The sequence below is a fragment of the Triturus cristatus genome, chromosome 7 (genome assembly GCF_964204655.1).
Source record: "Triturus cristatus chromosome 7, aTriCri1.1, whole genome shotgun sequence".
In the NCBI taxonomy this organism is placed as follows: domain Eukaryota; kingdom Metazoa; phylum Chordata; class Amphibia; order Caudata; family Salamandridae; genus Triturus; species Triturus cristatus.
The window spans coordinates 154,152,972-154,421,680 of NC_140590.1; the positions used below are offsets into that span (position 1 = coordinate 154,152,972).

Sequence of the window (268,709 nt, forward strand, 5' to 3'; positions counted from 1 at the left end):
ACATACTGTTTACCTAATACTATGTGTGCCTAGGTTGTTGTTTTTTGTGTCATTGTGAGGGTCTTTACCCACACTCAATTGAGGGGTTATAGGGCTTATCCCCTCTCCTAGTTGCACCATACGGATTTATCCTCTACTTACCCATTTGCGACTATTTAGCAGAGCGCCTAGCGATTTCCCTGACTTCTAAAATCCCTTGTGCTAGAGTTTCCACTTAGTGCGGCAGGTTTATTCTAAACCTTGTGACCATCGCCGAGCCGCTCAGGCACTTTACCATGGTCGATATCCCATGAACGTGGGGGAAATGGGAAGAAGAAGCTTTCTAAAAGATAAAGCCCGCACCAATGAGAAAAACCACAAAGGCCTACTTTCATCTGAAGAAACGTACAGAACTTGTTGTCGATGCCAGCCTCATGGGCCTCGGGCAATGTTAATTCCATACATGGACCCACAAAGATGTGGAGGGTGCATGATGAGCTTAGTGAGACCAGTGAAGGGCTAATACTGAGAGGCCGAAGACTAGTGCTACCCACATGCCTGCAGCACCGCGTCACCACCCTAGCCCACAGTTGACACCAAGGGATGGTCAAGATGAAATCCCAGATGCAGGAGAAAGAATGGTTCCCAAACCTCGAAGAAGCAGTCGATGAAATGGTGCGCCAATGCTCCTCATATCAACTTATCAGCTCGCAAGCGGCACCAGCACCGATTCTCACTAAAGAATCGTGCATGCGAACATGGACAAAAATCAGTCTAGACTTTGGCAATTTTACCTTTTGTTGGTCAGCTGTTGTGCTAATTGACAGCCACTCAAAGTACCCCATTGTAGAGGTAGTTGACTCAATGGCATTCACGAACTTGGCGCATGTGTTGGAGAAAACCTTTACATTATTCAGCCTCCCTGAGAGAATCAAAACTGATCATGGACCACTGTTCCAAAGATTTGACTTCAAAGAACTACTCGAATACCTGGGCATCTGGCATCATTGCATCACACCTCAATGGCCCCAAGGCAACGGGATGGTGAGCGCTTTATGTGCACTCTCAAAAAAGCCTTTAGAATAGCCACCACTGAGAATGCTAATCCAGAAGCTAGCTTACAACACTTCCTCCGAGAGTACAGTGGAATGCCACGCTGCACCATAAAGTGCTCCCCATGGTCCGACATGCTATAAGGGCTATGACGCGACAGCATGCCAGCCCATCCACACTGGGCCTCCTCACAGCACAACTCAGCTTGACCCCAAACCAGACACACACTAAACAATGAATGTGCCAGCCTAAAGGGGAGGGCCAAAAAACAGTTGACAATGACAAAGTTATACTCAGAGACAGAAAGCCCTGTGGAAATTCTAGACACTGTTTGAATCAAGGGTATGGACAGTAACCCAAAAGGATAACACAATGGTCACAGCGCACAAAGCCAGTAAAACATTTGTCAAGAATGTCTCATGGTTTCGGAAGGTTGATGTCCTTGAACAGCAAGTCACTGAAGTGGCACCTGATGAATCAATGTGGAACCAGCCTCGGCTGCTGCAGATAAGAGCGGTGGGGTGGTAGGGCCAGCTGGGGGGGATTTTGAGAGACGACCACAAGGGAACACTAAATAAATAATTAATTTTCCCTTGTGGTCGTCTCTCAAAATCCCCCCCAACCGGCCCCACCGCTCTTGCCTGCAGTGGCCGCGTCGATGTGGGACAACAGCCCCGTGGGTGAGGGACCTGATGATACTGTGTCTCGGGCAATAACCCCACCGCAGCCTAACATGTGAGACACTGCTAACGAGAGTACCGCTGCCAGCTTGAGCACTGAGTGCTCTAACAGTCGTTCCAACCAACAGGAGTACAAGTTAAGACCTAACCCCCAGCTAAGCCAAAGGCACAAGGACTTTGCATGCCAAGTTAATCGCCGAGTTGGGAAGGGATGTAGTGCTCCACCCAGACCTGTCTGAGCGAGACACCCTGTATTACCCTCCAGCCAAGCGTGGCCGGAGGCTATATAATAGACAGCGGGAGAGCAAGAGCAGGGGTTGGTCCTTGATTTTTGATGGATTTTGTTAAACCTTGTCATCTGGCCCAGTCACTGCGCTCTTGTGGCTTATCTCTGTGTGTGGTCCTGACAGTAAAACTATCATGCATGGGAGGACGGTTCTTTGCTTAAGCGGGCCCCAAGCTATGAAATCCCCTTCTAGAGCATAGGGTTATATCGTCCACCAAGATATCAATTACCACAACATCGCCCAAAAATATAACTCACCAAAATATCATCACCCTATACGCAAACAAGTTTTACAGACATATTGCTAGCAAAAATATTGCAGTTAAAAATATCTAAAATACCATATTTCAACAAAAAAAATAAGACGTTAAATCATTAAATATGTGCAAAACGAAAAAAGTATCAAAAACATTGTTTTAATAAATTTGCAAAAAATTACATTTACACTAATAATTGTGATTAAAAATAGATAAACTAACCAAATAGAAACAAAACATTTAAAAATAGTATACCTACCAAATAAAGACAACATACAATATTATAAATTATGGGGCTTATTTATGAGCCCTCGCGTCAGTTTTGCACTTCCATTGTGTCACTTTTTGTGATGCATCGGCGGAGTAAAGCATGCCTCCTGTTGTGCCCTATTTACAAATTGACGCATCTGAGCAGATGCGTCACTTTGTAAACACCTGCGCTACATTATACCTGTGTCAGGTATAATGTATGCATGGTGGGCGTTCCCACGTAAGTAAGCCTCATAGAAGTGACGCAGGGAAATCTATGAGATTTCACTGTGCCACTTCTAGGGTGCAAATGCGTCAATATCTTATGCCTGCCTCACAGAAGGCGTAAGACTGACGCAGGCCCTTTCACATGGGGATTGCCCCATGTGAAAGGACACATTGTTGGAGTTGCATCTCTTTTGTGACACACTCCAGCAATGCGTCACTTTTGCGCCGACAGATATGTCAGAAATACTGATGTTATCTGTAACTCCTTGCGACATGATGCGTCATACAGTAAATATGACGCATCCATTATGTCGCAAGGAGGGCGCACTGAGAAGTGACGCATCGCTGCTTTGACGCAGCGATGCGTCACTTCTCATAAATGAGACCCTATATTTTCAACCATATTTACTGACAGTAAGCAACCGTTATGAAACTTTAAATTCCTTGGAAGATCTAGACTGTCTGACTTAAAATCCTCTTTCCCAACAGATAATTTGGAATATAAGGGGCACCGAAGGAGTACAAAAAAAACAATGAGTCCAAGTATATATAGTCATATTCAGTTAAGAGCTCACATGTCTTACCTCAGGCCTACAATGATTCAGGGGACAATGGTACGGCTGTTACAAATTTGACCTGTGTCATGCCCTCTGGAGATATTGATTATAAAATTCCTGACCATACATTTAGTAAAGCTAGTCCTCTTCCTTTAAATATAGGTGGCCCAAATCATAGCCCCGATGTAAGGGCCAAAGATTTGTAAGTTTGTGTCCTGGAATATCGCGGGGCTGCGGTCCAAGCTGACATACCCCATTTGGTGAAACTTTATAATAAATCACGATGTTTTGTGTCTCCAGGAAACTTGGACTAAAGAAATAAGCCATATTAACAGATTTAAAACCTTCGCAACCCCAGCGGTGGATAGACAATTTGGAAGGGCAAAGGGAGGATTTAGCACTTATATAACCAATAATCTGAAATTAAAAAACATAGTGCTGTATGTAGAGGAAGTTAACTATCAATTGCTTAAAATCGATATGGATAATAGGAACTGTATAGCATTGATAAACTTTTATAATAACATTCCATCTGTTAAAGTGGAATATGTGCTAAAAAAAGTAAATAATTATATAAAATGTTTGTGCGATAATTCCAACAAAGACACCCTGGTACTAGTGGTAGGAGATTTTAATTGTACTCTGTGCTCAAACACTGATGGAAAAAACTGTGGCCTTACAACTGGAGATGGGCCCAGTAATACCCACTTTGGTCATTCCCCACTGGGCGAGCTATACAACGAAATGGTTTTTGGCCATAATATGGGATTTCCTAATGAGTTATGTCCTTTCCCTGTTCCCATGAGTTACGCATTTAGTGGAAGAGGTTTATCCTCCATTACTGATTTTATCTTGGTTTCAAATAATTACGCATCTAGACTCCAACCGTTCCATATCGATGACATCTCTTTGAGTGACCATTTCCCTCTATGTCTTTCTTTATCACTGCTGGATGGTAGTCTTATTAGACATGATAAGAAGAACCAGATACTAACAAACATCACAATCGGCAGGTTAAATGGTTATACTTTACTTTGGGCCATGGTGGACCCTATATTAGTTACTAAACATGTAATATCCAAATGCAATTGGGCGTTTGAGACCTGCCTGAGCGATTCAGCTGCTGCAGATAGTATCCCGATTTCTTTTCAAACTATAACATGTGCTGTAAGGGAGGCATAATTAATTCAAAAACCAAAAAAAGAGAACACTCAGGGATGGTTTGAACCAAAATGTACACGTGCATACTCCAATTTAAAAGACGTTCTGCACAATACTCCCCGAAATCCAGAGGTAGTGAGGCAGGCAGGAAAGGAAAATTGCACTGAGGAACGAAGCATGGGATTCCCTGTACAGTGCAGCTTTCTGGAAAACTGATAAAATGCCCTTTTTCATTTCCAGAGATGGTCCTACACTGGAAATAGCGATAAGTGAGGACCAATAGATTGAGCACTTTTCAGGGGTTTTTAATGGTATGGGTGGAACAGAGAATAGCCAGGAGGGATCTGCCCAAAACTCTTTGACTCAGTATTCAGACCTTCAATTCACAATGGATGAAGTAAAATTAAATTTTGTACTTGTATAGCACACTGCTGCCCCAGCGACAGGGTGTCCTGGCGCTGAACTCATACCGCTGTGGAGCCCTTCCTGGCTTTTCCCTGTGAAATGTCCACTCCTGGGCACCCCCAAGGTGAAGCCAGGCATCCCAGCGCTGTTGGAGGCGTTGTGGAGATTAAGCGAGCTATTGCCCAGAGTTGCAGAGTGGGACCCATGATTAGAATAGGCACCGAGGCGAGAATTATCAGGTCCGAGGAAATTGAGCACAAGACCCACCAAGGTGGGAATTGAACCCTGGTCCCAGGCCAGATCTCTGCATCAGAATCTGCCGCTCTAACCATTGAGCAACACTTCTCCAAGTGAATTGGGCAATCTCTGTTAGTAAGGGTGGAGAGGTGTCTGGGCCGGACGGGTTCCCGGTAGACTTGTTTAAATCTAATCTGACTTTATGGGGCCCAATCCTAACCCAGGTGATTAATGCTAGCTTCTTTGCCTCCTTTCTGCCAACATGGGTTGAGTCAATAATTCTGCCAGTCTTCAAAAAGGGGAATCGCCAGGATCCTGGATGTTACTGGCCTATTTCATTATTGGATTGCTAACTTAGATAGCAGGGCGCATAATTTTGGAACGTCTACATCTGTGGGCAGAGGATAATAAAGTCCTCTCTAATTTTCAATTTGGATTTCGTGTGGGGCTAGGGACCATCAAGCAGAGTCTGAATTTGCTCATCCAAGTAGGAAAATATACAAGAGCAAAGCAGGGGAGATTATTTCTAGCCTTCGTGGACCTTCTGTAAGACATGCAAAGCTGTGGGAGATCCTCGGAACGCTGGGGGTGGATGAACAAATCATTTATTTTCTTCTACGTTTCTATGATAACGCACAGGCGCGAGTTCGATTTAGCCTGGTGGGTAGCTTTACTGCACCCATCCCTCAAAGGAAGGTCTTTAGGCAAGGATGTGTGCTGTCCCTCTTTCTTTTTAACCTTTATAATAATGGCCTGGGAAATGCTCTACTTAAAGATAATAAAGATTTCCCTCAGATAGCCGGGCGCCCCATTCCCGCTCTCCTCTACGCGGATGATGCGGTTTTAATGTGACGAACGCAAGTAGGTTTACAAAGGGTCCTAAATAGTTTTTCTAATTTTATGGGTAACCTTGGACTAAAGGTGAATACCTCAAAGACTTTCAGAATGAGGTGTGGTCGTGGAAGTTGGGGATGCAGTGATATGTTTGTGGGGGGTCAGAAAATAGTCCCAACCAAGAGATCTTCTTACCTTGGAATATTTTTGAACAAAATGATTCATGGACACAAGCTGTGTTAGTGTAACGTCCTGGCTTTCTCGGGGTTGGGACAAACAGACGACGGACCAGAGAAATGGAGGTTCAAGGATGATTTAATAAACAGATAAACAACTACAGACAACAAAGAATACCGGTACTGGAATCACCAGTTAAAGTACGATACCCATTCACAGCTCGTCTAACCGTCCTCCGCATGCACACCGGACCCGGTATGCTCCAACGGAGGGCACAGTGCTAAGCAGTGGCCGACAATGCCACTCGACCACTGTGAAGGGTAGTTCCAAGGTTGTGGAATCTACGGGGGGCACGTGGGAGTCACCCGGCCGGGCTCTCTACCACCTGGGAACAGCCGCTCTACCAGTATCCCCCAGAGTACTGCCACAACACAAAGACGCTGGGAACACCTCCTAGTGTGCGTCTCTTGTATCCGGGTTTAAGTGATGATACCCAAGGTGGCGCAGAGAATGGATGGGAGCCGCCGCTCTACCTATCCCAGTTCTCCTACGAGTGTCGATGGCTAAGACGCGGAAACACCTCCGGGATAGCGCCTTAGCTCTAAGCGTGTGTTTACCCTAGGAACGAGGGTTGGGAGCTTCGGCTCGCACCAACCTCGTTTTCTCCAAATTGTCAGGCCGTTGGGAGCTTCGGCTCTACCAACGTGACTTGTGCCCAATGACGTTGAATACGGCTCTCAGAACGGGACAGGACATGGGCAGGAAGCACACGCCAGCACCTCTCCTCCGCTCCTTAGAATGTTCCTTCCGCCGCCCAACTCACCAACGGGTCCGTGTCCCTCAACCAGGTACTCCGGCAAAGATCAGAATATCCGACGCCGAGTCCCAGTGATCTTCTCCTTAAGTAGTACTCTCGGCGTTGTATAACCATGACTCTTGAGTTGTATAACATGAAAACTAGGCGTTACCCCTGGTGTTATGTAACCAGAACTCCTGAGTTGCATAACATGAAAACTAGGCGTTCCCCTTGGTGTTATGCAACCAGAACTCTTGAGTTGCATAACATGAAAACTAGGCTTTACCCTTGGTGTTATGTAACCAGAACTCTTGAGTTGCATAAGGCAATTGTTGCCGGAGGGCATTCTGGGAGTTGTAGTCCGCTCTCCTCCAAGCGCACCAGGTTCACAGAACTGGCATCGTGGGAGGGAATCCATGTGCAGGAGGGGATTCCTGACAGTACATCCCCCTCCCATCAGCGCCCCCCTTCAGGACCAGCACAGGAAGGATATTGACGATGGAACGACGATACCAGACGAGGAGCGTGAACCCCCGCCGCAGGTTCCCATGACTGCTCCTCGGGTCCGTACCCCTTCCATGCCACCAGATACCATAGTTTGCCCCTGCGCCACTTGGAATCCAAGATACCAGCCACCTCGTACTCCACCTCCGAATCCACAGTCACCGACACTGGCGCACGAGGCCTCACCGCGTTCGCGGGTTTCAAGAGAGAAACGTGGAACACGGGATGGATCCGCAGGGACTGGGGCAGGCACACTTTCACGTTCACCGGGCTGATGCATCGAAGGATCCTATATGGGCCCATGAAGCGGGGATGGAACACGCTACTTTTCTTGAATCTCATGTGCCGAGTAGAGACCCAGACGTAATCTCCAGGTTTGTAGACCGGTCCAGGCCTTCTCCTCCTATCAGAAAAGGCTTTATACGTGGCCTTAGCCCCCTCCAGGGCAACTCGAGAACTCATCAAGGCCTCCTTGATGCGGGCCACCCTCTCGGCTGTTGTCGGCAATCTGTCTTCCCTGACCGGGTGCAGAAACGGCAAGAACCGGGGATGATGGCCGTAGTTACTATAAAAAGGGGAGGCCTTGGTGGAACAATGTGTGGCGTTGTTGTACGCGATTTCCGCGATCCAAAGTAGGTCCACCCACTCCTCCTTCCCTTGCTCTACAAAACAACGTAGATATTATTTGAGCGACTGGTTCAGGCGCTCCGTCTGGCCGTCCGTCTGCGGGTGATAACTCGTGGACATGGCAGACTTGACGTGTAACGCCGAACACCAAGTTTTCCAGAAGTGCGACGTGAACTGATACCCCCTGTCCAACACGATCACGTTGGGTAGGCCATGTAGTCTCACTACATTCTTCAATAACAATGACGCCAGCTCTCCTGCCGAAGGTACCTGTTTGCAAGCGAGGAAGTGCCCCATCTTCGTGAGATAGTCCACCACCACCAGTATGGCCGTCTTTCCTTGATCCTTTGGTAGCCCGACAATGAAGTCTAAGGATATGTTTTCCCAGGGTTTGGTCGGTGTAGGAAGGGGTTGGAGGAGTCCTTGCGATCTTCTGTGGTCCGATTTCATGGATGCGCAAACGGTACATGATGAACACCAATTCCGGACGTCTGTTCTCATGGCAGGCCACCAGAACTGCCATCCTAGGCTCGCTACCGTCTTTTCGACACTCAGATGGCCGGCACAGGGAGACACGTGGCACCAGGTGAAGGCCTGTTTTCGAAGCCTAGGCGTGGGTAACAACATACATCGTCCTTTCACCGGAATCCCGTCCTTCATCTGCCACTCCTTGTGACTGCGAAGCCACCTCCGCCACATGAAGGTATGGGTCCCCTTCTGGACCCCCCTGAGGAACGTCTGTGGTTGAATCACCCCATCACAACTCCTGGAGGGATGATGGAATGTTCGGCAACCGGCTGCGGATCCCTGGCATTCGATTGCCTCGAAAGCGCGTCCGCTTTCCTGTTCTCCGCACCGGGTCGGTATGTGATGTGGAAATTGAAACCGGAGAAAAAGATCATCCACCTCATTTGACGGGGAGACAAATGCCGCGCCGCCGTCAGAAACTGGAGGTTTCTGTGGTCCGTATACACTGTAACCACGTGTCTGGCCCCCATTAACAAATGCCTCCACTCAGCAAACGCGTCCTTTATTGCGAGTAGTTCCTTCTCCGCAATATGGTAATTGCGTTCCGCGTCGTTCAATTTACGAGACATGTACGCCACAGGATGGAGCAAACCCGACACCTCATTCCTCTGAGATAGAATGGCACCCAGCGCCACATCAGAGGCGTCCGCTTCTACCACATAGGGTAATTCCGGATTCGAGTGAGCTAGCACCGGGGCGGTGCTGAAGGCCTTCTTGAGGGCCACAAATGCTTTTTGTGCTTCCGGTCCCTACACGAACTCCTGAGACTTCCTTAGTAGTTGCGTGATCGGGGCAACCAAGCCAGAAAACCCCTCAAAAAAACGCCTATAAAAGTTGGCGAAGCCTATGAAGCTCTGGACTTCCTTTACTCCTCGGGGCACCGGCCACTCCTCCACCGCTCTGATCTTGCGTTCCGCCATCTCCTGTCTGTTGGGGCTCAGCATCACCACAAGGAATTCCACTGACGTGACGTGGAAGTCACATTTGCTGAGTTTGCAGTATAGCATGTTTTCCCACAGTTTTTTGAGAACCGCGGATACGTGCTGTACGTGTTCTTCCTCTGAGTTGGAGTATATGAGTATGTCGTCTATGTAAACGACCACGTAGATATCCAATACCTCCCGGAACACCTCATTGAGGAAGTATTGGAAGGCGGCAGGGGCATTGCATAGTCCGAACGGCATGACGAGGTACTCAAAGAGCCCGAACCTGGTCTTAAAGGCGGTTTTCCATTCGTCGCCGTACCTCATGCGCACAAGATGGTATGCCCCCTTGAGATCAAGCTTTGTGTATATTTGGGCCTTTTTTACCTGTTCCAGGAGAACGCTTATGAGAGGCAGGGGGTACCGGTTTTTTATGGTTATCGCGTTCAAGGCCCTAAAGCCCACGCAGGCCCTCAATTCGCCATTCGCTTTCGGAATGAAAAAGAGAGGCGATGCGGCAGGGGATTTCGACGGCCCGATGAACCCCAGCCCTAGTAACTTATCCAAATATCCCCATAGATGTACATTTTCAGGTTCTGTGAGCGCATACAGTCTGCCGCTGGGAACGCTAGCCCCCGGAACCAGGTCGATTTGGCAGTCGAACGGTCTATGTGGAGGGAGCACCTCCGCTCGGATTTCATCGAAGACGTCCCCGAAACTGTGATACACTCTGGGCAGCTTTACGTCCTTTTCTGCTGCCGTGGCGACCGTGTGACCTTCGCCTACCTCACCTTCGTGGGGGTCCTGCTGCATGCCGCACCATTGTTCACAAAACGGGGAAGTCATCTCAATGTGATGCGTAGGCCAATCCACCGTTGGGTTATGTTTTTGGAGCCAGGGTAGACCCAATATGACCCCGTACTGCGGGGCTCTGATTATGCTAAAATCGATACGTTCGTTATGCAGTTTTCCGAACCTCACCGGTATTTCTCCTGTGTGCTGTCCGATAGGTCCGGTCACCAGACTTCTCCCATCCACTGCATACACCTCCTCTGGTATCTGTTTGGGAAGGAGAGTGAGACCCAGTCTCCGTGCTTCATTGTAGTCCATGAACATGCCCGTGGCTCCTGAATCAATCATGGCTACCACAGGTATCCACTGGTCCTGCACTCCTACGAGTAAGGTAATAAACAAATGTTTTCGCCCTTTTTGATTCGGGCTCAACATGGAAGGGATGTGGGTGTGACTCCAAGATGCCCCTTCCCTAGACCCGGAGTCCCTCAGTTTTCCGCCGGTGCTTCCACCACTGCTGTCACCGTTTTGTTCGCTCGGTATCGTGAGGTTTTTGGCTTGGCTGGACACTCGCGTACATAGTGCCCCTTTTTCCCGCAGTAAAGGCAAAGGCCTTGCTTGCGGCGTGATTCTTTTTCAGTGGCTGTAAGGCTCGCCCTTATTGCTCCTATGTCCATGGGTTCCGTCCTGGTGGAGGAGTTGGTCTCAGGGCCACCCATCGAAACATACGATGGCAGCGCTTTCCCTTTCCTCTTGTGATCGCCCTTTCTTTCGTTCAATCTATGGTCCAGCCGTAGCACCAGGTTGATCAAGCCTTCACATGTCTTGGGTTGGGGGTCGATTTGTGCTACCACATCTTTGAGCTCTTCGCTCAAGCCCTGGTGAAACAGCGCGGTTTGTTTGGCTATGGGCCACTTGGTTTCGGCCACTAACATTCGAAAAGCATTAAGGTACTGCACCAGATCATTGTTGCCTTGCCTCAGCTCCAACATCTCTCGATCGGCAGTATACGAGTCCGCCCTTCGATCAAACACCTTCAAGAATTCCTCGCGGAAGGCTCCCCAATCACATAGGATAGGGTAGTCCCTGCTCACCAGTGGGACTGCCCATTGCGCCGCGTTCCCAGCAAGATACGAGATCAGAAAGGCCACTCTGGCTTGGCTGGTAGGAAAGGCCTTTGGTTTGCAGGACAGATGCAGTGCTACTTGAGTGAGGAATACCTGCACTGTGTTGGGGTCTCTGCTGTACCTCTCTGGTGTCGCCAAAGGAATGGCTACGGGCATCTCTACCACAACCGCAGGAGCCGTGGCCATGTGAGAGGCACCCGCCTGTAGCGGATCATTCTGCAGAGCGTCCATTCTAGCCTTAACGTCTGCTGTTTCCTGTCTGGAAGCGGTGAGCTCGATTTGCATCGCGGCTAAGACGGCCAACACATCCTCAATCGTGGCCATGTCGTTCGCCCAACCAGGAGATAGTTATGGAAGAGGTCGGATATTATGTAACGTCCTGGCTTTCTCGGGGTTGGGACAAACAGACGACGGACCAGAGAAATGGAGGTTTAAGGATGATTTAATAAACAGATAAACAACTACAGACATTGGGAGTCACCCGGCGGGGCTCTCTACCACCTGGGAACAGCCGCTCTACCAGTATCCCCCAGAGTACTGCCACAACACAAAGACGCTGGGAACACCTCCTAGTGTGCGTCTCTTGTATCCGGGTTTAAGTGATGATACCCAAGGTGGCACAGAGAATGGATGGGAGCAGCTGCTCTACCTATCCCAGTTCTCCTACGAGTGTCGATGGCTAAGACGCGGAAACACCTCCGGGATAGCGTCTTAGCTCTAAGCGTGTGTTTACCCTAGGAACGAGGGTTGGGAGCTTCGGCTCGCACCAACCTCGTTTTCTCCAAATTGTCAGGCCGTTGGGAGCTTCGGCTCTACCAACGTGACTTGTGCCCAATGACGTTGAATACGGCTCTCAGAACGGGACAGGACACGGGCAGGAAGCACACGCCAGCACCTCTCCTCCGCTCCTTAGAATGTTCCTTCCGCCGCTCAACTCACCAACGGGTCCGTGTCCCTCAACCAGGTACTCCGGCAAAGATCAGAATATCCGACGCCGAGTCCCAGTGATCTTCTCCTTAAGTAGTACTCTCGGCGTTGTATAACCATGACTCTTGAGTTGCATAACATGAAAACTAGGCGTTACCCCTGGTGTTATGTAACCAGAACTCCTGAGTTGCATAACATGAAAACTAGGCGTTCCCCTTGGTGTTATGCAACCAGAACTCTTGAGTTGCATAACATGAAAAGTAGGCGTTACCCTTGGTGTTATGTAACCAGAACTCTTGAGTTGCATAAGGCAATTGTTGCCGGAGGGCATTCTGGGAGTTGTAGTCCGCTCTCCTCCAAGCGCACCAGGTTCACGGAAGTGGCATCGTGGGAGGGAATCCATGTGCGGGAGGGGATTCCTGACAGTTAGCCAAGAAACTAGTTTTCTCTAGAACTAATACTGCACTTGTTCCATTTTTGTAGACAACTAGTCAGGAAACCCCCAGTCGAGCTCCTGCAGATCTATAAAGCAAAAAGTGTTTCTGTTGCACTGTATGGAGCTGGACAATGGGGTTTTAGTGATACGCACTCACTACAAGTGGAGGAAAACACTTTCTTGAAATATATATTGTCCGTTCCAAGTAGTATATCGACATACGCCTGCCACGCTGAATTGGGTTTAACAAACCTTCCTGATCTCATAAAGATGGAGCCCGTCCTCTTATGGCACCGAATTTGGACAAAAATGGAGCCATATTTAAACAGGGACATCCTAACAGATAGCCTAAAGTTGGATGGAGCTTTAAAAATCCTGTGGCTAAGATATGTCCGTGATTTTATGCAAGATTTGGGACACTTGGAATATTTTACTGAACCTAATACTATGCAATTAGTACAGAGGAAGGATTTTAAAAAAGAGGGCCTTTTACTGCTGGTAAAGGTTGGTGAGGTTTTAAAGCCAAGTGTCCAGGAAAACTAGATTATTTTAACAACTTTTGGCATTCAACCGTATTTAACGATCGTACCTGGTGTTTATGATAGGTTCCTCCTGACAAGATTTAGGTTCAGGATATTCCATAGAATTGTAAGTTTCCCAAAAATTTATGATTGGGCCAGAATACTGCAATCATGTCCATGTGACAATTGCTCGCATCAAACAACTATTCATGTATTTTTATTCTGTAAATTTTATAGTGAATTAAGAAGAACCTGGGTTGTTCCGATTTTAAAATCCTTGGGGATCAGGCAGTGCCGCCCTACAATTCCTGGATAATGTACACTCAGTGTGGAGAATATCAATGTTTTTAAAGAAAGTGGTCTATTTCAGGAAAAGTATTGATATATAAATTTAATAGACTAATTAGTTTTAAAACGGCAGTATCAATTATAAACGCCTGTTTTTTTTATTTAATATTTGTCAACAAGCTGCGAAACTATATATATGATTTTTATTATGCATTTTATAAGTGTATGAACAAACAGCTGGTTAATAATGTGTTTTTAAGTATCTCTTTTTGTAATAGTTTGTATGTTTTTTAAATGCTTTTATGATTGTATCAGACAGCGATCGAATAAAGCAGTGTTGACTTGACTTAACTTTACCACTGAAATAAACATGCAACAATTTAAACTAGTTAAACACCTAAAAATAATATATAACTAACAGACAAACATATATACAAAAACATAACTAACAATGTAATTTAAAACTATATATCACTTAAAGAAATAATTTTATGAAATAGAATTATATGTTTATATTTAACATAATCCTTAATTAGCACCTGCCAAATAAGGAAAAAACTGCCAAACAATTGTGAAACTAATCACAAAATAACCAATAAACTTAATGTAAAATAAATTAACCAATAGACTTCTTAAAACTAATTAAATAAACTCTATATAAAGAGCAGAAGAATCACCTAAACCTTGTAGCAAAAACACTACCTAAACAAAACCGAAATTCTGCTGGATTGTACATTGAAATTCAAGGAACTATGCTGCATAAATGGGAGCTTCTACATCGAAAAATAAATCAATTAACTAAAAAGTAACCCAAACTAATTGAGTAGCACTTAAACTGAAACAAATGATATCAATCTTTTTATTTATATCCCCAAACTGATGCCGCCATTCCAAAATTACAAACGAGAACGCTGTGCTGATCACCAAAATCACCAACCTGCCTGACAAACTCAACAACACTGCATAAAACATGCCATCCGCATTGAAAAGTACATAAAATAAACCCATTAACTAAAAAGTAACCCAAACAAATTGCATAACACTAAACTTGGTTATAACATCAAGTTACATGTCACGGCAACATGTGACTCCAAAAACCTTGTTTACATGCTCAAGTGCCCGTGTGGCCTAATATACATTGGCAAGACTGAGAGAAAAATTAAGGTACGATTAACGGAACACAAAAGCAACATCCGCAACAAGAACACCAAATCCACAATAGCGATGCACTTTCTTGCCAAGAGCCACAACATCAGCCAATTGAGATTTTTGGTATGCGAGGTGGTACCCATTAAAGATCACAGAGACAATCGCAAGTTTCTTCTCCAGAGAGAAACGGTTTGGATCTATAAAATGAATGCCCTGGTCCCACATGGACTCAATGACCGCGTCGAACTCAGTTGTTTCTTATAATCATTGCTCTGTACAACCTAGTCCCTTGGAATATCACATACTTGTTGTTTTCCTATTTATGTCAACACAATATTATTTGTATTATCTGTATTGAGTTTCATTTCATTTTTTGTCAGTTCCCATGAACTCTCTATGTTCCATTTACCTGCTTGATCTTTTCATTTTTCTTCACACTCCTGACCATCAATTTGTTTTTCATTCGCGTTTTTTTGTCTCAATTTAAATAACTTTATTTACTTGTTTTCTTCCAATTTGTTTACACTATCAGTAAACTTTTGTTTTTGTCTTCGTATATTTTTTCGTCTTTTTATTGTTTCAAAACCCCTCCAGCCCTCTCACCTTTTTCTGTCTTACTTTTAATGTTTTAAAACTTCTCTTAGCCCCTTTACCTTCCTCTTGTTACCATTATATTATCATTGTATTAACATCATTATGTTAGGACTCCATTTCAATATGGCTGCCGCTAGGATTATTTATCATTTAACCCCTTTTCGCTTTCTCTTCTCACGCAACGGTTATTAGCGTGTTCCTTTTTTCTCTTTACTATCCACTACAGCTGTTGGTGTTAGACTACACGCGTATATGCTGTTCGTCTTTCAACGTAGATATTGTTTGAGCGACTGGTTCAGGCGCTCCGTCTGGCCGTCCGTCTGCGGGTGATAACTCGTGGACATGGCAGACTTGACGTGTAACGCCGAACACCAAGTTTTCCAGAAGTGCGACGTGAACTGATACCCCCTGTCCAACACGATCACGTTGGGTAGGCCATGTAGTCTCACTACATTCTTCAATAACAATGACGCCAGCTCTCCTGCCGAAGGTACCTGTTTGCAAGCGAGGAAGTGCCCCATCTTCGTGAGATAGTCCACCACCACCAGTATGGCCGTCTTTCCTTGATCCTTTGGTAGCCCGACAATGAAGTCTAAGGATATGTTTTCCCAGGGTTTGGTCGGTGTAGGAAGGGGTTGGAGGAGTCCTTGCGATCTTCTGTGGTCCGATTTCATGGATGCGCAAACGGTACATGATGAACACCAATTCCGGACGTCTGTTCTCATGGCAGGCCACCAGAACTGCCATCCTAGGCTCGCTACCGTCTTTTCGACACTCAGATGGCCGGCACAGGGAGACACGTGGCACCAGGTGAAGGCCTGTTTTCGAAGCCTAGGCGTGGGTAACAACATACATCGTCCTTTCACCGGAATCCCGTCCTTCATCTGCCACTCCTTGTGACTGCGAAGCCACCTCCGCCACATGAAGGTATGGGTCCCCTTCTGGACCCCCCTGAGGAACGTCTGTGGTTGAATCACCCCATCACAACTCCTGGAGGGATGATGGAATGTTCGGCAACCGGCTGCGGATCCCTGGCATTCGATTGCCTCGAAAGCGCGTCCGCTTTCCTGTTCTCCGCACCGGGTCGGTATGTGATGTGGAAATTGAAACCGGAGAAAAAGATCATCCACCTCATTTGACGGGGAGACAAATGCCGCGCCGCCGTCAGAAACTGGAGGTTTCTGTGGTCCGTATACACTGTAACCACGTGTCTGGCCCCCATTAACAAATGCCTCCACTCAGCAAACGCGTCCTTTATTGCGAGTAGTTCCTTCTCCACAATATGGTAATTGCGTTCCGCGTCATTCAATTTACGAGACATGTACGCCACAGGATGGAGCAAACCCGACACCTCATTCCTCTGAGATAGAATGGCACCCAGCGCCACATCAGAGGCGTCCGCTTCTACCACATAGGGTAATTCCGGATTCGAGTGAGCTAGCACCGGGGCGGTGCTGAAGGCCTTCTTGAGGGCCACAAATGCTTTTTGTGCTTCCGGTCCCTACACGAACTCCTGAGACTTCCTTAGTAGTTGCGTGATCGGGGCAACCAAGCCAGAAAACCCCTCAAAAAAACGCCTATAAAAGTTGGCGAAGCCTATGAAGCTCTGGACTTCCTTTACTCCTCGGGGCACCGGCCACTCCTCCACCGCTCTGATCTTGCGTTCCGCCATCTCCTGTCTGTTGGGGCTCAGCATCACCCCAAGGAATTCCACTGACGTGACGTGGAAGTCACATTTGCTGAGTTTGCAGTATAGCATGTTTTCCCACAGTTTTTTGAGAACCGCGGATACGTGCTGTACGTGTTCTTCCTCTGAGTTGGAGTATATGAGTATGTCGTCTATGTAAACGACCACGTAGATATCCAATACCTCCCGGAACACCTCATTGAGGAAGTATTGGAAGGCGGCAGGGGCATTGCATAGTCCGAACGGCATGACGAGGTACTCAAAGAGCCCGAACCTGGTCTTAAAGGCGGTTTTCCATTCGTCGCCGTACCTCATGCGCACAAGATGGTATGCCCCCTTGAGATCAAGCTTTGTGTATATTTGGGCCTTTTTTACCTGTTCCAGGAGAACGCTTATGAGAGGCAGGGGGTACCGGTTTTTTATGGTTATCGCGTTCAAGGCCCTAAAGCCCACTCAGGCCCTCAATTCGCCATTCGCTTTCGGAATGAAAAAGAGAGGCGATGCGGCAGGGGATTTCGACGGCCTGATGAACCCCAGCCCTAGTAACTTATCCAAATATCCCCGTAGATGTACATTTTCAGGTTCTGTGAGCGCATACAGTCTGCCGCTGGGAACGCTAGCCCCCGGAACCAGGTCGATTTGGCAGTCGAACGGTCTATGTGGAGGGAGCACCTCCGCTCGGATTTCATCGAAGACGTCCCCGAAACTGTGATACACTCTGGGCAGCTTTACGTCCTTTTCTGCTGCCGTGGCGACCGTGTGACCTTCGCCTACCTCACCTTCGTGGGGGTCCTGCTGCATGCCGCACCATTGTTCACAAAACGGGGAAGTCATCTCAATGTGATGCGTAGGCCAATCCACCGTTGGGTTATGTTTTTGGAGCCAGGGTAGACCCAATATGACCCCGTACTGCGGGGCTCTGATTATGCTAAAATCGATATGTTCGTTATGCAGTTTTCCGAACCTCACCGGTATTTCTCCTGTGTGCTGTCCGATAGGTCCGGTCACCAGACTTCTCCCATCCACTGCATACACCTCCTCTGGTATCTGTTTGGGAAGGAGAGTGAGACCCAGTCTCCGTGCTTCATTGTAGTCCATGAACATGCCCGTGGCTCCTGAATCAATCATGGCTACCACAGGTATCCACTGGTCCTGCACTCCTACGAGTAAGGTAATAAACAAATGTTTTCGCCCTTTTTGATTCGGGCTCAACATGGAAGGGATGTGGGTGTGACTCCAAGATGCCCCTTCCCTAGACCCGGAGTCCCTCAGTTTTCCGCCGGTGCTTCCACCACTGCTGTCACCGTTTTGTTCGCTCGGTATCGTGAGGTTTTTGGCTTGGCTGGACACTCGCGTACATAGTGCCCCTTTTTCCCGCAGTAAAGGCAAAGGCCTTGCTTGCGGCGTGATTCTTTTTCAGTGGCTGTAAGGCTCGCCCTTATTGCTCCTATGTCCATGGGTTCCGTCCTGGTGGAGGAGTTGGTCTCAGGGCCACCCATCGAAACATACGATGGCAGCGCTTTCCCTTTCCTCTTGTGATCGCCCTTTCTTTCGTTCAATCTATGGTCCAGCCGTAGCACCAGGTTGATCAAGCCTTCACATGTCTTGGGTTGGGGGTCGATTTGTGCTACCACATCTTTGAGCTCTTCGCTCAAGCCCTGGTGAAACAGCACGGTTTGTTTGGCTATGGGCCACTTGGTTTCGGCCACTAACATTCGAAAAGCATTAAGGTACTGCACCAGATCATTGTTGCCTTGCCTCAGCTCCAACATCTCTCGATCGGCAGTATACGAGTCCGCCCTTCGATCAAACACCTTCAAGAATTCCTCGCGGAAGGCTCCCCAATCACATAGGATAGGGTAGTCCCTGCTCACCAGTGGGACTGCCCATTGCGCCGCGTTCCCAGCAAGATACGAGATCAGAAAGGCCACTCTGGCTTGGCTGGTAGGAAAGGCCTTTGGTTTTCAGGACAGATGCAGTGCTACTTGAGTGAGGAATACCTGCACTGTGTTGGGGTCTCTGCTGTACCTCTCTGGTGTCGCCAAAGGAATGGCTACGGGCATCTCTACCACAACCGCAGGAGCCGTGGCCATGTGAGAGGCACCCGCCTGTAGCGGATCGTTCTGCAGAGCGTCCATTCTAGCCTTAACGTCTGCTGTTTCCTGTCTGGAAGCGGTGAGCTCGATTTGCATCGCGGCTAAGACGGCCAACACATCCTCAATCGTGGCCATGTCGTTCGCCCAACCAGGAGATAGTTATGGAAGAGGTCGGATATTATGTAACGTCCTGGCTTTCTCGGGGTTGGGACAAACAGACGACGGACCAGAGAAATGGAGGTTTAAGGATGATTTAATAAACAGATAAACAACTACAGACATTGGGAGTCACCCGGCGGGGCTCTCTACCACCTGGGAACAGCCGCTCTACCAGTATCCCCCAGAGTACTGCCACAACACAAAGACGCTGGGAACACCTCCTAGTGTGCGTCTCTTGTATCCGGGTTTAAGTGATGATACCCAAGGTGGCACAGAGAATGGATGGGAGCAGCCGCTCTACCTATCCCAGTTCTCCTACGAGTGTCGATGGCTAAGACGCGGAAACACCTCCGGGATAGCGTCTTAGCTCTAAGCGTGTGTTTACCCTAGGAACGAGGGTTGGGAGCTTCGGCTCGCACCAACCTCGTTTTCTCCAAATTGTCAGGCCGTTGGGAGCTTCGGCTCTACCAACGTGACTTGTGCTAAATGACGTTGAATACGGCTCTCAGAACGGGACAGGACACGGGCAGGAAGCACACGCCAGCACCTCTCCTCCGCTCCTTAGAATGTTCCTTCCGCCGCTCAACTCACCAACGGGTCCGTGTCCCTCAACCAGGTACTCCGGCAAAGATCAGAATATCCGACGCCGAGTCCCAGTGATCTTCTCCTTAAGTAGTACTCTCGGCGTTGTATAACCATGACTCTTGAGTTGCATAACATGAAAACTAGGCGTTACCCCTGGTGTTATGTAACCAGAACTCCTGAGTTGCATAACATGAAAACTAGGCGTTCCCCTTGGTGTTATGCAACCAGAACTCTTGAGTTGCATAACATGAAAAGTAGGCGTTACCCTTGGTGTTATGTAACCAGAACTCTTGAGTTGCATAAGGCAATTGTTGCCGGAGGGCATTCTGGGAGTTGTAGTCCGCTCTCCTCCAAGCGCACCAGGTTCACGGAAGTGGCATCGTGGGAGGGAATCCATGTGCGGGAGGGGATTCCTGACAGTTAGCCAAGAAACTAGTTTTCTCTAGAACTAATACTGCACTTGTTCCATTTTTGTAGACAACTAGTCAGGAAACCCCCAGTCGAGCTCCTGCAGATCTATAAAGCAAAAAGTGTTTCTGTTGCACTGTATGGAGCTGGACAATGGGGTTTTAGTGATACGCACTCCCTACAAGTGGAGGAAAACACTTTCTTGAAATATATATTGTCCGTTCCAAGTAGTATATCGACATACGCCTGCCACGCTGAATTGGGTTTAACAAACCTTCCTGATCTCATAAAGATGGAGCCCGTCCTCTTATGGCACCGAATTTGGACAAAAATGGAGCCATATTTAAACAGGGACATCCTAACAGATAGCCTAAAGTTGGATGGAGCTTTAAAAATCCTGTGGCTAAGATATGTCCGTGATTTTATGCAAGATTTGGGACACTTGGAATATTTTACTGAACCTAATACTATGCAATTAGTACAGAGGAAGGATTTTAAAAAAGAGGGCCTTTTACTGCTGGTAAAGGTTGGTGAGGTTTTAAAGCCAAGTGTCCAGGAAAACTAGATTATTTTAACAACTTTTGGCATTCAACCGTATTTAACGATCGTACCTGGTGTTTATGATAGGTTCCTCCTGACAAGATTTAGGTTCAGGATATTCCATAGAATTGTAAGTTTCCCAAAAATTTATGATTGGGCCAGAATACTGCAATCATGTCCATGTGACAATTGCTCGCATCAAACAACTATTCATGTATTTTTATTCTGTAAATTTTATAGTGAATTAAGAAGAACCTGGGTTGTTCCGATTTTAAAATCCTTGGGGATCAGGCAGTGCCGCCCTACAATTCCTGGATAATGTACACTCAGTGTGGAGAATATCAATGTTTTTAAAGAAAGTGGTCTATTTCAGGAAAAGTATTGATATATAAATTTAATAGACTAATTAGTTTTAAAACGGCAGTATCAATTATAAACGCCTGTTTTTTTTATTTAATATTTGTCAACAAGCTGCGAAACTATATATATGATTTTTATTATGCATTTTATAAGTGTATGAACAAACAGCTGGTTAATAATGTGTTTTTAAGTATCTCTTTTTGTAATAGTTTGTATGTTTTTTAAATGCTTTTATGATTGTATCAGACAGCGATCGAATAAAGCAGTGTTGACTTGACTTAACTTTACCACTGAAATAAACATGCAACAATTTAAACTAGTTAAACACCTAAAAATAATATATAACTAACAGACAAACATATATACAAAAACATAACTAACAATGTAATTTAAAACTATATATCACTTAAAGAAATAATTTTATGAAATAGAATTATATGTTTATATTTAACATAATCCTTAATTAGCACCTGCCAAATAAGGAAAAAACTGCCAAACAATTGTGAAACTAATCACAAAATAACCAATAAACTTAATGTAAAATAAATTAACCAATAGACTTCTTAAAACTAATTAAATAAACTCTATATAAAGAGCAGAAGAATCACCTAAACCTTGTAGCAAAAACACTACCTAAACAAAACCGAAATTCTGCTGGATTGTACATTGAAATTCAAGGAACTATGCTGCATAAATGGGAGCTTCTACATCGAAAAATAAATCAATTAACTAAAAAGTAACCCAAACTAATTGAGTAGCACTTAAACTGAAACAAATGATATCAATCTTTTTATTTATATCCCCAAACTGATGCTGCCATTCCAAAATTACAAACGAGAACGCTGTGCTGATCACCAAAATCACCAACCTGCCTGACAAACTCAACAACACTGCATAAAACATGCCATCCGCATTGAAAAGTACATAAAATAAACCCATTAACTAAAAAGTAACCCAAACAAATTGCATAACACTAAACTTGGTTATAACATCAAGTTACATGTCACGGCAACATGTGACTCCAAAAACCTTGTTTACATGCTCAAGTGCCCGTGTGGCCTAATATACATTGGCAAGACTGAGAGAAAAATTAAGGTACGATTAACGGAACACAAAAGCAACATCCGCAACAAGAACACCAAATCCACAATAGCGATGCACTTTCTTGCCAAGAGCCACAACATCAGCCAATTGAGATTTTTGGTATGCGAGGTGGTACCCATTAAAGATCACAGAGACAATCGCAAGTTTCTTCTCCAGAGAGAAACGGTTTGGATCTATAAAATGAATGCCCTGGTCCCACATGGACTCAATGACCGCGTCGAACTCAGTTGTTTCTTATAATCATTGCTCTGTACAACCTAGTCCCTTGGAATATCACATACTTGTTGTTTTCCTATTTATGTCAACACAATATTATTTGTATTATCTGTATTGAGTTTCATTTCATTTTTTGTCAGTTCCCATGAACTCTCTATGTTCCATTTACCTGCTTGATCTTTTCATTTTTCTTCACACTCCTGACCATCAATTTGTTTTTCATTCGCGTTTTTTTGTCTCAATTTAAATAACTTTATTTACTTGTTTTCTTCCAATTTGTTTACACTATCAGTAAACTTTTGTATTTGTCTTCGTATATTTTTTCGTCTTTTTATTGTTTCAAAACCCCTCCAGCCCTCTCACCTTTTTCTGTCTTACTTTTAATGTTTTCAAAACTTCTCTTAGCCCCTTTACCTTCCTCTTGTTACCATTATATTATCATTGTATTAACATCATTATGTTAGGACTCCATTTCAATATGGCTGCCGCTAGGATTATTTATCATTTAACCCCTTTTCGCTTTCTCTTCTCACGCAACGGTTATTAGCGTGTTCCTTTTTTCTCTTTACTATCCACTACAGCTGTTGGTGTTAGACTACACGCGTATATGCTGTTCGTCTTTCGGACGTTTGAAACTTTTGATTACTCAACTTTCAGGTATGCTTTGTTTTCAAACACATGTTATTGGGCTTCTTATAGCGTATCACGTAATTTTTTTCCTTTTCACAAGCGGTTCTCCATAACGGGTTGACCCGAAGTTCTTATCGATTCTAAACATCGCTTTACACACACTCTTATTATAGGATCAACTAATCATTTCTTGGTTGTTTTTTCTTTTAACAAATCACTTTTGGGATTCCTCTGTGGGTCTCCGTTCTCTCTACCGCCAACTACGTTTTCTTCACTTTCACCGTCACTCCATTTCGGATCTTTTTTTAAACTGGTGGACTTTTTTTCACTTACTGTTATCCATACATTCGAGCAGGTCGTTAAAACTCTCCTTTTGGATTCTTTTAGGACTTCTCCTGATGAAGGGTCGTGCGTGACCCGAAATGCATTGAGCGCATGTTAAAAAAGTCCTGTGTTGAACCTTTGTGTCTAATCTACAATCCCGTGAATGTAACGAGGAATTGAACATTGAGCAGACATTTGTTAATAAAATTGCATATTGGAACTTTCTTTGAAACTCTGCACTACTTTGCGACTTACCCTGCAACTTCGTTGCCCTTTGGCTGTGCTTAGAGGGACACTACTCATTTGGATTAGTGCAAATTCTCAAAAGAACTAAAATCACATAGACATTTAAAAAAAATCTAACATCTAAAGATCCTTTAGACTAGCATTAACTATTGTTTTAAATGTAAAATTAGAACAACACTTCTCTATCCAACAGAGAAAAGAGCACCACCTGACCCAGATCTCAACTTAACTTAGCAGAAGAGAAAAAAACAGTATTATAAAATTACATCAACTATCCACGTATAAAACATGAAGAGTAAAAATACATTTAAAAATATCAGAAATATTTTAGATGTAAAGTTTACACATAGCACAAATATGTTTAACATTTGCAGATGCAATCTCAGAAATACAATGCTAATGCTTTCTTTTAGAGAGCTGCAACTATATATTATGTCAGAATTAATGTTAATGAAAACCACTGCCCAAATATAAAAGAGATAGCAGTAAAACTTGCGATAGAAGAACTTAGAGAGGCAAAAACTAGCTCCTAGCAACACACAGCCAGAATTTCAAAAATATACTTCCAACCCTTTCTGAGCACACCACAGGGCAAATGCCAGGAATCCCTAATTTAAAAGGAATAATAGAACAAGCCAAAAAGATTACAAGAGAAACCCCTGCTGCCCCAGAAAATACTAAGATAGTGATTCCTGAAATCCTGACCACTACACATACTGAAGAACCCTTCCTCATGTACGACAATACAAATAATAAGAGAAGAAGAATAATATACACAAACGAAAATCAAGCCTTTGCAATGCAATAGGTCTCGCGTTTACCAGAGTTTGAGCTATTGGCATTGTAAATGACAATGCCTTTTATTTATGTTTTAAAAACTAAAACAAAAATAAAAGGCTTTGTTATTTGCAACGTCAATAGCTCAGACTCACGTAAATGCGCAACCTATTGCATTGCAAATGCTTGTTTATTTCACCGAAGGACATTAAAATATGTTGAGTTGAGCCAAAGCAATGTATCTGCCTAATTTAATTAAAAGCTATAAATGTACCGTAAAACTGGAGTATAAGTTTAAAGTTGCATAGGTGCAGCTCAAACATTTAGTTTTTACGCTTCCTTGTGTAGTGGTGTGAATAAATCCTAGTGTATTGGCAATTGTTCTGGAAAAAAAAGGAGCCTAAAAGTCTGCTATTGTGTGAAAACTTGGCATGTGTCCTACAGTTGTGAAAGGAAACCAGGAAGAGCTAATGAAGTGAAAAGAAGCCTTGTTGTAAAGATCCTAATCTTTTCGTCTATAGCATCTATGGGATGCAGATCAGTAACGTACAGAAAACAAAAGGGTGATGAACTCAGGGGGAAAAAAGTACGTGGCTAAAGCTGCTGCCTAAATACAGCTCCAGCTTTTTTTGCTTTAAATATATTTGCATATTTTTGGGTGTTTGTCACAAGCTTACAAAAAATATATTACGGTAAGCCACAACAATGCATTTAACTTAGCAAAATAAAAACCATGAACCTATCATAAAGTTAAAGCAGGACTATAATTTAAAAAATAAGTTGTATATCCTATAAAAGATGCAATGTGTGCTGTTCACACCATGTGCCAAAAAAAAGCACAGACCACCTAATTCAGCTTTCTACACAACATTGTTATATTCCACTTTAAAAAATCTAGGGAGATTAGGTGCTTAGTCCAAAATCACCGTGCTTTATATATGTAGTGGTATTTTAAACATAGGGAAAGTGCAGTGCTAAATATGAGCTGGTGGTTTCTGGTGCTCAACAGCAGCACCTAAAAATCGACAAAAATACTTAAACTACAGTGCAGGACATTGTATTGTTAAATGCGTGTAGGGAAATTAAATGTTTTGTCCAAAATTACACCCTATTCAGCAACATTTGAGAATGGAACCTGGTTTCCGAGCTCCTACAGTTAGAGGTTTTGTCCTTGAAAGCACATTCACTTCCCATTAACACAAGTTGTGTGCTGCCTGTTAAGAAAGCTAAAAAAAGAAGTATGTTGTCTTAAGCTGCTGCCTGATGAAAGCCCTGGCAGTTGTAAGGTTACAAATTAAGCATTGGGAGTGCGACTGGAACCAGACGTTTTATCCTTTAAAGCACATTCCCTTCATATTTACACGGGTTGTGCGCTGCCTGTTAGGCAGGCTAAAAAAAGAAGTAGGTTGTCTGAAGCTGCTGTCTAATAAAAGCACCGGCAGCTGCAAGGTTACAAATTAAGCATTGGGAGTGCGACTGGAGCCAGAAATTTTGTCCTTTAAAGCACATTCCCTTCATATTTACAGGGGTTGTGCACTGCCTGTTAGGCATGCTAAAAAAAGAAGTTTGTAGTGTGAAGCTGCTGCCTAATAAAAAGCCCCGGCAGTTGCAAGGTTATAAATTAAGCATTGGGAGTGCCACTGGAGCCATAGGTTTTGTCCTTTAAACCACATTACCTCCATATTTACACGGCTTGTGCGCCGTGTTTTAATAATGAAACCAATATTGCATGTAGGTTACTGTGATTTATATTATGTAGTGATGTTTTAACCATAGGGAAAGTGCAGTGCTAAATATGAGCTGGTGGTTTCTGGTGCTCAAAAGCAGCACCTAATAATCAACAGAAATACTTTATCTACAGTCCAGGGCACTTATATTTTTACCGCTTGTAGGGAAATGAAATGCTTTGTCCAAAATCACACCCTATTGAGCAACATTTAAGAATGGAACCTGGTTTCCATGCTCGTACAGTTAGATGTTTTGTCCTTAAAGGCACATTCACTTCCCATTAACACTAGTTGTGTGCTGCCTGTTAAGAAAGCTAAAAAGAGAAGTATGTTGTCTGAAGCTGCTGCCTAACAAAAGCCCCGGCAGTTGTAAGGTTACAAATTAAGCATTTGGAGTGCAACTGGAGCCAGAAGTTTTTTCTTTTGAAGCACATTCCCTTCATAGTGAAATAGATTGTGCGCTGCCTGTTAGGCAGGCAAAAAAATGAACATATATAATGTTTAAAACTGCTGCCTAATGACAGCCCTGGCAGTTGCTTGGTTACAAATTAATCATTGGGAGTGCAGCTAGAGGCATGCCACTATTCTATTTCTGTTTTTTCTCACTAACATTAAAATATGTTCAGTGTACTTACAGCAATGTATGTGCATTATTAAAACAAAAGCCATAAAGGTAGAATAAATGTATGAGCTGGTGGTTTCTGGTGCTCAAGAGCAGCACCTAATAATCAACAGAAATACCTAAGGTGCAGTCCAGGACACCTGTATTTTTACTGCCTGTAGGAAAATTAAATGCTTTGTCCAAAATCACACCCTATTGAGCCACATTTGAGAATGAAACCTGGTTTCCACCCTCGTAGAGTTAGAAGTGTTGTCCTTGAAAGCACATACACTTCCCATTAACACAAGTTGTGTGCTTCCTGCTAGGCAGGCTAAAAGAAGAAGTATGTTGTTTGAAGCTTCTGTCTAATAAAAGCCCCGGCAGTTGCAAGGTTACAAATTAAGCACTGGGAGTGCGACTGCTGCCAGAAGTTTTGTCCTTTAAAGCACATTCCCTTCATATTTATGTGGGTTGTACGCTGCTTGTTACGCAGGCAAAATAAATATATATAACATTGTTTAAAACTGTTGCCTAATGACAGTACCGAATAGTGTGGGTCCCAGTAGTACAATTCAAAGAAACACACGTGATTAAGTGCCAGTGGGCATTGATACACATCTACACCCAACTTGTTGGCTCAATATTATTTACTCATATTGAGGTTTTTCCAGCTGACAGAGATGGACGCTTGTACACAAGGCAAGAGATATTAAAGCACCCGTGGGGCTGATGCAAGGACGCGTACCTGTGTTTCTTTTTCCAGCAACTTAGTGCCCACGGGCCCAAACTAAAACTAATTACTAGTTCCCCTGTTTCAAGAGGCTTCTGGCAGGGACTGGCCTCTTCTACACGGCCAAGTCAGGTGCCATCGACCTTGCTCTCAGTCACATTGGAGACTACGGGTTCATCCACAACATATCCATCATCCAGTCAAGGGTGATTTATGGTACTCCCCCATCAAGTCCTGAGGAAGACCACGCTGTAAGGACCCGAACAGCCTACACTCACTTAGGGGTCGAAACGTCGACTGTGTCACCACCCTGTGCCAGTTTGGTCAACAGTGCTTTTTCACTGTAACAATAAAAACAATGGTTATGTATCTGTTTGCACTCAATTATGAGAGGCTGAGCTAAGCCGGATCTATTTGTAAATAATGTTGTGATGTATTAATTGTCACTACCTTTCCTTCTTCACTATTCCAATCCTCACTTGATGCACAATACCCTCTTTCCCTTCTTCTCCCCCACCACGTAGGGCACTTGTTTTGATATGCTGTTCCAGATTTGATGCTTGGTGTTTAATATGATTAAATAATATTGAACCAACAAGTTGGGTGCACAAGTGTATCAATGCCCACTGGCACTTTTTTACGTGTATTTCTTGAATTATACTACTGGGACCCACACTGTACTGTCCTTTACCCAGGTCCCAGTGGCTTGTTTGGGTTTAACACTTTTTTGTAAGTAATGACAGTCCCGGAAGTTGCTTGGTTACAAATTAACCATTTAGAGTGCAGTTAGAGGCATGCCACTATTCTATTTCTGTTTTGACTCAATAACATTAAAATATGTTCAGTGTACTTACAGCAATGTATGTGCCTTATAAAAAAAAACAACCATGCAGGTAGGATAAATTTGGAGCTGGACTTCTATGTTCAATAAAAGCACTTCATGTGAATAAAAGGCGCTCTAATACAGATAAAAGGCACAGATTATGCGTTATAAACGTGCAGTCCCATGCCCCTTTTTTAGGTCTCGCGAGCCAAAGGCTCGAAGAGACATTTTGTATGTGGGATTTTCAAAGTGCTACCCACAGTTTTGGCTGGCCTAAACCTTGAGTGCACGATCACATGCACGTGCACAGCTGCTCCCACTCCCCCCTCCCTCCTCTATAGCTTTCATTCACTTTAGCCGCTTTGACTCTTGCATTCCCCCCTCCCTTCTCACCCAGCCCTTTGATGCTCTGCTCGATTACTTTCACTTTCGCCGCTACAAACTTTTCAAGCCTTTTACCGCCTTTGATTTTCTTTTATTTTGCTGAGCCTTGATTCATACGCGCTTGTTCCGATTTCAAGGGAAGTCTTACCCATCTTCAACTAACAGCATGCAGCCAAGCGTGAAGGATTATCGCTTGTACTTTCATTTCATATCATCTACAGCGCGTGTCCTCTAACGCATGTAAATAAATGTAAAGGCACGATCAGACAAATGGTAAGGATAATCGCTTGTGCTTCCATTCAACTTTGTCTTCAGCACGTGTGTTTGTCAGCGCGCAGCAGATTTTCATGTTTCTCGCTCATGACTATACATCGACGCTTGCATCATGTTTCTCCATCTCTCCCTTCCTCCAATGTTGTCCTTAGTTAACTTTACATCACTCTCTGCTCCTTTGCCACACACTCATTTGTCCTCAGTGTATCGCCTTCACGCTTTGCTTCCACTGATAGCATAACATAGTATAGCATAACAAAACAAAGCATAGCATAACAAAACATAGCATAGCATCACAAAACGTAGCATAGCAAAACAAAACAAAGCCTAGCATAGCAAAACACAACAAAACATAGCATAGCATAACAAAAAATAGTATAGCATAAAAAACACAACACAAAATAGCATAGCATAACAAAAAATATCAAAATAAAACATAGCATAGCATAACAAAGCATAGCATAACAAAACAAAGCATAGCATAGCATAACAAAATATAGCATAGCATAACAAAACATAGCATAGCATAAGAATAAATAGCACAGCATAGCAAAACAAAACATAGCATAACAAAAAACAAAACATAGCATAGCATCACAAAACATAGCATTACAAAACATAGCATAACAAAACAAAGCATAGCATAACAAAACACAACAAAACAGCATAGCATAAAACATAGCATAGCATAACACAACATAGCATAGCATAACAAAATATAGCATAACAAAACACAGCATAACATAACAAAACACAACAAAACGTAGCATAACTAAACACAGACACAGGGCAAAATGCAAAGTACTGTGGTGGGGGAGGGAGGGGAGCGCGCACAAGCCCAAAGACGTGCAAGCCCGCTCCATTCATCAGCTTTTGGATGTTATAAAATCTACAGTAGTTTAATACACCATAACATAGCATAACATAACAAAACATAGCCTAGCCTAACATAAAATAACAGCATAACATAACAGAACATAGCCTAACAAAACATACCATTACATAACATAATAAAACATAGCCTGGCGTTGCATACCATTGCATAGCATACCATAACTTAACAAAACATAACATAACATAACAAAACATGGCCTCGCCTAACATAACTTAACATAACAAATCATAACATAGCATAACAAAACATAACATAGTATAGCATAACATAGTATAGCATAGCATAACATAGTATAGCATAACAAAACATAACAAAACATAGCATAGCATCACAAAACATAGCATAACAAAACAAAGCCTAGCATAGCAAAACACAACCATTGCATAGCATACCATACCTTAACAAAACATAACATAAAAAAACATAGCCTCGCCTAACATAACATAACATAACAAATCATAACATAGCATAACAAAACATAACATAGTATAGCATAACATAACATATTATAGCATAACATAACATAGTATAGCATAACAAAACATAACAAAACATAGCATAGCATCACAAAACATAGCATAGCATAACAAAACAAAGCCTAGCATAGCAAAACACAACAAAACATAGCATAGCATAACAAAACAGTATAACATAAAAAACACAACAAAAAATAGCATTACAGAACAAAAGTATCAAAACAAAACATAGCAAAGCATAACAAAGCATAGCATAACAAAACAAAGCATAGCATAGCATAACAAAACATAGCATAGCATAACAAAACATAGCATAGCATAAGAAAAAATAGCATAGCATAACAAAACTCAACAACACATAGCATAACAAAACATAGCAAAACAAAGCAAAGCATTGCATAACAAAACACAACAAAACGTAGCATAGCATAACAAAACATAGCATAGCATAACAAAACATAGCATAGCATAGCAAAACAAAACAGCATAACAAAACACAACAAAACATAGCATAGCATCACAAAACATAGCATAACAAAGCATAGCATAACAAAACACAACAAAACAGCATAGCATAAAACATAGCATAGCATAACAAAACACAACATAGCATAGCATAACAAAATATAGCATAACAAAACATAGCATAACATAACAAAACACAACAAAACGTAGCATAACTAAACTCAAAATAGCATAGCATAACAAAACAGAACAAAACAGCATTGCATAACAAAAAATGGCATAACAAAACAAAACATAGCATAGCATAACAAAGCATAGCATAGCATAACAAAACAAAACATAACATAGCATAACAAAACATAGCATAACAAAATACAACAAAACATAGCATAGCATAACTAAACAAAACATAGCATAGCATAAAACATAGCATAACAAAACATAGCATAACAACGCATAGCATAACAAAACATAGCATAGCATAGCAAAACAAAACATAGCATAACAAAACACAACAAAACATAGCATAGCATCACAAAACATAGCATAGCATAACAAAAAATGGCATAACAAAACAATACATAGCATAGCATAACAAAGCATAGCATAACAAAACATAACATAGCATAACAAAACATAGCATAGCATAACAAAAAACAACAAAACATAGCATAGCATAACTAAACAAAACACAGCATAGCATAAAAAAACATAGAATAGCATAGCATATCAAAACAAAACATAGCATAACAAAGCATAGCATAGCATAACAAAACATAGCATAGCATAACAAAGCACAGCATAGCAAAACACAACAAAGCATAGCATAACACAACACAACAAATCACAGCATAGCATAACAAAACATAGCATAGCAAAACAAAACATAGCATAACAAAACAAAGCATAGTATAACAAAACACAACAAAACATAGCATAGCATGGCAAAACATAGCATAGCATAACAAAACAAAGCATAGCATAGCAAAACACAACAAAACATAGCATAGCATAACAAAACATAGCATAGCATAACAAAACATAGCATAGCAAAACATAGCATAGCATAACAAAACATAGCATAGCATAGCATAGCTAAACAAAACATAGCTTAGCATAAAAAACATAGAATAGCATAGCATATCAAAACAAAACATAGCATAAAAAAGCATAGCATAGCATACCATAACAAAACATAGCATAGCAAAACACAACAAAACATAGCATAGCATAAGACAGCACAACAAATCACAGCATAGCATAACAAAACATAGCATAACAAAACAAAGCATAGCATAACAAAAAACAACAAAACATAGCATAGCATCGCAAAACATAGCATAGCATAACAAAACACAACAAAACATAGCATAGCATAACAAAACACACCAAAACATAGCATAGCATAACTAAACAAAACATAGCATAGCATAAAAAACATGGAATAGCATATCAAAAGAAAACATAGCATGAAAAAGCATAGCATAACAAAACATGCATAGCATAACAGAACATAGCATAGCATAGCAAAACACAACACAACATAGCATAGCTTAACACAACACAACAAATCACAGCATAGCATAACAAAGCATAGCATAACAAAACACAACAAAACATAGCATAGCAAAACATAGCATAGCATCACAAAACATAGCATAACAAAGCATAGCATAACAAAACACAACAAAACAGCATAGCATAAAACATAGCATAGCATAACAAAACACAACATAGCATAGCATAACAAAATATAGCATAACAAAACATAGCATAACATAACAAAACACAACAAAACGTAGCATAACTAAACTCAAAATAGCATAGCATAACAAAACAGAACAAAACAGCATTGCATAACAAAAAATGGCATAACAAAACAAAACATAGCATAGCATAACAAAGCATAGCATAGCATAACAAAACAAAACATAACATAGCATAACAAAACATAGCATAACAAAATACAACAAAACATAGCATAGCATAACTAAACAAAACATAGCATAGCATAAAACATAGCATAACAAAACATAGCATAACAACGCATAGCATAACAAAACATAGCATAGCATAGCAAAACAAAACATAGCATAACAAAACACAACAAAACATAGCATAGCATCACAAAACATAGCATAGCATAACAAAAAATGGCATAACAAAACAATACATAGCATAGCATAACAAAGCATAGCATAACAAAACATAACATAGCATAACAAAACATAGCATAGCATAACAAAAAACAACAAAACATAGCATAGCATAACTAAACAAAACACAGCATAGCATAAAAAAACATAGAATAGCATAGCATATCAAAACAAAACATAGCATAACAAAGCATAGCATAGCATAACAAAACATAGCATAGCATAACAAAGCACAGCATAGCAAAACACAACAAAGCATAGCATAACACAACACAACAAATCACAGCATAGCATAACAAAACATAGCATAGCAAAACAAAACATAGCATAACAAAACAAAGCATAGTATAACAAAACACAACAAAACATAGCATAGCATGGCAAAACATAGCATAGCATAACAAAACAAAGCATAGCATAGCAAAACACAACAAAACATAGCATAGCATAACAAAACATAGCATAGCATAACAAAACATAGCATAGCAAAACATAGCATAGCATAACAAAACACAACAAAACATAGCATAGCATAGCATAGCTAAACAAAACATAGCTTAGCATAAAAAACATAGAATAGCATAGCATATCAAAACAAAACATAGCATAAAAAAGCATAGCATAGCATACCATAACAAAACATAGCATAGCAAAACACAACAAAACATAGCATAGCATAAGACAGCACAACAAATCACAGCATAGCATAACAAAACATAGCATAACAAAACAAAGCATAGCATAACAAAAAACAACAAAACATAGCATAGCATCGCAAAACATAGCATAGCATAACAAAACACAACAAAACATAGCATAGCATAACAAAACACACCAAAACATAGCATAGCATAACTAAACAAAACATAGCATAGCATAAAAAACATGGAATAGCATATCAAAAGAAAACATAGCATGAAAAAGCATAGCATAACAAAACATGCATAGCATAACAGAACATAGCATAGCATAGCAAAACACAACACAACATAGCATAGCTTAACACAACACAACAAATCACAGCATAGCATAACAAAGCATAGCATAACAAAACACAACAAAACATAGCATAGCAAAACAAAACATAGTATAACAAAACAAAGCATAGCATAACAAAACACAACAAAACATAGCATAGCATCACAAAACATAGCATAGCATAACAAAACACAACATAGCATAGCATAACAAAAAATAACATAACAAAACAAAACATAGCATAGCATAACAAAACATAGCATAACGACGCATAGCATAACAAAACATAGCATAACAAAACATAGCATAACAAAACATAGCATAACAAAACATAGCATAGCAAAACAAAACATAGTATAACAAAACAAAGCATAGCATAACAAAACACAACAAAACATAGCATAGCATCACAAAACATAGCATAGCATAACAAAACACAACATAGCATAGCATAACAAAAAATAACATAACAAAACAAAACATATCATAGCATAACAAAACATAGCATAACGACGCATAGCATAACAAAACATAGCATAACAAAACATAGCATAACAAAACACAACAAAACATAGCATAGCATAACAAAACATAGCATAGCATAACAAAGCATAGCTAAACATAACAGAACATAACAAAACATAGCAAAGCATAGCATAGCAAAACAAAACATAGCATAACAAAGCATAGCATAACAAAACACAACAAAACATAGCATAACAGAACATAACAAAACATAGCAAAGCATAGCATAGCAAAACAAAACATAGCATAACAAAGCATAGCATAACAAAACACAACAAAACATAGCATAGCATAACAAAACATAGCATAGCATAACAAAACATAGCATAGCGTGACAAAACAACACATAGCATAGCAAAACACAACAAAACATAGCATAACAAAACATAGCATAGCATAACAAAACAAAGCATAGCATAACAAAACATAGCATAGCATACACAAAACATAGCATAGCATAACAAAACATAGCATAGCATAGCATAACATAACATAAGAAAACATAGCATTAAGTTTGATAAACTCATAGTAGCGGGCTAGCTAGCTTTAACAGGCAGTGAGTGTAAGCAACTCCGTAAACCCAGAAGCAGTCACTCGGTCACCTTTGCTCTTGTATTGCAGTGGCTTTGTTTATTAAACAGTGTCCATATTTATACTGTTAGCACTTTACTTGTGCAAATTTCAGGGCTCACAAAACTTTGATGAATCGAAATTCACAACAGAGGCTGTTAAGTTTGTGCTATATAGAACCCTAAGGATAAATAAAAAACATTGCCATTTACAATGTGAATAGCTCCAACAAACACAAGACCTTTTTCAAAGTACAAAACATTGCCATTTACAATACCAATAGCTCCAGCTCCAACAAATGCGAGACCTATTGCATTTCCAATGCTTGTTTTATTTAAAATGCATTTAAATTTAAAGAGATTAAGTTCTTAGACCTAAACCACATACTACCGAGCAAAATCTTAAACTGGAAGGTAGTTTTAAAGATCATATATTTGTAGTGTTGTTCTTTAAACCATGGGGGCAGATTTATGTTTGACTTGCGCCTCATTTACGCTGCCGTTGCGTCACTTTTGTGACACAGCAGCGGCGCAAATCCTGCGCCATGGTGCGGGGCATTTACAATGTGACGCATCTGGGAGATGCGTCACGTTTTAAAGCCCTGCGCCACATGTAGGCGTTCCAGGGCAGGTGGGGGCGTTCCGGCGCAGGAACGCCTCCTGAAAGTGGCTGAGTGAAATCTACAAGATTTCACTCAGTCACTTTTGAGCCCATGCTGCGTCAAAACCCTGCGCCTGCTTGAAGCAGGCGTAAGGATTGACGCAGCATTAACAAGATAGGGCCCCCCAGAGCATTGCGGGAGCTGCGTCACGCTTGCGACGCAACTCCAGCAATGCATCACTTTTACGGCACAGATGCGCATCTGTGCCATTTTTGCCCCATGGTGCGCCGCATTATAAATGCGGCGCATTCATGGTGGCGGAGCTGGGGCGCACAATAACTGGCGCATCCCTGCTAATATGCAGGGATGCGTCAGTTATTATAAATCTGCCCCATGTCCTTCCAATTTACACAGGTTATGTGCTCTATGATAAACAGGTTAAATAATAAATATGTTATATAAAGATGCTGCCTAATAACAGCCCCGACAGTTCTTCGGCTACAAATTAACTATTGGGAGTGCTTCTGGAACCACGCCACTATTTATTTTTTATTTCACCGAAGGACATTAAAATATGTTGAATTGAGTCAAAGCAATGAATCTGCCCAATTTAAATAAAAGCCATAAATGAACCGTAAAGCTGGAGTAGAAGTTTAAAGTTACATAGGTGCACCATAAAAATGTTGTTTTTACGCTACCTTGTGTAGCGGTGTGAATAAATCCTAAAAGTCTGCTGTTGAGTGAAAACTTAGCATGTGTCCTACAGTTGCGAAAGGAAACCAGGAGGAGCTAATGAAGTGAAAAGAAGCCTTGTTGTAAAGATCGTAATCTTTTCATCTACAGAGTCTGTGGGATGCAGATCAGTGCCCCACAGAAAACAACAGGATGATAAACTCAGAGAAAAAAAAGTGCTTGGCAAAAGCTGCTGCCTAAATACAGCTCCAGCTTTTTTTGCTTTAAATATATTTACATATGTTTTGGTGTTTGTCATGCAACTTCAATAAATTTGGAGCTAAACTTCGAGTTTAAATAGAAACAGTTCAGAAGCCGATTGCACTGAGAATAAAATACGCTACAATACAGATAAAAGGCACACATTTAAAAACCCATTGGCACCCACTTTACAAAGCAATTTACCATATAAATCAAGTACTACAAACATAAACTGCATAGTATATAAAATAGTAAAACAAAAATATCAACTAAGTTACTGTTGCGCAAAATCGGACACAAAAGCCTGGTTTCCAGGGGGCAGATGTATCAAACGATTTTGTATTCACAAACGCTGCGAATCGCAAAAAAACAGCGTTTGCGAATACAAAATCGCAAAATGAGATGTATGAGGCATTTCAGCAGCGCATTCTTAAGGAATCGCTAATTTTGCGATTTCTTAAGTTTGCGTAAGCATTTAAGAAATCGCAAATTGCGATTCCTTAAATGCTATGTAACACGCACCCAAGTTGTGCGATTTCTCCTTAAGAAATCGCAAATTACCACCAACTTCATGTTGGTGGTAATTTGCGATATCTTTGAAAAATGCACTTTTTGGCATTTTTCAAAGTGTCATGTGGCGCACATACATGCCCTTAGGGCATGTATGTGCGCCATATGTGCATACATGCTGATTTCAGGGGTGCATCAGGGTGTCATCAGGACACCCTTGCACCTTTGAAAATATTCTCAATTTGCGATTAGCAAATAGCGATTCGCAAATTGAGAAAGACTTCCAATTCATTGCTATGGGCCTCCTGGTCCATAGGAATGAATGGGAAGGTATTCCTTAATTGCGATTTCGCAATTTGCTAATCGCAATTAAGGAATTTTAAGAATGCGCAAAATTTGTGCGAATTTTTAGTTACATCCCGTTTTGCAATTCTCAAATAGAGATTCTCAAAAAATCGCTATTTGAGAATCGCAAATGGAGATGTTGATACGTATGCCCCTAAGCTCCTACATTATTATTTTTTCCTTTAAAGCACATCCCCTCCCAATATACACAGGTGATGTGCTGCCTTCCCATCACCACACAAAAACATTAATGCTCACAGGTCACCAATACAAAGAAAACGTGCACAAGCAGAATGAGCAAGCAACAAAAACACACAAAAGAGTTCCAAGACAAACACTTCATTCCACTGACAGAATGATTACAGTAGTTAGGCGGTGCTTCATAGGCATTCCCAAACAAATACAGGAGGAACTAAAAAACGCATTAGCCTTTCAAAACAAAGAGATTAAAGCAGACAAGCAAACAAACCATTAAAAGCCAATAAAAGCCAATAGGTGGAGTTTCGCCACATATGCTAATTACTTCATTTCTCGGAGACATCTGCCTAGGCGAGACCTAATAACCTCTTCAGACTAGGGCAAACCGAAAGTGAATGATGGATGGCCCTTTTAAATTGTACCTTCCACCATTCATAAAGATATATACCATGAATATCATAACTGTAACATAGCCCTAATTTACGCTTACTACTCCCAAAAAATCATCATAGTCTTTGAGCTAGCAATGATATAAAAAAAAATTAAAACTCTTCCTCATTTTTTTTTAAACCTCTGTTTATTGAAACCCACACACATCATTACTGGCACCCGGACTGCTCCACCAGGGGGAACTTCAGCCCCCAAACCGCCCTGCTGCTTGTTGCTCCTGGAGGCGCCATCACCATCCTGCGTGCCCGGAGGCGCATAAAGTAATTTGCGGCTCCCGCTTCGCCGGACCCCCACACATCATTACCGGCACCCGGACTGCTCCACCAGGGGGGACCTCAGCCCCCAGACTGCCCTGCTGCTTGTCACGCTTCGAGGGGCCGTCACCATCCTGTGCACCCGGAGGTGTATAAAGTAATTTGCGGCTCCCGCTTCACGGGACCCGCACACATCATTACCGGCACCCTGAATGCTCCACCAGGGGGGACTTCAGCCCCCAGACTGCCCTGCTGCTTGTCGCGCCTGGAGGCGCCATCATCATGCTGTGCGCCCAGAGGCGCACTAAGCCATTCACGGTTCCCGCTTCGCAGGACACGCACGGGTGCATCCTGGGCCAAGGGCGGGCCCGTCCTTGCCTGTCAGTGACCGGAAGAGGCCAGGCAGGGTGACCGCTCTGTCATCTGCCCCTCGGGCTTGGACTACACTGGGGAAACACGTCTGTTTTAGAGGTGCTGTGTGTCTCTTCCTACTTTCTCCTCTCTTTGGTTCCTGTGTGAAGGACTGAGACAGATCTTGGCCCCCACAAACTTTTGCTATCCCTACGGCCTGCTAACTAACGTATGGAACTTTGAACGTATGGTTTGATGCACCAAACACTGGTCAGCCTGTGGAGATAGTCTTTGTCCTAGTCCTGGTGTCTGTTTTTCTTTCTTATATAAATTTGAACCATGGGAAAGAGAAAGTCTATGGAAGGCAGTGGGGGTTGGGGCAATAGTAGTAGAGTCCGCAAGGGAAAAAAAGCTAGAAAGGTATCCAAACAAGCTGGTAGCAACTTTGCAATGGGCAGGATTGACACGCTCATTGAGGAGGGAGAGGACATAATAGCAGTTGAAACAAACACTCGTTCAGCCAGAAAAAAGTCCCCATCTAGACCTTCACAAACTAATAGTGGAAGCCCAAATCGACATTTTGCTATACCGGGCATGTTCCTCAAAACACATAAAAAAGGGCCCATTCCCAAAAATGGTGAGTTGGAACAGAACCAAGGGAAGACTGGTGATCCTTCTCCCTGTAAATCCCTCCCTAGTCCTTCTATTACAGCAGAAGATAACAATCACCAACATATTGATCCTCTAATCATATGCACAAATAGATATATGGTATTATCCAATGCCACAGAGGAAGTAATGCCTCAGGTACCCGAGGCACCCCTAGTAAGTACCATAGGGATGGTAGCGACCCACACTGCAGATTCCCAGGTGGTAACCGAACTGTTGCAAACGCTGAGGGCTGAAATAGGGGCCATGAAAGTGATGATCGAGGATCTATCCACAATGGTTAGACTTTTATCGAAAAATAATTCTTCTTGCCCAGAATGCACTAACATCCGACCTACTAACCCTTTACCACCTAGCCAAACATGTGATGCAGATAGAGTAAATGTTATTCCTTAAAATGGTGGCAAGCACATAGGTAACCTGCTGTTTTCTGAGGTGCTGAAGCCCAAAGAGCTGGCACCATTATTACCTACCCCCAAGTGGGTTCATAACACTAACACAAATGCAAATGCCTACCACACTGTAAAGTTGAACACCACATAAAACCCCAAACAAATCTTCTGGGTGGCAGAGGGACTTACCCTCTCCAGTCTCAAAATCTGCAGTGTAGCACTCACACGGGGTGGGGGGGACTGAATGCAAACAAAGCCCACAACACCCATACAATCTACATGGTAAACGTCCCCAAGCTTGATACCAGCAAAGGTATAGAACACGCGGATTCACTAACGAATAAAGCCATTCACTGGATTAGGCATGTTAGGGGTTGCCGCTCTGTGATTAGGGAGGATATTATCAGGGCACGCAGACTTCCTTCTCCCACCCAACAGTCAGACTGCATTGAACTCACCCTCAGTAGGAAGGATCTAGTCGACAATCTCTTTGCCCTCGAGTTTCGTACCTGCTCCCCTGATCCATCATCCATTCAGTTAAGACGGGCTCCGTTGAGTAGTCAGCCTAGGGACTCTATTGGACAGTTGCCAACAATGCGGATGGGTTGTTCCACATTGAAGAGCATTGACTGACTAGGAGGCTCATTTACAACAAGTGTAGGTGATACGGGAGATACACCAAACAAAAGGGGTAGTCCGCCTACCACTTACCTCCTTAGCACTGATGATGATGGGCCCGCTGGTCTCCCGGGGAGGACTAACACATCTCAACTTTCAATGGAGAGTTACAGGGAAACTAGCTGTACATATCTTCTGGACGTAGCGGGCCCATCGCCATCTTGTAATGATTCCAAATGGGGAACACTTTTATCATGGAACATAGCAGGGTTGGGTTCAAAATTATCTTCCCCGGAGTGGCATGCCTTTATTGAAGGTCATGGCATTTGCCTTTTTCAAGAAACATTGCTCGTGGCTCCACAATTTTGCGTAAGATATTTAAACTATCACTTACCAGCTGTGAGAGGAAAAAAAGGTCGGCCCTCAGGGGATTGACAATCTGGCTGCAACAAGAGCTAGGCATCATTATAGAGGAGCTCCCAACTAAGAATAATGACTGTTGCGGGATGGCATAAGGAACACGTACGCTGACTTGAGGCAATGAAGGTTTTATTTTCCCTAATACACGCCTTCTATGGGAAGCCAGGGTTAAAGGTCAAGAGTCCACTCAGAGAACTTCTTCCTTCATTAGGGGGTCTCTCTTCTCCTGGTCTTTACGCTGTCCTCCCGTCCTGACATCGTCTGTAGGGGAATAGCTTCAGCTCCGTCTCATGAAAGGAAGGAGAGAGGAGTTGTAAGTGTTGTGAAGCAGTGTATACTTTGTAAGGGAAAGGGTGTGAGGAAGGCACTCGTGATTCACTTCTACTGTAATAGTGAGGGTGCACGGCGGTAGGCGGGTACCCCAGGCTATTTCTCAGGGTTCTCCCTCCTCCCGACCCAGCCCGTGAGACGCGCTCGTACCTGGGTAAGCCACGCTCCTCCTGGAGCGTGGTTGGGCAAAAAGCGCTGCCGTTGGCCTCCTGGCTCTCCCGGGGCATCCGATGTTCTGACAGCACGGCTCCAAATGTCTCTCTGTACGGGTCTGGGCCGTACCGATGCTGGAGCTGGCACCTATAAAAAAATTGACTGATGTGGCTATACAGATTCATTCCATCTTCTTCGGAAAGGGCTTTCGGGTGGCAAATGGCAGGACCCCACTAGATAGACTAGGGGCAAATACCTTTCGTAACGGGCCCACCTCTTCCCCTGATCCTCCGGCCCTCTTCACCCCCGGAATACCCCACAGAATCTGATGTCTTGGTTTTAGCGCTGGGATGCTTACGGGTTACTATGCGCTCTATAAAACACACATTCATTCATTCATTCATTCATCCACGGTCAGTCGCATAGACTATATGCTAATTTGTCAGAAATTATGGCATACCCTTGGTGACATGGTAGTTAAGGATAGGTTGGAGAGTGACCACAACCCCTTGTGTGCAACCTTGGGGTTATGGCGACAGCAGACATCTTCACAGAATAGGTGAGACTTGTATCCTTGTGATGTAGTTCCCACCAATGACATCAGGCACCTTAAGTGGACGAGATTATCAGAAAAGCCCGAATCTATAGCTAACATTACCAAGGAAATAGAGAATGCTTTGATAGTGCTAGGGTCTATTACGACTACGAATGAAGCACTAGAGTTTACCACCCAGATCCACAACGAATTCTTCACTCATTTGCGCACACATTTTTTAAGCGTTGCAAGCCTAATAAAACAACAAAGAAGATAGACAGCTTCTGGTTCAACAAGGAATGTATGCAGGCCAGAGAATCACTTGGGGATGCAATTAAAAAGGGGAGCCCGCCACAGTGTGGGTAGCCAGACAGGTTTATAAGAGCACTCATAGAAAGGCTAAACAATCCTGGAATGAGAAAAGATGGCAGTACCTCAAGGAGGCGTGCTCCCAAAGCGATAGCATAACTTTCTGGAACATAGTAAAGTGGGACAGAGGAGGTCAGCCGGAACACCCACACAACCATGTAGCAGAGGAAGATTGGGTCAATTTTTTTAAACCACAGTATGCCCGTAGCCACAGTGAGCCAAACTCGGAGGATCCCATCCACGTGCTATACCAAGAAGAGGCATTTAATAGTACTAATGTCAATGCAGCACTGGGAACTGTAGTAGGAGGGAGGGCTCCTGGCCCTGATGGCGTTCCTGCAGACATGTTCCTATATGATAAAATAAGATGGAGCAGATACATCCTGTTGCTGGCCAACTCTATTGTGAAAGGAGCCCCTATACCAGATTTGTGGAAAGGGGCAGAAATAAACCCCATTTATAAGAAGGGAGAAAAAACACAGCCAGGTAACTATAGGCCCATTAGCCTGATAGACTCCCTACAAAAGATAATGGGTAGGCTAATCAAGATCCAGGAGTGGATTGATGAGAATAGCATTCTATCCCCCCTGCAGGCAGGCTTTCGGGCATACACCAGCACCATTGACCAGGTGTTTCGCTTCACTCTGTTGTATTGGAAGACGGTGGCTCTGGGAAAGGGCAGCTTGTATACTGCCTTTGTCGACTTAAACTCAGCATTTGATCTTGTCCCCCGTTCTAAACTATGGGCAATCTTGTGTGAATTGGGGATCCCTCCCAAATTACTCACACTAGTTGTGAGATTGCATGAAGATAACTATGCCAACATTCGTTGGAGCTCTCAGGGCATGGTTACCGGCTACTTCCCAGTAGAGAGAGGTGTACGACTGGGCTGTGTGTTGGCGCCCAGTTTATTCTCCTTATTTATCAATGGTATAGTAAATTATATGGAAGTGGAGGCTACTGATGCCCCGTCACTTGCTGGCAACAAAATACCGATGTTATTGTTCGCGGACGACACATTGATCATTTCAAAGACCCTGAGTGGTCTTCAGTGGGTCCTGAAACTTTTTGAAGAATTCTGTACCACTCGTGGTCTGGAAGTCAATGTGTCGAAAACTAAATTCATGTCTTTTAACCCTCACAGAGCTTTTAAAAGTAAAATATTAATGATCAACCGCCCATTGGAGCAAGCCAAAGCATTTACTTATCTGGGGGTCAATATTCAAAATGACCTAAAATGGAAGCAGCAAATGGACCTGGCAACACTGAAGCATCGACAATTGTCAGGAGTGTTAAACCGGGAGTACAATACCTCACTGACTAAACCAAATAGCCCGGTGCTCCAGGTATACAACATGAAGGTGGTCAATTCTGCACTTTATGGAGCTGAGCTTTGGGGGTATGAAAAACTGTGCAACCTTCCCATTGCAGAAAATAGGTTTTTGCGCAACATCACAAACCTCCCCCAAAGCAATCCGGTGTGTCCCCTACTTTATGATCTAGGAAGAAAGCCTCTGGCTGAGGTCGCTAAACTACACCCTTTACAATACTGGCGTAGACATTGGCCCACACCAGAATTGAACCATTATGCTGCGGGCTTCATGAACATAATAAGGGCTGGCACATTTCACAAAATAGGATGGTTAAATGAAATTAGAGATGCCCTAATAAGCATAGGTATGAAGACACTATGGAAAGAACCAGACACAGCTTGCTTTCCCTCGAAAAAGATTCTGAAAGAAAAATATTGGGAGATGATCACGCACAAAACACTAAGAAATAGTGAGTCATCAACACTCACAGGAAACTTTTTGGAAGCCAAGCTGATTGCGAGCCTAGAACCATAATGGGACATAATAATTAAACCACATGGCAGAAAACGATATTTCCAGTTTAGGGTGGGCTCATTGCCCGCTAGGGCTTTTACAGTCAGATGGTCTAAATCATGCAATAACATGTGTCCTCTATGCCAGACCCAAGAGGAGTCGGTGGCACATATGCTGTTTGTCTGCCCAGCTTATGCCGCTCCTCGTTGGGCATGGCTTTTGCCAATTTGTAAATCACTCGGCACCCAAAGGCGCGAAGAAGCGGGAAGAATTTTACGTACAAATACCTCTATTCCAATCATTACAGCTGTAGCAAAATTTCTAGGTTGGTCATGGGCCATGAGGTCACACTCCCTATCCATCTGACATATGCTATTTTGCACCTGTACTAGGAGACCCATAGCCATATTTTGGCCAAAATGTACTTAGCCTAGTAATGCTGGCCCTATTCACCATGACCGAAGCATAGCACCCCGCAGTAGAGAATTTTAATGGTGCTTGTTTTTAGTGGTTGTTCTTAGTGATAGTTATTAACACTTTTTAACATTATTTTATGGATTTTTTAAATGCCGTGATGACTTAACAGCATTTTCTAAACAAGTCCTACAATCATGTTTTGCACTTTTGCACAATGATAATGAAATATTTTTATAGTAACATGTTTTGTATCTCGCTTTTATGACTAATTTTCGAATAAAGCTTGTTTGACTAACTGACTGACTGACTGAATTTTCACTCACGTTGTTGCATGTACAGTATTCGCTTGGCTTTACAGAAAGTTAACAGACATGGGGGCATATCAACAAGGGCTTTATCTCTGCTTTTTTGGCTTTAAAAGCCAAAAAAGCAGAGATAAAACTAGCACCCTATCAACAACAGGGTGCTAACACGCAAATTTGCATGTTAGCACCCTTTTACTCTACGCTTCCCCTTGCATCTCTAATGAGATGCAAAGGGGGCGTTCCAGAGTAAAATAATAGGAGAAATGTCGCTAAGCGACATTTCTCCTATTATCAAGAATGTCGCTAACCCTGTTAGAGACAAAAAAAGCAGCGCTAACCGCGGTTAACGCTGCTTTTTTACGTCTGCTAATTTTCAGACTTAGCCATGATATCCTATGGGAGGAGGATATCATGGCTAAGTTTGCCTGTCCCTATCAACAAGGTAACGTGTGATTATCGCTGGGTTTCCAGCGATAATCTCACGTTAGCCTGTTAGCGTGTAGATTTTTATCGCTATTGAGATAAGCGTTGCTAATAGCACGCTATCTCAGCGATAAAAATTCACGCTAGCCGGCGATAATTATCCTCACGCTAAGAGCGCTGAGCGATAATTATCGCCGGTTGTTGTTGATATGCCCCTTAGTTCGCCTTCACCATTCGTTACAGTCTTGTGTTCATGCAGTCGCAGTAGTCCAGATGGTGCTTCTCTATAGTAAGGCTTCCAGTTATTATTTGCCAGGTTAGCCAGTGTTTGCATTTGTTAAGCATTCCAAATAAAGAGTGATTATAACAGTCCTAATATAGATAACAATAACTTCTGCGTTTCGCTACGCCGCGTGTAATGAGTGCACTTTGGGGTATAGCTCCCCTTAGGCTTTCACAGTTCTACAGTTGCTGAGCGGCGTTGTGTGCAGTGTTATACATGCAGCTCACTGTTGTCAGCCATTACCAGCTTATTTATTTCTTAGGAGGATGGGATGTTGCGCATTTGCAACTAGCGGGGCACAAGCTACTTAATGTGGAGTGTCTGCCGCATGGTTGGGCATTGTGCGCGTGGTGGCCTGGGCTATTGCCACCAGCCCAACAACAGCAGAATATGCCTCCACAGTGCTCCAGCCCCAGAGATAGCAGTGAGTGGGTGTGTGGGGAGAAGGAGGGGAACCATTGCAAAGCTCCCATGTCTCGAGGAGGATGACTGGTTGCGACCCCCCTCATCTTGAGTGACGGGTTTTCCAAGCGGGACCGGGGCAGGAGTCCCCATGTCCCCCTCCAGTAACCCCTGAAACTCTACAGTATGGCCTCCCATTGTGTTGCAATAGATGTTTTGCGGGGGCCTCGAATGTCCTCTACTCGTAGCGCTTTGCCCTCTGGCCTAGATCCCACCAGGAGCGACTGACTCCACGCTGATGCCACTGGGGGGTCTGGCTTTATGGTGATCAGGCGTTTGGCAGTTAACATGCCTAGGTAGAGAAAGCGGGAGGTGCCCTTTAGCTTCTTTCCTCTAGGGTAAAGGTGCAATATACATTCCTCCCACGTGTACTCCCACTGGCAGCCTGTGGATGTCACTAGGGCGCCACAGATTTGATTCCAGTAAGTGTGTAATGATGGGCAGTTCCGTAGCATGTGTATTAGACCGACTCCTAGAGGCTTACACGTGGGGCATGCCCCATCTGCCCTCCCAAAGAACTTGTTACTCTTTTCTGGAGTAAGATAAGCTCTCGGAAGTATATAGTGTTGAATAAACCTAAAGCGTGAGTTACTCGGAATGCATGTAGGGCTAAGCAGTACTTCTGTCCATTCCCTATCTGTGAAGGGGCGACCCCTATCTGCCTCCCACTTCTGCCTGATGGGTGTCATTGTTACCACCCTGTGGAGCCTAAATGGCTTTGCAAACCATTTGGTCATGAGCCTCACCATGCCCTTGACGTGCAAGTTTTGCACAGTGAGATGTGTGGACTGCTCTGTGTTCATGTCTCCCAATCTGCTTCTAAGTGTTGCCAAGATCGAATGATATTGTAAGAACTGACCCGGCGGGGGTCCATTTGTCTCCCGCCAGTTCTACATATGAGACAAGCACTCCATTCTGGTAAAGACCACCTAGTGCCTGTACCCCGGCAGCCAACCAAATTGTTAATTCTGCAGCAGTCACTGGGCCATCTCTACGAGGCGTTCCCTGTAGTGGCAAAGCCGGTGCATAAGGGTTTGTTGTGCATGTTATGTACAAACTTCTGCGATATAGCTTATGCGCAACTTGAAGCAAAAGTTGCTTGGGCGGTTTGCATCTGGCAAATGGATGGAATACACAGAGTATGCCTTCTATGGAACGGGGCTGGTCCTCTGTGGCAGTATCTGATAGTTGTAGCCCCGCCATCCACTTCGCCGCCCACTGAAGCTGTGATGCCAGGTCGTATTGTTCCTATTTTAGGAACCGCTAGGCCACCTCTTATCGGTCAGAAAGTAAAGCTTCGCAGTAGCTACACAGCAGCAGGACCCGTTCCAGATAAACTCCCTTATTACGCTCTCAAATGTCCGAAAAAGAACTGGTGCCAAATATACACCAGCTTCAATAGCGCAATAAGGCCTGCAACGGACAACGGGAGCAGGCGCCAGAAGGACATTTGTGAGCGTATCGCTGTGATTGCTTTCCCCAAATTACCATCAGGCGCGCAACACCCATTGGATTGACAGGGCTTCAGCCCCCCCCGTCGTGTGTGGCAGCCCGGTATGAGACACCTTCCCGGGCAAAAAAGCAGCCGCACCCGAGCACTTCACAGGTCTTTAAAAGACCATTTGCATGTTAATGAGGCCTCGCTGTTGTTTCACCCCTCCGAAGAGCCCCTGCAGCTCCACTCTGCCTATTGCTTAAAGTTCAGCCCCCCCCCGAAATTTTTCTCAGCCTCCCCCCGAAATGTGGCTCTAGTTGCGCCTCTGATTACCATCCAGTAAATCCTCCCGTTTATGGTAAATGCGGAACGTGTCAGGCTGCCAGAGGATGAGCACGTCGTCATATTTGAGTTTGGGGTCTGTGTGTCATTGGCTAAAGGGATATAGGCAGGATTAGCTCCAGTCAACCTTCAGTCCGATACGGCAGCGGAAGCCGTTAGCGTGCAAGTAAGCGTAGGCGGAAGGGAACTCATGTCCCTAAGATATATCATAATATAAAACTTGGCGCCCATACAGCCATACAAGGCTTCAATTACCATTTCAACCAAAGAACTGTTGACACCTCCAAAAATCAGCACTAAGTGTAGAGGAGAAGATGTGGCGTAACAGCCAGAACTGTGAACTTTGGAACTGGAGAACCAAGTTTGATTCTCAGCTGAACAGCCTGTGATTCTGGGCAAATCACCTAGGGGCTAATTATGATGTCAGAAGGACCGCAATCGACTGGCCGTCAGTTGCGGTCCTTCTCTAACACCTTCCTCTGTGGTCCACCTGCCGCATTATGATGGGACTGAGCTTCGAGCCCGTCGCATCATCGGAAAGACACCATAATTCCCAATGACGGTGGAGCCAGCCTTAGCTCCGCCGTCGGGATTATGATCTCATTTTCTGACTGCCTTTCCATGTCGGCCATTCTGACATGGAAAGGCTTTTGGAAAATGACTTTGGGAGCCCCTTGCTGGACCCCCGTTTTCCCCAACCATACGCTATAGGGCCTGGGCTAAACATCCCTTCACCTGCACCCTGTGGCAGTCATTGCGAGCTGCCTGCCACACAGTGCCACACAGTGCCACACAGTGCAGGGATGTTTCCAAACACCCATTTTGCTATGTAAGCTTGTGCTTTGGGCCTTTTCCACCTGCTGCACAAGCTGCCATAGTGAAATGGATGTGTCCGACTGTCCTATGGGCAGTCGCATTTAAATTGTGAGGTCAGAACAACAGACCTATGGTCAGGCGGTTCCAGACCGGTATGGTGCGTCCGTCCGACATCGTAATCAGCCCCTTAATCACCCCATGCCTGCAAAAAATGATAAATAAGTGTGTCCTCGTGTAATGTAACTGGTGCTCATGTAACCCTCGCCAGTTTTTATTCATCATTCTGTACATTTTTGGGTGCCCTGAAGAAGGTGTGTAGACGGCTGACTACTTGACACCGAAATGCACATCAGCACCTGCACAACAGTTGTACAGACACAAAGAAAAGCTTACATTTTGCCTATGGGGTGTGTTTTCTTTCTTATTTTCATAATTGATATATCATGTATATATTCATTTTGTGTACAGGAACACATCTCCTGTTAGATATGCAAATCCATTAATCTGGTTTCTACATTTTTATTCGCTCTGTCTGATGTTTCATTCGGATACTGCATTGATTTGAGCATCTCCAGGAGGTGTTCATATGATTGAACATGGTACTGTACCATGTTGCATATACATATGTTTTATTGTTTTTCTTTTTAAGTATGGTATGAAAGATATGAGTGGTATGTATGCAGTTTTGAGTGTAAAGTGATTGTGTACTCCGTTTGGATCGGGGTGTGGCAGTTAGTATATCTAAATACTTAAATAATTTTTTCAATATTTGTTCAAAAGTTCTAAATAAATAAAAGAAATAGAGATATTTTCCTTCATAATAAGTCTTTGTGATGTTGTTTTCCTTTTATAACTCTCTCTGAGAGCATATAGCTGGAGGTGGGTTGTTCTTCCCTTTTTTGCTTAGTTTCTCCTTGCAACACTTCATTATCGTTTAGTCTCGGGGGAGCATTAGTTTGCATTTCGCTCATTTACCTTCAGGCTGGGTTCGGGGTTGTACTAAATCAAACTGCAAAAAAATTCAAAAGTGTTGAATTTGCATTTGTTTCTGAAATAAAAATGAATAGTCCTACCATATGTACCAGTCAGAGAAGTGGCTGACCACTACAACATCTCCCCATAGAATCCCCTACTACCAAACCCATGAGCAGAAATGAATTCCCCGAATGAAATATTTTGAAGACACTTGGGTTGACAGACTGCAGCGTTCTGGCCACAGGCATCGGGCCAAGTTTCAAATGCCACAGTAGAATGTCTATGACAGCGCCATGGGGGCAACACGCCAAAACAAGCAACGCGGTCGAAGGATGTCTCAATGCCTTCCAAGCCACATAAATCATCCTACCCTATACCCGTTGCTAGAAATACTAAAAATACAACAAAGCTACCAAGAACCAAGACTAGAACAATCTTTCGCTCGTAGGCCGGATTGTTCCCCTAGCTGCTATAAAGCGCTGGGACGCTGTTGGGCTCGCTGCTACCTGCCCTGCGAGGACTTTGTGCTGCCATTGGAGGGTTTCATCGAGGAGGCTTATCGCACGGGACTGCGAGGCCCAGGGTGCATACTGCTCATTCTTCTTGCACACCTGGTCCCTCTTCCCGGCCCCGCCCCCACTGCCTGCCTGACTCCACGCCTCGCGGCCCCCGCTTCGTGGGTGCCGCTCGTAGGCCGGATTGTTCCCCTAGCTGCTATAAAGGGCTGGGACGCTGTTGGGCTCGCTGCTACCTGCCCTGCGAGGACTTTGTGCTGCCATTGGAGGGTTTCATCGAGGAGGATTATCGCACGGGACTGCGAGGCCCAGGGTGCATACTGCTCATTCTTCTTGCACACCTGGTCCCTCTTCCCGGCCCCGCCCCCACTGCCTGCCTGACTCCACGCCTCGCGGCCCCCGCTTCGCGAGAGCTGCTCGTAGGCCGGATTGTTCCCCTAGCTGCTATAAAGCGCTGGGACGCTGGGACGCTGTTGGGCTCGCTGCTACCTGCCCTGCGAGGACTTTGTGCTGCCATTGGAGGGTTTCATTGAGGAGGCTTATCGCACGGGACTGCGAGGCCCAGGGTGCATACTGCTCATTCTTCTTGCACACCTGGTCCCTCTTCCCGGCCCCGCCCCCACTGCCTGCCTGACTCCACGCCTCGCGGCTCCCGCTTCGCGGGAGCCGCTCATAGGCCGGATTGTTCCCCTAGCTGCTATAAAGCGCTGGGACGCTGGGACGCTGGGACGCTGGGACGCTGTTGGGCTCGCTGCTACCTGCCCTGCGAGGACTTTGTGCTGCCATTGGAGGGTTTCATCGAGGAGGCTTATCGCACGGGACTGCGAGGCCCAGGGTGCATACTGCTCATTCTTCTTGCACACCTGGTCCCTCTTCCCGGCCCCGGCTCCTCCACGCCCCTCTTTCTATTTCTAACTTGTTTGTCCCTACGCGCTAGCGGTACGCGCGCGGGACGTAGCCCGGGGCGAAGACCGGGCAAAGAGCGGGCCGTTTGAGGCCGTTCGAGGACGGTCGAGATCGGTCTCGGGCAGCCACTCTGCAATCTTGCCCTCCTGTGCCCTCTGTCGTCTGTTTGTGGATTGCCCTGGAATCATGGCCATGAGGGAGACACGAAGTAAGACCCAGAACGCTGCTGGGAATTCCCAATGCACCTTGGATGCGTATTTTGCCAAAGCTGGAACTTTATTAATCGAGGACATTACCACACTAGAACGACGCATCTCCCAAGAAATCGAATGGGTAAGGAGATCATCGTTGGGTCCTCTAGCCGCCGCAACAACCCCGACCCAGAGACTTGATGCCAGCCAACAAATGGATAGGAGTAAGGGTCTAGAGGAAACGTCAGACTTGGCTAGACTCCCATCCCCCCTATTACTTGGTACTCCCAACTCTGAATGTTCTATTTCATCACAGGCCGACCTTAGTATATTGTCCCTCCCCCTCCCCCAATCCAAGCCACCACAATCTAAGACCAGTTTCAACACCCCTGCACACCGCAGGGTGGAAAACACTTTGGGGGCTATGCTGCCTGATCACAATGGGCCAGGGGTGAGGGAAGGAGCCATCCCTAAACATAGTAAGAAGCCCCAGACGTCTCGGGGGAATAAACGCAAAAACGTCAAATTACCAAATGCGCCACAGACCGAGAAACCTCAGTCCACAAACAAACCCCAAATAAGACTACAAACTAAAGAGCCTCTGTCACCTAATCTGCTATCGAACAAAGCAGATAATACTGGGCCAACTTTGGGGGAGGAGGACATCACACTCTTAGACATTCATAATCTGATGAGGCGACTTCTTAATCCACTGGTAGCACGCTTGGGGAAAATTGAAACTTCCCTAAATCGTGTTGCTAGTGAATTAATTAAGTTAACAACTGTTCACGTAAAAGACACTATTGCTCCAGATATTGTCTCGAGTGGCCCGCCGAACAAGTTACCCCCCCAGCCTCCAACCTGAATTCTGCCACCTTTCGCTCTAAACCTTACATTCCCTCCCTTCCACCCAAGTTACCAGTTACTGATTCAACACCAAAAAGAACCCCAAAAAAGAACACGCCTGAAGGTGGCACTAAGGACTTGAATAAGAGCTCTAGTGGGGATCTAACGATCATCAACCTACCCCCCGAGGCTAGTCCATATATCGTTATTTTAGCAGGTATCCCTGCCGTAAAAGAACCAATCCAAGAATCTGTTGAATCGCTTAAAAACAAGGTCATCAATTGGCTTACTATCAACAGACCACTCCCTCCTGGAATAAGTAGCCAGGTTTTGATGGTAAGAAGAGTACAATGGTTGGGTGGCCTTAAGAAATCGATACAGGGAGATTGTGTCTTGGTCAATTTTAGGGACTCTAGGACAGTCTCCCACATATGTAACTGGCCCTACCGTGACAGGGGAACCACAATCCAAGCTCTACCATTATCTTTCTTTTATCCACCTCTAGCACAAGTGCAGGGAGAGGCTGATTGGGAACTTGTATGCAGTAGAGGTAGAAGACGGAGCTTTGGGAAAAGGGGTATCCCGTACATGACTGATCCATCACACCTTGATTACTTTCCCACGCAGAACAGATTTGGGAGTCTAGATTGGGTGGACTGACTGACTTGGACGAGTAGTGAAGAGGAATGTGTCTCATCTGTTCTAATAAAGGAATCCATTCCTTCGAAGGTTGAGGCCAGGACCTTGGTAGATTGCAATCTTTTATATCCAGACATCCCGCCGGTTGAGGTGGCGATCCCCACAGCTCCTGTCTCTGATACGAGTACATTTTCAACACATGAGCTGGGCAATATCATAGTTTTAGATGAACCCACTGGTAATACTAATTCCCCCCTTTTAAAAGTGTTATCATGGAATGTGGCGGGCCTTGTTAATAAGTTGCATTGCCCAGAATGGAACACATTTATTAGTAGTAAGGACATCTGTATTTTCCAGGAAACCTGGGCTTGCGATGAGGTGACATATTTAGGATATGAGTCATTTACCATGCAAGCAAAAAGGGGAGGAAAAGGACGACCCTCGGGTGGACTGGCAACTTGGATTGCGGCAGATTTGGGTTGTAGTGCTGCCCTACATCCGCTTTCCACAGAGGATATCCTGGTGGTAGTACTGGATTGGCCTAATTCCAATAGACTCATCTTGGTAAATGTCTATTCCCGCCCAGTAACTAACGGGCAGGAATCCGGTACAATAGAGGAACTCGCTCTAGTTTTAAGCGAAATCCCTGTGGACACGCCCTATTTAATTGGGGGCGACTTTAATTGTCACTATGAGCCCCTCCTTGGCCTATCAGATGGTTTGGCCAATGAAGAGGATGCGCTCTGGTCCATACCCCCTCTTGAGGCGCCCAGACCAAAAGCATGGACACCTCTTGCGGTCCAAATCACGACATTAACTTTAAAATTCGGTTTACGGGCCTGTAACGGCCGGAAAAAATCCGACATCCCTCCAAAATACACATACAGCAGGGGTGGGAGGGAATCTAAACTGGACTACATTCTTGTTCCTCTAGCATCCTGGTCCTCCATTAAAGATTTTAGGGTTTTGCCAGGTGTGGATAGTGATCATCGCGCTCTTGAAGCAGAATATACTATTCACGATTATGTGGCTACGAGGGAGCAGACCACGTCCCTTCGGACGGGTCTAACATTAACTAATAATAGACGGAGAGTGAGATGGGAAAGACTACTTTTAAACCCAGATAACCTTCCCAATCTTTACGCCCGGGCAATCCCTATACTGACTAAGGCTCTGGAAATCTCTGACCGAGAGGATTGCCCTGATAACTGGAGGGAGTGGGGGACACTCCATACAGACCTAACCCTGGCATTATCGGACATCCTTTTTACAACAAAGGAAGTACCGTCCAAACGCTTACCAATTCCCACCTGGTATAACTCTGCATGCCGGAAGGCCAAATGGAGCCTCCTGGCTGCACTGAAAGAGGGCCAAGGGACTGAGGCTATCAGGGCTAGGCGTTCAGCATACAAACGCATGACGGGCTTTGCACAAAAGGAGTGGGAACATAGTAGGTGGGAGAAACTAAAAATGAGTTTAGCAAAAGGAGATTCCCGCCTATTCTGGCGTCTTGTTAACACAGGGTCAGACACATTACCAGATGCAATTGAACCAAATATTTCAGCTATTGCTTGGCGGAATCATTTTAAATCCCTATATAGCACATCCAATATAATGGAGTTGTCCAATTTTAATACTGAGGTAACCAAAGTGCACTCCTTCACATTAAGGGAGGTACATGAGGCGATAGATAGACTAACACCAGGCAAGGCGCCTGGTTTGGATGGCCTGCCTGGTGATTTATTTAAGCACGAACCACTCATCTGGGCGCCATACTTGCTGTGCCTATTCAATTCTATTTTGGGCGGCATGGAGGTCCCGAAGACTTGGTTGGGAGCAGAGATTTTCCCAATATTTAAAAAGGGATCACCTCTGCTCCCTTCCAACTATAGACCAATAAGCTTAATAGATGTCCCACAAAAACTGTTTGGCAGACTGTTATTGAACCATCTCCAAACCTGGATTGCAGAGAGGGACATATTGAGCCCATACCAGGCTGGGTTCAGAGAGGGCGTTTCTACAATAGACCAGATTTTTCGATTTAATTATTTATATTGGAAAATTGTGACTGTGGGTAGAGGCACACTGTATACTGTCTTTGTTGACCTACGGGCAGCATTCGACTTGGTGCCCCGTGCCAAATTGTGGACAGTACTCAAAGACTTAGATGCTCCGGGCGACATTTTAATTATGCTGATGAGACTCCATCAGGGTAACTATGCTAAAGTCAGGTGTGGCAAGGGAGGTGCCCTAACAGAGGATTTTCCCGTGGACACGGGGGTCAGACAGGGCTGTGTGCTCGCACCGACCCTGTTCTGCCTCTTCGTGAACGGTGTTATAGACTTCCTGACAGGGCTAAGCTATATTGACGCCCCAGTGTTGAATGGCAGGAGGGTACCCGCAATTATGTTTGCGGATGATACCCTCCTGCTTTCAAAATCACCAATGGGCCTCCAGAGAATCTTGGATGGATTCATCAATTTTTGCGAGCTTCGTGGTTTGGAGGTGAACGCGACTAAAACCAAGTTCATGACCTTCAACCCACCCCCCTCAACCCGCCCTAATCCCACAATCGGTAAAGAAAGTCTGGATCGGGTCTCCACCTTTGAATACCTAGGTGTCACCCTGAACCAATCCTTTACCTGGGACACGCATATTACCAGAGTAAATCTAAAACTTGCCCAACTTGCAGGTGGTATAACCAGGATGATATCTAGGTCCACCTACAAGCCACTAGGTCCACCCCTCCATATCTATAAAACTCAGGCTAGAGGGGCTGTGACCTACGGGGGTGAGATATGGGGACATGCAGCGTGTCAGAAGTTGCAGATAACTGAGAACAACTTCATCAGACAACTAACCGCCTTACCATCAAATACCCCGCTCCTCCCGCTGAGACTGGATCTTGGCCTAATACCAATTACTGAAGAATTGGGACTCAGGCTCCTAATGTATTGGCGCAGAGTTTGGAGTTCCCTACAGCTATCTAGTTATAGAGCAGAACTAGAAGAAATTATGTGCCTCCCTAGGGTGCTGCAAATACCCTGGTTCAAATACATCAAGAACACTTTCAAACTGATGGGGAAGCCAGAGTTGTGGCTTGACCCGCGGAGTGCCTGCCCAAGGATCTCTCGTAGGTCACTGGCGGACGCATACCGCGAGTAAAAGTTGCAGGCAACAATTGAATCTCTTCGCCAAGACTCGTTGTCCATACATTTCATCGCTCTCAAGGACCATTACTATCTGGAGTCGGTCCTTGATGATGTTGGCCCACAATTAACACGAAAATTGTACTTGCAGTGGCGCTATGGAACACTCCCGCTGAGGGCTCACACAGAACACTGGCTTAAAACGCAGACTACACCTAATTGCCAGGTTTGCCCTCTTACGCGAGAAGATGATTTACATATGATCTTCTTTTGTCCTGCATATAATAATCCACGTAAATATTGGCTTGTTCCACTCCTCAGGAATTTAGGCTTCAAGGAACACCGTCCTGCATATAGAATCTTAAAATCTGATCTGTCTGCCCCTATTGTATGTGCCGTAGCCAAATTTTTAACTACAGCATGGTTTATTCGTAATCGCCTCATGACTAGATAATACTACATTCCAAATATTTTTAGATTGGTTTTATGAGTCTATCATTTTATGCTAGATAACAATACATCTAAAAACGTATTTTTATCATGAATCTATCATTGTTCATGTTTTATTGCTAAATTGTTATTGTACTTATTTGCATCTTTTATGGCCCATAGTGGCCGAAATAAAGACTTGATGATGATGATGAATGTAACTGGTGCTCATGTAACCCTGGCCAGTTTTTATTCATCATTCTGTACATTTTTGGGTGCCCTGAAGAAGGTGTGTAGACGGCTGACTACTTGACACCGAAATGCACATCAGCACCTGCACAACAGTTGTACAGACACAAAGAAAAGCTTACAATTTGCCTATGGGGTGTGTTTTCTTTCTTATTTTCATAATTGATATATCATGTATATATTCATTTTGTGTACAGGAACACATCTACTGTTAGATATGCAAATCCATTAATCTGGTTTCTACATTTTTATTCGCTCTGTCTGATGTTTCATTCGGATACTGCATTGATTTGAGCATCTCCAGGAGGTGTTCATATGATTGAACATGGTACTGTACCATGTTGCATATACATATGTTTTATTGTTTTTCTTTTTAAGTATGGTATGAAAGATATGAGTGGTATGTATGCAGTTTTGAGTGTAAAGTGATTGTGTACTCCGTTTGGATCGGGGTGTGGCAGTTAGTATATCTAAATACTTAAATAATTTTTTCAATATTTGTTCAAAAGTTCTAAATAAATAAAAGAAATAGAGATATTTTCATTCATAATAAGTCTTTGTGATGTTGTTTTCCTTTTATAACTCTCTCTGAGAGCATATAGCTGGAGGTGAGTTGTTCTTCCCTTTTTTGCTTAGTTTTTCCTTGCAACACTTCATTATCGTTTAGTCTCGGGGGAGCATTAGTTTGCATTTCGCTCATTTACCTTCAGGCTGGGTTCGGGGTTGTACTAAATCAAACTGCAAAAAAATTCAAAAGTGTTGAATTTGCATTTGTTTCTGAAATAAAAATGAATAGTCCTACCATATGTACCAGTCAGAGAAGTGGCTGACCACTACAACATCTCCCCATAGAATCCCCTACTACCAAACCCATGAGCAGAAATGAATTCCCCGAATGAAATATTTCGAAGACACTTGGGTTGACAGACTGCAGCGTTCTGGCCACAGGCATCGGGCCAAGTTTCAAATGCCACAGTAGAATGTCTATGACAGCGCCATGGGGCAACACGCCAAAACAAGCAACGCGGTCGAAGGATGTCTCAATGCCTTCCAAGCCACATAAATCATCCTACCCTATACCCGTTGCTAGAAATACTAAAAATACAACAAAGCTACCAAGAACCAAGAATAGAACAATTTTTTTTAATTTTAGTTTTATTTCAGTTTAGTTATTTAATTTTAGTTTTATTTTAATGAACAACCACAGTACAAATCAATAGAACAACAGTTGTACAATTTGTGATAATATATGAAATACATGCCATGATAGTATTACATTTGGGGTATCATAGAGTACCACTTTTATCATTCCTCCTGTTTTTCGCTCACCAAATATCATTGTCAACACACAATGCATCAGACTGCGGTGCCTATAAAATGAGGTTTGTGGTTCCCTGTGTGGTAAGGTGATGAGACAACTCCCCAGTACCCATGGAGGTTACTTCATGGTGAAACAGTTCATAAAAAGGCTTTGAGGGACTCCAAGTATCTCTAGGCTGGGATGCTCGCTGGAGATATTTGGAGTTCAGCATTTAGATCCAGTTGTTCCATATGTCAAGAATTCAATACAGTGCTTAAATCTGGGTGACCTCCCTCTGAAACCAACAACACTCCAGCTGTCTCTTCGCTTGCAGCGGCAAGGCTGTCTCTTGTCTGTATATCATCTGGATTTCCCTCACCCATCCCAGGACTGCAGCTCTTAGGGTACATCATAGACGATCATGACAAATAATGTATTAAGTACCTCCCCACAACGTGCCCGCTTAGATGCAGGAAATCCGCCCGTATCTGGCACAGATCGAGCCTCACGGACTCCAAACCTATACATCGATAGTGGAGTGTATAAAGCTTGCTGCAAAATCAAATAATCCGTAGTCTGATGCTCAGGGTCATTGCAGCCATCTTTGTACAGTAGAACCTCCAGTATTTCCAGGCCCATCTTCTCCTTCCATCTGGACCTTCCAGATAACCCGGATGCTGGAGTCTCCTCCAATGCAGTACAGTAGAATTAAGGTTCACAGTTTTCCATTTTTACTGATTTTCACACATAAGTATAGACAGAAAACAATCTATTTCCAGTCTGTGTTTATTTTTAGGTATGGAAAAAAACAGATAATAGTATTATTCTAGAGGATTCTCACTACTGTCAATCATGAGAAGTAGCTCAACAGCTGTGCAGACTGACAGATAGGGGAGTTAAAAAAAGAAAAAAGATTTCCGAATAAAGCTTAAATAAGATTAAATAACTGCCGAGGAACGGATGTTTAACCTGTTCTACAATGCAGAGAATTTCAGATGACTGTATTGTATTCAATGTGTTCATTTATTGTTTCAGTTAATTAAAACCATAACAATTTCAATATAAAATATAAATAGTACAGTTTATAACACCAGTATAAAATATGCCATTCATAGCTAATCACAAAGTATTTTAAAAACAGTTTTTTGTGTTAAAATAGTGCAAAACCAAAGGAAATGATGGACGGAGTGTTGAACATTGCAAGCACTCACCCCCAGTCAACTGATCTGGGTTTAATCCATCACCGTTCTTTAGCCCACTCTGCCACCCCAGTTCAGACATGGCCATATGCAAATCAGTCTGACCCTGTGCCTCATGGGAAAATAGTGCAACATTTATGAATTGCTTATAAAAAATCAGAGTTCCAATGTGAAATTGGGACTAGTCTTCAGATCCCTAAATAAAATAAGTTATGTTTGTGCAAGGAAGCAGTAGCAGGAAATAGTTAGGCTCAGGCTGGAATTCAGCTGTCCCACTCAACATTGATAGACATTAGTATAGACTTTGTGGTGATTTATTTGTGCAAACAAATGCCATGTCAGTGCGCATACACAATACCGATTATTACAATATTACATTGAGCTTGTGCCCTCGATTCGATGGAAACTGAGGCAGTTTTGGTCTAAAGATGAATTAACATAGACCGCCTCTGGCCATGGAGGCTTGCTTTGCAGGGGTACCTCTTGATTCTGAGTTGTTGATAGGGACCTTAGACAAAACTTTAACAGATTTACAATGTAAATGTGGGTCCCCTGGATTGAGGCAAGCTCCAGGTACAGATGCCTCTGTTGTTAAAGCTTCTTTTTAGCTATTATAGGTGTAGGTCACACAATTTGGGACAAATACATATCCAGTGAATGAAGTCCTCTCTGTCCTCTTTACAGGGCATGATATAGGCAGAGTATATTTCCAAATTGGTTGATTTGCTAATGTAGGCATAGTTCCCTTTGGCAAGATCATGAATCAGTGTTTTATATGTTCTGGATGGGGGATTGCAAGATATGGAGCCGGTGTCAGGGTATTGCAGTATTTAAGTACCATCCATGCATGTGAACAGAAGCGAATTTGATTTTGTCTTCCACACGAGATTGCAGTCTTATGGCCCTGTTTGTCGCTATTTTACAGGCATCGCATGACGCTCCTGCAGCCCACAATTCGTTTGAACTCAGTCTTGAGATGGGAGTGTTCCAGCACTTATAATATAAGGACTGGTGATGCTCTTGAAGAGCCGACCATGGGGCAGTATTTAATGCGGACTGATGATCTCGATGGCTCTTGTACCCGCTTTGTATTGTTATTGCTCTTCATGCCAGATCTTGCTTGCTAAGCCCAAATTCAAGCCGGATTTGCGCTGGCGATGAGCATTGTGGAAGGTTAAAAACTCGCCTAAAGGTGTTAATCTGCGCCTTATTCAGTATTGCCGCATCCTGAACTCTCATGGTCATGCTGACGTATGGGATGGTTGGCAGTAACTTAGTAGCGATGACCGTTAAGGGGGATTGGAACGAAGGGCCAGTCAGGTTTTTTGCTAGATTAGTAAAGGCATGGATGAGTGCATGCACCTTCTTTTATATGAGCTACTTTTTGGTTACTAAAATTTCCTCTGGGATTCAGATATAACCCCAAATATTTATAGTTGATTACAGACTCTAGCCGCCTATGATTTAGTAGGACGAGGCTGCCTGCCCCTGTTGGTTGCAGAGGGACATTGTTTTTGTTTCGCATTGACCTCTAAGTGGTTAGATCTAGCATACTATGTCAAGATGTTAACTGATCTTTGCAGGCCCACTTTTGTTGACCTGAATAACACAATGTCATCTGCATCTGATAGATGTGTGAGGTGAAGTGGACCCAGGAGAGGCGGATGCAAATTTTCCTGGTCCAGTGCTGGTGGGAGCCTGAACACATCCTTGCTAAAGTCCTTGGCTCGTTGGAATCTTCCTGAAAATTCTAGGGCAGTGCCCCATTTACACATGGATCCAGGTCTCAGAATATAGTATTTGAATTGCCTGTAGCATTTTATCTGGTAGACCCCTACTTGTTCCATAGCAGCTCCCGATTTATGGTGTCAAAAGCTGCCTTAAAATCTATGAAGCAGAGGTGTCATTTTTTCCTGGCCTGCTTCCACTGTGCGATCAAAAATGCAGTTGCTAAGATGTTAGTTGCTGTATCTGTGCCTTTTGTGAACCTGGTCTGGTTTAATGGGGTGATTTTATTTTTATCTGACCAGTCTATTAAATCCACCAGTAGCACGAATGCATAGTATGTAGCTGTAGTATCCAGGTGGACTATAAACCTATAGTTGACTGGATTTGCCCTGTCTCCTCTTTAAAGATTGGATTTATTATGGACCCTCAAGAACTCTGCAGAATGCAGCCAATAAGCTAAAATTCCTTGAACAGCGAGGCCAGCTGCACTGACCACAATTCTACACCTTCTTTGGCGAGGGCCTGCGGTAAGCCCTTTGTCCCAGGCGTTGCTTCCAGACGGCCTTTACGAAGGACTTCTTTGATGTTGATGGTCAATAAAACTGATGGTCATCTGCGGGCAGCAGAGGTATGGTCTGTATACTTTGTGATGCCTTCGTGCCTGTTCTTCGTGCCTCACTGATTAAGGATCTTGTGCCAGTGGCTTGCCCCTCTGATATTTCTGCAAGGTTTCTGGCATTTAAGATGGTTGGTTTATCCTGAAGGTGTTTGAAAGCTTCGTCATTAATGATTGCTCTGTGTTGTTAGAATTGTTTATCTTTTTTCCTGCTACATGAATTTGTTTATTGTTTCCAAAAATGTCCTTGGGTTGCTTTGCTTGCCATTTATATGTAAGGTCAGCCAGCCCACAATACATCTTTCTCTCCATTCTTATCTTTCCACAGTTGTTTTTTTTTCACTCTTTTTTTAGGGATTTCAAACGTTCCCAAAGAGGGGAGTTGAAGGACTGTATTGTACTCTAAATGGCTAAAACTCATTGAACATTTAAACATGAGTACACGTTTGTTGGTTAAATAAACGTGAAAATATACCCATTGCAGCTCCATTAAGTATCAAATAAAAATTGATTAATACAGATAAAAAATAGCAACAAATAAATTTGGATAAATGCAGCCAGAAATGTCTAAAAACATAAATACCGTACAACTGGGAGCCCTAGCTGTAATTTGGAGATCATTTGCTTCGTCAAGGAGTCCCTCCAGTGTCTGGCAGGTTGCGGGCTCTGCTGGAAAGTCAGCTGGTGGTCACACCCTTTAGTCTGTAAGAAATGAATATATCTAGGGGGGGGGGGCATGGCTAGGTCCAGTGTAGCTCTCCAGTGATCTGAATTTCTTATTGTCATATCGACTCCCGCATTTTGAACGTCCTATTTTGGACAACTTAGACATTGCCTATGTCTCATGTGTGGCAGGGATCAGTGGGAGCTGGCGATCAGGAATAGAGGGTGAGTAGAGAACTCCCAGGCCCGCTGTTCTGCCCAATTCAACCCAGGCCCTGGATGGGCAGACTGCTGGCACCATGGTTACAGTGTACTGCAGGACAGGGTCCCAATTAGCGCGCTCAGCAGCGTTTCGACTGAAGGCGTCTGAATCAGCCGGCTGATTCAGACGCCTTCCCTGACGCCCTATTCATTAGGCGGTCATTACCTCTCGCGCTCTTCACGCGCCGACCAAACTGAAGATTAATCATAGAAACCAAGATTTGCTCCTTTCATGGCCCCTGGCTGCTCCCACTACTTACGAGCAGTATCCACGATTGGCTCAGTAACCTTATCACCCCTCCTTCCCTGGATTCCTCTCCAATTACCCACGTCCAGCACTTTTTGAATATGACAGCCCAGTCCTGATGATGATCCTAAATTGCTCGGATCGAAACGCCGTCGACTCCTCAGCTTAAACTGATGGCCCTATGGTTCCCTATTTTGTATATTCAAATAATTCTACTGTAAGGAAATTAAATTCAGAACCTTTGTATATGTTTTCTAAATTTCACCATCACTTCACTCTGCGCCGTCCTCAGCTGACTTCACCTTGTCACTTGCGTCGCCGTCTTCGTGTCACGTACACTTCTAAGCACCAAGTACAAGTTCGGGTTGTTCTTATACGTCATTCATTTTACGTACAGTGCTGATACAACTGTTCCATTATTTTGTTTATTTACATTATTGTATGTCATTTTTGTAAAACCTTTTTTGATCTAATACATCATGACCTTTTTCTACCTAATTCTTTCAGAGTCTTCCTTATTCCTATTGTAATGTCTTGTACATACGACTTATCTGTCTTGTTTAAATGATACCTGTTGAGAATCATTGTTGTTTCTTATACTATTACCCCAGTCTCAACGAGGTTTAAGGGTTTGTGCTCCTGTTGTTTATTATAATAATGGAGCAGGTATTATACACTGCTGAATGAAAGGTGCCCTGCTGTAACCAGAGGTTTCACTGTCTCCAGGCATCCAGGAGCACATGACCGTCAATTATAGCCTGCAGGTGGCTGGATGTGAGGAGTCCCCCCCACCGGACACAGCTCATGAGTGATCCATAGAATCATGTATTGTGCAGTTGAAGTCTTCTCAGCAAGCAAAGAACTGGGGCAAGTTACCACTACCCTTCCCCAGAGTGTCAGAAAAGGCAGAGCCTTCTGCATTGGGGTCAAAACAATCAACCATTGTCATCTATGTAAATCCTCATGTCAATCGAGCATAGGCCCAGGACAGTAAAAGGTGTGCTCCTTTTAATCAAAATAGCAACTCTTCAAGAGTACAAAGAGTAGGATGATAACACACCGTGTGCTGCCCATTTCTTGGCAAATGCCCGTTCCACATGGGGGTTCAAATGAGTCTCCTGCAGCAGACCTAGGGAAATTGGTCAGCAACTGTCTTTTTTTGTGCAGGGATTGCCAAGTCCTCTCACATTCCTGGTAAGGCTTTCTATCAACTTAATTACTGCATTATCTAGTATCGGATTAGGGACGAGACATAGATAAACATAGCGTTATCTGCCAGTACAGGTATTAGAAATTAACAGGGAGAGCCCTACTGACTATGATGTAAAGTATGAGACTGCAAGAGGTCGCCAGTGGAGTCAACAGGATCCCCACCAACCAAAGTTGTGGGGGTCAGAGGAATCACAATATTGCACCTTAGGCTTCTAAGATAAACTACTGCATGTGAGTTAGGCAAGTATAACTATACCATTACTTAGTTCATGGATTCAAAAGATGGAAGAGTCCAATGACGTCATATCAAACCATTATTTAGAAGTTATTGTCTGTGTGTACATTTCTGACTAACTTTATTATTTGGATTCTATCTGTCTCAGAGGTGACGTATCAGGATCTGGGCTGTTCTTATCTCGCCATGCCTACTGGGACACCTTTCTAAGGCATTCAGAGACTTGATAGGGCATCTGAAAGATGTGATGGCTGCCGTCATATCTCACTTCCAGCTCAGCTGGGGTAAAGCATGGCATATTGGATAATGGCTTTGGGAAGCAGTTACAAACTTTCACCTTGCTTCTTGTAAAGTAATGGTAAACATAGTATAAAATGAAATGTCATAGCGGTCAAAGGTTAGTTTCTGCTTTGCTCTGGCAAAACTGAGAGCTGTATCCCTGCCACGTAAGTTCGATGCCAAACAATGAAGGGATGAGCAGGAGTGCCCGGAAGACTCCTAGTCCTCCATTCTTCCTGAGTTAGCTGATTCAGGGACTCCCAGTTTACAGATACTTTTCCTCCTAGACCTCGCCTCCAAGTCTTCATTCGTCATAGAATTAATGCAGAGGACTTATTCCAAGTTATGGAGAGTTTCTCCTTGTGTAATAATGGTGTCCTCTGCTAACGAGATCCTTCTTTCCACCTTGTTAGTCTCTCATGTTTTTCGAGTTTCCTTGTGATGTATTCCATACGGGGTGTGAGTGCACACATATTTACAGTCTGTGGAAACCAGGCTCTTCTGCATCGCCTTTAACAGCGACTTCATGCCATCGTCGGTGTCTGATGGTGCCGCTGGTGACGAGTCCTGTTATTGCATTTCAGGAGCAGCCTCTGGGTTCCAAGGGAAGCTTTCTGAGTGCCGATAATCTGCTTACATCACTGCACAAAGGTACATTGATGCATTCAGAGGGAAAAGAAGCTTACAAATTAAATGTGGGACAGATCAGGACCTGGCCCTAGACCTCGTATATTGGTTTTGTTATCGATACTCTCTCTACCCTCAGCAGTTTGCAAAGCAATTGTTCTTTTCTTGGCCCAGGCCTCGCACCTTCTAGTGAGACACAGCGAGGGTATACAATACATAGTGTATCTTAATGACTTTCAATTCTAAGGGGGCCCTTCTGTCACCAGCCAAGAGCCAATGCCACAATTATGCTGTGTGCCTGTGAGGCAGATGAGAGTTAATATTAGAATTAAAACCTGCGGTGCATCCAAGCCCCTCTGTATGGCACACTTCATGTGAGCACTTTGTTAATGCAATAGGACCCTGGCAGTGCAAGCTTCCTGGTGCAGTGGCCTGGCAGTGGCACTGCGTAGGACTCCTGCAGTTTCAGCTTCCTTCATAAGTGTCTTATTGGTACCAATTTACAGGATTCCTGAAGAGTGAGCTTTCTCCTGCAGTGGCAAGTCAGTGATAGCCTCCTGCAGTGCCAAGTCAGTGGTAGCCTCCTGCAGTGCCAGGTCAGTGGTAGCCTCCTGCAGTGCCAGGTCAGTGGTAGCCTCCTGCAGTGCCAAGTCAGTGGTAGCCTCCTGCAGTGCCAGGTCAGTGGTAGCCTCCCACAGTATCAAGTCAGTGATAGGCTCCTGCAGTGCCAAATCAGTGATAGACTCATGCAGTGCCAAGTCAGTTATAGCCTTTGACAGTGCAAAGTCAGTGGTAGCCACCTGCAGTGCCAAATCATTGGTACCCTCCTGCAGTCCAAAATCAGTGGTTGCCTCTGACAGTGCAGTCAGTGGTAGCCTCCGACAGTGCCAAGTCAGTGGTATCCCCCACGCTGCCAAGTCAGTGGTAGCCTCTTGCAGCGCCAAATCAGTGTTACCCTCCCACAGTGCCAAGTCAGTGATAGACTCCGACAGTGCCAAATCAGTGATAGCCTCCCGCTGTGCCATGTCAGTTATAGCCTCCGACAGTGCCAAGTCAGTGATTGCCATCGACAGTGCCAAGTCAGTGATAGCCTCCAACTGTGCCAAGTCAGTGCTGTCCCCCAACAGTGCCAAGTCAGTGATAGCCTCCTGCAGCACCAAGTCAGTGGTAGCCTCCTGCAGCACCAAGTCAGTGGTAGCCTCCTGCAGTGCCAAGTCAGTGGTAGCCTCCTGCAGTGTTAAGTCAGTGGTAGCCTCCTGCAGCACCAAGTCAGTGGTAGCCTCCTGCAGCACCAAGTCAGTGGTAGCCTCCTGCAGTGCCAAGTCAGTGGTAGCCTCCTGCAGTGCCAAGTCAGTGGTAGCCTCCTGCAGCGCCAAGTCAGTGGTAGCCTCCTGCAGTGCCAAGTCAGTGGTAGCCTCCTGCAGTGCCAAGTCAGTGGTAGCCTCCTGCAGCGCCAAGTCAGCTATAGCCTTCCACAGTGCGAAGTCAGTTATAGCCTCCTGCAGTGCCAAGTCAGTAATAGCCTCCCACAGTGCCAAGTTAGTTATAGCCTCCCGCAGTGCCAAGTCGGTTATAGCCTCCTGGAGTGGAAAATCAGCTATAGCCTCCCGCAGTGCCAAGTCGGTTATAACCTCCGACAGTGCCAAGTCAGTGGTAACCTCCGACAGTGCCAAGTCAGTGGTAACCTCCGACAGTGCCAAGTCAGTGGTAGCCTCTTGCAGTGCCAGGTCAGTGGTAACCTCCCTCAGTTCCAAGTCAGTTATAGCCTCCCGCAGTGCCAAGTCAGTGGTAACCTCCGACAGTGCCAAGTCAGTGGTAGCCTCTTGCAGTGCCAGGTCAGTGGTAACCTCCCTCAGTGCCAAGTCGGTTATAGCCTCCTGCAGTGCCAAGTCAGTGGTAACCTCCGACAGTGCCAAGTCAGTGGTAGCCTCCCTCAGTTCCAAGTCAGTTATAGCCTCCCGCAGTGCCAAGTCGGTTATAGTCTCCGACAGTGCCAAGTCAGTGGTAGCCTCCCACAGCAGCAAGTCAGTTATACCCTCCTGCAGTGAACATTTCCTTCTGTCATTGGCCTGACAGAGCCAAGGGACCTCACTATTTTTGACTTCAATATTCTGACATACACCCGGGCTTTAGATGGTAAGACAGCATTCGTTACTAGGAATATTCATGTGGAAATTGTCCCTAATGACTTACAACTCGTTGAGCAGTGGTGAAGCCTGCATGCAGATTCCTGTGCATTGGAAACAGGAACTGTGAAACAAGAAGAGATTGCAGGGGAAAGTTTCGACGCGGAGCATTAGCAAAGACTTTTCAAAGACACTGAGTAGAACTGCAGATGTTGTACACATCGTAAGCAGCTGTTTGAAGCTAGTGTGTGGACAGAATGGCCCACATCCTTAGAGCAGTTGTAGTGGAAATTGCAGCAGTTAGGTGGTAAATAATGGGAAGCAAAAAAGTGAAGAAAGCAGGGGAAGGGGAATCGTAGTCGAGGTGAAGTGAGGACAGTGTTAAATTAATTTAGGCTGAGGGAGCATGTACTAGTGACATGTGCTCGAAACATTTACAATTCTTAACACGTATCACCCCTGAAGTCAAATAACCCCGCTTCCTTATCTTAGAACTTGCCTAATTTAATTCCACCTGCTCTTGAAGAGATTGCATAGGTCCCTGATGTCACTGTTTACGTCCATGGCCATCAGGGATCAGGGCAGCAGGACAATCCCTATGGCAAGTATTGCCTTATAGCTAGAACCACGTGAGCCAGGTACTCCTGCGAGCCCACTGAGCTGCCAAGTGGCTGCTCTAGGCTTTGACTTTCAGGCGAAGGGCAGCTGAACAGAAAGCGTACTCCTGGCGTCTGGTGTGGGGTACCACTTCAGGAACGGTTAGCACAATGATAATGCACACAAATGATAGTACACAGTCAGTGTTACTTCTTTTATACACAAGAGACAAGACTTTGTTCAAGTTCGTGCCAATGATGTAGTGCCTGGAAGCCATCAGATCTCGGTTAGATGCTGGAAGCAGTCTGGGAGCCTTCTTGTGCAAGACATCCTCTACATGCTCTAACAAGGTGAAAAAAAGAAGTATATCATATGCAGTGCATGCACCTCACCATATGGTTTCATTCAGTAGTTTTTCTTCTCCAATCCATATACAAATAATGATTTTGCTGTAACATCTCAAGGCTCAGCATGGGGGCAGTCAGTCAAAAGGAAGATGAGGGTTTCAGTCAGTTTGCACCTCAGCAGAGGTCTGCTCCATAAGCTTCTTGACTCTTCAAGGTGGCGACTGCAATGCTGGGTTCAACGCTCTCATTGGAAGATGTGGAGAGAATACACCCAATGAGAGTGATCTTGGGTAAAACTGTGCTGCAGCATTGGATGACCAAACTCGGTAAGACTTCACAAAGTGCAACATGAGCATCTGGGCCTGTAGCTCTGGGCTGAATAAGACAAGACTTGATCACGCCGGGCAGTCCATCTCCTTCGCCTTGCAAATGAAGGTCTTCTCCTCCATCCAAGTGCAAGGTCCTAGCTAAGGAAGTCAGCCAAGTGCTGCGCCTCTGGTCTAGTCTCTGCCTTCTACTATATGCAGAGTTACTTCTAGTCAAACGCTGAGCACACTCGGCTCAGAGGCCTTTTTACATACAGAAACAGTGGAAGTTGGCAGCAGACGAACTGCCCCTTAGATCGAAAGCTTCACTAACAATCTTGGAACGAACCAATCAGTTACTGTAGGTGTTCAGCATCATGGAACCAAGTCTTCTACAATGTACACAGTAACTCTGTTTCCTTAGTGACAACAGGTTTTATATAAGGCCTATCTCCGACCTAGATCCTCCCTCCTCCTTCAGTTCACCAGTCCTGGCCAGAGAGCAGTCCCAGGCTACGACCTGGAGAGACAGCCTCACTCTTTTATGAAGATGTTTTGCAGTAGCAAAAACAACAATTGATGGACAGAATGCAGAACAATGTCATACATTCACCCCAGTACAGAGATCTGGGCCTAAATCCATCGTTTTTTTGCTCACCATGCCATTCCAGTTTGAATCCAGCCATATGCAAATCAGTCTTGACCCTGTGCCTCATGGGAACAGTCCAGCCCAAACTGCCAAGCCAGGTCCTCCCTAGACTGGAAACAAGCATCCTAGGACCGGTTTCGGGGTTTCACCCCTCTTCAGTCAGGATAGCAAGATTCCAGTGGCATGGAGAGCACGGGACTCACGTCTGAGCATACCCGTCCCACTCGGGGTGACAAATGCAAAAACAACAATTGATGGACAGAATGCAGAACAATGTCATACATTCACCCCAGTACAGAGATCTGGGCCTAAATCCATCGTTTTTTTGCTCACCATGCCATTCCAGTTTGAACCCAGCCATATGCAAATCAGTCTTGACCCTGTGCCTCATGGGAACAGTCCAGCCCGAACTGCCAAGCCAGGTTCTCCCTGGACTGGAAACAAGCATCCTTGGACCGGTTTCGGGGTTTCACCCCTCTTCAGCCAGGATAGCTTGATTCCAGTGGCATGGAGAGCACGGGACTCACGTCTGAGCATACCCGTCCCACTCGGGGTGACAAATGCAAAAACAACAATTGATGGACAGAATGGAGAACAATGTCATACATTCACCCCAGTACAGAGATCTGGGCCTAAATCCATCGTTTTTTTGCTCACCATGCCATTCCAGTTTGAACCCAGCCATATGCAAATCAGTCTTGACCCTGTGCCTCATGGGAACTGTCCAGCCCGAACTGCCAAGCCAGGTTCTCCCTGGACTGGAAACAAGCATCCTAGGACCGGTTTCGGGGTTTCACCCCTCTTCAGCCAGGATAGCTTGATTCCACTGATGTTTTGCAGTAGCCATGACCTTGGGCACAGTCAGTCGTTTTGGTCTGTGATCCTTCTTCAGTCGAAAGGTTGGCCTAAAGGAACGCACTGCATCCCATAATGCGGCATTATGAAGAATCACCCTCCTACCTTAAGGGGGATCACAATTGAAGCCCAGGCCTCCTGGATTAAGATGGCTGATGCATGGAGGGGGAGATGAAGTGTACACTGCAAGAAGGCAGAATGGGGGGGAGAAGGTAGGACATGGGAGATTGCAGATTGTCTTTCTTCATACAAAATAAATGGGAGGGGGGACACAGGGAGCTACATAAAGGTCCAGTGACTCGTGCTCCTAAGAAGACTTCATATCTGATGAGAGTCACTGTTCCTGTCAGGGAGAGAAGAAAGGAGGAGAAAGAGACTCTGGTCGTCCTACTACTCAAATTGTGGGGGACAGTGTGTCCTTATCATGATACCCTCACACACCCCGAAGGATGTCATGCTTCATCATGGGGCTGTTGCTCCTTGTCTGGCTGGTGCTGCAATATCCTACTGGTCCCCTGAAGGGTCACTTTATAGGAGATCTTTTGATAAAGCTGTGTGGGTGAGTGGGGGTAAGAGGCAGTGGTGTCCTAATGTGAGGCCTCCAACTGTACTGATCTAACCCAGTTCAGGAAGTGACGACAGACGCTGAAGCGGTTGGCTCACTGTGTGCGGTGGAGTTACTGTGGAGTTACTGCGAGATTGCTCTTTTCTTAGGCGGCCGCAAAAGTCTCTGCAAAGCCTCCGCAAGAGCCACAAGAGCCTCCCAACCCCCAACGAGGCCGGAGCCGCAAGCAGCATCGTTGGTCGCAGCATTCGTAGTTCCCATTTTTCAAGCCACTGATGGAAATAAAGCATTGAACTATTTTGCTCCTTCTCCCCCCCTTGCCCTCGCGGAAGTAGCTCGGTTGTCCCCCATTGAGTCTGAGATGGAGCACAGCTTGCGGTGTGGCTTGCGGTGTGGCTCAGGGGTTGTGGGGCAAGTTGAGTGGCTGAATTGTGGCAGAGCTGTGCAAATAAGGATTGCAAATAAGCTGCGCAAAATAAGATTTTAATTAATGCACTGCTTGTACAGCACTGAAAATAGAAAACTGAAAATTGAAAATTGAAAAGTCATAGTGGAGGTTGGATGCTGCTGAGCTGTTTAATACCCAAGTACTAACTCCAAGATCAGTCCAGTATCATCCCTGCTGGGATATATTTATCATTTATTTTGTGACATACACACTTATATCTGCAATCTATCAGTAGTACAAAGTACTAAGATATAACTGAATTCAATACGAGCAAACGAGGCAGATATCGGGAATGCGCTCCGGGAAGGAAAGAACATTGGGCCCCCCTACAAGACGAGCACGTAAAACGCAAGCACCTAATGTGTTAAAAAAAGCTAAAGCACAGATAAAGGGAGCAAACCAAACTCTAATTTCACCAATAGCACAGATGTTTGAAAAATCTACAGAAATACCACAGAAATTTGATTTTATGAGCGATCCAACAGGAGCACTTATGTCAATGGAATCAGATGTAGAAAGAAAACAGTTACAGACTCCGATTAAGCCAATTAACAACTTGGAAGGAAATATACTAGCAGTTGGTTTAGAGTGGGAGTGCGACTATGTTAGCAACACGCCAATTAAGGATCTAGAGGGCCAAATAATTGGACAAAGAGCGGATTTGGAATTACCAAACCCAGTATTGCTAACGCAAATGGAAGAAAGGGATATGGTTAGGGATAGGATGGAAATACCAACAAAAGATTTGTCACATGTCAATAAGACTATGAGCTCAGTGACTGCAGGGGTTCCATTACCATTAGAAGTTAAGGTTGAAATAAGGAAAAAAGGTGAATTAGCTAATGAATATACATTACATAGCAAGTCACTAGATCATGAGCACACTAAATAACGTAGTCGAATTCGTACAAGGAAAGCAAAACCAAATTACTGGTATAACTAACTCTGCATTGGGGACAATGATATCAATAAGAAAGAGTGGAGAAATAAACATGGAATTGAGTTATGAAAATCAAGATTGTGACACTCCTAACCAGTTTAAAACAAACTTTATCAAGGGAAAAAATATGGGAAGCACTGAACAAGCGGTATTTAAAACTGAATACAGCGGTAAATACAATAGATACAATAATATGGTTAAATCAAAAATCCAGTCAGGAAACCAAGAAATTCGCCAGGCTAACACTAACACTCCCATTAGTAACAGAGAAATACACATTGATCAAAATACTAAAAATTTAGTTAATCAGGACCTAGGATCTATATGGGATATATTTTATCAAACTTCAACACTAACTCTGGAAGCACTGAGATATCAGTCGAATAAAATGGATATTCAAATTGAAATACTTGGAGTTATGGCCAATGCAGTCGCCGGAATCGATCATAAATTAGCTGAGTTAAACAACTTAATAAACAAAGCTCAAAAAGAAGCAGCCTCAAATTATTTTTCGATTGTACATGTGCACCCATAATAAACAAATTGGCAACTATTCCGGATGTAGTGAACACCATATTGGAAGATGTTAAAGACATTGGGCCATATGTAGATAATTTCTATTTACCGATTCATAAATACCGAATTTTACCGATTCGGTATTTATGAATCGGTAAATAGAATGTAGGTAAACATTCGGTAATTATTACCGAATCGGTAATATTCGGTATTACTGATTCGGTATTTACCGAATCGGTAATAATGCATCCCTTTCCATTCATTCCTATGGGCCTGGAGGCCCATAGGAATGAATGGGAAGCCATTCACTATTACCGATTCGGTAAATACCGAATCGGTAATAGGGGGAGCATGTTCATGGGTGGCAGGGTATCACATTGACACCTTGTTGCACCCCTGAATCGTGCATTTGTGCACATGTGGCGCACATACATGCCCTAAGGGCATGTATGTCTGCCACATGGCACTTTTTAAAAAGCACAACATTGCTTTTTAAAAGGTATTCGTTATTTACCATCAACTTGTAGTTGGTGGTAAATAACGAATACAGAAACCAAAAATGCACTCACTTGAGTGCCCCCTACATAGGTTTTCAGGATTCGGTAATTTACCGAACCGGTATTTTACCGATTTCTTAAAATTCCGAATCGGTAAATTACCGAATCCTGAAATCCAGCCACCGACATCTCAATTGCCTAAATACCGGTCGGTAACGGGATATTTACCAATTTTTGGCCGTTACCGACCGGTATTTAGGTACCTACATATAGCCCATTGTGGGCAAAAACAAGAAGATCAAAAAGAGGAGATGTGTTACTCTAACAAAAATCCATCTGCTTCAGCAGAAGAGGGAAAAATGGAGCAAATTGGTGACATAATAGATTCTAATGTCTTGACTAAACTAAACTCAGAAATAATGCAGAGCACAAAACAAGGAACAAATAGGTCAAAAAGTAAAGAAATACTGCTTGATTTCCCAGTACAGTTGAATAAAGAAGGAGAGGATAATGAAGACCTAATAGCATTTGAAACAACAAAGAGACAAAGAAAGAAATTACGAAAAGCAAGAAATAAGGCTAAAAAGGAAAACGCAGTAAAAACATACTCCAAACTGGAAACACCTACTGATATGACAAAAGAAGGGAAAAAACTAAGGAAAATATCAATGGGAAAAAAGATATCGATTTATCTGGGATTCAATCTGCAAAATTATTGGGAAAAAAATGAAAAATAATATAATATATTTATAAAGCCTGGGAAACATCCTGCAGACCAAAAACCTCTCCCGATAAAAACAATTATATTAACGGATAATACTGATCGACTAGCTGGCGTATTAGAACTGGAGGGGAAGAAAGCCCAAGTTAAAGAAGAAATATATAGGCTAAAAGGAAATGGCTGTGTAAAAACAAAGGAATCCACTTGTGATATTCATAGCGACCCGATTAAAAATACGAGATCCTTAACCCCCCTTGAACCTAAAACCTCACCCACTAGCCAAAATGAAGAACAAAGGTATATTGGTCCAATACTTCAGAGAACAATTCACCAAGATCAAAATAATGCAGCAAGATTAGGCTGGAATTTGACACAACAAAAAGATAATCTAGTTGCACAAAAACAACGGATAGAGGAAACAAAGAATAACTCTATAATATCAAAAGAAATGATCGAGGATACGAGGCATACACCAAAATGGGATGACCTAGTTATTGTAAGAAGTGGTCAAGATATACAAATTATATATAAGGAACTCCAAAAGTGTGAGGATAAAAAGAGAGAAGCATTGTTTCCTAAAAGGTCTGCCCAAATTATTCTTATCACCATTATACGACTCATGTGGCAACCATGATATTTTGAATAGAGGCAATATCCTTTGGCTATTGAAATCAGTACCATCACTAGAAAAAGTGACAACAGAAGATATTGAATGTGTATGTTTTTTACAAAACCCTGAATGTAGACAACCAATAACACTGTTAACTGTAGATACTGATTCTATAGCGGAGCAAATCATGCGGGAACAAGAAATCTTTCATAGTTGGGAGATAACAATTAGTCAACTGGCCTCAAAGGTTTATCCAACTCTGCTTATAAAAGAAGAAAGTCCAATGAAAAGGGCAAAAGGGATAAAAGACGATTTAGTCTTTTCTATATTAAAAAAACCCCTGCGAAAAACATGCTGCGATGATGAAAAGTCAGCGAATGAAATAAAAGTTGAAAAAGTAAAAGGAATGAATGAAAAATGGATTCTGAAAGCATTACATGGTAACAAAGAACAATGACACAATACATTACAAGATAAAACAGAAGAACTGAATACGGACATTTTAACAATAGGAATATGCTCATGGAACATAAATGTTTTATGCAAAAAGATAAAAAATGCCCAAATAGATACACTATCAAATCACTTTCAAATTATATTATTGCAGGAAACATGGGCAATTGACCCTTTTATGTTACAAGGATATAAAGGATACTTTGAGCCTGCAATTAAACAGCATAAATTTGGTCATCCCCGTGGGGGCCTAGCAATATTCTTACTGATTGACCTGAAAGTTGAACATGAGCAGCTAGTGACGAATAATTCTAACTTTCAAGCGGTAAAGTTGAAATATGTAACAAGTGAGGAAAAAAAATCAAAAACTCTAATGCTAATCAATATATATATCCCACCTAAACAGACTTCAAGGAAAGATATGTGTGCTGCTCTAACTATCTTTTTATTAGAGCAAATAATGGAAGAACCGTTTGCAGATTTTATGGTAACAGGTGATTTTAACATAAACTTACAAATACACTACATACGGGACGATTATATACAGTCTCAAAATCAGCAATGGGCAATCCCAGAACAAATGCTGGATCCCATAATAAATACTAAACAAAATCTAATGGGGAGAAACTTTTTGATGGACATGGAAGCATTGGGACTAAGAATATTAAACGGTAGATTTGCATCGGATATACCGCCAGCTTGGACATTTCAGTCACATAGGTTTAAGTCACGAATAGACTATACAATGGTATCTATAAATATCTTTAACAAAATAATTTCCTACCATCTAAGGAAGGTGTTTGATAGTGACCACAGTCAACAAATAATCAATATAAAATTGTCATGTTTGAAGCCTCAAAACTACTTGACAACGCAAGGTCAGACCTGTAACACCAATTATAGAAAACTATTATGGAAAACAAATAATATTAATGATATGAAGGAAAAGGCACAAGAACTAATTAAATAATGTTTCAAACATAACACCACAAGGTCTGCAATTGAGCAATGGGAAAACTTTACACAGAAAATAGTTAAACCATATGATACCACTTTTTGTGTTCAGAAAAAACAAATGACTCAAACGGAAAAAAGGGATACTAACATCAACCTCCCATATACGGTTAGAAAAATCAGACGGACCCGTAACAGACTTAGGAAACAGCTAATTAAGCTCCCAAACAATGAAGATATACAAATAAAATTTAAAAATCTCAATCCTAATTTGAGGAAACTAATTTGGAACAAAAAAAATAAAATCCGGCAGGAATTGTGGAGAAAAATCTTCTACGCTAGTAACCAAGCAAACTCAAGGGAGTTGTGGAAAATGATTAATGGTCTAGCTAGACCTAATAAATCTGTGGTAGCATCCGTCTTAACTGAAGATGAATGGTTTGCATTTCTTATAAAACTCTTAAACCCTGTTACCAAAGCAAATATTCAGGAACGCAAGCAGACAAGGATGGTTAAAACAGACCTAGAATGTGATACTGAATTCTATATTACAGAAACCCAAGTCGCCAAATTAATAAAGAAACAAAAAGACGGGGCACCAGGACCCAATGGTATCCCGTTTGCTTTCTACAAGGAACCAGACTTTTGGTCTAAATATCTAACAAAGATTTTTAACGAAATCGTACAAACTGGACTGCTTCCGAAATCTTGGAGAGGGTCATAAATATCTCCTATTTTTAAGAAAGAAAATTGGCAATTAACGGAGAACTATCATTTTATTTCCCTCCAAGATACTGACGCAAAACTGTTTGCGGGGCTTTTATTATCAAGTTTACCAGACTGGGTAAAGGATAAACGGATATTGCCCCCGAATCAAACAGGATTCATCAAAGGTCTAGGAACTTCCACAGATAATAACTATCGGTATTAATGGATAAGGCAATTTTAGCTAAACAGCCCTTGTATTTTTGTTTTGTTGATTTTAAATCAGCTTTCGAGTGTGTGAATAGACACCGTCTGTGGATGAAACTCAAAGACCAAGAAATTCCAGACTCACTATTAAAAATGATTCAACTTTTGTACACTGATACTTGGATCAGGGTGAGGATTGGTGATGGTCGGACGCTAACCAAAGAAATACCTACGACTGGAGGATTAAAACAAGGGTGCGTCCTTGCCCCACTGCTTTTTAATTTATTTTTAGCAGATCTACCACACTGAGCGAAGTTAATGCACATCCGCCTAGGTTAGCTGACAAGCAAATATCTAAGCTGTTGTACGCAGATGATGTTATACTTTTAAGTAAAACTAAAGTTGGGTTGCAACAGTTAATCGATAGTATAACAACGTACGCAAAAGAAAATTATATAGTAATAAATGAAGCAAAGACCAAAGTAATGGTAGTTACAAAAAATACAAGACTTAAAAATAAATATAAATGGATGTTGGAAGAAACTCAATTAGAACAGCTTGATTCCTACCGGTATCTTGGAGTTATAATTAATGATATTACCAGAAAAGCAAATACTTTGGTTGTAGCATTTAGGATTATACAGAAAGCAATAAGTGACTTGTCTTATCGTCCTTTACTAAAGGTTATTTCGGCAAAATTATTACCTACCCTGACATATGAATCTTGAGGTATTAAATGGGAAAGATACAGAGATTATTAATAATGCGGTTGCAAAAATTTATAAAATCTTATTTTGCCTGCCGAATAACGCCTCACAAGCGCAGGTGAGGCTGGATTTTGGGTTAAATAACCAGTTATATTCAAGAAAAGGACAAGCTCGTAAAGTGTAGAACCGAATAAAAAACGATCAAGAAAACCAAATGTCTCAGCTATTATGGTAAGAAGTCAAAGATAATCGGAAACTGCAGGCCTGACCTTATTTAAATAAAGCGATGGAAGAATTTGGTGTAATACCGATTTGGGAGAATACAATTACCCAGGAAAACTTTCAAAAAACAATGAACAAACTTACTAATCAGTTGTCGCTGATAAAAGATAAAGATATATTTGTAAAAAGAAAACATGCATGACCAATTAAAAATGGATTTATGAAAAAAGAGGTCCAAGAATATCTTAAAACATCATGGTCGCAGAAAAACAGACATATCTTTATCAAAGCACGTTTTGGCTTATTGCCGGGTTTATATCATTTACCTACATGGAAGAACACAGAAGAGAATACTCAATGTAGATTATGAAAATCCGGACAAGAGAACATTATACATTTATTATGTCTTTGCCCTGAATTAGAAACTGAAAGGAAATTTACTCTTAGGAGACTATTTAATGACCGTGGAGTAAGGACATGTAGGCAAGCATTGATAGCATGCCTAAACTCTAAAGATATATTCATGAATTCTGCATTTGTAAAAAAAAATTGTGTGCGGTTGGGAAAAAATTAGAGGAGTAACATTTGAATTATTTATCTATTGTATCTTAAAATATACTGGAGGGGTATTAGGTGAATTTATCAAGAAAGGAAGTCCCTCTGTCATTGTTAAAAAAAACAAGAAGGTGGTGCTGCAGTGATGAATATGATGGCCCTCTATAGCTAGGTTATGTAGCGTACCCCTAATGGATATGCTTATGGGTCAACATGTTTCACGCTGATAAGTGGCCTCAGGAGGAGATCCAAAAGTGCTTCTTCAGGACCAAATGATGATATTTTTAAAGAGAGAGAAATGATGGCCTATATTAATCTAGTGCCAATAGGAAAGTGTTGGAGTAGTACTCTGGACTGACAAAAGCAAAACAGCAAGCAGAAGCAACTTTATGAAAAACTTAATTTATATATAAATACATCGTGAAATGACCTGGATCTTCCATTGGAGGCCAAGTGCTCGTGACAATCTCCCACTAGACTTAGCATACAGACTGTCCAGCTATGAGTGAGCTATATAGGAAAAAATTCTACTAGACAAGACGTACAAAACATAAATGATGGAGGACATTTCTTTATGCCATGGCGAGGATGTCGAAATACACAGTTGGAGAGACACATATAGAGCCCTGTATAGTTTTTGTCAGGACCGCCATGGTCATTTGGTATAATACCAGTGCAAAAATAAAGAAATAAATAAAATGCTAAGCCCCCCTTTGATGGCAAACCTCAGATTACTGTGTGTAACGTGATTGGAAAGAAAAAATTAGTCACATGGTGCTGGGCTAATCTGCCGCCGGCGCCGGGGATCGAACCGTGATCCCCAGATTGCGGAGTCAGTCGCCCTGGCCGCAGCGCCACACCTCTTCCCATGAATGATGTAATATGTGACATCATCAGCAGTGCATTGCGGGGACGCAAGTTATAGTTAGCTCAACTGACTATAACAGCCGAATTTCTCTGGTTTTGTATGAGTGAAATGTACAACTAACTATAACGTCCTGAAAGCTGTGGTTTTTTCAGTGAATTTCTAAGGTTTTTTAAAAGCAAATTTCTAACTATAACGTCCCTGAAACCTATGTTTTTTTCAGTGAAATTTCTAAGGTTTTTTAAATGCTAATTTCAAACTATGCCGACAGAGGTAGGACATGTGCAGAAAGAGGAAGAAAGGCGCAGAAAGAAGCAGGAGGAATGCAGAAAGAGGCAACAGAAGTTCAGTAAGAGGAAGAAAGGTGCAGAAAGAAGCAAGAGATATGCAGAAAGAACCAACAGGGGTGCAGAAAGAGGCCTTGTTGCAAGTCATCCTGTGCCCTGGCAACCCCCTAACATTTTGCCATCTGGTACTGGTGGTAAATGACTCTGACTGACCCTGGTCTCTGCCTAACCAGGCCCAGAGCCAGTGCAATGCTGAAAGGCACTTAGAATACAATGAAAACACCTACATACACTAGGTTACACTATGGGTTGGGATACCCCTGTGATTGGCATGACCTCCCCTGTAAGGCCCTAGTACATAATAGGGAAGGGGGATTCAAACTACCTCTAAGTCCCTAGCATATAATAGGGCATGGCAGTTTAGAGGCCAGCAGCCCTTTTCTGCACTTGAATGTGTGCACTGCTGAGCCTAAGGTCAGTTTAAAACTAGCCTTGTAAATAAGGCCCCTTGACACGCATCACTTAGTGTGAAAGGATGTGCAATTGGTGTTGCTGTGGGCGTTCCACTCCCGCAAGAGGGGTACAGAAAGAAGCAAGTGAGTTGCAGAAAGAGGCAACAGAGATGCAGAAAGAGGCAAGATAGGTGCAGAAAGTGCAAGAGATGAGCAGAACGAGGCAAAAGTAGTGCGGAAAAATAAAGAAAGGTGGAAAAACAAGCAACAGAAATGCAGAAAGAGGCAAGAGAAGCGTGAAAAGAAGCAAGAGTGGTTTATACTAGGCCTGGGCAGTAAATTCCCTTCTGCTCGCGGAATTTAGGTAATTTTCCCTTCCGCAGAGAAAGCGGAATTGCCAGAAAATTCTGCGATCCGCGCCTACGCAAAATTTTTAGATTGATCACCCTTTCAAAATGCGTGTTTGCAAGATATTTCTCCCCGAGCACGCAAACAGCGATCGAGAACAAGAAAAAAGCATCGCAAATAGGCGGAACAAGCAATTCGCGGAACTTTTGCGTGCACGTGTAGATTTTTGACCTTTTCGCGGAGCTTTGCGTGGCGCGACTACCAAATTCCGCCCACCCCTAGTTTCCACACCATTAGTATCAATTTAATACCAAATTTAACAATAAGTAACAGGTGACCATTCTAGGTTTGCAAAGGGCCTTCCACCATGCTGTAACACTTGTTGCTGTATTTTTGGTAACGTTTGAGCGGTTTTTGCTAGAAACAAGTTTTTTGTTTGTTAAAATCTGCAGATTATGGAACAGATGATGGATTATGTGGCAAATGCAGAAAATGTATAATTGTGAAAAACTCGGTGTAGCCAAACAGTCACATGATTCCAGCGGCCCTGCTCATACCTCAGACTAGGTCTAGAAGGGCTCCTCAGTGGTTCCTTCTTTTTTTGTCTATTTGAGTTTATAGCTTAGCTTCTATGGAAACAAGGAAGACTAAACCTGAGGTTACAACTCCACAACACAGACTATCATACCACACAAGTGCTCTCCATAATACATAATCCCACTCTACATAATTCCTACACACTAAATACCACATACTTTCTATCCACATAATTTCACTGCACAACATACCACATAATTCCACTATACACAACCTACATCCACTCCACTCCAAAAAACATTAATGAAACACTTTTACGTTTACAACACCAATAGCTCTAACTCTTGCAAATGCGAAACCTATTCCATTGCAAATGCTTCTTCAATTGGTAGTCGCGTTTGCAGAGTAGTAGAGAAAGGGGTCTGGGCCTCCAAACAGCGCTCAGGAATTCTGCTGCATAGGATTTACAGGAGGTACCAGGAGGGCTTCTTGGCCCCCAAAGTCAATCAGGAGTAAAGTGGACTTAATCCCCCAACCCGCAGTATGTCAGGAGGCGCATTTGCAGAGTGGTGGACAAAGGGGGGGTGTAGCCTCCGAAGACCTCTTAGCAATCCCACTGTGTGAGACTTACTAGAGGTAACAGGAGGGGTAGTTGGCTCCATGGACAACCTTGGGGGCCAACTACCCCTCCTATTACCTATAGTAAGTCCCACACAGCAGCATTGGTAAGTACTCATAGCTAGCCAAGGCCCCTTTAACCACCAGTCTGCGAACACGCTCCCTGGCGCGCTCTTCGATAGGGATTAAAGTCACCTTCACTGCTATGGGTCCTTAGGGGCCAACTAGCCTACCTGATACCTCCAGTAAGCCCCAGATAGTGGGATTGCTGAGAGGTGGACACAGGCCACCCCTCCTTTCTCCATCACTCTACAAACGCACTTCCTGGCGCTTTCTTGGTTAGGGGATAAAGTCCCTTTGCCTCCTGAGGGTCCCTGGGGTCCAACTAGCCGTCCTGTTATCTCTAGTAAGCCCCACACAGCTGGTTTGCTGAGAGTGGTCCAAGGCCATGCCCCCTTTTTACATCACTCTGCAAACGCGCCTCCTGGCGCACTGCTGCTCGGGGGATGAAGTCCACTTTAGTCCTGAGATCCTAAAGACACAAGAGGACCTCATCGCCCTTCCAGCAGTGCACCAAGAGGCGCATTTACAGAGTGGTGTAAAAAGGGGCGTGGCCTCGGACCACCTCTCAGCAATCCCCCTGTGTGGGGCTTACTGGAGGTACCTGGTGGGCTAGTTGACCCCAGGGGACTTAATTCCCCAACTTGGAAAGCGCCAGGAGGCGCGTCTGCACAGTGCTGCGGGGAGGGGGCGAAGCCTCCCGTGAGATGTCAGCTTTTTTAAAATTTGCTTTTTGGAAGTGGGGCTGTGTGGTCCCCCTTCCCTTTTTTATGTTTGGGCCCTGGGACCCCATCCCCCAGGGCCTGAGCTTTTTCTTGCTTTGTAAAAAAAAAAAAGAATAGAAAGGGGGAGTGGGGACCCCCTCCCATGGCCGATTTCGCCCCTTGCGGATCCCATCTCCCGGGAAGCAAGAGCAGGTTTCATGCTCTCACTTCCAAGAAGCAAAGCAGTGTTTGCTATGGCAGGGTGGGAGGCATGCTTCCGCCCTGCCACAGCAAATGGCAATGCCCCTTGGGTGGGCACCCTGGGACATTGCAGGAGCCAGCCCTTTGGGGTGGCGGTCCCCCCTCCCTACTGTTTTAAGTGACACGGAGGTGGTGGTCCCCGGGGCCCTGGGAGCTCAGCAACGGACCCCCAGAGTTAAATAATTAGTGCCCTGGACAGTGTGGGGAGGGGCAGGAGCCCCCCCACACTTCTAAATGACATCAGAGGCCCCGGGAGGTGGTGGTCCCCAGGGCTGCGGGGAGGCCGCAAGCACCCCCGTACAGAAGAAAAAAAGGCCTGGGGATGTGGCGATCCCTGGGGCTGCTTATTAATTAGACATTGCCCCCAGGACCTGGCCCACCCGTTGCTTATAGAAAACAATGCGCGGGAGCCCACGCTTCGGTTTTTTTATTTTATCAGCCGGATTTGTGCACCCTGCGCGAATTTGGCAGATATTTTTGTTTCTAAATGCTTTCTTTGGCCCTGGGGGTCCTTGTGGGATCCCCTGAGCAGGCCTAGGGAGTCAGGGTGTTTCTACCCTGCCCCCTTTTGTTGTTTTTTTATTGTTTTTTTTACTGTCTTGTGACTCGATTTCACTGAGTCACAAGTTGGCTGCCAACACTTCCTTGTTTGGAGTGTTGACAGCCAATCAGAATGAAGCTTGTGCTCGGGAAGCTTCGCAAATCCTCCGCAGGTGCTCAGATATTGATATTTTTTGACTTGCCTATATCTTTGACATTGTTTGACGAATCTTCACAAAAGTTTCCCACAAAAGTGCCGCAGTGATTCTTGCTGCACATGGAAAGTTTGGGGTAATCCATCAAGCAGCAGCCATGAAAGAAAGGAGGGCTCTAAAAACTTACATCCATGTTAATTCCCATAGGAACTTTAGACACGCTACAGTCCAAATTACACCAAATTTGGCAGAAAGGTAGATGTTGGGTGTGGAAAGTGTATTTTTTTTTGATTTGGTGTAAATCCATTCAGTAGTTATCGAGTTATTTAAAGAAATGTTCAACTGTATATATTGGGACAGAGAGGATCGTTACCCCTCCTGATCTCGTGATGAGATATAACTGGCTGCCAAAACTTAAAACCAGGAAGCGTTGGGAGCTATCTTGGGTCGCAATTTGAGCCAAGTCCCAGAAAAAACACACACAAAAAAGAAAAGAAAAGAGGACAGGATAGAAATACCCTGACAACCAAGGCCACGGGATCAAAAAAGCATTAAAAAAAATAAATCAAGTGTGGGCTCCCGCACTTCATTTATTATAGGCCCCTGGGTGGGCCAGATCCCGGGGGCATATTGTTAATAACGGAGGGGGAGTGCATGGGCCCCCCTCCAAGGGCTCATTATTGCTCCAGGGACCACTACCTCCCTGGGGCTTATTGATTTATAAACGGTGGCCTCTCGGATTGCTCAGCCCCCGGGGACCACCACCTTCACTGTGCCACATGCAAGGAAGTAATCGGGGGAGTCTCTTGGACTCCCCCCTGCCCCGGGTAACACCACACCCCCAGGACCATTTTCTTTTGCAAAAAATTAGAAATGGAGGCCACGCGGGCCTTGAGACTCCCCCGTGGTCCCTTACAGATGTGAGTAGGGCCAGGGCACCCAGAAAAGAGGCCAGGCCCTGGAGAATGGGGTCCATGGGACCGAATTCAGCCTGGGAGGAGTGCCGCAAAGCCCCGCTGCCCTTATTAATTTATTTTTTATTTTATATTTATTTATTGCATAATTTCACCTGTTTTACCTGTGGTTGTTAAAGTTGCCAAATTGACGTTATTACCTGCCTTTGATTGCATCATTTTTCACCTCTTTAGTTTAGAAATTTGAAGTTCTTTCTTGCCCGTGACTGTTTCACTTTACCTGTTGCATTGTGGGCTCTGCAGTCCGAAATCTGTTGTATTCTCAAATTGTCTGTGACTACATGATTTTCCATCCTATTTTCTCCCTTGGTCCATGCTCAGACCTGGTGTTGAGCAAAACACTCCCAGCTACCATTTTGTCTTAGCAAGTGAGTGAAACCAGATTAAACCCACTCCGCACTTAGCAGCAGAGATATTATACATCAGAGAATGAACAAAGCGTTCTCTGAGACAGCAGTAATCTGCTGTTAGTTGTTTAAAATGTGGTTTTTTAGGGATTGTACACTTGTTTTTTGGATAGGAGAGTGAGTAAAGATTTGAATAAACAGTATTCTTAAAGGGCATTGTTTGTTAGGCCCTTACCAGCAGAACTCAAGAGTGTGGATTGAGCCAATCTGGCTCCTGGGAGATTCTGAATTGAGGAGCAGCTTCCAGCCCCCTGGCAAGCAAACATTGCCTGAGGTCACAGGTCTCTTATATAGGCTGCAATTGGATGCTACATGTGTGCGCTGATTGGTGGTTATATCTGGTGTTTCTATCAGATTAGGATTAGTGTTCTCATTGGCTGGGTATCTGAGGGTGCATATTGGTTTCTGGGTCATTGGTTTTATTTAAGTAGGGCTTAGGGTTAGTGATCTGATTGGTGGATAGGTTTAGGGTTTTGGATTGGCTCCTGGGGATAGGATTTCTATTGGATGTAGAGCTTAGGGTTACCTGTATGATTGGCTGCTGGGACCAGGGTTAAGTCTAGGGTTGGGGTAGGTTTTCTGTTGGACGTAAGGCATAGGGTGTAGTGCCTGATTGGCTGCTGGGACTAGGGCTGTGATTGGCTATAAGATGCTGCTGTCCTATTGGGTCTAGGGCTTAGGGCTAGGGTTGTGACTGGTTAGGGTTAGGGTTCCCATTGGAAGAAGGCGTCGCGTGATTACTAAGGCTATTTAAGGCCAGGAATCAGGGCATCTCAGCCCGGGCATCGAGGTTAAGGGCAGAGAGGAAAATGGAAATTGCCTGTTTGAACCTGTTTGAGACTGGTCGGGACTAGAGCAAGAAATACCCCCCAATTTCATATACACCAGCACACACCCTACCCCATCCACAACCAGTGTAACACACTCACAACACATGTACTCTACTCATTTACTACAAACTAACCCAAGAACAAAATTTAATGTCTCAGCACCCACTGCAAAACTCCAGAAATGAAAACAATACAGCCTTCTACACCAACTACCACACTTTGCACCATCACAGACAAAGAGTACACAACTCTATTCTATACCACTAACCAATCCACTCATCACTAACACAACCCAAATCCACACCATACTTAACTATATCCCATCCAGACACAGACTCCCTGCTCTAATTACTCCTAACATACCCCTTATTGTCACTAACAAACATATAGTCAGCCTTCCATTATTTCTCCCACCAACACCCTCCTCTTCTTTCTACCACAATAACACAACCACAAAAACACTTACAATCCACCGCACAACACATATTACCTCTTGCCGCAATCAAGTCTAAGATAAACACCCTTAACTCTACTTCAGCCCCTCTTACACACAACATACACTCTATTCACAAACACATCACCACCCTCTTTACCTCACAACTTCCACTCACAAAGAATACTATACAAACAGATCCATCTCATAAAACAAATACACCAGCACCTCGTTTCACTACTCCTCGAAAGCAAAACATGACACTCACACCAGCACAACAAAATCTCTCATTCTCAACACCTCATAATACTTTCAATCTCAAACTACAATCATACACCCACCTTTCAGACCACACAAATGAACCAACTTCAATACCAAGCTTTCTCTCTTCCAGCACACCTAACATACACGGTTGTATGACTAAACAACTACCTCTTATACAACGAATGCCTAAACCACGAAGGCTAAACCAGTACCTAAGCCAAACCACTACTTTCGGTACAACGAATGCCTAAACCACGAAAATTAATCATTTTTCACATTACCTGAATTTTTCATTATGTTTTAATACATCGCATGTTTGAAACTCGTATAATGTAAAAACAAAATTTCATTTTTCTTAAAATTTTCAATGTAATAATCTTTTTTTACACGTGCTGTTCGAGCATGCTTGCCCCCACCAATTGATTGTTCTTACGGTCAGTCAGCGATGCCAAGCATACTACAAACATCTCCCTCAAATTGTGCAATTACGCTTTTTACTCATGTGGCCAAGATACTCGCTCCCAGTTATGTTATGTCAGGAGCGTTTTAATCAGTTGTAAACTCCTAATTGAACTCCGCTTGGTAAATTTATTGTTATGAGCAACAGCAAACATGTATTGTTTGTAGTAACATATTATTTGAAAATATTTTAATAACTGTTTTCATTACATATTTCTTTTTTGTAAAAATAATTCACTTAAATTAAACATACAAAAAATCCCCATCCACCGTTTTGTTACTTCTTCTACTTTTACAACCATAGTTATGTCTCATCGTGCACTGATCTTATTCACATCACTGTAAAACAAACCAACACTGCCATCTACTGGCCTAACACCCCAAATCAAAACAAACTCTAATTTTTCTACATCGTAATTAAAATCCTGATATGTAAAAATGAATATTACACATTCCAAATAATAAAAATATCCCAAAATCATCATCCTGTTCCAAAATATTTTATTGCAATTTCACTTGCATTTAAGATTAATTTTTTACATTTTGACACTTTCCTCTTGTTTATTAAGTCGTTGTTCGTGTGCAGTAGTGGTTAATGAGTTTGTGGTTCTGGTAAAGGTCGTGGTTCAGGATTCGTTGCTTAATACACTCGTTGTTAAGGATTCGTTGTTCAGGCTGTTTTCCAACATACACATATACAGCAACACAGCAACTCTCTTTAACCACCTCTCATCCATTAGACAATTTAGAACCTTACTGCATGACCCACATGTGGCACCACCGCCCCCAACTCATACACCTTCTGCGCGAAACAAACGCAAACAAAATAAGCAACATGCCACACCAAGGTTACACTACAAAAACAACACAGCGCACCAACTCACTCTCAACCACCGTCTCTACCATTTACACATGCAGACCCATCAAAATGACTTCTTAGCCTGCTGGACGAGTAACACGATACAGAACAGCTACACAATTGCTATCCTCATACAGCTAATACCAACATTAAGGACAAACCTGCTTTAAGCCCACAAAATAATGCTCATTCTTCTACAAAACAAAGTCACACTATCACCAAAGCACGTTCTCTAAACTGTCCACTCATAAATGCTTGATTGCTCTCTAACAACAAACATCACATCTACAACCTTCTCACTGACACAAAACCTGACCTACTCTTCATAACTGATTCATCGTTGGGAGATGATATGGCTCCAGTCCTGCATGAAGCCGCTGCTCTAGGCTATCTAACTATCACCCAAAATCATATAGGCAAAAGCGGAGGTGTCCTAGCTGTTGTGTTCAGACACACATTACATATCACTAAAGCTAACAACGTCTCCATGAAAGATTGTGAGGCCCTTTTCACAAGATGCAATACTCCACCGTCTTCCTCCTGTCACTTCCTGCTCCTTTACAGACCTCCACCTAGCAATGCAACATTCCCAGATACACTTCTAGACATTGTTTTAAGTCTGATAACTCTACACTCCATATATTCCGGCTGACCCCAATATTTGGTTTGACAAACCCAATATGCCCGATCCTAAAACAATCATCGCTGGCCTAGATGCACTGAACCTGCATCAGATTGTCCACAAACCCACACACCAAGCTGGCCACACCCTAGATGTAATTTTTGCTAATGCAGAACCAGTTACCTTTCAAACAATGACTCCGGTCATATGGTCAGACCACCATTTGCTTGCTTTACAACATAAAACACCCCAAAGCAACGCACCTAAAACCACCTTGCGTAAATCCACCTATAGACCGTGGAACAAAATCAATTTGGAACACTTAGAAACACAATTAACATCCACTACAGATCTAGACACAATAGATTATGTTAAAAAACTATATGAGTGGCTACAGAAAGTTTTGATATCCTAATACCACTAAAAATGACACAACAGAACAAAAGAAAACAAGCACCTTGGAGAAAATCAGAGATAACAGAGATAAAACAACAAATTAGAACGCTGCAACGTGCCTGGCTCAAAACAAACATCAAGATAAACTTCGGCTACAGAAACTTAATAGGTTATACAAGTCAACTATCAAAAAGCTAAGAAAAGGTACTATTCAGACAGAATTAAAAATGCTAAATGTGCAAATAAATAATTCTATAAAAATTTTCAATGAATTTCATAAGCCAAATTATCTAGAAGGAGCTCATCCTGTTACCAAAGATTTCACAGACAAACGGGCAAATCATTACATGGCCAAAGCAGACACGTTGGATTCATATTTAAAACAAAGAAAAAGCACCAGCACGGACCATTTTCCATAACAACAATCCAAGAATACTCTAACCCAGCCTCTCCGTTCCTTCCAACACATTTCACACGATGAATTTATGGACTTGGTCAAAGCAAGCAGGGCAGCCGGCAGCCCTTCTGACCCGTGTCCACCACAAACCTTTAGGACAATTCTTCTAACAACCACTGCTGCCACACCAGTAAGAAAAATCATCAACAATGCCTTAACTACCGGAATATTTCCAGAAGAACTCAAAAAGTAATATATACGCCCATTTAAGAAGAAAACAAACTTGGACCCGCTGACCCTGACAACTACAGACCGATTACAAATGGGCCTTTCCTGGGCAAACTGCCAGAAAGAACAGCATTCGCCCAGATGTCAAAATTCATTGAAGATAATGCCATACTTTCCCACTTCCATATATGTTTCCGTCCAGGAAGAGGCACTGAATCTGCCCTCATTGCCATCTGGGAAGACCTGAAGAACACAGTTGACCGCAACGGGCTTGCTGCACCACTTCTCTTGGACCTCTTGCTGCCTTTGACACGGTTGACCATGACGCTCTGATACAAAGACTCTATGAAGCCAGCGTAGAGGAGACTGCTCTAGATTGGATCACATCCTACCTTCACAACAGAACTAATGTCATCCATATCCCTCCTTTCTCGTCCAAACCATACTTCACAAAAGCTGAGGTCGCTCAAGGCTCTATCATCTCGCTGATGCTTTTCAACATCTACATGAAGTCATTACAGGCACTGATCAATCAATTTCACCTCACATGTTCTAACTATGCAAATAATTCAAATCTAGATACGTCCCGCACACCTGTTTCTTCAAAGTTCATCAAGTCTGGTTATTTCGGGGTGCTATCCTGGCAAGTGCTATGTCCTAGAGCACTGTGGGAATACGTCAGATTGCTGATATTCGCATATCAGTCCCAGGATGCAAACCACCACTTGTTAGATGAAAAACATCGTAAGCCAAAAAAACGGGAAACAGGGGATTAATCATTGGAGAGTGTTTTTTAATTTGATTTATGATAAATAGTTTTTTAGATTTTGTGAAACTGTTCATGATACGATATATATTTTTTCTTTACTCCAGAATTACCCCTGACGAAGGCCGAAAGGCCGAAATGCATTGGGTTAAATGTTATAATGAAATGTGCGAATCGGACATGCTGTACTAAAGGCCGAGGCATTATACACGCATTTGAATATCGGAAGAATCATGTTTCACCTATTTATCTAAATGGACAATAAACTTTACAAGGAAATTGATTAAAACGGATTAGAATGGAGAAAAAAAAAATTGGGGCTTACAATGTTTTTCATCTAACAAGTGGTGGTTTGCATCCTGGGACTGATATGCGAATATAAGCAATCTGACCTAACTATGCAAATGACACACAAAGTCTCCTTCAACTGGAATGTCCCAAAGACATTGGAAACTCACCAATTTTCAGTTGTCTCAGAGCCATGAATCAATGAATGATGTGGAGCCATCTCAAATTGAATGCTTCCACAATGGAAATACTCATGTGTGCGATATGAAAAATTATGACCTGCTCTCCGCCTGATGATCTGGGAACACCGCCTAAAGTATCTAAGGAAGTAAGAAACCTCGGAATAACCACAGACTCCAAGCTATCAATGAATGCCCAAGTGGAAAAACTAGCAAGTTCAAGCTTTGTTAGTACCTAAAATCTTCCCCCATCTGGGATTTCCACACAAGGTCCAAGCTACCATCTCACTTGTTCTGTCAAAACTTGATTACGGTGATAGCCTCTACCACAGATCACCTTTGAAGACTTTGAAAAGACTACAACAGATTCAGAACTCGGCTGCCAGACACCAGATTACACAGGCGTTCAGAAATGTAACCTGTAGTAATACTGTTCAGTAAACTATAATAAAAACAAAGTTCTGATCAAGCCAACAGGTATGGTTGTTTATAAGTAAAAATGTGCGTGTGTGAATGAGAGAATACGTCAAATGTTAGAAGAAAGGATGCATGAATGACTGTATGCATGGATAAATAGTTAAATTATTAGGTGTGTAATGAAGGATGAACGAGTGCCTGGATGTATGAACTGACTGGTAAGTGAGAGAGCATTATTGGCTGAATGGGTGAGTGAATTGAAAGAATGAGTTATGGATGAACATGTGACTAAAATGGTGGGTGAGTGCATAGTGACCTATCCACAACCCAGCATTTATGCATTAATTCCCCAATCAGTCCCTTTTCCATCCCTTCATAAACTCACACATGTAGTCATCCATCAATGTCTAAAGTCCCATCATCCATAAAACTATTCATTTACCACTCTCACTCATTCATTCATCTAGTAATCTATTTACCCAAAAACACTGATGTATCAGTTGATCACCCACCACTACACTCATGCATGGTCTATCCACTCGTGTGAGCGTGTCTACCTGTATGCATGTAGCCTGTGACTGTATCTGGAAAAGTCCAATGCATGGTAACAGACGTGCACCTCTGCCCCAGCTGCTGGGATATCTGAATCCCTGCTAATCATTTGTAGTCAGGGGCAGACACACAGATCATGTGTGTGTGTGACATGACCTACGTCTGTTCTAAGCTAATGCAGTCTTTTTGGGCTAGGAGTAGAGGCTCCCACTCATGTAAAGTTCTGCCGCTGTCTACTTAACACACTCTTTGCCTACATGGTGATTGTGGGTAGCATCTGGCAGTGCATGATACTTCAGTGTGTGCCCTGGGATATATGTGTGTCTGTGGATGGTACATAGCATGGATGCCTATGGGTTCTTTTTTAGAAACTCAGGAAAGGCGAGTGGAGGTGAGGACTGCAACCTCCAGACAGATGTGAATTGCTGACATTACTGAGGGCTGGGGTAGGAATACACACACAGGTGGAAGGGGACCAGAACACCCCCTGTGCACATTGAAGGACTCTTTTATTCCAGGAATAGTTACTGGTTCATGAGAACTTGGTTTATTGTTAGGGAGATAATGGGACTGATAAGCTTGACACTGTAGGACCAGGGAATCATGAAAGAGGGGAAGGCTTAGGCCTTTGAGCAATAGTGAGTTATATTTCAATGGAGACTGGCTGCCAGGTGTGATCCCCGGTCACTCCCTGGGCCTGTATTGTGGGTCAATTAGAAATTGAACCACTCCTGCTGTGGCAGATCATCCCTTTGACAAAGGATAGGACAGAGGAGGGGCACTTCACAGAAGTTGACACACCCATCAGAAATATCACAGTACCAGATACTAAATCACATCTAACAAGTTGTATAAAAGAACTGTTCTACAGCTGTGTTCAACTGCTGAGAAGATCACCATGACCTCTAGTTGCTAGAACCAGGATGAGGGACCAAGTTCTGCTAGTCTCCCTGCTGGTTGAGGGGCCATCACCCAGGATGTCACAACCACATGCCCAGAGCCTGTCACACCAGCCTTCTGTCTGACTGCTAAGACCAGCAGATCACGTGAAAAGGAGGAGAGATTTCGGAGGGAGTGATGTCCAGCAGGGATCCTGCCAAGTAGATCCCGGTGAGCGATGCCCTGTCCAGTTAGAACCGTTGTAAGGTTGTGGGCTGTCTGCCCATTTTTCTGGAAACTAGCATTGCCCTTGTGACAGCTGAAGTCAGTGACTCCTGTGTGTCAGGAGGTGGCCACCATTAAACTAGGGCCATCGCCTGTGTGCGCACTGAAGTCAGAGACCTCCATGTGCAAGGAGGCAGCCATCATGAAGCGAGAACCGTCACCCCTGTGCGCACTGAATATAGTGAACATATCATGCCAGGTGGGGGATTCCATTAACATAAAGCCATAGCCTGTGTACAAGCAGAGGTCAACAATCACTTTGTAATAGTAGGTGACTCTCGTGAAGTCAGGGCCGTTGCCCTGATTTGCATTTCAAAGATGCTATGAAGAACAATTAGCAATTGCCACAGACGCTGCGAGAGGACATCCAACACTGATGCGGACTGTCCAAAAATTGAGGAGGCCCAATTCATCATCAGGGAATTAATGCAAGAGGTCGCATTGGTAGACTGGAGTCTACAAAGAAGAACCATGGTCCTTCTCTAATTGCCCGCTGCCATTGGATTGAATGAGACTGTTCTAGGCCTTGAGGCCTGCTGGAGACTTGCACAAATGTATCACCTAGTGCTGCTAACATTGACTCTCAAGGTGAATCTTAGACTTTGCCACTTGGGAACTCCGTGGGCCACATCTGAAAGTCACCAATATTATTTAAAGGAGAATAACCAGCCCCACTAGAAGGGAAAGAGGGACTCGGTGTCTGCCCAAGGTGACACTAGTGACCCGGTCTTAAGAGGCTGTGGGAAATATTTAGTGTGTTGCTTCTATGTTTTGTGTGTTTATGTTTTTTATAAAAGCATGTATTTGACTTAGCTATCAGCTTATTGAGGTTACTTTTTGTACCTTGAGCCTGGCGCCTGTGTATACCTCACACATACCTCTACCCGAAGAGTCATGGACTGTTCGATTCACAATACAACTGAGAGTTAAACGCTGACAGGGCAGTATGTTGTCCAGTTACTCAGGACTTATAGTAGATCGAGCCCTGGGACTACTGGATTAAATGGCAACAGTCCTCACTAACCCCTGCTTGGCCTGTAGCCCTCTGAAATTGTTTCTGATGCTAGCAATTTTAGATACTTAGGGGCCTATTTATCAAAATGTCACGCAGCCCAGTACACCAACTCACCTTGCTGCACAGCACTCTGTGACAGGAAAAGGGCAGGAATGTGCTATATTTAACATTATATGGCACATTCCTGTTTTCTTCCCAGGGCAGGTGCAAAATGTGCTACTTAGCGTCGATGCAGGCACCCTTGCATGGCCCTGAGTGGCTTCATAAATCTCGAGAAATGCAACGCAGCGCAAACTGCATTACTCTACACCAGGGAGGTCCTTCCATGGGTGTTACCACGCAACATCCATGGATATTCAGTTGAAGCATAGCAAAGAGAAATATCTTTATTTCTCCTCGTTTTTTCCTCTTTCGATGCCTGCTGCAGAATGCAGTGCAAATAAAAATAGGAAAAAACAAAGAGAAATAAGCATATTTCTCATTGTTAGCCTCCCCTATGGATGAGTAGCAGTTTTGACGCATTCCTAGGTCTACCACTTTTGGTAAATCTGGGAATGCGTAAAAATCCATGGGTGTTGCTTGGGAACACTCGCACCACCCATGGAAGGCCTCCCAGGGGCCGAGTAACGCAACACTGAGATTTGCGCTGCATTGCATCACTCCATATTTATCAAGTTAGTCAGGGCCACGAAAAGTGGCCTTGCATGGCTTGATAAATCACACTTAAGGGTTGTGTTGCTTTTTCACCATATTGCATAGCACAAAAGCAACATCTTTTTCAGTATCACCTCCCTATTGATAAGGAAGGCGACTGTCCGAGACAAAATCAGACTTGGATCTATCTGGCTGAAACATTTGACCCATCGGGTTACAGACAGCCGGAAGAGGTCGAGTAGCCCCGGTGGGTTGGGCGGAAAAAGCGGTCGTAGTTTGGGATTGCGGAGCAAGATTTACTCCGGATAGTCAAACTGGGTGATGGTCGGACCTCCGTTACCTATCCCTGCGGCACCATGCCATATAGCGGATTCGTCTGTTAATGACTAAGTGTTGGTTCTTTTCTGTTGAAGCGAGGTCGAGGGTCGGAAGTCCGGAGATTTAATGTTTCTTAGAGTGGCTATTTAAATGCTGTGGGCCCAGAACCTGAGCGTGCCGCCCAGCGCTGTATCAGAACGCGCCCTGTGTCCAAGATCACCAATTCCCACCCAATTCCCACCCCCGTGCTGTGTTGAGGACAAGCGCTGGCGTGGGGGACTCACCGCCGCTGGCCGGTTATCTGCATGCAAGCGCTTTGACCCTGAGAAGCGCTGTGGCTGAGATCACCGCCGCGTCCCAGACGCCGCTAAAGGGAGAGACGCTGAGCCCAAGTTCACCGCCGCGGCCCCTTAAAGTGAGGTGAGGTGAGGGGCGCCGCGGTTTCAGCCAAGGCCACGCTGGGCTGGAGCACGCGAAGAGACGTGCGTCGCCCAGAAACCGGGGCGCCGGCCGCGCCCCCAGGAATCCGCGCTCGGATTGGCTCCCAGGCCCGGTAGCAAGCCGGCATTGGAGAGAGGGGCTCTGAGGAGAGCGGGAGCCCCTGATCACCCCAGATCGAGTTCCAAGAGCTCAGGGGGTGGTGGGAGCCAAAGAGTTATTCCGCCTCCCCCAGTCCAGGCCCCGAGCGTAGGAAGGAGCGGGCTGACTGACGCCGGCGCCTACCAGAGCCGGCGCTGCCTCAGTGACGGACTTCCCCCACGAGGGCTGACTGGTGAGTCCAGGAGGTCTGGGGGCCTACACTCACGCGGAGGCCCCTTCCACTGCCAGCAGGGTTAGCAAGGGGAACCTGGGGCCCGAACACTTAATCCCAGAAGCCCAGGCGCAAGCAACCCCTGTCAGTGAACCGCCCTTTCTGGAATGTCTTTGTGGCATCGGTAATGAGCCCCTGCCTGGGAAACTGCCACATGTAGCAAACCTTGGCCTGGAAAAGTGTCAGCTACCTTGAATACCTGACGGCATAACACACATTGCCTGTATTGAATAGGGGTGCCGCTCGGAGGCAGGTCTTTGCCCACGGACTCTGGAAGCTGCACAGCGGAGCCTTTTGGTGGTGATTGCGGGTTGCTGAGTGTTTTGGGAGCATCGGGGACGACCTGTAAACGGAGCCGGGACTGCGAGTACCAGCGGCCCCTCTGCTGACGGATATTGGCCGCAGCTGTTGACTCTTCCCGGCCCCTCCCCCCTTTTCCATTATAACTAATCCCACAGTCACGCGTACGGCCCGTTTAAGCCCGTTCAAGCACGGACAAGACTGGACCGGGCACCCCTCTGTCATCCCAAACACCCCCTGCCGTACTGAGTATCGAGGAGGATTGTAAGTACTGTTATTTTTTGTTGCTTGATTAACGTAGTATGGCTGCATCACAAACCAGAAGCAGGACTGCATTAACAGGAACTTTGGACAACTTCATTACAAGAGCAAATTCCGTACTTGACCAGGGGATAATATTAATGGAAAGAAGAGTCTCACAAGATTTAGCTTTTGCGAAAAGATCCTCTATGGGTCATATCGCCAATGCTCGCACTCCGGATGCTCTCGGGAGAGAAATGTTAGACAATGGCCCCTCAAGTAGTGATAATGTACCTTGTAGCATAGATCCACCGCAGTCTCTTTCACCTGAGCAAGCTCTAGATTCCACTCTAGCTTTAACAATGCCAAGCTCACCCGAGAGATTAAGTCTCCCCCAGCTGCGAGGAAGACGTGAGGGAGCTATGCCAAAAAGGAAAATGAATATGGCCCCTATGGCGGGGGGCAAAAAAGCTAAACTTGCCAAAGGTCACACGGGTAGCCAGATGACAAGTAATTCAACTACAACAGCTCCACCTATTGTTGCCCTAGTTCATGCCCCACCTACACCCTCAGAAATCCGGTTAGGAACCTCTATTAGCAGTGACACTCCAGTAGAGACACATGACACCCCAGTAGAGACACATGCCACCGTAAGTGCTCTTTTGAGTGCTATTATCAAGCCCCTGGAATTGAGATTGTCTCGTATCGAGCAACAGCTTTTGCGGATGGAACAGGTGGCGCTGGATATACAGAGCAATCTAAAGGTAGACACATCTAATCTATGTCCTGCTCCAGCTGAAATTGGGCATTCCCAGCCTGAGCTAGCTATAATTAATAACACCACGCCTGTCCCACCAACAATACCAATATCAATAATACCAACTACTACGCCAATTACATCATTGCGGAGGGGGGATGCCAACGTAGATAAAGGGAAGGGTGGTCAGATGGAGAGCAAGGGTTATCCTCCCAAGGAACGTACTATAGATTTGCCACCTGAATGCAGCCCTTATGTGGCAATTTTGGTTGGATTCCCTGAGCTTCCAAATTCAACCATAGAACCATACCCTTCTCTTAAAAACAAAGTAATAGATTGGCTCAATAAAAATCGACTACTTCCCCCCCATATTACTAGTGAAATCCTTATGGCACGTAGAGTATCGTGGGTGGGTCATGGTCCTAAAACTATTAGGGGTGATTGTATCCTAGTAAATTTTAAAGATCCCCGAACTGCTGAACATATCTGCAACTGGAGGCATTATGACCAGGGAGCAATGATTCAAACTTACCCTCTGTCTCACTTTTACCCACCGACCCACTGGAACACTATGGAGAATGGGTGGTTATTAGTACAACACAGAGGAGGAGATAGGTCATTAAGGGCTCCATATGATCATCTGCTAGCACCTCCCAAAATATCAATTCAAAACAGATACAGCTGTTTGGACCAAGTGGATTGACTTGGTCGGGTAATGGGCGATACCCAAATTCAGAACAATAGTAAAAGAAGGGCTGTTGGTGAGGCTGAGTGCTCGTCTAGAATAGATGGGATATTAATCACTGCTATAGAGAACCATACCCCCACCGCCGAACTCCCCCTTGAACCCCAAGAGGTTATATCTGATGGCAGGCACCTAGAAGCCCAAGTGGTCATAGAGCAGCACCTGTGTGAAACCATCATTGCAAACAGGAGTGTCTGCAACCCCAGGGCAACCACGAATATCGAATCCCTGGTGATTGCGTCCTGGAATGTTGCGGGGCTACATAGTAAAATAGCGAGTGATGACTGGGGCACTTTTATTGATGGAATGGACATATGTCTATTCCAGGAGACGTGGGCGAGAACAGAGGAAAGGAGAATGGGATTTGCGGGTTTTCACATACCTGCACGATGGGGGTGCAAGGGACGACCATCTGGGGGTCTTACCACATGGGTGGCAACTCATCTGGGTTGCACAGCTGAGTCTGTTTGCACCCACTCGGATGACATAAGGGGCCCGATTCACAGAACTAACTTAAGACAAAATCCTAAACTTACTACTTTTGGTATTCACAGAAGTTAAGATTTTGTCCTAAGTTTGACTTAAGACAAACTTAAGACAGACTTAAGACAGACTTAAGACAAACTTAAGACAGACTTAAGACAGACTTAAGACAGACTTAAGACAGACTTAAGACAGACTTAAGACAAACTTAAGACAAACTTAAGACAAAATCCTAACTTAAGTCTGTCTTAAGTCTGTCTTAAGTTTGCCTTAAGTCTGTCTTAAGTCTGTCTTAAGTCTGTCTTAAGTCAGTCTTAAGTTTGTCTTAAGTTTGTCTTAAGACAAACTTAAGACAAAATCCTAACTTCTGTGAATACCATAAGTAGTAAGTTTAGGAATGTGTCTTAAGTTAGTTCTGTGAATCGGGCCCACAGTGTGTAATCCTGAAATGGCCTAATAGCTTTAAGCTGGCTGCTGTGAATGTCTACTCGAGACCTGTTAGTCTAGCTAGTGAGTCCACTACGGTTGACGAACTATCACATTTTCTGTATTCCATTCCAACGGATGTGTTCATATTAGTAGCAGGAGATTTGAATTGTCACTATGAACCCTTACCGGGGATGGATTACGGTGCACTTGCAACTGAGGATGACTACTGGTCCATTCCGCAAATCCAATCTCCACACACTAAGTCATGGTCCCCGTTAGCAGTCCAAATAACGGCCCTTACACTAAGTCACTCAATTAGGGCCTGTAACGGACGCACCTACTCAGATACACCTTCTAGGTGCACATATAATAAAGAGGGCCACGAATCACGTATAGACTACATCATGGTTCGGACACAGCTGTGGTCAAAGGTTATCGACCTTGAGGTCATTGTAAGGGATGACAGTGATCACAATCTGCTGAGGCTGGAGTTGGTTTCTCCGGTCACACAACCGAAGGAACCAGGACACAGAGATGTTCGAGCAGATAGGCTAGTCCTAACGAATGATCGGCGCAGGGTCAAGTGGGATAAGGTGGAGGCGTCTTCCGAGGACCTGGCAAAATTTTATAATTCAATCTTGCCGTGTTTCATTGAACTAGATGTTCTAACATCTCAACAACCTCCTCCTGATTTTAATATCAAATTGCAGGCTCTGCATACGAATCTAGTTAGTACCTTATTTGATGTGTTCAATCCATTGGTAACTAAGAGAAAGAATAGGATTCCTCTCTCCTCCTGGTTTAATGATGCTTGTCGCCTGGCAAAAAAAGAGTTGATTCGGGCTGTAAAATATGGCAATGACAAGATCCTTATCTCCGCCAAGAGAACACACTATAAAGCTATGTTGAAGCTGGCCAAACAGGACTGGGACTATGCAAAATAGACCGACCTGTCCTGTGCCTCAGAACAAAATGATGCCTGTAAATTTTGGGCTATAATTAACACAGGAAGCGGCGATCCCAAACCTGCAACCGAACCTAATATAGAGGCTAACATTTGGGAAGACCATTTTAGAGCCCTGTACGCTATTGAAGTTGATATGGATTTACATCCGGTCTTACCAACATCGAATGATCCCTACGACTATATAGAGTTTTCGGTCGAGGAAGTTGTTAATGCCATCTCTAAAATTCCATCCAGTAAGGCCCCAGGGCTAGACAAACTGCCGGGAGACCTCTTTAAACATCAAATGGGGATCTGGGGACCATATCTATGTATTTTATTTAATGCAATCTTGAGAGGAATGAATGTGCCCTGCACTTGGTTGGGTGCAGAAATCGTTCCCATCTTCAAGAAGGGTTCCCCTCTGTTACAGGCAAATTATAGGCCCATTAGCCTCATAGATGTCCCGCAAAAAATCTTCGCGCGGCTCATCCTTGAACGACTGCAGGACTGGATGGAGGAGCACGCCATACTGAGCCAATACCAAGCGGGGTTTAGGAGGAACACCTCTACCATGGACCAAATCTTTCGCTTGTTATTACTATTCTGGAAAACAGCAAAGATTGAGGGTGGCAGCCTCTACATGGTATTCGTGGACCTCCGCTCCGCTTTTGATCTAGTGCCCCGAGGAAAACTTTGGGCTGTGTTGGTCAGTTTGGGGGTGCCACTACCAATCCTGGCAATACTGATTAAGTTGCATGAGGGTAATTTTGCCCAGGTGCGTCATGGGAAGAATGGGGCTTTAACTTCCAAGTTCCCCATTGGCAGAGGGGTGAGGCAGGGGTGCGTTTTAGCACCTACCCTGTTCTGCCTATACGTCAATGGTGTGATTTCCCATCTTAATAGTGCCCCTAATAATGATGCCCCAATTTTGGCAGGTAGCAGGGTGCCAGCGATTATGTTCGCGGATGACACTCTGCTACTTTCTAAATCACCAATGGGAATTCAGCGTGTGCTCGACAGTTTCGAGGACTTTTGTAGAGGTCGTGGCCTGGAAATCAATGTGAATAAAACAAAGTATATGGTTTTTAATCCCTCACCTTCCACACGGCCGAACCCAAAATTAGATTCATCAAATTTGGAAAGGGTAAAAACCTTTGATTATCTAGGAGTGACTCTAAGTGAAAATCTTTCATGGGCTCCACAAATAGCTAAAGCGCAGCTGAAACTATCCCAGTATGCAGGGGGTATTCTGAGGTTTTCTAATACGTCTACATATAAACCTATTAAACCCCCGCTTGAAGTATATAAGAGCCAGGCTAGGGCAGCAATCGTATATGGAGCAGAACTTTGGGGGCATTTAACAGGGTTGGAACTTCCTAAAATTGAAAATAAGTTAATCAGACAGCTATTATCACTCCCACAAAGTACCCCGCTGCATCCTTTAAGGATGGATCTGGACCTGAGGCCGATCGATGATGAACTAGCCCTGAAGCCCCTTAGGTACTGGCACAGGTTGTGGACTACGCCGGAACTATTGCATTATAGACTAGAGTTGAAGGAAATTTTGGCTAGCAATGGTGTACTAAAAATCCCTTGGTTTATGTTTATAAAATCCCAGTTTATCAAACTTGGGTTAGATGACATGTGGTATGAACCGGAAACAAGCTGCAAGGTGATTTCGCGGAAGATGCTTACTAAGATCTACGTGGCTGAGCAACTAAACAGAGTACAGACTGCTCCTAAGAATGGAGTTTTAACTAAATCTTTTTTAAGTGTCAAGGATTTTTATCAATTTGAGAATTTTATGGATATTATCTATCCCATTGCATCAAGAAAATTATATCTTCAATGGAGATATGGCACTTTACCCCTGAGAGCTTTCACCAGTAGTTGGGCACTTACCTCTACTGAGGCCTGCCCTGGCTGTAGCTGTGATAAAGAGGATGAGCTCCATGTATTATTTTTTTGCCCTGCATACTCAAAAGCAAGGAAACATTGGATAGTGCCTATCCGCAAAAACATGGGTTTTCGGCAATGTAGCCATGCTTTTAGAATCCTTAAAACAGACACATCTGAATGTATAGTTTTTGCAGTTTCCAAATTTCTATTAGCAATGTGGAATAGAAGAAGGGGTCTGATCATCATCTAATGTATTGCTATGACTTATTTTATTCTGTGTCAGGTCTGTCTGTGTATATATTTATTCTTTGTACTTTTTAAGGCAAATCGCCGAAATAAAGATATCTTGATGATGATGATAAGGAAGAAGATGATGTAGTGGTCGGACCAATCACAAGCAGTAATATCTTCCAATGTTATGGAATTACCTTTTGAAATAATGAGGTCCAGAATTTCTCTTTTAATGCACTGCTTATGCCCTCACATATTTCATCACTCAAGACATGGTCAGTGACATTACTGATGACATCTCAAATGACTTCTCTGATGACATAATCAAGTGAGGGTAAGTGTTTTTAAGAGTTTATGGGTGTTAAACATATATACTAACCTAATACAAAAGTTAAATTAGTATACTAGGTGCACTGCTAGTGCGTGATACTACTTCTAACATATATTATGTGAGTGGCTGAGTGACTGCATTCTTGAGTGTATGGGTGTGTAAGTGGCAGTATGGGTGTATAAGTGGGTGTGTGAGTGGGTGTGTGAGTAGCTGTGCGGGTGAGTGAGATGCTCTGTGAGTGGCTGTATTGGTGAGTGAGTGGATGTGTCAGCGGCTGTATGGGTGAATGATCGGTGGTGTGAGTGACTCTAAGGGTGGGTAAGTGGGTGTGTAGGGACGGTATGGGTGAATGAGACGGTGTCTGAATGGCTGTATGAGCGAGTGACTCAGTGTATAAGTGGCTGTGTGGGTGAGCGAGTGGCTATTTTTGAGTGGGTGTTTAGTTAAGTGAGTTTGTGTGTGACTGACTGTATTGGAGAGTAAGTGTCTGTGTGAAAGGCTATATGGGTGAGTGAGCAGATGTGTGTGCTTGCATGGATGTGTGAATCGGTATGTAAATGGTTGTGTAGGTGTGTGAGTGAGTGTGTGAGTGCTTGCAAGGGCGGGTGATTGGCTGTGTTGAGAGGCTGTGGGTGAGTGAGTGGGTGTGAGAGTTGCGCTGTAGGTAAATAAGTAGATGTTTGAGTAGCTGGATGGGTGAGTGTATAGCTATGTGAGAGGTTGTATGGGTGAAAGACTGGTTGTATGAGTGGCTGTATACATGAGTGAATGGTTGTGTGAGTGCCTCTATGGAGGGGTGAGTGGGTATGTGAGTACTGGTATGGGTCTGTGAATGGTATGTGAGTGGTTCTGTGGGTGTGTGAGTAGGTTTACAAGAGGTTGTATGGGGGTATGAGTGGGTGTGTGAGTGGCTCTGTGGATGATGTCTTGATGTCATCTGAGATGTCATCAGTGATGTCACCAACCATGTCATAAGTGATGTAATATGTGAGGTCATAACTAGTGCATTATGGGGTGTAAGTTATAGTTAGCTTAGGTAACTATAACTGCTGAAATTCACTGGTTTTGTACAAGTGAAATCTGAACCTAAATATAATGTCCCTGTAACCTTTGTTTTTTTAGTGAATTTCTATGTTTTTTTTAACATTCTATTTCCTAACTAGAACGTCCCTGTAACCTCTGTTTTTTAGTGAACTTGCAAGGTTTTTCAAATTCTATTTCCTAACTATAACGTCCCTGTAACCTTTGTTTTTTAAGTGAATTTCTATGTTTTTTTAACTAGTAGTCACGTTTGCAGAGTAGTGGTGAAAAGGGGAGTGGGCTCTTAAGACCTCTCAGCAATCCCACTGTGTCGGACTTACTGGAGGTAAGACGAGGGGGTAGTTGGCCCCCAAGAACCCTCAGCAGTCAAGGGGAGTTCCTCCCCCAAACAATTGTGTACCAGGAGGCACTTTTGCAGAGTGTTAAAGAAAGGGGGCTTGGCCTCTGACATCGTCTCACAAATCCAGCTGTGTAGGACTAACTAGCGGTAGCAGGAGGGGGTGTTGGCCCCCAAGGACCCTCAAGAGCCAAAGGGTCTTCATCCCCCAACTATTAGTGCACCAGGAGGCCCATTTGGAAAGTGGTGGAGAAAGGGGGCATGGACTCAGACAATCTCTCAGTAATCCCACTGTGTGGGACTTACCGGAGGTAATAATAGGAGTAGTTGGCTCCCTAAGGACCCCATCAGGAATAAAGTGGACTTCATTGACCGACCAGTAGTGCACCAGGAAGTGTGTTTGCAGAGTGGTGGAGAAAGGGGACGTGGCCTTCGAAGACCTCTCAGCAATCCTGCTTTGTGGGACTTACTGGAGATGACAGAAGGGGTTTCTGGTCCCCAAGGACCCTCAGCATCCAAGGGGACTTCACCCCCCAACCAGCAGAGCGCCAGGAGGCGCTTTTGCGGAGTGGTGGAGAAAGGGAACGGGACCTCAGATCACCTCTCAGCAATCCAGCTGTGTGGGACTTACTGGAGGTAACAGGAGGGGTTGCTGGCCCCCAAGGACCCTCAGCATCCAAGGGGACTTCATACCCCAACCAGTTGAGTGCCAGGTGGCACGTTTGCAGAGTAGTGGAGAAAGGGAGCAGGGCCTCAGATCAGCAATCAGCACCTCTCAGCAATCCCGCTGTGTGGGACCTACTAGAGGTAACAGTAGGGGTTGTTGGCCTCCAGGTTCCTCTGCAGCCAAGGGGACTTCATCCCCAAACCAGGAGGCGCATTTGCAGAGTGGTGGTGAAAGGGTCCGGCTTTAAACAAAAATGTTTTTATTGGGTGAGGGGGGCCAAACAGGATTATTGGTAATTAGTATAGGGAAATATGCAATTAATTTGAGTGGTGGACATGTTAGTCTGTTATTCAGATTGAAAATGAATAGTGGAGGGATAAAAGAGGGATGAGACTAAAATTATTATTTTTTCTTTTGTTTTTGGAGTTTATAGCCATACGAGGGGGTTTGGGGTGAGTTAGGGGGAGGTGGATGGGAGTTATTATAAAGAAATATGAAATTAATTTGAGTGGTGGATATGTTATTCTGTTTTTTGGATTGAAAAGGAATAGTGTCGGGATAGAAGAGGGAAGGAGAGATAGAAGAGGGAAGGGTCTATAAGTGTTATTTTTTTATTGAGTTCATAGCAGTAGGAGGGGGTTTGGGATGAGTGAGAGGGAGGTGAAGGGGGAAGAGTCAGAGGTAAGGGTATAGAAAGGCTTGTTTGGGGTATTTGAAAAGTAAAAGAGGTATAAGATGATACAAGGAGGGGTAGAGGAGGGAAGAGTCTAGAAAGTTATTTTGGGGATCATAGAAGTGGTATGGGGTGTGAGATGAATGAGAGAGTGGAGGTAGAGAATATATTAATAGAGGTGTAGGGTGAGAAATAGGGTAGTGCATTGGAAAGAGTAGTAGAATTAGTTTTGAGATAAGTCAGAGAGTTGAGGTAGAGGATTCATTGAGAGCAGTATAGGGTGAGATATAGGATATTGCATTGGCAATGCTGAATTAGAAGTAAATTAATAAATATATAGATACATAAGTACATGGAAGGTATATATGCATAAGGAAGGTAGTTTATGTAGATTAAAGATGCGTAATAACCTCCTGCTTTACAGTGTTTTACTTTAATTTAATTTATTTGTTTTTATTTTTTCTAATTCAATAGTGAACAATTTTCAGGTACCCCACAAGTCTTACCTGCTGCTTGCGGTGTAATCTCGCAGAGACGACATGAGATATCGCCCCCGTACCCACCTTACCCCAATTGAGACGTGTACACAAACCAGGATAGAGATGGGATCGGGGAAGGAAGCAAAAAATGACGGGGATGGTGCCCAGAAGACCAGTAGAGGACCTCCTTCTGTTCGGAGTATAACCGTGAACACCGGTTGGGAGGAAAGACAAGGAAAACCCCTGTTACAACAGGCACAGACAAACCCTCCTCTTGTCACTCCTTACACACATGAGGAAAGTAGTAATTACCTTGTAACTGGAAACACCATATAACCATAAGTCCTCTAATAATAATTCAAGAAGCTTTCCAGCTTGATGCAAAGGGAAACAGGCACTAGCGCTCCAGCGCGATGCAGAACAAAGTAATAAGCGCTCCTGCGCGGTGCAAAAGTACACAAAAGAAAGCGCTCCAGTGCGGTGTGGCATACACAAAAGAAAGCGCACCAGTGCGGTGTGGCATACACAAAAGGATGCGCTCCAGCATGGTGTGGCATACACAAAAGAAAGCCCTCTAGCGCGATGTGGTATACACAAAAGAAAGCGCTCCAACGCGGCGTGGCATACAGTGGTAAGCGCTCCTGCGCGACCAGACACCAAAACCAGACCCCCAAAGTACGTGCCAACTATACTGAACAATGTCAAGGCACTCTCCAGCGCGTACACACTGGAAGGGGGACCAAGCCTAGATGACGCGGTTCGCGCAAGCAGGGAGACTGGAGAAAGTCACGAAGAAAATGAGGCAGCGCTCCAGCGCGGCCACGGGATACCTGAAAATGGTGTCCGATGCAGATGCGGGCATCCGTCAATGGCAAGGGCGTCAATACGAAGCACTGAGCCGGCGGGAACCGCTGTGGTTTATGCGGTTTCCCCCAGAAGTGCTGTATGACGAGCGTCAGTTTCCGGTAGCGGGGAACTGAACAGCCTGCATCACGGAAGTGAGGAACACTCATTTCTGCATGGTGAAGAAGCGCACACACACACACCAGATACTTGGGGGACAGGCTCTAGCGCTCCAGCGCGATGCAGAACAAAGTAATAGGCGCTCCTGCGCGGTGCAAAAGTACACAAAAGAAAGCGCTCCAGTGCGGTGTGGCATACACAAAAGAAAGCGCTCCAGTGCGGTGTGGCATACACAAAAGGATGCGCTCCAGCATGGTGTGGCATACACAAAAGAAAGCCCTCTAGCGCGATGTGGTATACACAAAAGAAAGCGCTCCAACGCGGCGTGGCATACAGTGGTAAGCGCTCCTGCGCGACCAGACACCAAAACCAGACCCCCAAAGTACGTGCCAACTATACTGAACAATGTCAAGGCACTCTCCAGCGCGTACACACTGGAAGGGGGACCAAGCCTAGATGACGCGGTTCGCGCAAGCAGGTAGACTGGAGAAAGTCACGAAGAAAACGAGGCAGCGCTCCAGCGTGGCCTCGGGATACCTGAAAATGGTGTCCGATGCAGATGCGGGCATCCGTCAATGGCAAGGGCGTCAATACGAAGCACTGAGCCGGCGGGAACCGCTGTGGTTTATGCGGTTTCCCCCAGAAGTGCTGTATGACGAGCATCAGTTTCCAGTAGCGGGGAACTGAACAGCCTGCATCACGGATGTGAGGAACACTCATTTCTGCATGGTGAAGAAGCGCACACACACACACCAGATACTTGGGGGGGGGGCAGGCTCCCACCGAACCATGACAGCAATAGTAGATAAAAAGTTATGATGAAAGATTTACGTATTTATGCTGTCACTTATTAACATGTTAACAACATGGAATAATGTAACTATCAGTAATATGTACGATTTATTAAGCAGAGCTAACGAATATCTATATTTTTAAAAACATAATTATTATACACGTTTATACAAAGCAATACACATATATGGGTACATATCTATAGCCCAAATAAATGCTTATATACATATATGCTTATATATATGCTGCATATTTCTGTTTGCGTATGGTGGTTACCTGGGGAAGAGCCAATTTTTGAGTCTTTTTCTGAAGATAAGGTGGGTATTATCCATGCATCTTTTGTTGCGGGGTAAGGAGTTCCACAGTTTGGCTGCTTGAACAGAGAGGGATGTGCCACCCATGTTTTCTTTCTTGTACGTTGGCATTTTGAGGCGAGGTGCCACTCTAGAGCGGGGCAGCTTGAACGTTGATCTTCCAGCAAGCGGTAACCAATGTAGGGCTTTCAAGGCTGAGTAGAGTGTGGGCTTTTGCGTTTATATGTAAGAGTTCATTACGAGTACAGAGCTAAATTGCGACCACAATACAAACACCTGTGTGCATGGGATCGAAATTGCGAGTTGTCTAATAATTATCACAACTTAAAATTTTCTTCTGATAAAGTCCAACAAATCATACATCCCAAAATGTATCGTGGGGGGTGAAGTGGGGGGGGGACGTTGGTGGGGGTGCGAGAGAAGGCCCACAAAAAATGCAACCTGTGCAGAATTTGGAGTGTTAGAAACAGATACCGCATGGTATGCCCCAATTTCCAGTTAAATACTCGGAATATGAGGTATATACCACAAGTGGTAATGGTATTTCCCACGTGTAGTAGATACCCCACCCTATTTCAAAAACTTGTAATGAGTCCCAGCGTGTTTACAATGGAGAGTTAGGGCAAAGGTCAAGCAAATGAAGTAAACACGCACAGTCCATTTGCAATGGCTTTTCCACACTTTTATGCATTTACGAAATAACATGTTCCAGGCATAAGAGCTGATGGAAGTATGGGAATGTGCACGGAACATCCAGTTCCTAAAAGCAATGCCGATACATGGGGGACTTCACCTAAGACAAGCTTTCCACGTAAATGGAAAACTGAAAAAATAGTAGCATCGATATTTGACAAATTGATTAAACCTACACGAGCTGATTTTCCTCTATGTTAACATCCAGGTTGAGGATATATATCAGTGCGCACTTAGAAACCTATAAAAAGCTACACATTTTAATTTAATTCAATTGAGGATTCTATTGAGTGACAAAAATCACCTGTCAGATTGGTATAATGTCGCTGAAAGCAGAGATTTACAACTTTAGGAATCGGTCCCATTGTGTTTTTGTCCAATCTCCAATCAGTAGCGTTGTGTTACTGATGATTCGAGGAATATTAAATACAAATGTGTATTTGTGTGGATTGCAAATGGTGACAAGTAACTATTGCTCCTAGTCCGATGCTTCCTCGTCCCAGTCCTTACCATCTGAGGGAATACCCACTCGTGAGACTTGACTGCTTCTCAATACACTGACTGTGGACTTTCAAACACAGCTTGAAGAGTCCTTTCACTCTTTCCACTACCTGTCATAATACAACCAGTGCCCATATACTCCATCCAACCTCCTTAGCTTTCTGTGACTATAAAGCTCTAAGATTGTCAGCGGAATGCTAGGGAAGGTGCAGGGCCGGGATGTGGAGAGACTGGACCAGGGTGACTGAAAGATACTAGTAGGAATCGGGGCATGACCTCCACATCCTATCTTCCTCATCCCAACCCTGGCCATCGAACGATAAAGAAAGCTCCTGAATGCTGACAATCCAGACTTTGAACACATCTGTCTGAACCATCCAATTGATTGTGAACGGAACAAACATGTGGGGAGTAGCCCAGGTGGCGGCTTTCCAAACATCAGCCAAGGAATCTCCCCTATCCTCAGCTCAGGAGGTCGCCATTGTCGTACTTTAGAATTTGGGACCGCGTAGGAGGCAGGGCCCTACCCCTGTCTATCCCAGTATTAGTGAACCGCAAATGGTTAATGCGGTATGTACAAGTGCTTTGTGTAACGTTTTAGCTATGAATGCACTGTGTATACGTTATTATACATCACTACGTGGGTTCCATCTTAGAGCGGTGGCCATCTTATGGTTGCCCTCACATAGGCTACATAGCATGAAGCAAATACGGGCCTTTTAGAGCACATGTGCCTTTCTTTGACTTTTCTGTGACCTGGGCAGCTTGGCTCCGCTGCCCCAGGTCAGTCCGGTCTCACGAGTTCCCCGTCCTCTGGCCACCTGTGATTAGCATCAGGGCTTGACACACCATAAAGCCTTTACATTAAACACGAGCCTCCAGCTAATCTCTTTCTCACCTGACTGTTCCTGTTTTATGGCTTGTTTTCCAAACAGGAGATGCTCATGTTTATTGGGGCCTATCGATATCTGATGTGGGATCTGAGCCTTGCTGGGTAAATAATTGCGGGCTGGCTTAACTGGAATGTGGGATGGTCATCATGACTCTGCCTTTTCGTTTGTAATGTATACTTTATATGGCCATATCATAAACCAAGGAATGTGTGCCTGAAGCAGGATATTTTGTATTTAAGGAGAAGCCCGTTTCTGTGATTTTTAGCAGTCTCCTGAGAACATACACGCTGTTGTACTTCTAGGATACCTGTAATTGGTCTGCAGCCAATAAACTGATCTTTGACTTCACCCAGAAGACTCTGTGTTTCTGTAGGTCTGAAACAGGAAGAACCCGAAGTCATAGGGTGTGTTCCCCTGCACCGCTGGGCTTAAAATTCCCAGTACTTCAGTTGGCGCCCAACTCGGCGCGATTTCAGCGGTACCGGTCCAAGCTAGAGGTTCGTGAGGAGCTTCGTGTGGAAATTCTGGAGGAAGGCCGCCACTTCATCGACCCCTGCATGTCGACGTGGTCCGAAAGTCTTTTCTGCGAGGTTCTCCGCGTCCCGACGGCTACGAAGGACTGCTGCCCTGATTAATCGCCCTGTTTTGGACCCTTGACGATTTTGGTAGAGCGAAACAATCGAGAGAGTCTTCTGGTGACGCCATTGATCATCGATATTCAGTTAAGTATAAGTGGAGCGTCTCCCAATTTGTTTGGTATCCTTCGGGATAATTTTGGTTTATTTGGAGTTTGCAAACCCCAAAGCCAGAGGACTCATGTATTCATGAGACTATCGTAATCGATAATCCTTTGAAGTTTGGAACTAGACTAGTGAGCAAAGATGCCTGGTGCTAGTGTATTTGGAAGATTATTTTGTTTGGGTTGTGGAAGGGATTTCCAGTTGGAGGATTCATGTCCGGTTCCTCCAATTGGAACTCCAACTTATGAGCTTTATGTAAAACATGGCGTGGGCCCCATTGCATATAATGAAGTATGGATCCGATACACCAGAAAGGACGGTGTTTTAAAATGGCCCCAAAATGGTAGTTTCGATACAGATATCTTAGATAATTTGGAAGTGAAATTGTTTAAAAAGAAAGCCCGGCCGGCGATGTTTGATTCTTTCAGCCAAACAGAAGGAAATTAAGCTAGCAAAGAGGAATAAGAGAGAAAGAGGTATGTCAGTGATGCAAGCAGCTGTGCAATTTAAAGATAATGAGAAGGAACAAATGAAGGAACAGTTACATAGACAGCGCAAACTAGGGATTGATAAATGTTACCCTGTTTTGTCACCCCTTGTGCAAGATCAGACAAAAGAGAAAGAGAAAGATTCCCTAATGTCCCATTTGTTAAGTTCGCCACCCCCGTATGCGCAAAATGCCACCGCGCCTCCACAGCTTGTAAATGCGCAGCCTCCAGTAAATATGCCGCAAGCATTCCCACAGCCGCCAGCTCCTCCTCAGCTGGCTCCTATCCCTGCAGTGCAGCCCTCTCAAGGGCCGCCAGTTTTGTTACCTGCTACCCCCGCGCTTCCTGCGACTTTGCCTAGCACGCCAGCGGCTTCCCCTGGCGCTCCTTCTTACACTACCCAGGTACCTGTATCTGAATCTGTTTTTCTTCCCTCTGTCTATCCCCCTGTTTTCGCCTCAACTTCTCCTTCAGCACGACAACGACTAGCTAATGTAGTTACTAGTCTAATGTCGCCTCTCTTTGGGTCATCTAGTGCGACTCCTGCCTTACAGCGTAAGCAATTGCGCAGTCAGCTGCCTGGTCCCGACGAGAAAGAGGTGTTAGATCACCTGGCGCGTAGGTGGATTGGTTTCCCTTCACTCTATGATGTGGAATCAGTTGTTAACGTTTTTCACCAATGGGATGCCCCAAAACAGAGGTATGTCTTTGATAAAATGTGTGAATTCCTCTGTGAGGAATTGGAGGATAATGGTGCAAACCCAAACCCACAGGAATTGTGTCGAGTGCGATTTGATTTTGAAACAGGTATAATTGTGGGCCCCAATGTAGATAAAGCAGTTGCGACTTTACTGTCCCTCAGAAATGGTGATTGCCAGCAATCATTGTTCGAACAGGAACTCAATGTGGGAAAAAAAGGTAAAAGCGCGCCAATATCCGATGCGTGAGGTTCCCCCAGTTTGGAGACCTGCTGATCCAAATGCTAATCCACCTGTCTTGGCACATTTTCAACGTGATTGGGTGCATGTCCCATGGAAGCGATCTGAGGTGTTAGCGCTCAAGCAGACATTGCCTGACCCCCATAAGAACCCTATAGGATATTATAAGGAGTTATCCCAAACTGCAGAATCGTGTGTCATGAATTTGGCTGACATAGATATGTTATTCGGGAATGTTGTTCCACAGCCTTTATGGGGATCCATCCGTAATACGGATCATGCTGCAGAGCTAGGGGGTACATGGGCTAATATCGTTGCTGCAGACGCTAGACAAGTTGGTGGCGCGAAGCCTGACCCTTTGGTAGCAGAACTCCCTGGTAGAATTATTACCTACATGAAAACTATAATGCCTGCGATGCGCGTAAATTGGGATAAACTATCCGCATGTAAGCTGAAGAAAGATGAGACAGTGTCTGATTTCTTCACCAGGTTTGAAGAAACGTTTATCGACCACAGTGGTCAAGACATGAGCACTGAAGGTGGCCAACGGTTATTTGTTGATACATTTGTGCAGAATCTACTTCCTGAGTTGTGTAAGAAATTAAAAGACTCAGAAAGTTCTTGGGCTGTTTCCTCTTCAGCGCAAATACTGGCTACTGCACAGTATTATGAGAATAGAGACAAAGATGAGAAGGATAGAACAGATAAGAAAACGAAAGAACTTAAAACAAAGGTCCTTTTACAGCAGGCCTATCCGCCACGTGGAGGACAGAGTAATTATAGGCAAACACAAGGTATCTATCAGCAACCCCAGCAATTTCAGAATAGTCAGCAAATGAATGGGTATTATCAACCACGAATCCCTGTAGGTCCCAACCAATGTTCATATTGCAAAGAGGAAGGTCATTTTAAATATAGTTGCCCTAAATTAATGCAGCGTAACAGTAATGCGTATGGCGCAAGAGGTAGAGGTGGTCAGCAAGCTCCTAGAGGCAGAGGGCGTGGAAATATTCCCCAGAATGCGTGTCCTCTTCCGCCTCAAAATACCATAAATAGCTTTGACCAGCAAGCCAACGCGACTGGTAATACAGCTCAGTACTACAATAATGATTATTATGCAGAAGACGACAATGTAGAAGATGATGATTACTAGGACAGCCGTAGACAGAGAGAGGGAGTTGTTTCAGTGCCAGTGGATCAGAGTGGACCCTATGTTAAAGTAACTACAGCAAATGTAACGGAGCCCTTTCTGCTGGATACTGGTGCTGCAAAGAGTTCAATCATGCATTCAAAACTCCCTGGCGCGCCTTTGTCTGGCGAAATAAATGTTTCCGTAGGTTTTTCTGGCGCCCCAGTTAGGAACCCGATTTCTAGTCCTATGTCACTTTCTGTTGGACCTTGTGAGCTAAAAGCACCCCTCATCCTAACGACAGGTTGTGGTGAAAATTTGCAGGGATTAGATTTGCTAAAAAGATTACATGCAACGCTATATTGTTCTCCCTCAGGAGTACAACTTACATTAGGCAAGAAAGTGATTTCCCCAATGTATTTGTCTAAAAATGCAATGCCACCTGAATTGTCATCCCTTCCGGATGTCCTTTGGGCTACTGGTCCCAATGATGTGGGTCTTTTGGAAATACCGCCATATGTGGTCACTTTAAAAGCCAATGTCAGATTGCCACGTATTCCCCAGTACAAGATCTCCAATGAAGGTCAGAAAGCATTGTTAGCAATTGTCAGTGATTTGATTAAAAAGGATGTAATTGAAGAGACAAGAGGCAACGTTTGCAATAGTCCTGTTTTACCTGTCTTAAAAAGAACGGACCCTTCACAACCACCTGTTTACAGATTTGTGATTGATCTTAGAGAGGTTAATAAGATTGTTGTGCCACAGTTTCCAGTTGTCCCTGATATAACTGCCTTGTTAACCATGATTCCAGCCTCCGCTGCATGGTTCTCAGTGAACGATCTAAAGAATGCTTTCTTTAGCATCCCAATTGCAGAGGAGAGCAGAGACATTTTTGGCTTTAGTTTAGGAGGTCGAAGCTTCCGCTTTAAACGCGCTCCCCAGGGCTACTGTGAGAGTCCATCAATATACAGTCAGGCTTTAAAAGCGCAGCTTGATGCACTTGTTTTACCGAGTGGCGCTATCCTTATTCAGTACGTCGACGATTTACTAATCGCCGCGGATACTGAAAAGATTTGCAAAAACGCTACCTTTTCATTGTTGCGTCATTTGTCTGCATTCCATCACAAAGTGTCTCTCTCAAAGCTGCAATATTGTCGACAAGAAGTGACCTACTTAGGTCATCTCTTATCGAAGGAGGGAAGGAAACTGACACCAGAAAGAATTCAAGCCATTGCACAGTTGAGTGTGCCAAGAACACAGAGAGAAGTGCGTGCTTTCTTGGGCATTACTTCATACTGTAGGCATTGGATTCCTAATTTTTCCTTGTTGCCAAAACCTTTGTTAGCATTAACATGCAAAGACACACCGAATCCTATCCCATGGTCTGAAGAGTGTCAGAAAAGTTTTTTGGAATTGTGTAATGCATTATGTTCAGCTCCTGTGTTGGGTACCCCTGACTACAGCAAGCCTTTTACATTGTATGTTCATGAGAAAGATGGTTGCGCATTATCAGTGTTAACACAGCCTTTTGGCGACAGACCGCGTCCATGCGCATATTTTTCATCAACCTTGGACCCGGTAGCGAGGGCATTGCCAAGTTGTCTGAGAGCCACAGCCGCCGCAGCTATGTCTATTCGACAGTCTGCTGGCCTAGTAATGGATAATACATTGATTGTTATGGTTCCACATGCTGTGGACACATTGTTAAACAGGACCAAGACACAACACTTAACTAGTGCGCTATTATCTGGATATGAGCTAACACTGTTAGCAAACCATATACACATAAAGAGATGCAACACGTTGAATCCAGCTACACTATTACCAATTCCAGCAGACCTAGATGAGATTGAGCAACATGATTGTCTGTTCAGAACAGAAGAAGAGACGAAAGGGAGAGTAGATCTTAAAGATACTCCCCTGACTGAGTGTGATGGTAGCTTATGGGTGGATGGTTCGTGTTTTAAGCTTCCGAATGGTGATACGACTGCTGCATATGCTATCACGACTTTGCACACGATTGTGGAAACTGCACGTGTGCCACAGAATTCGGCTCAAGCAGCAGAATTGATTGCCCTTACGAGAGCATGCGTGTTGTCTGAAGGAATGAAAGTGAACATATATACAGATAGCCAGTACGCCTTTGGCGTGGCTCATAGTTTTGGGCGATTGTGGAAAGAACGTGGGTTCCTGACTTCGCATGGAGCTAAGATTCAGAATGGCAAGTTGGTGAATGATCTCCTTGAGTCGCTGACCCTACCGTTACAAGTTGCGATTATGAAATGCAGTGCGCACAAGAAAATCACTGATGATGTTGGTCATGGTAATGCGTTTGCTGATGAAACCGCGAAAGAAACAGCAAAAGATGTAAAGACTCGAATGTATGTTGCAGGCCCTGCAAGAAGGGTTGGTGATGTTGGAATGTGTGAAAACACAATAGAGAGTGTAAAGTCCCTTCAAGCTGAAGCCACAGAGAAAGAGTTGAGCAAGTGGAGAGAAAGTATGGGTTATTTGGATGAGAATGGTTGTTGGATTGATTTGTCAGAACATAGGCGATGGTTGTTACCTGATGCATATGTGCTTCCAGTGGTTACTATGGCACATGGAATGGCACATATCAGTATGAAAGGAATCTGTAAGTTGTTGGCTCCAGTATGGCAGAATGCTGGAATTCCTAAGTGTGCAGAGAATGTGGTCAAGAATTGTATGGTATGCTTGAAGTACAACCCTGGTAGGGGAACCCCAACTCCAGCTGGTCATTTTGCGCCTCCATCATATCCATTTGAAGTTTTGCAGCTAGATTTTATCCACATGGAAAGATGCAACAACCTGAAATATGTGTTGGTGGTTGTCTGCGCTTTTTCAAAATGGATAGAGGCCTATCCCCTAAAGGACAACACCGCTCTATCCACAGCCAAAGCCCTTGTGAAGGAATTTTTTTCCTAGGTTTGGAATGCCAAGAATGGTGTGGAGTGATAATGGGAGTGAGTTTGTGGGTCAAGTGATGAAGAATGTGTGTTAGGGAGTAGGGATAAAGCAGAAATTCCACGCTGCAAATCACCCCCAATCAGCTGGATTAGTAGAGCGCTACAATGGCGCTCTAAAACTCAAGCTGGCCAAAATCCAAGCGAGCTCAGGTCTTAAATGGCCTGACGCTCTGCCTCTAGCACTCCTGTCCACCAGAATGACCGTGCATTCATGAGTGGGACTTAGTCCCTACGAGGTCGTTTTTGGCCGCCCGGCTAATGTATGGGGTGTGCCAAGACCGGCGAAATTCAGTGAAATCGAACATCCAGTACTGCTTGATTACTTGTATGAATTGACGGCTAAATTAAGTGTTTTACACCAACAGGTGCACGATACTCTTCCCCAGGCCTCTGAGGCTCCAGGACACCCTATCGACCCTGGCGCGTGGGTCCTGGTAAAAAAATTTCAGCGCAAGAGCAACGATGAGCCTCGTTGGATCGGCCCTCATCTCGTACTTCTATCTACAAGATCAGCTGTTCGAGTAAAGGGGAAGAAGAACTGGATCCACGGCGCCCACGTGAAAAGGATCCCTTTGCCTCTGCCGTATGACCAGTGGGTCCAGGAGGGTATCGCAGACTCTGAAACAGACACTGTACCTCGTTTTGTGCCGTTCAGTGATGCATGCATAAAAGGCACAACTTCAGCACAGGAAAGTGACGATATTTTGCAAGAAGCTGTGCCACCATCAATTCGATTGGACACCACAGAACCTGAACTCTTGTTTCAAGATCAAACAGTACCTGGCCGTCTCCACTATAATCTAAGACCAAGGCCTATGGACAAATAAATATTCTTTTTCTTTTACCTTTTTATTTTTTTGATAACCCTGAAGGACTTTCTTGATTTTTGTTTTTCGAACCACCATCCGGGTTCAGCCGCAGGGTCGCGGTGCCAAGACTTTGGGGTACAGGCCGAAGACGTTAGGTCAACGGTTCTGGTTGGTCTAGGGCGTTCCCTGGACTGACAGGCGTACTCCTTAGCAGAAGATACTCCCCGCCGCGAGCGGCACGATTAGAGGATGGAGTTTTTCAAGATGGAGAGACCCGCTGAGGAAATGAACTTTAAAGCAAGAATGTGTAAAATAATGAAGAGCAAATGTTTTGTATTTTTATGCCTGTTTATATTATGTAGTATGGTAGTGTTTACTGTAGGATTTGTATTCTTCTCCTCTCAAGAGCCCATTGCACCCACTGTACAGCCTATACCTCCTCCTACTGTCTCCTCACACTCTTTTCACCCTCTGCCTGAACATGAACAAGCTAGACGGTCTGAGTTTGTAAACAACTTGTTTATTCAGCTCCTGCACCAGCACCAACTAGTCATGAATACAACCAATTGCTGGGTGTGTGGTTTAATGCCACATACCATTAATAAGGGTATTCCCTATCTAGTGCTGCCGTTTAGTTACAATGGATCGTCATGGGCATTCCAGACCATGTTTCTCTTTGCACTAGACGCCTACTCCCCGCGACAACCGCGTTCCATCAGACCTAGCACCAATAACAAAGCTTTGATGAAAGGAGTTGCCGATATGAGCAGAGATATCGATGCATACTCATCTATTCCCAAAGAAGAGTTGAGAGCTTATGTAGGGTGGAACGCGACGGGGTATAGTATTAGTCTGGGTGAAAGACAGCGAAAAATCTCATCCCCAATCTGGGTCGTACCCCACATAGGTCGGTTCTATTTGCAAGGTAATGGTCAGAATCCTAGAGCTCAACTGGGAAGAAGTGACTGTACTGAAATGTACACTTTTCCGTCACAGTTTTCCCCAGCGTTTTTGGCTGCCAAGGGTATATATTTTATCTGCAATGACCGAGCATATACATGGTTGCCCCCTGATTTCTCGGGCACATGTTATATTGCAAATCTGCTACCGCCAACCTTTACTGCCGCCTCTGACTATCACAAGACCAGAGTTGTGAGAGGCGTGATTAGTAAGGAGGATACTGCCGGTCAGGAAGCGGGAGATTTCTTTTTGGGTTTCCTGCCGTTTTGGGGACCTTTGGGTAATAGTAGGAACTTGAGACAACTGACTCGTGTGGTTGAATCCACTGCTAATGTTACGGCTGGTGCCCTTGGTAATTTGACAGCTGAGCTCCAGGCGGATCGCCTCATGACTTTGCAGAACCGCATGGTTCTAGACGTCATACTTGCAGACCGCGGTGGGGTATGTAAGGTTATCCAATCTAGTTGTTGCATTTTCGTACCAGACAATGCTCCAACAGTTTATCAAGCCATCTCCAAACTACATAAAATATCTGAGTCCATACACGTGGATAATGGAGATTGGTCACTGGTGGGGTGGTTCTGGGAACTGATATCTGCCTGGGGTTGGAAAGTTCTGATGGTCATTGGAATGATCTTAGCCATCCTTTTCCTGTTCTGTCTGTGCATACAGTGTGCTCCTGCGATATGTGGCCTCTGTGCTACATTATGTGTAAGGAAACCTGTATCGAGGGACGAGCTAAGTAATAGGATGATGCTACAGCAACATCTCCATGACTTCGTGAATATTGACCTAGACTCGGATTGAAATGAGTATAGTTATTGCCTATGTAAGGGCAAAAGGAGGGTCTGTCGTACTTTAGAATTTGGGACCGCGTAGGAGGCAGGGCCCTACCCCTGTCTATCCCGGTATTAGTGAACCGCGAATGGTTAATGCGGCATGTACAAGTGCTTTGTGTAACGTTTTAGCTATGAATGCACTGTGTATATGTTATTATACATCACTACATGGGTTCCATCTTAGAGCGGTGGCCATCTTATGGTTGCCCTCACATAGGCTACATAGCATGAAGCAAATACGGGCCTTTTAGAGCACATGTGCCTTTCTTTGACTTTTCTGTGACCTGGGCAGCTTGGCTCCGCTGCCCCAGGTCAGTCCGGTCTCACGAGTTCCCCGTCCTCTGGCCACCTGTGATTAGCATCAGGGCTTGACACACCATAAAGCCTTTACATTAAACACGAGCCTCCAGCTAATCTCTTTCTCACCTGACTGTTCCTGTTTTATGGCTTGTTTTCCAAACAGGAGATGCTCATGTTTATTGGGGCCTATCGATATCTGATGTGGGATCTGAGCCTTGCTGGGTAAATAATTGCGGGCTGGCTTAACTGGAATGTGGGATGGTCATCATGACTCTGCCTTTTCGTTTATAATGTATACTTTATATGGCCATATCATAAACCAAGGAATGTGTGCCTGAAGCAGGATATTTTGTATTTAAGGAGAAGCCCGTTTCTGTGATTTTTAGCAGTCTCCTGAGAACATACACGCTGTTGTACTTCTAGGATACCTGTAATTGGTCTGCAGCCAATAAACTGATCTTTGACTTCACCCAGAAGACTCTGTGTTTCTGTAGGTCTGAAACAGGAAGAACCCGAAGTCATAGGGTGTGTTCCCCTGTACCGCTGGGCTTAAAATTCCCAGTACTTCACCATCCCTCTGGATGATTGCACCAAGATGCCAAGAGAAACTTCCAAGCCTACTGATCTCTACGAAAATGGCAGCCCTAATCCAGCTACTAATAGTTGCAGTTGAGGGCTTACTTCCCTTTGTCTCTCACACCAAATGTAACCAAGAGAGAATTCAGGTGCATAAACTCTGCTATCCCTTCTAAATATGCATCCGAGGCTCTCCTGACATCCATCAGTTGCGAATTGTCCCTTTTCATTTGAAGATGGAGAAATATCCATCTCATTCATGATTCTCTTGCTGCAAATGAAATTTGGGATGGACTTTAGGACAAAAAATAGGACCTCGCCTCTGGACCACTTGGTCTGGAAGAATCTGAAGATGAGGTGTGGAGGGGGGAGTGTCAATCACCAGAGCACCTATTTTACAGAGGCACGTGTCCAAGGTAATAGCTTAAAAGAAAGTCACTTTAAGAGGCAGAAAAAAAATACCGTAAGTATTAATCGCAAAGCTAAGGAGGCTGGAAGGGAATATTTTGCAAGTGGGCTGTGTACTACAGGTGCCATCATTATTAAAAGGGCTTTTCGAAACATTCCTGTGTTGTGTGACAGAACTAGCTCACCTGGTCAAGGCTGGGGCGAGAGAACGAGAATGTAATGTGGGTGCAACGCTGATGCCACAGTCTTTCACATATCACTCCCTCATCCACAATTATACTTGGCTTCATTTGATTCAGAGCAATGAGCTTAAGATGGCACTCAGTCCTACTAGATCTATAGAGAGATCACTAGTTAGGGGTGATAAATTCCACTCCGCCAACCGAGTCCGCAGAGTTTTGCCCACTCTGCGTTTCACATGTAACACGGAGTTCCGGCAAAACACCAACTGCCACATAGTGGTGTTTTTTCTCATGCACAGCTCGCCAGCGGTAATCTGGCGAGCGTCAGTGAGAATTGGCATCCCCCAGCACGATTTTTGAACACTAGGACGACACAATGCAAGATTTTCTCAACGTGGGCGGTCGCTGCCATTCACAGTGACAAAGCGGCAGCTCATGTAGAAAATCTACTTGAGTGGCAGCAAAGAAGCAGTGCCCTCTGGCATGCCGCATGGTGCCAATCGAGCTGATTTTGCAGCGCGGAACAACCTCCTGATGCAAAAAATCAGCTCGACGTGCCGATTCCACCTGTTCACCGAACTCCGCAGAATCTCGCAGAGTTTTTATGCAACTCCGTGGAATTCCGCGGAGTGAAACTCTTCGAGACCCACTCACCCCTACAAATCATCCTGATTCTGTTTCCAAAATGATAGCTTTTTTAACTCTATTTTTGTACTTGTGATATTTTAAAAGAAGAGTGTGGGCTAAAGAGTGTTTAGTATCATCTTGTCGAACTGTTTGGTAACTTTACTACTTTTGAATGTTCTAGGCAAGGCCTGCGTGACTTTCCACCGGATTTGCCGGTCGCCTTGGAGGCTGCCCTCAAAGTTTATAAACTTTCATGGACTTTCAGTCTCCCATAAGCACAGAGTGAGGATGAAACCGCTCTTGATGCTTCAGTTTAATATGTTGAATGCTTTAAAAATATGGGTCAATCATCTAAAGTATGCCACTCTCATTCCAATTAGGCAAAGAAAGCTTTCTATTTCATTTATTTGTTTACTGTTTATTAAGTATGCGATTCCCCAACGGGTGTCATTGCGCTAAGGCAAACATGGTACTGCCAACCTATCAAAGATACCTATATAGAAGTACACAGAAAAGTCGTCAAACCTTTACGAAATTTCAAAAATACACAAGAGGAAACCATATTTAGCAAAGATTGGCAAAACCAAATGTCTGCATTTTTATTAGTGAAAGTTCCTGGTAATTGACAGGAGGTGGTGTGTGTGGGTTTGTGTAAGTTTAAATGCACTCAATGCACTTTCACTAATAAAAAGCAAGACCTATTGGCCTACCGTTCTCTACTATCGTTCCCTGCCCTTTGAGAGTATTACTTTTGGCGTGCACCAAAGACATTATATTGAGTTGTTTCTTTACTTTTACATTTGAAATGAAATGAACATGGGTAAGGCCCTCCACCAGTACTTGACAAAACACAATGGGCCATATTATCAAGATCAGCGTTGAAATGATCGCCGCTTTAGCGGCAGGTAACTGCCGCTAAAGCGGCGATAATGGGCTTGATAATATGCCCGTGAGAATTCCAATAGAAGCCCATGTTCTGGTGTGAACCTGGGCTTCTATGGGAATGCACAAGGGCATATTATCAAGCCCATTATCGCCGCTTTAGCTGAGGTTTCCTGCCGCTAAAGCAGCGATAATTTTAACGCTGATCTTGATAATATGGCCCAAAATATATTCTGACCATACACAACAATGGCTTTGGCTCAGTTAATGGTGGAATGTGGTTTCCAAGGTGATTCTTCCATTTGTGTTGTGTAACAGTTGGCCATAGTAGTCGTCGTTGTTATAGCTAGTGTGCACGATAGTGCTGTAGTAGCTACGTAAAGTGACAATGACAAAAATGGTATAAGCCATCCAAGAGATGTTGACCATGAGGCCTATGCCCAAGGCCACGTGGTTCAGGATCAGGGCAGTGCTGGAGTTACTGCGCGCCAGGCCTATGTCCCCACGGCTATTGGCGTCTCGTGTCTGTAAAAGAGAAGGAAAGAGGGTCATATTCTGTTTATGTGTGGTACATACTATGATACATACACAGCCTCGGGATGAACCTGGAAGCTGATATCCTAGCATGACTACACATGGAGCACGGCCAGCAGATATTAAGAAGGTACAAAGACCCAAACTCGTTGCCATCTCTAGCAAAGAATACACCTGGCATTCCAGGTGAATGACACACTGAAACTAAATTCATCATGGCCTGGCCTGACATGTCCTTACATGTAACAGATAAGTGCAACAGGACTGAAATGTTGTGTTATCGATTTGATGGCATACTTTGTGCACATGAACTTCCCTGTTCTGCTGCGCATGAGGTTCGTATGGCGTCAAATGAACGTAGTTTTAGCTGATTTGGATTATGACCTAATAACACACCATACTTACCATATCAGCCCTTGGGTTCAATTTAGGCTCACCTCTTATTAATCAAACCTTGTACAAAGTGTGTCACCAGAATAATATGATACTTAGAAACCTGAGGTCACGTACTGGCAATTCTGACATAACTGCGTTGATTAACTAGATTTTCAGGAATCGACCTCCCTTTGATCAGGGCCATGAACATATCAACATGGAATAGATGCCTGACCTTTTTCTAAAGGTCCTACCTACCAGATCCCATAAATACAGAGCTTAACCCTCCCCCAAACCATCCAATGTTACAAGAAATCCCTGAGCCATAATAATGGTTGCCTTAAGTTTCAGTCCCTGGGAAGTGTTGCCAACATATATCAAAGGCAATGCCTCTTCAGAAATATGTTCAGGACCCTACTGCTCCAATAATCCTTCTTCAGCTTAAAAGGATAATTCTCTCCCTTCGCGCTCCTCATCCTAAACCTTCCGCTAAGGCATTTCCCAGTCAAGCCATCATCTCTGAGTCTGTGCCACATACCATAAGCAATATGATAAGCCAACTAAAACAGTCTCATCTTCCCCTGAACCCATACTTAATCATCACTCTTCAAGTGTGATAGTGGCAGTGCCTTGTGACTAGCTCTCAGATGAAATATCTAGCTCTACGAAGAGCAATGGAATGAGAGCTAGTGCATCTTTGGTATGAATCATTCAATGTAGCAGGTTTCTTGAAGGAGTCCTCCATAAGATCCTGACCATATCTAGCATGAGGATATTTGACGACGTAGCTAAAATGACATTGTGTTACTCATCTGCACATATAAGGGGTCAAAATGTTGTATCTGCAAGGAAGACCTAACACATTTGCCACACTGTGGGCACCATGCAAGCTGCTTCCTATTGCCTTTCGGTAGAACCACCCCTAATCCTTGTCAGGTCATTTGTTATTACTCGGACTATGTTGGAAACACAGGTTCTTTAATCCATGTTCCACCATAATCTTCCTCTTCAACCTCTTAAAGGAGCCTTTCAAAATGCATGTGGCCACCCATAGAAGCAACATGCATCACTATGCCTATGGGCGCATGACTTTTATCTGAAAATCTCCACCAACAGTGAGGACTCAACTCAAATATTGCCACCTGTCTCTTCCAAACTGCCTACATCAAGCTCAATCCAATTAAGTCTGAATTCATACTTATCACCATCAGCACCCAAGAAGCTCAGGTGTCTGCCAAGGAGCTGAATGGACTCTAATTCAAAATCTTATTGTTGACCTCGCTCATGCAAAGAACACCTAACTGGCTTATTGTCATGCAGAATAAAACCCCACCCTTCCAAATAGCACGTAGGAATGACTGTCCAGGCACAAGTGCCTGGATGGTACCACTGTGCCACATGCAGGCACCCCCAATGCCACACTGGCTCCACTGAAGAGCACATGAGGAGCATCTTGCATGTCATTACTGCACTCATCTAAAGGAGTTTGACCAAATCATGAGTACCTGTATGCACTGGCACTGGCTAGTCACCCAGGTCTGCATTCTGATCAACACATTTAAGGCAGTGCATCAGGAAAAACGGCTGACACTACCTATTCAGAAAGTCCTATGAAAATGAAACTGGAATAACATCAGGTGTGTGCCTTGTATCTTACAGTTCAGAAAGAAGAAAACAACACATAAGGAGGCCCTCATTCTCTAGAATAAACTCTCAGCTCATAGAATCACCATAGAATACTCTATCTGTCCAAATATCAATCAATCAATCAGAATGTATAAAGAGCAGCGAATCACCCAATAGGGTATCCAGTCGCTTAGAGGCCCCAAAGGCTTATTTGAACAGTGAGGTCTTGAGGGCCATTAGGAATTCTGGAAGTGAGTTGATGGTCTGGAGGTTCATGGGGAGGCTGTTCCAGGTCTCTGCTGCAATGTGCTGCTTCGTGAGATGCAGGGAGTATTTGGTAAGTGAAAGGGAGGCAGAGCGTAGTCTTCACTCTGGCTGTGGAAGTTTAGGCGGTGGTTAATGTAGGCATGTCCTTGATTATGTAGAGCCTTGTGTGCGAGGGTGAGCAGCTTGAATTGGCATCTCTTCTGTACGGGGAGCCATTGGAGTTTTCTGTGGTGGGGTGTGATGTGGGTTTGTCTGAGAAGGCAAAGGATGAGTCTGGCTGCAATGTTCAGGATGATCTGAAGTCTCTGTTGAAGGTGTGTGGCGATTCGTATGTAGAGGGCATTGCCGTAGTCCAGTTGGCTGGTGATGAGGGCTTGTGTCACAGTGCGTCTTGTGTGTAGGGGTATCCACTTGAAGATCTTACATAGCATGCGCAGAGGGAGGAAGCAAGCGGAGGTGATTTCATGGTGAGCTTATTGTCAATGATGATTCTGAGGTTTCTACCGTGGTTGGAGGGAGCAGGTGTGGGTCCTAGGTCTGATGGCCACCAGAAGCCATTCCATGTGTTGCTGCTGTTGCCAAATATCAGTACTTCCATCTTGTCTGTATTCAGCTGTAGGCAGTTGTTATTCATCCAGTCGACAACATTTGTCATGCATCTGTATAAGTTTGTTCTGGTGGTGGTGGCGTCGTCCGTGAGTGAGAGGATGAGTTGGGTTTCATCTGCATAGGAAATTATGTTGAGACCATGGGATCTGGCGAAGTTGGACAGTGGGGTCATATATGCATTGAGGAGCGTGGGGCTGAGGGATGAGCCCTGCTGGACACATATACAGTACTAAGTCATTTCTTACCTTGAATGACAATCACCATGCATTGCATTCCTTTGCTCCCTGGTGAGGGTTTGCAGATACAAAATGCACATACATGTATAAACATATACATTACCATATGGCTCTAACTGAAAGTAAAATGTTTGGTTAAGTGTTGGCCATTTTATAGAAGTGGATGGGTGCATTCTAGGCTGACAGTAGAAAATACAACTCACACAAAGCAAATGACTTTAATCAGTAAAACACAATTAAAACAACTGTGCCTTTAAGAAAAGACTACTTAGTTTATGTCTGCAAAATAACCAACAATGTACTTCGTCTATGGTCTTAAATCTTAAAAATAATTCTCATTGTCCAGAAGAACTGTGACATGTTGTTAGCATAGTGCAGTGGATCACAGAAAAAAAACATGTTAACAATTAGAAGATGGAACAGAAATAATACTACTTATAGATCTTACAGAGAAATTACTATATTAAAGATGGAAGAAAAGGGGAAAGGAGGCCCTTATTATACAAATATCTCTGATACATTCTTCTAATTGTGCATTGAAATTGAAGTACAAAAGTCCTCTTCTTCTTCACAACAAATCCACTCTACTGTTTTTAACCAGTGTTTATAACATTCTCTGTAATCCACTTACCCATGGTTTGCCAATCTTTTGAAATCACCATTGACAAGTGAAATTGGTCAGCAACTATTGCACTCCAGAGGGTCTTTGCCTGATTTAGGGCCTTTAATGACTGTTTCCTTAAACTGAGATGGACATAGTCAGTCCTTAATATTGATGTTATATAATTCCACAAGATAGAACTCCTTTAAAAACTTTATAAAAGAATATGTAATTTCATTTGGTGCTGGTGATTTACTTATTTTAGGTGACTTTATTGAGGTGTACACCTCTTGCATTTAAATTTAAATTAAAAATTCCTTTTCCTGCTGCTCCAACAAGTTTGGCAACTACATTTTAGGGAAGAAGGATCTTTCTGCAATAGAATTGTGTGGTTCTGTGGCATTTAAGTACTGGTAACATTCTTGAAATCTCTTGATGACATTAGCTTTGATAGTCATTAGCCTTTCTTGTGTGCTCTTTATGCAACTTTTGTATGGTCTGTTTTCATATTTTTTAATCTGTATGCCAAGAGCTGATTCATCCTTTCTTTGACCATCCAAAACATTTGCATAATCCTTAATATTGCTTTCTTAGCAGCTTTTTCTGATACACATTTACTTTATATTTGGTCTTTATAAGTTCCCTTCTCACTTGCAAGTCTCTTGGCCTTTGTTTATACAGTGTCTCCAAATGCTTACTTTTAGCCTCCAAAAGGGCCTATTTCGCCTATAGTTTCACTTGCTTATTTCTACCATTGTCTTTAGATGTATCTCACCATGATGCTTGATCTTTGATTCCCTCACAGTCCACCTCCTGACACTCAATGCTGAACTGTTTTTCCAAATTGCCAACTAGCCCCTCAGGCTCCCTCACCTGTGAAGATTCAGCGCTGTCTGCATGCAAAGTGTTGGTGCTTAATTTGTAGAAATATGTGTGCCGGGGCCCTCGACAGGAGGACAATACCACTTGAACCATTTGTTGCTCATGACAGCGCTGCCAATGACAGCACCAACACACTACTAATCATCACACTCTTAAAAGTGTGACAGTTCAATCTTTTCCAGGGCCCCAAAGCTATAAGAATGGTTTGGGAATCAAATACTAACCATTGGAAATGTACATTGAATTATTAAACAGATGTTGTTGTGCTCGTACCTAATTTGGCAGACACCACTACCATGTGGCAGACTGTCATATGCCCCGGTGTTGGCAATTGAGTGCCTGTTCCGAGCACCTAAAACCACCGGCTCAAATTAAGCACTGAAAGTGTCAGTGCTATGCCGGCAACGTACCAACTAATGCCAACAACTCTGTCCCCACCCTATGCCCACTCACTCCTTTTCCTGCTTACCTCATTACATTTGTAGTAGAATTCACTGAAATAGGCGAAACGTTAGCTACAAGGTTATAGCATGTAACATATTCTAAGCAAATTTGCTTTTTAACGTCATGTGAACTGAGAGCCACAAGGAAGTTGCATCAAGGTGATTTATGACTCATTCTCTGTTTGAAACATAAAGGAAATGAACCATACTCTTGATGCTAATCCAACTATATGAAAATGGTTTGATGAAAGTGTAACTCAATGCTTTTTGACTTATAGACATGGTACAGCATCTTTTCAAGTACCCTGTATGCATATTCTGTAGGAGTGGAAAATAAAGAATTGTACCTTCAGAGGACCTTCAAACTATCCTGTGCAACAGCTGACCTTCATCCTTTGTCTTACATGAATGTCATGGAGCTTGGTTTCAAAACAGCCATCTGTGTGATTTGATCTGCAAGCATGTGCTTGATGAGTTGGGTACATTTCATGGTCAATATTGCAGGCAATAAACTTTTGCCACGTTCTTATCATAGTTGAGAAAGTGAGTTTGGGAGAGGGAGGGGCTTATTTAGTGGAGATGGTGAGAACAGACTTACCGACCATTAATAACGAACGCTCTGTTGACTACAGCAGAGTTGCCTCAGAGACAATGTTTGCCATTGAGGAGAACCTATGCTTTGGTTTGATAAACATGACTTTGCAGAGAAATATTAAAGATCCACTGATGGTACTCTATGTAGGACAAATGAACCAAGATGCCCAACAGCCTCTACATTCAGCACTCACTTACCTCATTAGGTCTCATCATAAAGAAACCAACCTCTGGTTTGTCAGATGTCTCTTCTTGCAAGAAGCTTGCAACATACACTAAGAACAAATCCAATGCATTTCAAAGCAATCAAGACAAGAGAGTGCATCAAAAGGGTATTTTGCCATAGGACAGAGATGCCAGACAAAGCCTAGTACCAATCTGCTGCTAGACAGCTCATACCTGGAAGGATTCTGCCATCCTGCCATCTGGTGGTACACATGAAGGCCCTGTGGGGTCTTTACTTTAGACCAGTACATGTCACAAGCCTCTCCATCACATTGCACACCCTGCCCACATCATACACCAGTCCTGGTTTCCACAACACCACTGTGATGCATCATGGACATTGTAGTTCCTTCAGTGTCCAAACCTTTCCTATGTCACATGCCGCAGGTGGTGCTCATTCAGTATCATGATTCATGGTTCCCGTGCATACATGCGTTCTGGACATTTCTCTTTCTCAGCACGGATCCACACACTGTTTCCCTTCTTGTGTCTTCTGGTTTTCCTAGTCTTCCCCCCTCCATTAGTGGCTCCCTGATTCCTCGCACCTGAGTACCTGTCTCTGTCCCTCCGCCTCTGCTCCTTCTTTGATCTTCCAGCTATTTCTGCCCGGTGAGCTCAGTGTGCAGCGTTCTCGTCTTCCCTTCTTTAATGCCGTGAACCTGTGTGAACCCTGGATGTCTTGTTGCTGTGTGTTAAGGCTTGCTCATACTGTCTGTCTGTGTGCCTTGGGCATTCCCCATTTCCTTGTTATTTCCCATTGCCTGTAATACAACGTTGTCTTGTCTGTTTCCTCCTTCTTGTTACAGCTGCTCTGTGCCTGTTGTATTCCAGTTTTACTAGTTCTGTCGGTCGTGTCCTTGTTCGTGCTCAGGTTCCTTTTATCTCGCATTTCCGGGTTCCTTGCTCTGCATCCTCCCAGTCCTGATCATGTATCTCATCATACAGAGCTCTGTTTCATAGGGCGGTGTCTGTGTTGCTCATCTCACGCCGCTCCATGTTCCTAAAACTAGTCCTCCTTTTCCTGAACCTGTTTCTGATCTCTGCTCCTCATTCCATTTGTCTTCTCTTATGTTTATGTACAAATGTTAGTTTGTATCAGCAGAGGGCGCTAGTGAGTCCTGAAGCCTGATGCCTCTTGCAGAGATTCACTCGTCTCGTGACTGAGTCTCATCCAAGGCTCTGTGAGATTAACTGCATCTTGCGTTATTGGTAGAGATTTTCCTGTTACAAGATCATTTTCCCTAGAGCATACAGACGATCATTTATGGTTTGTCGATTGCTTTATACTTTCCTATTGCATTCTATTTGTGCATTGTACTATATGTGTGTTTTCTGTCCCATTTTGTCTTCCACAAGTGTTGCCCAGCTCCTGACTAGTCTTTAGATATCACTCTGCTTCATTCTTCTGCTCCAGTCCTATGCCTGTCCTTCAAAGTTTCTGTTACTCCCATGAGTGTGCTAAAAGCCTCATCCTTAATTCCCATGATCCCAAGACAGGTAACTGTCCATGCCAGTCACTCTAGTCCCTGTCTTGTGGAAATGTGGATTTTCCTGATCAGTTATGTCCCCTATCTTGGACCCCAACGGTTCTATATGCATGTTACAAGTACATGTATGTTCCCTCCAGTTCCAGTTTCTAAGACGCAAACATATGTGTGTCTATCGTCAACATGTTCTCTGTCAGATCCGCCATCAATGGGCTGGATATTCGATTCCTAGGTATGACAGGCCACCGACTTTATATGGCTAAGTTACTCCATTTTTACAGTTCAGGCGAGTAGGCCCGATTCTGTCCTCAAAGCCTTTCCCTGCTCTCTGTCTCTGACAGCTTCAGCTTGAGCTCGCATCTGTATCCATGAACTTTGTCCTACTCCCTGTGCAGCTAACGGTGCCTGCCTCGGCCAGTTTTCGCCTGTCTGCCAAGAAGTTGTATTTCACCTTCGAATTATCTATTTTGCTCTCCAGCCGATGCATTCCTGTCCAGTGATTTAGGTAAACATTTCCTTTAGCTCACAAGCAAAGGACTCAGCCTTTCCGTCCTCCTGCAAGTGATTCATAGCCCTGCTGCCATGGAAAGTTTTCTATCCCTCGCATCTCATATAGACACTTAGACGCTTGTACACGTACACAGTCAGTATAGAATAGATTCTGTCCGAGAGTCTCTTCCTTGTGGATAACATAGTTCTCTAAACATAGGATGTTAGATATGATTTGGGATTAGGTTGACTTGACCCCCCAGACTTCTCGTCTCCACATGTAGAGCTAAATGTCAAGTCCCCTTCACCCCCTAGTTGCACGTCAATTACACGTCATGCTGCCGCGCGCGCATCTATGCCAAGTATTATCTTATAGATCCACCTATGTCTGATAATTCTAACCAATCATGTTTCTTTTATTCCTTATTACGCCTAGTTTCGATTATGTCACTGTTTTGTCACTTTTCTTATCAAATGTTACGCCTTCTACATTCGTTTCATTGTAATGTACTTATTATAAAAATACATGTCTATCAATAAATTATTGTACTTCACTTCCTGAACCCTCGTGGTGACGGAACCTGAAGGCCGCGACTCGAGTCGGCCATTTTGAATGGAATAAAGCCCATTAGAAAACCTCTTATACCACGGATTCTGCCTCTTGTTATTTTGAGCTATTTACTTTATTTTAAGATTCCGTATGAAATTCAGTCCGGTATTTTTATTTACCACATAATGGCGCCCGAATAGGGACACTTTCTCATCTCACGCGCCGGCGGTGCGTTGCAGGCCCGGTCTCCTGCCACAGCTGGACGGACCATAAACGCGTACCAGCAGGATTTCCTGTAAGCTCCCTCCGGTCAAGCGGGGGCGACTGAGGCTGCGATCAACCCAGACGAGGCGGTGAGAAGTGCGAAGTATCCCGACCAGAGCCTAGCTGAGAGAGCAAGATCCGAGGTATACAGAGGCCCACCAGGTTTTCCGAAATCCCGACGTCCAGAGGGTCCGATGTCCGCAGTTATCGAGTCCTGTCCATTCTCTGAGGCCTTCCGTTTCAAGGAGCTACTCGGTGAGTACCATCGCCGGGGAGGCGTGTTGACGCGCACATAGGTTGTGCCGGTCAAGACGGATTTGGGTACACAAATCCGGTCTGCACTGTTTAGCAGTGTATATGTACTGTTTAGCAGTATATCAAGTATTCCGAAGTATTCAGTTATTGTCAAGAATTCAGCGTGGTGATTAGTTAGGCAGACTGTCATCATTGTCGATCATTGTTATAATGTTTAATGTTTAATGTTTAAAGTATTCAGAAATGTCTTGCATATTGTGGTATGAATGACTGTTCATTGTTCACTGTTCATTTATGGTGTTTTTCGTATTAAGAAAATTCAAGAGTAAGTATCAGATCAGTTGTCAATATGCCGCTCTTCTCGAAGTTAAGACAGATTACTACCAGAAAAGGGGTGCTTGAAGAAGCAGTTCCTATTCCTCCTAGGGACACCCCAGGGCATTTTATGTACCATAAACATGGCTTAGATGCCATATTGTTTCTTGATCTATGGGTAGATTATACCAAAGGATTACCGGAAAGTCAAAGGTGGCCCATAGCGGGAACCTGGGATGCAGAGTGCATCATGAAAGTGGAGGAAGAGTTATGGAAAAGAAAGGTCAGACAGTCACAGAAAGACGCTGTTGAGTTATGGCGTAAAGAATCTCATAGACGAACAGAAAAAGCACGTAGACAAGAAGAGAGGAGTAAAGAAAGTTCAAATAAAGTTCAAGAAAATCTATTAATTGAGGAAGGTATCCGAGTGAAATCAGAACAAGTGAATAGACAAAGAAATGCTCTTATGAATGGTATGTATCCCCTTCTAGCCGAAGGACTACCTAAGGCTGTTACAGAGATGCCAAAAGACTTGCCACCCCCCATTATTTCCAATTAAGGTACATCCAAAGGGGCATCCCAGAACCGCAGAAGATGTTTTTCTTTCCTCATATCTAGACGATGCAGCTCCCGAGTATGCTAACGCCACACCACATAGACCGTCTGGCGGAGGGGTTCAACGTCAGGATCAGGTATCTGTCCCCGTGCAACAGCAAGTCCCGATACAAGCTTCGGCAAGCACATCTGTTTCCGCATCTGTCTCCGCAGTCGATCCTATAGGGGTATCGACACCCATAGTTGCTGTGTCACGTTCAACGAATCCATTCACACCCGACGCCCCAGATGGGGCCACGGGAGGTGCTAGCAGTACCTTTACACCACCCAGAATAAATAAACTTGTTTTTCAAGAGTCAGCGCATTCACGTACACCTAAATTCGTAAGTGAACGTACGCTTAAGGAACTCCTTGTAAATTGTAGATATGACCCAGTGGTTGGTAAAGAGGACGAAATGGTCCTGGCATCATTACGTATCAGGCGAGCCGCAGAGTATTTAGCAAGGTTACCAGGGATGACTACGCATCTAGATAACATATATCATTTTGTTCAAACAGGACGAGATCCAGGATGTATTAACAGAGCTATGGAATTCCAGAAAGTAGAAATACAGGGGGAACTGTTACGTTTCCTCATAAACTGTGTAATCAGAAATCAAGATCGTCCGGGGGTAGACCCGAATGCAATGCTTATTCTTACAAGATGGAGTCAGAATATATCAGAAGGGAGACACGATAAGCAAAATTGTATAATAGCCATGTGCCGAAAAATACGTAAAGAAATAGAGCGTATTCATGAAGAGAGATTGGGAACAGACGAGTTTGAGCAAGATGAAGTGTCCGAATCAGGGAATTCCGCAAGACAGTCAGAGACCATAGCCTATGTAGGCAAAGGAAGATACTGTGAAAATACTAGATGTTTTTCTGATCCCATACACTCTGTATGTCCAAATAATAGCAGAACGTATCCGACGCCTGTAATAAATCTGAAATCTCCTGAACATTCGTTTCAAGCCGCAGATAAAATACTACGAGAACGAAGAGGTTACCACCTCCTCGATTCCATGGATGAGCAAGAATTAGCCAGATCAGCCGTTCACTGGATTGACAGTCCTGAAAAATACGGTGATGAGACCGTAGCACACACGTTTTTTAACCTCAGTACAGATGAACAACGTTTAGCTGGAATATATATGATTCAGCAACTCCTCATATTATATAAGAGCCAACATACTGACCCTGGTCCTTTACCTGATATATTAACGGAACTACTCACGAACAGATGGAGAGGTTCTAGTAACAAGCTAATTAAAGAGATATTAGTGTCACGTAAGCAGTATGTCCTTTTTGTAAGTCCGGATTCTCTCTCGCTGCCCCACAGAGAAAGAGCGCCGTACTATATGGATAGACAAAATCCCCTACGAGAAGTGCACCCAATAAAAGGCGAAGACAATGAGTTTCACCGTGTATTTGTTTACACACCCATATCAAAAATGGAATTATTAGAAATGAAAAAAGTAGTACCTAGTCATGACAAAGACCCAGCGGGTTTCCACCGAGAAATTAAAGACATGTTACTGATGGGAGAGTACACCTTTCCTGATATTATGACGATATTAAAGGTGCTTTTGCCTGCTGGCATTTATGAAAAACTGAAAGAAAAAGAGTGGGAAGTGGGAGACCAAAAGATAGACTGGACAGCATTAGCAGAGGAAGAAAGGAGCCGAACTGCAGGTTCGGGGCTCGGGGATAAAGTTAAACTATTACCAGGTTTACTAGTACAGGTACTGCCACGTTTATTAACTACAAAAAAGGAAGATTGGGGTGCAATCACAGCCTGTAAACAAAAGCAAGATGAAGACACAAGCGATTATTATGCTCGATTTGAAAAATGTTTTGGTATAAATAGTGGTATAAAAGCAAGTAGTGACTCATATCCACATCTATTTGTGACAAAATTAGTGGAAAATGCATTGCCCCCAGTGAAGAATAGAATATTGAAATTCGAGAGTACCTGGCAAAGTAACACTCCGTCGCAAATGCTACAAATGTTACAGTATCATCACAATAGAATTAGGGATGAACAAGAACACGAGCATAGACGCATGAAGGATACAAAAATGAAAATGCTAGTTTCTCAGACAGTACCAGCAGATGGTCACAAAAAGGGTGTGACACATTCTGGTGATTCTGCAGTTCCTGTAAAAGGAACCTGCAATTACTGTAAACAACTAGGCCATTATGTACATGATTGTCCAGTCCTGAAACGTAATATAGCTACAGGTATTGCAAAGGAGAGACCACGATTAGTTAGACAAGATCAGAATGAACAAGGAGCTATGCAGCATGGACAGTCCATGCCAGTTCAGCAACAGTCCATGCCAGCCTCACAGCAACCCATACAGTTTGTGCCAGCTGCACCACCGTTGCCTGCTACTGCCACACAAACCACAACACGACAAATGTATCAGACTGCACAGTATGAATACCCTGAGTATCAGCGTTACGCATGAACCAGCCTAGAGAGGGAAGTTGACTTACCGCTTATCGAGATTCCTGTAGATCAAGAAGGACCTTATGTACATAGTGAATTATTAGGTCAAGATTGAAAATTCTTACTCGATACAGGGGCAAGTCGAACAACCATAAAACGTAGTGAAGTTCCAGGGGCACCCCTCTCAGGCTCTCAAAATGTTTCCCTTGGTTTTTCAGGAAAACCTATTGTTAATGAAGTATCACAGCCTCTACCACTTACGATAGGACCTTTGACACGAACTACAGATTTATTGCTTACTAAATCATGCCCAGAAAATCTGTTAGGAATTAAGACTCTGAAAGCACTAGGAGCCATAATATGTTGTTCTCCGGAAGGAGTAAGGTTGTTTTTACGTGATTTTAAAGGTCACTATGTGTCTAGAGACATGGATCCCCGACTACAGACTTTACCAGTACATCTATGGGCACAAGGCCCTACGGATGTTGGCTGCATGAACATTACACCCTATCGAGTTACATTGAAAGCAGGAGTGGTACTACCACGAATGCGACAATACAAGTTACCGCATGATGCTGTAGTGGCTTTGTTGAAAATCATTGATGAGCTGATTGCCCAGGGAGTAGTTGTAGAAACAGACTCCAATATATGTAATTCACCGATAATTCCGATTCTTAAACGAACTGATCCTACTGCTCCGCCAGTATACCGATTGGTTATTGATTTGCGTGAACTAAACAAGTGTATTGTACCACAATTCCCTGTGGTCCCTGATATATCATCATTGTTGACAGCAATTGATTCCGAAGCAACATTTTTTACTGTAATTGATCTCAAGAATGCCTTTTTCAGCGTCCCAATAGATCCGGAAAGCCAATACTTGTTCGGATTCAGTTTAAATGGGCGCAGTTTTAAATTCTCACGCGCTCCCCAAGGATTCACAGAAAGCCCCAGCATCTACAGCCAAGCACTGAAACGAGAACTTGACAGTATCCACATGCCAGTCAATACTGCACTGCTTCAATATGTCGATGATCTGCTGATCACCGCGATGCATTCGGAGTTGTACACGACTTCGGCGTGCTGTGGCGAGAGAGAGGTTATCTAACGTCCCATGGTGCCCACATTCAGCACGGACCCCTCATTCATGCCTTGTTAGACGCAATACATCTACCCACTGCTATATCGATTATGAAATGTAAAGCACACACGAAGGTTACTGATACCATTTCTCAAGGCAATGATTTAGCTGACAAAACAGCTAAACAGACTGCTCAGAATCGCACATTAGACATGACAAAGCCAATAGTTCAGACACCAACACAGTGTATGACAATTAAGGATCCCGCACTTGACGTAATTGACATACAGACACATGCCACAGCAGAAGAAATAAAGAAGTGGACGGAACTAGGAGGGATCCAGACAGATCAAGGATGGATGACGAAGGAGAAATCTGTATGGTTTCTCCCTGATTCCATGGTTCAAGCCATTATAGCTACAGTTCACAGTCCAGCACATTTAGGAGAGAAGGCTATGCTAGACAGCATTCAGCACATTTGGTTCAACAAACATTTACGAGCAGCAGCTAAACAAAAAGTTCGTACCTGTATGATATGTTGTCAGTTTAATCCAGGAAAGAGTGTTCCCGTAGAGCAGGGTGGATTTCAGCCTCCTGACCATCCTTTTGAAGTCCTCCAGATGGATTATATTCAGATGGAACGTTGTCGAGGATTCAAATATGTCCTCGTAGTTGTCTGCGCTCTCTCCCGTTGGACAGAGGCGTATCCCGTATCAGATTACACTGCCCCGACTACTGCCAAACAGCTAGTTCGAGAATTCTTCCCACGGTACGGTTTACCACGTGTTGTATATTCAGATAACGGCCAGCCTTTCTCATCCGAATTAATGAAACATGTCTCACTCTTGTTGGGATATCAGTGGAAATTCCACTGTGTCCGACACCCCGAGGCAGCAGGTCTCGTAGAAAGACATAACCAGACACTGAAAATCAGACTGTCCAAAATATGTAGAGAGAAAGGTGTCGACTGGATAGTAGCATTACCAGTTGCACTCTTTTACATGAGAATGGTAGCACACTCTAGAACAGGGCTATCCCCGTATGAGGTGATCTTTGGTAGACCACCGAATATGTGGGGGACGCCTATACCACGCAAAATAACTGACATTGACTGTAACATGCTGACAGATTACTTGGCTTCCTTGATGTCTGCACTACAATCTTCTCGTTCACAGGTAGCTGCAGCCTTTCCCGACAACACTGAGGCGAAACCCCATGACGTTGTTCCGGGTAATCTTGTCTTTGTGAGAAATTTCGACAGGAAAAGTCAACTGGAGCCCAGGTGGAAAGCACCCAAGTTGGTCCTGTTGACCACAAGAACAGCCGTGAAGATCGAGGGACGTAAAGGGTGGATTCATTCAAGTCACGTCAAAAAATTTCATGGACTACCTTCAGATATAGACACTGTGCCCTGCACTCCCTCACAGACTGATTCAAAACTTCCTTTTGTTGAACAGAATGACTCTCAGTGCTATAAATTAAAGCTTAGGCCCAAACAGTCGAGCAATTTGATTGTTTAAGTCCTCTCCAAGGTGAAGCGGTTGAATTGCCTCCGACATGTATCCCTTGGACCTGAGTAGAGAAAATACCCGAGAAATGTTGAAACGACAGGCGTATTGTAAATCACTGCGTAGCTACTGTATGAGGACATTATTAATTTTGTTTTTATTGAGTATTTTAGTAATTATTACGAGTGTGATTTTGCACATATATCATCCTATCTCTAGACATGTTTATAATGTTGCTGCAGAACATTCTTTTAGTGACCTACCGCCACATGAATTATCTTATAGACTTGCGCTGCGCAATAACACCTTCATTAGTATGTTACATCATTCCCATCAGACTAGTAATGCGACCAATTGTTGGGTGTGTGGCCGACTTCCTCCCTATCAGAATAACAAAGGAGTTCTGCCTTTCTTTCCACATCCATTCACACACAATGGCTCCTGTGGAGCATGGTTTAGTTTATTAAATTCCATAGACCCAGACACAGCAGTTTATCAACAACATTGGATATGGGGAAATCTGAATCTAGTTTTATTCAAAGTCTGTCACCCTAATAAGGAGGGTCACCCCAGTAGAACAGGAACTGATTTAGAAAATGAAGTGTATAAATTAGGTAATTTTACGCCTAATCTTATGATTCTGAATGTCAAATCCGAAGTTGAACTAATTCTGCCCACTATGTCAGTATTTCCAGTTAAGGGTGAATTATGTGTAAGAAAAGTTGGTTCCATACATATGGGCCATAGCCAATGCGTTACTACAGTAGAATATAGTGATCAAGGTAAATCTTCATTTAGAGCTTCTCGCCATTCTTACTTCATATGTGGTCAGACGGCATATATGCGTCTGCCTCTAGATTGGGATGGTACCTGTTACATAGCATTCCTTTTGCCACCTGTTTTCCTAGCTCCCCCTGATTATTATCGAAATGTTCATTTAGTACACAATAGAGAGCAAAGAGATCTCCCAGTTGTCGATTATACTGAGACAGCATGGGACAAGTATGTAGATTTCAATAAAGGTATCTTTCCCTATATAGGTACAATATCAAATAGTAAGCTGATACGCAGACTCACCAAGACTCTTGAAGCTGTAGTAAACGAGACTATAGCCGCCCTAGGCAATCTGACAGAGGAACAATCAGTGATGAGAATTGTTGTTCTCCAGAATCGTCTTGTCCTTGACGTCATCCTGGCCGATAGGGGCGGAGCTTGCAGGGTCATCGGATCCAGCTGCTGCATATTCATACCAGAAAATTCGCCATCTGTATATAAAGCTATAACACACCTTCATAAGATTGTAAGCCAGATACACGAAAATCCAGGCACTTGGACGTGGTCCGGGTGGTTTTGGAGTGTGATATCAGCCTGGGGATGGAGAGTTTTATCCTTCCTAGGTATTGGCCTTCTTATGCTCTTCAGTTGTTGTTTATGCCTGCAAGGTGGACCAGCGATTTGTGGTCTGTGTGCCACATCATGCATTCCACATCACAGGTCCCGTTCAGAATGCCGGAAGGAAGAAGAAATGATGCTCCATGAGCAAATCAATGGAATGATGAAGATTGATGTCTCGTGAAGGGCAAGAAGGGGACAAGGAGGGAATGTGGAAATGTGGATTTTCCTGATCAGTTATGTCCCCTATCTTGGACCCCAACGGTTCTATATGCATGTTACAAGTACATGTATGTTCCCTCCAGTTCCAGTTTCTAAGACGCAAACATATGTGTGTCTATCGTCAACATGTTCTCTGTCAGATCCGCCATCAATGGGCTGGATATTCGATTCCTAGGTATGACAGGCCACCGACTTTATATGGCTAAGTTACTCCATTTTTACAGTTCAGGCGAGTAGGCCCGATTCTGTCCTCAAAGCCTTTCCCTGCTCTCTGTCTCTGACAGCTTCAGCTTGAGCTCGCATCTGTATCCATGAACTTTGTCCTACTCCCTGTGCAGCTAACGGTGCCTGCCTCGGCCAGTTTTCGCCTGTCTGCCAAGAAGTTGTATTTCACCTTCGAATTATCTATTTTGCTCTCCAGCCGATGCATTCCTGTCCAGTGATTTAGGTAAACATTTCCTTTAGCTCACAAGCAAAGGACTCAGCCTTTCCGTCCTCCTGCAAGTGATTCATAGCCCTGCTGCCATGGAAAGTTTTCTATCCCTCGCATCTCATATAGACACTTAGACGCTTGTACACGTACACAGTCAGTATAGAATAGATTCTGTCCGAGAGTCTCTTCCTTGTGGATAACATAGTTCTCTAAACATAGGATGTTAGATATGATTTGGGATTAGGTTGACTTGACCCCCCAGACTTCTCGTCTCCACATGTAGAGCTAAATGTCAAGTCCCCTTCACCCCCTAGTTGCACGTCAATTACACGTCATGCTGCCGCGCGCGCATCTATGCCAAGTATTATCTTATAGATCCACCTATGTCTGATAATTCTAACCAATCATGTTTCTTTTATTCCTTATTACGCCTAGTTTCGATTATGTCACTGTTTTGTCACTTTTCTTATCAAATGTTACGCCTTCTACATTCGTTTCATTGTAATGTACTTATTATAAAAATACATGTCTATCAATAAATTATTGTACTTCACTTCCTGAACCCTCGTGGTGACGGAACCTGAAGGCCGCGACTCGAGTCGGCCATTTTGAATGGAATAAAGCCCATTAGAAAACCTCTTATACCACGGATTCTGCCTCTTGTTATTTTGAGCTATTTACTTTATTTTAAGATTCCGTATGAAATTCAGTCCGGTATTTTTATTTACCACAGTCTCAGCAGGAGTCCATACCAACCTGACCTGTTTTTGGAGACCTCTGTGCTTGATGTGAGGGACTAAGGGATCTCTAGGGATCCGATAGTGGATGCTCCTGCCCTCATGAAGATGAACGTGTGCCCCATAAGATCAAGACTAGAACCTCCAATGGTTACTCGTCACTGGACTTAGTAGAAGGAGGTTCAGGAGGAATACAGGTGTGCAGAGGACTGGGCTTCATAGTGGATTTGGTGGCCTCTGCAGGGTCTGAATTTGCTGCCAAACCCCTTGTGCCTGCTGCACTGTGGGTGAAGTATGAGGTAACTAGTTGTACTGCTGGTGGAGAAAGAGGAAGCTGTGCAATGGCCTTGTCTGACAACTGTGTATAAGGAGGAGTGGGTGGAAATAGTGCACCCTCGCCACTCCTCTTGAGGGGTGTGCTGTTCATTCTCTCCCAGAAAGTATACAAAACAGTGATGGGTGGAATGCTTGAATTATCTCAGCCACTGGTTAATCACTCGGGCCGCATCCCAATCCATTGTTATTTTGCACACCATGTCACCTCAGTTTGGACCCAACTCTATGCAACTCAGTCTTGACCCGGCTCCAATTGGAGCTCTTCTATTTGCAAATGGTTAGCATCACTTTAGATTTCTTTGTAAGAATTCAATGTTTTGCTACTGCATTTCAGTTGCAAAACATTAAAACATCAGTATGAATTGCTATTTGTAGGTTATGCCGTAAGCGCACCCTTTCCAAAGAGTGATTCGGTATGGGTATAGGTTTCTAAACCCATTTTGTGATTCAGTAACATATTTAAATATTAAAAATTCATTTGTGTAACGCAATCATTTGTGGAAATTAATTATCACATATATGACATGTCTACGGTAAAAAGGTGTACCTATTTTGTAGTATATTCTGTGTTTCTATATATTGTCTTTGTTCTACACTTGTAACCATGGGCCACATGTATGAACATATGTAATAGCCATTACCTAATTGTGATTTTCTGGGAATTGCAATCAGGTAATCGCTATTACAAATGTATGAAATGCCAAGAGTTTCATACAGCGATTCGTAGGGGGGTCGCAAATCGACCTACCTCATTAATATGAATGAGGTAGGTCACAAAAATCACGGGCATGGTGACCTGCTGGGGTCAGCAGACCACCATGTCAGTGATTGCTTTTAAATTAAGCAATACTTTTTCTTAAATGCAGCCTATTTAATTAAAGAAAAACGGATTGCATTTAGAAAAAAAAATGAATAGTTCCCTTATTCACGGTCACAAAACATTCATACATACCGTTACGATTTGGTATTTGGAAGAGACTCCCTAAACACGCCCCTTCCAAATACCGAATCACAAACCAATTTTGTGATTCGGTAACAGGTTAACGAATCGCAAAATAGGATTTGATATATGTGAAAAGCATTTTATGCATTTGCAAACAGGCCAATTCTGAGAATTGACCCATTTGCGAATGCAAAAATGCTTGATACATGTGGCCGCATATTACGTAGCTTGCAAAGTTAACTGTTTGTCTGGTAAAACCTCCAGCATCAGAATATTTGCAAAACCGTTAATACCATACCAGACAATGATGCACAGACTGCATCCTCTATACTGGGTAACATTACTTCAATCCCCAGACAAAACTGACTGTCATATCTGCAGATAATGCTCTTATCTCTCAACCCAGGACAAATACATGCTCTACTTAATGACTACCACTCTGAAGCTTCTGAAGTCACAGTGATGCAGATGAATGTAGAGAACTGAAAACACTAATTTCTCAAGCTTTTAAGACCAATCTAGTCCAGTGCTGAGACTATGGTAGCGGGGGGTGCAGAACTTGCTGAGTCTCACTCAGTGGAATGCCACAGCGTTACATGAAAACTCTGTGAGAATCTGTGGAGTTCCGTGAGTGGGCGGAATTGGCATGCTGCGCTGATTTTTAGAGCCAGGAGCTTGTTCCGTGCTGCAAAATTAGGCCGAACTGCAACATGAGGCATGCAGAGGTGGACTCAATTAGATTTTCTAAAAGAGCGGCAGCTTTCTCACCACGTACAGGTGCGACTGCCTACGACCGCCCATGTTGAGAAAATCTTACGGAGTTCCATCCTTGCACCCGAATATCGTCCTGGGGGACGCCAATTCTCACTCACACTCGCCAACTTAATATTGGTGAGACATGCGGGAGAAAAAATTACTCCACTTTACAAACCTAACACGGAGGGGGCAAAACTCTGCAAACTCCACTGGCAGAGCGGAATTTATCACCCACCCATAGCTGAGAACCAGAATGTTCCAGTTCTAATAGGACTGCATCCAAAAATTCTGCTTAAGATCCCACATAACTCCTCCCTGTGAGAGCGAACCTCCTCTTCGCCTCTTAAATGTCTTCAACTTATCTTCAGCTCATCGTTCAAACACAGAATACAAATTGCTGACAAATTTGCGGACTTAAACTTTCATCTCTGCATCCTGACAGAAACATGGTTCAACGACACTTCTTAATACTGCATAGATCTTCTTATTCTACCAAACGAGCCCATCTGGACTGGCAAGATAAAACAGGTGGCGAGTTGTTTCTATCAACACACCCTCAATTCACCTTGCCTAGCTAATTTTGACCTCTTTGTCTTATTTCAATAACTCACTGTCAAACTTCTATCCACTAACACCAACTCCGCTAGAATCAAAATCAACAGCATCTTCCATGGTTACTATGCTGGAAACCATATGGACCACATCACTTACCAGCTTAATCTTTCTAAAATATATATTTTTGGGGTGTTCTTATCCTTCATTTGGGCAACCCTCAAAAGATAACATCTTTTTTTCACCTCCTTTCTATAGGCGAATGAATTGATTTATCACTGCCTCAAACCCACACACATTACAATGTGCCACATTAGACCTTATTATTTCTTGAAAGGATTTTGTATCAATTGACATTCATGACTGCCTGACAGTTACCAATTTCCAATCTCGAAAGTCTTCTTCACAACCAAGATAACATACAAGGCCAAAAATATCTTTGAGGAAGACTGTGAATATCACCTCTAATTATCTGGTCTGGCTGCTCGCCTTCTTTCCAGTCATCTCCACCTCTTCCCTGAAGAGCATGACATTATTCTGCTAATGGTACCCAGTGGCGGCTCCTCGAGGAAGTGCTGCGGGGTGGTGGGGCGGGGTGGGGTGGGGTGGGGGACAGTAAACTCCGGAATACAGCCAAAGTGAGTTAAGTAGATAAATAAATAAATACAATGAATTACATTACACACGCTGCATCGGCAAATGGCGATGCAGTGCGCGCAATGTAATTAGTTTTATTTATTTATTTACTTAACTCAGTTTGGCCATATTCCGGAGTTTACTACCCCCATCCTACCCCGCCCCGCAGCACTACCTTGAGGAGCCGCCACTTATGGTACCTCTAATTTCACTATCATGGTGATTATCAATGACTTTGCCCACTCAAGAGGTAAATATTTGAAGGAAAAATAATTTGGTCCTTGGTGTACCAATTAACTAAATGAAAAAAACATACAAAGGTATTTGAAATTGGCAGATCTTCCAGCAATTCTCCTACTCCTTTTATCTATCTGTTCTTAAACAGAATGCGATAAAGATGCTTTGACACTAAGGGGCCGATTCCGATGCCGGCCGCAAAACGAAGCGACCGACATGGACCCAGACCGAAAAGCGACCGACACGGACCAGCACCGTACGACCCGTGCAGTACGATTCAACGCAAGTGAATTACAACCGACACGTACGGAATACAAGCCGTACGACGAGCCGTAGGGAAAATAGTGATCCGGCCGGAAAAACGACGCGATTTTCACGGACCGACACGAACCAAGAATGAACCCGACCGACCCATACCCGCGATGTCCGATCCGCGCAGTACAATGCAATGCGTGTAAAACTAGACTGACTAGCACGGAGACCAACCGGGCACAGAAGCAATAGAGACTGACGCGTACCAAACACAGAAGATAGGCAGCGTGAACGAGGCGGAGAAGCCCGCACGAGACAAAAGCAGCATCCGTTTAAATCACATGAACGTCTCCTTCATGCCTACAAAACCCAAAGGAAAAAAGACAAAAAAAGGGCCAAACAAGCAATGACAAAACCAATAAATACCAAATAAAAAAACATGGGACAAAGACACACCCACAACTCCAACTATATAAAGGACTACAATCACTACCATCATCCCTTGCAAACAGGAGACACAGCCAGCAGCAAACACCATTACCCAGCAACCACAGACACACTCACAACTCACCCATCACACAACTCACAAACCATCAGCACCTCATACAAAAGCACACACACATACACCCAGCAAAACCAACACCAAACCACCCTCACTTGCACCCTCACACACACATCCCTCACCACCACCACCCATCACCATGCCCCCAAAGAAGAATCCAAAGTTCACAGATAGTGAGTTAGAAGTGCTGGTAGACGAGCTCATCAGAGTAGAGCCAAATTTGTTTGGTACATTGGTCCAAAGGACCCCCATCTCACAGAAAACCAAGATGTGGGTGAGGATTGTGGACAAGGTGAACGATCAAGCACGAGAAAGGCGCACAAAGGACGATATCCAGAACAGGTGGTATGACGTGCGCAGGAGGGTCAAGAAACTCATCGAAAAAGATCACGCCCTGAGTCAGTGCACCGGCGGTGGCCCTCTTGCCAAACCAGTCTACTTCAGGACCTGGGAAGAGACGGTGCGGGACATCCTACCACCAGAGACATCCCAGATACTGGGGAGTACACAAAAAACATACCCAAGATTGTGTGGCAAGGGGACAGTGAAACCATGCACCGCAAGCCAAGCTACAGTAACCAATAGATAATCATCCCAAGATGTGTATGCCAGTCAGACAAACACAATACCTGCCATCTCATATTGACTGGGAACTGTGTCATGACATGCACCAACCTACAAACAAATAGAGCAAGTCAGTGGCACAAAGCCAAATAGACCCTGCCCGACAGTTTGCCACCACAAACACACCACCTCACAGTGCAGCTGACTGTCAGGAAGGAATAGTGGGGATGCAGGTGAAGTGAGTGCATCCAAAAGCATGATGGGGCCTGTAGTCACAGATAATGCTCCCCCTCCTGATTGGCCCATCAAGACCTCTCATAAATATACACCCACATCACAGGGAGTGGAAAATGACTGACAAGATGGCTTACACTGGGTCCTGCTGTGGGGAGCACAAGGCCCTGCTCGGGGTTGTGTGCAAATCAGAAGCAGTACACCACTGACTGACATCCTGAAAGACAACTTGCATGCCTTACAATGGAAGCACGTTTCATGCTGGGAAGGAGGACTGACAGCCCTGACCATACTTACCAGCATGTGAAGACACCCCCCCCCCCCTCAACACAAACTCCACACAACTCACCGGGTAGAATTCATTGACACACACCTCATTGAAATATCAGTAAAAGATATCCCGTACTGGGTGCTGTTGTCTGAAGCACATGGGCTCACTTTGGACTTGTAGCCAAACAAACACCAGGATTCCACAGTTAGCCATCTTGCCATTGCTGTCACACCCCCTCAAAGGGAAGCAGAGTCAAGAGGGAGGAAGTATGGGCATGCTGGGAAGGGGGTATAGCCAAGAGTATGATGGGAGTCGCAGTCACAGACAATCTACACCCACCCACATGGCCTAGCAAGATCAAACTGAACCATACTCACCTCACAGGGAGTGGGAAGGGACTGCCAAGATGTCTGACACCGGGCTCTGTCGTGGGGAGCACAAGGCCATGCTGGGAAATGGCCAACAACAATACCAAACTCTGTCCGTGACAAGCTGGGAAAAAGCAGTGTACAGGCAGGCATCTGTTCGAAAAGTAGAAAATGTCATGTTTGTGAACCATCGATGCATGTAGAAATAATAACTCACATTGTGTATCTCTTCCAAACACAGCACCAAATGATGAGGATAACCAGTCCCAGACTCTGGTGGACACTGAGCTCTCTGGTCTGACTCTCTCTCTGTCCTATTCAGATGACGACGACCAACCTGGCCCCTCCGGTGTGAGCCATCATGCAGCACCATCAGCATCAACATCGGCACCCCCTGTACCCACGCCTCCAGCATCTGGACACCGACAGGGCAACCCCGCCAACACGAACAGACCAAGGCCAATCAACACCCACAGCACAGGGACACAGGACCCCCCGGAGTCTGCAGAAAACACCACACCAGCAACATCACCCAAGGGGTCCCAGTGTCACCTGTGCATCCCGCCGCTGGTCCTGCCTGTGTGGATAGGGGTGCTGGGAGGGGTGGGAGGCACAGGGAGCGTCTTGCAGAGGGGTCTGGACTGCATGATGACCCCCACCTGCCACGCATCTTAGGTGCATACCAGGATAGCACCGGAGGATTTGGCCAGGTAGTGGGGATCCTCAAGGACATGCAACACGAGCAGGTCGTCCACCATGCCCGTATGGAGGCCAAGTGGAATGACATTACTGCGGTGCATCGGGCCATACCCCAATGCCTCCGCCAGATCAACACCAACCTGTCCACACCTCCCTGTGTGGCCACAACATCTGTCGCAACACCATCTGCCAGCACCACAGGGAGGGAGGAGGACTCTGGCGGAGAGTCCCCTCCACCGCAGAGGCCTGCACATGAGGATCCGCCCGGAAGAAGAGGGGTTGTCCGAAGAAGGACAGGTGAGAGGCAGATGACCCAGCACATCCCCCAGGTCCTCTAAACCTGTTCTGGACAATGTCCTTTATGCGCAACGCGTTCACCTTGTCCAATCGCACACAACTCGCCCACATGACATGGAGGGTTCATGTTGGGCCAATGTAGCAGATGACTGTGGACTTTACTCAGGACATTTCATCTACCAGCACTTCCAACTCTAATGTGAACTTTGGATTCCCAAACCAATGTACAGCACCCACCATCCTGTGCACTTCCCTCACACATGTTTGAAAATAAACTCACCAGTACACCATACTTGCCTCTGTTGTGATTCCAACTTGTCATGTTCAGGGAGATGTCTATCTGCTACACAACACAGTGCATGCCAAATACTGCAACAATGTGACCAACGTAAGGTGAGTCATGGTGATGTGACACATGTGAGGGAGACACACCACTATGGCAACACAACACATACTCACCATGGCCATGTTACTCATCACACACAATGATGTTGACCTGAAACACATTGGCATGCACAGACACAACACTAACACCAGTCAGTGGTAACAAGTCCACAGGTGAGGTAAGCAGATGTCACTCAGATGTGGGAAGACAGACAACGCACATAAGAAAGCGGTAAATTCCGTCCCGTTCGCGGAATTTGCGGAATTTGGGTAATTTCGCGTTCTGCGGAGAACGCGAAATTGCCCAAAATTTTGCTTTCCGCGACTTCGCGAAATTTTTGCTTGTTCGCGTTCTCAAAATGCGTGTTCGCGAGATATTTCTCCCCGAGCACGCAAACAGCGATTGTGAACAGGAAAAAAGCATCGCGAACAAGCAATTCCGCGTGTTCGCGGAATTTCTGCGTGTTCGCGGAGATTTTTTTACCGTTTCGCGGAGATTTGCGTAACGCGATTACGCAAATTCCGCCCACCCCTATTCATTACACATCAGCAACATGTTTATTCTACAATAGTTGCACAGTAATTCTACGTAACAGTGGACACACACTCACAATGTGTTGGAGAATGGAAGTCCAGGATGTGTGGTACATCAGTTGATGGGAATTGTCAACTTCCACACTGGTGTTGGCTTCTGGGTGTTGGGGGTCAGTGTTGACCAAACAACAGACAATGTACCCTGGGAAGGAAAGACACAAGACAGTCAAAAGCACAGAAGAACAGGAGAGAACTGCAATACACATGCACAAAACGTGTTGCAAGACACCTACAAATAAACTAGTTAGCAGTACTACCCTATTGTGCAGTACACACCACCTGGATGGACACATCACTGCCCACGTCCAGTCAAGTGGCACACAGACACACTCATACAGCAACAGAGCTGCCACAACACATTCCAGGCTACCTCCATACATTCACATAACAACCCTTGAAACTTACATTTAGATGAAGAAGTTGTTGATGAGCTGTGAGCGGACGTCACCCTCATCCTCATCATCACTGGCATCTTGGCCCAGGCCGGGATCCTCCACAGGTGCCGGAGGTTGGTCATCGTCATCGCCATCCTGGATGAGAGGCAGCTCCTTCCGCACTGCCATGTTGTGTAGTATGCAGCATACAAGGATTATTTTGCACACCTTTGCAGACTCATATGGGAGGGCCCCTCCGGTCTTGTCCAGGCAGCGAAAGCGGCTTTTCAGGAGGCCGAATGTCCGCTCAATCACTCTCCTGCTCCGACCATGTGCCTCATCGTAGCATATCTCGGCTGGTGTCACAGGGTTCCTGAGGGGTGTCAGCAACCACATCATAGTAGCTGAGTTTTGTACTAGTGCGTAATACAACATTGACAAACACACAATGATAAACAGTCAGTACACAACGACAAGCCAGGCATGCTGAGCTGGCATCTGTGACATCAGCTTTGAAATGCGACTACTCATAATGTATGCATCGTGCGCAGAGCCAGGGAACCGTGCACACACGTGTGATCGACATGTCAGCAAGACATACCACCAGAGCATTGATGGAGTGGTAGTGCTTCCTGTTACGGTATGCCTGCTCATGTGCCTGTGGTGGTATCAGGGCCACATGTGTCCCATCAATAGATCCGATGACGTTCGGCATCCTCCCCAGTGTATAAAAGGCATCCTTTATTTCAGGGAGTTCAGCTGGGCTCGGGAACTTGATATACAGGTCTAGGAAATGCAACTTCCCCTTCAAGACATCGCGTAGCACCCAACTAAACATTGTTTGCGACATCCCACCAGCAGTAGCCACAGTGTACTGGAAGGTACCAGTGGCAAAGAAGTGCAGGGCTGCCATCACCTTCACCTCTGGGGTCAGTGCTGTAAGGTATGTCCGGCCAGGTAGCAGATGTGGCGCCAACTGCTCGGCCAACTCCTCAATCAGTGGCCTATTGAAGCGCTACCGTCTGATGCAGTTGCGTTCCTGCATGGTTGCAAGGTCTGGGAACGGTCGATGGACAGCTGGTGCCCTGCAGTACAGAGATGCACAAAGGAAAATTGTCAGTTCATCCACCCATGTGGCTATGACCAGGCTCAATATCACATTCTAGATCATGACATTACACAATGTACTGAGGTGTGTGCTGTTGGGCATGGACACTTATGTCACCTACATGACCACCACCTCACATCTCAGTTCCATATGTCTACATATGTCCCATGTAGTGCAATGGCCAATCATCTAGCTGTGTCACCCAACCTATGTATTACTGCAACGTTCCAAACACACACCACAGTGACAAGTGAGGCCTGATGTCTCCCAGGCATCACAGATCTTTGCCATGCAGAAACCCAGGGTCCCTGTATTGCCACATCGACACAGCAATGGACATGGCGTAGCACGTACACAACACAAGGCAAGCGCAAGTCCCACAGGTAGTGGCCACTGTTGTTCCTGCCGGCCCTACATGTACGTCTCTTAGACACACAAACCATCAAGGTTGATATATACCACATGGATGTGGAGACTCTCACCCATTGGGCACATTTGATCAGACACATCTGAGACATAACATGCACACAGACTGTGGGTGCACATCAGTATTGTGGCTACAGGCCTCACTGTGACGTACATGCCATCACCCCCAGGACTCAGGGTGTATGTGACATGTCCTAAACATATCTGTTGGACCCGGCCCTTCTGGGAGGTTCACCCCGAAACTTTTTGCTTTTTGTTGGTGACTTGGTTTAGTGATTTTTTGACTTCTGCGCACTTTACCACTGTGTCCCAGGGTAAAGTGCATGCGTGTAGTGAGGTTGGCCTGCCCTCCCATAGGAATGCATGGGGGAATGTATGTGTCCCTGGTAGCGTGGGGTGTGCAGGCTCGAGTTTGGTATGTGTGATTGAATGCTGCGCGATGAGGTGTGCGGCGTGCATGTACCGAGTGTGGAAGTGCCACTTCTAGAAGTGGGCACTTCTGTGTGCAGTGTGAAATGTGTGGCTTGTCTGGCGATTGGCTGGTCGAGGTCATGTGACGGGCTAGGGAAATCCCCAGAGTCAGGAGGAGTCACCCAGTGGTGAATAGGGAGATTAGCATGCTGATGGCTGGGGAGGAGTGCACCTTGGACCTGAATAGGGCAGGGCTTTCCTTACACAATGCGGGCTCCGGCCCCTGGGGTGCGACTGATGACCCTGGCCTGGCCACTGAATAGGGAGAGGGGCTGAGCAAAACAAAGTGCTCAGGAACCAGTTGTAACTGGTTCGCCCCTTCCCTGCACCTTGAAGACAAAGGGTTTCACTGTATAAAAAGGGGCTGTGTCCCCTTACAATTTGTTCTTCCAGGATCTTAATCTGAGGGGGGCCTGCTGCTGCTGGGCACCAGGAGAGACCGCCACTGGGGACTGCCTCCCTGCTGGAGGGCCCTGTGAGCTGGCCCCTGGGCCCAGTCTTTGCCCCCCCTGCTTTTGGAGACTTTTGGCTGGACTTGCTATCCCTAAGCGCCTGGGAGCGCTTTTATTTGCTTTATAGCGCCAGGAGCGCTTTGTTTGGGACCCCAGCGTCAAGGAGCGTGTTACTTGGCGCTTCACTACAGCCTCCAGCGCCTGGAAGCGCTGGACTTGCCCTCGGCGCCAGGAGTGCTTTGTTTATGACAACGGGTGCCCACCCCGTGTGCTGCTGGTGATGGGAGCCTACCCCGTATTTGGGTGCTTGTCGGCGGGTGCCCACCCCGCTTATTGGATTATTGCTGCGGCGGGTGCCCACCCCGCCGTAGATTGCAGATACCGAGGGAGCCCACCCCTCTTATCGCCGGAACGATCACCGCTGCAGCCCGGATCGTACCGGAAGTCAGGCGGCGCTGACCGGGACACCCAGGACCGGAAGTAGGAGGGCGGGAGCCTACCCCGCCTCCCACGGAGGACTCGCGCTGCATTGCAAGCCCCGGAGCAGGCAGGAGCCTACCCTGCGCCCCAGGGCCCTGAGAAGAGAAGCCGCCTTCCGGCCAGGAGAGGAGCGGAGTCCCCGGAGAACAGCCCGGTGAGTAGGGAAGGGCTGGGGGACTCCGTTCATGCGCTGTGGGTACCGGTCCCAGACCGGCTGACTCCTCGAGCGGTCCCCGCCTATGGGGTCGCTCCAACGTTGGGGGCATTATTTCTCGAGCCTGAGAGGCTCTAGGAGGCTGTCGTTGCTGTTTAGAGCCCCGAGGCGCCACGGGGGCATATTGTTAGCAGAGCCCACGAAGGCTCCAACGTAGGGGGCATTTCGTTTGGCTAGAGCCCAGGAGAGGCTCCACGAGAGAGGCGGATTCGTTTTAAAGGGCACAGTGGTGCCCACGCTCATTCCTACAGCTGCCCAGCACTTAGTGGACAGCTGCAGCGTTTAGGTTGGGATATTTACGCTTTGTGGCTTGCGCAGCAGGCGCAGCTTGACTGGGACAGGGCGTCCTAGCCCCGACAAGGCCAGTTGGCCTAGGGACTGCCACAGGTGGTGGCTTATGAGAGTTTCTCGCTAATGTTCCTAACCTGCACCTCTGAATGTATGTTGATGCGTCATGTGCCTTGATTTACACCGCTGAATGTATTTTTATGCATCATGTGTTTCTCTAACCTGCACCTCTGAATATATTTTATGCGTCATGTGCCTTGCTTTACACCGCTGAATGTATTTGATTCATCATGTGTTTTCCTTCCCTACACCTCTGAATGTTTTAGGCATCATGTGTAATGTGCGTTTACCCCTACAGGTATTGTGATACTTAGGTGGTCGTTTGTTTTCTCCTAGTACAGGTGGTGCTAGTGAGGTCCTGGTTCCCTGCGTGCCATTTTCCTAAGGTGGTTAGGGTTGCGTAGGTGGTACTTACATGTTACCAGTGGTTACTGGTTGTGTGCTATATGTTATTTTGTGCTACAGTAATTTTGTATTCTAAATTCTAAAAGTGCTAATTCCTGACAGTGGTCCATGTGGCCCTGTCCCCTGTACATATAATCCCTTGTAAATTCTGCCCGTGCCTGTTGGCACATTGTAAAGTGTGTGTTTTTATCTAATGTGTTTTGGTAATACAAAGGTTATTTTTATACAATACCTTGTGTGGAGTTTCTTTTGTGGTGGGCCTTGGGTGTTGTTGCTGGGTGCGCGCGCAAACGCTTTACACATCGCCTCAGAGATAAGCCTGACTGCTCGTGCCAAGCTACCAAGGGGGTGAGCAGGGGTTATCTTTGGCGTATAACTTCCTTGCCCTGACTAGAGTGGTGGTTCCTGCCTGTCTTTGGCACAAGCCTTAGCCAACCAGAAATCGCCATTTCTAACAATATCCAACCTGAAACTGTGTCCGTGACTCATGCCCATTTGTGGTAATGTGCACAACACACAAGGGATTCTGCCCCCATGTACACGTGCACAGCCTGGGAGTGGCTGCACAAAGTGCCACCCAACAAACCATATGTGGCCCTCCCAAACACCCAGGGAATGCAGCCTTACATGCCATGGGACACTGTGTGGCCAATGCTGTAGTGTGGTAGGTGTGCACAGGTGTCCCTGGCCAGTAAATGTGTGTTGCATCCGTATAACAGTCACACCAATGAGGTCCGACGCGGGTGACAATGCGTACGCATTGCACGGTTCATGACCGAGCCGTGCGTACGCTTTGCCTTTGCCTGCAGTGAGGTCCGACGTGGGTGACAATGCGTACGCATTGCACAGTTCATGACCGAACCGTGCGTATGCTTTGCCATTGCCAACAATGAGGTCCGATGCGGGTGACAATGCGTACGCATTGCACGGTTCATGACCGAGCCGTGCGTACGCTTTGCCATTGTCTGCAATGTGTTCCGATGCGGGTGACAATGCGTACGCATTGCACGGTTCATGACCGAGCCATGCGTACGCTTTGCCATTGAATGCAATGAGGTCCGACATGGGTGACAATACGTACGCATTGCACGGTTCATGACCGAGCCGTGCGTATGCTTTGTCATTGAATGCAATGAGGTCTGACGCAGATGACTATCATGCATACGCGTCGGACAGGCATGGTTCGAGACAGGCTTACGCCTTGGCCATTGAGTCGTATGGAGACGGGTGGATGTGTATATTCAAAATACGCGTTGTACAGTCAGTTGAACGAGCCGGGCGCACCCATTGGCTCCGGACTGTCATGGAGACAGATGCGGATTCAAAACTTGTACGAGTTGTGCACTGGAAATTCAGTTGGATGCCTACAACAATGTTGCAATTTCAAGTGTTCCATGAAGGTGAAGATTTGAACGATGCGGAAGGCATGTACGAGTCGTACATTTAAATGGATTGGCCAGATTCATAGAATGCAACCATGTTGGACCTATCACTTGGGACACATGGCACAGATTCTGCCTCTGCAGCACAGATATAAGGCTGGCTGGCCCCTGGGGAGCTCACTTGCCTGCATTACATGCTACAGGACCACATCCCTGCTACCACTGCTGCTGTCTCTGCATACTCTGGCTCCTGCTATGGCACGTACTCTGGAGAGGGCCCCAGCCTTCACTGAGGAGGAGGAGAACCAGGCCATGATGGACGGGCTCCTTCCACAGTACAGCAAGCTGTATGGTAAACCAGGGGAGCAGGTAAGTGTGCAGTCCACTGCCTTCCTAATTACGCATGTTGTCTGACTAGCAGTACTAGCAGTGTGTACACCAGTGACGAGCATTCTCACTGACTACTTTCATCCGCCAAAGTATGTAGGTACATGTAATGAATAGGTGTCCTGCTGCTAAAGTGAATTAGTGCAAGCTTAAACTATCCAGGCATTGTTAACATATCAGACATGCAGGTGATTTTTCCTTCCCCATGGTTGCACTGCCTGTGTAAATCATTTCCCTTTGTGATGATGACATGTATATCCAAATGTGTGCTGCACAAATCTGGGGCATGTGTGTTAATGTACTTTTCACTTTGTCATCCACACAGGTTGATGCCCACCAGAAGCAGGAGATCTTGCTGACCATCGCCCGGGCTGTTCATTCGGTGGGGGTCTACAAGTGCCGGATCTGCAACTGCCAGAAGAGGTGGCAGGACCTTCTGGGCTGGACCCGGAGGATATCTAGAGTCGAGCTGAAGCTGTCACCTCCACGCAGGAGGGGCGGACACCGGACCCTGACTCCCCACATGCTCCGGATACTGGCGGTGGTCTTCCCGGACCTGGATAGGCAGCTGAAGGCCAGACAGCAGCAGGAAGGGGGTAAGTCCATGCCTGATCTGTGTACTATGCCTGACATGCTAATAGCAGTCTTATGACCTGGTCACACTTCCACATTACGTAGGACATGTAGTCCAATACTCATGTTCCTCAATTGTGTGATGCACCCTCCTCATCTATTCCACAGGTGTGGCCCCTACAGTCTGTTGCTTGTGTCACTAGGGCACTGTGTCCCTGCAGTCAGCTATGCTTCAGTGTATAGTGACATACTCCTACATGTTCACTTGCATGTACAACTAATGTGTGGGTGGTGCATGTTGGCACATTGGGGTGTTAGCATTCGACATGCAACAGACATATGTGTGAAAGTCAAGGAGGGATATGTGTGCCATGGTTGATGTTGAGAATGACAATTGTCTTATTCTAAAAAGTGTTGGCACTTTGAGCTGTGTTCAGCTGATGATGCCAGGGCTTGCCCTGTGATGTGATGTACTCACGGTGGTGTGTGCAGTCGGTGCAGGTGACTGATGTTGTTCTCTTACTTCCTATTCCTATCCAGATACATCCACGGCCACAGGAGGGGACAGCTCCACGGACCAGGAGGAGCCACAGAGCCTTACAGGGACAGAAGGAGAGGAGTCGGGTGGACCCAGTGGCACGGAGGGCAAGTGGGGCCACACAGAGGAGTCGTCACCACCATCCCCCCCAGCTGGGGCCACAGCAGCTCTGAGGATGACTCCCTTGTGGAGGCGGGTGTCAGCAGCCACCAAACCCCAGCTAGTGAGGCTGTCCCCGCCACCGCCACCACCACCACAACCACCACCCTCACCACCCTCCCTGCGGCTCCCATCCCAGAGGTCCCTGTGGGCTCCCGTGTTGGTGAGGATGTCTCCTTTGTACCAGGCACTGCACCCCCTGCCCCTGTGTCCCCTGCTGCCCTGAGTGAGGAGTCTGCGGACTTACTTAGACAGATCCATGTAGGGCATACGTCGATGCTGAAGGTCCTCCATGCACACACAGGTCTGTTGACACAACTGGTGTCATTCATGGAGGGCATTTCCTCGGGCATGTCTGCCCTACAGAGGACCAATCAGTCTGTGGCCTCCTCCCTGACGGCAGCAGTGTCCCTCCTCCAACAGTCCCATACCCCTCCTACCCCTGCACCACCCACGATTCCTAGGAGCCTACCTGTCCCAAGAACACAAACACCCAAACCAAGGTCTAGACATGCACACAAGCAAGCACAGGGGACTGATACCACACTCACAGGGGCTGGTTTGCAGACACACACACACAGTCATCCGCAACCACTCCGCAGTCCTCTGAGACCTCTCTCTCCCAGCCCCCTTCCCTTGCATTACCTGCAACCCCATCTCCTCAGAAGCTCTTTCTCTGTGACCATGGCCTCTTCCCCACCGACCTTGCAGATCCTGATGACAAGGGGAAGAGGAAGTCCCCACACACAGAGGGGAGTGCCCCTCACACCCGGACACCCTACCCCAGGTGCAGTCAGACAGAGACCCCCACCCGCAAGTCCCTCCGGCGCCAGAAGAGCAAGACCCCCGCCATCACGCAGCTCCAAGGCAAAGTCTCCGTCCTCCATCTCCCAGGCCACCACTCCAGAGGTTCCCCCGCCACTCCCTGCCCCGGGTTCCCCACCCACAGATACACCATCCCCAAAATGCTAAGGCCATCCCCCCTAGCACTTGCTCCTCCACACCTGGTCAGACGGTTAGTGCCACTGATGTGGGGACCGTGTCCTCCCCTGCCGACCTCACCTGCCCCCCATTCCGCTCCCATGGATGTAGGTACTGCATTGGAGTCCACGACCACCCCATCTGACTTGGGCACTGCAGTGGTGACCCAATACACTCCATCTGACCTGCCCGCTGGAGTTGTGCCGGCACCCACCCCATCTGACTTGTGCCCCACAGTAGTGACAGCACCCACCACTTCAGTCAGCTCCACTGCAGTTGCAAGTGTCTCGCCTGCATCCGCCTGCATACACCACCTCTTTACTGCATCCTTCTGCTGCGCCCTGATCCTGTCCCTGCGGTGCCTGGCCTGCCCCCATGTATGCCCCATGGTCTTTAGCAGTGCAGGCAAGCAAGGTGTGACAGTTGTCACTCTACTTCACTCCTTGGCATTTGGACATGGACTGGCCATTGGCCTTTTGTTTGAACAGACGTTTAACTTTTACTATGCTGAATAAAGCTTTTTTCTTTATCCCTGTGAATTAGATTTAGCTGTCCATTATGTTGATGATGTTTAACATGCCCTTGCACCTATGATGCTTGCTTTTTAATGTTGAATACTGATGTGTTGCTGTGAGGTACTCCCTGTGGTCCATGAGATATGTATCCTATTCTGGTGGGTATCCATGTCATCCTTTGCAGCTACCTGGGTGTGTCAGGATCAACTATTTGTGGACATCTCTGTGAACATTTCATTTGCATGGTCACATCTCTGGCTTGCACCCCTGCACATATGATGTGCTTCCCATTGTCCAATTTGTCACTTCCACAGACTTTGTGCTCATCAACACTGGACCTACAGGTGTGGGCATCATTGGTATAGGAGCAACTGGGTCCTCTGTGCAACTTGCTAGACATATGTTTTGGGTATGTACAGATGACTTAGGGGAGACTCACGTACCCAGGTTGTTGTGACCAGAGCCTTCATTGTGTGGTAACTGATGGCTGACTGACCAAGTGTTCTGCAGACATGAGTGAGATGTGCTGTGAATATGTTTGGCACAGCTGGGCTTCCACAGGAGTTGGGTCACCTCAAGTAAGTGTGTTGTCCAGTGACATAGCCTGGGCCCTTGGTGTGTGTTGTACGAGCATGCATCCACATCCTTGTTCATACACAGACAGTGTCCCCTTGATATGTTCCTGTTGTTGATGCTTGCTGAGTGGTACTGGGTTCATCCCACTACTTTTCCAATGGGCTACCAGATGTGTGGGTGCATGACACACTACTGTTAATTGGTGTATCATCATTGGGATTTGTCAGTTCTGAGTGTTGATGATGTTGTCAGACACAGATGGGACACAGTCAGGGTTCCCCAAGGCACCTGTTTATTTGCTAAATCATGTAGTTGCCCCTAGGTGGTACCTTTTAGTGATTAAGACATTTGTATGTGTGTGTGACTGCTCCCACTTGTCGGGTTCATGGCTGCAACGCTGGCAGGTGTCAGCATGTGTGCCTTGTGGTTCTCCTTGGCTTCTGCATTGTCCTGGGACAGTGGCAGGGATTCTGAAGGTTACGTGAGCTTTGAGGTCATGGCCATGTACCGCAGTATGTCTGTCATTCCCCAGGGTTGTAAACTGTCCTTGTGTGATGTGTCTGTGCACCTTAGTTCCTCCCAACATTCCTGTGTTTGTCATGGGTGCATGTGCAATGTCACCTGTCCATGTGGGCTTCACAGATACACATTGTTGCAGTTCAGGGTGTGCGCTGTTGAGGGTGGACTGATGTAAATGTTTGCATGGATGGTCCCCTAGCACCCGTTTGTCCATGGATGAGGGGCCATGCTGAATGATTTGTGTTTGTGTATGTGCGATGTATGTTTGTGGCACAAGACACATGTCTGGGTTTCCCAGTTTGTAGGACATCTGCCTTTGTCATCACAGTGGAGGTGTCATGCATGCTTGTGTCACCCCAATGTCTGGTCCCTGGAGGTAGTGCTGTTGTGTGTCAGTCTCTTGCTGTGTTAGTTGGTGTTCATTCCAGCTTGTGTCACATGTGTCTGTTGTGCTCCCTCTAATCTCCCAATGCCTGATTGCCCACTGAGGGTGTCCCAATGATGGTTTACTTTTGTATGGCACTATGTCCACGTCTGTGTCACTGTGGTTCAGCCCCCCTCATGTGTTGTGTAGTTGCCTGGGGATACTGTGACACACACACACACATGCTGTGTCAGATGTGCAGTGTGAGGTTGCCTGTTTGTGTTTGTGCATCTGCACCAGTGCATTGGTATTTCTGTTGTGGGCCTTTGTCTGGATGCTGTTTCTGTGAATTTGCCTGCTGTCCCTGTGAGTCATATCACATCATTGTGCACATTCATCCTGGTTGTTAGGTGCCATTGCTGGTATGGAATGTGAGTTTGTGAGCTGACACCTACAGTCTACACATGTTGTTTTGATTAGTGTGTCTATTTTAGAGATGTGTGCATGCTTGGTGATGGTCACTTCTGCTCTTGTGTCATTGTACACTGTATGCATTGTCAGCCCCCATGTGTGGTGCTTGTCTGCACATGGCCGAGAGTGTGTTATGTTTTCACAGCACTGTTAGCCTCACCACATCTCTGTGGGAATGGGACACAACCACTAGTTTGCCCCAGAAGTGTTTAATGTGTTGGGAGCAGGGATTATACATGCTGTTTGTTATTTGCAGCTTTGACCATAATGATACTTACCTTTTGGTCACTGTGCTGAGGGGGGGGGGGGGTTAGTCCCCATTACCATAATGCTCAACAATCGCTGCATTTTGGAAGCCCCCACTTAAATTCTGTTCTACACAGTGAGGGGGGGTTATTTTTACATTGCCACAGTGCTAATGTGATGCTTGCCTTGTGTATGTCACACTCATGTGTTGGTCACACATGTGCTGTTACATTGTATGTTCGAAGTCATAATCACTGTTGTGGGCATTTGTCACAGACTACACACTGTTGTCATGATGTTAGGGGGATGTATTTTGCTGACATACCTGATGTTGGAGTATGCTGGATGTGTGGCGCATCACCCATCCTATGGATGGGGGTGGCAGGGGTGATGGGCAACATAAGCCCTATGGCTGGGGGTGGCAGTAGTGATGGGCAACATAAGCACTATGGCTGGGGGTGGCAGTAGTGATGGGTAACAGGTCCCCTATGAGTGGGGGTGGCAGTAGTGATGGGCAACAGGTCCCCTATAGGTGGGGGTGGTAGGGGTGATGGGCAACATAGTCCCTATGGGTGGGGGTGGCATTAATGATGGACAACAGGTCCCCTATGGGTGGGGGTGGCAGGGGAAATGGGCCACATAGTCCCTATGGGTGGGGGTGGCAGTAGTGATGGGCAAAAGGTCCCCTATGAGTGGGGGTGGCAGGGGTGATGGGCAACATAGTCCCTATGGGTCAGGGTGGCAGTAGTGATGGGCAACATAGTCCCTATGGGTGGGGGTGGCAGTAGTGATGGGCAACATTAGCCCTATGGCTGGGGGTGGCAGTGGTGATGGGCAACATAAGCCCTATGGCTGGGTGTGGCAGTAGTGATGGGCAACATAGTCCCTCTGGGTGGAAGTGGCAGTAGTGATGGGCAACATGGTCCCTATGGGTGGGGGTGGCAGTAGTGATGGGCAACATTAGCCCTATGGCTGGGGGTGGCAGTAGTGATGGGCAACAGGTCCCCTATGAGTGGGGGTGGCAGGGGTGATGGGCAACATAGTCCCTATGGGTGGGCGTGGCAGTAGTGATGGGCAACAGGTCCCCTATGGGTGGGGGTGGCAGGGGTGATGGGCAACATAGTCCCTATGGGTGGGGGTGGCAGTAGTGATGGGCAACAGGTCCCCTATGGGTGGGGGTGGCAGGGGTGATGGGCAACATAGTCCCTATGGGCGGGGGTGGCAGTAGTGATGGGCAACATAAGCCCCATGGCTGGGGGTGGCAGTAGTGATGGGCAACATTAGCCCTATGGCTGGGGGTGGCAGTAGTGATGGGCAACATAAGAACTATGGGTGGGGGTGGCAGGGGTGATGGGCAGCATAAGCCCTATGGCTGGGTGTGGCAGTAGTGATGGGCAACAGGTCCCTATGGGTGGGGGTGGCAGGGGTGATGGGCAACATAAGCCCTATGGCTGGGGGTGGCAGTAGTGATGGGCAACAGGTCCCCTATGGGTGGGGGTGTTTGTGGTGCTGGCCATGCAACCCCTATGGTGGCCTGTTGTTTGTGACCAGGATGTGGATCCCCTGTGTGTGTGTGTGCTATTTTGCGGGTATGTGTCGTTTGTTTATGTGGTAGGTGTCTGACTTACCGCCTGCGCCGTCGGTTCCTGATCTGGTCATAGATGTAGAGTACTGGTATGACCTGCGCGATGGGATTCATGATGTGTTCGTGTCGCACACGCTGCTTGTTGCTCCGTCTCGTACCTGCTGCAAGCTGGTCCATCTCGTAGCCGTGTATTGAGTTGTGGCGTGAATCGTAGCTGATATGCTTGTTTTTCGGATGCTGTGACGTCCCGTACGTGACGACCCGTCCGGCGCATAGGAAGTACGCATCGCACTTGTCATGCCGGAAACTGCTATGGATACTGCTTCCGGGCGACTCGGTTCAGCGTTAGGAGTTACGGCTCGGACGAGTATGGAGCTTGAATCACAGCCTACGTGTCAGTCGTGTTTTTGGCACTTATGCGCATCACCCTTCCTCTACAGGATGGACCGGCTACGGGTACGTGTTGGTCGCACGGTAAGGCTACGGACAGCTCCGACCCGGTATCGGAATTGGCCCCTAAGGGGCATGCTTATGAGAGGTTAGCGTTTGCACCCCACAATGTGGTACATGCAAAACGCAAAGCTCTAAGTCATATTTATGAAGCCACGCAAAGCCATCTTCTGTGGCTTTAAATAGATTAAAAAATATGGAGTAATGCAACGCAGCGTAAATCTCAGCGTTGCATTACTGTGTGTAAAGGGATGCATTCCATGGGCATTGCAGTGGGTGTTCCCACGCAAATCCCATGGTTTTTGATGCATTTCCAGATTTACCAAAACTGGTAAAACTAGGATTGCGTGAAAAGATGCGCCTCCCTAGGTGAGGAGTAACAAGGAGAAATATCCTTATTTCTCCTCGTTTTTTCCTTTTTCTGTGTGTTGCACAAAGAAATATTCCACCTCATAGGAATCTCCAGACTAGACTAATGAAATGCCACACACTCTGGCATTATTACATTCCACCTCTCACCACTCAAAGCAATATTTGATGCTCAGATTATCTCTGGCACTGACCATCCCCCCGTTATTTCACTCCTTGAGCTGGCTCCCTCTCAATGTCAGATCCACATTCAATCTGCTTGCCTTGTTCACAAATTGCTACATTGCTACCCCACTGATTATCTCGCTAAGCAACTGGTCACACCGATCAAATGTGCATTTCTGACAACCTCTTACTGGAAACTGCTATTTTGTATTAAAATGTATCCTGAATCAGTTTTCGCCAGGCTGCGCTCCCACGGTCTTGACTTCTATTCTTCCTGCTATCTGGAAGATTGCATCCTTTCCTGCATTTAAAGGATAATTTTAGCAATTCCTGTTAAATGCCAACTTCTTTCGCCCTTCCTCTAGTCTCACCACAGTATGGTACAGTTCCACTCTTGTACAGCCTAAAGTGTGTATTCTTTGTGAGCGTTTTTGAAATGTGAAATATGTAACTCCTCAGCTACATGTTTATTTTGCTATTACGATGCACACATCGTCTGAGGTCACTGTTCACCATTTTATATAGTGTGGTAATTTTACTACTGATCCACTATCCTGCATTATTTGAGTTAACTATCAGAACTCGTTTCTATGCTACCAGCTTTGTTGCTCTTGGCCCTTGTACACGCTAGATATAAAAGCGCTTAATTAATAGGAATTACTGCAATTTTCCTGCTGCAAACAAACAAAAATGATTAATTTTATTACTAGAGCTTCCAGGTGTCAACAATGTGTCATTTGGGTCTGTGTATAGAGCAGTTCGCTCACTATAAAACAAGCAGATACGAATTTCACTGGGGAGGAGGAGCATCGCCCCACTGCTTTCTCGCAGGGCAAGAAGCAGAAACATAAAATGGTAATAACTACCATTTTATGTTTCTACTTCTCGCGCTGCGAGAAAGAAGAAGGGTTTGGTTGTGGGCGGGTTGTCAGGGCTGCTCTGTGAACAGGGGAGGAGTGGTGTGCCCACTCCTGAGGGTGTAATGACGGTTTGATCGGCCCTCTGAGGCCGCCCAAACCAGTCATGTGCACTCTGCCCTTTCTCCATGCAGGCTACAATGCAGCCTACATGGAGAAAATGGCCTCCCCGTAAGCCCCTGGCTCGGCGGTGTCCACACCAAACACAATGCTGCCATTGCAGCATTGTGATTGGCTTAGGGGAGGGGAGGAAGGCGGACTGGCCATAGCGGTCATCGAGCATTTCCCCAGTGGGCCGCCAGGGTGGGGGCCGGTTTTGGGCCCCTGGGGGCTGTTTTTGTTACTGGGGGCCTGCAATTTCGGCCCCAGTAACAAAATCGTCCGAAACCGGCCCTTACAAACAGCTCGGCTGCACCCCTTCAGCCTCCCAGGGGGGCCGGCCGAGCAGTTTGCCAGGGCCGGTTTCAGTTCCCAGTCCGACCCTGCTGCCTGCTTCCTATTCCTGCCAGAGGCAGGAGCAGGCGCCGAGAAAACGTGGGACCTGGCCTGCGGACAGGTACTTTTTTTTCAAATTATTAAATTAACGCCCACCATCCTCCTCGCTCAGCCCTCCCCGCACTACCAGCGATTAATGCAGGCCTTGACTGATCACATCAGAATAAAAATGTTGGACCTATTGGCTTTGCCAATGCTTGTTTTAATAGTCCCTGCAACAGCTGTTTTGTTAACGCTTGTGTATTGACTTGAGTAGAAGTCGGACTCTGCAATGGCTGGAATACTCTCCTTTTTTGCAAAGAGGGTACGCCTAACCCTAAGATTAGCGTTTCAAGATCTCAGGAGACTGGATATACATACCTTCAAGTTCACTTTAAGATCAGGCAGCTTCTCTGCAATGCTGCGGGCATAAGTAGTTCTATATTAAGACAATTAGGTAACATAAAAGTTCATAGAATTGCATTTTCTCAAAAATGTGCTAAAAGTAATCATCAGAACACCTGAAAGAAATAGCCTAAACCTCGATGTGCTTCAAAGGTTAGAAGACAGCTTTTACAAGAAAATTGTATCTTTCCCTAACAGTTGTTCAAATTTGAATATGCACCAAGACCTGAACGTTCCATATCTTTCCGATTTGATATCCCTAGCACCTGTATTACTCTGGTACTAGATGTGGCGAAGAGATAAGGTTGGCCTAACGCAAGATATTATCAGGGATTGTCTGACCCTTGAACATGCCCCCAACATATCATGGCTGCAAAACGTTGAAGAGTCCCTTTTGGTGTTGGGCCTTGATTCCCTTTTTAATGAGCCACTTACATCTAAGTCAATTTCTTAAAGCTGAAATTAAATCACGACACAGATTACATAGGGAAAATAGAAGATACACTCAAAACAGGGCTGAATCCAAGGTAGCCTCTTATTTGGGGCTACCCATAGTTCCAGAAGGGGCAAACTCATATTTGTCTTTTGTAACTGATATGCGGCACAGGTATGTGTTGGTGCGTTTTAGATTGAACTATATCCCGCTTATGTTGGGTTTTCCGGCGGGCGTGTATTCAATTAATGATTTGTCATTATGTTCTTGCGATGATATCTCCACACAGTCAAATTTGCACTTTATATTCTTTTGCAAATATTATTTGTATGAACGGCAAAAGTATTTTCTTCCCCTTTTACGGAAATATCGCTTTGAACAATGCCGTCCAGCTCTGACCTTCTTACAAATGCTCCCTGACTCGTATGTATGTTTTTCTCTTGCCTCCTATTTATGCATGGCCCTTTCAAATAGAAGATTGACTGTTTTTAATCGTGCTTTTAAGTAGTTGTGGTGTTTTTTTGGTATATTTTACTATAATCTGGAACAAAGGGTTTTTAGTTTTAGCTCAATTTATGGTTTGTATCTGTTTACACCTGCCTACCTTTTTAAATCCACTTGATTTGTATTGTTTGAGTGAATATAAATTGATGATGATTCGCACTTTTATGATCTTACTCCATGAGATCGAATAAAGCTAAATTGATTGATTGATTGATGGTCCAAATCTGAAAACTCCCCACATTAGACTATAGAAATGGCACACGCTCTGGCATTCCTGAAATCCAATCTGTGCTTCTCTATTCAGAATTATAAACAGAATACACAAGCATTGGCAAAGCCAATGGGCCTGACCTATTTTATTTTTACTGATTCTACTCGAAGCAAACTGGAACTTGCACACATCAACACACAGGGCCCGATTCACAGAACTAACTTAAGACAAAATCCTAAACTTACTACCATTTTGGTATTCACAGAAGGCACTTACTCATTTTGGTATTCACAGAAGGCACTTACTCATTTCGGTATTCACAGAAGTTAGGAGTCCTAACTTTAGGACTCCTAAATGCCTTCTGTGAATACCGAAAGTCTTAAAATTAGGATTTTTCTCAATTTAGTAGTAGTAAAGTTAGGACTCCTAACTTTAGGACTCCTAAATGCCTTCTGTGAATACCGAAAGCCTTAAAATTAGGATTTTTCTCAATTTAGTAGTAGTAAAGTTAGGACTCCTAACTTTAGGACTCCTAAATGCCTTCTGTGAATACCGAAAGCCTTAAAATTAGGATTTTTCTCAATTTAGTAGTAGTAAAGTTAGGACTCCTAACTTTAGGACTCCTAAATGCCTTCTGTGAATACCGAAAGCCTTAAAATTAGGATTTTTCTCAATTTAGTAGTAGTAAAGTTAGGACTCCTAAATTTAGGACTCTTAAATGCCTTCTGTGAATACCGAAAGCCTTAAAATTAGGATTTTTCTCAGTTTAGTAGTAGTAAAGTTAGGAGTCCTGACTTTAGGACTCCTAAACTGAGAAAAATCCTAATTTTAAGACTTTCGGTATTCACAGAAGGCATTTAGGAGTCCTAAAGTTAGGACTCCTAACTTCTGTGAATACCGAAGTGAGTAAGTGTCTTCTGTGAATACCAAAACGAGTAAGTGCCTTCTGTGAATACGAAAATGGTAGTAAGTTTAGGATTTTGTCTTAAGTTAGTTCTGTGAATCGGGCCCTGTGTTCTCAATTCTTTAACCACACTATATTAACTATAACTCGGCCCTCTACCATGCAAACTGTTCTCAATAATGATGTAATTTGAGATGTCATGAGTGTTGCTATGAATGCTATGATTTAACGTGGTATAATTGATGTTATACAAAAGGGTACAAGCTGTGCACTGGGAAGGGTTGATTTATAGTTCATGTAATCCGGCTAGCGTTTTGACAACACTGTGTACAGAAGTTAAACTATATTTGACCGGGGAAAAAATTAGAACTGTAAGTTATAACTAAACCTTTAGAATTTGTAATATTTGTGTAGTTGAAATTGGTTTTGTATACACAAAATGAATCAAGTTTGCCTAATTATAACTTAGCCATAGCCTTTATTTTTTCAATTGAATTTCAATGTGTTTTTAAATACAAATGTGTTTCAAGTCGTAGAGCGGAATGTGGTCAAGTGGAGTATCTTTGAGTAAAGTGTTGTGGAGTGTAGTCAAGAAGAGTGTCGTAGAGTGGCAAAGAGTGAAGGACACTTTTGTAGACTGGAGTGGCTTGGAGTGGAGTGCAGTGGGGCAGAGTAAAGTAGAGTAGAGTGTCAGAGTGGAGTGTCGTAGAGAGGAGGAGAGTGTTGTAGAGTGTAGTATTGTACAGTGGAGTGTTGTAGAGTAGCATGTTGTAGAGTGGAGTGTCATAGAGTGAAGTAGAGTGGACAGTGGCATAAAGTGGAGGGGATTCTACAGTATTCTAGAGTGGAGTTGGATGTCATACAGTACAGTGTAGTGGCATAGAGTGCAGTGGAGTGGAGTGTCGTGGAGTGGAGTGTTGTAGAGTAGAGTGTCATACATTGGGGCATCGTGGAGTGGAATGTTGTAGAGTGGAGATTTGTGGACTGGAGTTTCATTGAGGAGAGAGTCATAGACCGGAATAGAATGGAGTATAGTGTTATAGACTAAAGTGGCATAGAGTGGAGTACAGTAGAGTACAGTGGAGTAGAGTGTCGTAGAATGAAGTGTCGTTGAGGAGAATATTGTATAGAAGAGTTGAGGAGTCTAACATAGAGTGGTGTGTCATAGAGACGAGTGTCATAGAGTGGAGGAGAACATAGTACAGTAGCGTAGAGTGGAGGGGCATAGAGTGGCGTAGAGTGTTCCAGGCTGGAGTGGCGTGTAGTGGAGTGGCATGTCATAGAGTACAGTGGAGTGGCATCGATTGGAGTACACTGTTGTAGAATGGAGTGGCATAGAGTCGAGTACAGTAGAGCAGAGTTTTATAAAGTGGAGTGTCGATGAGTGGGGAGTCCTAGAGTGGAGGAGAGTGCCGTAGAGTGTAATGTTGTACAGTGGAGTATAATAGAGTGGTGAGTCTTAAAGTGATGTAGAGTGAAGTAGAGTTGATAGTGCCGTAGAGTGGAGGGGATACAGTGGAGTACTGTATTCTAGAATGGAGTGGCATGTCCTGCAGCACAGTGTTGTTGTACTGAGTCGAGTGGAGTGTCGTAGAGTGGAGAGTTGTAGATTGGAGTGTCATACCCTTAAGTGTTGTGGAGTGGAATGTCGCAGAGTGGAGTGTCGTGGAGTGTCATTGAGTAGTGTTTTAGAGTGGTACAGTGGAGTAGAGTGTTGTAGACTGGAGTGGCACAGAGTGGAGTACAGTAGAGGAGAGTGTTGTAGAGTGGAGTGTCGTTGAGTAGAGTGTCATATAGAAGACTAGAGGAGAGTGTCATAGAGTTGTGTGTCATAGATTACAGTGCTGTAGAGTGGAATAGAATGTACTACAGTGGTGTAGAGTGGAGGGGGATACTGTGGAATAGAGTGTTCCAGACTGGAGTAGCATATAGTGGGGTGGCTTGTCTTGGATTATAGTGGAGTGGCGAAGAGTGGAGTGGCATACAGTAGAATTTCTTCACGTGCAATTACGATGAGTCGAGTGTGGCATAGTAGCATAGATTGAAGTAGAGTGTTGTAGAGTAGAGAGGCCTAGAGTGGAGTAGAATAGAATACAGTGTCGTAGAGTGGAGTGTTGTATGGTAGAGTGGAGGAGAGTGTCGTACAATGCAGTGTCTTTCAGTTGAGTGCTGTAGAGAAGAGTGTCGTGGGTCAGAGTGTCGCTGAGTGGAGTTGCATAGGGTGGGGTACAGTGTTGTAGAGTTGAGTATTGTAGAGTGATATATAGTGTCGTAGAGTGTGGTACAGTGAAGTGGCATAGACTGTCATAGTGTAGAGTGTCAGAGAGTGAAGAGACGTGTTGTACAGGGGAGTGGAATGTCGTACAGTGTTGTAGAGTGGTGTTCAATGGAGTAGACTATAGAGTGTTGTAGAGTGCAGCGGCATAGAGTGTAGTGGCATGTTGTAGAATAGAGTAGAGAAGCGTGTCATAGAGTGGTGTGTCATACAGTGTTGTAGAGTGCAGTAGATTGGTAGAGAGTGGAGAAGCATAGATTGGAGTAGGGTGGAGTAGAGTGGAGTGGAATGACGTTTCGTGGAATACAGTGGAGTGGAGTGGCATGTCATAGAGTAACATTTTGTACAGTGTGTTAGAGTTGAGTAGTGTAGTAGAGTGGAGTACTGTGTCATAGAGTACAAAGGAGTAAAGTGGTGTGGAGTGGCATAGAGGTAGTTGAGTAGAGTGTCGTAGAGTGGAGTACAGTGTTGTGAAGTGGCATAGAGTGGAGTACAGTGTCGTAGAGTGGAGGGAGTTAGACAGAGTGAAGTGGCATAGAGTGGAGTGCTGTAGAGTGTTGTGTCAGAGGGCGTCGTGGTGTATAGTGTCATAGTGTACTGTGTCATAGCATAGAGTGGAGACTTGTAGGGTGGAGTGGCGTAGAGTGGAGTGGGGTAGAGTGGAGTGGCATAGAGTGGTGTGGGGTAGACTGGAGTGGCACAGACTGGAGTGGTGTACAGTTGAGTGGCATATCAACCAGTGAAGTGATGTGTCAGAGTGTAATGACATGAAGTGTCTCCTAGAGTGGAGTGGAGTTTCGCAAAGTGGAGTGGAGTGGAGTGTCATAGAGTAAAGCGGCGTGTCATAGAGTTGAGCGGAGTGGTGTGCCATACAGTGTCTTTTGTCATATGTACATTTTGGGGATTTGATTTCAATAGGTACCAGAGGGCGGAGAGGCATGTTGTACAGTGGAGTAGAGTGCCACGTTATAGAGTGGTGTGTAGTAGAGTTGCTTACAGTGGAGATGTGTAGAGGGGAGTGGCATACAGTAGAGTGGCATGTCGTACAGTGGAGTGATATGTTGTACAGTGGAGTGGTGTGTTATGCAGTGTCATAGAGAGTAGTAAATTGGCATAGAGTGTGGGGGCATAGAGTGATGTAGAGTGGAGTGGCATAGAGTGGAGTAGGATGGAGCGGTGTGTCATAAAGTGGCATGTTGTACAGTGTACTAGAGTGGACTGGTGTAGAGTTGTGGAGTATAGTAGAGTATTGTGTCATAGAGTACAGTGGTTTAATGTGGCGTAGAGTTGAAAAGAGGGAGTTGCGTAAAGTCCTGTATAGTGAAGTATGGTGTCATAGAGTGGCACAGAGTAGAGTGCTGTAGAGTTTGCCCTCAACAGCTACCATCACCAACTCAAAGTCAAGAAATAGGCGGCCCTGAAACACCGCAACGAGGCCAGCCCCAACCAGACCAAGGAAATCTTCACCATCGTTATAGTGTTCACCTTCTACCAAGCCACCAAAAGCACGATCCCTGCCACACAGAAACTCTGCGATGCTCTGGCAGACCACTTCTACAAGACGACTGCTACTATCTACAGAAATTTTGATCCCCAGTCCACCGACCTCCTCAGCATCGACCGCTCTACTTTCACGAATACAGCAGATGACCACCTGCTCACCTCATTAGAACATCTCGGAACACCAGACACTACTGGATTAATGAACTCCATCCACTCAGTAGCACCCACCGACCCGTGCCCCCACGACCTCTTCAACCTCGGAAGCGACGAGATCAGTCACCAGCTTAACACCATCCTCAACACCTCCATCACCACAGCCACCTTTCCCGATGCATGGAAACACGCAGATTTCAGATCCCTCCTTCAGAAAACCTCTGCAAACCGCACAAATCTCCAAAACTACCGCCCCATCTCACTAATCCCATTTCTGGCCAAAGTCCTGGAGAAGGCCATCAACCTCCAACTCACCAAACACTTGGAGAGAAACAACCTACTCCACCCCTCCCAATCGAGTTTCTCAACATCTCATCAGCCTTTGACGCCATCTCCCACCACACACTCATCGGCCAGCTACACCGGATCATAATAAAAGAAGACGCTCTCAGATGGATGGCATCATTCCTCACCAGGCACACCCAGAGCATCTTCCTCCCTTCCTCCCCATCAAAACCCAAGCACACCATCTACAGAATTCCTCAAGGTTCATCCCTCAGTCCTACCCTCTTCAACATATACATAACGCCGTTATCAGACATCATCAGAACCCATGACACCAACATCATCTTCTACACCGTCGACATCCAGCTCGTCCTCTCGCTCTCAGCGGACCCCACCATGATGAAAGCCAACTTCCAACAACTGCTTGAGGAGCGTCTCAGCCTGGAAGGAGGACATCTGCCTGAAGCTTAACATGGACAAGACTGAAGTGCTGAACTTCGGCAGATACACTGCTCATTGGAAGGACTCGGAACACGACCCTGCATCGACTCCGAAAGATCATGCCCACAACCTTGGCATTATCCTGGACAGCAGAATCTCCATCAAATGACAGGTCAATGCCATTTCCTCAGCCTGCTTCCTCACACTCCGCATGCTCCATAGAATTTTCAAATGGCTGCCCATCAACATCGAAAAACAGTAATGTAAGCCCTCATCACCAGCCGGCCTGACTATGGCAAGGCACTCTATGCAGGAACCAACAGCAAACTCATGAGAAGACTCCAGATGATCCTCAACCTGCCCAAAACGACCCACATCGCCCAAAACCTGAGAGACCTCCACTGGCTACCCATCCAGAAGAGATGCCAATTCAAGCTCCTGACCCACGCCTACAAAGCGCTCATTATCCAAGGACCTGCATACATGAACCACCGACTAAAATTCCACCAACCACCCAGTAACCTCCACTCCGCATACCTTGCCCTCGCCCAGACGCTGTGCATTTGTTGATGCCACACCGGAGGACGCTCCTTCTTCCACCTCACCACCAAATCCTAGAACGCTCTCCCCCTCCACCACTGAACCGCACCATCATATTCAGACTTCAGGAAGGGTCTCAAGACCTGGCTCTTCGTGTGAACTCCAGCAGTACAGCACCTAGATACCCCCACAGGTGATAATTTGGATGATACAAGAACTGTTTGGTTGATTGATGGAGTGGAGGGGTCTAGAGTAGAGCAGACTGAAGTGGCATAGAGTGGAGTGCCATAGAGTGGAGTGTCCTAGAGTGGAGTGTTGTAGAGTATCATGGCATACAATGCCCTGTCGTAGAGTGTCATGGCATAGAGTGTCGTGGCATACAGTGTCATAGGGTACAGTGTCATGGTGTAGAGAGAAAGGTGTAGAGTGGAGTGGCGCAGAGTGGAGTAGGATAGAGTGGAGTGGCATAGACTGGAGTGGCGTAGACAGGAGTGGTGTACAGTTGAGTTGCAGATCGTAGAGTGCAGTGGCATGTCATAGAGTGGAATGGCCTGGAGTTTCGTAGAGTGAAATAGAGTGTCATAGAGTTGAGTGGCATGTTGTAGAGTGTCTTTTGTCATGTGTAAATGTTTTTGGTTTGATTTCAGTAAGTACCGGGGAGCGGAGTAGCATGTAGTACAGAAGAGTAGAGTGCCATTGCAAAAAGTGGCATATCATAGAGTCTCTTACAGTGGAGGTGTGTAGTGTAGTGTGGTGCACAGTAGAGTGGCATGTTGTACAGTAGAGTGGAGTGTTGTACAGTGGAGTGGTGTGTCAAACAATTCAGTGGTGAGTCGTAGAGTGGAGTGACATGAAGCAATGTATGGCAGAGTGGCATGTGGTAGACTGGAGTGGCATGTCGTAGAGTGAAGTGTTGTGTTGTAGAGTGGAGTGGCGTGTTGTATAGTGGAGTGGTGTGGTGTTTTGTTGTGTCTTTGCTTACATGTATTTACATGGGGCTGTTTTATTGGAATGTCCTTATGTCATCTTTTTGTGGGGGTTTCTACAATTCTGGCTCTCTGAAGGATAGAGTGTGCTGTGCAGCCAGAGAATCAAGTTGTGTGTCTGTTACTGAGATTAAACACATAGAGCTCTACTTTTAGTGTGGAGCCTTTTATTTGGATCAATCTTTATAACTGTCATGGAGTGTCTTATGCGTTTTCCATCGACTAGCAAAATGGCTTTGTTCTTGGTTTGTATCTGAGATATACCTTATCACTAGTTTATATTAACCAATAAGAAGAAATGCAACATTTTACCAAAGTGAGAATAGTTAGGGAAAAGTATTTTTATTTTTGCATATATTTTTATATGAAAGATAAAGGAGTACTGCGGTACCATCTTGCAAATACCGCAGTAACTATTGAAACTACAAAAAAAGAATTTATGACAAACAATAAAAAATATTTTTTATTATTGTTTGTCATAAATTCTTTGTTTTTTTCTTCTTCATTTCGAAAGATACAGTGGTACTTCCTAGATAGTAAGGCAGTACTCGGCAAGGTGTTATGGGTCTTTTTTCCCGAAATCATTTTCTGTTTTTGGCATAGTTCCAAAGTAATTTTGCTAAAAGCAAATAAAAGGCAGCACACACTGGACAGGGTGTGAACTGTGTGAACTCCAACTCCTTAATAATAGTAAAAGGGTCATAACATCTAGTATATACATTAGCCAATATGATGGTGTTTGGGTGTCTGTCACTGGTACTGTGGTACCGTGACACCTGAAACATGCAGACATGTTATTAAACCTTCAATATAACTTTTTCATTTGGGCCTTCGAGGAAACCTTTAGGTTCAAGCCTTGAAATGCCCCTTTGTAGTGAGCATAGCATTTGTTTGAGAAGTTTCAGGTTCCACAGTACTCCCCAGGACCCCAAACAGGAAGTAAACCCATGCAGGGTTCCTGTAGGACCCTCTTTTTATTTCTATGGGGGGACCATGGTACCTTATAGTAAATCAAAAAAAAAATGAAAGCAGCAATTTTATTGGCCACTGTTATAAATTGGGTTAATTTGTAAGAGAGGTGAACAACTACTCAAGTAGCAACCCTAATCTCTCTCAAGGTGAAGTCACAAGTAAACCCGAAATTAACTTGTGCTTAACCGTCTGGTAGCTTGACATGAAAGCAGTCAGGCTTCACTTAGAAGCAATGTGTAAAGTACTTATGCAGCACTTCAAACAGTAATAAAGTGAAAACACAACACAAGAAAAAAACTGGATTGTTGGTTGACTTGGCCACAATCCCAGGGTAAGGCACAGGCAAACCCCAAATTAACCGGTGCACAACCCACCAGTAGCTTGGTACAAAGCAGTCAGGCTTCACATAGAGGCAACGTGTAAAGAACTATTTGAATGGGTGGAACAATCAGTGCTGCAGACCCACTAGTAGCATTTAATTTACAGGCCCTTGGCACAGGTAGTGTCACTTTACTAGGGACTTACACGTAAATTAAATAAGCCAATTGTGTGTAAGTCAATGTTATCTTGTTTTAGTGAAAGAGGAAAAGCACTGTAGCAATTGTTAGCAGTAGTAAAGTGTGCAGAGTCCTGAGGCCAGCAAAACTGAAGTCAGCAAAAACAGGTCTGAAGACAAAAAGTTTGGGAAAAACCACATCTAAGATGCCAGTTATAACCCGTGGACCCCCCAGCTGAAAGTGGGAAGACTTACCAAACTCCTTCAGAGTTTTCTTCACTAAGGCAGAAGAACATGGAGAGACCATCAGCAATGGCGTGGTCTGTTCTAGGATGGTGGTCTACCATAAAATCCATTCCCTGTAGGGAGATGGACCCCCTCAGCAGTTTGGGACTCTCACCCCTCATCTCCATTAACCATCTGTGGGGTCTGTGGTCTGTGTGAATGAGGTATTGTCTCAGCTTCTTCAGGGTCTAGATCACTGCAAAGGCTTCCCTATCTATTGTACTCCACCTCTGTTCCAGAGGAAGTTACCTTCTACTAATTAAGGCAATGGATTGATCTAGGGGCCTTGAGCAAGGGTGCTGTGCACATGGCCTCCTTCAGGGTGTCAAAGGTGTTCTGGCACACCACTGTCCAGATCACCTGACAGGACTTCTTCTTAGAAGTCAGCTTTGCCATGGGTACAACAATGGTGCCATACCCCTTGACAAATCTCCTGTAATAACCAGTGAGGTTTAAGAAGGCTCTTACTTCTGTTTGGGGCTCGGGGAGTTCCCAAGCCACAATGGGTTCAATCTTGGCCCTGAGGGGCAGCACCTTTCCTCCTCCTACTTAATAACCCAAGTAGACCTGTGATCCCTTCCCTCTATGGCACTTACTGGCCTTGATAGTCAGTGTTAGACCTGGCACCATTGGCGTGGGTCTCCCTTCCATTTTTGCTGTTGCCTCATGTGTTTTTGCTGGTGTTAGATGCTTTGGGCACTGTGCCACTGCTGTCCAGTGCCACAGTGCAAGTACTCCCTACTAAAAATGAATTTATTGATTAGTTATTCCATGATTGACTGATTTGGTTTACTTGTCAGACCCTAGTATAGTGCACTGAGTGTGCCCAGGGCTTGTAAATACAAATGTTGCTGGTGGGCTTGCAGCACTGTTGTACCACCCACAGAAGCAGCCTTGTAAAATGTGTCTAAGGTCTGCCATTGCAGAGCCTGTGTGCAGTCTGGTACTGTCATGTTGACTGGGCAAGTGCACCCACTTGCCAGTCCCTAAACCTTCCCGTTTCTTCATATCAGACACCCCTATGGTAAGCCCAAGGGCAGGGTGCATTGTAAGTATAAGGTAGGACATGCCCTGATGTGTGGGGCATGTCCTAATAGTGAACAGCCATTTTCGTTTTTCACTATTGCAAGGCTACCTGTTCTCCATAGGCCAGAATGGGCTGTTAGATTATTACATTTTTATAATCTTAACTGACTCAGAGAACATGGTAGAAATTCGAGTTTAGTATGCCTGAACTCAGAATGATAAAATACATCTTTTAGTGAAGGTGATTTTAACATTCTGTGTTTGAAAATACCACTTTTAGAAAGTAGGTATTTTCTTGCCTAACCTTTCAAGCCTGCCTCTGCTAGGTTGTGTATTTCTTTGTCTGGGTTCTGTGAGTGACAGGGCTGGGGAATTCCAAGAGACAGGATGAGTCAGCCCAGTGGTGAATAGAGAGATTTGCATCTAGATGGGAGGGAGGGGTTACACCTGAACCTTGAATAGGGCTGTGACTGCGTTCACAATGCTCGCTCCACCTCCTGGGGAGCGGCTGATGTCTCTGCCCTGCACAGTGAATGAAGAGACAGAATCCTGTCAACAAAGTGCTCCAGGGCTGTACTTGCCTTCCACAATGCTGGCTCCACCTCCTGTGGGGCATCTGATGTTTCTGCCCTGCACTGTGAAAGGAAAGGAGAAGTCTGGTAAACAGAGTGCTCAGGAACTGGTTTGGACTGGGCAAAGGCCCCTATCCCCTGAGAGAACAAAGGATTTTGGGGTATAAGTAGTGGGACCCTGATCCCAAGAACTTGGATCACTTTTGGAACAAGAAGAAACCTTTCCTGAGGAGCAGAAGCTGAAGAAACTGAGGAGAGACTATCCCTAAGCTGAAGTGCTGCTTGGGAGATTGGCCTGCAGTGGTTTGTCTGACTGCCAAAGGAAGGAGAAGAGACTTTGTGTGCTTATTTCAACTTGTAAGGATCTCCAAGGGCTTGGAACAGAGCTTGCCTCCTGCTGAAGTCTCAGGGACAACAGACTTCAACCACCAGCTCCCCAGAGTTCTTTGGAAGTGCCTGCTGCTGTTTTGGGTTTTCTGAGGGACTGCGTGTCGCAAGGAGCTGGAAGCGTGACTCAACGAAGCCGAAGGGTGTCACCGTCGCTGCTGCTACCATCGCACTTCTGAACAAGGGTGTCGCCGCTAGAGTTGTCGCACTGCACCGCACCGAGAAGAAGCGTCTTGCAACGAAGAGGAAGCTTGTCGCCGCTGCTACTGCCTGCCGTCGCACTTCTGAATAAGGGAGTCGCCGCTGGAGTTGTAGCAGTGCACCACATCGAGAGAAGAGTCTCACAATGAGGAAGAAGCGTGTCGCCGTCGCTGCCGTCGCACTTCTGAACAAGGGTGTCACCGCTGGAACTGTCGCATTGCACCGCATCGGAGAAAGCGCCTCGCATCCTTGAGAAGCGCGCCGCCGTCGGAGCTGCTGCCGTCACATTTCTGAGCAAGGATGTCGCCGCTGTAGTTGTCGCATCGTTCGAAAGCTTCACGCATCGTGGGAGAAGAGTGTCGCAGTTGGAACTGTTGCCGTCGCACTTCTGAACAAGGGTGTCGCCGCTGCAGCAACGCATCGAACCGAGAACTTCTCGCATCCCCGGAGAAGCGTGCCGCATCTGGAAGATCTTCACGTCTTTATTTCTTTGCACCAGAACTTTGCCGCATTTCCATCGCTGCGACATTGCTTGTCGTGGAAGCGCACCGCATTGTAAGGTACATTGACGCAAAGTGTCGTATCTTAAGAACTGATCTGAACTAAGCTAAAAACTACCATCTTAAAGTAGTAGTATTGTGTATTTTTGTCGTTTATGGTCTTGTGGTAAATCTATATAAAGTATACTTATTTTTTATATAAAACCTGTGTGGTGTCCATTTGTAGTGTTGTCACTGGATTACTGTATGTAGTCACAAATGCTTTACACACTGTCTCTGAGATAAGCCTGTCTGCTCGTGCCAAGCTACCAAGGGGGTGAGCAGGGGTTATTTTAGGAGTGTACCCCCTTACCCTGACTAGAGGCAAGGGTCCCTATTTGTCACAAGTACCTACCTGTGCCATCTAGAGCCCCCAAATCTAACAGTCAGGCTTACCCTCTGCAAAGCCTGAAGCACTACCCAGAGGTGGCACAGGTGGTCCATCCATCTAGTTCTGAAGACCGAAATCTCGTCTAGGTTGGCAGCACTGAAGTTCTCCAACCCTGCCAGGACCTGGTTGACCAACTCTGGAAGGTGACAGGGGCGTCCTTCAACCTGAAGGGCCTCACCTGGAACTAGAAGTGCCTGTCTGGGGTAAAGAACTCAGATCTCTCTTTGGGCCCCTTGGTCAAGGGAATCTTCCAGTACCCAGACGTTAAGTTAAATGTGCTGAGGAACTTGGCAACTCCAAACTGATCTATTAGCTCATCAAGGGTGTGCCTCAGCCTTGGTGACTGCATTGAGCCCATGGTAATTCACACAGAACCTAAGTTCTGGAGTGACACCTGAAGGGGCAGCCTTGGGGACAGCACCACTAGGCTGGACCAAGGACTGTTTGAGAACTCAATAACCCCTAACTGCAACATCTTGGAGATCTTCTCCTTAATGCTAGCTCTCACCTTTTCAGACAATCTGTAAATTCTGCTTTTCACAGGTGTGCTGTCCCCAGTGTCAATATCATTGGTACATCATGAAGTGAGTCCTGGTTGAGGGAGAATAAAGAGACAAACTGCCCAACAACTGGCGGGAGTCTCTCTGTTGTTCTTGGGTCAGTGTAGGGGAGAGGCTAACACTTTCCATGGACTGATCCTGCTCCTTGGAAGAAAGGAGGTCAGGTAAAGGTTCACGCACCTCTTCCACCCCGTCATCCGTAACTAGGAGCATGGTAACTCAGACCTCTCAAAGTGAGGTTTGAGGCGATTGACATGCAAAACCCGTACAGGGTTCTCGGGTGTCTTGAGGTCCACCAGGTAACTGGCCTCACTTTTGCGCTCTTTCTCCTCATAGGGCCCAGACCAGAAGTCTTGCAGGGCCCTGATTCCACAGTCTCCATAACCCACACTTTTTGGCTATGTTGAAACTTCACCAGAGTGGCCTTCCGGTCAGACCATTGTTTCATGGCCTCCTGGCTGGCTTCAAGTTTGGCCTTAGCTTGCTTTCTGAAGTGCTTCATCTGGGTCCAGAGTGCCAGCATGTAGCTGACCACTTCCTGGAGGGCCTTCCTGGGAGCTTGCTCTTAGCCATCTTTGAACAGCCTGAGAGGGTTCCCATACAGGAGCTCAATGGGGCTGAAGCCAACCCCCTTCTGAGGCACCTCCCGGTACGCAAACAACAGGCATGGATGTTCCACTTGCACCTCAAGATCTCTGAAAGGCCTATGATCATGCTTTTGAGGATCTTGTTGAACCTCTCAAGCCCATTGGTTTGAGGCTGGTAAGGAGTGGAGAACTTATAGGTCACCTCACACTCCTTCCCCATGGCCTTCATGTATGTCGACTTGAAGTTGGTACCACGGTCTGACACCACCTCCTTGGGGAATCCCACATGGGTAAATATCCCTATCAGTGCCCTGGCTATTGCGGGTGGAGTCACCGTTCTCAGAGGGTTGGCCTTTGGATACTGGGTGGGATAGTTCACCAAGACCAGGATGAACCTGTTACCCATGGCTGTCTTGGGGCCCAGAGGCCCAACAATGTTGATGCCCACCCTTTCAAAGGGTGTGCCAAGGACTGAAAAAGGTTGCAGGGGGGCCTTGCACTTCCCTCCTGATTTGCCACTGGCCTGACAGGTAGGACAGGACCCGGAGAAAGCATCTGATGCCCTCCTCATTTGAGGCCAATGAAAGTGGGTGACAAGCCTATCAAAGGTCTTGTATTGCCCTAAATGACCTACCAGGGGTACATAATGAGCCAGCTCCAGTAGGAAGGCCTGTAGCATTGGCGGAACCACCAACTCATATTTTGCCCCAGGTTCAGGAAGTTTAGGGTTGTTATACAGTAAACCATTCTCCTAGTAAATCAGGTTATCACCAGAGGTGTCGCCAGCTGCTTGGGCCTCGGCTTGCTGCTGTAGGCCCACAAGAGTAGGGCACTCCATCTGTTCCTTGCTGAACTCCTCCCTTGTGGGTCTTTCTTCCTGCTGCCAGGTGGCCAGCTCAGGTAGGTTCCCTAGGCCAGCAACATCCTTCCCTGTAGGCTCTGGTGGGTCCTCCTCAAATTCAACCTCAGGTACCTGGGCCATTCTTCTAGGCTCTAGGTCCTCCTGAATACCCTCTCGTGCAGCCATGGACTGTGTGATCAGGCACACCCACTCAGGCAACTCTAACATCTTCAATTGGGACCTGAACTCCACCTCCTTCCAGATGGAGTGCTCCAGGTCATTGTCAAGCAGACAATCTAAGACCTGCCCCTACTCAAAGGGAACCAGAGCCACTGCGTAGTGACTCTCATGGTTGTCAGCTGCAACAACTTGGTGGAATGCATTAGGGACTACATGCTCTGAGGTCACAAGATGGCATTTGACTGTTGTCATGGTGGCTCCAGTGTCTCGCAGAGCTTCCACCTTCTGCCTCTTGATTGTAACCCACTGCCTGTATTACCTAGTGATACCAGCTGTTGGAAAGTCATCCTGTGCCCTGAGAACCCCCCAACATTTTGCTGACTGGTACTGGTGGTAACTGACTCTGACTGACCCTGGGCTCTGCCTAACCAGGCCCAGGGCCAGTGCTATGCTGAAAGAGACACATTTAGAATACTGTGAAAACACCTACATATACTAGGGTACACTATAGGTTGGGGTACCCCTGTGATTGGCATGCCCTACGCCATAAGGCCCTACTACATAATAGGGCAGGGGGATTAAAACTACCTATCAGGTCCTAGTATATAATATGGCATGGCAGTTTAGAGGCCAGCAGCCCTTTCTGCACTTGCATGTGTTCACTGCTGAAGCCTGAGGTCAGCTTAAAAGTGGCTCTGTGTTGCAGAACTACTTTTAAAAAGTACATTGTGCCCAAACTCAACTTTTGGGTTTGGGGCACTTACAAATGAATAACCTAAAATGTTTGGGCATATTAGGTACCCCCAGGGTCTCCCCTAGGTGTCCCAGGGTAGGGGTTCAAGTTATTTTAAAGACTACCCTTATAAAATGAGTTTTACATGTCCTGGGTTAAGTGAAATTGAACATTTCACTCCCCACGTTGTGACAAAGTGCTGCCCAAAATCGACTTTGGTGCTAGGAGCACTGTGGAGGAAGGATCTGCAATTTTTCTACATATTCAGGACCCCTAAAGTCTACCCTACGTGTTCCAGGATTGGGGGTCCTGTAGATAGATGTAGGCAGAGCACTTACAAAATATGTTTTTATAAGCCCTGATGTTGGGAAAATTGCCCAAGTCATTTTTCCCATTGCAAATCCCATGCCACATAGGTTAACATGGCAAGAAGTTATTAACTACTAACTCTAGATAGGAGAAAGCTAATACTACCATTAAAAGACATCCTAGAATGGTATTAATAAATCCCAAAATATGATATTATTGAATTTCTCCTAAAATGTACAGACAAAAAGTTATAAGACTTTCTTGTTTGTAAGCCCAGATTCAGCTTTCTAGTGGTCCCTCCTGATTGGTCAGAGTTAAGTGGTTTGGCCAGGCTTCTTTGAAGAGGTGATAAAGAGCCCCTGGGGTTAACCATCTCTGCTGGTAGGGCAGTGTTCCGTTACACATGACTGCCAGAGCAGGGGGGGATTCGTAAACAATGGACTTCAAGGGAAGGGGAAGACTCAAATGTAATTTACAATTCTACTCTTTTGACCCCAGCCAGCTGCCTCCTGCCTCTGCACTGCCATCTGCCCCTCTCCCTGCAGCCCCTGCACTGCCTGCTGCCCCTGCACTACCTGCTGCCCCTGCCCTGCCTGCTGTCCCTGGGCTGTCTGCTGTCCCATGCGGTGCCTGCTGTTCCTATGCTGCCCCTATCCCTGCCTGCTGTCCATGCACTGTCTGCTGTCCCTATGCATCCTGCTTCTCCTGTCCATGCGCTGCCTGATTCCACTGCGCTGCCCTCTGCTCCTGTGCTGCCTGCTCTTGGACCACCCACCAGGATCACTAATGGAGGCCTCCACGCGACCACGCAAAAGTCACACACAATGGGCTCACCGCCAACACACCGCCGGTTGGACAAAACCCAGTGCCAGGACACCTGGCCCACTTGCCACACAACGCTACAACTCCAAGGAACTCCTGGACCTGGACCCCAATGCCAAGCCAGCTGTGTCTCATCCTCCTCACGATCCAAAGGGACTTTCACATGCGAACACTGCCACTTCTCATGCGACACAGCCTTCGAAAGATCCCGCACCACTACTGCCCACAAGACAATGAACACCCCGCAATTGCTCCATTGTATCACGCTCAGACCCCGCTCACTCTGAAAACAGGCCACAGGAATCTGAGGCACTATCACCACCCTCTCCACAGATATTGCCTTCATCACTGAAACATGGTTCCACCCCTCCAAGAACCCAGACATCACCACTCCCACTCCTGAACGCTGCAAGATGATACACCAAGACCGCGCCAGCAAACAAGGCAGAGGCATCGTCTTCAAGAAAACCATCAGATGCACCATCACCAATGACGACCCTACACCTCACATGGAACACCTCAATTTCCTACTACAAACCAATGCAAATACCATGATCAGAGGCACCCTCGCCTACAGACCCCCAGACCTGAGCAACATTTTGCAACGCTATCCCCAACCTCATTACCCCCCTAGCAATCGACTCTCACCACTACTTACATTACTCTGCAACCTCAACTTCCACATTGACGACCCCAGCGACGCCAACTCCATTGCCCTCCTGCAGAACCTCAACAACATCGACCTCACCTAACTAGTCACTGAACCCACGCACAAAACCGGACACACACTTAACCCCATTTTCACCTCCAGCGATAGAATCAAATTCAGCCATACCACAGAACTCATCTGGACTGACCACACCATTGTACACTTCACCATCACCGACGCCCAGCACACCATCACCAGGAGTCAGATCTCCTCCCACCACAGCTGGACCAAGGCAACAAAAACTCAGTGGTCACAGACCCTCACCACCTCGCAACCCGAGGCCTTAACAGACCTCAACCAGGCTGTCCAGAACTTCGCCGCTTCAATCACCGACAGCGCCTACAGAATCTCCCCACTGAATCCTACAACAATGAACAAGATCCCCAAACATGCCAACTGGTACACCCCAGAACTCAGGACCACCAAGCACAACTGCCACCAGCTGGAGAATAATAGCATGCCACTAAGAACCCCGCTGACAGAGCTACTCACAAAACACCCACAGCAGCTATCACTGGCACATCGAAGAAGCCAAGAAAGCAACCATCACCACTGCATTAACTCTTCAGTCCACTACACAAAGGAACTCTTCAAAATAGTCAAAAAATTCTTCAACCCGACAGCCAAACAGAACACCATTCACCCTCCCAAGAACTCTGTGCCAACCTCTCAAGACTACTTCCACAGGGAGATCACCAACATCTACAACGATTTCAACCTCCAACTAGCCAAACTCAACCCCGATGACCTCAACCAACCAGCGAACACCAGCCAAACTATCACTACCTGGTCACCCCTCACCACCCTGACCACCTCAGCCATCATGTCTTCCATGCATACAGGGGAACCCAATCAGCATGCAACTCACCAGCATCCTCAACACCTCCATCTCCACAGCAACCTTACCGGACAGATGAAAAACACGCAGACGTCAGACCGCTCCTAAAGAAACATACGCACAAAAAGGAAGTAAGGTGAAAGCAAATCGCAGTATTTTAGGTATGTATAAAGCTAAAACAGGAGCACATTCACTTTGTTAAAAATGCCCTCACCCACAACAAGTTGTGGCATGCTTCATCATAGGGCTGCTGCAAGAATGCCTCAGCGCAGACCAACGCTAGAGGCGGAGCAATAGGGTGGGGTAGGCAATACAAACAATTTCTCAGATCAGGTGTAGGGTCTCTGGATAAGAACTTGTAGTTCCTTTTATCACCGAGAAGTCTCTGGCATTCCTGATTGTATCATCTCAAGGGAAGAAAAGGAGGCTCTGGATGAACTCAAAAATATTCATGAACTGATTATTAAAGTCTGCAGATAAGGGTGGGGGCAATAGTGATCCAGACTAAAACAACATACGATCAGGAATGCCAGAGACGTCTGGGTGATGAAAGGAACTGCAAGGTCCTATCCAGAGACCCTACACCTGATCCACGAAAAGAAATCTCTATTTTGATAGAAGAGGCCCTTTATAGGTACTGGATCTCTGAAAACGAGGCCAGGATCTTGCAGTAGAAAGATCCTGTTACACTTTCCTTCTACACGCTACCGAAGGTACACAAGGCTGCCAGATCAGGGAGACCTATTGTGGCTGGCATAGGTTCAATTCTTAAATGGTTATCACAATTTTGCGACTTCTTTTTTAAACCTCTGGTCCAAAGTAGAACTGCCTATCTGAAGGACACCACAGAGGTTCTTAATCTCCTCAGTGACATGGACTTTAACCCCGATGAGTAATACCTGGTGGGTTTAGATATTGAATCCCTGTACACTAATATCCCTCGAATGGAGACCCTGCGGGTAGTGGAGGAGATACTTTTTGAGAAGGATTGGCAATACTGTACTCTGAGGCTCTTCATATTACATCTGGCTGAGATAGCGCTCACTAAAAATTTCTTTGAGTGTATGGGTACTCATTATTTACAAACCCATGGAACATCAATGGGGAGTGCCTTTGCGCCTAGTCTAGTGGGGTTGTATATCTCGACCTTTGAGCAGAAACACATCTTTGATGCTGGTAATCCTTGGGTACGGAACATCTGCATCTGGAAATGCTTCATAGATGGTGTCATCCTCATGTGGAAAGTAAACGAACAATCTTTAACAGTTTTCATGCAATGTTTGCACACTTCTAACACCTTTTTGCACTTCACCTCCACTATCACAAAGGGAGGCCTCCCATTTCTGGACCTGGTAATTTTTCCACATGAGGGGACACTATCCACGAAGGTCCATCACAAACCCACAGATAAAAATGGACTGCTAATGTTTGGGAGTTTTCACCCCAAATCTCTCAGGGAGAATCTCCTGGTGGGGCAGTTTCTGGGCTTGCGCAGAAATTGTTCTGAACCTGAGAATTTCAAAGAAGAAGCAGCTCTTCTATCTGAAAAACTGGATAACAGGAGATACACTGCACACATGGATTCGGCTGAGGGACTCAATGGGACAATTTGATGTACTCATGAGTAGGAGTAGTGGGCCGTGCACAGCAATGCTTAAGTTCTGCACTGTATTAGGGGTTCCGAGCAACTGGATAGAGTTATCAATCTACAAACTATTGCACAACTATGTCCCTTTCATGTGTGATATATAATGCTATTGACATGAAGCGTTATGACAAAGGAACTCATATGCAAGTAAGCCGAATTTCTGTAACTGTGTTTGAAAAATCAATAAAACAGATTTTAATTAAAAAAACAGGAGATACACTGCACGAGTGCTGCGCAGAGCACAGATAAGAGCATGGACCTGCCATAGGGGATCCCTTCTGTAGAGAGACCAAAGAAGAAGAACACCATCTGTGTTACTACATTTAACACAGCCTCTACCCACATAAAACGAATTATCCTCAAACATTGGTGGATACCTAATTCCAGTGGCCTCCACCTTGAGAAACCTTTGTTCTCCTTTAGAAGGAGTTCTAACAACAGGGAGCATTTGGTGCATTCCAGACTCCAAACCGACCCCTGAGGGGATCCTCGGTGTGTCTGGGACCTCCCACCTGTTACAGGGCACACGAGATGTGGCTCATGTGACATTTGCAGAATAACCACTAACACCCAAAAGTGTAGACGTGGGCCTCAGTTACAGAAAGGTGAAAGTTAGAATTATGGAGCACAGGAGCAATATCTGTTGTGCAAGGACTACGACACGGCTCACATTACATTATGTGGAGAAGGGACACACTGTTGAAGACATGTATTGGACGGTGTTGGATAAACCCTACATCTCATCCAACGCTACTGACCCCACTCGGACCCTTTTCATACGTGAACAGAAGTGGGTCTACAGGATACAGAGTCATGAGACAGGCCTGAACGACAATATTCCTTGGACCAATGTGGGCAAGTCATAGCAAATTACAGTTGTCCTGCAGCAGATCCATGATGTATAACCAGTGTTTTCTGGGTCATTTTGTTCTCCATCCTATTATCAATTTCATTTTTAGATCCAACTTTCACTCTAATCTTGCCTAATAACACTTTGGCATTGTCAGGGTCTGCATATATAAATATATAATTTGTTTGTTGCCACTGGCTCAGGATATTGACAACCTAATCCTTATTGACACTGAGAGTTCTGTACAATTTAAATCTCCTCTGAGTTACCACCTCACATGGCTTGGACGTACTGTATTAGTATGTTTTCCACTGGCAGATTATATGAAGTAGGTATACTCAATTTCCTTTGGGTTTCCTGCAGCAAGAAGTTGAGCTATCTGTTCTGTTAATTTGGAATAACAATAATGTTTTTTACATACAGTCCGGTACCAGTATGTCCTTTTGCCTAAGTTTGTATATTCATTAGGCCTGGGCGGTAAATTCCGTTCCGTTCGCGGAATTTGCGGAATTTGGGTAATTTCGCGTTCCGCGGAGAACGCGAAATTGGCCAAAAATCTGCGTTCCGCGACTTCGCGAAATTTTTTGCTTGTTCGCGTTCTCAATATGCGTGTTCGCGAGATATTTCACCCCGAGCACGCAAACAGCGATCGCGAACAGGAAAAAAGTATCGCGAACAAGCAATTCCGCGTGTTCGCGGAATTTTTGCGTGTTCGCGGAGATTTTTTACCGTTTCGCGGAGATTTGCGTAACGCGATTATGCAAATTCCGCCCACCCCTAATATTCATTGACTATTAGGAGAAAACCCCTTTCTCACCAACCTTTGTAAGGGACAGAGGTCATTCTCATTATTTTTGGCTCTCTCATTGTTTGAAGAAACATCATAACAGCAATTGCGCACTGGAACCAAAGTCATTTTGACTTTATAGAGCGCAATTTACCGCTCTAGTCTCGGCCCCTGTGCATGTGACGCCATATGCATAGTACGCTTCTCACGCTAACCACGTGACGGGAAGTTGTTCTTTATCTGGGCTACCGGTCTTCCAGCTGACTGTGAATCTATGCGGCACCTGGAGAGACCAATTTGGTATCAGCTGACCACCCTTGATGAAATAAGGAGGGCGTAGGAGAGTGTTAATTGTGGATGTGTACACGGAGATGACAACTGGATAAACTGGCATTCGGTTCAGGTGTCTGGTGTGGTTGCTGCATGGGCGAGTGGCGCTAATTATAGACCACGATGACCCAGCCCCGTGACATACTAGCAGTGTGAACTTGGCTAGTTTAACCTTACGTGTGCACTCTGGGCATTTACCAGTACTTACCTAACAACCATTTCTCCTCACAGTGTGTGACTACAGGGGGTCGCCCTCTACTCCCATGCCCTTTCTAGTGCTCATCCCGGGAAAACTCGGTAAGGTGTGCTGAGTGGAGGGATATGTATGACCCCGAAGCACTTTTAAGGATACGTCTAAGACTGAGAGTACGGTGTGGGGCTTGTTGAGCCACCACAGCCATTTCTAGACAGATGTGTTTCACTGAGCTTTGTGACATAGGCACTAAATGTTTGGAAGCATGACATTCGCACGGAGTGTTCATAATGAATTAGGGCCATTGTTTGCCCAAATAAAAGGGTGTATTATCTATATTTTACAGAACACCCATGTCACACCAAATTGGCTGTTTTTATGAAGTTATCACAGAGAGAACAAATCCCTTCCATTGTATTTTTTATGTTGTTTGTCAGTTAAATAACTGTACGGACTGTTTTCACTGGTTTTTATTTTTTATTCTTTCCACTTACAGATTACATTGATGAGTAAGTGTGCTGGACTGCACCATACTAACAGGTGGAGTAACACTTAGTACAGGGGTATATGTGACAACAAGGAACATTTTCATAGGGATCCCTTTTGTCCTGACGAATGCCGGAAGAGAATTGGAATACGGCAGAAACATGTTGACCTCTATGCAGAACGGAGGGGGGAGAGTGCATAACTCACTTACTCCACGACCATCCGAGGGTATCTTCTCACCCTTTTTTTACTCCTGACAAGGGATCCAGAAATAAAACTATTATGACGATATCCCTTAGTCAGTTTTAACACCCGTTTAGGATCCTTTTCTTTTCCTTTTCTAATTGTTTGTATTGTCTAACCCACCCTATTGCTCTGCCTCTAGCCTTGGTCTGCGCTGAGGCGTTCTTGCAGCAGGCCTATGATGAAGCATGCTATAACTTGTTGTGGGTGAGAGCATTTATAACAAAGTGAATGTGCTCCTGTTTTAGCTTTATATATACATAAAATATTGCGATTTGTTTTCACCGTACTTCCTTTTTTTGTGTATGTATCGTCTTGGAGGACGACGAAGTAAGGCGCTTACCTGCTCCCCCTTATCTTGTGTACAGAGCTCTCCTAAAGACCGCCTCAACTGACCCCAACAATCTCAAATATTATCCTCTAATTTCCCTGCTAACCTACTTGGCCAAAGTTCTCTAGAAAGCCATCAACCAGCAGCTCACCGAATTCTTGGAACAAAACCGCCTACTGGATGCCTCTCAATCAGAGTCCACCACAGACAACATCAGAAAACTTCTCGCCTGTAAAGAAACCATGGCCTTGAATTTGATCCTCCTCGACCTCTCTACAGCGTTCGACACAGTCTCCCTCAACAGACTCCTCAACAGACTTCTCATCGGACTCCACAACATAAGCATACAGGAAGACGCCCTCAAGTTGATCACCTCCTTCCTTACAGAATGCACAAGGAGAATCCAACTGCCTCCCTTCACCTCCGCTCCCAAAGACATCATATGTGTCATACCACAAGGATCATCCCTCGGCCCCACCCTGTTCAACATCTACATGACCCCCCTTGCCGACGTCGTCAGATCCCACGGACTCAACATAATCTCCTACGCAGAAGACACTCAACTGGTCCACTCGCTCATGGAGGACTCTTCCAATGCCAAAACCAGATTCTGCAACACCATGACCAACTTAGCCAAATAGATGAGAGACAACTGCCTCCAACTAAACTCCAACAAAACTGAAGTACTGATCTTCGGAAGAAAACCGGTGCCTGGTATCACAGCTGGTGGCCTGTAGAACACGGACTCACACCGACCCTCCACTCATGCAACCTCAGCATTATCCTTGCCAGCCATATGACCATGAAATGATAAGTTAATGCTATTGTCTCCTCCTGCTTCCACACACTTCGCATGCTCTGCAGAATCTTCAGATGGATCCCAACCAGCACCCGAAAGATCATCACTCAGGCCCTCATAACCAGCCGCCTCAACTATAGCAATGCCCTCTAGGCTGGCAGCTCCCATGAAGACTCCAGACCATACAGAACACTGCAGCCAGACTCCCCCTAAACCTCCCCAAATGAACACACTTCACCCCTCACCTGAGAGACCTCCACAGGCCCCCCATCCAGAAAAGATGCCAGTTCGAGCTCCTCACACACGCCTACACAGCCCTCCATGACCTAGGACCTGTCTAACTCAAGCATAGACTGAACTTCCACCAACCTGCTAGACACCTGCACTCCTATTCACTTGCCTTCGCACCCCCGCATCCTTTGCAACTCCAGCGGTGGCTGCTGTTTCTCCTACGTTGCTACCAAACCTGAAACGACCTTCCCCTCCATCTGCGCACAGCCCCCTCACTGGCAGACTTCAGAAAGAGATTTAAAAACTGGCTCTTCAACAGAGACACAGCACCCAGATACCTCTAAGGATGCCAGTGCTGTGCTTTACAAATGCTGTTGATTGATTGATTATGATATCTTAGTACCGCAGAAGTACTGTTGTACCAGAAGGGGGTCCGTGCTGATTAAAATGATAGTATCTCAATACTGCCAATTAAATCATCTATTTTCTTTTTAATTTTATTTACTAGTGTGGTCCCTATTTTTTTTACAGGTGGGATCTCTATGCACCCCTCCCACATGGGATTGGGGTCAGGGTTTGCTCAAACTGCTGCCTTCTTTTGCCATTTTCCTAAAATGCGGAGCTCAGAAACCGAGTCCCAGAGTACTATAATGGGCACCACAACATGTTGTTGAATAATGTAGACAGTCAATCAGATTGTTTCAGTACCACAGGATAGGGACCAGTTCCATGGGACTGAAATGACAAACAACAGAAACAGATCCCTCAACCAATCACAAGCAACAATTTTTTTATTTTTCTGTACGGGGGACCAACGCTCCAGATATACCTCACTTTTTTCTGAATGTTACCCTCTTCACATATGTTCTTTAAATGCTAGTTTCTCAAAAATGGCTGAACAGATTTACATCAAATCACAAAAAGCGTGCTTTCTAAGAAAGGTTATAACTTTTGACCATATCTGGCATAATTCTGTTTTGCCATTTTTTCTGCATCAGAGAGCAAAACTTTTCTATGGGAATTAACATTGAAATTTGCGCTTTTGGGACCATTCCTTTTTCTCAGTCCTGGCTTGACATACTGGTGCGAAACCTTCCATGAAGGAACCAAGGTAAAAGAACCTTATTTGAAGGTTTTTTCAGGGGCGGCCGGCATGGCGGCAGGCATTTGGGGAATCACGCGGCGGGTGGGGTCACGCATGGTGTAATTAAAAAAATAATAATTTAAAAATAAACTTACCTTGCCACCGGCCAGGTCCCACATCTCTGCTTCTGCTCTCCTCGTGCACATCGAGGAAGAGGAAGCAGGCCTCACTGACCAATCACAACTCTACAATGCAGCGTTGTGATTGGTAGGCACCCAGGCTCCTCTTAGCAATCACAACGCTGAAATGCAGCGTTGTGTTTGGTTTTGAGGGTCCTGGTTGGACAATCAACCAGGGAATGAGGGCCTGGGCATGTTCTCCATGCAGGCTGTAATGCAGCCTGCATTGAGAACAAGGAAAGTGTGCATGACTGGTTTGGGCTGCCCAAGAGGGCAGACCAAACAGTAATTCTGCACTTAGGAGTGGGCAAACCACACTACCCCTGCCCTGCTCAAAGAGCAGAGCAGCCCCCCTACTCACCCACCCTCAAAGCAGCAAGAAGCAGCCTAAAATGATAATAACGCAAAGTTATTATAATTTAATGTTTCTGCTTCCCACTGCTTAAAAGCAGTGGGCTGACCTCCTCTGCCACAGCGGAGTAGCCGCCCCTAGGTTTTGTGCAGATTGGTCAAATTGGTTCAAAATTGGTAAATTCTGGCCTAACTATAACTACACAGTGGTGCCTTTTGTGAAGTAGGACACATACTCTTCTTGTAGTAACAGGGTTTAATTAAATAGTATTAATTTTGTTGGCACGAGTCAGACCATTCGAATTTGGTAACCTTCTTCATTAAATTCCTAAGCTCAAGTACTTTGTCTGAAAAATGGTGTACAAATTTAGAGTAATACTCTGCCAGTCCTAGAAATGACCTGGGGCAGGATCCTTTTCAATGGCTTCAACCAAACTACGTTTTGGTCTCACTCCCTCGCAGTACAAGGTGTGACCTAGATACTCCACCTCGCTGCCCCCGAATTTGCATTTTTCTAAAGCAATCGTGAGACCAGCTACAGAAAGTCTATTAAGAACCTCTTCTAGGAATAAATCGTGATTGTTTTCATCACACCCCCACACCAACACATCATCTTGGAAAACTACCACATTTTTTAAACCTGTTAAAATAGATTGCATCACTCTTTGGAAAACGGCTGAAGCAGACGACAAACCAAATGGCATGCGTTTAAATTGAAAGGCTCCTTCTGGATTGATGAAGGAGGTGATGTGCTTAGAGTCTTCATGTAGTAATATTTGGTGGTATGCGTTGGACAGATCTAAGGTGGTGAAATGCGTCCCCCCTTTAATAGTAGCTAACATTTCGTTTATCCGAGGAAGAGGATGCCGGTCTATCCAGATGTTATCATTTACATCCCTCAAATCAATGCACATCCTAATATTCCCATTGGGTTTCCGGGCCAAAACCATTGGACTTAACCATTCAGACACTTCAATTTGCTCGATTACACCTTCATTACAAAGCCTGAGCAATTCATCCTTAAGTTTTTCTCTCAAAACCAGAGGTACGTTTCTTACTTTGTGTACTTTAGGAATAGCATCCACTTTCAAGATAATTTTATGTTTACATTTTTTTAAACAGCCTAATTTTTTACTAAATATTTTAGGAAATTTATCAACCCATTTTGAAGTTCTGCCTGGTGAGGTTAGTAAAACTTGTTGGGGATGATTTGGATTTAATACCATATTGAGGGCTCTCTGTTCTTTCCAACCTAAAAGAGATCTTCCCTTTTGCACTAAGTATAATTTGGCTGTTGTCTTCCTATCTAAGAAACACATCTCAGTTTCTATGCATCCTAAAACAGGAAGCTTTTCACCACAATACCCTTCTGGAACAACGTCAGTGGATTGTAGTTCCTCTAATTTACCGCCTAAACCTTCCCAAATAGATTTATCTATGATGGTAAATGGGGAACAAGAATCTGCCCATACGTGTACATCTTTGTTCTTGATCTTAATAATACATTTGGGAGGGCGATAACTGTCTTGTTTGTTCGCTTCACATTTGAGGACCTGACTTGATTCGATGACCATAACTTCAACATCATCATTCTCACAATCATCATCGTACAACAAATCCTCCTTGTGAGGCAGATCACTAAATTAACCGATTTAGATATTGTAGAAGGTCCAAAACTCCTACACCATCTTGCAAAATGCCCTAATCTTTTGCATTTATGACACCTCGTTTTAACAGCACGACAATAAGTGGCATCAGCTGTGTGTTTAGGGCTGCCACACCTGTAACAAAATGTAGATTTAGATCTAGTATTTTCTTGTTTGTTGACTGAAGTAGGTTTGTCCCCTGTTCTTTTAGCACTCCTTTTTATGTTGTGTACAGTGTCAACCTCGTGGAGTATTTTTGGTGAAACAGTATTGAGTTCTTTTACATATCTGGAAGCGTCCTCCATCCTTTTGGCTACCGATAGTGTTTTGTCTAAAGAAGGATCCTTTAGACCAAGAAGTTTTTCTGGTATTTTCAAATTCGACATCCTATTAATTAGTTGACCCCTAATTAGATCATCCCTCATGTCATTGAATTTACATGTAACAGCTGACATTCTCAAATTTGCTACGTACTGTTCAATGGTTTCTCCTGATGACTGCACACGTGAAAAGAATTTGTGTCTTTCAACAACAACACTGACTTTCTTCCCAAAATTGTCCTCTAAAGCTTTTAATGCAACTTCGAACATGTCAATATTGCTATCTCCAGAGGATTCACTGTCAGTGCTAGCTTCAGTAATAGTGGCTTCCATTAAAGGTAATGTTTTTAAAACATTTCTTCCTTCCAAACCAAAAAAATTGTTTTAAAATTACTAGTTTCCTTTTAGAAACGTAATCATCACCCCCAATGGCTTCTAAATAAGTTTCAAAAGTTTCCTTTCAGTGTTCCCATAACATGCATGGTTCGCCAGGACTCTGTAAAAAGAATGGTGGTGCAGGAATCACTTGCGAAGACATTACTTGATGAGAGGAAAAAAAACAAAAAACTTGTAATAAATGCTATGAGAACCTAAAATTTTAAAGAACCTGGGTGATGCTACGTGCTTTGTAACACTTGTGCATTTAAAAAAAATAAAAATCACAATTAAAATGTCCCAAAAAATTCTAAATGTTTCTTTAGCAATGTAGAATTTGAAAATAATATTTCCTAAATGAATAACACGCAATTAGTGGTGTGCGTGTCACCGTTGAGCATCAACATGCAAATAGTGGTCTTTAAGTGAGATTTAGGAAGTAATTTCCGCTCTCTCAAGATGGTGGCACGTTTTCCATGTAGAATGCAACGTTTTGTTGATGTTTTGAAACAAGAAGGAAGCCTTTGTCGACATCGACGTCGTTGCGTATACGAAAACCCCTTAGTGACAGGAATGGAGTCGGTCGTCCTCGAAGAGTGCTCGCGTACAGAATGCAGCGCGCAGAATGCAAGACCGGATGAAAATAAACAATCCAGGTACGTGTACGTTTGTTGTTTATAGAAAAACAAAGTACCGCCAAGGAAATTTAGACATTTGAAAGTCAACAAGGTATCCCACGATGCAAAGATTCGCTCCGGTAGAAAACAAGACTGAAATTTTAAACAAAAAAAACACTCCAAGCGAAAGTCTTGTTCAAAGTGCCAAAAGGCAATGTTGCGTTACGTTGAATTGTTGCGAGAATCGGCAAAGTCAATAGGGAATGCGCATCGATATAGTAGAAGGCAGCAAAAAAAAAATCGAACTCGCCCCAACAACAATGTTGGAATTCAAAATGGAAATATGTTGCTTTATACAAAGCACAGTTCAATAACATACATCCTGGTCATGCAGCGGAGAGAAAAAAATCTCAGTGTTTGAAAACAACGATGTCAAACAGACGTAGAATATGAAGAGGACGGAGATGAAACAGTCAATGTCACAAAGAAACACGGTTGATCCAGGGGACACTTACTGTCCAAAATGAATTTCTGAACGTTGGTGTCCGCTTTATAGGGTTACTTCCTCGCTCGTTGCCAGTTTTGTGAAGTAGGACACATACCCTTCTTGTAGTAACAGGGTTTATTTAAGTAGTAAGGAACACACCCCTGGGACACAACTGCTCTCCAGTCCAACTGCAACCCAATGTCCTCTACATTCTAATTTCCAATCAAGATAGATAGGTTGCCAAGGAGCAGCAGTGTTCCATGTCATCATATGAAACCAATAGAGAATAACACTAATGTGAACCATGAAGAATACAACAGTGCCAACCATTGTGAAATTGAGAAAATAGTAACAGAAGCACTCTGTAGGAGGCGGAAAGATACACAGTCAACATGGGAAGATAAGAGAGAAATATTCTGAGAGGATCCAAAGCCTTCTCTATTTATATGTTAATACATTGGTAACAATAGCCCATGCCGACAGACGAACAATGGCAATAATGTTGACTATACAGATAATTGGTATTGGAATTTGTAGAGTATGCTTCTACAACTACAACTATTGCGGTCTTTCAGCACTCATTGAAACCTTTTCTGAACTTCATGGTTGGATGTCTTTGTTGGTGAGCGGTCGCCTGGGTGGGAAGTGGTTAAGGTTTTATTTGGGGCTCCTAGGAAAGGCATGCTCTTGTACACTCGCTTAGCTGTTCTTCAGGTGTCAAGAAGTACACAAGGCCTATTTAGGCAAAGGCAGAAAGGCCAAATATAATACAGATCAGGTCATAATGTTTCATTGTCTTCATGCCATATGTGAACAGATGGTTCTCGCGTTAGATCACATCGGATGATGGGAGCATGGTCCTACATCTGAGCATGCCTTGGTTACACTCCTCACATACCCACATTGTAATGGATGTTATCAATGCAATATCATTGATAGGGTGGAGTTGGCCGTCATATTATTAGGTCTGTCATTAGCCTAGATCTTTTGATTTTTACTGAAATTATATCTAAAATATACTTACTTATGGGGGCTTTCAAACAGTTCTCTTCATCAATGACCAGTTGTTGTGGCAGTGCAACATTTGTTTTCTGCCCATTACATCATACAGCACAGGGCAATGGGTCAGCTCACCAGCCATTCGCTAACTTCACTGTGAGTTACAGCAGGTTTTACAAGAGGCACATCTACACACAAAGGGGCCGATTCCGACCCTGTATTTTTTTTTGCCGTACGACTCGTATCCGTATTTTTTTCCGTACAAATCGTACAAGTCACGTCCGACCCGTGAAGTACGATTCATACGGGAAAAAGTACATACGGATCGGCCCGATCCGTACGAATCGTAGCGGGAAAAGTTTTACGAGACAGACCCGGACACTTTTCCGTACGAATCGTAAAAACACAGTCCGAGCGTACAAGTACCATCGGACCGGCTATCTGATTTACGATTTGTACGGAAAACGTCCGTCCCGTACACGGGGAATGACTTGTACAAATGCAATGTCTGTGTACGCACCGTACAGTAGCAATGTCGGTGTACGCACCGTACATATGCGATGGCGGTGTACGCACCGTATATAGCAATGTCGGTGTACGCACCGTACATAAGCGATGGCGGTGTACGCACCGTACATAGCAATTTCGGTGTATGCACCGTACATAGCGATGGCGGTGTACGCACCGTACATAGCGATGGCGGTGTACGCACCGTACATAAGCGATGGCGGTGTACGCACCGTACATAGTGATGTCGGTGTACGCACCGTACATAGCGATGGCGGTGTACGCACCGTACATAGAGATGGCGGTGTACGCACCGTACATAGCGATGGCGGTGTACGCACCGTACATAAGCGATGGCGGTGTACGCACCGTACATAAGCGATGGCGGTGTACGCACCGTACATAGCGATGGCGGTGTACGCACCGTACATAGCGATGGCGGTGTACGCACCGTACATAGCGATGGCGGTGTACGCACCGTACATAGCGATGGCGGTGTAGGCACCGTACATAAGCAATGGCGGTGTACGCACCATACATAGCGATGGCGGTGTACGCACCGTACATAGCGATGGCGGTGTACGCACCGTACAACGCAATGGCGGCCTACGCACCATACATAAGCGACGGCGGTGTACACACCGTACATAGCGATGGCGGTGTACGCACCGTACATAGCAATGGCGGCCTACGCCCCGTACATACACAACGCATGGGGCCGTGTGTCTGTAGGACTCGTACCCCTGTACCGTACTGAACCACGGACACTGGAAAAGAGCACAAGGAGGGCCTATTCGACTCGCACAACACCACAAAACACGTCTACACTGCACAAAAAATGGGAAGGACTCACCTGGACACATCCAAACAGGCAAACAGAGGGGCAAACTCACAACCACCTCTTATGACACACCCACCAAAAATTCAAACTGAGCCACACCCACAAATGGACCAATAAAAAGGGCTCACACACACAAACCATGCAACAGACTCACTGCAGCTACAGAGCACACACCAACAACTGCACCCATCCACCTTACCATATACACCTTCACACAACCTCCTTCACACATACCCCCTCTACACATTCACACCCACACCATCACATTCAGACCCACACACCCACAACCATCCACACCCTCACCCCACACCATGCCCACAGACAAGACTCCAAAGTTCACAAGGGAGGAGCTGGAGATCCTTGTCAATCAAGTCATCAGAGTCAAGCCACAGCTGTTTGGAACATTGGTCAGACAGACCAGCATAGCTGGAAAATCACGCCTGTGGCAGAGGATCGTCGATAGGGTGAATGCTGTTGCACCCATCAGAAGGACCAGGAATGAATGCCAAGCCAGGTGGTACGATCTGCGGCGGGTGGTCAAGCGCAAAATGAATGATGACTATGCCCAGAGCAACATCACTGGAGGTGGTGCGCCCCGCATACCAGTACATTACCATCCCTGGGAGGAGAAGGTGATGGCCATGCTCACGCCGGTGGGAGTACATGGACTCCAAGGAGTTTCAGAGTCTGGTGAGTACACAAACAACTTACGTAACATTGGGGTAATGCAATCCACACCCCAACTACACCAAATGCACCCAACTACCCCCAAGCCATCACCGGCCAGAACCACACTCAAAAACTCTGCTAATGCCAATAACATGTGTATGCCCCATTGAGAAAGCAAGGCCATGCTACGTCCCATGCTACATGAAGCACCAACCCAAGAATGGATGTCCGGTATGCTGGGAGGGTGGGTGGCACAAAACACTTTGTTGAACTCCAAATCAGACACAATTGCCCTCATCCCATATGGCCTAGCTACATACCCATGCACCATGCGCAATGCACAGGGATTGGGAAAGTACTGACAAGATAGCTCACACTCGGCCTGGGTGTAGGCAGTACAAGGCCCTCCTGTGACCAGTGCCAACACAAACACCAAGACAACAAGGTCAGATATCTAGGACAGGAACTCACACTCACTGTCATGGCAGCATGCTCCATGGGGGGACAGCTACATCACCTGGGAGCCCCACTGCCAAATCACACTACACCCCCAGCAGGCCCTGTCACACACACCCCTTACACAAGCAGACACCACCAGGACAGGCAATGAATTTACCCACTGTCACAATGGACATGCAACACAACAACACTAATACATAGCCGAAGAAGCATCCAAGCCACAAATCGACTTGTCAAAGACTCAGGAGAACATATCAATCTGTCCCCCGCAACATACCCATCCACAAGTGAACATTGAGGAGAATGCTAGGCACATACAACTACCTGGAGGAACAGTGCCAACTTGAATGCATGTTGCATGAAACAGCATTAACATTGTCTGTCTCTCACACACAGGGCAACGTGAGGAATATCCCCCCAACAATGGGGGAAGAATCACAGTCACAGGCTCGGGAGGAACCTGATCCCACCGGCAGAGACGCCTCTCAAGACTCCGCGGATGACCCCGACCGACCTGGACCCTCTGGTGTCCAAGCCCCTGCAGAACCTGGTTAAGGACCATCTGTGCCAACCACCACCCCCATTCCTGCCACATCCCAGGAGACACCGAGGAGCCCTGCCCGCAGTGACCAACTGAGCCAGGAGGGACAAGGTGCGGCGGGCACCCAGGAGGAGGCAGACAACACCGACACTGCCATCCCTCAGGGGTCCCGTAGACCCGATGTGCCCACAACGGCAGGCCAGGCTCGTGTGGGCAGGGGTGGTGGGAGTAGAGGACGGCGGAGGCGAGAACCTGACCAGCCAGTTGAAGGGACCGGTATGTCACACATCCACAACATCATGGAGGCATACCGGCGTGACACCAGGGAGTTCAGCCAGGTAGTGCTCACCCTCACAGAGATCAAGAACCAGCAGGCCGAGTCAACAAGAACACCAATGACGGATGGAGGCAAGACTGGCTGAGCTCCTGGCGGTGCAAAGGGACATAAGCCATTCACTCCATCGGATCACCGACAACATGGGCAACCCTCCCTGTGCCACCAGGCGAAGACCACCACCAGCCACAGGGAGGGAGGAGGAGGAGGATTCGTCCGACGGAGCGTCCCAAGCATCGTCAAGGCCTGCATCTGAGGGTCCCGCGAGGAAGGTGGGTCGTCCACAGAAAAGACCATAAGAGGCAGTGGCCCATCCACATCTCCCAGGTCACCTGGCCTGGCACCTGGCCTTCATGTGCGACAGCATCACCTCATTCACTGACATCATCTGCCACATGGACTTGCTGGTCACAGTCTGCCCAATGATGCCAAACACTGTGGTCTGGACTCTGATGATTTCAAATGCCAAGGATCCCATCTCCCCCTGTGAACTTTGGATTCTATGGTCCCTGCATAGCACCTTTTTCTGTGCACAAATCACGCCCCAGAGCTATAAATAAAAAATGAAGACATGAAATTTTATGTTGCAGTCATTTAGCATGATTACACAACATATGTGTGGGGATATGTCGAAGTATGCCTGAGTGTGGAACAAACTCATCCCCACACTTGGATCTGAGTCCGGTCGAGGACACACATGGGTCACAATGTATCACAAAATACAGACATGGAGCCCAATACTCACACGTGATGGCCTCAAGATGCTGAGGGGGTGCTTGCAATACTGCTCAGACAGACCAATTTGGTAGAGTATCATGAAGGTGTAGAGGTCATGTGTCATGTTGATGTGCCCGGGGAGGGAGTCCCAGGTCTGTTTTGCGAGGTGGGAGAACTATCTCCTGCATGCAGTGTTTATGTGGATGTGATGAATGGTGGCCAGGGCAAGGTGGGCTGCATGTAGTTGGGCCAATAGGGTTTTGGATGACAGACATCCAAGGTCGGTGTTGGGTCTGGGGTTGTGGACTGCCTCCTGAGTGTGGTTGAGGAGTCTGAAGGTGATCCTGCAGCACACAGTGAGCCATTGTACCTATCTCAGTGATGGGTCTGGGGTGGGGGATGTTGCAGATGAGGTGTGCGGATGCACCCAGGATGTGGACAACTTCTCCTGCAGTTTTGCTGTTATTCTCTGTAGAGACTGGTGCTGTAGTTGAGCCGTCTGGTGTTGTGGACCAGGGGGACGGTCTGACTTGCCTTGGAGTGGATCCATCTGTGGGTCATTTGCAGCATGTGTGGGGTGTTGCAGCATGAGGTACAGATGGTGGTGAGTTGCATGGTAATTGTCAGCGATGGGTCCATGATAAGCCTGGGCAAAGCACTACGCTATGCTCGCGTAGTTTGCGAAGTTCGCGCTACTTCGCACTACGCGAATTGCACGTAGCACAGTGCGAACACGCGTAGCGTAGTGTTGCGTAGTGCTGCGGTCATTTTTTGCTTGCTCGCGGTCCTCAACATCAAGTTGGCGACCGCGAGCAAGCAAAATGACATCCCGGCGAGACTTTTTCCTTGTTCGCGATCAGCAACATCAAGTTGGCGATCGCGAGCATGGAAAATAAACCTCCCGGCGAGATTTTAAACGCGAGGAGGTCAGGTTTCTCATTGCGAGTGGTCGCGTATGCTCGCGACCGCTCGCGATGAGAAACTACCAGTCGCGTAGAGAAAGCTGCCGCTCGAGTAAAAATCTACTCGAGCAGCAGAAAACTACAGCTCGCACTGTGCAAGATGCCATTTTCAATGATTGCACAGTGCCGGTTGCTTGTCCGCACTGTGCAATCATTGAAAACGACATCTGGCACAGTGCGAACAAGGTACTACGCAGTTCGCGAAGTGCTACGCGTAGCTCGCGTAGTGCGAAGCGCACTTTGCGTAGATTCACGCCCAGGGTTAGTCCATGATGAACACCAGCTTGCGTGCGTGGCCACTGGGTGCTGGTGCGGTGCACAGACCAGTGGGACACAAGGAGTGGAGCCAGTTGTAAGGGGACAATCCTCAGATGATGACTACTGTCCTGTCCAAGTCCAGCCTCAGGTGGCTGATGTTCAGCCATTCCTCAACGGATCTCATGCCTTCTTGAAGTTTTGATCTGGCAATGGCTGGGTCTTTGGTGAGTTGGAGGAGCATCTGGGTGTCAATGGCATACGAGATGATGATGAGGTCGTGTGCACATGTGATGGTGGAGAGGGGGTTCATAGAGACATTGAAAATCGTCACGCTGAGTGAAGAGCCCTGGGGCATGGGCCAGATGACCCCAGTGTACTACATGTTGCAGGGTGGAGGCAGATTCCCTGGGCCTTGCTGGTGAGCAACTTTCTAATTTAACTCTGGGCCCTCCTCTGGATACCAGTGTTGGAGATGTGTGAGCTGACAGTGTGGTAGCACATGGTGTAGAATGCCATAGAGAGGTCAAGGGTGGTGGCCTCACCATTGTTGAGCATGGCAAAGTTGTCGTTGGTGGTGGCAATGCTGACGGTTGCAGTGGTGTTATTACTGTAGAAGATGGTCTGGTGCCGATTGCCTGGAGAAGGTTGCATGGAGGAAAATTGTCATTTGCTTGTTGAGTGTCTTCCTGATGACATTTCCTGGGTAGGGAAGCAGGGTGATGTACCAGGAGATCCTGCGGTACTGCCGTCTGTTGTCTAAGAAGGGCCTGGGTCTCTGCATGCCTCCTGCACCCATGGAATGTGGCAAACTCAAAGGAGACATTCAGGATGCGCTGGACGTGGGCTTCAAGGATGTGGAATTATGTGGTTTAGATGTTGTGTGGGAAAGGGCCTGATGGAGAGCCAGAGTGTACGTTGCAATGAGCCAGGTTGTGTCATTGCTGCTGATGGGAGTCCATAACCTGATGGGGGTTTGTCCTGTGGATAATAGTGCTGTCTGCGTCTGTGTGCCAAGGCTGTCGTGTATGCCCATGAGCTTGCAGTGGTACAAAGTTGCAAGGGATGTGATCTGCCTTGCAAGGCTGGGGTGTCTTGGATGGAGATCTGCTGTCAGTTCACTCACAATGCTGATGAGCCCCTTGATGTCGTGTGTTTGGGTGTCATGGCACTATCTGAAGGATCTCTACTTGTCCTTGCTGATGATATGGTGATGGCTGTGTGTGGTGTTTTCCAGGGCTGTAAGGCAAATTATGGCTCTTTGTGTTGCAAGGTTTGCACAAGAGTCCGGCTAAGTCTGTAGGAGTCCTGTAGGTCTGCCTTGTCCCAGGTGCATGAACTGTTGTTGTGCTTCACAAGAAAGTCCGTCAATGTGGCAAGATTGTTGGATCAGTTGCTGCTCCAGTGCGTGAGGTTGCAGGGTGTGGCGGGGGTGTTGTTTTGAGTGTCCCACACAGCTTGTCTGTGGTGACTTACATCAAGCATCTTTGGGGGATCGGGAGCGGGGTGTGGGGCAGTGTGTTGCTTGTGGGAGACGTGGAGTCAAATGTTGATGGATCAATGATGGATGGTGGTGTTGTTCCCCTCCAGCAAGAAGTTACTGGCACACAGCCACATGTAGCCTGTGGAAGTTAGGGTGTGCGTGCAGATGTACGTGTTGATGGCTTAGCAGAATAGTGGATGTAGTCCTGCAGATCTGTAGAGGAGTGTTACAGTGAGGGTTGCCATGGAGTTGCTGAAAACCCGGATTTGTGACTCTGAGGGTGTACTTGTGAATAAATAGCAATTCATCCCCCGGGACTGGTGTTGCCGTCCCTGGGGGTGGTCTTGTATCCGTGTGAGATGGCAATGAAGACGTCATGTGCTGAGGATGCTTTTGTCCAGGTTACTTCATGAAGGTGATGTGTGGGGCTGTCGTGTTGAGGAGGTAACAGAGTCCAATGGCGTGCTGGTGGATGGAGCGAGTGTGGAGTAGGAGGCACATTACCTGGTTGTTCTGACAGGGTCTTGTAGGCTGGGCAGCACCTTGTAGGCAGTTGGAGTAGCACACTCAGCATGCGAAGGTGTCGTGTGTGTGCTTAGGGGTTGCCTGATAGCAGGAGGATGATTGTCACGATGACATTGCTTCGAGAGTGGCTGCAGCATGAGCCTGTTGTGTGACGTGGGTCATGCAAAGACTAGAGGGTTGTGCACTGTGCATGTTGCAGGCGCATACGTACCTGCCTTTGGCACGGTGCTGGGGCTACAGTGGCACAGAAAAGCTGCTGCCTGCATTTTGAATGGGTGGAGGGGGAAAGGCAGAGCATTTCGGAGGCATGGGGGTTGCAGAATCAGGGCACTCGGTGGGGCGGTGTCGCAGGTGAGGCAGCAGCAGGCGGAAGGGGTTAGAAATTAGGGGAAAAGTAGCACACACAGATAAGTAGTACACGTACCCGTACGTGTACTACTAGTGCGTACAGGTACGTGTACTACCTTAGTACACGTACGTGTACACACTAGTAGTACACGTACCCGTACGTGTACTAAGGTAGTACACATACGGGTATGCACTGTACTACTAGTGCATGCACTGTACGTGTACTACTAGTGTGTACCTGTATGTGTACTACCTTAGTACACGTACATGTTTGCACTAGTAGTACACATACCCGTACGTGTACTACTAGTGCGTACAGGTATGTGTACTAAGGTAGTACACGTATGGGTACGTGTACTACAAGTGCGTACACGTACGTGTACTAAGGTAGTACACGTACCTGTACGCACTAGTAGTACACGTCCATGTACTAAGGTAGTACACGTATGTGTATGCACTAGTAGTACACGTACTGGTACGTGTACTACTAGTGAGTACACGTACGTGTACTAAGGTAGTGCACGTACGGGTACACACTGTACTACTAGTGCATGCACCATACGTGTACTTCTAGTGCATACCCGTACATGTACTACCTTAGTACACGTATGTGTACGCACTAGTAGTACACGTACCCGTACGTGTACTACTAGTGCGTACAGGTACGTGTACTAAGGTAGTACACGTACGGGTACGTGTACTACTAGTGCGTACATGTACGTGTACGCACTAGTAGTACACGTACCTGTCAAACGCACTGTACAACTGGTGCCGCAGGGGTTCGTGTGGGTACGTGTGAAACGCACCATACACCCGCTATCATCACGTGTGTACGCTTCGTTTCACCATTGTACTTGTGCCATAGGGGTACGTGTGAAACGCACCGTACACCCGCTATAATCGCGTGTGTACGCTTCGTTTCACCATTGTACTTGTGCCGTAGGGGTACGTGTGAAACGCACCGTACCTGTGTGTGGATTTAAAAATTACATAGGGGACACATAAGGGACAAGTATTAGGCCCTAAATGCATGCTGGTTGTCATGGAGACAGAGTTTTCAGTTGGAAAGTGTCGATAAGGTGTCCTGGAACAGTCAGTTGGCCACAAAATACAATGTTGCAAAGTGGTTGTTGACTTGACATGATGCTCAAAATTTGAACGATGCGAATGGTGTCATTGGTGTATGTTTAAAGGGATTGGAGTAAACGTAGGATGCTAATGAGTCTGACCAATCACTATGTACTCCTCTAAATGAATGCCCCTCAGCAAGACAGATATAAGGCAGCCAGAACCCATGAGAGGGCACTTGCCTGCACAACTTTCAAGCCGACAACATTGCTGCTGTCTCTGCTTCCTCTGGACCATGTCGCATATTGTGGAGAGGGCCCAGCCATTCACCCAGAAGCAGAACCAGGCCTTGCTGGATGCCTTCCTCCCACAGTACACCAAGCTGTATGGGAGACCAGGGGAGCAAGTGAGTGTTGAGTCCACTACCTTTGCCTAGGCACCTGTTGTGTGACTGTCAATATTGTGTCCAGGTGGGACAGACATGCTATGTTGTTTAGAGTGGGTCCCAGGGTGGGGTACATGCTGATGTCTCTCATGCAGGGCCTGATGTAGTCCCTGTGTGCACTCCTCACTTGCATTGTGCTTACTGTGACTTTCACTGCATAGTGCATGACACAATCAGCCTGTGAAATCCTTGGTGGCTTTTTTTCTATTGTCCTGAGGTGATTCAGTGCTCCCCCCGGTGTGACAGGTGACTGTACCCACAGATGTGTATGAGTTGAGTGGACCTGTGGTGAGAGTGTCCAAATGATGTGTACGACCTCATGGACATTGATGTGTGTGAATCTTCCTTTACATGTGGGTGAGTGTCTATGTGAAGTGTTGCTCCACACCTGCATGGAGGTGGCAAAATATCTACCCATCTGATGTGACAAGTAAGCTGTGCTGTGTGTCTGACTTGCATAGCTAGCATGACTCCTGTGACACCCCACTGGCAAGTGGCACATGTGCAGAGTGAGGGTTGTATCTGCTGTTGTCAATGACAGGCGAGTGATCTGTGCTTGGGTGTGTCTGTCTAGTATGCTGAGGGTGTGTCAGTGGAGTGGGACATGTGACTGCTTGGCACGTGCTGGCCATCAGCCTGCTGTTCCATGTGCTGCACAGTTTGTGGCATGATCAGTGAGTGTGTCGCAACCCTCATGCCAACCGGTTGACTTTCAATGCCATGTAGTGCATTGGGGCTTGCACAAAGGCCAATTTCTTATTGTGTATGATGTAATTCCTGTCTGCATCCTATGCCCTGTTCAACATTTCTAAGAGGTTCAAATGTGTGTCTCAGGGACATGGAGCAGGTATATTGATGATGTGGCACTTTGTCATCCTGACAGGTAACTGCCTACGAGAAGGGGGTGATTTGGAACCACATCGTCAGGGCCGTGAGATCTGAGGGGGGAGCGTAGTCGCCGGCTGCCTTAGGTCCGCAAGAGGTGACAGGACATCCGGTGCTGGACCCGACGGATCGCCCGGGTCCAGCTGGGGCTGCACCCTCCTCGCCCCCACGGCGGACGCCGACGGCTGACCCCCCAAATGAGATGTGTCCTGGTGGTGATCTTCCCAGACCTCGATAGGCAGTTACAGGAGAGACTGCAGCAAGGAGGGGGTAGGTACATGGCTGTTTGTCGTGTTATGTGTCGCAAGCTTTTGTAAGCACTCTGTAGCCTGGATACACTCTCAGAGTTGATATGTGCAGTGCATTTTCTGTTCCCCAATGTCACCAGTTGCTCTTTTTCATCCCTTCCCTTACTCGACATGTGTCCCCTGGTCTGTGTCTAATCACATTTGCACATGGTCATCTAGGGTGCCAGTAAATCTAAGTGCACATTGCTTTCTGCATCATGTGGGAGGGTGGTCTGTGACTTGTGTTGGTACCTTGCCTGTGCCATGACCTGTTCACTATGTTGGGGGTCCATAGTTGTTGTCACTGATGCTGATTCTCCACATAGGAGTGTGAGCTTTCAACTGGACACCCTTGCAGCATGCATGACCAATGTTGTGGCCTCAGACATGATGTGCATGAGTGTGAGATATGCATGGTGCCATGACGGTTGAAGATGGTACAGTCAGCTCATTCCAGGACCACGGAGCAGTGTGCCCACTACAGTCCCCTGAGACACCCTGGCCTCCTAATCATGTGTGTCATCCAACACTGTGCACTTTCTCTGTGTGTTCTGCATAGGTCTGCCTCTGTGGCATTGTTCCCTGGCCTAGTTTGTATTTTGCTATTGTGTGCTACCTGTGTCCATTGGACAGGGATACACCATTTTGCTTGTGCATACTCACACTGGGCAGTGCCTGTGTGGCTATTCACAACAATCTGTTGATGGTTGTTTGTCACAAATATGTGTTTGCAGCCCCACGAGGTGATGTTGTGTAAATGAAGCTATTTTTCAAGCACAGTTGTTGTAACCCAGAATAAGAGGTGTCAGTTCTTGATCTGTATCAATCACATTGACTCAGGTATTGGGGTGCGGGAGAGGCATACATGTGCAACCCTGATTTTTCATTGCCAGGTCTGACTTGTGTGTGAGAATTGCCTGTACAAAAATACACTGTGCAGTGCCCCTGTGATGGTGGCCAGTGCTAAATGTTCGTGCTTTGTAGCCTGTGTCATTTTTTTACCAACATGAATCCTGATCATACATTTTTTGCACCTGTGTGTGGTTCTGATGCAACGCATTTTGGACTTTGTGTGCTGACATCTGTGTGTACATTCTGGCTTGCCATGAGGGTGTCCCCACAGTACAGCTGGGCTTTTTTACCAGCCAATTGCAGGCCCATTAGCTTATGCATTGTCCTGGGTGTGGACATGTGTGCCACTCCAGATGACAGGCAGTAGGTGATATGTGTAGCCAACTGTGTAATCAGGTGACAGATGGCCTGGTGACAACTGACATAATTAAAGTTGTTACTCAAAAAAAATTGTACCTTGGCACTCACAGCACTTGTCCACAGTTGTTCATGTTTTAAATGTGGAAATTGGATGATTTGTGTTAAGTACACAGATGTGCCTGCATGACAAAAGTCTACCAAGGAAGCGCACACCAAACGACATTTCAACTTTCATGGAACACACTGGCACCTATTCAAAGAAGCCACTGTTCAAATTAAATGGTGTTGCAGATTCTCCATATACATGTTCCCACAGTGGTCTTGATTTTGTGAGACTTCTTTGCTGTTGGTGATACAAACTAACGAGTCTCAAGACATCAGGACCTCCGTGGGCCCATGTATATGTACTTTCTGCAAAGCCATTTATTTCTAACAGTGGCTTCTCAGAAAAGGTGCCAGCTTCTTCAATGACAGTGTACATGTACTTTTGTGTGCACTGCCTTGTGCGACATATTGCATGCAGCCACATGAGTGTTCTTTTCACAAAATGGTCAATTGGCACATTCAAAACATGTAGATTGTGTAAAGTATTGTGAGTCCCAAGGTACCAACATTTGTTCGTTTTGGGTTCCAAAGGACTTACAGGTCTCTGAGTGTGGTGACACCTTGAGTATTGAGGTGTGTTAGTTTACCTTGAGTGCATCACTACTGTTTCTTTCAGGCTAAACAAGAGGTGTCATGACTTCATTGTATTGCTATGCTCACCGGTTCACAGACACTAGCTTCTCAGTGTATTTCTCATTCAAGTTGTGGCCTTTTGTGTATGTATTTTCCTGGTGTCAAAGTGGCATGGTGGGTCTAACAACTGGGCAGTACAGGGCTTATATATGTGCGGAGTAAGCTAGCTGTTACTCATGCTGCATTGGCTGATATGCACTGTGACCAATTGTTCTTGTGCTCATGTGTCAGATGTATACAGGTGACTGATGCATTTTGGTTTCTTCTCCTTGCCCACAGCATCATCATCCGCAAGTGAGGGAGACACCTGCATGGACCTTGAGGAGGGACCCAGCGACAGTGCCGCCAGTGCTGTGGAGTCAGCAGGAGCCAGTGGCACGGAGGGCGAGGGGATTCAGTCGGAGGACCTGTCTGGAGGCGAGAGCATCTACGACGCCGACGGGTCCGAGGCTGGACTCCCTGAGGATGCAGAGGATGCCCCAACAACTGGCAGCATCCCACCATCTGTACCCGCCTCCTCCATTGACATCTCCGCCCTCCCAGTTGCTCCCGTCCCTTCTGTCCGTGCAGGGTCCCACCGTGTCTCCTTAGTACCAGGCACCGCACCCCCTGCCCCTGTCACCCCTGCTGCCCTCAGTGAAGAGTCTGTGTACACACTGCGCCAGTTGCAGGTTGGTCAGGCATCAGTGCTGCATGTCCTCCATAGACACACTAAACTGCTCACACAGTTGGTGTCGTTCGTGGAGGGCATGTCATCAATGATGTCTGAGCAACGCAGGATTCTGCGGTCCATGGACTCTTCACTGACGGAAGCAGTTTCTCTCCTGCGGCGCTCTGTCCCCCCCTACCCCGGACCCATCCACACTGCCCTCTCCCATGCCTGTCCAACGCACACACGGACAGTCACGGGCACGCACCCCAACAGACACATCCAGCACACCCCCAAGTAAGGCACTGCGCACACCTCCTGGCACGCACACTCAGGGGGATGTAGGCACACCCACAGGGTCTGGGGGCAAATGACAGACACGCAGCCACAGTCAGAGACCGCAGTCCTCACAACCCAGTCCCTCCTAAACCACTCCCCTTAGCTCCCCAGCCAAACTGTCACCTAAAGAGCTCTACATGGGTGGGCTGGCCCTCACCCCCACTGTGACACCACCCTGCAAGCGGGCGAGGAAGTCCCCGGGCAGGGGAGTTGAGTCCACCCCCATGTCCACCCCCTCCCCCAAGAGCACTGCACCCCATCCCTTGGCCACGCCCCCGCCGTTGGCCCTGGGGTCTCTTCAGGTGCAGGGGTTACTCTGGACACCCTGGCAGCAGTGTGCAGCGCCAAGCTCACCTCCACCTTTGGTGCTGCCCCACCCCCTGTGGTGGAGACGTCCAGCCCTGCACCCACCACACCTACCCAACCCCCTCCTGTCCCTGCAGTGCCTGGTCCTGCCACAGATGATGCCCCCCCGGTCGACAAACCTTAAGGTTACTTTTTGCAGGCAAGGTAGGGGTGGACACAGTCCCCTACGTCCACCCTTGGACTATAACAAAGGACTGGCCATTGGCCTTTGTAGATAGTGTCTTCTTAATTTATTATTTTTGTGTGCTGAATAAAGCCTTTTCTTTTACTTTCAACACTATTGCATTTCAGGTACTTGATGTTGGTGATGAGGCTCCTGGAGTTGTTGTTCTGGTAATGTGTTAGGGTTCTGAGAAATGTTTTTGTATGATGGTCATGAGGTGGACCATGGTATCTGTGTGCCATCACAATGTCTCTGCAAAGAATCATTGGTAGTGTGTGTTCCTTTTCTTTGGATACATTGTCCCAAGGAGTGTTCCTTCCACTGTGGCACCTGACTTCTTCCCTGCAAACAGTTGCACAATTGTTGTGCTGACCTGTGTCAACATTTCCTTTGTGTGTGACGGATACCTTCAACAATGGCCATACCTGCTCACCTATGTCTCCTGCTGAATCGTCTGTGCCATCCTTGCTAGTTACTGTACTTGTGTTTTGGGTATGTAGGAATGCCTTCAGGGACAAATTGGCCCTTTTCAGCACTTTGCATGTGTGTAATCACGGCCTACCACACAAATGGTACTTGTTATGCAGGGTATTTGGGCACCTGACTCACAATTGTGGGTATTGTATCTGGTGGAATTGAACCCTATTCCTTCCATGAGAGACAACATCTTGGTGGCTAAACCAGCACCTGGACATTCCTATCAGTCCTGGGATGTGCGTGACAGTGTGTGTTCCCTTTGGCTATCTTAGTTTTGTATGCAGTTACATGACTATACAGTCTGTTGGCATGAAATCTGGGTGTGTATTGTGCTGCATCCGCCATGGGTGGGTATGCATGTGTTATATGTCCTCACACCCACATGTGGTGTGTCATGCAGTGTGTGAAAGACATCCATCTTCCTGGGAGTGGGACACTGCTGGGAGTCCTCTGCACACACCCCTCATATGTCTGGACGCTGCTGGTAGTGATATGCACCCACCCCGCATATGTCTGTCCACTGCTGGGAGTCCTCTGCACCCACCCCTCATATGTCTGGACACTGCTGGTTGTGATATGCACCCACCCCTCATATGTCTGTCCACTGCTGGGAGTTCTCTGCACCCATCCCTCATATGTCTGGAAACTGCTGGTAGTGATATGCACCCACCCCGCATATGTCTATCCACTGCTGGTAGTGATATGCACCCACCCCTCATAGGTCTGGACGCTGCTGGGAGTCCTCTGCACCCAACCCGCATATGTCTGTCCACTGCTGGGAGTCCTCTGCACCCACCCCTCATATGTCTGTCCACTGCTGGGAGTCCTCTGCACCCACCCCTCATATGTCTAGACACTGCTGGTAGTGATATGCACCCACCCCTCATATGTCTGTCCACTGCTGCTAGTGATATGCACCCACCCCTCATATGTCTGGACGCTGCTAGTAGTGATATGCACCCACCCCGCATATGTCTGTCCACTGCTGGGAGTCCTCTGCACCCACCCCTCATATGTCTGGACACTGCTGGTAGTGATATGCACCCACCCCTCATATGTCTGTCCACTGCTGGTAGTGATATGCACCCACCCCTCATAGATCTGGACGCTGCTGGGAGTCATATGCACCCACCCCTCATATGTCTGGACGCTGCTGGTAGTGATATGCACCCACCCCGCATATGTCTGTCCACTGCTGGGAGTCCTCTGCACCCACCCCTCATATGTCTGGACACTGCTGGTAGTGATAAACCCACCCCTCCCTCATATGTCTGTCCACTGCTGGTAGTGATATGCACCCACCCCTCATAGGTCTGGACGCTGCTGGGAGTGATATGCACCCACCCCGCATATGTCTGTCCACTGCTGGGAGTCCTCTGCACCCACCCCTCATATGTCTGGACACTGCTGGTAGTGATATGCACCCACCCCTCATATGTCTGTCCTCTGCTGGTAGTGATATGCACCCACCCCTCAAATGTCTGGACGCTGCTGGTAGTGATATGCACCCACCCCGCATATGTCTGTCCACTGCTGGGAGTCCTCTGCATCCACCCCTCATGTCTGGACACTGCTGGTAGTGAGATGCACCCACCCCTCATATGTCTGTCCACTGCTGGTAGTGATATGCACCCACCCCTCATATGTCTGGACGCTGCTGGGAGTCCTCTGCACCCACCCCTCATATGTCTGGATGCTGCTTGTAGTGATATGCACCCACCCCTCATAGGTCTGGACGCTGCTGGTAGTGATATGCACCCACCCCTCATATGTCTGTCCACTGCTGGTAGTGATATGCACCCACCCGTCATATGTCTGGACGCTGCTAGTAGTGATATGCACCCACCCCGCATATGTCTGTCCACTGCTGGGAGTCCTCTGCACCCACCCCTCATATGTCTGGACACTGCTGGTAGTGATATGCACCCACCCCGCATATGTCTGTCCACTGCTGGGAGTCCTCTGCACCCACCCCTCTTATGTCTGGACACTGCTGGTAGTGATATGCACCCACCCCTCATATGTCTGTCCACTGCTGGTAGTGATATGCACCCACCCCTCATAGGTCTGGACGCTGCTGGGAGTCATATGCACCCACCCCTCATATGTCTGGACGCTGCTGGGAGTCCTCTGCACCCACCCCTCATATGTCTGGATGCTGCTGGGAGTCCTCTGCACCCACCCCTCATATGTCTGGACGCTGCTGGTAGTGATATGCACCCACCCCTCATAGGTCTGGACGCTGCTGGTAGTGATATGCACCCACCCCTCATATGTCTGGACGCTGCTGGTAGTGATATGCACCCACCCCTCATAGGTCTGGACGCTGCTGGGAGTCCTCTGCACCCACCCCTCATATGTCTGGACACTGCTGGTAGTGATATGCACCCACCCCTCATATGTCTGTCCACTGCTGGTAGTGATATGCACCCACCCCTCATATGTCTGGATGCTGCTGGGAGTCATATGCACCGACCCACGCACCCCCTTGGGGCTGTACACTGCTGGCCTGGACCTACACACATACCAATATGAAGGTAACATGCTGTGCCAGTCCTCTAGGCCCACATTCCTGGCGTGTGTACGCATCCTATCCCAAATTTACTGCTGCCGTAACGGGGTACGTGTGGTACGCACCGTACCCACGCATTCATGCATGGGTACGGTCCATACCTGAATTGTCATGGTGCCGTAGGGTTACGTGTGGTATGCACCGTACCCACGCATTCATGTGTGGGTACGGTCTGTGCCTGAGTTGTAATGGTGCCGTAGGGGTACGTGTGGTATGCACCGTACCCAGGGTACGGTCCGTACCTGAGTTGTCATGGTGCCGTAGGGGTACGTGTGGTACGCACCGTACTCACGCATTCATGCGTGGGTACGGTCCATACCTGAGTTGGCATGGTGCCATAGGGGTACGTGTGGTACGCACCGTACCCACGCATTCATGCGTGGGTACGGTCCGTGCCACTGTTGTAATGGTGCCGTAGGGGTACATGTGGTACGCACCGTACACGTCCACTTCCGTTGTTGCGGTACGCAGGGGTTGCTGGACACGCCCCCCAAAGTGACCAGACCCTGGTGGTAATGTATGGCCTCCATATTATAGGTTTTGGTTTGGTTATGGGGTATGTTTCCTGCCCCTCACCCCCCCCCCGGCCCCTGGGTGTTGTTCTCACCTTCTGCGGCGTGTGCGTCGGGTGCGGTGTACCAAGTCGTAGGCCAAGAGGACCGGGATGACACGTATGATGGGGTTCATGGTGTGTACGTCGCGTACCGTAGCGGTTCGCGTCGAGCTCTCCTTTTCCGGCTGTGTTTGACTCCCGTAGAAAAAGAGCCGTACGGAGTGACGTAGGGACGAATCATACTTGCTGGGCCGGAAACCGCTGCCTGAATACGTCCGGACGTCGCGTACAAGCTGTTCCGGATCAGATTCGTAGGTATTTTTTCCACGTACGGTCTTTTGTACGATTCGTTCGGAAATAGGCTTTCTGTACGAATCATACTTCCTAGGTTGTAGGGACAGTTTACCGGGTGCGAGTCGTACGGAGAAAACGCTCGGTACGACGATTCGTAGGGCCTTTTTACAGGATCGGAATCAGTCCCTTAATGTAGCGTTTAAGGACATTATTATATTTAATGTTGTTTACTTTAATAAAGTAATCTTTTTTATTATTTCATATGCATTAGATAAAATATAAATTTTAGGTGCAAGCGTTGTTAAAATAATTATTATGATTTTTAAAAATATAGTTTTGTAAATTGAAATGTGTCTTCTTTTATTTAATCAGTAATTTATAATGTAGTACCGTGTTGTTGGGTTTGTATTGGAGTAAGGTGGGAAGTTAGTTGAATTATAATTAATTTAATTTTAATGTTAATAGTATTCATTGTTGATTAGATGTTTAACTGATTATGAATTATGTGAGTTGTTAGATTGTATTTTATTTATTGAAATTTAATTTGCTAATTTTAATTTGTTTTTGTTTTTTTAATTTGTGTTAGTGATTTATATTGTAGTAGTGGGGTTGTCAGGTTTGTAGGGGAACAAGGTGGGAAGTTAATTAAATTATAATTCATTTAATTTATATATTAATACATTGTTATTGTAAATTATATATTCAATTGATTAATACTGTTTAAATGTATAGTTATTTTATTAAAATTTTTTATTTTTTTATGTGTAGGGGGTCTATTATGATGTAGGTCGGATCACCACCGCCCGCATGGCGGTGGCGATCCGCCCTACATTATACCCCGCCCGCCACCCGTTTCCCCCCATCATATTAGTATGGCGGGGGACCCCAGCGGATGGAAAGACCGCCCGCCGGTTTTCCGCTGGTCGACCAGTCGACCGGGCGGAAAAGGGGCTGGATATGGTAACGGTGTCAGCTAGACACCGCCATCCATATTAGGATGGGCAGCGGGGCAGGGCTTTCCATGGTGGAGACCCCGCCATGGAAAGCCATGCGGATTCTGCTTTCGGGGGCCCGCAATAGATTACGATGGCGGGCGGTGTGCTGACACAGGTCCGACACAAGAATATACACCTAATAATACAACTTCGACACTAAAGAGGTTTCCAATGCTTTTCAACTTCCTCATAGGTGTGTTCCCTACCACTAGTCAGCGGGTCGTGGTGTATCAGTTTGCAAAACCAATGCCATAAAACCATCATAGAGCCCAAAACTAATAAAGAGAAAAGTGTGGGAAAGGAGAGAAAGCACCTCACGGTCGTAACACCAAGGGGATTGCTGGCTAGTACTCACCGGCACACCCACTTATCATCATAGGTTACTTTCTCTCCATGCAGCAAAAGAAAAGTGTGTGTACTATCGTGAAAATCTCAAACCCAATGAAGTAGAAAAGGACAGTGAAACTCAAGAATAAATGAACTGTCAGTGCATAATGTCTTTACAAGTGCCCATTGGACCCCAGTGAGAATGCAAATATATAATTCTCACCATTAAAAATCAGTAAAGCTTACTGGCTCGACATGACTTTATTAAGTGCTGTAAGCTTTCCCAATTAAAAAATGGTTTTAATCAAACCATAGTCAATTTTCTTAAGCCAAGGCCAGTTTATGTTTATGATGTGTTGAGTGGGGGGCGGCCTGGCCTTTCTCCCCCTGTAGCTCCTATTGTGTTGATGATACAGGTCCGACACAGGCAATTGTTACAATTGCCTGTCGGACCCGGCCAGCATACCTAGAATGGTGGTGGTGCCTAGCAGGCTCCATCTGCCAAATTAGGATGCTGCATCAAGCCAGCCTTTCACTGGTGGTTCAACCACCATTCAAAGGCTGGTGGATGTACTTTGGGGGCCCGTTGTGGGCCCCTCTTATGCAGGGGCATGGGAATTGTGGCCCCTACAGTTCCCTGTACCAGGTGGCAGGCACCGCATGGTGCCTGCCACGTAGTGCAGGGAAAGGCACAACATGTATTTTTGCCATTGTGGCAGGGTGCTGCAGCCAGCAGCACCTGCTGTAATGGTAAACATGCAAGATGAGACCGTGCCAGTGGCGGTCGCATTGTAATTACATGTGCAGGACCACCGCCATATGGGCGCGGGGTCCCAATTCCTGGGATGATGGTGGGCGGACATACGTTCGTCCACTATCATAACCACCCCCATAGTTTTGAAATTGTTGTTTAAAAAATATGTCAATTATTTTTATATTTAGTGTAAGCATTAAATCAGACTATTGTTATATGTTTGTTTTACCATTTAATTTAGGTTACATATATATACTGGATGTACATATGTTTACTAATTTTCACTTTAATTTGCTGGTAATATTTAAAATTGCAGGTGTTTAAAAAATGCATATATATCCATCTAAATCCATATCTAAATATATATATATGTATATATATATATATATATATATATATATATATATATATATATATATATATATATATATATCTACTGGCGGTCGCCAGTAGATAGTTATAGTTAGGACCGTGTTTCCATAGGAAATCTGAAAATTCAATTTTGAATAACTTTGGCGCCGGTTGACGAATACTCGCGAAATTTTCAAAACTAATGGGGCACTCCGGGCAGCTCCTACCCTGAAAGTCTCGGGGTGATTCGTCAAGCGGGGGCAGAGAAAAAAGGGGGGTCCCAAAACGCGTTTTCCCCATGCATTTTTCCATAGGACCTTTAGTCGAAGGTACAGCCCGAACGGCTGAACAGAATTACGTGAAATTTGGCAGAGAGGTAGTCCTCAGGTCAGGCATGTGCCTTTTGCAGGTATGGAGTTAATCTGTTCAGTATTTCCTGAGAAAATTGCAGTTAAAGCACATAAATATCTATAGCCGCGCACTGTGCGCGCATCCTAACGTGCTTAGTTATCTGACCTAACTATAACGGGGAAATTTCATTGGTTTTTTACGAGTGAAATGTCCACCTAACAATAACATGTGTGAAACCTATGGTTTTTTAAGTGAATTTGCAAGGTTTTTTAAATGCTAATTCCTAACTATAACGTGTGTGAAACCTATGGTTTTTTATGTGAATATATATATATATATCAATCAGAGTTGGCATATTGATTGATGTTTGTTAGGCACACCGGCAATTTGTGAAATAAGGAAGTGCATGTTCGATGTTTACTATTCTTAGTATTTGAATGCAGCACCAACGTGGTGGTTTCTCAGATTGATAAAGGCAGTTGATCTGCCGAAACGCGTCTCTCCTTTTAATTGCTGGGTCGAAGGTGGCCCAACACAATAAAGATATGGAAAGATTATGTGGATTTCGTGTGTGGCCCTCTCCTTTCTGGAAAGTAAATCATGTCTGGGTGTTTAATGGGGTTTAGTGGTGATGCTTCTGCACTCACCATCAGTCGTTTTGGGCCACTGAAGGAGACCGCAAAATAGGAAGTGACATGGCAAGTGCTGAATCGGTGAGCCCCCAGAATGTACACCAGTAAGAGGTAGTAGAGGTATTGGGTGTGGAGGGGGCGAGGACTCGGGGTGGGAAAGTCGTGATATTTTCAGCACGGTTGCCCTATCCTGAAGCCACGGACCGGTAATTCAACTCGGAAGGCCGGCTGCAATCTGGTAACTGGGTACTGTGTAAGTATTGCTTGCATGGTGAGATCCACGGACAAATTATTTATGTAATTTACGGGTATTTTACGGGAACCCCCGCACCCTCAGCTACACAAAACAGTAACACCTGTGCTGTTAATAATGGTGGATTGACATTGACCCAGGTGGAACACTGTGATGGATTATGGGACCGGTAGTACTAAAATGTTCATTGAAACTAAAGAGTCAAAAATCCACATGTATCTGCCAGTATGGAACAAAGTGACAGAATTTTTGAGTTCCCGGTCATACAAGGAGTATTGAATCCTGAAGTTGAAAGGCAGCATAGAGCACTGAATCATTGTCAGTGAAATTGCTCTCCTCCCCCTCACAGCTCCACCATCAAATGAGGCCTTCCCCTGAGCCCCTGCACTCTCGAGTCCTGGTGTGCGAGGCCCTCCTCCACCCACAGGTTTTACCTGTGCCTTATCCCTAGTGGTCCAGTGGACCTCTGTCTCCTTTCTCTCGCTCCGCTCTCTCTCTCCGTTTTCACTTGCTTTTCACTGATTTCAATCTCCCCCTCTCACTCCCCCTCTGTGACTTTCCTCCGTTTTCACTCGTTTTTCACTGATGTAATCTTCCCCTCTCACTCTCCTCCTGTGTCTTTCCCCCACTTCTCTTGTACCTTTCACTGCCTCATTTCCACTCTTTCATCTCTTTTTTCCTTTTCTGCCCATTTTTGCCTGCCGCTGCTGCCCCTGCGGCCCCTACCCCCAGCACAACCAACGCTATCTGCCCAAACCAGCTCCCCTCCCTGCTCCCGCCTCCCAGCTGTCCAGCCCTCCCCGACCTCTACTAATGGCGGCCACTGCCCGTCCGCGCAGTGGACGCGGGCCGCAGGCGCGCCGCTGGTGCGCCAAAGGCATGCCAAAGGCACGCCAAAGGCAAGCCCGTCTGCGCCCGTCCGCGACCCTAGCGCGACCAGCGCCAGGAACCCTGGACCTCCTCAACGCCAACGATATGACCCAGCGGCACTCCACGCTCTCAACCCAGGCCATCGCCATTTCCAAAGGATGCAATATTTCCGGGAAGGACCGCCCCACCCACCCGGCAGGAGGAATCTCCATCGTCCACCAATCCAGCCTCCGCCTGAGCACACTCCCTGACGAGCCCACAGACCTGAAGGAACACCTTCACTTCAAGATACTGGCCAGCCCTACCACCACCCTCCGAGGAACCCTCATCTACCGACCCCTTGGACCCTGCAGACTTATTTCCAACTCCATCACGGACATCATCTCCCCGCATGCCATCACGTCCACCAACTAATCCCTACTGGGAGGCCTCAACTTTGACCTCGACAACCAACTGAACCCCAGCACCACATCCCTCCTGGACAACAACCACAACATTGAACTCTGTCAGATCGTGACCGGACCCACGGACTCAGCAGGACACACCCTCGACCCCCTCTTCACAACAGGTAATTCCATCATCTTCAGCCACACCACTGAACTCCCATGAACTGACCATCGATGCGTCCACTTCACCCTCAGAACACCCACCATCCACAGACACCTGCACCTGCTCCCACGAAGAAACTGGACCAGAATCACCGACGACCAGCTAACCTCATCACTCAGCAACTCCACCCCAACCATCGCAGAAAACGACAATCCCAACACCTCAGCCCGGACCCTGCACAGATGGATCTCCAACAGCGCCAACACCATAGCCCTCCTCAAGAAAAACAACAATACCCACGCCAAGAAAGTCAGACGCACTTGCCTCCGCCTCGAAAATGCCTGGAGGAACATCAAATCCACAGAAGCCTAAACCTTCAGAGCCGCCACCAACGCCCACCACTAACTCATCAGAAAAACGAGGAAAAAAGCGATTGAAGACAGAATCTCCACTCACGTATACAACACCAAAGAACTCTTCAACATCATCAAGGAGTTCGCCCAACCCACCAGTGAGTCCACCGACATCCCTCCCTCACAAGACCTCTGCGACAAACTCAGCACCTTTTTCCACCAAAAAATCAAGAGCATCTACAACAACTTCGACGAAGACACTGAACCCTCACCAACCACCACCGATACCCTGAAGCCAGCGATCGACAACTGGACAGCCCTCACCACCGAAGACACACTGAAGACGATGAAGTCAATCCACTCCGGGGCCCCCACGGACCCCCGTCTGCCCCCACCACATTTTCAACAGAGCTGCCAACACCATCGCACCCATGCTCTGCCACACCATCAACCGCTCCCTGGCAACCGCCATGTTCCCCGACGACTGGAAACACGCCGAGGTCAACCCCCTCCTGAGGAAACCCTCGGTGGAACCCACCGACCTCAAAAACTACAGACCCATCTCCCTGCTCCCGTTCCCAGCGAAAATCATTGAGAAAGCCATCAACAGCCAACTCGCCACATTCATCGAAGAGCACAACATCCTCCACTCCTCCCAATCCGGCTTCAGAAAAATCCACAGTACAGAAACCGCCCTCCTCACTGTAACAGACGACATCTGCACCCTATTGGACAAAGGAGAAACAGCAGCCCTCATCCTCCTCGACCTCTCAGCGGCGTTCGACACAGTCTCTCACCGCACCCTAATACGCAGACTCCATGATGCAGCGATCCAAGACAAGGCCCTCAACTGGATCTGCGCCTTCCTCTTCGGCAGAACGCAGCGGGTTGGACTCTCCCCTTTCCTCTCCGACCCTACACCTACCACCTGCAGAGTCCCCCAGGGGTCCTCCCTCAGCCCTACAGTCTACAACGTCTACATGGCTTCGCTCGCCCCCATCGTCAGAACCTACGGACTCAACATTGTGTCATACGCAGACGACACCCAACTAATCCTCTCCCTATCCAATGAACCCAATGCCGCCAGACACAATTTACAAGAAGGCATGGAAGCCGTCACCAAATGGATGAAGAACAGCTGCCTACAACTAAACACCAACAAAAGAGAAGTACTCATCATGGGCCCAAACCCCAATGCATGGAACGACACCTGGTGGCTCCCCGGCCTCGGAAGCCCGCCCACCCCCACGGATCACGCACGCAACCTGGGAATCATCCTGGACTCTGAGCTCAAATTGGACCACCAGATCAACTCCGTCTCGTCCTCCTGCTTCTACACCCTCCGCCTCCTACGTAAGACCTTCAAATGGATCCCCCTCGAACATAGAAAGACCGTCACTCACACCCTGGTCACCAGCAGACTCGAATACGGCAATGCACTCTATGCCGGAATAAACAAAAACCTCACCCGCAAGCTACAGAACATCCAGAACGCTGCTGCAAGACTGGTGGTCGACCTGCCAAGACACTGCCACATCTCCCAGCACCTGCACGCGCTCCACTGTCTCCCCATCGAAGCTAGAGTCACCTTCAAGATGCTCCCCTCACGCCCACAAGGCCCTCCACTACACCGGACCAGCATACCTGAACAGCCGACTCAAAGAAACCTAAAAACCTGGCTCATTGACAGACCCCCCCTTGATGGACTGTAGCCTGCTAACCACCCCCCCCCCCCCAGCGCCTTGAGACCCTTACGAGTGAGTAGTCGCGCTTATCAAATGCCTGATTGATTGATTGAGCATAGACTGTAAAATTCAGTCAGATGTCTGTGCAGTGTCCAATAACATATGTGCATAGAGAGCAAAGCTGCAATTGGCAGATATTGACGATGGAATATGTCGCCCCTATCGCTGTGATCCCCCATGGTGTGATGTAGACTCCACACTCTCATGTGCCAGGGAAAGACTGAAAACCGGAGACCGAGGAATGTTCATCAAATCCAGTTCTTTATTAGATAGGATCCACGACCACATCAAGCTCCTGTTGGGTCCGGAACACCAGGCAACTGACCAGCATGTCCGCTCTATAACCAGACCATCATTCAATGTGATCAAGGTTCCAAAAGAATATAACAGTACATACAAAACATAAGAAGGTGTAACACATTACTCTTAAAGAAACATAATTCAAAGAACTAAACAATAGATAAAACTATGTACCCATTTAAAAGCTAATACTACAACACCCCCTTTCCTTACACAAAAAACAAAAAATAAAGACAGAATATAATCACCCAATTTAGAAGGCAATTTGAAAGTGCGTTGGCTGCGAGAGCATAAAGGTTCCTGGTATGATTTGCTCTGAGCTGATACAGCAGGAATATTGGAGTCAGCTTTGTCACATGCAGCCCTGACAGCAGAATCACCGCTACCCTCATTGACCTGAGTAGCAGACATGAAGACACACAAATCAGCCATATCAGAGATGCTGTGGTCTTGAATCTCTGGAGTAGACAATTTCTCCCATCCAGTAACACAGAAGCGTTATTAACTCTAATGACCTGTACAGCTAAAGATAACTTAGAATGACTTTTAAAGACCCTATGTGGTTTCTTGATTAAGACCCAATCATTTGCAGCTATTTGGACACTTTCAGCCTCTGTCCTGTAATATTGAGTTTTTTGTTTGAGCTGCTTACCCGCCATTCTGTGTCTGAGAAGTTGAACATATTCCCCTTCCTTACTTGCCTTAGCAAGGGACCACCCAGCGGAGAAATTAAAAAAACACCTTAGCATACGCACTGATCTGGCTTCCCTGCCTGTGAGAGCTTTAAATGCGGTAACTCCTGTGGTAGAATACGGTGATGTGAGGTATGCCCAAACTTTTTCCTGCAAAATCTCTGAAACATCAATATTGGCTGCAAATACTGTCTGATTTCTTTCTTTTAGAAAACAACTAGCCCTCTCAACTAATCCATTGGAGGATGCACTATACAATGCCACTTGAGAGTGTTTAATATCGTACTTCTTCATAAAATCCACCATCTGTCTAGAGACAAAATGCATGCCATTGTCTGTAACTATATTGCATGGTGAACCGTCCACCTTAAATATATTCTCAAGAAAAGTGATCACCGTGGAGGAACTGGCCGCCTCTACAAAAGAGTAATACAACCACTTCGAAAAGTAGCCAATGGCTACTAAAAGATACCTTTTGTCAGATGGAAGCAGATTAAACGGCCTGGAAAAATCTAAAGTGATCATTTTTTTTATTTTAATTTTTTTTATTTCTTTTTATTGGTTTATTACAAACAGTAGCATCATCAGAAATGTCACATAGGTACACAGTGCATCGGCAATACATCTATAGTGTCATCGGAAGCATAGTCATCATAGAGATATACATCATCAAAACATGGCATTAAGTCAGCAAAACCCCCAAAGGCCAGTTAGGATACGCTCTGCATCAAGAGTGTACACCATCACAGACATCGTTAATTAGAACAATTTAGGTCAGTCTCCTAATATTCTACATGGTACACATTCCAGTCACCTGTCAACATTGGGGAGTGATTGATACCAGAAACACAACAATCTCCCATCTCTGCGCTACAACAATCCTCCATTCCCATAACCATAGCCCCCAGCCTTCTAGTGTGTTACCCTCCCAGCTTCCGATCCCATTGCCTCCTGCGGATGCTCAAGCAGATAAAAGGTCAAGGGGGCCCATATATTCCGCGGCCTAGAGGCACTAGGCAATAGCTCCGAGTATGTATCAAGCTGCTCCCGGCATGTCACAAGATCAGTAATCCAGTCCTTGAATTTCGGGGCTTGGCCCATACCCCATCGACAGGCCACCCTCCGCTTTGCCATCAAGAGCCCCAGTGACACATATTTCCTATGTGCTGCCTGTATCGGTCTGACATACCCAAGTAACGCCATCAATGGTGTGGGTTCAATATGCGTATGCACCATATGAGTCAGCGCCTCGAAGACCTGTCGCCGATATTCATTCACCTCAGGGCACGCCCACGCCAGATGCAGAAAATCCGCTCTAGGGGTCCTACATCTGGCACAGCAATCCGTCTCTCTCAGCCGATATCTATACATCTTAACCGGCGTATAGTATAATCTATGTAGGTACTTATAGTGTATCATGCGGAAGTCTACTGCTGGCCGTCACTCTCTCAGTCTGCAGACAACAATACTCCCACTGCTCATCCGAAAGCGTCATGTTGAGCTCTGTATCCCATCGCGCGCGAGAGAGCGGGTCAGCCATTCCCCTTTGGGTGTCTACTGTTCTGTAAATTAATGAGACTAGCCGTGTGGCTGTCTTGCATTTCAACATTACATGCAGTGGGGCAAACGCCAGTGGTTCATTTGGGAAATTCGGAGTAATAGTTCGAATCCCCTGCCTCAGTCTGACATATAAAAAAAGATCAAGTGGGGTTTGTTGCGGACCTTGTAACATCTGCTCTGCGGAGCTGAACTTCCCTTCATGATACAAATCCCCCCACCTCTGAATATTCATACGTTCCCTGAACTTGTGGAACAGTGTCTCCTGCAGTAAAGGTAAATTCGGGTGATACGTGAGCGGCAATGAAGCCGCATACTGCATGGAGGTCTGTAAGATGCGCCCAATCCGGTGCCAAGCATTGATCATACAGGCGACCGTAGTTGGTTTCTTATCCCTAGGTGCAACCGGTTCAAATAGCAGTCCATCAATCGGTATCGGGTGCGCGAGCCAGTGCTCCGCCGCCACCTGTGGCATATACCTGGGCTGCGCCACCCAGTACCAAGCATAGTGGGCTTGCGCGCTGAGATAATATAATTCAAAGTTTGGCACCCCAAACCCTCCCTGCGAGTATGGCCTAGTAAGTACATCCCATTGCAACCGCGGTTGCCAATCTCCCCAGATCAGTTGTGTCAGTTCCGACCTGAGCGTCGTAAAGAAATGTCTCCCCGGATAAAACTGAATATTTAGAAATAAGTAATTGAGGCAGGATCACCATTTTAATCAGGGAGACCCGACCCGACCCGCCATGGACAGGGGGAGTGCGATCCATCGGGTCACACAGTCTGCCATTCGCGTTATTCCAGTACCATAGTTAAATCTCATAAGCTCGTCTCTGTCTCTCGTCACTCTTATCCCCAAATAGCGCAGCTCCTCATCACACCACTCTAGGGGGTAGTCCAACGCAAATTTATGCGTTGCCTGCGTCAATGGGAATATACTAGATTTGTTCCAATTAATATGAATCCCTGACAATTTCCCAAACACTATAAACTCCCGCAGTATCGGATTCAAATTATCGTGGGGATTCCGGATATATAATGTAATATCATCCACGTATAGGGATATAAGGATCTGCCGCAGATTACAACGCAATGCATTATCATTATGATGCTGTCGCAGTTTCGCTGCTAACGGTTCCACTACAATGGCAAAGAGCAGAGGAGAGAGTGGGCACCCCTGCCGGGTACCCCTCGTAATGGACAGTGGTGGTGACGTGTGTCCATTTATGAGTATCCTGGCTACTGGTAAGTCATACAGGAGTCTGATCCATGACAAAAAAAAGGGGGAAAGCCCATTTGTAGCATTACTCCGAATATATAATCCCACTCTACCGAATCGAACGCCTTAGTGGCGTCTAAGAATACAGCTGCGAGAGGTAAGTCGGGCGAGACATTGTTAAGAATCGCAAAAAGTGTCCGTAAGTTATGGGATGTTGCCCTTCCTGGTACAAAGCCGGACTGGTCCGGGAGTATCAAATTTTCAGTAGCAGACTCAGGCGAGTGGCAATCAGCTTGGCCAGTATCTTGGCATCACAGTTTAGGAGGGAGAGTGGCCTATAGGAATCCCACTGCCGGGGCGATTTTCCAGGCTTCAGCATTGATGCTATAAGTGCTTTCCTCATGGACGCAGGAAGGGAGCCTACTTCCAGCGATTCCTCGTAGACTTCTCGCAAGACGGGGGCCATAATATCTATATACGTCTTATAAAATTCTATAGGGATACCATCCGTTCCAGTGGCTTTCCCCGATTGCATACTCATAATAGCCTCCCGAACCTTATCTAGCTCAAACGGGGCACATAAAAACTCTCGTTGCGCATCGCTAAGCCACCCCAGCGCTACATCCCCCAAAAAGCCCTCCAGATCTAAATCATCCTTTCTGGTGGTGGTATACAATTGTCCGTAATGTCTCGTAAATGCACTAAGAATATTAGCCTTGTCCCGGTAAACCGCCCCCTCAAGTTCTTCAATCTCCAGGATATAATTTGAATAGCGAGGTTTCCTAATTAAGTTTGCTAACATCCTCCCCGGCCGTTCACCCTCTCCATAGCAGCGGGCCCTCCAGTATTCCCCCCGAAAGCGTGTCTCCCTCTCAGCTGTAGCCATATACTCTGTGAGTGTGTCTCTGAATCGTGCCTGGACCTTAGCGGATGGAGTCAGAGCCATCTCCTCCTCCATCAGTTTCAGCTCCCTCTCCAGCCTATTTAGTGTGTTAGTGATATCCTTTAGCACCCCGAACCCCTTGGACATGCAGAACCCTCGCATTGTTACTTTAAATGCCTCCCAGATAATTTCTACGCTGTCCACTGACCCTTTATTGCGGGCAAAGAACTCCCATACCTCCTCCAGCAGCTCCTCCTGGAAGACCGCATCAAGCAGCATGGTAGCTTGCAACCGCCAGCCACCTCGCGGCACCCCAAGGTCTGTCGAGGACAACGTGAGCCGAACTGGGGCATGATCAGAGTATGTTCTGGCCATATGTTGCACCTGTGAGATCGCGGGGCCCAGCCCCCTACATACTAACCAATAATCAAGTCTCGCCCAGGAGGCTGCCTGCGCTGTGTAATGTGTGCCCTCTTGCGAGCTCGGGTGTACGTGCCTCCAAGCATCTATTAATTGATATGCATCAATAGTGTCCCTGAGAACCCCAGCTGCCTTGGTGTAATGATGCGAGGCCGGATGTGATCTATCACACCTTGGGTTATACGTGACGTTAAAGTCCCCACCCCAAATAATGTGTTTGGAGCCCACCTCAAATATCTTGGCCCACAGCGCAGTAAAGAACGCCGGATCGTCCACATTTTGCCCATAGCAGCAGGCCAAAGTAACTGACACCGAGCCCAGCCACCCCCACGCTATGCAATATCGTCCCTGTACATCCCCTGCTGAACCCACGAGATGAAAGGTCACCTGTTTCTTTATAAGGATAGCCGTCCCGCGTGCATAAGAAGAATAGGAGGAGAAAATCCTGTGCTCCGCCCATTTGTTCGCAAACCCGCCAGATTTCTGGGGAGTAAAATGTGTCTGCTGTAGCATGGCAATGTGTGTGTGATGCCTGTCTAGATAGGCAAGCAACTGTTGCCTCTTCCGCGCATCCCCCAGCCCCCGAACATTCCATGTGACGATATTCAATCTGCCAGCATCACAATCAGCCATACTCCCGAACACTAGTCATGCCCCAAAGCACCATTCCAGCATTGTAGTGTATCCAACCTCCTACAATATCACATAGGAAAATAGACAATCTGAGATGCTCAACTTCGAACTCGGTCCAACTCACCCCCAGCCCATTTCCATTAGCACCCTTCTGGGAGGTAGACATATTGAAACCAGTAACTTTCCCATTAGTTCCCGCCCCCTCCCACTGAAGCAGCCCCAACTTGCCAGCGACATAGTCCCTCCCTGCCCTCCCCAATCCCAACGTGTCAATTGTATATGCTACAACACCCATCTGGGATGTGCAGCGAACCGCCCCAGGGTGATACCCGCTGGGGGCTTCTACTAGGTAGCCGCACATTCACCGCTCGCCCCTAAAAAAAAAAAAAAGAAGCCTCCCCCAAAGGAAACATTCAGGCTCCAGGGGCCAGATGGTGCCCGGTGATCAAAATCATTTGCGCAACTAGGTCAGCAGGCAGCAATAGTACTTAGCCTCAGTCTCATCTCCTGCCGCAGCAAAAGTAGTATACATCAGGTCTCGAGAATGACCCCTCCGGGTCCACTTGCAGCAGCTCCCAGGGAGTCCTCCGCCGCTCCCTCCGACACCAACCACCACGCAGCCGGCCCTCCTCCACCATTACGATTCGCTCTTTTCATTTGCTTAAGGAATTCTTCCACTTGGTTCGGCGCAGTGAAGAAATGTTGATTTCCCTGATATGTCACTCTGAGGCGCGCCAGGTATAGCAACGCATAGTCAATTTGCGCCTTTCGTAATTTAGCCTTGACCTCCATAAATTTAAGCCTCTCCTCTTGAACCATAGGTGTAAAGTCAGGATAGATTGAAAAGGTATTCCCATCATACGTCAAAGACTGTTTTCCTCTGGCGGCGCGCAAAGCCACGTCGCGGTCTCTATAGTTTAATAGTCTCGCAATGATCGGACGTGGATTGCCTCCTGGTGGCGGCCGTGGCCCCAGAGCTCTATGGGCACGTTCTACAATGAACTGGCTGGAGAATGCTTCCATGCCTACAGAGGATAATAGCAACTTCTCTATATATTCCTCCATCCTCCCTACATTGGTGGATTCCGGAATCCCCAGTACGCGTATATTGTTGAGCCGACTGCACGCTTCCAAGTCCTCATTCTTTGCGGCAATGACCCGCAGCAGATTATCCATCTGGGCAAGCCGTGTGGCTTGGCTGGAGGTCGCATCTTCCGCTTCTGATATGCGCCGTTCCGCTTCCGTTAGCCGCTCCTCATGCCCCTCGAGCTTGTGGACTATAGCATCCATTCTGGTCGACATGCGGTCTACCTTCTCAACCACAGTGGCGAAGCCCTGCCGGATCTTCTGTAGAATACTCTGGACGTCGGTATCTGGTGCCACAGCTCCTTCCTGGGCCCCATTCCGTCCCTCTTGAAGCGGACCTGCTTGTTGGGCCTGGGTCCCGCGTCGCACTGTCTCGAAATGCAGTTTCGGCTGCCTGGCATCCGTCTTACCTATACTGTCTCTGAAGCGGTGTTACAGGCCGAGTGTCAACCAATCCCCGCCTCACCGTTCACCAGGCCTCACTCCTATCTCCTGGCCCGCAGCCTTTCCTCGCCGCATATGAAGCTCACCAGTCCCGGCCGCGCTCTTCTACCTCCGTCCCCAATATTAAGGAAGTCCACAAGTTCTCCTGACAATCCGCTCTGTTACGCCCCCTCGGCAAATCAACCGCAGGTCATCCCCTCGGATCTCCAGTCCGCTTAGTTGATCCTGCTCCAATCAGGCGCACATGCAGTTCAACTGCCACCTCAAGGCAGTCGCCGCCCGATGAGAAAGCCAGGTCGCGCTCCCAATTGTACTGCCCCAGAGGATGTGGAAGTCCGAATCACATATTGCCCCCTTAGCTGCCAACAAATCTTCTCCCCTCCGCAATTGAGGCAGTGCCCCGAGCAATGCGTACACCCCCAGTCTCGCTGATGGGAGAAGCCCGTCTTGGCCGGGAGTCACCGCAGGCATTCAGTTCGCTGGCTCCAACAGCACCGCTTCGTAAGGTGCCTTTCGTTTCCGGGGCGCTCCTGGCGCTCAGCGCTACTCTGTGCCGGTGCTCGATAATGCAGCAGGGGGGGGGGTTAATGCACCCACTTCTCTGCCTCGCACGTCCTCCGATCCCCGCACCGCGGCCGCTGCACAGCTGCGATCGCAAGGCAGATCTTCCGCTAACCGGCACTCACCGCCTCATTGCCCGGCTATGCCAGCGACGCCGTCAACGCTCTGAAGGTCCAGCACAGAGCCACAGCCAGGGCACGGGACCACGGCGATCTCCTCTACCTCGGGCATGGCCTTTCACTACGTGTACGTCCGACGTCCAGGCCGCCCCCGAGGCCTAACGCCTCGTGTGCAGCCGCGGCCTCAGGTACGCCTGCCAGCCATCCGCAATCCTCGCAGTGCTCTCCCGCAGCGTCCCGGCCACTCTTCCCGGCCGTCCAGCTTCGAATCCTCCAGCGCAATTTTCCCCAGATTCGCAACGAGGCTGCCTATAAGGTTCCTGCAGCCTTTGAGACAGGCTGACACTGCCGCCACTTCATTTGAGCAGGATTATTAAAGGATTAAGGCACCGGGCTGTGGGAGCCTCACTGCAGTGCGGCCATTCCGTGTGCGCGCCACCTAGCGCCCCATCTAAAGTGATCATTTCCCAAGGTTCATCAGGAAAAGGGACTGAAAATAATGGTTTTCTAGATACTCTCCAATGCTTGCCAGAAACAACACATTGAGGGAACACACCGACAAAGATAGAGACTTGCTTATCTAATTTCAGCCACCAGTAAAATTCTCTTATTTTCTTGCAGGTAGCTGAAATTCCCATATGGCCCTCATGGGCCATCCTAATAATTTTCTCTCTGAGCTGGGCATTTGGAACAAAAAGTTTATTCCTAATGCAAACCCCATTTTCCTACGATAGTTCTTCAGCAACTTGAGCAAAACTCCTCATATCCCCAGTGAGAATTTTCTCAGATGGTCACTTAGTTCTAACAAACTGCTCGGTTCACTGACAAAATATCGATGTACAAAATATAGATTTAAAAAATATAGAATGCAAAAGTATCGACTCCCTATACTTAAACAAGTACAAAATATCCCGAAAAAAAATATCGATGTCAAAAATATAGTTGTACAAAATAACGATTTTTATATATATATATATATATATATATAAATATATAAAAGAAAAGAATACATATTACATATATTAAATAATAAATTTAATTTTAAAAAAATAAACTAGATTTAATATACATTTTACCAAATATAACAAATAAACGTAATTAAAAAAAGTTAAACACACTTACATAATAATTAATCTATGCAAACACGTGATAGTCTCAATTTGAGCAGCACTCGAGGAGACGACGGAGGTTACCAGCCTCAGTCACAGGTATGGGCAGAGTTCATGTAGCAGGTAGGTTAAAAGCAGCCTTTCGCGATGCCGAACACGTTTTGCTGACTAGCTTTTTCAAAGGCTCTTGGTGGAAGGTAAGCGTGCTACGGTGTGCCTACTCCCTCATATATTGACCAACAATGACACGCCTCTGAATGGGGCAGCTGCAATCAGACAGTGCTGTAGGCATTGTGGGGGATGTAGTGCAATTTATTTTCACCTTTTAAAATGAAGATACGCACAATTGCTGCTCACAATAAAGTACTCAGTGAACCCCCGCAACAGAAACCTGTCCTTAATCCTGCACCGCTCCTCCGTATGCAGGCTGTCCAGGAAGTGCAAGCAAAGCAAAGAGTAAACACAAGCACAACGGTAGAATGCACAGTTCAATGATCAAAAATAGCAGCACGTCAGTGATATGAGAAGAGGTCACAAAATATTCTTGTCCAATGCGCATCAAGCAAAAGAAAGTACGGCTCACCGCAAATGTCACTGGAAAGCAGGTTAGGAACATGGCTAGCCGTAGTCCCAGCAGAGAAGAGAGTATCACACGAACATCGATGACGTCACAGAGACTCAGTGTGTGACCTGCTGACTGCCGCACTCAACAGTTAAGTCTTCCATCCATGCGCCAATGTCGCTTCAGGTCTTGTGCACCAAGCTCATCAAATCCACACAGAAATGCACTTAAAGGTAGTGACGCAATGAAGAACAAGCTGGGTACTCACTAAGTCGTTTTGGGAAAGCAGTTTCCAGAGTTTTCAAATAAGTCACTTCCTCTAATCAATAAGCGTTTTTGGTGGGTCCCGTATATGTAGGAGCCACTGCTTGCACCGCAACCTGTGGGCACTGCACCGCTTCGCTACATGCTGGATAGACGTCACGGACTCCATTGCTGCCCGACTCGAACATCAACTGGCTCTGTCGCCGTACCATGACCTGCCAGCACCGCATCAAGCACCGTCTCTCCTTGCTACGCAGGCCTTGGTCTCACTGACTCCGTCAACGAGACGCAGCCTGCACCAAGCCATGAGGACACCGCACACTGCAACGCTTCCATCTCACATCGCAACTGCGCCGGTTGCCCCAACCGACTCGCATCGGTGCATTGGACGCAACAAGAAAGGTACTGTCTCCGATTCTGTTGACGCCTTATCTGACCCGTATCGATGCGGTTGGCTGGAATTGTTAGACTCTGTCATGTTCAGTATCGCGGTAACCCCGAACGGAGCTACCGAGTCGGAGGAACTGTATTTTCACGTTTTTCCTGCAATTTAAAGGTTATTTGGAACAGTAACTATTTTACTTTATTGTATGTTGGATTTTTGTCGTATTTGGTCTTGTTTGGTTTAGATAAAGACTACTTGTTTTTCAAAACTGGTGTGGTGTCCATTTGTAGTATTTTCACTGTATTACTGTATGTGTGCACAAATGCTTTACACACTGCCTCTGAGATAAGCCTGTCTGCGCATGCCAAGCTACCAAGAGGAAGACCAGGGGTTATTTTAGAAGTGGTTCCCCCTTACCCTGACTAGAAAGAAGGGTCCCTACTTGGACAAAGGTGCAAACCTCTGCCAAATAGAGACCCCCATTTCTAACACTATTTATTTAACATTACATTATTTTGAACTAACTATTTTAAATAAATTGCTATAAAGTCGATATTGTTCCCTGTTTCTGGTCAATATTTTTTTCCACATTATTTTTGACACTATGGGCATGATTATGACTTTGGCGATGCAGCGCCGGGTCTGCCCCGATGCCGCACCCCCAAAGTTGTGGTCAGGTCACCCGCCAGATTAGAAGTTTCCTCCTGTCTGGTGGGCTATTTGTTGACGTTCCCACGGCGGTGCTTCGAAAAATGGGCACCGCAATGGGAACACCAAAAACAGTTTCTTCACGGCATGGATTAAAGAGTCCATGCCGTGCAGGAACTGGTGTGCATGCACACAGGGGGGCACATGTTGTGCTCGCCTGTGTGCATCCATAGCGCGTGAGGAACCAGGGGACCCTATAGGGCCCCTTTTGTTTCCTCTCTGCCACGGTTTTCATGGTTGTGGAACCGCCACGAAAACTGTGGCGGAGAGGAAACTTGTACTCTGCTTGGCCTTGACCTCGGCAGACTCGCCAAGCATATTACCGCCTCCTGGCTGCCGCAACACTGCAAGGGAACGGTGGTTCCCTGGAGGCTGCGGCAGGGCAATGGTGGTTCGACCGCCCTTATGTCGGAAGGGCACATGAATCTATAATGATAAATATTTGAATTCCGAAATATGGAAAGAAAAAGAAAAGAGCCAAAGGTATTTCACATAGATATACTGCTGCTGGAAAAACCCACGTGTCACATTAAACTGCAGGTTTTTAAGCCCAAGTTTTATCATTTTTGTAAAGTTATAGTAGATACTTAAATGGTCCACAAATTATTTTTGCTTAAAAATAAACATGCAGTGTATCCATGTGGTGGATTCGCATAAATCTGTGCCGGTGTTTACAAACATATGCCAGTGCCAAGCACTGGCAATCACCGGCACAAATTAAGGACCGATTGTTGCTTAGGAATTCATCATGTGAGGTTTACACTACTGAGCTCACAAACCTGTATCTTGCACATTTTTAACAAATGTATTTGTATTATTGCTGAGTATACAAGCTAACCAACAAAACAAGATGTAAGTGAGGTAAGGCCACTGCAGGCCACTCTTCTGTCTACTTTTCTCGGAGAACCTGTTCTACACAGTCTCGAAGTGGACAAGTTGAGGATCCTCATTAACTGAGGGTCACCATCAGTCACCCATAAAGAGACACAGACCAATGTATGGACAAACACAAATGCTCAGACATAGAGACATGTTACCCAGACACACACAAAAAACACTTTCAAGTACTCATATGTACATAAACAGACAAACATCCAAATATACACGCAAACAAAGACAGTATATACATTTTATCACATACAGGGGCAGAGGAACACACCTCGATGTATTCAGGCACATACAAACCTACATATAGGCATCAATACGCACAGGAACATATTTGCAGGCACACAGAAAATACAGCTATCATTCAGGCACATACAAACGCCACACTAATATTCAAGAAACACAAAGGACCGTATTAGGAGTTGTGTAGAGGGAAATTACCATATGGAATTCCGCTCCACACAATTGTAAACGACACCAGGCCTGATCCTACCGTCTGGAAAATCTGGCCAGTAAAATTGCACTGGGAAAGGGCTGCATTGCAGCTTGGACCTGACCCTAAGCTAAGGCATGGGAGAAGAATGTAATGCTCCCCGCTGCTAGGCAACATTGTCTCATACACTACCCCACCCTTCCCACTCATGTCTGAACCACCCGCTACCCCGCGCAGTAGCCCCGACAGACATTTACCACCTACCTAGAGCAGGAGTGAAATGCCTGTATTAAAACGCCCAGATTCAGGAAAACCACAATGAGTTCCACTCAGTAAATCCGGATCCACCCAGTTATTTCCGATTTCTAGTATATCGAATTCATAAGTACAGGTATTCTTTGCAGAGCTTCTGGCTGGAGTTTGTAGTTCTGGTCACTCTTAGTCTCTTCAAAGAATTCCTCACATCTTTTCATCGGGCCGCAGAAGAACCAATACAAACAAAGAAAATGCACATACCAGTAAACATGCAAGAAAAGACAATGTCCATGCAAATGTGGAGGCTGATACATGACTCTCGGGGTTCCTTTTAAATAGACTGATATGTTTGTGGTTACATGGATGAGAAGATGAAAGCATAAGTGTGACTAGACAAATGTTGGTCGATGTAACAATTGATTGAAAGATAGATGAGACCATGAGTCGGTGGAAGGACGAGTATGTATGGGTGGATAGATGCATGCGTAGATATTGGTAGATGGCAGCCCATTCATTCATCCATCCATCCATTCACTCACACATCAGGGTACTCACTCATTCACCACTCATTTGTTTATTTATCAAATCATTCAACTGTTTCTCCAAGGACACTTCCTTTATCACCCATCCTAGCATTCACTCATCCATTCATCTCTCCATGCACTCAGTGACCAATTCATTAACTCATTAATGCACTTACTCATTCATATTTGCGTACGCTCTGTCACATGCTGTTTGATCCATTCTTTCAATCTTGGGTCCTTCCGAATATTGATACATTCTCACATTCACCCACTCACTCATGCACACACACACAAACCCAGCAATCAGCGAAGAAGCCAGAACTATTGTCTGTCAGCCATGTGATGTGTACATCCTACAGGCATGCACCCTTTTGCACACCTAAAATAGTTTCTATCTTAGTCTGTTGGCAAGTTTTGGCCCATGGCTTGAAGGTAAAGGGAGTACAGAAGACTGCAATCTTGAAGTCTCCTTTCCTAGGACCCACGTTTTTTGGTACTGGGTGTCTACTCACACGTCTTTGTGCTGGAGAAAAAAGCCAGAGACTTCCGAATGTTCATCAATAAACACGTCAATCAGTATATGTTCCACCACCAACTGACCTTTCATGGGCAAACATGACAGTGCTGGATCTGGAAGATCCTTCCGTTCATGCGTGCATTTATTCTAGCCTCTTTTTGTTTCATAGCTTTTCAATAGTAGATTTAATGTTCAATGCTAAATTCTTCCCTTCAGCCTCAAATCATCTCACCGAGTCTTCACAAAGGTTCTGGCACCTTTGAGCCTCCCTCTCTAAACCTTTTTCCTCGTGTGCCAATGCCTTGCTCCCTCTGGTTTGCAGTCAGTTTCAGGGACAAGGCACAGGGCATGAGGAGTGGATGCTCTTCTGTGTCCTTGGCCTTCAGATTTTCTCCCTTCCCCGTACACCTCAGCTTCCCTCTCATTCCCCAAATGTTGGCATGTGGAGAAGAATTCGATGGTTTCCTCTCCTGCATCAGATTGCAATTGACAGGAAACAGGTTTTCCTCCTGTCCACTACTACACTCAGCTTGCTTTCCAGTTCTTCCCTCAAAGGCCTCCTGGAAACAACAACTTTTGGTTTTGAAGTTGAGATGTTAGGGCTTCCAAGATTAGGGGCTTATTATGAGTACGTAGCACAGGCACAGGACCGCCATACTTGCGGTGGCAATTCGGCCTCTGCCACCACTGCGGGTCTGCCCACAGTATTCAGAGTGTGGCAGTCGGATCGCCACCTGACTGCTGTGTCTGCAGGGGATCCAGGATCCTGCAACAGTCACTCAGCAGAAGGGGGCAGAAATATGCTGGCAGTGCTGCAGTTTGGAGTGAGAAGCTGGGAAAGAGACACCACTACACGACCTTCACAGTCGATTGCAGAGAGAAGCGATTTCTGTGCAAACTTGTTCAGCTATTGGTAATTACTAAACCAACTGAGAGCTGAAAGCAAGCATCAAAGAAAACATCACCGGCATGGCGCAAATCGCCCTTCCACAGCACAACTAGGCTTCCAATTAACCGACCGCAAGCATTCCTATACCTTTTGTAAAAGCACCGCCCGCCTGGCGAGAATCGTGCCATTCACATTTTAACTTGCCTCTTCTCCCCTGCAATGTGCAAATTTATTTCCTATTCAATCAGATAAACCAGTCCACGCTCTGAAGAGAATCCCACAAACCACCTTGGGAATCGAAACTCGTCGGCATTACACAAGGCGGGGACTTCGCTTTTAATTAAGTTTCCCCCATTAGAAATGGTATTTGAATTGTCTCACTACTGGGCCTAAGTTCTCTTTTGCCCGTGGGTAGCAGCTTCTTGAATTTGTTACACCATGTGGATGCTAAAGGTTGTCCTAGTAGCTGCTCCGTTTGTGAACTAAGACTGGTGATATCAATCAATCAATCAATCAATCATTGCATTTGTAAAGCGCACTTCATACCCGTGAGGGTCTCAAGGCGCTGGGGAGAGGGGATGCTGCTACTGTTCGAAGAACCTGGTCTTGAGGAGTCTCCTGAAGGTTAGGAGGTCTTCGGTCTGCCATAGGTGGATGGGGAGGGTGTTCCAAGTCTTGGTGGCGAGGTGGGAGAATGATCTGCCACCGCCGGTCACTCTTCGGAAGCGGGGGACGGTGGCGAAGACGTGGTCTGCGGATCGGAGCTGGCGGGCGGGGGTGTAGAGGCCGAGTCGGCTGTTGAGGTGCGCTGGTCCGGTGTCGTGGAGTGCTTTGTGTGCGTGGGTGAGGAGCTTGAAGGTTATCCTCTTGTTGATGGGGAGCCAGTGCAGGTCTTTCAGGGGGGGTGTGATGTGGTGGGGCGGGGGATGTCGAGGATCAGGTGTGCGGAGGTGTTCTGGACGCGTTGGAGTCATTTCAGGAGTTTGGCCGGGGCTCCTGCGTAGAGTGTGTTGCCGTAGTCCAGTCTACTGCTGACAAGGGCCTGGGTGACCGTCCTAGTTTCGGTGGGGATCCACTTGAAGATCCTGCAGAGCATGCGAAGGGTGTTGAAGCAGGAGGAGGAGACGGCGTTCACCTGCTTTGTCATGGAGAGTGTGGAGTCGAGGATGACCCCCAGGTTTCGTGCGTGGTTGGTGGGTGTAGGGGGTGCTGCTATTGCCGTCGGGCACCAGGAGTCCCCAGGATGAGGGGCTGGAACCGAGGATGAGGACCTCCATCTTGTCCGAGTTCAGCTTCAGACGGCTGTTCCTCATCCAGTCGGCGATGGCCTTCATTCCTTCGTGGAGGTTGGCTTTGGCGGTGTGGGGGTCCTTGGTGAGCAAGAGGATCAGCTGGGTGTTGTCGGCGTAGGAGATAATGTTGAGGTCGTGCTGTCGGGCGACGTGGGCGAGTGGTGCCATGTAGACGTTGAACAGCGTTGGGCTGGGGGATGAGCCTTGGAGTACGCCGTAGATGATCTCGGTGGCTTCGGAGCGGAAGGGGGGGAGGCGGATGCTCTGGGTTCTCCCGTAGAGGAAGGAGGTGATCCAGTCCAGGGCCTTCTCTTGGATTCCGGCGTAGTGGAGGCGTGCTCTTAGTGTGTGGTGGCAGACTGTCGAACGTGGCTGACAGGTCCAGGAGGATGAGGGTCATGGTTTCTCCGTTGTCGAGCAGGATCCTGATGTCGTCGGTGGTGGCGATGAGGGCAGTTTCGGTGCTGTGGTTGCTGCGGAACCTGGACTGGGATGGATCCAGGATGTTGTTCTCTTCGAGGAAGCTGGTCAGTTGTTTGTTGACGACCTTTTCGATGACCTTCGCCGGGAACGGGAGCAGGGAGATGGGCCGGAAGTTCTTGAGGTCCGTGGGGTCTGCCTTGGGTTTCTTTAGTAAGGCCTTGATCTCTGCGTGTTTCCAGCTCTCCGGGAAGGTTGCAGTCTCGAAGGAGATGTTGATGGTTTTCCAGAGGTGGGCTGCCATTATGCTGCTGGCATTGTTGAAGATGTGGTGTGGTCAGGGGTCTTCCCGGGATCTGGAGTGGACAGTGTTCATGATCTTGATGGTGTCGTCGTCGTTGATGTTGGTCCAGGCGAGCAGGCGGTTGGTGCGGGTGGTGGTCGTGGGGGCGGGGGTGTCAGTGGTTGCCGAGGTGGTGACGGCATCGAAGCTGTTGTGGATGTCTGCGATCTTGCGATGGAAGAAGGTGGCCAGCGAGTCGCACAGGTCTTGTGACGGTGGGATGTCGTTGGTGTTGGAGCTGGGGTTGAAGAGTTCCTTCACGATGCTGAAGAGCTCTTTGCTGTTGTGTGCGTTGTTGTCTATGTGGTTTCTGAAGGCAGTCCTTTTGGCGGATGGGATGAGTTGGTGGTGTTGGCAGTTGGCATTCCTGTGGGCTGAGTAGCTTTCCAGAGTACTTTCGTGGGTCCAGTTTTTTTCTAGTTTTTGGCAGGTTCGCTTTTAGGCCTGGAGGTCTTCAGTGAACCAGCTGGCTCTCTTGCTGGTGTGAGTGCTGGGTAGCTTCTTGAGTGGGGCAAGGGTGTTGGCACAGTTGTTGATCCATTGTCTGAGGCTGCGGCATCGGGGTCGGTCAGGTTCGTGGGTGGGCTCTGGGCGAGGGTGGCGGTTAGCTGGTCCTCGGTGATCTTGCCCCAGCTGCAACGAGGCATCTCCTGGGTGTGGTGGTGTGTGGTGGGTTTCCGGAAGGTGAAGTGGATGCATCGGTGGTCGGTCCAGTGGAGTTCGGTGGTGCGGTCGAAGAAGACGTGAGTGCTCGCTGAGAAGATGGGGTCAAGCGTGTGGCTGGCAGAGTGAGTGGCTGTTGTGACGAGTTGTCTGAGTCCGAGGTTGCCGAGGTTGTCAGTCAGGGTGGAGGAGTTGGCGTTGTTGTTCTCGAGGTGGAAGTTCAGGTCCCCGAGGAGGATGTAGTCCGTGGAGGTGAGGACATGTGTGCTGATGAAGTCGGTGATGGAGTTGCTGAACTGCGGTCAGGGTCCGGGGAGTCTGTAGATGAGTGTGCCTCTGAGGGTGGTGTTGTGGTCGGTGTGGATCTGGAAGTGCAGGTTTTCAGCGCTGTTGAGGGTGTCATCTGCGTGTGTCGAGATTTTGAGAGTGTTCCTGTGGATGATGGCAATTCCTCCTCCTCTTCCGTTGGTGCGGTCCTTGCGGGTAATCTTGTAGCCTTCCGGGATGGCTATGGCGATTTCAGGTGCCGAGGAGGGGGTCAGCCAGGTCTCCGTCAGGAAGGAGACTTCTGGGGCGTTGGTGTCGAGTAGGTCCCAGAGTTCAACGGCGTGTTTGCGGGCGGAGCGGGTGTTGAGCAGGATACATCTGAGAAAGTTGGGTTCCTTGTTGGGCGGGTTGGCGGGCCGGATGCTGGTGAAGCTGCCGTTCCGGTAGGAGAAGGGTCCTTAGGTGCATTTTGGGGCAGCCTGGCAGCAGGTGCGAGATCGTTCGGCGTTGAGTGCGTGGAGAGTGCTGGAGTCGTAGCGGAGGCGGGCATCGTGGTGTGTGCGGGGGCCAGGGGTCCTGGCGATGGGCACGGTCCAGGCACGGACGGGCGCAGACGGGCTTGCCTTAGGCACACCCGCTGCGTGCCCGCTGCGCGGCCTCAATATGAGGGGCTGTGGGAGAGAGGAGCAGCTGGGAGGCGGGAGCGGGGTGGCAAATGGGATTGGAGGGGGCAGGGCCGCAGGGAATGCAGCAGCTGGAAACTTGGGAGGGGAGTGGGTGGGGGTCACAGAAGGCAAAAGGGACAACAAGAGAAGGGGCCACAAGGGAGAAAACGGACACAAAAAACCAACAGTGGGGGCACAGAGATATAGGCAGAAGCAATACGAGGCAGGCAGTACAGAGGCAAAACGAAGTAAAAGCAAAGAGCAGGCGGGATACTGGTTCACGGGCGGCAGCAGCAGTGGTGCTCAAGTCTCACAGGGGGCTGCGTGGTGGCGAGGGGAGCGACCTGCCTGGTGACAGGGTCAAGGGTCGCTCTCTCTACCGCTGCGCGGCCTCCATATGAGGGGCTGTGGGAAGGAGGAGCAGCTGGGAGGCGGGAGCGGGGTGGCAAATGGGTTTGGAGGGGAGCGGGCCGCAGGGGACGCAGCGGCGGGAAACTTGAGGGGGGAGTGGGTGGGGGTCACAGAAGGCAAAAGGGACAACAAGAGAAGGGGGCACAAGGGAGAAAGCAGACACAAAAAACCAACAGTGGGGGCACAGAGATATAGGCAGAAGCAATACAAGGCAGGCAGTACAGAGGTAAAACGAAGTAATAGCAAAGAGCAAGCGGGATACCGGTCAACGGGCGGCAGCAGCAGCAGTGCTCAAGTCACACAGGGGGCTGCATGGCGGAGAGGGGAGCGACCTGCCTGGTGACACAGGGATATAATGTTTAGAGAATTGTTGTTATGTATCACGCTTCATGTATTGTTTGTTACATCACATTACTTCATCACAAAGTCTTTATGTCTTTGTTTTATTTGTTTCTCTAATATGTATAATTTGATTTTGACTGAAACGTATCCGCACTTATCCGGCCCATGATTAAATGTGGAGTAAAGTGTACAGAACGAAGTAGCAAATAAATGCTTCAAGCCCATATCAATTAAATTGATGGCCTTTGGTCTGTTAAATTGGTTTAGCAGTTTTTGAATGTGATTGCTAGGATACCTCTTTTCTTGGTTTACTACGGCCCCGTCCAGCCACCTAGGGCCAAACACATTGTTGCTATTACGCGGCAGTGCTGCAGCGGCACCGCGGTGCATATTCCTAGTTTCCTGTCCACCGCCCCTTTCATGGTGGTGAGCCCTCTGTTAAAAAGGGTGGCGTGGAGGCGACGAAGGGGGCCCTAACAGGGTCCCCGGCCACTCTTGGGCCTGAGGATGCATTTGGGGGGGCACATGTTGTGCCCCCATTGAATTGCACACAGTTCCTGCATTTTGTTGTATCCATGCTACTCTGTGCAGGAACGTGCTGCAGGCACTGTCACAGGGTGTCTGCAGTTAAAGCACACCTATGAGGCTTATACAGCCGCCGCCATGAGACCATCGCAGGACCTGCCATGGATTACAGTTCTAATTTGGCGGGCGGGTGCTCAACAGGTTTGGTGGTCCTCCTGTCGGCAGGGTGGTGGTGGGCAGACAGGTGGACCGCTAAACTCGTAATAAGGCCCCAAGTCTATTTCAAGATTCTGCCTCTCTTGTCCAGCCAATTTAATTTCCTATGACAATCTCTGATACTTTTCTACATGGTGACTCCATAAAGGAGTTCATCCTTTGGTCTGTGAACACTAAATTATTCTTTGTTTCTGCTGGATGCATTTCAGTTGGGTCTATCTCCTTCTACGATCTGAGCCCCATGGTCAGCCATTCAAGCTTTTTGGGACACCATTGGTGGCTCAGGACATGTTGATCTTTTAGTGACTTGACTTTTGAAGAGTTTTTCCTATGATTGTGCCCATTTTAGGCCTCTTTTCCCTGTGTAGGATGTTTCTTTCATCCTAAAGATCTTACAGTCTCCTCTCTTTGAGCCTTCGAAATCTTGTTCTCTTACATGACTGTAATTTAATGTTGTATTCCTAGTAGCTGCTGCCCCTACCTAGAGAGTGGGAGAGCAGATCTCTCGTCTACCATGCTCCTTACCTTAGGATCCTTCCAAATCAGTTAGTTCTTCATCATGGTCCAGGTTTTATTCCCAAGGTCCATTCTGTCTTCCATTACACTCAGGACATTGTTCTTCCTGTTTTTGTCCCAATCCCTCTACTCCTGGTGGGGCGCGGCTTCACTGCGTAGATATCCCCCATGAGGGAGTCATCTATTCAGGCTACTCAGCTGCGCCTAGTAATGCGATCCCATGTTCTGTCATTTTCAGGTCTGCTAGATAGTGAATAAACCCTTCCACTTTTCTCAGTTACTGCTTGAGATCAGTTATCTCCGTGTCCTATGACTTTCTGTATTTCCGTGTCCAGTTGGGGTGCACTGCTGGGCCACTCTACCTGAAATAGACCTTATTCTTGGGCAGAGGAAAAGGGCACCTCTTTACGGGACAACGGCTTGGCTGTTCCTTGGTCCACTCCTTCCACCTTTTAAAAAATATCTCTTTATTAGATTCACAGCAAGCAAAGAACCAACAGGCACATCACGATTCGACGCACACTTACATGGTTGATATCCAAATTGCATTTCAGTGTATAGTGATCTCACTCCCACTGTCCTCTTTAGATTCTCGCTGGAGGTGGTGTCAGATGGGAGGGAATCTTTTGGTTGTGATGGGCAAACTTCCCTACTGCCAGGTGATGTTCACTAAAGGCTTCTGTGTCCACTAATTATAATCATCTGGCACAGTGATAAAAAGGTTTGCTTCCTTCCTCTCTGATAGATCCTAAATGATCAAAATAGCGAACAGTCTTTCATCTCCTTTGGGGGTAGGTCAAGGTGTCCCTCAAGGCTCTATACTTGCACCCAGTTTGTTTAACCTCTATTTGGAACCATTGGGAAATATCCTAAGTAAATTTGGGATCATCTATCCTCTTTATGCGGACGACACCCAAATCTACTTTAAGGTGTCCTCCACACACGATCTCTCCATCTTAAACTCTACTCTCAACTCCATTCAAAACTGGATGTCAACTGATCAACTCATTCTGAATCCCTCCAAAACTGAATTCCTCCTCCTCTCCTTCTCACTCTCTCCTCCTCCGGTTCAATCATGGATGGATCAGATGAATCTACTTAACAATAAACCCATCGTTGTCGACAGCGCAAATTCCCTTGGTGTCATACTCGACAAAAAACTCAATCCACTCTCCCACATCAATTCCATTGCAAAGTCTGCTCGATACCAACTGCGCCTTCTTTGGGGGATCCGACGCTTCTTCCCGGAACAAGACCTAAAAACCCTGGTCCAATCGCTGGTTCTCTCTAGATTGGACTACTGCAATTCTCTTCTTACTGGCCTCCCCAAATCTCACTTGTCCCCCCTTAAATCTGCTCTCCATTGTGCAGCTCGTTTCATATATGGGGCCAAAAGAAGCGACCACATCACACCCATTTTATCTTCCCTCCGTTGGCTTCCCATCGAGGCAAGATCTATCTACAAGACTGCCTGTATCACCTACAAAGCCTTGAAATCCTCCTCTCCTTGGCGAACAAACTGAAACTCTCTGGAGGTTCTAGACCATCACGCAATGCGGAAAATGTATTGCTTGAACCTCCCACTTTCAAAAGGGAAAGATCGATGGCCCAATCCTTTTCAGGCAACGCAGTGAGAATCTGGAACTCACTTCCACCTCAGCTCCGGACCACCACCTCCCCCGGTCCTTCAAAACCGACCTCAAACTTCTCCTCCTTCAAAGACACTTCCAAACCTAATTCACGCCATATCTATTCCCTCAAGGAAGTTCTCTTGCTGGAGCAGAGTTTTCTGTTGAAAATTGATCATGTTTTAAGCTCTAGTTTTGTCTATATGTTATGATTTAAATAACTAATTTGAAAACACACTAATAAATAGTTTGTTTTGTTAAAGTCTGAACTAACCAACATTACTAATGAGAGGAAACGATTACACGTGGGACGCATATATGTTGCTTAATAATAATGTGCGGTTTTACTAAATGAGTGTTGCAAAAGTGCTATTTGTTTCATTTTTATGCTTTTAAAATAACGTGTACTAATGCTTTATTGCGTTGCAGAAGGCTAGATAATTACATACACATATGGGTATTAGTGGGGATTAACACTGTTTAATCATTATGCTGTGGTAACGTTGTTTTGTGTTTCTTTTAATTAAGATGGTCTGTTTTGGCCTAAACCAAGATGGCTGCCTTTTACAGCCTGCACTCGAGTGATTGAATTTTGATGGGAGGCCTTGCTGAACATGGTCGAGAGTCACCTGACCGCAGCCTTTGCCTGGTTAGAAAGCTTTCCGTGAGGACAGCAGTTCTGGGAACGTTTCCAGCTGCCCTTGGACAAGGATAAAGTCACAATGAACACAATGAACAATTGCGGTGACTCTGCTAAGATATCAAGGAAGAACATTTTACGAAAGATACATTTGCAAACTCGAGTTTCCTTCTTTTTATTTTTGTGATTTTTCCTGAGCGGAGGTTTTCTAAATGTAACCGAGAGACTTCCTTTCCTGCTTGCTCTGCTCAGTGGCTCAACGGATATCTAATATTTGTTTGTTACTTTTATTTGCAACATACCCTATAAATATGTTAGACTAGAGAGGGTCCATGTTGGTTCGTTCGTTCATTCATTCTTTCCTGGTGATCATCGCGTTTGGATGTTACCTATACTGAGGACGGCAGCTCGAGAGACTTTACTGAGAGACCTGTCCTGACCCTTTTAGCTAGAATAGGTAACTATGAGAATAATGATTTCGCTAATGATTGACTTTCATTTTGAACTAATTTAGATAAATAAGCATTTGATTGAATTACGGTGTTGGGTGTTCATTTCTTGTCATTTATTGAGTTTCAAATGTATTTCCTATGTTTTTAAATCATGACTCAAGGCAATGATTTTCTGGTTGCATTGACCTCATTGTAGATGCAGATTGGTTCTCCTATATTCAGTGTGGATAGAGTAATAGTATGAATTTTAGTGTGATGGGCCCTAGCGTATGATGTGTGTATGTGCGTGTGACTGTAGGTTTACTCTGTCCGTGGAAGCAGGGAGAATTTATATGCGCCGATCTGCAGCACTCTCACTATAGGAAATTCTGTATTCCATGACTATAGAAGTGCCTTCGCAGTGTGTTCTTATGTTTTGAATGACTGCCACTTATTGCAGTATTATATCTCTACTTTTATCTAGTATGCTTATGTAATTTACAGAATTAATGCCATATCTATTCCCTCAAGGAAGTTCTTTCACTATAGGAAATTCTGTACTCCATGCCTATAGAGGTGCCTTCCCAGTGTGTTCTTATGTTTGGAGTGACTGACACTTATTGCAGTATGATACCTCTATTTGTATCCAGTATGCTTATGTAACAGGCACACTTGTCACTCTTTCCTCTTGTAACGTATCGTTTGCTACCTCATCTTGTATCTTGTTTACTGTTGTTACTTGCACAATTGTCACTTTTTCCTCATGTAACGTAACGTTTGCTCTTGTACTATGCAACCTTGTGTAATTTTCTCCTCATGTAACGTTACTGTTCCTATTGTGAAGCGCTCTGACACCTTCGGGTAAAGTCTGCGCTATATAAAAACACATAAATAAATAAAGAAATCATCTCGTGTGTACTGGCCTTGCTTGTTCTAGTAGTTTTTTCATTTTTTCCCCAGCACTAAAATCTGCTTGGGTATATCCTGAGTTAAAAAGAACTGGGACAAGGAAGAGGAGGTAATGCTTAGATTATTTATGGGTAATCCCAATTCCTTCTTCTTTGCCCCAGTCCTTACAACCCACCCTCCCTTCCAGGGTGGTCTTATGGCTTCTTTACTTAAGGCAATTGATTACACCTTCAGGAGTCCGCGCGGGCGATATCAAGCATATCGTCTGGCAGAAGTTAAAAGGGCGGAGCCTATTCTGCTGAGGACACAGGATCATTTTTGGGTTTAAATGTGCAGCAGGGAGCCAGTCTGCAAGGTGCACATGCCTCATTCCATGACGACTGGGACAGGGAAGAAGACATCAGAGTGATGGGATTACTGGCAAGTAAGGAACGCATTGCCATCCCATTCTGCAGCACATAAGCAGCTCATACTTTCCCCAGTTCTTGTTCAATCATTTCTTCCCCTCCCCTCAGTCTCCTATTAATACTACTCAACACACCCTTTGGTCCTTAGTACCAGCACATTTTCCCATAGTCACAGAATGGGTAAAACCCTTTGGTACTTATGGCCTTTTCTTCCTTTACACTAGATTCCCCTGGTGTGATATGCTGGACTCTGGGCTAATATGGGGCATATTATCAAGGACGGCGTTAAAATTATCGCCGCTTTAGCGGCAGAAAACTGCCGCTAAAGCGGCGATAATGGGCTTGATAATATGCCGCAGAGAATTCCCAAAGAAGCCCAGGTTCACACCAGAACATGGGCTTGTGCGGGAATTCACAAGGGCATATTATGAAGCCCATTATCGCCGCTTTAGCAGCAGTTTTCTGGCTCTAAAGTGGCGATAATTTTAACGCCGTTTCTTGATAATATGCCCCATGGTCTTTCTATTTTCCTGCTCTATTTCTGCGGGGGTAAAGAAAAAAAAGAAAAGACCTCAGTTCTTGGCCGGGTGGCGAACGACTCTAAAAATAGACCACTCTTGGAATACAATACACTCTTTAACCCACCTGACCACACTAATACTAATAGCAAAACACTTAGGGGCATATTATCAAGACAGGCGATAAAATTATCGCTGCTTTAGCGGCAGAAAACTGCCGCTAAAACGGTGATAATGGGCTTGATAATATGCTCTATGGAATTCCAATTGAAGCCCATGTTAGACGCCCTTCACATCTAACATGGGCTTCTATGGGAATTCTCTGCGGCATATTATCAAGCCCATTACCGCCGCTTTAGTGGCAGTTTTCTGCCGCTAAAGCGGCGATAATTTTATCGCCTGGCTTGATAATATGCCCCCAGGTAGGGCTCGTAAGCGCTATACAAATGACGCAATTCGATATAATATATTAAATCCAGCCGCGGCCCGTGGAGGGAGTTCCGTGGGGCCCCTCCCCCGCCCCGCCCCGCCTTACCGCCCCACGGAACTCCCTCCACGGGCCGCGGCTGATTAAATCTCTTTCTATACATGATTATTGTCGCCTGAGCTTGTGCACACAAGCGACTCCCAAGCCAAATAATGATGGAGCCAGAGGCCCCCGTTCATTCTAGGAACCGTGGTGGGGAATCAACAACAGCGAAGAGAACAACACACGGTCGGCTTCTGCGAAAGGCTGCTTGAACAAACACAGATCCCAGCCCCGGGCAGTTAGCGGCGGGCACCGTGTCATTATCTCACGCTTCCTCGATTCCCCGTGGGCGCCAGATCTCAAGCGCTGCCCGGGCGACACGTCAGCCGCAGAGTGGAGGGCCCGCCCTGGCATTCCGTTATTCTGTTAAAACCTGGGCACACACAGCAGTGTAAACACGTGTAGGTGCGTGTATCTGAATGTAAACACGACCTGTCAGTGCGGTGGACATTTCCACAGCCCCTTCCTCCGCTGCCCCCCGGCCCTCGTCATCCGGCTTCAAGGACCAAGCGGGAGGGACCCCGCGCACGAGCCTCGCTGGGCTATTTACAGCTCACTCGAAACCCCGCACCTGTCACGCGAGAGCCTCTCCTTACAGTAAACAACCCGTCTGCAGAGTGCCCCGCGGCTCGCATGAGCTATGCTCGCACGATATCAAAATGAGTGAACGCCAACATTGGCATCTGCACTGCTACTCAGTAACAGCAGTGAGACCCTGGCACCCCTGGTCAGGAATCCTCCGCCGTGGCCTCTGGCACTGTACTCGGAGCCCAGGGAGGGGCGTAGCTCCCACTGGTGCAGCAGGTGCTGTGGCACCGGGGTCCTGAGTCCTAAGGGGGCCCATTGATCCCTGACTATTTCTGTATTTCATCATTTAAACAGCAGCCGAGGGGGAGAGGAGCATTTCCTTCCTTGCACTAGAGGGCCCATGACACACCCACCTACTCTATTGGGCGTGAGGTGTTGGCACCTACCTTTATAGAGAAGACGAGGGCAGCGATGCCGATGGGCAGGCAGCAGCAGATCATGGTGAATATCGAGTAGCCCAGGCAGTCTCGGTGGTAGGATGGCACAGGGGCGACAACCACTCCTGGCTGGGTGGTGGTCACCACCACAGTCTGCCCGGGTGGGTACCCAGCGTTGTACCCGGAATAGAAGACGGGGCCCTGAGGGCTGGCAGGAACGCTGTACAGGGTGTTGCCAACGCTAGGATAGGGTGGAGGTGGGGCAGTGCCAGCCTGGAACACGGCAGGGGGGCAGATGTCGCCAGAGCCCTCGGGGGTGCCTTTGGGGGGCTGCTCCCAGTTTTCCATCTGTGCTGCTGCTGCAGAAAGTCTTGGTATGAATGTTTTTTTTTCCTCCGAAAGGACAGGGCACAGCAGACGCCACACTGTACAGGTGCCTACTGAAGAAATGATCACCTGGGGACCCAGGGCACTTCACTGGTAATGAGTGGTGTGGAACACATACAGGGTGGCACAATGCAGTCAGCTGGCATGAGATCATCAATCCGTTCTCAAACCCTATCACCTGGCAATGTGCAGGGGATGGAAGTAGGGAAGGGGAGGGCAGCGTGGCGGCACCCTGCAGGATGTGAGGAAGAGAGTGGACCCACTCTGCTGCTCAGTGAAATAGTAAGATTATCCTGCAGTATAGGAAGGGCCACTGGAACTATACAGCAGAGAAGGGCCAAATTATGCGGCAGGTTGAGTAAATTATGCGGAAAGAAAAGCAAATTATGCAGCGTAATGTAGCACATTTTATGTTTAAATTTGTTTTTATTGTTGTACAGCAAGCCCTAGCACACAAATAAACAATATCACAGGTAAATAACTTACAGCAGGAGAACAGGCAAGGCAGATATGAATAATTACATTTTTTCTTGTAGAGACTCCAGCCAACAATTGTTTCGTCGATCAGGACAAGAGACCTGCGACTTCCTCAGGGCTGGAAAACATACATAAAAACAGAGTATAAGCCCATGCAGCTGAGCACAATTAATACATTCCTATTGTGTGACTAACGAGTGATCCCAACTATGCACAACATAACAAATGGCTAAATACTATACATAATATGCAGCTATATATAGGTGCGCTAATTATTGTTCTGTGCAGCTAGCTGATTGTGCGTCAATAACCCTTACACTATCCACATGGACAACCATTGTGATGGATAATGTCTGACATGGTGCACCAACCAATATTCAGATCCCAAAATTTCTTGTAGGGTGGGATAGGTGAAGTGAGCAGTGGAATAGAAGAGGAAGTTGAGAAGTGCACATAGGTTAATGGTTCAGCGTGTGATTTGAGAACATATATTATTAGATACTGGAAGTGGGCCCAGGCGTACCTTATTATATATGGTACAGTCTTGTAAGCCTAGAGAATATGCAAAGCAAATATGAAGTCCTGGTAGTATCTAACAGCAAACAGTCCAAGCACCATCCATTGGGTAAAAGACATACCTCCTGGCTGGTTATACTTCCGTCCCAGCCTCAATACGGCTGGGATAAATAAGGATTCCAAGAGCGGTGAAAGCTTCTATCTTAGCAAGTCTGTAAATTAAAAATTAGAATAGGCAATTCAAACCTAGTTTTAAGAAGGGGGCAAATCGCGCATGCTGTTATAAGCATACACGGAGATTGTCGGCAATTAGAACGTGTCACCCATATGGCAATTGTCATGCATTATAAAAACGAGCAGTGATATTAGAGCTAAATGAGGTCCAGGCGTAAGTGTATCGGTATATATTCAAATTAAAGAGAAAAGCGTGGTGTCACACCAAGTTAACTCAATCGTAAGAAATTCCAAGTGCCATTGTAATAGTTTCTAAGGCGATCCTCTATGTAGTAAAGAGGCGGATGGTAAAGAAATACCGTTACTAGTTATACGGACTTAAGGTTAATATTCGTTATGTATGTGGTTGTAGGTTCGTATGTGAGCGCCACCACAGTGATAATTCAAGTAAATTCAGGCATAATAGATATGTGATATCAAAACCGGCCCAAGCGAAGGCTGTCTAACACTTACCAAATCAGCACGTATACATATATGTTCAGTGCTCCAGTATTGGGTTACGTATTACGTCGATGAGTGGTACGCTCTAAATAAAAGTAGTCTAACATAAGTATTAGCCCTATCTCAGGTTTATCTTCAAGCTATTGCGTTCAATATTCTTAATAACCTGTGTTTCAGCGTCATCACTGTTTCTGAACCCGGCACCTCAGTATGGCCGTAGTAGATGGCGGCACCCAGGAGTGTTACTGAAGTAACGATGTAGAAAGACAAGTTGCAGGTTTCATGTATATTTATTGGGTCTGGAGAGAACAGCTTAAACAACCACTTCCAGACGGTACATTGAGATTCCTCAACCGTCCAGAGTGGAACATAGAACCCCAGAAGACTCATGACATTCTACAATGTGAACACTACACAACTTTCCCCTTTGAAAGAAAAAAAAATGAAAAATAATAAATAAATAAATAAATAAATAAAAATTACAAGATAGTCAACACATGAATGCAAATTAAAATCTAACAAAATCATTCATCTTAACAGGTAATCTCCTAATGCGAGAACTTTTCCTTGGAACAGATATTTCTTCATTCTGAATAGGTAAGCGCTCCCCAGGGATAACATTTTGATTCACAATGGGAATAGTACTTGGTGCCACAGCAGTATCCGGAATCAAGGTTGATTTTACAATAGTATCACAAGTACCAAAATCGTGAGGATTAGAAAATGGAACACAGACATCAGGTCCAGAATCAGAGCCATCAAAGGTGTCTAGAAAATTCTGAAAATCTTCCTTTTTCTTATTAATTACCGTATCTTTTTGTGGAATAACAATCGGTTTACTAACAACATCCTTAGACCTGTACATAGATACCCGTCTGAAATTCCAAATTTTCCCACCTTGTACTCTGACTGCTTTGCTAAAAACCTCAGTTACTTTGGCAGGGTCAGACCATTTAGACCATTTTTTGTCAGGACAACCAAATTTAATTCGTACCAAATCACCCACTCTAATTGTACAATTCAATGGACGATTTTTACAAGTATCTCTTCGCATTTTATCTTGATATTTTTGTACACGTTCTCTGACTAATTTAAAATCCAAAATTGGATCATGAAGATTATTAGTTTTCAACCACCAAGGCATGAGCTTCGAACTAGGTTTCCTTCCCCTTAACATTTTAAAAGGAGAACAGCCAGTAACAGAGTTAGGGGATGTACGATATGTAAGTAAAGTGGCTCGCAAGGCTTTCCTCCAATCAATGTTACTCTTAATAGCCAATTGTATGGACTCTTTTACCACCCTGTTGAAACGTTCAACTTGACCATTGGCCATAGGATTATAATTAGAAACTCTTTTATGAACAATACCACATTTATTTAAAAACATCTCTAGCACTTTGCTGATGAATTGTGGACCATTGTCGGAAACAAGTTCAGCAGGAAGACCTTACCTGCTGAATACATTATCCAAAAACTCTATAACTTGAGTTGAGGTGATTTTGTCTACAATTTTGACTTCTGGACATTTTGAAAAATAATCTACCAAGACTAGAGCAAAAACGTGTTTGGCGGAAGAAAGACACAGAGGACCAATTATGTCAACCCCCAGTTTCCTCCATGGTCCTTGCGAATATTCAATGGGAGAGATATCCGCAGATAAAGGTTTAACTGACTTATCGCTTTTAGAGCATTGGGCACATTCTCTAACCCACCTGTCCACCATGCTATCAATGCAAGGCCACCAATAGAATTCCCTCAAGCGTCGCTTAGTGCAGGACATGCCCAAATGTCCTTCATGAGACAAATTGATCAATTTTCCATGATTTCTTGAGGAGGAACTATTTTATCACCTCTGGTTACAAATCCGTGTGAAAACATAAGTTCGTCCCTAATTTTAAAAAATGAACTAATTTCTCCATACAACTTTCTCTCTTCAGGCCATCCAACTTGCAAGTATTTTATCACACTATTCAGTATCACATCATCAGACATTGCCTTTGCCCACACTTCCTCTGAAATGGTTTCCGAGTTTACACTATAATTAACATCTTCCATAGTATAAGCTATATCACATTCTTCTGTGTCCCTATCCAGCTTTGGAACATCAGGCAAAGGCAAAGGAAGTCATGACAAGCAATCGCCATGTACATTCATGCGGCCAGGGATGTATACAACTGAGCATTGGTACTCCTGCAGTTTGGAAGCTAATCTTGCCAAACGCGCCGTAAGTGTTCTGCCACCTCCCGCTGCTAACATGTTAATTAGAGGTTTATGATCTGTCCTTAATTGAAACTTCGTGCCCCACAAAAATTGCCTGAAATGTTGGGCAGCCCAAGTGCATGCAAGCAATTCCCTCTCAATCGTGGAATAGTTATATTCTGCACCACTCAGTGATCTGGAAGCATAAGCACTACAAACTCTTCTCCAAAATTCTTTTGCATAAGCACCGCACCTAAACCCGTGCTGCTAGCATCCACTGCTACTATACATTCTCCTCCAATGTCGAAAGGTCTCAAAAAGGGGGCAGAGCTGATATCCTTTTTTAATGCTTCAAAAGCTAATTTTTGCTCCTCACCCCAGATAAATTTGGCATTTTTCTTCAATAATACACATAGAGGGAATACTTTTGAAGAATAATTCTTCACAAACTTACTATAGAATTCAGTTAGACCTAAAAAGGACATTAACTGCTCTTTCGTGGTAGGTGCAGGTGCCTTATAAATACTAATTACATGGTCTAACTTCGGTTTGATACCGTCACTTGATATTTCATGTCCCAGATATTCAACACTATCCTTCCTGAATTTACACTTAGAAAATGTGAGCGTCAAACCTTTCCTTTGTATACTATCTAAAACCTTTTTTAGATTAGAGTCATGTTCTTCAAAAATTTTTCCCAAAATTAAAATGTCGTCTTGGAAAGCAATTGCACCAGGACAACCCTCCAACACATCCTTCATAAGTCTCTGAAAGACTGAGGCCGCTATAGCTAACCCAAAAGGCATCCGTAAGAATTGGAACATACCTTCCGGTGTAATAAATGCTGTTAGAGATTTAGATTCCTCGTTTAACATAATTTGGGGGTATGCACTAGCTAGATCCACAGTGGAAAACACACAGGCACCAGAGAGCGTTGAGATCAATTTGTGTATATTGGGTAAGGGGTGTCTGTCAAACAAGATCTCTTTATTCAAACTGCGTAGGTCAACACACAAACGGAGATCCCCGTTACTTTTGAGGGAAAGAACCACCGGAGAAACCATGGAGAAGATTCTATAGGTTCAATCACACTCCGAGAAACTAGATCTGCTAACATGTCTTTCAATTTGGTGCGGTAAGCCAAAGGTACATTGCGGACTTTATGCCTCACTGAAACAGCAGAGTCTTTAAGGATAATCTTGTGTTTGAAATCTACATATTTTCCAAGAGTATAATTAAATACCCTAGGATACAAGTTTTTTATGTTTAGTACAAATGCCTCATCGTCTTTAGAAACACTATACACAGGCGGCGAGGCATTAGGATCCAATTTTAAACCCAACTCCTGTTGGTGTAGCCATCCTAATATAGATACTCCTTTGGTCGCAACATACAATTTACCTTTAATTTTTTTCCCTTTGAAAACAAAGTCTACCCAAATGAAGCCCTCCAAGTCAATTTTGTGCCCTGAATAACTACCCGGTTTGATATCTGGAGGTAACAACTCTTTGCTATCCCACAATGTTTTAAATACATCCTTGCCAATAATAGAATACCATGCGCAAGAATCAATCATCATTGACACTTCTTTCCCATCAATCAATATTATACCAGATGGAAAACCTTTACAATTACTCTCACATACACAAGAAATACAACTGAATTCATTAAATTCTGTAGAGATTTCTTCCTCTTCACAAGTAACGCAGTTGACTTTCTGTAATGACCGACACATTTTCCCAAAATGGCCTGCTTTCTTACATTTAATAAAAATTTTATTCCAAGCAGGACACCCTTTGTAATTACCTACGTGATCAAAAGTGCCACATCTGTAGCAGATCACAGGATTTCGTCTATTGCTGAATTTATTATCTTTAAAACCAGAGTCTTTCCTATTGACAAATGGCAGTCTTTTGGGCGTGAATTGATTCTTAACTAGTGATAATTCAGGTATAGGGTCTTGCACCCTCACACTAAAAGTTTGAGGTTGACCTCTGATCTCGCTAACAAACTTTTCGGATTGTTCAAAGCCTGTGGCAATATTAACTACAGCGCTTAATGACGATTCTGTGCCTATCCACAACCTATCTTGTATTTTCTTACTCTTTGTCTTCATCATTATTTGGTCTCTTAGTACCTGCTCATAATTAATGGTATCAAATGCACATGAACCCGCTAAAGAACGTAAAGCAGATACATTATTCTCAAATAATTCATCTTCTCTCTGAGCGCGAGAGTAGAATTAGAATCTTTCCATTACCACATTTATTTTCTTCCCAAATCTGATACTCATTTTCTTGACAGCGACTTCAAAAACATTTACTCCTTCTGTACTCTCAAGAGGAGGTAAATTATCGAATTCCTTAATGCCTTGGCCACCTAAACAATGTCTCAAAAGATCCAATTTTCTTTTGGGTGAACAACCATCCTCCTCTAAAACTTCCACGTAAGTTAGAAACATGGGGTACCACGAATCCCATTCCATCTTAGGTTCACCAGCAGAGGGTAAAAAATGTAGGGGTGCTGAAATGTTGGACACTGCGAATATAGAAATAAGACAAATTCAACAACAATATCAGAATTATCTATATGCTATACTATTCATATGTAATCTAATGTTTTGAATAACTACAACTTTCCTTGCCCAGTTTAGTATATGTGGTGTATAGTTTGCATTACATTATTTTTACAGAAATAATACACTTAATAAGTAGTTCCTTGCAGAAAAAGAAAGAAGAAAAAAACCCTTTTCCTTACTTGAGAGGTGTGCGAATCAACGGAATAATGTTCACACCTTTTTTTTTTCCTTTTAAAAAGAATAGAAATAAAGCAATAAAAAAAAAACGAGAAAATGCTCCTAAAATAGCGAAAGAGATGATGCCACTGGTGAAGTTCCACACCTAAGATGGCCTCCGGAAGCGCATGATGTCATCACGTTCCCAGCATGCACTGTACCATTCGACTTCCAGTCTTCCACTTGTGTGAGGGTGCACGAACGTTGAAATCGAATTCCAATGCGGGTAAAGTAAATTCTTGTTTCCTTTCAAATATGTTGTGCTGCAGTACACGATCCGATAATAGAAATGTAGAAATCACGGATCCCAAACAATTTGTTAAAGTTGCTGCGCGCGTGGCCACTATAAAAATATATATATAGTTGCCGCGATATATAAATATATCCTTATCACTTTCCTAAACGGCAAACTGCATCCGCTATTCCTTCTGCCCACTGCCGCACTGCTTCCTCGGGCTCCACCACAGGTGCGCAGCTACGCAGGACAAACACTTGGCTCAGCCGCAGGTTCAATCACAACACAATCTTTCATGCAGCCGCTGGTGCATTCACGCACTTAGCCGAATAAATTAGAGTAGAAATACCTTCAGACCATTTCAGCAAAGTGAACGCTGTCCTCTCCTTGACTCCCGCTCGTCGTCAACATGAAGTAACGATGTAGAAAGACAAGTTGCAGGTTTCATGTATATTTATTGGGTCTGGAGAGAACAGCTTAAACAACCACTTTCAGACGGTACATTGAGATTCCTCAACCGTCCAGAGTGGAACATAGAACCCCAGAAGACTCATGACATTCTACAATGTGAACACTACAGTTACATCTTAAGTAGCCCCGTTTGCTAGTACGTACGCTACGTAAAAAATATTTCAAACTTCATCGCCATGTTGGGTGTGTGGCGATGCCTGTATTCGAGGGACTGCTTAAAGAGATATGTATCTAAAATAAATATGATGGATCTAAAACGCCATCAAATCCCAAAGTTTCCTTTAGACTCATATAAAGTTGTAAGTCTTCCGGTTGTCATAAATAACATTGTCACTACATTAGGAATGCCGTGAAATAATAAGTACATCGTATCTAAATTCACTTGCCTGGACCCCTGCAAACGTCATCAAAATATGGTAGCAAGTGTAATCCCAGAGAATTACCGTATATTAGAAAACGAAACATAAATGAAAAAGTGTAACAAGAGGATCAAAAAGAAGGGAGAGCGCAGAAGATGCGAGTGCCAACGCGTAGCCTTAGTGTATCGAATATTGTTTGGCTTCACGTCAAACCTTATCTCAACATATGTAAAGGCCATTTCAATTACTTGCCAATGCATTTATCTATTATTGTTACAGTTCTACAATTACATTGTCAGATATTGGTACAGTACATACATTGCAGTATATTAGAGAAATTCAAAGTGCCTGTCATACAATCTATTGTCCTATTCTGCGATCATAGTGGCAGTGTGCATCACAGTTGTAATTATTCTACCGTCAATCAGGCGTACAATGCAGAGGTCATTTATTAAAGGTTAAGTAGTCCACGAAATTATAGTGCCAATCATACAGTCTATTATCCGGTGTTGAGGTCATAGTGGCAGAATACATAGCCGTACGATTATTATATCATCAGTGAAACATCAGTGACAGGTCATTGACCCAAGTGCAGTCTCCCAGGAAATAATTTAATTTGTGGTCTACGTTCATCCTGTGTTCCACCGCCTGAAGCTTCATGATCCATATTGCCTCCCTGCGTCCAAGGTACAATTCTTTGTTCCCTCCCCTGGGGTCCATCTCAATCTGCTCAATACCACAAAAGGATAGTGTTTTATGTATCACTTGCGTGGGGCACACGTTAATATGTGTAGCAGTCAAAAATCTCGGGTCATGGTGTTTAATGGCCCTCAGGTGTTCATAAATTCTCTCTTTCAGTGCCCTGATTGTACTGCCAATGTATAAATAACTGCATTTACATTTGATCATGTATATCACATAACGGCTGTTACAGTTGATCATTTGCCTAATCTCATATTGTTTACCTAGGTGACTCTGAAAAGATTTGGTGTTGTTTATCGCCAGGGGGGGATGATTTTACAGCTAGCACATTTGTGAAAACCGGTACATCTTTGTGTTAACCAATTTGATTTCGTATTCTGTTTAGGGTAACTAGGGCTTATCCATGATCTGATGTTCTCGCCTCGTCTATATGTCTATATATAGAGTGCCTTCTCCATCCAGGGCATAATCATCCCAATCAGTATTCCTTGTTTTTATTGTTGCTTCACAGAAACAGTGCAAGTCAATAGCGCAAGCGAGATAGCACCAAAGTGTCCCTCCTTATATGGCAAGAGCAACTTTTAAATGGATCCCAACACCCCACCACCCCCTCCATTTCCCCTCCCCCTCTCCCCCCTCGGGCACTCAACACATAATCAAGGATATTAGTGATGACAACACGCATAAAGGAAATTACTAGGATGGGAACCTCACTGGTAACGTAGAGGCTGGTTTAGTCAAGCGGAGCAGTCTGAAATACCTAGGACAGGTCAGTTCCGTGAACTCCTGAGAAAGGGGTGAGATGAAAGGCCGCCAGGCTTCTCGAAAAGAATCACCCTGTGTTGTTAACGTCAAAGCGAGCCTCTCCATCGCTAGCAGATGCCACATGCGGTGATGAGCCAGCGCCCTAGAAGTTCCCCAATTTACCATAATCGTCTGATGTGCTGCCCCCAATACCAGACCCATTTGTCGGCCCCTGCTGGAATTAAGTGGAAATGTAAGTGTTTTGGAGAACCTAGAATAGTGTTTGCTGGAAATTTAGGCTAATGAGTTTGTAAATATGTATAAATGTCATTTAAGATCTTGCTCCAAAATTGGGCTATCAGAGGACAAGCCTAAAGAATGTGCAAGAGGGTCCCAGGAGTGCTACGCCCCTCCAGCATTCTGCACTCCGCTCTGGGTTACCTCTATGCAAGCGGACTGGGGTCAGATACCAGTAGGTGACAATTTTAATGGAAGTTTCCTTGCTGGCCGTATTGCTTGCTGTATGCCCTGCCCTTTAGTATATATCCCGCCAATCCTTGGGGGACAGCTGTTCACCCAATTCCGATTCCCATCTACCCTGCGCTGTGGATTTCGATTCGGGGGCCTGATGGAGTAATATAGTGTACAGTTCCGTAATTAAATGTTTATCCATATCTTTGGTGAGGAGCCACTTTTCATACCTCGTTTAGTGCCTCTGCGCAGCTTCCCTAACTAAAGGATGTGTAAGCAAATGCATTATCTGCAGATAATGAAATCTCTCGGTCTCAGGAATGGCACAGTGCTGTTGTAACCTATCAAAGGATATTGGGCCCTCAAAATCAAAGAAATGTCCAATAGAATGGCAGCCCACCTCCTCCCATACTCTGAAGGCCACTCAATTCAGACCCAGTGCAAAATCTGGGTTACCTACTACAGGGGTAAGGGGAGATGGAAATGACGAGAGGACCTGCTGGTCCACTTGGTTATCCAATACCTTCAAGACCGATCTTGTTATTGGGGACAGATAGGAACTGGGTGGACGGTGAATACAGGGCAAGAATGGTATCGTCCTCAGTGGGGTTCCTGCCACTGCCCGGTCCATAAATAACAAGGGTTTCTCAGATTCTGTCCGAGACCATTCGAAGAAGTATCGAAGCTGTGTCGCATAGTAGTAGTGAAGTAGGCTCGGAATGCCTAATTCCCCCACCTTCTGGGGACACCAAATCAATTTCCGTTGCATACGTGCCGTCCATCACCCCAAACAAAATGTTGTATTGCCATTTGCAAAGATTGTATCATCTCCACAGGTGGAAGGGTCTGAAAGAGAAATCTAGGAAGCGATAACGTCTTTAAAGCTGCAATTCAGCCCAGTAGAGAGGATACAGCCGCCAGAGGGACAGGTCGGCCCGTATTCGCCTATCAAGACTGCGATAAATAAGAGTCCTAATTTCCTCTAGTGTAGACACCAACTGTACGCCAAAATAGGGAATGGGGTCAAGTGTTCACGCTATCGAGTGACTCTGGGGGATATGGGCCATGGACTCAGGCGACACCAAGAGCCTCATGTCCTGTGATTTATTCAGATTGATATGAAGACCCGGAGCTTCGCATAATTCCCTCAGTTATTATAAAAAGGTGGAAGGGCATCTCCAGGATTACCAATAGCCACAAGAACATCATTGGCATACAATGTGATGACGTGTTCCTCACCTCCAAAATGCATTCCAGTGATACCAGGATGATCCCTAACCCTCTCAGCAAAAGGCTCCATATTGAGCGCGAACAGCAAGGGTGATAATGGACACCCGTGCCGTGTGCCCTGCCGAATAGGAAAGGGGGCAGAGCTCTCCCATTAACTCTTACCGAGGCCTGTGGTTCCCCATAATTGCTCAGCACCCTGGCCCTAAATCTTTCCCCAAAGCCAAGATGTGTTAAAACCTCTGTCAGATATGGCCAGTGAACACGATCGAATGCCTTCTCGGCATCGACGGAGAAGAGCATAACTTCCTTCTGGGTTCGAGGAGCCTTTTCTATGAGGTGTAGGATTCTTTTTGTGTTATCCGCACATTGTCGCTGGGGGATAAAACTGGCTTGGTCTGGAGCCACTAATCCAGGCATCAACGTGGAAAGGCAAGCTGCCAAAAACTCTTGTGAAAAGCTTAGCATTAGAGTTAAGCAAGGAAATCTGCCTATATGACCCACAGTGCCATGTGCCCTTGCCAGGCTTAGGGATGACTACAATCGAAGAGTCTAACATCGAAGGTGGGATCGTGGCTGAGCCTGTAAATGAGTTAAAGACCCTGGTGAGGAGGGGGGCAACAGGGCAGCCAAAAGTCTTATAAAACAGCGCAGAGAAGCCATTGGGGCCTGGGGATTTAAGGAGCTTTTGTCTCGAGATAGCAGTTATAACCTATTCGGTTCAAATCATTTGTTCATGTCCTGAGGCAAGATCCACCGCCAGGCAAGTAATGTTTATGTGACGCAAATAATGTGGTGGATTCTTTGACGGTAGGTCTTGTCTCATATAAAGATTAGTGTATATTTCCCTAAAACGAGAAGTAATTGGCCCATCTTCCTCGATAAGTCCCCCTCCTTTGTAAACAAAGATGTAACACCAGTAGCTTGGTGTTGGGCTCTAAGTTTGTTGGCTAACAACTATCCGCACTTATTCCCTCCAGCATAGAAGGTATGTTTAAGGTCAAGCAGAGAGTATTCTACTTTGTCAAGATCAAGACCCACTAACTGTTTCCATGCGGCTTCCAATTGGCGCTATATTCTGGAGGCTCCTGTGTGATGGTGAATGTGTTTTAACCCTTTTACTTGTCCCTGGAGTTGTGTTCCTTTCTCTTTCTGTAATTTATTATCTGCTGCCGATAAAGCGATAAATTCACCTCTAATGACCGCTTTTAATGCGTCCCAGACCAACACGACTGGAACCTCAGGGCAATCATTAACACTGAGTTAATCCGATACTGCCTTTTTAATTTGCTCTACTACAGCAGGTCTATGAAGGAGGGTCTCTCGCAACCACCATGGCAGAGCCATGTCATTATTACCAGGCACCTTCAATTCCAGGGAAACTCTAGAATGGTTCAAAAGTGACCTTGGTTAAAGTTCTACTGATGTAACCACCGCTTTAACCTCACGATAGCCTAAGCAATAATCCAAGCGGGTATAAGATTTATGTGCATGGGAATAAAAGGTATAATCCTTTGTGCTCAGTTGGCAGTTTCGCCACAGATGTTCCGCCACACATCTACCAGGCCATTCTCCCTCAACCAGAGAGCCCCATCCAAAGAGACCGCTCCCCCCCCTCCCTCTCTAGAGGCAGAGCGGTCCTTGTCGTTATCAAAGAGCAAATTAAAATCGCCCCAACCAAAACCCATCGATCCTGAGCTGTCATTGTGACTGCCACAGCTCTGTGAATGAACTGTTCCTGCTTCTCGTTGGGGGCATACAGACAGCCCAGGACAAGAGTGTGTGACCCTATATGTATCCTGTAAACAAGGAGGCGGACCCTGATTTCAGCAACCTTGGAACCCATCCTACCCATGAAAGAGTGTGAGACCAATATTGCAACCCTATCCGACTTACTTGCCATGGAAGAAAAATACTGATGTGAAAAGGTTCAGGTCTTAAGCCGATGCCAGTCCCTCACGCACACCACTCCTTTTAAGGGGCGAATGACGCGGCCGCGCTGCTGACGCGCCGAAGGCGCGACCAAGGCAAGCCCGTCTGCGCCCGTCCGCGCCAGGCCGGGCCCAGGACCCAAGACCCCTGGTCCAGTTGTCGGTAAGACTCTATTCTACTCTTCTGAACAGATTCTTGCACTTAGACACAAACCTTTCGCTAGCTGTGCTCACTCTATCTCGCTAGGCTTGGGCACTATGAAATGTTTACACTGCCCTTTCATATGTGATGTCACCTCTAGATCTGGGGCCTCAAACAAAGGAGCGGTAAGGGTCTTTAAAATGGCCCTTTTGAACTGCCGTTCCCTTCCTAAACACGCCACAGAGCTTCATCTACTCCTTGATGAATTTGAGCTTGACGCTCTGTGGCTTACGGAAACTTGGCTGTCGGAATTTTCAGATCCTGCTGTGGTGCAAGCCCTGCCTCTGGGCTATCTTATCCAGAGAAGAGACAGGGAGACAGCTAGAGAGGGGGGTCTTGCTATTATTTATAAAGATAAATATCATTGCAACCTGTCGCCTAACAATATTGCCGACTGTGAAAGCTGCCTATTCTCCCTTGGGTTCTCCCCCACATGCACCTTCTCTGGTGTCCTCGTATATCGTCCCCCCGACTACAGCGGTAATTTCACCAGGGATCTCCCAGACAATCTCTCTAACTTAGTTAGCTCCTTTTCAAACTTCACTGTACTAGGAGACTTCAATCTCCATTTTGACAACATCTTGTCTACGGAGGCTGCCGCCGTAACAGATTGTCTTGGCGCCCTGGCACTGAAACTTAAAGTTTCCAGCCCTACCCACCAATTGGGTCATCTATTGGACCCACTTTTCTTCAATAGTATGGACATTACCATAGGTAACCATTTTCCCTTGCCTTGGTCCGACCATTTCCTGATTCCTTTTACCTGGACGCACCAGGATGGTGCCCAAGTAACAACGAAGACTAAGATCTGGAAGCGTAATTGGTCGAGACTTGATATTGATCAGGGACAGCGATTCTTACAAAATCCACCCCTCTCTTAGGGAAAGATCCCGAGACAGCCAATCAAAAAGTGATTAGTTGGATGGAATCCTCGTTAGACTCTCTAATTCCTAAAAAATTGACCATTAACAAGAAAGACACTTATGGGCCCGAATGGTATAACCCCAATCTTAGGGCACTTAAACAAAATTGCAGACGTTTGGAAAGATGTTGGAGAAAGGACTTCTCTGAGACTAAAAAACAAATCTATAGAGATTCTATCAAATCCTATAAAGTCGCAATCAGACAGGCTCAAGTAGAATACTTTGAGAATAAGATTCTTTCCGCCGCCAATGCTCCACGAGAATTTTTTAAAATTGTAAAAACCCTTATTAAGCCTCCCGAGCCTACCCCCTCACTAGCCGACCCCTTAGGACGATGCAATGAGTTGGCCCAATTTTTCTTCAAAAAGATCGACAACATCTACTCTACTTTTCCACTCCCCTCGGGTCTAGGAGGAGAGACGCTTTCCCATGGCCCAGCACAAATGTTTGAGTCGGAAATCGCTGTGATACCCCCGATGGATCTTAACTCCCTAAAAGGGTATGCCCATAAGCTTAAATCCGGCTCCCCTCACGATGCGATCACCCCTGCTCTTTTTAATCAGGCGTTTGACACCATTGGTCCTGTTACTCTTGACCTCATTAATCTCTCGCTTGCTACAGGGGTTGTGCCGTCTACATGGAAACAGGCCATGGTGAGAGCCCTCCTCAAGAAACCCTCCTTGGACCCAGAAACTCTGTCTAATTTTCGACCTATATCATTGCTACCGGGAGTCGCAAAAATATGCGAAAAGTATGTTAACAACATTCTTTCTTAATTTTTGGAAGAAAATGGCCATCTTCACTCCTCACAAACCGGCTTTCGACCTCAGCAAGGTACTGAAACTGCATTGTTAACGGTGGTTGAAGAATCGAGGAAAATTCTAGACGCGGGAGGGTCGGTAGCCATTGTGCTACTCGAACTTAGCGCGCCCTTTGATACTGTCAATCTCTCTATTTTGCTGGAAAGACTGAGAGAGACTGGATTTTCTGGCACTCTGCTTAAATGGTTAGAGTCTTTTCTTAGGGATAGGTCATTTCAAGTCTTTCAGAATGACTCGGTCTCTGTAAGAATGCCACTGCATTGTGGGGTTCCTCAGGGATCTTCCCTGAGCCCCACACTCTTTAATGTATATATGCGTCCTCTGGGCGAGTTGGTTAGGCCATTTGGGGTTAAGATCGTCTCATATGCAGACGATACACAACTGATTGTCTCCTTAAACCACCTGAACAAGGAACAGCTCGGTTTGGCTAATTGCTTGGAGCACATCGCCAACTGGATGGATAACTCTTTCCTTAAACTGAATGGCGAAAAAACTGAGCTAATGTTCCTTGGGAATCCCATCAACATCAACCCCAAGGCTCTCTGGCCAAAGTGCCTAGGGGAGATGCCCACGCCTAGAGAACATATAAAGAGTTTGGGAGTGTGGTTGGACCACAAACTTGACTTCAGTGTGCAAGCACAAAAAGTGGCAGCCACGTGCTTTGGAATCCTAAAAATGATTAGGAAGATTCTTCCAGTTTTGCCGTTTGAGGCTGGGAAATTGATGGTCCAGGCCTTGATTCTCTCCAGAATCGACTATGCTAACGTCCTCTATCTTGGTGCCCCCAGTTCTGTGATAAAAAAGCTCCAGTGGGTCCAGAACTGTGCGGCCCGTTCTTTGATGCAGGCCCCCTATAGGACCGCTTCCAGTCCTCTGATTGCCGCTTTGCATTGGCTTCCAGTGACTGAAAGAATACAGTTCAAGGCTCTCTGTATTGCGCATAAAGTAATGTCTTTGAAGGCTCCTCCTATCATTAGATCCATTATCTCCCCCTATCTCCCTAAGAGAACTCTTCGGTCGAAATCAAAGCATCTAGCGATAACCCCTAGAGTACAGAGTGCTCGGAGCGGGGGCCGGATGTTCTCCACCATCGCTTCCCAAAAGTGGAATCTACTCCCTGACAAGATCCGGCTTGAAACTAGCCACTCGTCCTTTCGGAAAGCTCTAAAGACCCTGCTGTTTCCTTAAGATGTTCCTTCACCGTGGGCTTCGTCTTTAGCGCTGGGAGGCCTTTGGTAGCCATGCGCTCTACAAATACAGATTCATTCATTCATTCATTCATTCACTAGTAAATGCATTTCCTGAAGCAAGCAGATATCTGCTTTCGTCTACTCTAGGTAAGAGAGAATGGCCTGCCTTTAACCAGGGTTTTAAACCCCTTAACATTAAGAGTGACTATGGTTAGATTATTCTGAGGCATACCAATGGCATTAGCTTGTCATGCAGAATCTAGACAATTCAACATCCCCCACCTGATCCGCTTGAAATGCTCATAGGAGTGACCCCCCTGGCTAAAGATGTCATCAATATAGAGTAACAATGTCAACTAAATGAGTGCCCTTGCAACAAACCCCACCCAAAAAACATGAACAGGAATAAAGACAGTGTCCCTGGAGAAACCAGCCACCAAACATTCTCAGCGGTACTCCAGCGGGAAGAAGGTGTAGAGGGTCCATGGTGGCCATTGATCCTTGCAGCGATTTCCCCTCTTCCCCCCCAGACCCCAGCCAAAATCCCGGATTGCAAAGAAAGAGTTTTGCTGTTTGCCAGCCCTGGTATCATCTTGAAGAATACTGAGTCGACAGCTTCTCAGTTAGCTTCTCCAACACTGCCTGTTTCTCTTGTACAGTTGTAGCAGAGTCAGGTCCGAAGACAACAGATCGAAATGAAGTCCTCCGCCACCGCAGGTGTTTATTGGTTCTCCTCCATGCAACGGTCCCATCTGCCAAGGCAGAGCAATCAATTTCGATCTTTAGCAGTTCACAAGCCTCCCTGAGAGAGCAAATCTGATACAACTTCTCTTTCCATCAAAACAATGACATGAAAAGGGTCTCCCCAGGAGTTTAGAATGCTTGTGTCTCAAAGAAAGAACGTCACTGTTCTGAACTTTTGCCTTTTCTGGGGCGGTATTGCAGATACATCTTGGAATAAGTGCAGTGTATAGTCCCATAACTGCACCGGCTGAGAGTCTCTCGATTTGTGTAGTATTGTTTCCTTGAGGGGGAACTCATGCACACATGGATATCAATTGGGCGAGAATCTCCCGACCTAGGAAGGCCCACTCGATGTACTCTGTCTAAACTTAAGTCCTTAGTTTGTGTGTCCCCCAGTATGTGGGCAAAGAGAGCCGTTACATAGCTTCTAACAGCATCCCCCTCTGCCCCCGAAGGGGGCCCCTAATTCTTATGTTATTTCTCAGGGACCTGTTTTCCAAATCCTCTGTATGAGCTTGAAGATTGAGCTGCTGATCAGTGAGTCATGTGATTTCTTGCTGTAATTGTTCGATTTCCTCGTCTCTAGTACTCTTGTGTTGCTCGAGGAAGTCGACTCTGTACCCAGTATCAGTTACATCTTTCTGGACTGCCTGTATCTCCTGAGCCAAGTCTCTCTTGATCTCCTGAAGGTCGCACCATAGGGAAGAAAATAGTCTCCAAAGTAAGCGAGCGACTGGCACTTCAGCATCTCCCATCTCTGGTGATGCAGCCCGGCTAGATACAGCCAATTTGTCTCCAAGCGGGGGGGGGGGGGAAGGCAGACGACTTTGCGAACATATCCTTTAGAGTATTTGATTTTTCATTGCATGCCAATGTCATCGTTGGGAGGCCTCTTCATGTGCAAAAAAAAAAGGGGGGGGGTGAGTAGTAGTAGGTTGGTGTCATGTGGAAATGAGTAGCTACATCAATACCGCCACAGAGCAGTGGCAGAAGGGGTGAGATTCTCCTCTGCCTTCCTCACCTACGGCTCTTCAGCAAGCAACTGGTTTCTAAACAGGTGGTCAGCTCTTTATACTTTCCCCCTCAGTGATCAACAAAAGGGGACAGACCTTCCCCGGGACTCAACGCTCAGTTCAGGAGATGAACAGGCCAGAGGAGAGTGCGAGGTAGTTTGGTAGAAATCACTGGGTAATGTGGGCCTATCTGGTGGTACTGTTGTCATGTAAGTGCAATTGTGGAAGGAGGAGTTACGGTGGTAGGTGCTGTTTGGGTATAGGTTTACTGCACCTGGGTTTGGAAGTTCAGTTAAATGGTAATTGTGAAGTGCTGTACTGTTGTATGGAAGTTTTGGGGAAGTGTAGTGCGAAGTTTACTAGTGCGTTGTATGCATGGTAGCGAGTGGAAAGGGTAGTATATTGATGTAAATTTCATAGGGCAATAATAATAGGTAGGTATGGTAGGTTGGGAGTATCAGATACGGTATTGTACATATGGTGTGAGAGGTTAGGTATGTACATGCCATACATACCTAGCCTATCACACCATACGTTTGCCTGGTATGGTATGGTATGCTATGCTATGGTATAGCACGGCATGGCATGCTACAGTATGTTTTGGTATGGTATAGTATGGCATGGCATGCTAGGGCATGGTATAGTATTGTATGGCCTGGTATGGCATGGTATGGTTTGTATGGTATGGTATGCTATAATATGGTACGGTATGGTATGGAATGGAATGGTATGGTACGGGGTGGTATGGTAAGGCAGGGGTGGTGTGGTTGGTATGTTTGGCAGGCAGCTTTGGTCGTTTAGTTTTTGTTGTGAAAGTACAGCTGTAAAGGAATGATATTAACGGTATGCTATGGACGGTAAGATCGGTTACGTGTGGTAGTTAAGGTATGGTTCTGGTATATGGTAGGATTGACATGGTAGGTAGATATGGTAGATGGGTATATTTGTTGGTTGTGTTAGTTAAGCAGTACGATCCCCCTGCATCAGACCAAGCCACCATTCTGACATAAACTGTCTATATCACATGTTGCAGTGGAACAAACAGAACCAACCTATGATAGGAAATAAACACAGTCCTGTCACAACCGACCTATCTGTTAAGCATGAGTTCATGTACTAACAGTAGACGGAAGTCACATGATGGGCCAAAGTGAACAGTGAGTCATTCGTGTTTTTTGAGGAGTTGATTTTGCCTGCAATCTTGGCCAAGAGAGTCACTGCTGTGGTGGGACTACATCCCCCAGCAGGCTTCAGAACCCTTGGCCAAGAGTAGGGGACTTTGCCGAAAAGCGCGCTCATTTGCGCTTGTAGCGTCCCACCGCACAAGAGTTGAGTTTGCCTGCATTCTTGGCCGCAGGAGTCAGCGCTGGGGTGGGACTACATCACCCAGCAGGCCTTGAGAGCTCTTGGCCAGGAGGAGGGGACTTTGCCACACAACACGCTCATAAGTGCTTGGAGTGTCCCACAGCGATTGACACACACAGGACACTCATGTGTGCATGCCATGGAGATGCATGGGCCAACTGCGGGGCCTTCTGCGCCCGTCCGCACCTGAACGAAGCTGGCCAGTGCCACCCCGCTTGTCCAGAGACAGCCCAGAACTCACTTGTTTCCAAATAAAGTGTCTGGGATCAGGACTGTAAGATAACCCACACATGGGCAAGCGAAAATTAGCCCAAAGCTATATTGGGAAAAATTGCAAAATAACAAATACTATAACTAATTACCTCACTGATGCAATGGGCTCAATCATCAGTGAGCTTGTTAATGTGGAAGAAAGACTGGATGCGACTAAGAGCGCAGCTAATGAGGTTTTGTGTTGTGCAATTGTGGAAGCCAATGAAGAGATTATACCGACAATTACAGAGTACGCAACATCACCTGACCCAACTTCAGAAACAACCAGTATAAGCAGAACAAAACAGGCACCATGCCTATCAAATGTGCCAAGGTGAATTAATGGAACTCTCAGGCAAGTTGAGAGTTAAAGTCACCGCAGGCGAGAAAGAGTAGACAGCTGCCAGGAACAATGAGGACCAAACCCTAGCAGAACATCAGGGTTTCTGGCACAAGCGAGAAAAGTAATAGCTTTAACAAATCCAACAAGGAGCAGGAGCCCGCCCTAATAAAGAATCTCGAGGCACTGATTAAAAAGATCCCTGCAAAGCTGGAAAATACAGAAAGGAAACTCTCACTCGCAATTAGAGAAGTAAAGGAAAGAGTCACAGCACTTGAACATGTTGTACAGAACATGCCAGATGCAACTCAGAAATAATCGACGTCAGTCTACTGCAGAGAATGCCCTTGTTGAAACTGGACCTTGAGGGGCAGATTTACAAGCCCCTTGCGAGACATTTACGCCGCCGTTGCGTCACTTCTGTGTCGCAGCGGCGGCGTAAACCATGCGCCATGTTGCGCCTTATTTACAAAGTGACGCATCTAGGCAGATGCGTCACATTGTAAATCCCTGCGCTACATTAAACCTGCATCAGGTTTAATGTATGCAGGGTGGGCGTTCCGTCGAAAAAAGCCTCGGTAAAGTGACGCAGTGAAATCTACAAGATTTCACTGAGTCACTTTTCCGACGCTGCTGCGTCAAAACCCTGCGCCTGCTTGAAGCAGGCGTAAGGCATGACGCAGCATGTTAGGTATGGGCAGCCCCTGAGCATTGCTGGAGTTGCGTAGTGCTTGCGACACGACTCCAGCAATGCGCCGCCCTTATGCCATCAGATGCGTCACGCATCTGTTTATCCTTGTGCCACAATGCGCTGCATTGTAAATGCAGCGCATCTGTGGTGGCGCAAGGGTAAACTTGCGTGACGCATCTTTCCTGGCGCATCCCTGCTGATTTGCAGGGATGCGCCAGGAAACATAAATCTGCCCCTCAGTACCTAATGGGGTCTCAAAAGGAATGATTAACACAATGCTATCCAAGAATGCACAAAAGTACAGCCAACCAGAGGCTCGCGTGGGGGCACGCCCACCTGTTCTATGAGCCCCACGGGAGGCCGTGCCTGTACAGCAAATATGGGAAGCAAATATGGGAACAAAAGCCACCGCATCAGACACATCACACCTATTGCCAGATGCTGCTCCCTATGTCATCATTTTAAAAGACGCTCTCAAGTTGGAATTACCTATGACAGGAAACTGGCGGGACCTGAAAAACAAAGCTGTGCGCTGGACGGCAGACCGCACCTGAAATATTACACTTTGGTATAATTAAATCATAATTGACAAGGGTGACACGGATGGGGAATTCCCGAAAACTAGGTCATGGGGATTGTATCATTGTTAACTTTCGTCATCTGGATGCGGTCAAGTCTCTGTCATCTAAACTTTATGGAAGGCAGCAGTCCCTAGATAATCCTGGCGGGAAGCCTCCAGCTGTCCCTCCGGGCTTCCTTATAGACCCCCGCGCCAGCCATCCACTCCCAAGAGCCCTTGCTCCAGCGCTGCATGAGGCGGGAATCAATGGTGAGAACAAACCTGAGCCCGAGTCATTCCAACAGACTTGCCCCATTGGACAGCGGTAGTGAGACAATTGGAGGATAAAGAGCTGTGGACCGGCCAATGGGAACCGGTGGAAATAAAAGACCAACGAGAGGGGAGGGAGGAGAAATCACACCAGCCTTGAGAATATAAACGCAGCACTTGAGTTATTAGATCGTGGCTGGAATTAAAAATAAACTAGAGGATAAAGAGTGGTTGAGTGCCATAGACGCCTCACAGCAAGTGTGATGAAAGGAAACTTGGGGGGAGGGGGAGGATCTAACGTTGAAGGCATGGCTTCCTTTGTTTCACCAGCAATGCCATCAAATAGTGGAGTAATATCAACCGCAGAGTCATTCATTAGGAAGAAAACCCACACAAAGTCTCAGTTTTTTCAGATTCAACTTTTTCAAATTGACAGGAAACAGGATTTTGAACTCATACATTTCTATAACAGTATATTTAAGGAAACTAGAAATAAGGTAATAGTTCACCTTGAAAACTAACTAGAACATTTTGCGTGAGGTTATGGGGCTGACTGCATCTATATATGGGTGGGAAACTTCAATGTAAATAAGTGACCAATTACACGGAGGGAGGTCTGCGGCTATTCTGATGTACTAGGCAGGGGTCAGCTGTATTTTCCGCATGACCTAATTGGTGAAGCTATAAATGAGTTGATATTTAAATATAATCTAATATTCTTGGAACACAACACTGACATAAACATGGCTCCCCTACCAACTTATAGTGGGAATTGTAGATGATCTATTATTGATCATATTCTACTTTCAGAAAATTGCATGGAGTTATTTAAATCGGTCAGGGTTGACCCACGCATTTTTTAGTGAACATTTCTCTTTAAAACCAGTTCTTAATATCAAAATCGAACACATAGAAGGGGGGCAACTAGCATCAACTATTGAACCATCAAGCCATAATGGCATAAAGCCTTAAATGAACGAAGGTAAATAAAAATGCCTTTAGAGACAGGATTGTAAAAGAGATTCAAGAATATTTTATTACCTGTAAAGAATGGGATGTTGACCCATGTAAGATATTGGTAACCTTTGGTAAAAGAACTACAGCAATCGCTGAGAGTCTAAGAGTGACAAATAATGGTAAACATGAAAAGAATACTGGGTGATTTGATCATTTTTGCACACAGGCTAATCAAAATTTCAGAAAGTCTTTGAAGTCATGACCCAGAAATAGGGAAGAGATTAAACCGTTAAGGCTCACAAACAAGCAAACAGTGGACAGGAGGAAAAAGGAACTGCAGGAACAGGCCTGGGCTAACTTGGAACACGCCGCAGAAATTAAAGATAGTCAGATGTTCTGGAAAACTATTAATTTGCAATTTTTTAGGGATAACTTAGCACCCACGGTTGAAGCATCAGTTACTCCAGTGGAGTGGATCAGTTACTTTCAAAGGATCTATAATCCCAATAATGAAATGGTAGCATTGCACCTAGAATCTAATCACTTATCTGCATTGCCACCCCTAAAGCCAGTAAGTGTAGAGGAAATGAGCACTGCAATTGAAAAAAAAAGTGCCCTAGGAAAAGCCCCTGGTCCCGGTGGCATCCCAGCATATGTGTTTAAATCCTTGATAACACTTTGGGTGCCCATTCTGACACAAGTGGGCAATGCAGCAGCTTGTGGGGGTTCCCTTCCAACATGGTCAGATAGCATAATAGCACCTATATTTAAGACAGGTGATAGAAGGGATACACAATGCTACTGCCCAATATCCCTCCTGGACTCATCTGCCAAACCTGTGGGAATAATAATGTTGGAAGGATTGAAAACGTGGGGAACAGACAACCTTGTGTTGAATGAATCACAGTATGGGTTAGGGAGGGATATTGGGGCAGTGCAACAATATATACATCTAAACCTCCTTATTAGTAAATATACAATAGCTAAGGAAGGCAATGTGTGTCACTGTTTTGTAGACTTGAGCTCAGCTTTCTATTAAATTAACCATGCTAAGCTGTAACATGCTATGAAAAAAATGGGTGCCCCTTTGGATATCATCTTGCACCTGTCACGCCTGTACGCCTCTTTGACAGCAAGAGTGTGATACGGTACAAAGGGTGAATGCACTCCATGATTTAGGGTCAGAAGAGGCATCAGACATGTTTGTTATCTCTATACTTAAATGGAGTAGATAACTTCTTGCAACAAGTAAACGCTGATGCCCAGAGGATTGGCAAGTGGCTGACTCCTGACCCCCTATATGCATTTGATGCAATGTTGTTATCTAGGACTACCAGTGGTTTGCAACATCCGAATATAGGAGGAGAAAGATTTGAAGTTAAACTTAACGAAAACATTTACAGTGATATGTGGAAATGGAAAACCAAAACAAAGAACCCATTATATTAGGGAAACTGAATTATTGGAAACACAGAATTTTATATACTTGGGAATACAATTTTCACGATGTGGACAATTGGGTCTTCAGCTGAGAACAGCAAAGTACATTATTTTAAGTAAACGCATGCGCTGTTAGGAGGAGAACTCTTGTAATTGATTCCGTTTTTAGGCCAAAAAAATGAACGCACTGCATTGCTTTCAATGGCAACACGTGCAAGTTTGGTGATTCCCTTGCAGGAGCGAGCCTTTGAAACCATCTGTTTGTAATTAACTTTCAAACAGATGGTGCCCTTGCATGCACCCACAATGGAAACGCTGTGTGCGCTCTGGGCCGCACTCCCCCCACCCCCCCACTTGGTTTATTGCCTCCTGTCACACGCCTGTCATCATCTAACCCTTCTCCTCCCACGCTTTCCTTCCCCCTTCTTTCCGTCTCTCCTGCTCTTTCCCCTATTCCCCTCATCACTACTCTCCTCACCTCTCTCTACACCTCTCCTCTCCCTCTCCACTCTCTTCCTCTACCTACTCTCTCTACCTCTCTCTCTACCCTTCTCCTCACTCTACCTCTTCTCTTCTCTCTACCTTCCTCTTCTCTCCTCTCTCTCTCTACCTCTCTCTCTCTCTCTACCTGTCTACTCTCTCTACTCTCTACATTCTCTATTCTACCTCTCTCTACCTCTACCTCTCTCTCTACCTCCTACCTCTCTGTCTCTACCTCTCTCTACCTCTGTCTCTACCTCTCTACCTCTCTCTACTCTCTCTACTCTCTACCTCTCTTACTCTCTACGTCTCTCTCTCTCTCTCTCTACGTCTCTCTTCCTCCTACCTCTCTGCCTCTACCTCTCTACCTCTCTCTCTCTCTCTCCTCTCTCTCTCTCTCTCTACTCTCTCTACCTCTCTCTACCTCTCTATCTACCTCTCTACCTCTCTTTACCTCTCTACTCTCTACTCCTCTCTCTTACCTCTCTCTCTCTCTCTCCTTCTCTCTACCTCTCTGCCTCTTTACCTCTCTCTCTCTACCTCTCTCTCTCTCTCTACTCTCTACCTCTTTACCTCTCCTCTACCTCCTCCCTCTCTACCTCTACCTCTCTACCTCTACCTCTCTACCTCTATCTCTCTACCTCTCCGCCTCTCTACACCTCTCTACCTCTCTCTACCTCTCTACCTCTCTCTACCTCTCTCTCTACCTCTATCTACCTCTCTACCTTTTTACTTCTCTCTATCTCTATCTCTCTCTACCTCTCTACCTGACAATCAACATCATCCTATATTACTCATAAATAACTAGACGTATTATATTTAGAAGACACATACAGATAAACGTGATGATCATTTGGCACAGTATTTGGAGTAAGGCAGGGAAAGTTTTACCAAGGAAACGATAAAAGATTGTCTATCACTTGTTCAGTATGCCAAAATACCCTGGCTAGCTCACATAGGTAAACTGTTCAAGGATATTGACGAAACAGTTACTATAGAGAATTCCATCAGTATCCTGCAATATAGCAAGACGAAACTGAGAATGATCCTCATGGGGAAAAGAGAAGCCAAAGAGAATTAAGAGAAGTGTCTAAAACTGCGGTATGTAGATATAGCTCAGGATATACTGAACAAGGCATGCAAAGGTACTGATTACCGAATTCAATGTCAAAAACAGGTTTTATTTTCCTAGATTACAGCTAGGTATTCAACACTATATGGTTGCCTTCCCCAAAATGGGGGTCTGGGAT

General features: G+C 45.7%; 1 protein-coding gene across 1 annotated transcript; it reads right to left on the reverse strand.

The window, feature by feature from the left end:
• Positions 1–119,702: 119,702 nt before the first annotated feature.
• LOC146809084 (uncharacterized) lies at positions 119,703–243,476 on the reverse strand. Its single transcript, XM_085614292.1, has 2 exons — positions 243,034–243,476; positions 119,703–120,696 (listed from the first exon to the last, which is right to left on the reverse strand). The coding sequence occupies exons 1-2, from the start codon at positions 243,370–243,372 to the stop codon at positions 120,436–120,438; spliced, it is 600 nt and encodes a 199-aa protein (XP_085470418.1). The 5' UTR covers positions 243,373–243,476; the 3' UTR covers positions 119,703–120,435.
• Between the last annotated feature and the right edge of the window lie 25,233 nt (positions 243,477–268,709).

What these genes read in the sequence shown, in the direction of transcription:
- LOC146809084 (XM_085614292.1), bottom strand. Translation starts at nt 243,372, where the DNA reads ATGGAAAACTGGGAGCAGCCCCCCAAAGGCACCCCCGAGGGCTCTGGC. An exon ending in CCCTCGTCTTCTCTATAAAG is followed by an intron (nt 120,697 to 243,033) that starts GTAGGTGCCAAC and finishes TCTCTTTTACAG; the next exon opens with ACACGAGACGCCAATAGCCG.